Source organism: Eriocheir sinensis, chromosome 1 (genome assembly GCF_024679095.1).
Source record: "Eriocheir sinensis breed Jianghai 21 chromosome 1, ASM2467909v1, whole genome shotgun sequence".
Taxonomy (NCBI): domain Eukaryota; kingdom Metazoa; phylum Arthropoda; class Malacostraca; order Decapoda; family Varunidae; genus Eriocheir; species Eriocheir sinensis.
Window position 1 is genome coordinate 3,882,019 of NC_066509.1, and position 260,000 is coordinate 4,142,018.

Consider the following 260,000-nt stretch of genomic DNA (forward strand, 5'->3'; position numbering starts at 1 on the left):
GAAGGAAGGAAGGAAGGAAGACAACCGAACCACAAAAGCTTCTTATTATTTATTATGTATGAGTGACAGACAATCCTCCTCCTCCTCCTCCTCCTCTTCCTCCTCCTCCTCCTCCTCCTCCTCCTCCCTCCCTTCTTCCTTCTTCCACTCATCTCTTTCCTCCTTCTTCTTACTCTTTTTTTCCTCATTCTCTTAACTTTTCTCCTTCATTCTCCTTTGACCTGATTGCCCTTGTATCTTCTCTCTCTCTCTCTCTCTCTCTCTCTCTCTCTCTCTCTCTCTCTCTCTCTCTCCTCTTTGACCCCTCCCAACGCCATTTTTCTCTCCTTTCCTCACTCTCACGCACTCTTTTCCTCCCTCCTCCATCTTCTCTCCCTCTCTTTCTTACCTCCTTCACTTCTCTTCCCTTTTCTTTCTCTATTTCCTTCCAACGCCATCTTTCTCTCTTTCTCTCCCTCTTCTTTCTATCTCTCTTCCCCCTTCTCTTACTCCTCTTTCTTCCTCTCTTTTCTTATTTATATTTGACATCTCGCAATGCCATCTCTCTCTCTCTCTCTCTCTCTCTCTCTCTCTCTCTCTCTCTCTCTCTCTCTCTCTCTCTCTCTCTCTCTCTCTCTCTCTCTCTCTCTTTCACCCACCCACTATCTCTCTCCTCCTTACTCTTTTTTCTCTCTCACATCTGTCAGTCTCTCTTCTTATCAATCCTTCTGTCTCTCTCTCTCTCTCTCACCGCCCACGTACTCTCTCTCTCTCTCTCTCTCTCTCCTTCCTCCATTATCTTTCTTTCTCACCGCCCACTCTCTCTTCTCCTTCCTCCTCCTTCTCTCTCCCTCTATGCCAAATCCGTCCCTTCCCCTTTCATTCCCCTGCCCCGCCCACTACATTCACCCTACCACTTCTATCCCCCTACCCCCTTCTATCCTCCCCGCCCCCTTCATCCCCCTCCCCCCTATCCCCCGGTAAGGTCGGCAGGTGGCAGGTCCAATTAGGTAAGTGGTTCCCGTGTGATGTTTACCTGTCAATTACACGGAGCTTGCAAGTACTCCTTTTTTGGGGATAGAACATATACACACACGCACGCACACACACATACACGCACCAACGCCCACTCACACTAGAATAAATAAATAAAAAATAATCAAAAAAACTGACTCAGAAAAAGGGTTATAGAATGGAAAACAAACACACAAACAAACCTTCCAAAACTGACCAATGAAAGAAAACGAAAAAGTGGTAAAAAGGAAAACGTAAAAAAATAAAAAAAGGAAAACCAAATAAAAAAAATAAAAGGAAAAAGAAAATTAAAAAATAGTGTAAAATCTGTTTCGACGCGGTGGTGCACACAGGGTTAGTGTATACATGGATCCACCTGTGTGCGTGTGTGTGTGTGTGTGTGTGTGTGTGTGTGTGTGTGTGTGTGTGTGTGCGGTAAGGAAAAAAAAAAAGGAAAACCTGTGTAGGATGAACAGTAGGATGCATCGTGTGTGTGTATGTGTGTGTGTGTATGTGTGTGTGTGTGTGTGTGTGTGTGTGTGTGTGTGTGTGTGTGTGTGTGTGTGTGTGTAAACAAGAGGACCAACAAGCATCCCATCAATCAATCAATCACCTTTCCCTCACCTGGTGCTCAACACACACACACACACACACACACACACACACACACATGCAGTGGTTAGCGTGCTCGGCTCACAACTAAGAGAGAGAGAGAGAGAGAGAGGTCCCGAGTTCGAATCCCGGGTGAAGTGAAGACGGATGGGCAGCCTCCTTTCATTTGTACCCTCTAACCTTATCTATATATCTATATATCTATTTATCTATCTATCTATCTATCTCTGTATGTATGTATCTATCTTTCTATATGTCTGTCTATCTAGCTGTTCATTCATCTATCTATTTATATATCTATCTCTCAATCTGTATCGTTCTACATAATTTTGTTAAACTCGCGCGTGTGTGTGTGTGTGTGTGTGTGTGTGTGTGTGTGTGTGTGTGTGTGTGTGTGTGTGTGTGTGTTAATGCCCCCGTAATAAGCACCTGAGGAGACCGAGCACCTTCTAATGACTATCTTCAGCCAATCCCGCGCGCTCAGGTGTGTGGGGCAGGTGTCAGCGAGGTGGTGACTCACTCCCCGCTTATCCTATCGGTGTGAATAAATGTTTGGGTGAAGAGGAGCAGCCCAAGAGAAGAAGAAAATAAGGTGATAAAAAGAAAGAATGAAGGAAGGAAGGAAAGAAAAAATAAATAAGAAAAGAAAAAGGAAATATGTATAGCTTGTTATTCCCTCCCTTGTCATCCTTATCACTCTCTCTCTCTCAGCCCTCTCTCTCTCTCTCTCTCTCTCTCTCTCTCTCTCTCTCTCTCTCTCTCTCTCTCTCTCTCTCTCTCTCTCTCTCTCTCTCTCTCTCTCTCTCTCTCTCTCTCTCTCTCTCTCTCTCTCTCTCTCTCTCTCTCTCTTTCTCCTCCTCTCTCTCTCACAACTGTCAATCTCTCCTCCTCTCACTTCTCTCTTTTCTCACCGCTCACTCTCTCTTCTCCGATCTTCTCTCTCACTCGCCTTTTCTTTCTTTTTTTAATTTGGGTTTGCTGTTTAACTTTTTTCACTCTTTCTTTACTGTTTTGTTTTGGTATTGTAACTTTTTCTTCGTTTTCAACATCTGGGAATTATAATGTGCGATACTGTTGCTGTGTTTTCTATTTTATATATGATCATGAAATCTAATACAATGCAGTTATTCTCTAAAACCTTTCACATATTATTATTATTACTATTATCATTATTGTTTTGTTGTTGTTGGTGGTGTTGGTGGTGATGATGATGGTGGTGGTGGTGATGTTTGTGATGATGTGATTATTGTACCACCACTATCACCACCACCATCATCACCACCACCATCACCATCAACACCACCAACACCACAAGGAAGGTATTTTTACTGCGAGTGTCAGGTGTTCAGTCTCTTAATGCCTCCAGGTAAAGGTCACACACACACACACACACACACACACACACACACACACACACACACACACCAATATTCATATGCGCGTGTTAACTGCCATGAAGGGAGAAACAAGTATCCTAAATGAGGAGGTGGAAGAGGATAAAGAGGAGGAAGAGGAGGAGGAAGAGCAGGAGGATAGAAGAGAAGTATATGCAAGAGAGAGAAAGGAGGAGAAAAAGGAAGGAAGAGGATGTGAAGAATGAGGAAGAGAAGGACGAGGGAGGTGGAAGAGGAAAAAGAGTAAGAGGAAAACGACAGAAGAGAAGGATGGAAGAGGAGGAGAGAGAGAAAGGAGGAGGGAGAGGAGGGAAGAGAATGTATAGAACGAGGAAGAGGAGGACGAGGAGGTCAGAAGAGGAGAAAGAGGAAGAAGAGAAGAATGGAAGCGGAGGAGGGAGAAATAAAGAGGAGGGAGAGGAGGGAAGAGAATGTACAGAACGAGGAAGAGGAGGACGAGGAGGTCAGAAGAGGAGAAAGAGGAAGAAGAGAAGAATGGAAGCGGAGGAGAGAGAGAAAGAGGAAGAGGAGGAAGACGAAGAGGAGGAAGAAAAGAATAGATAGAATGTTAGAAAATCATCACTACCACCACTAATAATAATAATAATAATAATAATAATAATAATAATAATAATAGGCCCTCGTTATGCTTCTCGTCCGTGTCCTGTCCTTACTGATTGCCTATTTTAAGCCCTTTCTAATGAAGTGATTATTTCCCGGCGATATCGCTTACACACACACACACACACACACACACACACACAAGGGATAGGTGAATATGGTAAAGTTTGTGAAGTGGATATGATGATGATGATGATGATGATGATGTTGATGAAGTGGAGAAGGAGGAAAGAAGAAGGGAGAAGGGGAAACGAAAAAGAAGAAAAGAAGACGAAAGGACGAGAACAAGAGAGAGAGAGAGAGAGAGAGAGAGAGAGAGAGAGAGAGAAGAGCCAGGTAGGTAAGGTGTGCATTTGCAAGTTAGAAAGGAAAGTTTAGAGGAGATAAAGTTAGAGAGAGAGAGAGAGAGAGAGAGAGAGAGAGAGAGAGAGAGAGAGAGAGAGAGAGAGAGAGAGAGAAAACATTGACACTAACTTCGAAACTGCAGCTTTGGTAGAAACATTTAGCATCAGAATCAACAACAGCAAGATAAAAAAATAAAAAAAAGATACACTATAAATATCGACGTGTAAATAATGAAATAAAAAGTAACACGGAAAAATCAACTTAAAGAAAAATCAACTGAAAAAAAAAATCAACTAAAAATACAGAAAAATTAACGAAAAGAAAAGAAAAAAGAGCGGATGCATGAGGAGAGACACCAAACACCTGCGTCCCTTACCATTACAAACTTACTCACTAACCTCAACGGATTAGCAACAAAAATAATAAATAAATAATAAAAATGAAAAAAAAATACCTTACGACACTTATTTCTTTACAGGTATGAGAAAACGTAGCCAGGTGTGTGTGTGTGTGTGTGTGTGTGTGTGTGTGTGTGTGTGTGTAATCAAGGTGTGAAGTTCCCCAAGTTAAGAAATCCCTCTAACTAAATCTCCTTAGACCAAGCAGGTAATAATAATCAGGTAGGAATAGTAGTAGTAGTAGTAGTAGTAGTAGTAATAGTAGTAGTAGTAGTAGTAGTAGTAGTAGTAGTAGTAGTAGTAGTAGTAGTAGAAGAAAAAGAAGAAGAAGAAAAAGAAGATGAAGATGAAGAAGAAGAAGAAGAAAAAGATGAAGAAGAAGGATAGTCGATAAAAAAGAAGAAGAAAAAAAAGGAGAAGAAGAAGAAGAAATCTTTATATCTTTCACGCTTCTTCCATCCACTCATCACCATATATTTTAACCCAACCACACACACACACACACACACTCACACACACACTCACACACACACACACACACACACACACATGATTAATCACGGCAACTCTTATAATATCGTCACACATTCACCCAACACATGTGCACCTCCACCACCACCACCTCCATCACTACCATCACCAACACCATCACCAGTAGTAGTATTGCATTTATATTTCTTCACAACTTACTAGCAACATCTCACATATTAAAGTACACACACACACACACACACACGCACACGCTCTCTCTCTCTCTCTCTCTCTCTCTCTCTCTCTCTCTTATCATTAGAAAAAATAATAATAAAAAATAGAAATAACAAATAAAATAAATAAATAAAAAGAAGAAGAAAAACAAGCAAGGAAAGAGATGGAGAGAAGGAAGGGAAAGGTTAAGATAGAGAAAAGAAGGAAGAAGAGGGAAATGAAGGACAACAACAACAACAACAACAACAACATATATATACAGCCCCACCCCCAGCACCTCCCCCCCTCCCCCACACTGTACCTTTACTAAAACCCACCTCTTCTTCACGCTACACTCTTGATTTAAAAAGAAGGGAAGGAGGAGGAAGAGGAGGAGGAGGAGAGAATGCGGAGAGTGGCTACACAAGTGACAGATATGGAGAGGAGGGGAAGGGGGGGGAATGACAGGGAAGAGGAAGGGAGGAGGAAAGGGAAAGTGGAGAGGAGAGAAGGAGAGGGTAAGAGGAGGGGAAGGGAAGGATAAAGGGAAGAGGAAGGACAGGGGAAGGGGGATGGAGAAAGGGGAGAGGAAGGAGCGAGGAAAGGAAAGAGGGGAAGGGGAATGGCTGGGATGAAGAAGGAGCGAGCAAAGAGAGGGAAGGGAAAGGGGAGAGGGGAAGGGAAGGGGAGGGGACAATCTCACCCAGCGGACGGTCACTAACTCAATAACTTCATCTAAGGACAGTCCCTTGATACCTTGATGGCGGAGGAAGTGGAAGAGGAGGAGGAGGAGGAGGAGGAGGAGGAGAGGACTGAAGGTGATTGTGGAAGGTCAAGCAAAGGAAATGGAAGGAGATAATGAAAAGATGATGCAAGCGGTGGTGGTGGTGGTGGATAGTAATAGTGTGATGATGGGGGGGGGGGAGGGGGGATGGTTATTAACTATTGATCGATATTATTTTTAATGTTTACATACCGGTATTTATATAAATGTTAAATCGTTTATGATGGAGTAATTATGATTATCTCTGTCTCTCTCTCTCTCTCTCTCTCTCTCTCTCTCTCTCTCTCTCTCTCTCTCTCTCTCTCTCTCTCTCTCACACACACACACACACACACACACACACACACACACACACACACACACACCTAACACCTGATAATCACTATGCAGTTCGGAGGAGTTAATGAAGAGGGTGAAAAGTCTGAAGTTCCGAAGCGATTTTTTTCTTTAACCTCAAGTGAATAAATCTATAAACTGAATGACCTTTTTATATTAGTGAGCAAAATGTCGAATAAGAAATAAATATATTCCTCCTTTGTGGCAACAGATTTATGTTTAGAAAAAAAAAGGAATACCTGCAGGCTCTAAAAGGGCAAATTATATCAGCGAACAAAGATTTGAATGTAATTTGAAACTGGCGCCACTATTAAAATTGCCTGCGCCATAACGGGCTTGGGCCAACTACCAGCTAGGGCCTTGAACAAAAAGCCTACCGGTGCTATTTGCTGAGATGTACAAAAAAAAAAAAAAAAATCGTATTATAGAAAAGGAACAATAAGCATTTTTCCAAGCCAAAGGAAAATACGTCTGGTAAAGCGCGTGGCTCAAGGAAGTAATCGTTTACAAAACCATGACAGGGAATTGTAACCGATTATTGCAGTGTCTCGTTGTGATCGATATACCCTGTTATGTAACCGATTACTCCTGCCACTAGTTGTGATGGTGGTGGTGATGGCGGTGGTGGCGGAGGTGATGGTGGGAGGAGGAGGAGGAGAAGGAGCAGGAGGAGGAGGAGGAGGAGGAGGACGAGACACTTTTGGTGAATAGTTGTTACGTAACCTTCCTTTCAATGCTCTCTCTCTCTCTCTCTCTCTCTCTCTCTCTCTCTCTCTCTCTCTCTCTCTCACCGTCATTTCTCTTCAAATTCCGCTCAAGATATCTTTAACTTGCACTCGTGTGTGTGTGTGTGTGTGTGTGTGTATTGCGGAAAATGAACAACAGGAAGGCAAAACCCGGTGGATCAAGGGATTGAAACACACACACACACACACACACACACACACACACACACACACACACACACACACATTACATGCCTCAACATATTCATTCCCGATAAAGCTCGCATTACTAATCCACATAAATAAAAAATAAAAAAAGGGATTAATACATTTGCACATAATTAACGCACACATTAAAATACATTATCAATATCCATGAATATTAAATAGCAATATATGGATGGCAAATACATAACGATACATACATACATACATACATACATACATACATGGGGTGCAAGCTCTTTGGTGAATCAGTTTATGCTCTAATTATCAGGAGAGAGAGAGAGAGAGAGAGAGAACTCATAGCTTATCACACATGAGAAAACTTCCTAGTAAATCACAGCCTTTACACACACACACACACACACACACACACACACACACACACACACGTACGTACACCAACCAGTCAGATGATCTAAACTTTTTAATTTATTTTCCCTACGTCCATTTTTTTTACGAGTATGGGTTTTTTTAAAGGGACTAATACCTGACTTTTACTTTTTAATGCCAATGTTGCTTTTAAAAGAAATACACATCAACGAAACACGGTAGACTATAAGAAAGAATGGAAGAAAGGGAGGAAGGAAGGAAGGAAAGAAGGAAGAAAGAAGGAAGGGAGAAAGAAAGGAAGTAAAGAAGGATGGAAGAAAGGAAGGAGCAGGAATTGAAAGAAAGAAAGAAAACAAGAAATAGGAAAGAAAGAACGAAAGTACAGGAAGGAAGGAAGGAAAGAAGAAAGGAAAGAAGGAAGGAAAGAATGAATAAATGAACGATTGAAAAAAAGAAAAGAAAGAAAGGAGAAAGAAAGAAATGAAGAGAGAAAAGTAAAATAGAGAAAGAATGAAAGAAAAAAGGAAAAAAGAAAAAAAAGGAAAGAAAGAGAAAGAAAAGAAGAAAGAAAGGCAAATATTTTCTACGAATTTCGCAGGTTATTAACGTTCCGGTTCGCTCTAGATAAGATAAGGTCAATATCGCTAATTAATTACATGTGCGAAACACCTGCGTGAATACTTACAAACTAGAGCTAATCACACACAGGCAGACACACAGACACACACTCTCTCTCTCTCTCTCTCTCTCTCTCTCTCTCTCTCTCTCTCTCTCTCTCACACAAAAAAAAATAATAATAATAATAAAAATAAATGATATCCGTGAAATGCTTTGCCAAACTAAACCGTGTATTGCAAATAGTACAAACAACTTAAATAGATATCACATTAACGAAATAAAGCAATGGACAAAACGAACCTGACTCAGTACAAGTAAAACAAGTAGAAACATGTATGGAGTCGAACTGCTCTAGCGCCCCCTCCCTCCCCTCCTTTCGCATGCAAGTAACACCCCTTCCCCCTACACACACGCATTCCTGTCCCATGCATATTATAGTATACACCCAAGCCTACCTTACCCAATACTATCCCCATCTCTACACCTTGCCTTTCTTCCCCATACCCATGCTTACCATTTCCTTCCTATATCTCTTCTTACCTAAAACTACCTTCACGATCTCCTCTTCCCTATACCTTTGCTAACCTAATATTACTGTCACCTCCTCCCCGTTCTTACCCATACCCCTCCCCTTACCTAAAGCTATCCTAAACCTTTTCCCCTTCTACCCATATACCTCTTCACCTACCATACCAGTGGTATTCATTGCGCGGCTCGCGAGCCGCTGGCGGCTCGCAATGACTCAATTCACGGCTCTCGAAAAATATATAAATTAATTAATAAACACACTCCCTAGCAAAATAATTTAATAATTTATCAAGAAAGATATATATTTTCATGAGGTGAGATGGAAGACAAAGTCACCGTAAGCGATAACATTCTAACATCCCTGCCTAGTCATTAAGAAATCATACGTCTACTACGGGAAACTGATCAGCGACGTCTACACGTCTACGTAGTTCTAGGCGCGAAATCATACGTGTCTAATACGGGAAACATCAGCGACACGTCTATATATTAATTTAATTAGTTGAGTTACGCTAACTTGCAGTAGCTGCGGCTCTCTAAATCAATGTGTTTAACCAAAGTGGCTCTCTTGCAAAAATTAGTGAATAACACTGACCTATACCCTAACTACCTCCCTTTCTCTTCTTAGCTAATACTGCCTCCACCCCTTTCCCCTTCTCCCCATACCCTTTCTTATCTAATAGGCTAATACTACTACTTCCTCTCCCTTTCCTCCTTTTTCTAACGTCTAAACTACTTCCACCCCTTTTCCCTTCCTCACCATACTCATACTACCCTCATAATCCCCTTCCCCATTACCACAACCTTGCTTATCTACCCCCTCCCCAACCCCTCTGCCCTCCATCCCTCACCTGTAATACACGTGAAGTTCGCCAGGAAGAGTTCTTTTTTGCGTCTGATGGAGCGGATCATCTCACTCTCCTCGGGCGCCTCTATGGCCGAGAATATGGCGGCCCCGAGCACCAGGAACACAAGGTAGAGCACCCCGTAAGCCAGCAGCCGCACGTTGCTCTTGGCCAGCTTGAGCGTGGGCAGCTGGGACGGGTACATGTTCTTCAGAGTCTCCGAAACCATCTTCCCGTCCGCCATTTGGCTCCGTATCCCCTCCACTGTGCCGGGTTTTAGCGGGTCTGACTACGCGAAAAGGTTGAGTCGGGTACGTGGGTAGGGTTTGGTTGAGGGGTTGGTTGGGTTGGTTGATACTGGTAATGGGTCTTCGGTTTGGGTTGTTTGTTTACTTGTGGTTTTGTTTGGGTTGTGTTTTCTTATTATTCACCGATATCTCTTTTTTTTTATCTCGCTATTCCTCCTGCTCTCGTAATCCCCGCGGTGTTATCCTCCTCTTTTCCGCACTTCCTCACTTTGCTACGGTATTTTTTCTCTCCTCCCCGCGTTCTCTCTCACTCCCGGTTATCGCTCTCCCTGTCCTGTCAACGCACACACAGGGACAGACAGACAGACGGACAGACAGGATCGCGTGGGGGAGGGAAGCTGAACTAAAGCCGGGAGGAAAGTTGAGAATGGGAGTGAGTGAGTGAGTGCGCGTGGTGGTGACCCGCTGACAGCCTCGGGGAGTGGAATGCGGCACGGCAACCCTCCACTTTCCACCACCTGCCACTTGTTACTGAAGTATTGAGCCGCCGACGACCCCCCCGCCCGCGCTTCCCGCCAAAAGACCTTCCTCCGCCCTTCAAAACTAGTTCCCCAAGCGAGCTACCCCCACATGCATCATCCCTATCACCTCATAACCCTCCCCGAGCACAGATACGAGGTTTGGGTGCTACTGGAAGGCTCTGTTAGGGTTTGGAAATGGTTCAGCGCTGTGATGGCGATGGATTTGTATCCCTCCGCGTGAGTGTGATGCGTCGCCGCGCGGGATGCAGTCTGTCGCTCGCCCAGCGGTTTGTTAGTAAGATGCCTGTCGTCTCTCTCTCCTCTGTCTACGATTGCTCTTATGTTCCCCTCTTTCGTTATCGGTGATGTTTATGTATTAGCGTGCTTGTAATAGTTCCTCGCCGACGTATCAGTTATGTAACGCCAAAGACCTATACAGACAGAGATTACGGAAGGAGTGTAGATGGACCAAATCATTCTCTCATTCATCGTGTGTGTCTGTGTGTGTGTGTTAAAGGATTCTAGAGTTTAACATTTAGTATCCTTGGTACGTGTTATCCAGTTGTATTCTTTGTCACTAACGAATGTAAATATAGCTTTATCTATCCCAAATAGCAGTAATAAAGACTATATATACAGAACACGCTATACACAATCCATATACAAATTCATTCATAAATACTAAATAAATAAAGAAGAAAAGAAGAAGAACATGAACAAAAAAACAAGAACAAGAAGAAAAGAACAACAACAGCAACACCACCAACAACAACAACAAGAACAACAACAACAATCAGAAGCGGACCTCACTAAGAGAACATGTCAATCGTACCCTCCCCTCCAACTTTGTACCTTTACTGTACCTTTAGAAGAGGGAGGTGGAGAGGATAATGGACGGGGTAAGGGGGGGAGAAAAAAGCACAATGCTCGCTCGAGGTCAAACACGTGGAAGACATGAAAGAGAGGTATAAGCAGGCAAGACTGGAGGCAAGGACACGGATCATCATCGTCATCATCATCATCGTCATTAGTTCAGAGTTAGAGTAAAAAAAAACTTAATCCCTCTTATTGCCAATTTCGTTTCAGATTCAGTCCAGACAAAAAGAGTATAAAGTCGTGCACTCCAGTTCAATCAACGTAGCAATAGATGACGAATAGGATAAGTATATGTATAGTAAAACAATAGAATGAGAGACGATATATTATGGTGATTATGATGATGATGATGATGAAATAAAGGAAGAAGAGGAGGAGGGCGAGGAGAAGAAAAGGAAATGAAGGAAATAAGGACAAGAATAAGAATAAAAAGAACAAAATGAGAGAGAGAGAGAGAGAGAGAGAGAGAAGGGGAGAAACGAAGAGCAAGGTAGGTAAAAGAAAACTAACTTCATAAACTCAAATCGTGTGTTCTTCAATCAAAATTTCCTTATTAATTAAAACAAAAAGTCGCTAAATTATTAATCAAGTTACTGTTTATTTTACTTGAATATTTATTTAGTTACAGGAAAGGAGGCAACTCAAGGGCAAGAAAAAAAAGAGGGAAAAAAAGAAGATTACGGGCGCTGCTGCTCCTGCAAATAGCTGATGGAGAAGCCGAAAGAGGGTCAAAAGCGTTTAAGTCATAGGCAGGAGGAAATACAGGAAAAGGAAGGCTGCTCCAGAGTCTACCGATGAAAGGGATGAAAGAGTGAAGATGCTGGTCAACACTTGCATAAGGGATTGGGATATCGTATGACAGGCTTCGATATATCATTCAGTTCCACCACAAGGCAGGTAAGCTTCCATTAAATCCTCAGTTCGGAGAAATCTATTATCACACACACACACACACACACACACACACACACACACACACACACACACACACACACACACTATCTCTACACGTCACTTTTTCCTGTGTGATGCAATACGTTTCTTATCGTAATGTGTGCTTTAAATCTGTTTTATGTCTGTCAGTCCGTCCTCTTCTCGTAACATCAATCAGGCTGTAAGGTTAATTGTTTTTTGTTTCCATTTTCCATTTCTTTATCTCTAGTCTTCTTTACTCACTCTTCTTCCTCTTCTCCTTTTTCTTCTTCTTTTTCCTCTTCTTTTCCTTTACTTTTTTATAGGAATTCAGACTATATTCTTTGTGTTCGTATTCTATTTTCTGGGCAACAATCCATAGTAGTGAAAACAGTAGTAGTAGTAGTAGTAGTAGTAGTTTAGTGCTAAGTAGTATTAGTGATACGGTTGGATGCCACAGTCATTAGCGAACAGAGTTGGGGGTAATGACCTCCAAGCTTTGGAGCCCTCCATGATTATGTGTCGGGAAAATAAACATGGGTGGAGGTATCTTTTATGTAGTGTAGTAGTAGTAGTAGTAGTGGTAGTAGTAGTAGTAGTAGTAGTAGTAGAAGTAGTAGTAGTAGTAGTATAAAAAGAAGAAGAAGTAGAAGAAGAAGAAGAAGAAGAGGAAGAAGAAGAAGAAGAAGAACGCTGAGGAGAGAGGAGAAACTCCTTCATTTTAACTTTCTTGGGATGTTATTTTTTTTTCTCATATTTTGACGCCGACAGCTAGCAGAGAAGTTCACTTTCTTCAAAAGAAGACAATCAAGTCTTCTTTCTCTTCCAGCGTTTGCAGGTGTACTCTCGAAAGACTCTGGGTTTACTGTTCCCTGAGAGATCTCACATTCGGTCTTGGCAGCGAGGAGACGGCTGGTTGGTCTCCTAACCAGTGCCCAGTTAAGTCTACCCCCAACTGTGGATCCTCTAATCAGTCTAATGTACAGCGAAGTTACTCATTGTACGTGACACACTGACGGTGTAACTAAATGTGGCTGCCGAAAAAAAAAAAAATTCTTAGTAGCAAAATATTTTGCACCCCTACACACACATGAGTTCCTCACTTTTGTTTGTATCGTTTGTTTCAAGAATGGCAGTCTAGAGACTATGCTCCGGACTCCTTGGCCGAGCCCTTGCCTGGCCGGCAGGGGACAGGATACACAGCGGGTGCCGGGTGTCGGTCGTGGCCGGTTGACCGCCCCCCGAGAGAGTGGCCAACCCATGGGCATGTTTTATCATCACTTATAAAAAACAAATTAAATATTACATGATAAACAATTGCGATATCAATCATAAGCCACTGATGTACTAATAACTAATATGCATATATATATATATATATATATATATATATATATATATATATATATATATATATATATATATATATATATATATATTGTCTTGGTGATGATTAGCAAACACCGACTACTTCCCTTTGTGTAGTTGCTCTTCGTTACATAATGCCTCTGTGGTGCAGTGGTTAGCACGCCTAGCTAAAAATGCGCGGGCCAGGGCTCGAATCCCGTTCCGGGCAGTCGGCGCACAGCCCCCCCCAGCTGTTCATCCTCCCATTCGGGCTGGTCGATGAATGGGTACCTGGGGGAACCTGGGAAAGGTAAACTGTGGTAACCCGGATCAAACTGGCCCTGTGTCCCGGGTAATTAGTTATTTCCCGGCACAAGCTTATGGGTCATTGTGACGGTGATGAGCACCGAGGCCACGCTCAGCTTTGCGTATTCACCTAACTTTACCTTAGCATTTTACAAGGATAAGCAGTTACTGCTATGCGTACAATCTGCTTTTCAGCCCGTAGAAAACAGGAAGCGTCATTGCCAGGCTACGATAATTATTGCTACATGCGATATTTTGACGCTCCGTGGAGTAACTTTCAAATGTCTGATGCTTCAGTCCACTATATAGGTACCTGATATAATGATTTTCAAACGCTGTCTATATTTTGTATGCGATGAACGGGTAAGTTATGTCACTGATCTTGAGGACTCGAGCGGCCTGGAGTTCCTGTCTCAACACTGTAGGGACAGTAAAGAGCAATTTCTGGTGCTTTTAGGCTTGACGCGGCGGTTGTGACCATTGTCCTCGGATATACATCTATATGAACTTGGGATTTATAAGTGCTTTGCATCACCAAGGAGAGCAGGGAAAAAGCTCAACTCAGGTGGTGCAGTGAAGAAAAAACTAAACGTATAGTCGAAGGTGAGAGAAGAAAACATGGTTGAGATCTTTTACAATAAGATTCCCATGACCCAATATGCCACAAATGTAATGCTGAACTTGTAGCCCAATCAGCACCAATTAAGCCATATGAGAAGAGGTTCGCGCAGATAATAAAATAATAATAAATAAATAAATAGTGCTCTTTCCACCTTAAATAACACAACGTGACAGTGGAGGCCCTTGTTGACGTGCGTGTGACGTGAGTGTTTTTTCACCTATAAACCTAACATATATAAAAGCTTATGAGGTATTTAGAGGAGGCAGAGCTAAACTACACATTTACCCACTTTACTTCATTGGTTAAACCCTCATTTATATGAAACTTTACTCCATGCACCTTCATGAGCATTCAAAAAATATCGGTAGTCTTCAAAGTGATAATACCTCCAGCCCTAATCACTCTGGCCTAACCAGCACATAAACTCCCAATCCAAGGCCCCCCGATGAGTACGGACATTAATTTAGACTGGAGCTGTTTTGATGTGTGTTCATGTATATAGAGCGGAGAGGAATCCAGTTAATTATCTAATGAGTACAGTATTACATCTATTACCCATTACCCTTTATAGGCATATGTGTCTAAAGCAAAGAATTGTCGGGTAACCTACAGACGTGATAAAATATAGTCACCTGTGGAGTCAGAGGTTGTTGTTCAGGCACACGATCAATCTCCTGCACATGTCATTCCCCTTGTGGTATTTTAGCACCTGTCTTTTTTCTTTTTTTTTTACATCTCCGCCTGTAGCGCTGGTAGGATGGTTTATTGTTGCAAAATACACAATAAAGGAGAAGGGAGGACTTTAATACTTGTCACAGTTATTCACCTGTTATGCCTTCTTGGTCAAACTTTCGTATTACTGTAGGTAGCCTAATATGTATGCATGGGGCATACATACAATGAAATCAGCCGTGTAATGTTATGTATAAAGAATAAATGTGAAGTCGCTAAATAAGTGTAAATAATGAACAACTGTACGTAATGAATATAGGTGAAAAATCTGCCTTTCTGACATCTGCTATATAACAGAACTTTAATACTTGTCACCCATATTCAACCTATTATCCCTATGAAAGATTAGGCTATAAGCATATTTGAGCGGCTCAGCTGAAGGACTGTTGACATTTCCCGCCGCTCCAGCATACCAACTCTACCGAATCACGGGCCTTCGTCTTACCATGATCATTACCACGCTGGTAGTCGCCGATACCATGAAAACAGCGACTGTGAAAGCGAATCGAGGCGATGGTAATGGCTGCTACCAGGATGGCACGTATAGGGCCTTTGGTTACGGTTCATACCAGACGACTGTGAAAGTGGCCCTTAGGCCACTCGGCGGTGACTGAAAAATCCCAGTTGGTAGCGTGGGGATTCGAACCGACGTTGTCCATGGCACGGTGAATTCGGGGCCCGCACGCTAACCACTCAGCCACCGCCTATCCTCTTGATGTCATAATGTACAAGCAACGCACACAATTAACATACCTGAAGAGAGCAGCTTGGATCAGAGGTGGCCGGGGCTAATATCACTAATTTGTTTGAAGCAGGTAACCGCCTGTGGCCGTTGTGTTGGCTGCTACTGTTGTGCCAGGCCAGCTTATGACGTCACAGCTAATGGCGGCTATAGCTTGGAGGAAGAATCCTTCAAGGGCTATAGCCTATACTTCCGTCCTCGGAAGAATCAAAGTTATCTCCGCTGTATATCAGCATTAACTTGCGATTTGTAATAATGTATATACACTACTTGTTTATAGATACGTGGCGGAGTGAATTTCTTGTTTCCCGTCACTCGAGATCTCCTCCCCGAACCGGAAACACGTACGTACGACCATTATTTTAAGAAAGTCCATATACTTATTTCCATTGTGGTCCTGCTAATACAATCTAAAGAATAAATTTAATCCTAGAGGTGATATTACAGTGTACAAGAAAATTACTTACAAAATAAATACACAGAATAATTCATTGTTTCCCGACATCACCTCCTCACTATAAAACAACCACACCACAATCTTAAATTCACACTTCTCCCTCTTAATTTTAATGCTTTGCAGGCTATCGCTTCTTAAGTCCTCCTCCTCTCGGTCCTCTCTTCTTATTCACACACTTTCCTTTTCAAAAGTACGTAACTTTCCTCACTATATATCTTATTCATGAGAGCTGTAACGCTTTCTATCGCTTCTTAGGTCCTAGCTCCTTCTCAACACTTCGTTTATTATAGTTATATACTTCACAACCTCACATAAGCGAAACACTCTTTATAAGTACTGGATCGTTATAGTTCTATACTTCACAACATGCACTTAGTTACTTCACAGTGCACACTTATAATTATATACCCTATACTTCACATATATGTACTGCCTGGGGGTTGGGATGGCATGTTACTCCCTTCTCCTTTGTTATTTACTTGCAACAATAAACCATCAATCAATCAATCAATCTGAACTGAGGCACTATTTTTCCGAACCTAACCTAACCTAACCTAACCTAACTGTTCTTTTCTTCCCTAAAGTACGACAATATGGAGGTGGAGAGCGACAACGCGGTCCTCACCATCAGCACCATCAGAAGCTTGTGTGATGGTGATGCCGTTAGGAAGGTGAAGCCCTAAGCGTAAGGCCCCACAAACAAACAACAATGGGCGGGCGAGCGGCGGCGTCACCAACAGGGGCTTGAGGTGCGCGAGGACATCCCAGCAGACCCGAGGACCACGTGGATACCCAGGACCGTGTGGCATGAACGAGTGGGCGGCGTTACAACAACATAGCAGGCCGCAGGAGGACGGCATCATGGAGCGGTGAGGCCCGAACTGTGACCACCTCGCCTGCCGCCCCCCGCGCCATGCCCCTCTGATGCTTCCCCATGTGTTTTGGTTATTTTTAAGGGCATAGAGGGTCTTTATATATTCAGTCATGAGGAGAACACCGTCACGAAGGCAAACTGTGACCACCTCGGTTGCCGTCCTACGCCCTCCCCCGCCATGCCCCTCTGATGCTTCCCCATGTGTTTTGGTTATATTTAAGGGCATAGAGGGTCGTTATATATTCAGTCATGAGGAGAACACCGTCACGAAGGCAAACTGTGACCACCTCGGTTGCCGTCCTACACCCTCTCCCGCCATGCCCCTCTGATGCTCCCCTTTGCGTTTTGGTTATATTTAAGGGCATAGAGGGTCGTTATATATTCAGTCATGAGGAGAACACTGTCATGAAGGCAAACTGTGACCACCTCGGTTGCCGCCCTACTCCCTCCCCCGCCATGGCCCTCTGATGCTTCCCCATGTGTTTTGGTTATATTTAAGGGCATAGAGGGTCTTTATATATTCAGTCATGAGGAGAACACCGTCACGAAGGCAAACTGTGACCACCTCGCTTGCCGTCCTACGCCCTCTCCCGCCATGGCCTTCTGATGCTCCCCTATTCCTTTTGGTTATATTTAAGGGCATAGAGGGTCATTATATATTCAGTCACGAGGAGAACACCATCACAAAGGCAAACTGTGACCACCTGAGCTCACCTTGCTACTCCCCTTCCGCCCTGGCCCTCTGATGGTTCCCTATGCATTTTCGTTATATTTAAGGGCCTAGAAAGTCATTATATATCCGATCACGAAGATAAACTATAACTACGATAAAATGTGGCCAATGAATCAACCTTGCTCCACACCCCTCCCGCCATGCTCTCTGATGCTTCCCTATGCGTTTTGGTTTTATTTAACCCGTAAGCTGCGGGACTGAGATTCTGAGTGCGTCGCCTAGTGCGGCTATATCAGCGAGAGATTGACCTTCAATAAATGATATCTAAGTTACATAAACGTGTCGTAAATATTACAATACACATATCTGTAGCTCGAAATGTGTTGTATCCTGCATATTTCTTAGATTTATCTATCACAAAAATGTTTTTCTGGCAGTATCTGAAGCCGCGGCGGAAACTTTTTGGCGCCTGTTTGAAAAGCCCGCTTCCAGAAGGCTTACAGCAGCTTACCGCTCAGCCGCCCAGAAGGCGTACAGCAGTTTGCGGGTTAAGGGCATAGAGAGTCATAATATATCTGATCATGAGGATAAACTATAACTAGGATAAAATGTGACCAACGAATCAACCTCACTACACACCCCTCCCGCCCTGGGTGTCTGATGCTTTTTTATGCAGTAGAGTTAGATTTAAGGGCACAGAAACTCATTATAAGTGCAATCATTAGGATAAAATATAACTATGACAAAATGTGACCACCTGAGTCCACTTCGCTACACACCCCTTCTGCTCTCGCCCTGTGCCCTCCCGCCCTGGGCTTATGATGCTTTCTCATGTGTTTTAGTTAGATTGAAGGGCATAAGAAGTCATTATATATCCAGTCATGAGGAGAAAACTATCACAAGGCCCAAACTGTGACCAACTCGGCAGGCTCCTCCATCCCTCGCCCTGTACCCTCCCGCCATGGGCCTCTGATGCTTCCCTACACATTTTAGTTAGATTTGAGGGCACAGCAAATTATTTTATCTGCATTCATGAGGTAAGACTCTAAGGTGGCCCAAACAGTTGCCATCTTGCCACATTCCTTCCTCCCTCGTCCTGTGCCCTCCCGCCCGGGGCCTCTGATGGTTTCCTATGCACTTCATTTAGATTTGAGGGCACAACAAATCATTATATATCCACTCATGAGGACTGTGAATGGTTAAATGTATTTCTGAATGAGTTAATGTATGACTGTTGACATCTTATCAGATTTTCTTCCTGCCTCGCCCTGTTTCCTACCACCTTGCCCATTGATGCTTTCATTTCCATTTTAGTTAGATTTATGGGCCCAACAAATCATTATGTGTGCAATCAAGAGGACTAATTTTGGTTAAATGTATTTCAATGTGTTAATGTATGACCCTAATGTCCTCTTAAATTTCAGGAAAAAGTTGTGTTCTCACTCCTAGGATTAAGTTCTTAAGACAGTATTGAGAAATATGCTTACATCACTGGGAGGGATTAATGTGGATTAGGTCTTCTCTTATCTTCTCATATCTAAATGGCAATGAGGATAAAATATGGAGAACTTGTTCCTGGAAAAGCTACTTGCTAGTCTCAGGCTCAAGCCACAGCTTTACTTTTTGTTTGAGGTAGTGTATATATTTTTAGGACAATAGCCAGTCACCATTGGTCCTCGGCTGCACCACACAGAACTCACATTCATTCCACCTCCCTTAGGCCTGAGCTGGTCAACCCTCCAGCCAAGAGGCAACGGAGCGACATAGTACCAACAATGGCCCAGACCAGCGAGTCTCCAAGGTTTGCCTCCCCCCTGGCATGCCTCAGGGTTCATCCTCACCGGCGGTATGGCAACGGACCAACTGAAATTCGCAAACCCATGTTTCTTGGGGATTTTTCGCTGGACGAGCATCGGCGTTTCTGCCGTGACCAGCGCAACCTTCACTTCATCCACATGAACTGGACGGGGGACAAGCAGGTGCTGGCTCACAGAGCTTTGTGCATGTTAAGGCCTTGTTCAATTTTCTTCTATTATTTTATATTTTTTTTTTTATTTATTTTTTTATTTTTTTATTTATTTTTTTTTTTTTATATGATTGTGTCAGAAACTTGAGAACTTATTCATTCATTCATTTCATCGACGCCTACTCCTAGGAGCTCCCACCAACTTTCTCTATCCAGACACTCCCTCCTTGCTTGCTCAAATATACTTAAATCAGTATATTTTACTATCTCATACCAATACTTATGTCAGAGAAATATCATTATTATTGTTTGATATTTTTCCCGTGAAATGAAACAATAGGTTATATGATGCATTCATGCATATAGTTATATCCTCACTCACTCTCCCTCAGCTGTAACCTCAATCTTAGGGGATTTCAGTGCTTACCAACAGGATTCAGAGATTTTCAAATTATCTTGAATGAAAAATCAATAAATATTGTAAAACAGTTGGATGTATGTTATTCATGAAAGCATCATGTTATTAAGACTTTTGACAAATAACCTTGAATCTTTTCTTGACAGGAAATGAATGTAACTTTTTAAATTCTGGGTCACTGAAGGATGAAATTTGTATCACCAGGTTAACTTTGACTTGAACTTGGCCATGGACAAAGTGGTGAGGAAGAACTACGACGAGACAAAGAAGGAGAGGCTTGACCGCTTGCTACACTGGATCCTCCTGAACTCTGCAAAGTTTCACACCGTAAAATCTGTTGGCGGCCCACTGCTATGGTGAGTGTGTGTGCTTGTGTGTGTTGGGTTGGGGAGAGGGAGGAGGAGGGCAAATGGTGGCCACAACATTGTTTCCATATGTCCAAACTGTTTAAATTTAGGCATAAGTTTAGCAACTAGATGTGGTAGCTTGTCACATTAATGTCTTCTACATAATGAATGATTTATGTGGTGTTATATATTTTTTTCTCAGTAATTCTGCTATCGTATTTCCAGTGTTTTAAGGCACCCTTCCTTATTCTTAAGTTGGATCACATATCATTTCAAGATGTACTTATTTTTTGGCCTGGTTAGTCTGTCAACAGATTTTGTCTGCTTCAGAGGACTGCTCACCAAGCTTCTGTGCACCCCTTACGAGGGCAGAGAAGGGTGGATTGTGTGTGCAACCAGGTACTGCATCCACAGTCTGACAATATGTAGGCGGGAGATCAAGACATAACTTTAGAGACACATGCACAATACTGTCATAACCAAGTACATTTTCTGATTATTACTGCTTCTAGTGACAAGTCATGCATATATCTATTTATTCTTCCTTCATTAGTATTCATTCCGTAGATGTATTACTCATGTCTTTCAGAATCCATTCCCCAAAGTCATCATAATTTTTATGGTTCCTAGTCAGACATTTCTTACCAACACAGTCAGGACTCAAACACTCTGCACAGTCATGTCCATATACTAAACTCCCTTGTCACAAAGTTGCTCTTCATATTGATTCTCATTTCTCCCAATAACTGCATGCACTTCTTTGGCTGTGGTGACAGATTCCGCAAGACCATCTACCTGTGCGCATACGATACAGCTGAGAAGCACGCTCAGGAAGTCACAGAGACGGAGGTCCAGAAGATGATGTCCTCGTGGGGGTACAAGTTTGAGCAGTACATGATAGACGGTTAGTTGACAGCCCGTGATGTTAAGCCTCACTCCTCCTTGCAGTGTGATGGGTTCATTGACCTCTTTGACCTCTCTTTCGGCCACCTCTTTAGATTCTTTTTGTGAGCAGCAAGTAGCGGGCTTTTTTTATTATTGTTTACTTTTTTGGTGCCCTTGAGCTGTCTCCTTTGTTGTAAAAAAAAAAAATTATGATGTAGGACTATCACTGTACTATGGTAACATTTACATCTGTGTTTATAAAGGACACCCAGCAATAAGCAAGTCAGGAACCCCATTATTTGTATCCCTGGGCTGGCTGGTATGATTAACCATATTAATATATGTATACCTTATTACTTGTGACCAGTACCCACCATCTGCCCCAGTTGCCTTGCTCATATGGTAATTCTTCCAAGCTTATAGTGTTGCCTAGTGAATCATTTTGTTCAGTCAGTATCATGTCATGGCAAGCTCTACAATGCCACAGCAAATACAGTGGCAGTTCTATATCCCAACCATCTTGGTCATGTTTTCATTCATTCATCTTTGACGCCTGCTCCTAGGAGCTCCCACCAGGGGATGTCCACGGCAAAAGAGTTTCCATCTTTCTCTATCCAGACACTCCCTCCTTGCCTGCTCAAAGTTTCTCAAGGATCTTTCACCCCTCTCCCTAACGTACTCCTGCACCCTATCTTTTCATTTCACTGAAGGTCGTCCTCTAACATTCCCTCCCTCTATCTCACTCACATACACCCTCCTGGTCATCTTACTCTCCTCCATTCGCTCCATGTGGCCAAACCACTTTAAAGTCTGTCGCTTCACTTCTTCCCTTCACCCCTGTGACATATTCCAAAATGCTCATACACCCATTCATTACTCATTCCATCCATTCTACTCACACCACATGCACTCCTCAAATAACTCATTTCCACTGCCTGCACTCTAGACCTCTGACTTTCATACCAGGCCCATGTTTCACTTGCATATGTGAGGGTTGGTACTATTACTGTATTTCTGAAATCCCTCATTACCTCCATGCTCACAATTCTGCCATTCATGATACGTCCCAAAGACCCCATCACCTTTCTTCCTTGCAATGCCCTTTCTCTTGTCTATCCTTCTGTACCACCATGCTTACACATAACTGATCCAAGGTACTTAAACTCATTAACCTCCTCCATTTCTTCACCATTCAAAATTATTTTGCATTCTTTTTCATATTCAAAGCCCACTCTATATGGGCATACAAAATCCACAACCTCACTTCTACTCCGCTCACAAACCATTACTTTACTTTTGTTGACATTTACTTTCAGCTTTCTCCTTTTACAGACACTATCAAAAACATTGACCAAATTTTGTAAGTCACTTTCATTTTCTGCAATGAGCACTGTGTCATCAGCAAATAAGATTGAATTCAGCGCCTACTTCCTTCCCTCAGCCTATTATTTTTACTCCAACTTTCCCAACTTTGCCCTTCATTTCTCTCATAACACCATCCATATAAATATTGAACAACCATAGCTGGGCACGATAACAGAAAACCTTATTCCCGATAACCGATAACTGTTAATGAAAAACCTTATCGGTGATAACCGATATTCGTTAACTGGAGACACAAATATAGGCGATAACCGATAGCCGATATAAAGCTACAATTCCGATACTAGCTAGCGATAAGTCCGATAGGCTAAAACGATACTATATTGATATTTCAAATAAAAAAACATGGATGAATTCAAATTTTCATCATCTGTATTTTAGAAAACTTATAAAACCTGAAAACCACACGTTGACACGTACATATGAACGGTAATATTAGAAAAGCCTGAACCGGTGTTGTGTTGTTTGGCGTCCCCAGCGTCAAAAGCTGGCGCTTTTGTTTACAAACACTGGTCTCTCGTGAACTGCGCATGCTCAGACCAGCAAGCATAGACCTATACAGTCTCACAAAGCTTTTTAACCGTAATTAAGAGTTGCTGGAAGGCTGAATCAGACATACAGCACCACTACCACCATCCTCGCTGTTTCTAAAACGACACTGTACGAGTTGTATATATGTGCAGAGTGTCGTTCAAGAAAAGGTGAAGATGGTGGTACTGTTTGTCTGATTCAGCCTTCCAGCAACTCTTAATGTGTTAAAAAGCTTTGTGAGACTGTACAGGGCTACGCTTACTGGTCTGAACATGCTCAGTTCACGAGAGACCAGTGTTTGTAAACAAAAGCGCCAGCTTTTGACGATGGGACACCAAATAACACAACACCGGGTGCCTTCAATACTATGGCATGGTCACAAACGAATATGGAATATCAAATTTGAGGTAGTGAATAATCATTTTGGGGGCAAAGTTAAATGATTTTACTCTTTGATGTATTGATTTTTTAGTCTAACATAAAAAATAACCTAGTGATTTAATGTTGATGATCTAAGTATGAAATCTCTTCACCAAAGATATTTCATACCCCAAAGTTTTTTCATACAACACCGGGCGCCCAGTCCACGCATGCACAGTAAGGAGGAAACAACTTTTTTTTTTCTGAGAGGCGGAAAAAAAGTAGCGATTATCGCTAGTTTGGTTACAAAAGTAACGAAGATACCAATATATATTTAAATAAGTAGCGGATGGCCGATAACCCAATTTTGTTATCAGCGATAAAGTATCACGATAACTTATCGCGATAACGCCCAGCTATGTGAACAACCATGGTGACATGACACACCCATGCCACAAGCCCACTTTTATCTCAAAATGTTCACTTGTGTCTCCACTAATTTTGACACATGCAGATGCATCCTCATAGAAAGACTTTATTGCATTAACCCTAATACTTCATAACTAAAATCTCAGTCAGTTTCCCATAACAGTGCACATGTTTCTTTTTACAAGGGATAACTTATATATCTCTCCACTTCTTACCTGTATAGGGGGTGATCCCAGTGAGGGGGTGAATGAGAACGAGGAGTACTGCTGTATGGTGCGTTCCTCCCTTGGGGAACACTCACTGGTGTATGGGGCCGAGGTGGACGGAGCAGACCCAAGCCTCTACAAATCTCCACACAGGGACCTCAAGTCCTTTGTGGAGCTCAAGACCTGCAAGGAAGTGACATCAGAGAAGGAACACATTACACTACACAGGTAGGGAGAGATTATCTTCAGAAAGCAACTAAACATCATCATTATCAACAAAAACAACTACCACTACTCCTGTTGTTGCTGCTGCAACTTGAAAAAATAAAAAACAGAACTGCCATGTGTATAAACCCTGCATTTCATCACACTTCACTCCACTCCACAGGTACAAGATGGTGAAGTGGTGGAGCCAGTCTTACCTGGTGGGCATCCCGCGGGTGGTGTGTGGCTTCCGGGACGACTACGGAACCATCCACACCCTGCGGACCTACCAGGTGGAGGAGCTCCCCAAGTTAGCTCAGGTATGTCAGCCAAGTTAATACATATGTGACAAATACATCATTTATTAGGGTAATGAGATCCTCAAGTCAATGTGTGGTAATGTGGAGAGTTAATCTTGAATATGTGTCATTTAATATGTATACTATGGGATATTGTTTCCTTTGAATTCAATTATTCAGTTTTCTGCTAGGAATCATTATTTGAATAGCACCTACTTATAGTGGTTGACTGATTATGATTTTTCCTGTTCTGTATTCCTTGTTTCTGCGGGTTTTTTAATTCTGCTCTTGTTTTTTACCTTATTTCATCACATTTTATTGTTAAAGTGTGCTGTGTTTTCTATTTGACAAACTAACTCATTGTAATATAGTCAAGTGCATAATGCTGTTTCATCTCTGCAGGAATACTGGAACCCAGATGTAATGTTGAAGTTCGTGAGGTACTTCCTGGACTTTGTAAAGAGCAACGTGCTGGTGGACGACCCACAGACCGTGTACAAGTTTGAGAGGCATGCCGGGGGGGACATTACCTGCACCTACCTGGGCCACGACCCTCAGTGGTCATTTTTACCTGAGTGGTACTATAAGCAGATGTTTGTGTCATAAGATAACTCAAAATGGAGAACACCTGCACCTTCCTGGGCCATAACCTAGACTAGACTTAATTTTAGTTATGAAGTATTAGGGTTAAGGTCTAGATAACAGTACTTGTATGGGATGTGTGTGTGTATGTGTAGTTTAGCTTAGCATAGTGTGGTCCATTTTACAGGGAGGTGATGGTGACTTGGTGGTGATTGTTGGAATAAAAATAATTAAGACAATCTATCAATATTTTAGTAATCCTAATGTATGTGTGTGTCTGTGTGTGTTTTTACAGTGATGGAAATGGTACATGTCTGTATAATAATAGTATGCAGTGTATTGTCTTGCCAGCCACAAGTGTAAGCATGCACATATCACACAAGGCATAATTAGGGGCATATCATCGCCGCATATGCTAAAACTACATATGGCCCCAGTTTTCATAACCATTACCCCAGACACGGCTTTGGTGTAATATCCAGGTTACCACAGTTTACCTTCCCTAGGTTTCCCCAGGTATCCATTTATCAACCAGTCCAAAAGGGAGGATGAACAGCTTGGTGAGTTGCACACTGACTACTCGGGCTGGAATTTCAACCCTGGCCCATGGATTCATAGGCACATGTGCTAACCAATACACCGTGGAGGAGTCTGAATGTGTCCTTAGTGTGAGGGAGGTGATACATACAGAACTGTGTAACATGAAGTATGCATAATTATGATAAAGTAAATTTAGGAAACAAGATATTGTGTCAGTTTAGCTCTAGATATGAGTATGAAAGCCAGTGTATGATTGCATGATCATAATTATTAGCTGTTCCTTTCTAGCTCATGGGGTGGAGGGGAAGGACAAGTAGATTAGAAAGCTAATGATATCATATATAAACAATAAGAAAAAGCTAAAGAAGGGAATGTTCTCAGCAGGTGAATGCAAATGGTCTCATATAAATACCAACTTCATGGCATGCTATTTACAGTATATCTACAATCATGTTTTGATATTCCACCCTTGTAATGCCCTGAGTCACTCACCTTCCCTACACACGAGCAGATTGAGTGCCTGACAACACATGATTGACAGGTATCTAGATCTAACATCAGAGGTCAGAAATGAATAATTGAGAGAGTGTATGTGTCTACATATATCTATCTATATACATAATTAGACCACACAGACACCATGGTCCAGACTATGGCTGACTAGTGTATAGTGTGAGTCAGGCTGAAGCACACACTGAGCTTTAAGTCTTTTTGCAGTGTACGCTCCTAGTGAGATGTGTGAAACCGAAGAGGTGCGCTGCACCAAACTTGATTCCACATTTGATCAATGCCTCCCTCAAGCCACATTCATTGTCATGGGAAACTTCATTGCTGCTGTACTGGCATTCAGAGACATTGATAGGGCATATCTAGAGCTCTGCTGGCATTGACAGAGCTGGCCATGAGTTATGAGTTGGTCCCCATGGCTCTGGTGCCACCATCATTTCTCTTATTCTGAATTTTGTGAGATTCAGAAGGTTCAGAAATGCACTCTAGGTATAAAAAAAACCACCACAGCTGCAACGCTGGACATCATTTAAAACTTGGGAGAGATAATTAAGGAGCTTGATCACATCCTTGTAAGTATTCACAATCTTCACACATTTTTCCATCTCAACACTCCTTCATGTGGTTTTCTGGGAGGTTTGTAGAATGGTAGAAGACATTATGACACCAGAAAAACAGTTGGCTAAGAGATACCGGCGCTTAATGAAACCAATCTTTACCTAAATTAACATGAATTAACTGTAAACCTGCCCCCCCTTATTCGCGGAGGTTAGGGGACAAGGGCTCCCGCGAATAGAAATTTCCGGGAATATTTTGGGCGCCACCTTCCCCCCCCCCCAAAAAAAAAGCCTCAAGACCCGCAAAAAAAAAAACACGGATCAATTTTCAACAAACTGTAGGCTATAGTACCTACTCGATAAAGCATTTGCGTTACTTGAAAGCAGCCTAAAATGACCTAAATAACATCATTCACCAGCTATATACGTACTATAAACTATACTGTAATTGATTTAAACTTCTTACAAATATACGTAGTCATTAAAATCTCACTTTACTGCGGTACGTGTACTCACCACAAAGTATTCGTTATTTTCTTTTCAACTTGGTGTTAAGCATATCATACCATGCTAATTATTTACTAGTGGCTGCTTCTTTTAAGAAAAATCAGGTAATAAAAATATGAAACGGGTAATAACTGGATCATAAACTACAATCAGCTGTTCACCAGATATCTTAAAAAGACAGACCACATAAAGTATTGCAGCACAGTATAGCTGATGACTGAGTCTGTTTATGATATTTTAAGCTGCTTAATGCTAATAATTATGCGGGCGGACCGCAAATGTTTGGAGTGGCGCCGCGAAAATTCCTTTGCGACCGCCTTTGTGCAGCTGAGGAAAATTCCGCAAATACGGGATGGCAGGTGTACTGACATCTTACGAATATTGATTCTTAATTCTTAATAATTTAGGACAAATTAGGATAATTTTAACCAAAGACAAAACATTGCATTTCTCGCTCCCAGACCATCGGTGTAAATGAGCTTGTCTGCCTTTTTCTTCCACATATCATGTTTTTAGTTATTCAACTTCTGCAGCTTATGCACTAAGGATGTATGTACAGCTTTTAGTAGAAAAAAAAAAACCATGAGCATTTCCTTGTCTTTATTCCGTAGAAGCTGAGAGAGGAATGTTCCACACCCGCCTAGATCCCTCACACTTTCTCTGTAGCCTATATATAGGCCTAATGTTCAATATATAATGACAGTAGTCTTCCTTTTTAATGTAGAAGCATGTACAGCCTTCTATGGAGACCGTCTCAGATTTAATCAAAACCATCAAAACTCACTACGAGTAAACAGTAGGAAATATTGGAGCAAGATGGATAAAAACTTATCCATACCCAGATAATAGTCTATATTTGACTCGACGTCAACCAACCGTGTTACATAATCATGCATGTCATTGTTAGAGGTATATCAACCAGTAAATGGTGAAAATGCAACATACAGGTCAGGCACCAATTACTGAGAGGGGTTGGTTACATGTGTTTAGGGAGAGAAATGATTGTAGAGTGGCGGAGATGTCTTGATCACCAGAGATGAAGAAAAAAAAAGACTTACAAGAGTGGAATAAATAATAGAAGATAACTCCTGTATAAGAGAGAGAGAGAGAGAGAGAGAATGAGATTATGAGAATGAGAACGACAGAATGGCTGAACGCCCTACACCTAAACACCTCAACATTTTGTCTCCATGCCGACTTGCTCTGCCTTTGGTCGCACCCACAGAGGCAAGAGGGACGTACGGCAGCATAACATTTCCTCGGTAAGATACGATGTTCGTGGCGAAGCACAACATAAGAGGCAGCAGGAAAACTTGGCGATAATAAAGAATCCGAATGACTGTGCATGCCTAGTAGTAATTTCAAAGATATCATCTGTAATACCTCTCCCGTGGCTTTTACACACAAACAGACCAAACTGTTGGAATGTAGAGGTCTTTGGGTGCTATAAGGAATGGTATGAACACAAAGTTATTTTCCAAAACATATGAAATAAGAGCAATTGCATGGTAGGTCCAAGTCGCGCCTTCAACCACAAAATATATTTTATTATATTATCTCTCTCTCTCTCTCTCTCTCTCTTACAGGAGTTAACTTCTGTAATTATCTTCTATTGTATTTATTCCACTCTTGTAAGTCTCTTTTTTCATCTCTGGTGATCAAGCCATCTCCGCCACTCCACAATCATTCCTCTCCCTAAAAACATGTAACCAACCCCTCTCAGTATATATATGGTGCCTTCGTGACCCAACACTTCCTTCTGTTTAGAACTCGTAGTGAGTTTCGATAAAATCTGAGACGGTCTCCATAGAAGGCTGTACATGTTTCTGCATTAAAAGTAAGACCATTGTCATTATATAATGACCATTCTAAGCTACAGAGGAAGTGTGAGGGATCAAGGCGGGTGTGGAACATTAATTCCTTCTCAGCTGCTACGAAATAAAGACAAGGAAATGCTGATTTTTTTTTCTATTACAACCTGTACATACATCCTTAGTGCATAAACTGCAGCAGTTGAATAACTAAAAACATATGATATGTGGAGGAAAAAAGGCAGACAAGCTCATTTACGCTGATGGTCTGGGAGCGAGAAATGCAAAGTATTGAGTGGAAATGCAGGCTCCGCCCACCGGCTAAGCTCCGCCCCCCTTGCTTCACCTCGGTGAAGAGCGACCCGCTGAGGGCCACTCCATGTATTATTCCTCCAAGCTTCCCCCAAGGTGGCCACTTGCCAGCCAGCCAGCGTCCAACACTCGGCGCCATGCTCCTCGCACAAGCCCCCGCCAGAAGTCTCCTCAAGTCCAGAGTGAGTAGCTACAACTCAACCTATCCCTAGGAAGAGTGGCGCCAAAACACTTGAACATAATAGTCAGGGAGCATCTGCCATGAAATTGGAAGCCGTGGGATTTTGATGAAGAAATTATGTTATGTATCATTTTTATCTGTGGAACGTTAGCTTTCACTTGAGCCATGTTGGCAGTCTCAAATATGTGCAGGGTAAAAGTGCGTTATGATGGTCTGAAAAAGGGTATAAAAAATTCCTGATATCGTTAATTTTTCTCCACTTGCACCAATGTTATTTAGCATTTAAAGGAGTAACACACCACAGAAATGGAAGAAACTTATCTGTTTATAATCATGTAAACCCTCATAACATTATCTTTAAAAAAATGGGAAATTCTCATGACCGCAAGGGATTATTTTATAGAAAATAAGACACTAAATGTCATCAACGCAAATAAGTTTGAATGGAACTGTTCCCTAAGTCCCAATACATGAACTGATATTCTCTTTATCTATAACAAAATGCCGTATTTTAGTTAATTTATCATATTGTTTGGTTCTACTAAAAAATGCCACCTTGATCATGATATGGTCCACACGCTGCAAAAACTCGTACTCTTTAGAAAATTTGCATTAAATTAACAAAGATTGTACTTCAGATATATAAAATGTTAAAGAATGTCATGCTGTCATTGTGCTATACAAATCATATTAAACTCTAAATTTCCCCATCAGATTCACTGTCTGTTTCAGTTATATCATCTGAGATATTGCTATCATCCTGGTCATCCTATAGGCTGCTTTGGTTTTCACATTCGTTACTTGAACATTCACACATTTCTGTGCAGTTCAGGCCAGCCTTGCGACAACCACACTACACCTAGCTGTTTTGCATTTTGATTTAGCACAAGTGCACTTCATTGGCTTGGGAGCCAGCTGATCAAGTGTTATAATTAACAGGTTTCCAAATGTCACCTTGTTTCTCCCAACCGAAGGCCTCAGGAGATGGGAGTTGGGGGTTTATTTCACAGTCACTATTCCAAACCATTGCTTGATAGTGAGCACGAAGAACAGCCTGATGTAGGGCTCCTCTTGTAGGTGGTAGTTTCTCTGGCTGTGCCTGTTTTTTGGTAAAAAGCCACCACCTCAGTTTGTCAACTTTCTTGATGGTGGTTTTAGGCGAATACATTTGGCAGATCAGCTCCTCAATTCCCTCAAACATTTCATCAGTTGGGTGGGCTAGCTGTAGTTCCAAGTGCAGACAATGCTTGAAGCACCTTGTCACTGGCTGTGGTGAATGCTTTCCAAAACGTTGCCTTACCTTTACCAGCAAAGCTGTCTGTTATGTCAGCACCACTAACAGCATGCAAGCCTGATACAGCAGATGCTAAGGTTTCTGTGAGCGCTGAATGCATGTCCTTCAACGAAATTGATCGATGCGTTGAGCCAGTGCCTGTCACAAAATATGTGTCATAACATAGCTGATAAAGTTATCTTCGTAATAACAAGACGAGCACATCTGTATCAGGAGAGTAAACGAAGATGTTTGTTGCACCTCTAGAAGTGGCATCAATTACGTGCAGACAGTTTTATATGCAATTTGTCATTGCTACTCTTGTCCACTGCTTCTTTAAGTGCCTTCCCTGCATTATCCGAGGCCACCAGGTGCAATGGATTTCTGACATTTCCCTCACCTTCACAAGAGAAACACAGTTTTCTCTTGTAAGGGGTTGAACTAGACCTGGTGAAAGTGCATCTACCGTGTGGGATAGGCTCTATGGAAACTCTCTGCTCATATCTTTCTTTTGCTCGTCTTAACATTCCCTTGTGGACTGTCTCGATAACTCTTTCGATGGTATCGTGCATGTGTTTCTTGTAGGTCTTCACAAGAGAATGTTCCCAGACGCCTGTCTATTTCAGGATACTGGTTGTCACCATAATGGGCCCTTTCTCGAATATAACAGCACTTTCTCAAAATTACTTGGACTTTCTACTACTTCTTCACTGGTGTCCCTTTGACAGATGATGCACAGTGAATAATCAGTGTCATATCTTGCAACTTGGCCTTAGAGATTTTCAGCTTCACGGAAGTATATGTATATACATATATTATAATAAAAGTAGTTACACATAAAATTGAAATAAATTTTCTATCGTTTGCTGAAAGTTTGGTTGTGATCGACTAATTAGTTCTCGAGTTATAAGCGTTTGAAGAGCGTTACGGTCGGGTCGGGTCGGGTCGGGCCGGGTCGTTTTCACATGCAATGTGAATAAGAACTTCGCTTCGCTCGTAATGAGATCGTAGTATGGTCTGTAGAAGGAATTAAGTAATTGCTACAGTAATTTAACGTAAATTTTGGACTGTATCTATGGATTTGCGTTTGAAGTCTAATAACTCTGGGTCTCACACATTTCCCAGATTGCCAACATGTCTTAAATGATTCCCTGGAATGTAGGGAATAAAATGGCATGTAGCTTAAAATTTCTTCATTTAAGTCCCACGGGGTTCTTGCTCCAGGACTAAAGCTATAGGCCGAGACAATATGAAGTCCGTTTGGGTGGGGCTCGAACCTCCCTACAGAGCTGCCGCATCACCCCCCAATACATCACTCCCTCTCTCTTCTCTCTCATACGTTATCAATGTACTATTTGAAATTGTTTACTAAATATTGTGTATACCAAAGGTTAGATTTGGCTGCGCTATGGCCAGGGAACTCCCCAAACGGGACCCACCCAATCGGACTTTAACTTTAGTACACTAGGATTTTTTTATTCATTCATAACCACCTCGAGTTTCTGTCTTCTTGTGTCTATCTGTCTGTCCGCCGTGGTTTACCTGTCGGTTTGGCTGTTCGCAGGTGGAGCTCCACATCCACTTCACCAGCACCGTACGCCTCGAGACTTTGTGGGAACTAATGAGGTAAGGATTCATGTGGAGACGAGCAACAAGGGGTGAGAGGTAGAGATAAAAGTGTGTGTGTGTGTGTGTGTGTGTGTGTGTGTGTGTGTGTGTGTGTGTGTGTGTGCTTTAATTATTTTCCTGGTTCTTTTCCTCTCCCTCCCTCTTTTCCTTCTTTCATTTTCCTCCTCATTCCCTTTACCCCTCTTCCCCTTAATTACTCTACGTGCATAATTTCTCTTTAAATCCAATAAAACTATCGCCCTCCCCCTTCTTCGCCCTTCTCTAGCTTTCCCTGTTCCCCCAGATGCAAGAACCACCCACTGCCTGGAGGAGGGACGCTGCAGGACCTCAAGAACCAGGTGGTGGTGAAGGAACCCAAGAACCTGAGCCATTATCTCAAGCATAAAAAGCTTGTGGAGGAGACCCTGGCGTGAGTGGTCGTAGTAGTAGTAGCAGTAGTAGTAGTAGGAGGAGGAGGAGGAAGAGGAGGAGTAATAAGAGAAGGAGATGGCAAGATAAAAGGAGAGGTGGAGGAGGACGAGGTGGAAGAAGAGAATGAGAAGGAAAGGTAAAGGAGGAGGACAAGAACGATGAAGGAAAATGTGCAACCTCCCCAACAACTCTAGCTTACTCTATATATGCTACTCCTTCACTCCTTCCTTTCTCATATACATCCCCATAGCCATACAAATAACCATAACTTCCTACACCGCCTCCTCCGTCCGTGAAATAACAGCTATAGGTGACTTGTTAAAATCCGCTGACTGACTGCTCAAAAATTAACTAACCTTTTCTTTCTTCTTTGCCTGCGTCTCCTCCATTTCGCGCACCCACCACGCCACCGCCTCCTCCACCGCCCTCCAATCAGCGGGGATCTTGAGGCCATAGAGCGAGTGGCCTTCGAGTTGGCGGAGGAGCAGGCGAAGGGGGGCGTCCTGTACACCGAAGCGCGGCTCATTCCTCGTGACCTTCTGCCTCGAACTCACAGCGAAGTGGCAGAACATGCGGATAAGGAAGGGAAGAAGGGGGAGGGTGCGTATGTGGCCACTCCATGTCTTCTGCGTGAAATCAAAACAGAGAAGGAAATGATAGATGAGAGAATTCTAATACATACGGGAAATAAATGTCATAGCGTCTCTCTCTCTCTCTCTCTCTCTCTCTCTCTCTCTCTCTCTCTCTCTCTCAGGTGGACAGGTGACCGTGGACTCCATCTTGCGGGCGGTTCTGAAGGGCATCAAGAGAGGCGAGGAACACTTCGAGGTCAAGATAAGGATACTTCTTGCCTGTAGACGGGAGTACCCTGGTAATGCACACACACACACACACACACACACACACAGTTTTTTGTTGTTGTTGTTTGTATGTGTGTATGTACGTGTATTTTCTTTTATATAGTAGAGAAAGCAGTTCAAGGGCAAAAGAAAAAAATTATAAGAAAAAAAAGGCCTGCTGTTAACTGTCCCTATAGAAAGAGTTCAGAAAAGGGACCAATTCTTTCTATTTTCCTTATATTTTCTTGTTAACACACTAGCCTACTTCTGTCACGTATTCCAGCCTGGGACATATAATTATTAAACCCATCTGTCAATTGCCTCACCATCTCTTCGTCCATTTTTTTTACGTTTTTGTTATTTACTCGAGGGCAAAATACAAAACAACAAAAGGCCCGCTAATCGTTGCCCCTGCACAAGTAAACAGGAGTGGCCAGAAGAGTGGTCAGTCGTGGCGCCCCCTGCTGAAGACGCGACACGGACAAGAAAACGAGAAAATAGCGATTGATGTTCGGCGTTTTTGCATTTTTCCTGGGTATATGTGTGAAAAGAATTGAACATCATACCAAAATGTCTTGGAATTTTAGTCTGAAAAGTTGACTCAGAACGCCTGCATAGTCGGTCGATGTGAGGCCAGTGATATCTGAAGATCGAACCCCAATGTCACTTACCTCACTTCATCAGGGAGCGACACAATAGGCATACCTAACAATCACCAAATGGGAATGTACAAACTTGGCGGTTGTTTATTCAATGTTCTGTTCAAGAAAAAGAATACCCATAATTTTAGTTAGTTCTTGGTTATCAGGATTCTTTACGAAATACAATTATAACATTACCTTCTACTAGTTAGGAAACCTACTGAATCCTGGATCGGCTACGGTTATGTTAGGTGCGCCTATTTCAGATGGAGAGGTGTCTTGATACTCTCCCTTATGTTTGTCCGCAGCTGATAACTCTCTTGTTATAGTAGGATATCAATGTATTATTATTATTTAATATCACCACGAATTAGGCATACAATTGTCAATGGAAAAAACCCACGACAGATAGATCACGCCACCTTATAGGAATGTCGTCCGTCAGTGTTTACCGTCTCAGTTTTGTATACTTCGCACTCCGATGGTGCGTGGAGGTCACCTTGACATACGTGACCAATTGTAACAATTATTTTCCAACCTGTAACTCGCCACTCCTTCACGAGAGTCCGACTGACACACAACGACAGTCGCTCTCGCTCCGTCGCTTCTTGTACATAAAGGCTACGAATATAATTCGCCTTAAGGAAGCTGAAGTCTTAATCAACACCCTTTAAACGCCCCCCGACAAGCCCGTTACACTCTCTGACAATCTTGTTTAATTCGGGCGTTTTCTTAAACAGTGTAAACCTAGGATACCACATTGTTAGTTAGCTAGACACCCACAAATGGATTTCATGAACGCATCTGACGCCGTTCTGTGTATGGCTAGGATCCCACATTATTGGTACATTCGTGTGTTGACCTACCACACAACATGGGGCGACCATACCCACCCGAAAGAGAAACGAAATGTAAGAAATGTATTCATTATATTAAAAACACATGAATAATAGATAAATATGCTATTATTCTACTTCTGTTATTATTTCACTTCTCTTTTTCAATCAGTAACTCTGTAATCACAACAAGTACAAGATTTTAAAACAACGCGTGGTCGCGCGTTTATTGAGGGTGCCACAATCAAAACAAACATCTGAGTTGGACAAGAAGTTGAAAAATTCTTCGTTATAATGGTACATATGATGTATAAGTACATGTAATATAGTGAAAATACGAAGCATCATAAAGGGAATGTTCGAATAAATGGTTATACATGAGTATTGTTGCGCGGTTAAATACTGAAACCACTGAAAGACCGACGGTATTTCAGCTTTTCGCCCCAGGCAGGTACACATTCCTACCCCTACCTCATTATATAGAGCAGTGATTCCCAATTATTTAGCACTTGCGACCCCTTTACCAAAAGGTTCAAACTCACGCGACCCCCTGCTACCAACAGCTTGCAAGCAGCAGCTAGGGCTTTTATGACTTGGGTTGCTTGTCAGCACCACTGCCCAGCTGAGATATAAGGCAGTCTCTCGCCACACACGAGCCGCCAGCAAGGATGTTATAACTGTTATTCTACTAGGTAATTCTTTACAAGAAGTCCGCCTCCCCTTCCGCCACTCCAGCCCCCCCCCCCCCCTACCCCCCAACACAACCCTGGAGACTTGTAATCTATTATAACATAACCTGGCAGCCGGTCTGTTGACGAGTGTCGGGCGTGTCACCCCCCCACCACCGCCGCCCAAATCCGTCCCGCGCTGCGTAATTTTCGACAGCCCCTCCACATCATAACCTCCCAAGGAAAAAGATCGTAGAAGTTTTTTACGGATTTTTTTAGGGAAATTTTGGAAGTCCATTCTTTAAGTACTCCCAATTCCTCTTAAGCTGTTGCTGGGTTTTGCCTTCCGACACCGAGAAGTTCACATTGAAGTTCTCGGTGATCCTCTCCCATGCTGTTTTGCGTGCCAAAACAGAACTGTAGTCCGATGGCTTCCTGTGGACGACCGTTTTGTCTCTTATTTGGTTCACTAGAAACAGTTTCTGTGAATAAAAAAGCGGGGAGGTCTTGTCTCTTGTAGCCATTTTCAAAGAATGCGGCGCTATACTACATCAGCTGATAAACAGGCCAGCCAACCTACTAGGGCGGGAGCTACCAACCTTTGCGAATCGTCCGCAATTCTGTGGTATGCTAGGTCACGAGTGTGGTTGTCTAGCTAACAACACACTACTGGGTTTGCGAGTGTTTAAGAAATCGAAAAATAACTTTCGGGTGCTAGCACACCACAGTGGTGTGTTGACCTACGAAACGAAATTTTAGAAGTTTAAGAAAACGGGGGATTGTCTTTTTTATGTGAAATCATCGTAGACCAACTCTTCCCGGTCTTTCTCCTCCCTCGCGCTGCAATGTGTTAATCAAGTTAATTCAGCAATGGCCTCGTATGATTTTTACCCATTTCCATTGACTTCTAATTTTTTAATTGAGTTTGACCTCCCATCTCGGGTTCATCTCATTATTCGTGTGTGTGTGTGTGTGTGTGTGTGTGTGTGTGTCATTTCACAAGTGTCGGGGGACGTACAATTTTTTTTTTTACGTATGTGGGGTAATTAAGTGTTGCATATTCAGGTGTTCTCTCTCTCTCTCTCTCTCTCTCTCTCTCTCTCTCTCCGGACATTTTACCCTAGGACATGTATCAGGAAGGGTTGTGAGGGTCTTGAAAGACTTGCTGTATAGATCGGAGAAATGTACGTAGCGAAAAATGTCATGGGGAAAATATGTTAGAAGGTAAAATGTCAGAGGGGATAAATGTCCGTAACCTTAAATATCTCGGCGGCTCTCACTACGACTAATTTCCCAAGGCCCAAGGGAACATCACAACCGGGTTTTCTTTGGTATTTGTATTTCTTATCCTGATTATGTTGCAGAAGTCATGTAAGGCTATCACTAGAATTATAAGGCAGTCCATTGAAATCCGAGCAACTTCCACGAGAGGCTTTTTCAAACATGGGTACTTGATTTGCCGATATATGTTTAAGAATACGAGTTAAAGGTACAGGAAAAAATGTAAATAGTTGTAAAAAAAAAGATGAAAAAAGTGATACGCAGAAAACGATTAATTATTTTTGCTTTCTAAAGATGGAAAGAAGAAAACACGTAACTCACCTGAAGCGGTTTATTATGTTCCTGTGGTTTAATTTGTACGTCTTGCACTCCCTCACCTCCCCCTCCTTCCTCAGAGTGGGCCTGGGAGACGCTGAGACTGTGTGAGGAATACAGGCACGAGGGTGTGGTGGGCATGGACCTGTCAGGGCGGGAGGGACAGACTGAGGAAGGTTAGTGAAGGGAAGGGGGCGTGGTTTCTTTTCTTCGTTTCTGGTGATTTAATTATGTGTATGTAATAAGTCTCTCTCTCTCTCTCTCTCTCTCTCTCTCTCTCTCTCTCTCTCACACACACACACACACACACAGGCGCGGAGCGATTGAGGAACACCGTGATTCGAGACGTGTTTCGAACAGCGGCCGCCAGAGGGATTCACAGGACGGTGCACTCTGGTGAGGCAGGGCCCGCCAGCTGTGTTAAATACGTGAGTAATGGTAGCAATAGTAGTAGTAGCAAGCAAGAGGCAAACATCACAGTAGCCACTAGAAATAAAATTCGCCTTCCCCACTAAGAAAAAAAAATAATACTGCATGGGGGTTGGGCTGGCATGTTCTTCCATTCTCCTTTGTTGTTTACTTGCAACAATAAACAATCAACCAATCAATAATAAAAATACAGAATATATGGGTCAAATTACCTACCGTACATCGACTGCCTTATTATCATACTAATGTTTCTCTTACTGAGGGTGCCTGTAAAGGGAGTAGTTAGAGAACTGACTCCCCCCCTCATCCCCCGCAATATAAAAAAAAAAAATCTCAGATCTCCCTAATTAGACCCGCTATGCATTTTGAAGTGTTATTTTGTTAATTCCCACCTCCTGGCACAAAGTCAGTTCTCCTTGAAAATAAATATATAGATCCTGCTCTCAGTCTAGTGTTCATCTAAAAAGTTTCCCTATTTCACCTAAGTTAACAGCATATTACCTCACCTAGCCTCATATTCCCATGTGTGGCTCCAAGATTAAACTATAAGGATAATTATCGAATGCTTTACTTAACTACCAGTAATCTATTAACCACCTGTGTATTTGCCTACCTATCGATTAATTTATCTATTCACCCATATACCTATCTGTCCACCCACCTATCCATCACTTTACATGGAGGCGACTGATGTGCTGAAAGCGGAAAGGATCGGCCACGGGTACAGAGTGTTGGAGGACGAGGAGATATTCGCGAAGTGCCTGCAGCGGGGCGTCCACTTCGAGGTGTGTCCCCACTCCTCACTCCTCACGGGGGCGCTGCTCGACCCTCCCTGCCCACGCCACCCACTCATGAGGTGAGGCTAAATGTTTGCTGATGTGTAACGGGAAAACAGGAGATCGAGAACGACAAGGGAATAGAAACGACCGCACTTTTTGTTGCTCCAAAATACTACATAATATTATGTGGGGAAGGAGTGGAAATGTTGTGAGCATATAAGAACGTGTTAACATAAGTCTGCATGAGGCCTGTAGCTCCTATAAATCTAACCCACCTAGCCTCGCTATTCATGAATTTTTCTCACCTTTTCTTGAAGAGGTCTATCGTATCGGCACTCACATATGACTGGCAAGCCTTTTCCACTCCTCCAAAGAACGATCGATCAGCGTTATAAGATTGCTATAGCCTACTCAGAACATTGTTTTTGTTATCGGTTTCCAGACCCATAGGCCTATATAACTGTACGTCGTTCCCGCACAAAAAAAAGGGATTCAAAGTTATTGTTAAAACCGTTAATTACTGATGGCTTCTTTGTGATATTTATGGGTCAAAAAGCGGAAAATACCATGTGCTGAATAATGATGTGATTCACTGCATGTCTTGTTTCCCCAGACTGGTTGAGGAGGGGGCGAGTTTCAGCCTCAGCTCCGACAACCCGTTACTCACAAACTCGCGGTTGACACAGGAATACGAACTTGTCACCCGATGGGGACTCACCGAGGCGGATATCACACGGGCCGTAAGTCAGTAGCTGAGTTTGAGTTATTTGAAACCTGTGACTCGCGAGCTTACGGTTCAAAATAAAAATGGTAATAACAATGGTAATAACGATTCATCTTGTGGTCTGTTCGCTTGTTTTCTTTGTTCAGTCTTGGTGGTTTGAAGCTTTATCAACTACCGCATGTTACCTATGAACAGATATAATGGGGATTTAATAAGTAACTTCTTGCAATGTCATCCGCCTCTCAAGACATCTCCCAGTGCAATCATGCTAGTCTAATATGGTTGTCATACCGTACTTTGAATGTAGATGTTTGTATATCATTATAATTAACCATTTGTACATCTTTCCCACAGAATTTCCAAGCCGCCCTTCACTCTTTCCTCCCCGCCGATGAGAAAGCAGAGTTGATTGTCAGCCTGAAGGAAGCATATGGAGTAACAGATTGATGGATTGATGTTCTCAGACGCATTTGCCTCCCTGTCTCACATCAACTCTATCCAAAGGCCGGAAAGGAGACTAATCGGGTTCCAATGAGTGTTAAGTTCATGGTACAAAAGGATCGAACTACCACCGGGGCCGTACAAGTATCCATGAAAGTAGCCAGGAATTATACAAAAGCCTTAAATATGTAGGCTACTTGGGTGTCGAAATGCCCCCGCTATCCACAATTAAAGGAATAAACACCACCAACACTCGGCTACCATGCGATTTATCCTCGTTACACCTCGTTGAGAATACGTCACGAAACACTTAACGCAAATCTTTACTTACTGGCCAATAGAGGAATGATGCTGACAAGTAACTAGAGAAGACACTGTGGAGTAGACGGCGCGAGGAGAGGCGGGCGGGTAAAACGTTGGTGGGCAACTCTATCCACAAGCAGTGTTACGATCTTAATATTAGGCGTTTTCTTTGTAAGGAATTGGGTTTTCGCAGGTTATTTTCGGTTTTAACCCTTTGCTCATGGCGCCAAAGGGTTAGGTGCTTATTACATTATATAAAAATTTTTTTTTTTTTTTTACAGCAAAGGAGACAGCTCACGGCAAAAAAAAAAAAAAAAAAAAAAAAAAAAGCCTGCGCTTCTCTAAAAAAGAAAAAAAGAGGGAGGAGGATAGTAAGATAGGTCAGGGAGGGAGGACTACCTCTCTCCTCTTGAAAGTTCAAAAGAGGAGGAGGAGGAAATAGGAGAAGAAAGGAAGATTGTTCAGACAGCGTGAGGAGATGGAAGGATGAAGGGGAGGCATGCAGTTAGCAAGTTCAGAAGAGCAGTCAGCGTGGAAATATCGATATAAGATAGAAGAGCAAACATTGCGGCGGAATTTAGAGAGGTAAGACTATCATCATGAGAGGGAGGAGGAGAGCCCTTTGCCTTGCCTCCTCTGTCAGAAGAGCTGTCTTCTATTAAAAGAAGTTGAATAATGCAGAGTGGAATCATCGGCGTAGGAATGGATAGGAAATAGGCTATAAATACATTGAGTTTGGGATTGGCACGCTTACTTGGACATATTAACGAGTTCAGCGACATTTGCCTTCATGAAAAAGCCTCCCTTAAGGTCTGCAGTGGTGTACATTTCCAACCCTCCATAGTTACCAATCCCACTGTACATTAGCCTAGCTTTTAATTTACATATCCACCCACCTACGTATGTCCGTCCACCCATGTATCTCTTCACATAGAAGCAACAATTGTACCTATACTAGAGCTGTGCAAAAATACATCTTTCACTAGTAATTTCATATAATCAACACCTCCCTTGACCATCCAAGTGTCAAAAATGATTGGTTTAGAAATAAAAGCAAGGCCAGAAGTTATGTTTGTCAAGGAATGCATACCTCACCTGATAATTAATCCCCATGTTTAGTCAAAATAATGGTTCATCAGTTCTAATTTCACACCCGTGCACAATTTTCCATTTATTTTGTTGTAATTACTAGTTGGAATGCTACCTGTGAACAAGCAAATATATCTATTTTACCTGTTTGTTGTGTATTTTAATATATTACCTTACCCCTCTGTCCCTCTACTTCTCTAATCTTCTTTCATCTCTCATCCTCTTTCTCAACCACCTTCACTTTCATGTTCTTCTCTCAGCATTTCAGGTGCTTGGGGGCTGCTGCTGAACCAACAGGCTAGTGTTTATACTCCTCCCTCTCTGCCTGCCGTGTCTCTTAAAATAACCACAAATTTAGCTAGGCAAAGCACACGCACACACACCCATAAGGATCAATGATGGTAAAGGAAACGTAGTTCATCCATCACTATTTATTTACGCGGCTTCCTTTTCCTTGAGGTCCTTGTTCCTCCTGATGAATGAACGCACACCAGCGGCAGCAACGGTGGAGTAGGTGTAGGCGCCGCCAGCCACGGTGCGGCGGCAGGGCTTGCAGGACCAGATGCCGGTTGCTTGGCGCCTCATCGCCTCCTGTAACACAAAGTCAAAGGCTTGAGTGAGAAAGTGCCTTGCTCCACCGAAAATAATATTCAACAGCTCACCTGAAGAAGGAATAGTCCCAGATGATTGGAAGATTGCTCACATCATATCAATTTTTAAGAAAGGGAACAAGAGCGACCCCAGAAACTACAGACCTGTGAGTCTAACAAGTGTATTTAGTAAAATAATGGAGTCAACTCTGAGAGGTAATAATGGCCCACATGAAGAAGCATAACTTATTTAGCAGCAAATAGTATGGGTTCATCACAGGCAGATTAACTGTGCTCCAACTGATTCAGGTCCTGGACAAGTGGACTGAGGCCATTGACGAAGGCAAAGCCATTGATGTCATCTACTGTGACTTTATGATGGCTTTCGACAGTACCTCACAATAGACTACCATCAAAGGTGGAAGGCTACAGAATTGAAGGAAACATTCTGATGTGGATTAAGTTTTCTCACTAGTAGATGACAACATGTGATGGTCAATGGAGAGGCTTCAGAATGGAGGGAGGTTATGAGTGGGGTGACTCAGGGCTCAGGGCTCAGACCACTGTTGTTTGTCCTGTTTATTAATGATCTCCCAGAGGCCATAAAAAATGGTAGTGAGGTATATCTGTATGCAGATGATACCAAGCTATTCAGGAGGATTGCGACAAGCTGCAGGAGGATATAGATCAACTATGCCACTGGTCTGAAAAATGGATGCTCAGTTTCCACCTGGAAAAAGAGTAAACACATGAGAATGGGCAGGACAAATGTGGGGAACCGAGAGTACACCATGTTTGATAGGATCACCACCACAAACGCTGAGAAGGATATTGGTGTGCTATTAGACAACAAGCCGACATTCTCTGACCATTTAGCCGAGATGATTAACAAGACTAACAGAATTGTGGGACTAAGCAGGAGAACATTTATACATCTGGACCCAACCATCTTCAAGGCATTGTACACTGCTCTGGTGAGGCCACATCTGGAGTATGCTAACCAGATCTGGTGTCCTCACTTGATAAAAGGACATAGAGGCCTTAGAAGATATTCAAGACAAGATCAAGACAACACCAGGAATTATGTTTTTTCAAACAAGGTCATCAACAACTGGAACAATTTGCCAGGGTGGGTGGTAAATGCCGAAACAGTGTTAAAATTTGAATCAAGCCTTGATAAAGAGTGGGAGGGCCAGGAATTAAGATTTAAGTATAGAGCACACATAACTGCTACACGCAGCCAAAACATTGAAAACAACTAGGCTTTTGAACTGGAGCCAGAGGCTTAGGCCTCTTCCAGAACATTTTCTGTGAGTATCTGTGAGTATATTAGAAATCTATTTGATATTTACTTTTGGAGAATATAGAAAAGCAAAACCTCCGCTACCGCCAGTGGCAACAATGGCATGGCACAGTACAACGTATATCACACGTTTATCATAAGATAAATTTAATATCTAAGAAAACCTAACCTGTCCTAACCTAACCCAACCTGAGCTGAACCCCCCCACTACCTAAAAACCATGTGGTACACTGCACTCAAAAACTTTATGCATTGCACCACAGCTGAAAAAAAAATTATGAATTGTATGAGGTACAATACGTCTGAAATCAATCACTCGGCGAATGACCAGTGTTGTGCAGTTTTCAGGTTGTAATAAGAGAATTCATAACATAACCGATCATTGCTACAAATATTCGGGACTCAAAGATAAATTGAGTCTTAAACGTTCAGTGAGATGGGATGTAAATTGTTGGATAATTGTAATACAATAAAAGAAGATCTGATAATATATAAAATGCTGGATATTTGTAATACTATAAATAGAAAAGATCCTGAGGCACTCCTACGGAATCCGTGTCCCGCCTGGCTCAGCTGCTACCCGGAGGCCAAAGTTGCCAGGTATGCATTTTCTGCTGCAGTGTTACCACGCTAGGCAAGCGAGCCATCCTGGCAGTGCTCCCTTCCACACTGTCATGTGGTAAATAAATATGGAGATTCACTACACACCTCCAATATTGCCCCCACAAGAATAATAACCTTTCCAAGGTCACACATACTGTTGAACTTCTCTAGTTTTACAGGCACATCCTGCGTGTGGGGGGGTCCAGGGGGGAAAATCCCCCCCATTAGAGATTAGGTTATGTGAAGTTCGGTTGGAGTAGTTTAAATATGCATCTCTTAATAATAATATGGAGGCGTAATATCGTATTTTGGAAGTGCAGAGTCAATCTCCACAATTACGATTTCATATCTTATTTCAAGCATGATTTAGAGAGCAATAGAAACTGTGGTATAGAGTAAGAGAAAGTGTGAGTGTATGACATGGCTCGCTGACAATGTGGAAAGGACCGCTGCCAGGATGGCTTGTTTGCCCAGCACAGTAAAACTGCAGCAGAAAATGCATAACTGGCAACTTTGGCCCGCGGGTAGAAGCTGAGCCAGGTGGGACCCGGATTCTATAGGAGTGCCGATCCTGATATTTTAGCACGAACCGGAACATGGTTCAGTGACTTTGATGATGCCAAGTTTATTGAAATAACACCAGTAACCTTCAAGAAAGCACTCGACTCACTCATTCATTTAAACATCACAAACATGTGCATCAAGGATTACTTTAAGATGCTAGTATCATATGTGGTTGACAGTTCTGTGGAACGCTGCGCTGGCAGAGGAGCAGGGCCTGAATCCTCATCAATGGTAAACGGTTAACAGTGAACCTCAATATTTCGAGGTTTCTCTAGTTTTCTGAGAACTATTAGTTAGAGCACTGCATCGAAAAGAAGTCAGTATTAACCTCATGAGAGATGGCTCCACTTCATCCCATATTAGCCATGAGCTGATTAAGTGTTTACTTTCTGCATTATCTCAAATTACGACTTTTGGTGTTTTTATGGGGCTAGTTAGGCTGCACTTTTCCACTGGGGTCTGATGTCTGCCGATTCGATATCTATTCAAAATTGTGGAAAATTCAGTTACACCTAAAACACAGCCTCGGCTTAGTTTACAACTACCGAACACGGCCAAAAATTAAAAGGAAAACGTCATGAAAGCACCCGGAGCACGAAGGAAGCTGCGGGTGGCGGTGGTGGCGGTGTACCTGGCGCCCATGACTCACCTTGCCGCAGAAGGTGCAGATGTGCCTCTTGTGCTGCGTGATCTCCATCTTCTTGATCATCTTACGCAGGGAGGCGCCATAGCGGGTGCCGTACTTCCCCACGATCCCGGCCTTCTTGGTCCTCTTGGCCTGCAACACAAACACGTCCTCACTTATCACCCATTATTACGCTATTTAACCCAACCACGCCGCCATTAATGCATGCTAATAGGTTAACGGGTCTCGGCGCCATCATATGTAGTTACAAAGAAGTGGATAGGGTTATAAGGGAAGAGGATGCCTGCAGATAAATAAGGAGGGAAGGCTCACCATTGTGGTCCGTTTGTTTTGGACTTGCTGAGGGCGGGCAGAGGGCGCCACCGCTACGACAACACCAAGACGATCCACAGCATTTTTATATTAGGTTTATTTAGATGAAAAATTGCATGTACTCACCCATACAGCTAGTTTTATATATGTTTATTAGTTTATATATGTTTTACTGCATAATTAGATGCTATAGCGAGATCTCTGCGTCCATTTTGAAGATTCCTCATTCTTATTTTTAGAACTATATATATGAAAGAATATGCATATCGGTTATCATATTACCATTCATAAATTACTACTTTCAACTCTTTCACAATATAATGATCCTTGACTTCATAATGACAGCTTAGGATATACTTGCTCTTTCAATATTCCATGGCGCCAATTTCAAATACGCCAGAGATCATATTTCATTACTATTTCTTCATCTATCAATTGTTACCTTCTTTATCCAACCTGATATTCACTATACCTTCATGGACAGTTATTGTATAGGTTCAAGGTAAACTTTGTCAGGTATTCAATGCAATTTTATTTTACAAATGCAAAATAACCCTATGTTCTTATGTTCTTCTTATGTTCTTATGTTCAAATCATCTGCATAGTGTAATAAGATATGGCAGCTTTTTTTATTATCTTTCCTATTATTTATTCCTTTAACAATCTTTCCAACACCGCCTGCACACAAAAACTGCGTCAACGGTCACACATTCTTTTCTTAGTCTTGGGATGGGAAGAGAAACCAACACACACACACACACACACACACACACACACACACACACACACACACACCAAACTTAATCTTCATCTCTTGCATATTCTTATCCTCCTCTTTCTTTATTTCCTATTTTACTCCCTTTTCCTTCTTTTCTGTTTTTCCTATTTTCCTTTTCTTTCTTCTTGTCTTTTTTTTCTTTTTCATTTTCTTTCTTCTCCTCAACAGCGACCAACCACATGAGAATCCCACATTATTGATTGTACGTACAAGAATACTCTAACCCACACCTCAATATACTTTTTTTTTTTTTTAAACTCGGCTACGCACACTCCATGTCACATCATCACACTTGCCATATCACAAAACACAGCCACATCACTATGCACACAAATCTCATATGTCAAATCACATCCCAATACATTCCACACTATAGCCACATCATCACCATACCTTCCATACCCCAAGCCACATCCCCATACATTGCACACTCCATGTCACACCATACACCAGTCACATCCCAATACAGTTCAAACCACAGCCACATCACACAATGCTTCCCATGCACCCAGCCACATCCCCATACATTGCACATTCCATGTCACACTATACATCAAGTCACATCCCCATACAATTCAAACCATACTTCCCACATGCCATTCCACATCCCCATATGTTCCACACCCATGTCACACCACCATGTACCTTCCATATCCAAAACTGCAGCCACATCTCCATACATTGCACACCACCATACACATCCCATACCCAAAACCACATCCCATACATTCTACAACATAGCCATATCATCACTATACCCCTCCCATACCTTCCACACCATAGCCATATCATCACTCTTATCTCCCATACCCAAAAGCACATTCCCATACATTCCACATGCCCATGTCACACCATTATTACCACTATATTTAACTGACTCACACTGCGTCTCTTGCCTTCTATTATTTTCAAGGACTCGTAGCCTCAATAAACAGTACTAATGCCCATTTGAATCTGACAGAAATGCTACCTTAAACAGCACATTCCAGACCAGAGTAGATAACTGTTATACATTGTTATATTATGTGTAGTATTAGTGTGGGTAAGTATGTTTTAATATCTCTCTCTCTCTCTCTCCCTCTCACACACACATATGTATATTCTCTTCATACACCTGTAACTGTGCATATATATAGTAAGTATCTGAGTATAGAACTGAACACATATATATTCAGTGTATCTCAGCAATGCTTCAATAACTAGGAATTAAAATGTAGCAGAAACTTCTTAAGAACACAGACGCCTGCCCAGAACAGGCCACATTAGCGTCTCCGATAAAACAACGAGTCTTCCCGAAACCTAAACTCTGAATTGTCCGATCGTCACATCACAAAAAGAGATTCACAATGGCTTCATCTTGACACACAAATGCAACTTAAAAAAATAATTGCCATGTCATTATAAACCATTCATTACCAAAAAGGTGAGGAGGATGGCCACTCTTAATAAAGCCTAAAAACTATTATTATGAAAAATATACTTAAAAGTGCCTCTAAAGTAAAATAATGGAGGGTGTCAAATATGCACAAAACTGAGAAGCAAGACCCATGAGGTGTGTCTGGGCTACAAGAGAATGCTACCACTTCCTTGACGCTCCAATCACAAACCAAGTACAGAATTTTGGTTCTTGGTAAATAAAAAGATTAAATTTGGCTTCCATTAATACCACTTTTGTACAGATAAACAGAGAGAGAGAGAGAGAGAGAGAGAGAGAGAGAGAGAGAGAATGTTCCTAATGCACCCAACAGAGGAGTGATTGATATATAACAGAATGCATCCTCAATGTTGACACACAATCAGAATATTTTTTTAACAATCTCTGCCTTGGTTTCAACTTCCTGTGAAATTTACAATCCACATTATCAACAGACCATATTAAGTACGTTCACTACTTAATGAGTTTCAGTTATGACAGTTTTGTCCTGTACATCAGTATTTGTGTATAAAGTTCTTTGATATAATAAGTAAATAAAACATATAATTACATATATATTATACATACTTTCATTCAAATAAGCTTTGTTTATATTTCAGTGTGTGTGTGTGTGTGTGTGTGTGTGTGTGTGTGTGTGTGTGTGTGTGTGTGTAAAATGCTCAACCTTAACATTATAGAACTATCAAGTCTTAACAAACTAAATGATGTGATTATATTTGACACAGCAGTACAATAACGTACCATTACAGAATACACTTCATTAGACTTTAACATTATAATCTAAAGACAATACTGACTTGCAAATATAAGGAAGTTCAGGTTCCAAAAATATACAACTTTTTACTTTGTTGTGATTGCTACTAACACACAACCCAGAATCAAAGAGTAGGAGAGTTTGGCCAGCTTCATCAGCGACATCACACTGTTACCAAAAGAGCTGTGCAAAATTTCAAAATGATGCAGATAATATGATTTTTTGCACTCTAGGTATTGTCACGTGATGAGAATGGGGAGAATGAACTTGTGAAGGGAGTGTACGAGGGAGGGATTGAGGGAGAGAGTGTCAGGGGAAGACCAGCTGTGAAGTGAATCGATAGGGCGAGAGAGTTGGAAGTAGCAGGATAGAGCGTGGTGAGAGGGAGTGCCAGAACAGGGAGAGATGGAAACACTTCTGCCATGGCCACCCCCTAGAGGGAAGTTTTCATGAGGTAGCAAGGTGTCGAAGATATAGATATATGGGTATTGTAAGGATCTTATAGTACCTAGAGCTTAAAAAAACACTATTGTATCAGTATCAATTTGAACCTCGCATAACTCATTTGAAACATGGACCTGTGATGAAGTAGCCAAAGTCTCCTATTCTATGGCTCAGATGCAGTCCTCCCACACTCATCACGGTGCCCTCATCTTCTGTATTATCCTACTGAATGGAAAACTGTTAATCACTTGTGAAAAATAATAAGCTTTGATCTACTGGTATAGAATATTTTCATTTATGCAACATCAAACATAAAATATAAGGCATTTGAATGTTTTATAAAATACTAGTAGATTAAGTGTTAAAGAAAAATAGGACAATGTAAATATCTAGCCTCAATACATAAGCTTATTTTATCTGTAGTTTAACCTAAGGGTAAGATTGCCAACTCATTATACCTTAACTGCCTTCTTGCATTTCATTCCAATTCCTGTACAAGGCTTTCCCTGTAGACTGTGACACACACCTGTATGCCTGGGGATGGGGACTGAGGTGGTGGTGGTGGTGTAATTTGTGGTAGTGTAGTGGTGTGGCTGTGCATGAAGAAATATGTAGTTGTACAGTGCAACAGTGATTTGGCATGATATAGGTTTCCAAGAAAGCTGTGTATGTACGGATATGATGTAGAGCTGCATGACATTTTGTATAAGTGGTGTAGTTGTTGTTTATGAGAGTGTAGTGAAGTTTGGTGTGGTGTGGTGGTGCGTGATGATGTGTAGGGAGCACTAAGATATGATATGGTGTCCTGGCATAATTAACCCAGTAGCAGCGGGGATCATGTTTCTTAATGGTCCCTCCAAGCGAGAAAAATGAGAAAAAATCACCCCTCACACAAACCATTTCATAATATATATCAAAGCATTTGTGGTCAGATTATGTATCATCTATTTTGGGGGGTTTATATCATGGCACAAATTTGGCCCATCGCTGCTACACGGTAAAGCCACAAATTTGGCCTGTCGCTGCTACACGGTAAAGCCACAAATTTGGCCCGTCGCTGCTACCGGGTTAATGCAATGCATGTGTTGTGTGTACGTCATCATGGTGTAGGAAAGTACTTTTGTGAAGCTGCAGAGTACCGGTACATCATAAGATCACAGTTTGAAGGGTGGCAGACAATACAGGCTTCAAAAGCCACCCACCAGGGGAATGAAACCTTCCATGCCACCAGTCACACCACTGCAGCCAGCCTGTACAGGGAGCCACACCGGGTCACTCAATGTTGCTGCAGCTCAGTAATTCTGATAATAACAACATATTCTGACTGCATAGAATTATTACCTCATCAATGCAACCCTTATTACTGTACTAAAGCCGTGGATAATGCATGTCTCAGCCGGAGTAGCTCTGCCAACATGTACGCACTCTTCTAATTAGTACTCATTTTAGAAACAGAAAGTGTCCTGAAATATTGACTTGAGGTATATAAGAGAGCTACTGTCAAAATACAAAATATTCATAACTATGGTACTTATTTTTACACATATTTCCAGAATTTTTTCCCTCTTGAGTACTAATTATCAGAGTGCATGTAAACTGACCAATGTAACCCACACACGATGAGAACACCATGGCTTTACACCTTATCTATATGTGAGAAAGGAAGTATAATATGTATTGCAGGAATCAGGCATATTAACATAATATGCAATATGATCCAGAATCTCTTTACCACCATTATGAACTCTGAGAACTACATAATCCGATCTTCGAGCTCCTGTTGATGACTAAATTTACTTATTAAGGTGCATAAATTCAGCTTATATATGTGCATGTTTAAATATTGAAGGAAGTTTGTGCTCCTCTCCTAGCAGAGCTGTTCATGTCTTGCAAAGATGAATCAATTATTACCATGTGTTGGTTTACTCTCTCTTTAAATCTTCACTAACAACAATGTTTCAATTTGGCACTTCTGAGTCCTCTAAGTGTGGAAAGCCTTGCACTGACTCACCACCCTCCCCCTCTCATAACACTGGCACAAGTATTCTTACCAACAATGTTTCCCTATAAAAAGGAAAACTGCATTTCACAGCATCAATGTTATAACACAATGTAGTATAATGCCAAGAAGTATTCCTAAAGAGATAAGTAAAGTACACACAAACCTAGCCGGAAGGGGCTAGAGCCTCACCCCATCACCAGGCTAGGGTCTGGTGAACTGAGGCGATGTCACCGTTTGGCTAACCAGGGGGACTTGTGAGGTGAGGGCCGGGCTGGAGAGATCCACCACGTAAGGCTGTCCAGACCCATAGATAATCTGGGAGCTGGTATCGATGTCCTCCTCTTTGGAGGTGGACACAACAGGCACTTGGTGGGCAGATACAACAAGACCTTGCTGGTGAGCTGCTAATACTGGCACTGTCTGGTGGGCCGACACCGCTGCCTGCTGGTGGGTGCTGCCGCTCTGCTGGTGGGCTGACACCACAGGTAGCTGCTGGTGATTCCCAACAGTCTGGCGGTGAGCTGACACAACAAGGACTTGCTGGTGGCTGTTGAGTGTTTGCTGGTGAGCAGACACAACGGGTTGCTGCTGGTGGGAGGTGACAACCTGCTGGTGAGCTGTGACTGCAGGTAACTGGTGACTACTTAGGCCTTGCTTGTGGGCCAGTGTGCTAGGCACCTGCTGATGAGCTGCCATGACAGATAATGAGTGGTGCTGGTGGGCATTGACAACTGGCAGCTGCTGGTGGGCTGACACGACTGGTGACTGTTGGTGACTTGAGGCCGCCACCTGGTGTGCTGAGATGACTGGGAGGTGATGGGTGTCGTTTGATGTTATAGGCAGGTGTGAGGTGACCATTGTGAGGCCATGGGGCACCGAGTCCACCTGCTGGTGGTCGTCCTGGTGCAGGTGTTGGCCTGAGAGGTCTATCACGCCAATCTGTTGCTGGTTCTGCCCAGCCGCCATCTGGATGGTCTGCATGCCTGAAGGCGTGGACTGAAGCACAATGGTCTGCTGCTGAGTGGGGTCCAGGCCATCACCTCCCTGGCCAAGGTTGTCTAACATTACTTGTACTACAGGAACCATTGGAAGCTGGGACATGTGCTCCTCAGACACCAACCTTTCAGCCTTCAGGGTAGAAATATCCCCCAAATCCACATCAATTGTTTCTGGCTCTTTTCGACCTTTATGACTTCGACTGTGCACAGCTTTCTTCTGTGGACTGTCTTCCTTCTCTTGGCCCTCATTCTGCCCCTCTTCATCTTTCACCTCGTCCTCTTCTTTCTTCATCTGAGCAATGCGTATCGCTCTCGTGGCCGAACGACAAACTCTATCTGTTGGGGCTGCCGGTAGTTTGGTTTTCCGCTTCTTGGGCTTCTTCCATGGTGGCTCTTCTCCGTCCATCCTGGGGTACTTGCGGGGCCTTCCCTTCGGTCTCTTGGGTCGAGGGCCTTTGCACCTCACTTGATGTTTGCTGAGGAAGGTTGGGGTGCGGAAACACCGGTCACACTGCTCACACTTGAACGGCTTTGACCCTAGATGGTGCGTCTTGCGGTGGGCCTTGAGCTCCCGGGCGGACACGAAGGCTGTCTCACATTCCCGGCAGTTGAACGGTTTCTCCCCGGTGTGGTGACGGACGTGAACTCGCAGCTCGACACTCTGCCCGAAAGCATCCCCACAGAACTGACACACGTATGGTTTCTCCCCAGTGTGTCGGCGTACATGATTCCTCAGGTGGGAGGAGGTGAAGAAGGCCTCCCCACAGATGCCACAGATGTACGGCCGCTCTCCCGTGTGTGTGCGTTTGTGGCCAACTAGATGCGAGGAACGGGAAAATGTCTGCCCACACTCGGAGCACTGGTACGGACGCTCTCCAGTGTGGACTCGCTTGTGGGCCTTCAGGTTGGAGCTCTGGATGAAGGATTTGCCACACACCATACACACGTACGGCCTCACCCCAGAGTGGATTCGCATGTGGCTACGCAGGTTTGAACTGTTGGTGAAGGCCGAACCACACTGCTCACAATGGAAGTTCCGCTCCTGGTTTTCAGTTGGTATTTTCTTGGACTTCTTAGCGACCTGCTTAGATGATGTGAGGCCAACCATGACTGTTACCGGCTCATGCACAGGTGTCGGAACAGGGGTAGGGGTCGGCGATGGGGTCTGTGAAGGAGCTGCCACCATCTGCACAGTGGGTACAGCCACCTGGACCTGCACGGGATGGTTCACCAGCTCTCCCCAGGTGCCGTAGTTGTACCAGACCGTCGGCTGTACTGTGGCAGCCTGGGCCACTGACTGACCCCCGAGCTGGTCCATGGTCCCGGCCTGGCGTGCTTAGCTACTCACACTAACTCCTGCATGGACCTTGCTTCACTCCTTACGCTGGTGTCTGCCTGAGGAAACACATACTATGAATAAAAAGATAATCAAAGATAGGACAAATAATATAATCTAAACATATAAACAAGATCAAGAGAATACAATGAGCAGTAACCAAGATGGTCCCCAGGTTGACAAGACTAGACATACAAATAAAGACTGGATTGTCATCCCTAAAAGAATGTAGAGAAGCACTTAATTGCAGTGTTCAATAGTACTCTAGAATTACACCCAACTCATTCTGTTAGTTGACAAATTTTCTCTAATAGATTTTAATCCACTAATAATCACTCTGATAATTGATCCTGAGGTTAATTGTTAAGTTCTGAGATTTGCAGAGCTAATTAATAGCGATGTAACTATTTTACAATGATAAGTAATTATTTTATTGGTTATATGTTACATTTTTAGCCACTATCATTTACTATCTGTTAGTTTAATGTGAGGTTCTATTGGTTTAAGAAAACATGGAGAGGCAGCACATGGGTTCGGCAGTGGTCTGGTCTGCTACCTTGAATTGGGTGTGATTCTTTAGTTTAACGCAGTGTTCAGGACAATCAAGTATTCAAAATTGATAAGAGATCCATTTGTATTAAACTGGGGAGTAGGTACTAACTAAGGGACATAATATTATGTTGAAAAACAAATTACTGAATTGCATCAAGAAACAAATTTATCCTTATAGATGCACTGAACAGTAAAGAGCCTGGACAAATATAAAACTTATCCAATCCAAAAACTTGATCTAAAGGTTAAATTTGACTGAATGAGACACAGGAACAGGGACCCACAGGAGTAGCCACACACACACACACACACACACACACACACACAATGAAAAAAAAAAAAAAACTTATCTTCTTGACCCTACATGGAGAGGACAAAATAAAACTGGAAACCTAACCAAAAGAAAACTAACATAACACATCTACAATAACGTGTCCCCCAAAAAAGAAAAACAGGTAAAAGACGTGAACAAATCCATGCCATCAATCTTTTTAACAACCTCTTCCACATAATAACAGGGGGGAGGAAGGAGGGGGAGGGGGGTCAATCTCACCTGCCCTCCCCCCTCATGAGCACCTGCCTCGGCCCCGGCATGCTCGCTACTGTGCCAAGGTGAGCAATAAGTGTCATCAGGTGAGCAGAGCAAGGGGACGAGGGCGAGGGGGAGGCCATGCCACTCTGCCGCCCCCAGCCTCACCTTCCCTGTTTTCCCCCGCGGCCCCCCAGCCTCCCCCCGCCCCCCTGCACTCCCCCCTGCCAAGCTTGACCTCCATGCAGCCCCCGTGGTGTCTTTGGGGTCAGTTCAAAGGGTCAGAGTCCAACCTTGGAAAATCCCTGTCCCTGGCTCGCTGCGGCAACACTGGAATGCTGAAAAGGTGTTATGAAGAGAGCATCTACGGGCGTATTTTTTTTATAGTGTGTTCTTACGCCCCCTCGGCCAGGACATCACCTCAGCAGGATACCAGGGAAAGATAAAAGGATAATCACGGTCTTCCTTCAGTTAAAACAATATGCGAGGTTGCTGTCACTATTTTTCACCTCAAACCAGGATAATATGGCAATAAAGGGAGTCTTCAGATACCTCCAACCTCCCCTTTTGTGGCTTGTCCTCGGGTTTAAATTGTTCCTCGCTGTGCATGAAGGAAATATAGACCCACAATCATGGTATTTCTTCAATTAAAACGATATGCGAGGTTGTCATCACTATTTTCGACCTCAAACCAGGAATATGGCAATAAAAGGAGTCTTCAGATACCTCCAACCTCCCTTTTGTGGCTTGTCCTCGGGTTTAAATTGTTCCTCACTCTGCATGAAGGAAATATAGACCCACAATCATGGTATTTCTTCAATTAAAACGATATGCGAGGTTGTCATCATTATTTTCGACCTCAAACTTAGGATAATGGCAATAAAGGGAGTCTTCAGATACCTCCAACCTTCCCTTTTGTGGCTTGTCCTCGGGTTTAAATTGTTCCTCGCTGGTCATGAAGGAAATATAGACCCACAATCATGGTATTCCTTCAGTTAAAACGATCGCTGTGCATGAAGAAAATATAGACCCACAATCATGGTATTTCTTCAATTAAAACGATATGCGAGGTTGTCATCACTATTTTCACCTAAAACTAGGATAATTGCAATAAAGGGAGTCTTCAGATACCTCCAACCTCCCTTTTGTGGCTTGTCCTCGGGTTTAAATTGTTCCTCGCTGTGCATGAAGGAAATATAGACCCACAAACATGGTATTTCTTCAATTAAAACGGTATGCGAGGCTGTCATCACTATTTTCACCTAAAACCAGGATAATGGCAATAAAGGAAGTCTTCAGATACCTCCAACCTTCCCTTTTGTGGCTTGTCCTCGGGTTTAAATTGTTCCTCGCTGTGCATGAAGGAAATAGAGACCCACAATCAGTTTAAATTGTTCCTCGCTGTGCATGAAGGAAATAGAGACCCACAATCATGGTATTCCTTCAGTTAAAACGATATGCGAGGTTAATTGTCATCACTATTTTCACCTAAAACTAGGATAATGGCAATAAATTTACTTGGGAGTCTTCATGCAGTTACCTCCAACCTCCCCTTTTGTGGCTTGTCCTCGGGTTTAAATTGTTCCTCGCTGTGCATGAAGGAAATATAGACCCACAATCATGGTCTTCCTTCAGTTAAAACAATATGTGTGCTTGCTGTTACTATCTTCGACCTAAAACCAGGAAACCACTTCAGGAGAAAGGCCTTCCCCAACGTCCTCCGCCTCTATCTTTAAAACTAATTAATTTACGTACAGGTGATCTTGCAAATGATCTAATTACATAGTTCTACAGCAAAGGATCGAAGCAGCTCCCTTATATACAAGACAGTGATGATAATAATAATAATAATAATAATAATAATAATAATAATAATAATAATAATAATAATAATAATAGTACAAGCGGCAGCGGCAGTACTAGCAACGATGCCAGATTATCGTACTCAGAGCCTCGTATTTACCGGTTTCTGAGCCATAGCTATTGCCAAAAAGCACCAATAATTAACCATTTTAACGATAAATATATATGAAGGCGGTTATTCGAGTCGAAGAGGCAGTTTTTGGGTCGGAAATTGACAAACCTAGGAGGCTGAGTACGATAATCTGGTAACCGTGGGCAGTAGCGGGCAGTCAGTGCATGATCGAGATCGAGGCAGTGCGCGCTCGTGTGAAAGTTAATTATTGAATGTCAAATTAAAATGCGTCAAATAAAAGTGTTTCAGCGTGTCAGCGAGTGAGTTAAATGTTTCATCGTGCGTGGGTGTACGAGAACATGTCACAATTTCAATCAATCAATCATATATGTCACCATCACCAATGACAAACTTTTTATATTGTGTCACGAAGATCGAGATGCTACGAGAAGAGGAACACAATAATAAAGAAATATAGTGGGGAACAAGGGACAAGGAATTAACAGCAGCCAATTAAGAGTATACTGAATTTGAATTGAATTGAAATATTTAGTTGTAAAATACGACAAAAGGGAAATGGCTGGTCTTGCAGACAAACCCCTGACTAGGCTAGTTACAAAAAATGAAAATCTCCATTGTACAAAAATGTACATATATAATAACTAGACACACTCTCCCATGTGCCCCTGTTTAGCTCATGTCTCGAACACGTCCGAGACACAGTTCCTTAGGCCTCACATTGGTCCACCAAGGCATAAAGATCATCTGGGAACCTATCCAAGCATTTATTGGGTGAGTACCTTCATGGTAGCTAGCTTATTAATTCTGATGTGTGATGTATGATCCTCTTTGTAAATTAACTCAAGAAAGCAGTCTAAAACGTGATGATGCGTGGTGGACAAACATGTTTCACTCTTCCGTCTCTCACATCAACTATTTCTAAAGGTCGAAAAGTAGATCAACCGTGTCCTAATGAGTGTTTTTTCATATTTATGTCACAAAAGAATGATCAGACTACCAGAAGGGCCATAAAACTACCTCTGCAAATGCCAAACACTCTTACGATTGCCTTGTCAAATGTGTGTGCTTGGGCGCCATGTTTAAAGATGATGCCCGAGCCCCATGGTGAGGATGCTGCTGCCCTGCGCCTGTTTGGTAGTTTGATGCGGGCGAGATACTTGATCAGTCTTTATTTCGCACGACGTCAATAAAGAGAGTCCTGATTAAGGATTTAAAGTGGGTCAGGTGCTAGGAGCTGCCCACACGTACGGTCCACAAACTGCTCCCTGCACTTTTTATAAGTAACTCGTTCTTAGATTCTATTCAACAGTTTAGGTTGGTTTGGATTAGGTTATTTTCATTTTCCAAAGGGTATCGCGGGTTGGTTTAATAGCTCTTTTTACCAGCAATTGCAACATCTAGGTATTCGTAACGGAAATGGTCATAAAAAAAGTTATAAATATTTTTGCATCCACTGAATGCATTCAACGAAAACATTTACTCATCACGTAATGTCTTTCTATGAACATAATGTTTCATTAAATGAAAGAACTGTAAAGTATGAAGAATACTTTTAATCAGCATACAAAAGTTCTCAATATGTTAACCTTGTTACACATTGCCAACAATGGCCCAACATGGGAAGCAAGGAATTGTACCAAGGAATTATTTGTAAGATACAAAACAAAATTGTGATACTATAACCTGATCAAAATATCACGAGGTTCTTCAATACTAGAAAAATATACTGTTCATGGTAATGATATATCAATCACTAATTTTCTTATGAGAAAATACCTTCTGCCATCACACTGAGGTGTCCACTGCCTTGCTGATAGTTACTGGCTGATGGCCTGCTGCACTTCACACACATGCATAACCATTAGCCTAATACTTGTTCCTGAAATATTTGAGGCCACCATGGGGTATATTTACGGTTTATTTTTTCTGACTACCGGAACTAATTTTCATTTGGAGATAGCACATGTATTTCATAGAAACAATGAATGTTACACAATATACTGCCTTTCTTTCCACAATAGTGGGTGCCAGGTAACAGCTAAAAGGAAAAGATAAAAGCTCAGGGCTTATACAACACTGTTCACAGTTGTCTCAACTAAAGTGGCCGTACATTGAAAGAACAGTACAGTCTGTTGATGTGTGTAGTAAGGAGTAAGCAGTGAAGATTTTCACAGGTTTTAGTACCATTATCAGGGAAGTCAATCACTGAATTGCCCTAAACATCATGTGTAATGGGACACCTTCAGCACAGTATGTGCACCTGGAGCTATTACTGCATGGGTTCCTCCAGGAACACCCTGGAGGTATTTGGCACAGCTGATACCTGTGCAGGACTAGGGGTTATATTTTTTATTATGCTTCCTAATTTGCTCTATGGCAGTGAGGCAGGGACACTAAAAGTATTAATGCCTTTAGTAACAAGTGCTTTTAAGGAATACTGATGTATATATTACTGGTGTTATTGAACTGCAATCCAGTAATTGCTCAATGGAGCTGATTCAAGTGTGAGTTATCTAAAAAGTCTTTGAACACCAACTCAGGCAACATGGGCATGTGGCACACTTCCATTGAGTAGGAACACCCCCAAATAAAAATTGAGACAATGATGCCCCTGGAATATGCTACCAAGTCACACAAGTCACAGTAAACAGTGACAATGTCATCTGGCACTCTTCACGTTCTTAACGATGCTATAATATGCCATTAAGAATACAAAAGGAAACCAATATGAGAAAACATGACACATTAAAATCACCACAGTATAATGGGGGAACTGCCACTTCTCAAAGCAGATGAGAAATTAATCTATTAGGGATACTTTTTCCCTCAACAATCCACACAGGATTCAAACTTGGGCCCTTAAAACGTGGAGCAGACACTCTAGCACTGAGCCAAAGGGTACCGCAGGACTTAAGGCCTTTGGGGTCTATCTGTGTCACAGGCCATTACAATGAGAGAACTAATTCCTATTTTTTCTTACTCTAAACAAAGAAAAATAAATAGTTCAAGGAAATTACTTGAGATACACACACATACACAGGCAACTTTACATAGCCCCTGAGGGAACACATTCAAGCCCCCTAATAACTGGTCTCACCCATCAAGAGGATTAAGAGCTCTCACCAAAGCAAGATTCACATCATACTAGTATGTGAGATCATTCCAGAAAGTAATGCAATAAATAGGCAAATAAATTAAGTAGAAAGTACAGAAATATTTAGCTCATTTGATTTGAGAGAAATCGTTGAGTACAAATACAAAAACTCTGATTAAAAAGAAGCAAGAAACTGAGGACCTCATGCGAGCTTTTTTTCTTCTTTTTACACAGTTTTGTGAAGAACTTCCTGAAGCTGCTTAGTTGGTGTTGTATACAACTGTATTTGCATTACTGTCAAATCTCTCCAGCTTTAAACAAGACATGGATATAAATAAACAAGTGGCTGTTAACACAATAACTTTTGTACATAATAGGAATCTTACTTATACTATTCTTAAAACAATATGCAATAGCTGCTGGGATAAGTTTTAGCACCTCTCACTACTGGGCCTCATGTTTTTATATGAGAATTCTACCAAATGCCCTCAAATGTGCAAATTAACCACTCCCACAAAACAATAATATCTCCTCAGTAACATAAATTAGTACAGTATATCAATGATCATGAAGGCATTTGGAAATATTTCCCATGCATTAACCAGCCTTTTAGTACTTCACAACCAACCTAAATGTACAGTACTCATGAAAATATCTTCAGATTATTGTTTGTAAGATACATATAACTGGACAGATAAATAATTATAAATAGTGCAAATACTGGAAGCACAATAAAATTAAGTATAGTTGCTGTGCACACACAGACCACTCAGCACTTGCCTGTAACACACTACCCCAACCACCCTTCACAAGTCATACATTCGCCAGGCTTTCAAATGCTCCAATAAAAGACCAGTCATGTATATAATTCTTCTTATGAGCCTTTTATCAGTGTAGTCTACTGAATACCCTTTTCTGTTTCCCCAAATGAGAAGACACAGAGCCCCATTCCCTTAACACCACCAATCAGTCCAGTTATTTACCTTTAAATTACCAATGGAATGCTTAGTCTATCACCAAATAAGTCAATGAAATCATCTTTGGAAAATGTTAATGAATTGTCAAATTTTAGTAAGGCTGCAGTTCATAATAACACTTAAATAAAATGGTGACAGACACCTTCCCTGAAAGATGCATTAAATTCATAAGTATTATTATTAAAAATGTCATAATTGTTTTTACCATTACTACTGTATGATATACTAAGTAATGAACAATTAAGAAATACCATAATTAATCAAAGTGAACAAGAAAGCATAAGAGAATGAAAGACAGCCAACTAAAATAAAGATAGATAAATAAATAAATTAATAAACAAACAAAGGTTCTAAACATATATGATGTTTCTTGGGGATTGTCAAAGGCTAAACGATTCACCCTGTGAAAACCTGAATCCAAGGCTTAAAACATTCAACACCACTTATGCAGCAGTGTTTCAGCAAGCACAATGTGATCACTAGGTGGTATTGCTCTCTATCAGCTAAAGATGCCCAGCCTAGTATGTTTTCAAGTGATGGTGGTGGTGGAAGTACAGCACCTCTTCACATATGGGCACGCACACACACATACACACGCATTTAGATATCAATAAAATTCAAACAAATTTTTGCTGGACAATAGCAAAAAAAGACACACACACACACTTATAAAATACTTATATAAATTTATCATGTGTAATGTACACAGTCTTATTAAAATACATCGGTACAAATATAAAGGAATCAGTATATTTGCATACCTTCAAACTTCTAAATATTTCTGATATTGTTACTAAATATAAACAACCTGATGATGTTGATTTTTTCTCGCATTGCAAATTTTTTTCCTTTCATCCTTCTGGCAAACCACAACAGGGAACTTGCATTATGTGAAGAGTAGCCTTCTTGCATTATGTGATGAGTAGCCATCATCTCCAAATATCATTATCACTATTGTTAATGGCTACCCATTTTTGTACTGTTAAAAACTTCTATGTGATTAAATTAGCCCAGGGCAGCTATATTTAGAATGGGAATGGGACTGAATGATAAGAAAAAAAAAGAGAGAATCTACATGTCAAGAGATTCATTACATGGATATGTTATGATGCCATAAAAATACTGTGATACATCATCTTGGGTGTGTGTAGTTTGTGCCATACCAAGTTAAATGAGTATTAGTTTTAGGCAGTGACTGCAGTGGTTTCTCATCATCATCATCATTTCATCGGCGCTTGCTCCTAGGAGCTCCCACCAGGGGATGGCCACGGCAGAAGAGTTTCCAACTTTCTCTATCCAGACACTCCCTCCTTGCCTGCTCAAAGTTTCTCAAAGATCTTTCACCCCTCTTCTTAATGTACTCCTGCACCCTATCTCTCCATTTCACTGGAGATCATCCTCTAGCATTTCTTCCTTCTAGCTCACTCACATACACCCTTCTGGTCATCTCACTCTCCTCCATTCGCTCCATGTGGCCAAACCACTGAAAGTCTGTCGCTTCACTTCTTCCCTTAACCCCCGTGACACATTCCAAAATGCTCGTACACACTTTCATTACTCATTCCATCCATTCTACTCACTCCACAAGCACTCCTCAAATAACTCATTTCCACTGCCTGCACTCTAGACCTCTGACTTTCATTCCAGGCCCACGTTTCACTTGCATATGTGAGGGTTGGTACTATTATTGTATTTCTCAAATCCCTCTTTACCTCCATGCTCACACTTCTGCCATTCATGATTCGTCCCAAAGACCCTACCACCCTTCTTTTTTACAATGCCCTTTCTCTTATCTCTCCCTCCGTACCACCATGCTTACACATAACTGATCCAAGGTACTTAAACTCATTGACCTCCTCCATTTCTTCACCATTCAAAATTATTTTGCATTCTTTTTCACATTCAATTCCCACTCTATATGGGCATACAAAATCTACAACCTCACTTCTACTTCGCTCACAAACCATCACTTTACTTTTGTTGGCAGCAAGAAGCAGAACTAGTGACACATCAGGCACTGATCCAGAGCACAGTGCTCATTATATATCTTTGGATCTTTTGAAGGCTATTACCAAAGGAAATTAGTATTTCTGGATCATAATAGCAATGGTACAAAATACTTACTCTAACAGATTAGAAATTAAACTAATGTGTTAAATGTGGCAGCCCTGAAACCAAAAAATGTCATTCAGATACCAAATGATTCTCAAAACAAGTGTTATTAGAGTATTGTTTGCCAAGTATGGGTAAAGTTGGGGGCATACGGTATAGCTGGGCATTGCATCAGCACTCATTTCAATCACTTCAACCCTAGAGACTATGGTGACTGGAATTAGAAACCCCTGGACCCAGACAGTGAGACATCTGGGATACAACAATTTACCTTCCCTGGGTACCCATTTTTTTACCAGCCCAAAAAGGAGGATGAACAGCTGGGTGGGCTGCAAGCTGGCAGTGAACCGGGGCCTGCAAATTCATAGCTAGGCATGCTAACCACCGCACCATGATGCTACGTATGGGGAAGTGACATTATTGCCAGTCTGCCCATAACATCAATGCATACATTTATTTTCTTGAAATGAAGTATCCTTAGGAGCTAATCATCCTATATACATATCCTTATTCAGTAATGAGTAGCTTGCACAACACGCTCCATCGCCTCAATGGGCATATGTTCAATGTGCTCCACATGTGAAATATGCAAAGTCTGGTCCACATCTGGCACATCGTCAATGCCATTGCTTGTGATGTCATCAAAGCTCTCTACTGACATCTTTAGGTCTGGCAACTCCTCCTCAGTGTCCTGCTCCAGGTTAACTGGTACAGATGGTACAGTTTGACTTTCCACACTTTGTTGTTGTTTCTCTTGCTCCTGGTGCTGCTGTTGCATTGGTTCTGAGCTCAGTGGTGGTTCCTTGATCACTTCCCCGTTGGCCACCTTCCCAGAGGACATTACATCTTCTGGAGCTTCATTCGCGTCATCCTCAAAGTCTTCCTCATGGATGATCTGGCCCTGCTCATCGACCTTTGTGTGACGGGTGACACGCGTTGGCCTGGCCCTGGGTCGCGCCTTCTTGGTCTTGCCTTTGCTCTTGCTTCGACTGCCTTTGGTCACTGTCCTCTTGGACCCACTGGAGATCATAGAGTCTGCTGTGATTATTTTACGTGGACGTCCTCTCTTTCTGCCCGTGGGAGGAGCACCACACTTCTTGAGGTGCTTCTGTAAATACTGGTTTGTTTTGAAAACCTTCCCACACCTGAAACACCCAAAAGGCCTCTCATCTGTGTGGAGCTTGCGGTGGCTCCTCAGGTCCCCTTTGGAGCGAAATGCCGCAGCACAGTCAGTACACTTATATGGCCTTTCACCAGTATGGATGCGAAGGTGGATTTGCAGAGAGGCATTTTGTGCAAAAGCTGCCTCACATACATCACATGCAAATGGCCTCTCCCCAGTGTGCTTCCGCATGTGATTTCTCAGGTGAGTGCTCGTTACAAACGAGTCTTGACAGATTCCGCAGATGTATGGTCGTTCGCCTGTGTGGGTTCTCTTGTGCCCTGTAAGGTGGGAAGAACGTGAAAATGTCTGGCCACATTCTGAGCACATGTAGGGCCTCTCACCTGTGTGCGTACGTTTGTGTGCCTTGAGGTTGGAACTCTGGACAAAAGATGCACCGCATTCCTCACACACGTAAGGACGTTCTCCTGAGTGGATTCTGGCATGAGACTTCAGGTTGGAGGAGTTGGAGAAGGAGGCACCACATATGTCACAATAGTATGTACGCTCTGAGGCCACAGATCTGGGCTTGGGGCGGGGTGTGGGTTGCTTAGGACGAGGCGGAGCCACTGTGACCACCTCTTGAATGTGGTGCTGGGGCTGAGGCATGGCAAGCTGTGGTGCCTGCATGGTGGGGGTGACCAGCAGGTTGTTAAAGGTATTGTAATCATACCAAGTAGTGTGGCCTGTCTGCCCCACCTGCACCAGGTGGTCCATGTACACTGTGTTCATGTTGACTGAGTTAGGAGGGAGGGCCATGCTGGCACTGCTGCCCCCGCTGCCGCCAACGCTCTCCAGCATTGAGGCAGTGGCGTCAAATGGTTCACTTGCCTGCAGAAAATGGAAAACAAAACAGATGAGCATCCCATGGCTTAAGTAAAATAATAATAATGAAATGCCAGAATGTACTCTTTTCTATACTCCCACACGACCTCTGCGTGTAACGAAACATACGAGAAATTAATCCAGACAAGGAAAGGTTTTGTCGGCGCCGGGGATCGAACCCGTGACCAGCAAGATGGGAGAGCCACTCCTTAACCAGTCAGCCAAAGAGGTACCCCCCTCGCAGCGTAAGTTATGGGAGGCTTGCCCATCAGGCAAGTCGCTGCACTACAATAATGGCAGATAATATAACAATAGAAGGGGCCATTGAATGCACATGCATTCTGCAAGGAGAATGCCTCAAATGATTATCTATTCACATTATTAGGTAAGTGAAGACAAAATAAAAAATAATCACCATCAATGAATGTGTTCTGTTCTTGCTTCTATTTTTGTTTCTTCTGTTGTGCCAATCAGTTCTGCTCCTGGGAATCCTTTGCCTCACAGCATGAGGAAGTCCCAGCCAGTCTCAGCCTGAGGCAAGCCCACTTGGTGTTGATAAGCGAGTGCAGAGCAATGCCATCAGCGTGTGTGGTGGGTCTGGTCTGTGCAACACACTGGTTTGAGAGGCACAGCAGGGAACTGGTAACACTGCTTGGACCACTCAGGAGGAAGGTTGGCTGCATATACCATACTCTGCAAGAAATGGATTTCGCTAATGACTGTTAAAATTAAAAGCAAGTCATAAGTAAATCCTGTTCATAATTAACCATTGTTTACTTATGACATCAGCTACTTTTATACATTTCCCTAAAAGCAAAACTTTTAGAAATGTATAATAGTAAACAGATGCTGAGGTAAGGAACTCTGGTGCGGTGTCTCCCTGCAAAGTACAGTGAGCCCTAAACCCTTGACCCTTGGTAAGTGACTGAGACAAACTGCTGGAAGTGGGCGAGGGGAGGCGAGGCCCCCCCTTCGGAGGTTATGTTAGATTTGGTGTTTGGTTAGATTTGTGAAGTTTATTCAGTTTTGATAAATACTAGTGATACACTTTGTGATGCGCCGTTGCCTCTTTGGCAGTCAATGCGGCAGTACACTTAAGTGGTGGTACGGCCCATCTCGCTCATGGCCTTGTGAAGGTTTAAGAGCTTATTTTTTCCTCAGTTATGTGCAGTTAGGGGGTGCTTCTCAGTTTCTCAGGACACTTACTATTCAGTGATGTGCAAATTATGATGCCTGTTATATTAACTAAATTGGATTTTACCTTAAAATACCTATGTGGTGACGCACCCCCCAGTGTATGCCCCCACTGATTGATTGATTAATTAAAATACCAATATTATGATTAGAAGATAAATTTACGCTAAGGGTTGCATATCTTTTCCAGTAAATAGTACTATCTCTACATGGAAAAGCATCATATTTTACCCTTCAGTGTCTGAAATAGGCCACTCAGTAATGCTATATTTTCCCCTTGGTTGTGAGGCTGCTTGCACATCACTCAACTGCATTTAAACTGAGCAAGGAGAGGTAATGGATAGGCTATGAGGTCAAGATGAGTCTGTTGAGGATGGGAACAAAATAGTGAGAAAACCTGAACCATATCTTCAGGCCACAGCAAACAAGAAGGTGACAGGCCTAAGAGGGTCTGAGGGGACATTTACTACCAAGGGGAGAGCCTAGCCCATGCTTCCCCTCCCCAGCACCCAGCCCTGAGCCACATGCATGCTGGGGCAATGTGTCAGCCTGGGGTTGGCGTGGGGGCGTGGGGGCGGGGGTTGGGGAGCGTGGGGAGGCGTAATGCCATGGTGAACCGCCCCTCGCCGCTCCTTCTTGTTCTCTTCACGACTACAAATAAGTTTTTCCTCCCCTTCTTTACACTAAGTTACCGCAGCTTCAGGATTCCTCACCTTCATCAAGTCATGGGCCCTGTCATCACACGGGTCGGGGGCGGGGCGGGGTTGCGGCAGGAATACTTTGAAAATAATAGGTGCTCACGGGTGGGTATCTTTGTTTGGCCGAGCAGCGCGGAGGAGCGGGGGCCGGGGGTGGGTGGGGGGGGACTCCGCCAACTCGGCTCGGAACATGTCATTCATTTTATCTCACTACATCACGCTGACAAAGATAATAGAAGAGATCACAAGGATTTAATTGTCGAATAAATATTAATTCTATGGATTAACTTAATTAAATACCGAATACTTAATTACGGTATAATCATTTTTTTCCCACTCGTAAACAAATATTATAATAAAGTGATGAGCCAAAATTTATATCTTGCTCTGAATAAAGCAGTCACATTTACCAACATTTTAAGACTTCCCATAACTACAAAAAAAAAAAAAAAAATATATATATATATATATATATATATATATATATATATATATATATATATATATATATATATATATATATATATATATATATATATATATATATATATATATATATATATATATATTAAAGTTGGAACATATGCTAATTAAAGCTAGCTGCGCGCGTTGCCTCGATGTTCATCTCCGGGCCGACCCCGGGACACAGGACAAGTGTTACATTCGTATTATTACAGTTTACTCTCCGCACAGGTGCCCATTTATCAACCAACCCGCAAGGGAGGATGAACAACTGCTTGGGTGAGCTGCGCGCCGATTGCCCGGGCCGGGATTCGACAGGTCCACGGATATGCAGCTAGGCGTGCTAACCACTTCTCCACGAAGGCAATATATATATATATATATATATATATATATATATATATATATATATATATATATATATATATATATATACATATAGTACCCTAGCTTCTCCTTTGTTGTTTTACTTGCAACAATAAACTATCAATCAGCCAATCAATCAATCAATCAATATATATATATATATATATATATATATATATATATATATATATATATATATATATATATATATATATATATATATATATATATATAGTGTCGAAAACTTTTTGGCATTTTGCACAGTTTCTACATTTCCTACTGTCATGGGAGAATTGCCACTTCTATTTGTTCTGGATAGTGTTTTCCCAAGGTTGAGCTACTAGCCATGGCTCGAGGCCTTAGGGTTTTTTATCTACATCTTGAGGTGTCACATCCTCCCATTTTGACCAGTTTCTTCGAGCTTCAATTTGAAGTAACTCCATTTTCTATAACATAATATTAAATATAAAATAAAGTTGCTCAACTTGAAAAACTCCTCTGACAGATGTAAGCCATCCATTTTCTTGCCCCGACTGGGGAGACACAGGAAAGGGTGTCTCCACCTAACCAGTCACTACTGTCATAGGGGGATTGCCACTTCTTGAAGCACATGAGAAATTGCAATGGATCTGGAATTTGAACACAGGGCCTCGATTGTGAGGCAGATTCTCTAGCGTGAAGCCAAAGAGGTACCCCAAGGCTTAAGGTCCTTGGAATAGTCTACTTATCCAAATTTTGAGCCATTACATTTTTCTTTCCTTGTCACACATTATATAGTGTCTCTTTGGAGGAACACTGCTTGGTTAGCTATTACCCTAGACTAGAAAGCAATTGAAAAATCTCCCCCAAGCCAGGTGGACAATACATATCTCTATTTTAAGATTACAAGCAAGGAGACTAGTGTCATGAGGAATATTTCCTCTTCTCAAAGCACGTGAGAAGTTGATCTATTCCAGGATAAATCTTTTCCCAACAATCTGCCCAGGATTTGAACCCGGGCCCGTCAAATATGAGGCAGACACACTAGCATTGAGCCAAAGAGAACCCCGAAGGCTTATGGCCTTTTAGTCTTTATCTGTGTCTTGGGTCATTATGCAACTTCCCTTTTATTTAGTTCAATTTTTTTTAGCAAGATCATAACTTTTTTTTAGAAAAGTGGGCAATGAAATTTCCTGACCCCTACATGGGGAAATCCAACACCACTAGGAACATTTCTTCTACTCAACCCATGAGAAATTAATTTTTGAAATATTTTTTTCCCAACATTTTGCCTGGAACTTTAACCCACGCCCCCAAGACAGGAGGCAGACACACTAGCATCTAGCCAAAGGGAACCCAGTAGCTTAAGGCCACTTGAGGTATTTATGTATTTATTAGGCCATTAAATTTCTTGGTTACAAGAGCTTGGCCACGAGTGGCGAAGATTACCCACATGCTGCCCTGATCTTCAATCATCCATCTCATCCATCCTGTAGGATCTCTAGCAATGAGCATTTCACTTTTTCATAAACAGAAATGTAAACTATAGTAGATGGTCTGTATAAATTTTTGGTGAATTTTTTTTTAGAATTTATTGTGATTGATAATTCCATGTCATGATACATACAATGATTCATTATGAACATGGTACTAAGCAACTAGAAATTTTGTCACCCAAAAAGCAGTTATTCCATGTTGAAATCTCAATATGATTAAATTGCTTAATGCCTCCAAACACATACAAGTTGCACACTAGGAGATTCATCTATTACTGCCATTACACATTACAATGCAAACCAGTATGACAGGGTGAGGCAGCAGAGAGATATACTGCATAAGAGGGCTGTAGGCAGAGCCCTCTAACACTGGCCAGGCCCCTCCCAGTCCTCTCGGATTTCTTGCATCAGTCATCAGCCACTCCAAAGATAACTGTACAATCCAAACATGACTTGAGGCAGAAAAAAAGTGTGCATGGAAATAATTTATCCCATTACATAAAAAAAAAAAATATATATATATATATAAGCATTACAATGAATCCTTCGGTCACTTAAGCTTTCACAATTTTGGTGAAAAAGTTCAATGACAAAGCAATTATGTAAATTTCAACAGCAGTAAAAGTATGTCATCTGAAAAGTAAAGAATACTATTTATATATATAAGGTACAACTAATCTACAATATATCATACAAAATAAACTATAGCATTAACTAGTATGAAGTACAAAGTATCCACCCTTGGAAAACACCATCAAGGAACAGAACTGTCAACAGGTGAACATTAGTTGGTATCATGGACAAAATAGTGTATTATTCACAGAAAAAGTAAAATGTTTCAGTGTTCTTGTGTCAAGGCAATAATACTAATACTGTCCTATGAATGGTCCTTGCTGAGAGCCCAAGACAATCTGGAATAGTTTTTTCTTAACACAAACATGGGTTATATTATGAACCTGTGTTGTATAGATAACATTGGAGGCTGAGTTGTGGTAAAAAGTACACAGTACAACTGTTCTTAGTAACCAAGTGGATTGACAGTTGAAACTCTGCCAACCTTATTGATGACAATTGCATGGGTATAGACAAATATAAGCCTTATACAAACAAGCATATCCTTTGTAAAATTCACTGAATGCTCACTCCCATCATCAACTTTGATAAAATGCGATTCTAAAAGAACTACATAAATCATGAACAAATTTGAAAATAATGTGTATAGAAACATTCTCCCCTAACACTTTCTGGGTTCAGCCAAATACAGTTTTACTAGGGAATTAAACCAGCAGAAAGAAGATTGATTGCACTGTTTCTAAATTAAGAAGTAACAATAACAAACAGCTTATGACTACATCAGCTGTGATATATTAACTTATAAATGTGTGTTGCCTTGCATCATGGGACTGGAGGAAGCTATGCAGCCAACTCATCACTTGTCAAACACAATGTTCATTTGCTCCTCATGAGATGTACCAGTAAATAAAAATATAATACCTCCCTTTCATTAAAGAAAAATATTACTGGCAGTATTAGAAATACATACACATTTCTATGAAGTACATATCAACTGCTCCCCCTAAACACAATGCCTGAGAACATGAATTCTTTAGAACTACATTTAATTATAATAATTACACTGGATACAACCCCCGAAGGTTGGATTGAGGTTTCTTTACTCTTCTTTAGTGGCTAAATATTCTGTACAAGTATAAAGTGCCTGACAAAACTCTTATCACATTTACTTCATTATACTTGCAGTCAGCACTACATGATTATGATTTGCCCTGGAAAGTTCCACTTCCGGGTAAATTGCTCTGTAATAGGTGGACACAGTACACACTCCAAGCTACAAAATTCTGAATACCTGATGGCAGTACTGACAAAAGTGTTGCTTAATGATATTAAAAGTTTTTAAATACTGCAGGTACGTACAGTCTCTTAAAAGCAATAGTGTCACTGTAGTGGTAGTAAGCACTGTTCCTCAGTGGCAATATTCAGGCCTCCAACAGACAATACATACTTAAAGTTTATACAAGACAGCTGTTGCTTTCTTATAGTGAAGAGAAAAATTGTTTTCTTCCTCATTGTTTAGTTCCTATCACTTAGCTTTACATGAACGTAGTGCAGGTTGTTCTGTGCAGCATATAACATGTACACTTCCTTGAATCTGATGTGGTGCACCATTTACATCAACAGCTTGGTATTATACACTTGATTAGTTACTCCACCAATGAACACCCATTACTTCATCTAATGGAATGCAAAACGGCATATTTTTATCATTACTGTGGCCATTCCTCAAAACAATTAAATCCCTAAAATGAAAATTCAGGTTTTTATGTGACCCAAAATATTAGTAAATCTAAATATCAGCTTACCAAGAACACTATGCAACTTCCTCTTTAGGAGAATGTCATTTCCCATAAAAGTATATACAGGTACCTCGTCTTACTCGAGTTTAAAATATTAAACGAATTTGGTTTAATACTATGTTAAAAACCCAATATTTTTTCTTACATTTCTTTAAAATAAGGCAATGTGATCCAAGCCAAAATTTATGTCTGGGGTTCATGCAGACCTACTAACCACACAACTCCCCAGGTGGAGAGATGAGCCAAACTGGACAGTGGATCAGCTGAGCACAATAAAAATGGTATCCCACACAACAGCTCCATCACAATATTCCCTCAGCAAGTTTTACAGACAATCATTTACTGGAAACAGCAATCATAGATGACCAAAACATTTGTAGAAGGTAAAAAGATGCTGAAATGACATTGGCCACACTAATATAACTATGTCTCCTTTGTTTATAAACACTACCCCCTTGCCTGCACAGCTTGGCAGGGTGTTTAGCTATTGCTGCCATCTTGGCACAACTTGTTAGCTCCATTGCATGATGTTGCGTGGCTAACAGGTCAACAGAACGCAAGACAGGTGGGTTTTCTGCCTTTCACATGCTATTCAGGCAGTTTAGGGCTGCTTTTATGGGCTACTTGAAATGGTATTAGTTGGCAACCCAGACCTGCACCATGTTTGAATTATGCAAAATATTTAATAAGCAAACTCAGCAATAACACAATATACTCGTGTAAACTGAGAGGTACCTGTATATCAAAACTGTGCAGTGTGAATGAGAACACATATGCTCCATTCTTTTATCAAATGTAATTTAGTTCACATTAAGCTACTTGGTAATAGGTATGAACAAGCAGTTTACCATTCCCCCTAATGCCAACTGTTGAACAACTGGCTTTTTAGGTTACTCACAACCCCAACTTTGCTACTGCCTCTGAACAGTATAGTGCCACTGAGCACAGGTTCACACAAGCCAACTACCATACTGGGTGTAAGCACCAAGAACATGCAGAGAGTATCCTCTCAAAATTATCAAACTTATGATCCAATATAAAATTATATGATTAAGTGAATTGGGAGTTCTCTTTAGTGTATCAAAATTAAAAATATTTCATGATTTATATGGTAAGCTTTTAAAATAAAAATATTTATTGTATCAGCTAGCTTGCACTTAAGGGGAAACTACAGTATCTTTCTTTTGAAAACACCCATTGGCACAAGTAGGTTTACTTTATAATTCTACCAATTAAGTTCAGCAATTTAAAAGTAATAATCAATACCTTAATTTCTAACAGGCACCAAATTGCAAGTGAGGATTTTTTTGATGTTCTAAAAGATATAGTACAATTAAAACTGAGTTTTATCATGAAAGCAGCATTACCTTTAGCTATAAAAAATGTCAAACTTACATTTTTATAAGATGCATATTAGAATTCATGAACATTACTGAGCACAAAGTAGCAAAGGCAATATATATTTCAAAACATGCATGCCCCACACTCACTGGTACTGTCTGGGGTACCACATCTGAACGCCATCCCTGGTAATCAACTGGTGGGTCACTTGGGTCTGGGGATCATGAGACACAATTTGGATTGGAACCTCAGGGTGGAGGGTCACCAGCTGCACACCTCCAGCTGCTGCTGCCTGCTGCTCAGCCTCTTCTGGGGAAACAATGGTGAGTGCAGTGGCATCCTCAATGTGTATCTCATGTGTGGCATGGTGAAGGTGTTCTGCCTGTAGCTGGTGGTGATGGATCTCCTCATGGTGCTGCTCCAGCTGCTCATGCTGAAGGTCTGATTCCTCTACCATCTTCTCTATCTTCAATGGGTCAATTATGGCCTCTGGAATGATTTCTTCTGGCTGTTCCTCCACATTCATTTCATCAATAGGGACATCCTCAGTCTCCAGCTCTCCATCAATATCCTCCTCCTCCTCCTCATAGTCCTCCTCCTTGATGTACTTTCTTGGCCTGCCCCTCTTGCCACGACCCCTCTTGCGGGGTCGTCCTCTCGGTCGTCCTTTCCTCTTCTGGACATACTTCCTGCCACTACCAGGTTTGGGGCCGGGCTTCTTGGCATCAGGACGGCGGGGAGCCCTAGGCTTCTTGGAGACTTCCTTCCCACAATACTTTTCTTTGTGTACAGTCAAGCTCTCTTTGTATTTGAATGCCTTGTCACACGAATCACACTTAAATGGACGTGACTTGGAATGAACTTTCATGTGCTTGTCCAGGGCAGAGCTGAAGAAGAATGCCTTGCTGCACTTCTCACACTGGAAAGGCTTCTGCCCCGTGTGCTTCTTCTTGTGCGTTGAGAGGGATGAGGAGTGGGTGAAGGCAGCGTTGCATAGGTCACACTTCCACGGCTTCTCCCCAGTGTGCACACGGAAGTGGTTCTTGAGTTGTTGGGCTGTGATGAAGGCATGATTGCACTCCTGGCAGACATAAGGCTTCTCGCCAGTGTGTGTTCTCATGTGAGCCGGCAGGTGAGAGGATCTGGCAAATGTCTTGCCACATATGCCACACATGTATGGCCGTTCACCAGTGTGTAGTCGTTTGTGCATCCGCAGGTTGGAGCGCTGTGCAAAGGCCAGGCCACACTCACCACACACAAAGGGCCTCTCACCGGTGTGGGTACGGAGGTGGTCACGCAGTGTGGCATTACAGGAAACCGTTTTTCCACACTCGGGGCAGGGGACGCGCTCCCCACCACTCTGACGCACACGTGACTTGGGCTGCTTCACCACCAGGAGCGGCTCAGGTGTGGAGGCTGGTGGTGGTTTGGTGACTGGAGCTGGAGCAGTAACTGCCTGCACCTGGACCTGAAGATTACCATACTGTGCCTGGACTTGCTGGTTGAACTGCCGAGCAATGTCGGGGCTCCCAAGCTCAACTTGAACTGCAGGTCCACTGGTGATGAGCTGACCAACTGCTTCAGGGCTGTAGTTGTACCATGCCACACCAGTGACACCAGCGACCCCTGTCACGGAGCCAACGGTGTTTACACCGCTGACATTGTTGAGGGCCTGGACCCCGGTCACACCTGCAACTCCTTGCACCGTGCCCACGGCTGCCACGTGGGTCACCCCTGTGGCACCCGATGTCACGATATGCTCCAGGTTCTCCATCAGCTTGACGCTGAAGGTGGAGTCGTCTTCGCCGGTGCCCGCCACTTTATACTGACATGGCTCCTGTAAAAAAGGGGAAATGTAAGAAAAATAAAGCAAATGGTTTTCATGATCTTCATATGTACATTTAGAAATACAAGGATTCTTACCCTTTTTATCTGAAATGTTCATGTTAGGCTGAAAATGAAAAAATTATTGCCTACAATGACACATGCAGTAGTTTTATGACAAGAATAGTATAATTCATTATTCCTCTCGCTATAACATTCACACCCAGCAGCTATCATTTCCTGGCTACTAGTCTGTAAAACCAATACAAAATGTGACAAAAAGATGAGCATCTCACTTTGAAGTACTCTTATTCTTTAGTAGTGATCCAGCACAGGACAGCTGCTAAATGAATCGTACATGTTTTCTGACAAGTCACTAACATATAACTCATGTAGGAGGACTTTTACCTATGTAGAATGATGACTAGGTGAACCACAATCACTACTCTTGCTTAAGGCTCAAGATTGCCCTCATAATACTGTACAGTCAGCATGAAAGTACCTCAGTGCAATGTACATTTGTTTCCAAGAGAAAACATTACATATGTGAAGGCCTGCTGATACCCCTAAATCTTGGTAATGTTATGAAATTACAATGATCTACACATATACATATTCTAACACTTCAGTAAAGATATGCCTTCATATAGTCACTCAGCAGCAGCAATATAAATAAAACATACTAATAAAAAATAAACAAAATTACACTTGAAAAATATATTAATGGTAAAAAATGAGCCCATATTAAAAACAGATGGCCAAAAGATGAGCACATTATGCTAAGAAACTCATAAACTGATATGACAGCACTTCTTTGGCATGGCTAACAAACATGCATGACACCTAATGATTTGAACCTTAGTCTGAGCACTACACCAGCACAGGCTTCCTTTCAACAAGATGTACTCTTAGCTGAGGCAACAGATACATGATCACCGACTGTAGAAAGGTAATGGGGTCAAAAGAAACCTGTGGAGGAACTCAGCTCATCCAGCCCACCTAAAAATACAACACAGCACTCGGAGAGACTGGTCTTGTCTATAAAGAAATTACCAATAATAAAAACAATAATATGTTAATACCTAAAAGACTCAGTCACTCAAAACACAGACTTTGAAAGGAACTATATATAAAATATATATTTTATAAAAATTTATTTTGTCAAATGAGAAATTACATATTTGAATTTTTAAACAATATTTCATTTACATTGCAAATATCAAGTTCTTAACAATTGGAATTGTACATTCATACCATGTTCATACAATAGAACATGGTCAATATATATATAAGCATACAAAGAAATTATATACTTTTAATTGCCCCAAAATTATCTAAATTTAGGTCTTATAATAACATGTAATGTCTGGTATAAAATATTTATACTTTATAGAAATCTTAAAACTAAAATAACTTGTCAGCTAGTTTCATGATGTAATTCTTATCAACAACTGTGAAATGTTATCAATGGTTCACGTTTATAAGGATGCCGTACAAAGTAGCCCATATAAAGATTATAAAAAATTCAAGTGATGAGAACAACACATGCATCACTCCTCTTACACATGTGAAACTTCTCTGGGTATACACTATCAGCTAGCAGTTCCATACAAAAATAATATTGACATACCGTAAAATCATTTCTCCTTTTGAAAGTTGTACGTTAACCCCATGTAATGGATAGTTGATTTTTCCTTAGTACAATTTGAATTCCTTTACTCTACTTAGGCTTATTGTAAATTTTGTCCTTATTGCAACCTCATTGCAACATTATAAGTAGGATATTGAACCACTCCACTCTATTGTACTGGTTCACCTTGCAACATGGATGGACCTCCAACAACGCTGAACACTGCATCTATTACTCATACTGCTGCTTTGGAAACCAGAGTGTTTGGCTGCCGTCCCTTTCCACATAGGTCTCTTGAGGCAGCTGGTGCTGGGTTAGGCTGCGTGCACCCTCATGGAGTGCTGCCATTGCCACAGCAGCCTCCTGGTGCAGGTTGGAGGTCTCGTCCAGACCTGCAGTGACTGTGGCTACAGACACCACCTCCTCATGTGGTACCATTTCATGATGGATAATGTGATTTTCCTGTGGCAAAGGTTCTGCCACAATGGTCTCATGATGCTGTATATGGTCTCCCATGTTTATAGGATCTCCATGAATGTCTGGATGTTCCACCTCCATGGAATCTGCATCCACAATAACTGTTGGCACCTCTTCTATCTCCTCCTTTGTTTGCACTTGTGGGACCTGTATCTCCTCCCCACTCTCGGCGTGAACTTCTGCCTTCACCACCGTTGTGGTTTCCTCTTTAGGCTCCACGAGCTCATCCTCTACCGGAGGGTTCTTTGTCCTTCTCCGCTTGGTGTACCGACCCTTCTTTCTGGGCCTGCCTCTTGGCCTGCCTGTTGGCTTTTTCCTGTATGATTTGCGTCCACTGCCAAGGGGTCTCCCTCGTTTCCTCTTCTCCCCGGTACACCTTTTTTTATGTGAAGACAGTGAAGAGCTGTGTGTGAAGGCAGTCTGGCAGTACTCACAGACGAAGGGCTTCTCTCCAGTGTGAGTGCGTGCATGATTCTTGAGAGCTTGAGCAGATGCAAATGAATGCTCACACAATTCACAGGAATAAGGTCTCTCACCTGTGTGGACTCTCATGTGGCCAGGCAAGTGAGAACTTCGGGAAAATGTTTTGCCACAAATACCACACATGTAAGGCCTTTCTCCAGTATGGACGCGTTTATGTAATCTCCAGTTTGAACGCTGAGCAAAGGACATTCCACACTCAGTACAGACAAAAGGCCTCTCACCCGTATGGAGCCTCATGTGATCTCTAAGGTTTGCATTACAGGAAAAAGTTTTACCACACTGCTCGCATGGCACACGTTCACCGTTCGTTGTTCTCGCCCGCGGTTTGGGTGGCTTGGGGGTGACGGGTGGCTCAGGCGTGGGTGGTGCAGGAGGGGGCTGGGGCTGGGGCTGATGGGCCACAATGATCTGCTGTGACTGAGCTGGTACGGCCTGGAGGCTGCCATACTGTAGCTGGACTTGCTGGTTGATCTGTCTTGCTATGTCAACACTCCCTAGTTCCACCTGGACAGGAGCATTGGTTGTAATAAGGCCATCCACAGGGTTGTAGTTGTACCACATCATCCCCGATGTATTCTGTGCTGACTCCATTCTTATTGCCTGTCCTTGACTACTGCTACCTTTGGAAGCTAGAACCTTCAAGGAGTGGCTGCACAGACATCACCTTGCCCCAGACATATCTGGAAAGAGAACATGTACAACATTGTTAATTTTCCTCTGTGAGATCTAATAAAACCCTAACAAAAGTGGTCATGCATTATATAACTTATCACTAAAAATTACTGATGCCCCCCAATAAATACCTAACTGAAAGAGGCTGTATGCTCCCTAGAAACATTTCACTAAGGGATACACAAGACAAAAGTAAAGTGAAATGTTTTATTCCAGTTCTGTTTCACAAGCATGGGATATCAGGTTGTTTTCTGATGCTGGCTTCCAATTTGCTCATTCAGCAATAATTGTTGACACATGGTGAATCTCCTTTCAAGGCCAGTACTCCTCTCACTTCATCTGCAAAATTAAATGAGCAAAACTTGTTTCTGTTAAACCACCAACTTAGCAGCTATTACTCAGTGCCAAATCTCTACTTTTAATCTAGTTTGGCATGGCAAAGGCTTAGGAGCTTCGAGCATTACCCATGGCATGGCTATGCATCCTGTCTTTCAAACAACCCAGATACCCCTCACTTAAAACAGCAATGTGAAAACTGCCAATGGTACATACCTCACTCTGCTAACTGCATACATCTTCCTCATTCGTGGTATTAATATGATACGGTATGACTTCAGAGGCTGTGACCTGGGTTGCTGGAAACAGGATGCTTTACATATGCCAAAACCAAACAATAACATAAATAAAACTTGGACAGGATTTACAAAAAAATTCAAACAGAAAATTTGTATAGCTACCTTGTATTACACTTAACAACAATGACAGGCTTACACTGGACTAAACAACAAAAACAAAAAGTAAAGTTCCTTCTGCCCTATTGAGGTGTAGTCTTCAATACTATCTTGGAGATGCCTAGTTTCCTTATCCTGACTTTCTATTCACTGCAATCCGGTGTGTGTCTGTGTGTGTGTATTATATATATATATATATATATATATATATATATATATATATATATATATATATATATATATATATATATATATATATATATATATATATATATATATATATATATATATATATATATATATATATATATATATATATATATATATATATATATTTTCCCAAACTTTGCACCAACTTGATTCTCTTCTATCATTTTGACACTGACACTGAGTATGTGCCTACTTATTTATTGCTTTACTTTAGCCAAGGATAAGGGGCTATTAGTTCACTATAAACACAAACAACAGGCAATTAATCCCCTTCTATTCTTCTGGCATGCTATTTAGCTTCAAAGCCATAACAATTAAATGGCTATTATACAAAACACATTTATTCCTTTAATGCATCCAAGAAAAGTAAGTTTATTTGAAAGCAAACATCAAGTTTGTTAGTGAAAAATTCAATTTGATGAGCTTGGTAAAAGCTATCAACACTTGTATTTCAGTAGCAGAAACATGGTAAAAATGTGGGTTTAGTTAGTAAAGCATGCAAAGCTGCCACACTGAATGTCCTTTATACAGATGAGATGGAAGAGGGGGAATTAATTCAATGAAAGGATGCCCTCCAATTTGTATGCTCACTTTCACTTTGTACTCACCAGAAGTAAAACTACTCTAAAGACTAAACTGGGATGAGAAAATCAATGAGATATGGTTCATTTTCATAAGTTGATTCAGCAACATATTTAAAACGACAACCACCAGGCAGACTGGGGAAAAAGAACAGTCACCTGGCAATTTTATCTATATAAATTTGCATACATTTTTTTTCACCATTCAAAGAACCATTCGCATCAACAAACAACAGGAAAGACTGATGTGAAAAATAAGGACAACTTCAGAATGCATGTAAGTGAGATTGTTTTAGGCTAAATGAAACCCTGAACAAATTGCTGTGCCACTGAAAGATCCAGTCTCTGAACCCACACAATGGTCTTCAATTTTAGTGACTAAGGAACATTATGGAGATTAAATGTTTGAAGGAAAAATGGCTTGTTAAATAATACCACTTTTCTTTAAATCTACAGCACTCAACACATGCAAATCTGTTTCACCCTTTCTGACTGCAAATGGTACCTATACTCAGTTTCATTCTATCTGTCCACTCACAAGTGTAGATGTGGCACATGTTCATACTAGCTTGTGATTGGATGGAAATCAAGTATTTTATATTGTTGGCTACTTTGGGTATATATATTTATATTAATTCAATATATTTGAATGTCTATTTATAAAAAGAACCATCACACCTTAAATAAATCCCAAACACGCTGATTTGCATGAATAATGTACCATGCAAGCACATAAAAGACAAGCTTGTATCAAACAGTCTAGTTAGATATGGGAATGAACAATACTCTAAATCAGTGGTTCCCAAACTTTTTTACATGATCCCCCCTTTTGACTTTTAACAAACCTTCATGCCTCCCATCCTTTGTTTATATACCTACACACACACACACACACACACACACACACATATATATATATATATATATATATATATATATATATATATATATATATATATATATATATATATATATATATTGCAACTAACGTGAGGATGATTCAAACTGTGTTAAACTCCTTCATGTATGTGTGTGTGTGTGTGTATGTATGTGTGTGTGTGTGTGTGTGTGTGTGTGTGTGTGTGTGTGTGTGTGTGTGTGTTAATTTCTTGCAAAACTTCAATATTTGGCAGACGGAATCACGCCCCCTTGTATCCAGCTCACGCCCCCCAGTTTGGGAACCACTGCTCTTATCTCATTTAAGGTACATATAAAGACACCTGACTCTATAAAAGCAAAAGGTATTTTATTTATTTATTGCATCAGCAACATTCAAAATCGAGTTTGTTGAATGTGAGGCTGGCAGATTTCTCACACCTAGCCTAGCCTCACATTCAACAATATTTCATGCTATTTCAAATATTTTCCATGTGATTCACATGTAATAAATTACCAACATACCTTTTATTTGCAATTACATTTACATAAGTTGTTAAGGTTCTATGTTTGCATAAACGTTCAAATATATAATTGAAGAAATAATTTGAATACTTAACACAAGGAGCCAACACTACAGAATGCAATTTTCACCACCACCAGCTAGTAATATGATGTCCCATCTATCAAGATTCATGCTTGTGGATGAACAGATGAAATGGAAGTGAGTATAGTCAATAATACCACTGAAAAAGTAGCAATGCATGCAAGCTAAAAGGAAGATATAATTTTTGTATGTCATTCATGGACTCACAAATTTGTAGGGTACCCCCATGAAAGTAAATTGTCCATTATACAGTACAGTACTGTATGCCTTGATGCTTGTCATACTTTGTTATTTTGTCACAAGAAATAGGTTTTTGGGACTATGTTGGTCCCTCTTGGGCACTGGCTATCTTTGTCTGCTACCACCTCAGAACGTAAGGGAACAACTACAGTAATTTTACAAGTAAATATGTGAATCATAAGGCAAACCACACATTCTTAAGACTATATTTTTAATACTGGGAAAAAAAAAGAAAAAAAACACTATATAACCTGTTTTCCTTACATCTATGTATCTATTCAAGTAATGCATAACCTATATATGAGCTTAGAATAGAAAGGGTAAACTGACCAATATATATATATATATATATATATATATATATATATATATATATATATATATATATATATATATATATAATATATATTCTGGCTTACTCACCCTTGTTATGGGGTGATGCACTTAGAAATGGATTTTTCTCAAAACTTTCTCAGCAGTTTTGACCGTTCTATTCTCGGTACGGCATATATTTAATATACATATACACACGCACGCATGTATGTCTGTGTTTATATATATATATATATATATATATATATATATATATATATATATATATATATATATATATCCACACACACAATATAACATACCTCACATATCAATCAATAAACAATGTCTAGAAACATTTAACACATTCATAAATGAAGATGTGAATTAAATATTTTCAGTCCAACAATTCATTGAAGCTTGATTTTTTTGGTTAATTTGAAGTCCATGAATACTTCCTTTCATACCAACATTTTAAAAATTATGTGATAATTAAAAGATTTTTTCCCCAAATCATGTAAATAGATTATTAACTAGCATGCTAAATCAATCTCTAACACTGCTGAGGCTTCATACAAATTGGATACCTATTTAAAAACTAAATCTTGAGTATTGTGCACCATCAGGTGATGATACACTGGCACTAAATGTCACAAAAATGCAACACAGTTCCATTACGGCTCATCACCGTACAGTAATGAACTCCATGCAAAGCAAAGTTCAAATTTCACGGACGTAAAGAGACCAAACCGAAAAGGTCTACAAACAGCCGAAGTTAATTTTCATGTGAGGCACCACTGAATTGCACTTCTGTGCAAGTGAAACCTGACAAACACAGGTTGTTTGACAGATTTGGTTCTAACATGCAAAACACATTACAAAAGAAAAATGGGTATAATCAAAATGACAGGATGAATGCAAACATTTGAATGCAGTTAGAAGATTTATAAAAATATGATGCATCATATGGATATACTGGTCATTGCATGGTTGTGCGCTTCTCTGTTTGGGGGGGGGGGGGGGAATTGTTGAGATAACTTAACTATAATAGGATGATTAAATTAGCTGGAGGATGCAAGTTCATTAAAATAATATTATTTAAGGAAAAGTGTGGCAATTTTGCTTGATCATCTTGAGAAAGGGATGGTGGGTGTGGTGAGGGAACACTGCAGCTTGGGTAAGATAGAAGGATGTGGTGGATGGAGAAAGACATGCTACAGATCAGACAAAGGGCATGTCATGAGATGGGAGTGAGGGTGGTGTGTCCAGTATGCAGAGTGGGAGTACTGACTGTTCTTGTGGTATGAATCCAACCACGGAGATTTAATAGTTGATTGATTAATGGTTTGCTTAATAAAGCAATAATTAATTAAAACATGCAATTCCATTCTCTATATGCCATTCTTTCAACAAATTGATGCAAAGGTGGGGAAAATCTGGCTAACAAAGATGATTCTAATTAAAATTAAAAGAGAACCACTGAGTTTACCCTATCATTAGGATTCTGGACCTGGATCTGGATTATAATGTGCAGGGTGCATAACACGCATATTTGTGTTGGCTGTTGAGGGGACGGGGGAGCCGAGTGTGCAGAGGAGGAAGTGAATCAAGTGTAATTGTTAGTGTTGGTGTGTTGTGGTGATAAGTGAGTATGTATATGTTTTCTGAATGAGTCTATTGTACCGCAGTCTAAAATCTGTTGAGGGAGGCTGTTCCAGTCACATATGGTGCATGGAAAGTATGAGTGCTTGCATGCGTCAGTGTAATATGTTTGGTATTTATGGATGTGGTGTTAGGTTGTGTTCTTGTGTGTACACTGATAGGAACTGTGTGTTGAGTATTTGTATTTTGTGTTGTGGGCTGATTACTAATGTGTTATTGTTGTCTTTCAGTGATGTAATCGTGTTAGTGTTATGTTTGCGCGCCTAAAAGAATTTGAAAAAGTTTGTTTTGTTATTTCTTACGTTGTCTGCGGGGTAAGTTGCTATGTTTGCATTCTACTAATCTTTATGTTTTTGGCAAGTGTCTTTTGGTGTTTTTTGTAAGCGGTCCAATTATCTGTTGTGTTGTATGTCTGCGCACGTCCGTAGTCTGTTTCTTGCGATGTTGTCTGCGTAGGTCCCAGGAAAACCAGGGAAGTGTTTACCTACTAGAAAGTGTTTTTTGTGGTATGTGTGGTAAAAAGGGAAAGGAAAAAGAAATATAGAGAATGCAAAATGAAATTAAAACAAGCAATAAAAGAAAGTAAGAAGAGAGTTGATGAAGACTTTGGAAAAAGACTAAGTGAAAAATATAAAGGGAACAGGAAATCATATTGGAAAGAAGTAAAAAACGAAAGAAATGCAGAAAATATCTCAAGTAAAATAAATGAAGTTATGGATGAGAATGGAAAGATGTTCAAAGACGGGGAAGCTGTGAAAGAGAGATGGAGAATATTTCAAAAACTTAATGAATTTTGAGGGTGGACGTCCAGCAGCTGTAACAGCAGCAGTTTTGAGTAGAGGTAGAGGAGGAGTATATAAAGAAAGAAGTATAACATATGAAGAAGTAAATCAGAAAATAAAGATTAAAAAATGGAAAGGCAGCAGGAATTGATGGAATCACAGCAGAAATGGTGAAGTGTGGAGGAGATGAAGTCGTGAAATGGATGGTCAAGATATGTGAAGTAGCATGGGGGGTCGTGCCAGCAGACTGGACGAAAGCCATCATTGTCCCAGTTTACAAGGGGAAGGGCAGGAGAGGGGAATGTGGGAGCAATAGAGGTATAAGTCTCCTGAGTATACCCGGAGAGGTATATGGAAAAGTCATAATAGAGAGGGTGCAAAGACTTACAAAAGAGAAAATCAGTGAAGAGCAAGGAGGCTTCAGGAAGGGAAGGGGATGTGTGGATCAGATATTTGCCTTCAGGATGGTAGTACAAAAAATAATAGCAAAAGGAAAGAAACTATGCGCTGCCTTCATGGATTTGGAAAAAGCTTATGACAGAGTCGATTGGATTGCATTGTGGGATGTTTTAAAGATTTATGGTGTGGGAGGAAAACTGCTTAGTGCAATAAAGTCTTGCTATGAGGATGCATCTGCATGTATCAAAATTACTGGAGAAACAAGTGAACATTTTGAGATAAAAGTGGGCTTAAGACAAGGGTGCGTCATGTCACCATGGTTATTCAATATTTATATGGATGGTGTCATTAGAGAAATGAAGGGCAAAGTTGGAGAAGTTGGAGTAAGACTGTTCGATGAGGGAAGTAAGTGGGTACTGAATTCGATACTGTTTGCTGATGACACGGTGCTCATTGCAGAAAATGAAAGTGACCTACAAAATTTGGTGTGTTTTTGATAGTGTCTGTAATAGGAGAAAGCTGAAAGTAAATGTCAACAAAAGTAAAGTGATGGTTTGTGAGCGAAGTAGAAGTGAGGTTGTAGATTTTGTATGCCCATATAGAGTGGGAATTGAATGTGAAAAAGAATGCAAAATAATTTTGAATGGTGAAGAAATAGAGGTCATTGAGTTTAGGTACCTTGGATCAGTTATGTGTAAGCATGGTGGTATGGAGGGAGAAGTAAGAGAAAGGGCATTGCAGGGAAGAAGGGTGGTAGGGTCTTTGGGACGAATCATGAATGGCAGAAGTGTGAGCATGGAAGTAAAGGGGGATTTGAGAAATACAATAATAGTACCAACCCTCACATATGCAAGTGAAACGTGGGCCTGGAATGAAAGTCAGAGGTCTAGAGTGCAGGCAGTGGAAATGAGTTATTTGAGGAGTGCTTGTGGTGTGAGTAGAATGGATGGAATGAGTAGTGAAAGTGTGTACGAGCATTTTGGAATGTGTCGCAGGGGTGAAGGGAAGAAGTGAAGCGACAGACCTTAAAGTGGTTTGGCCACATGGAGCGAATGGAGGAGAGTAAGATGACCAGAAGGGTGTATGTGAGTGAGATAGAGGGAGGAAATGCTAGAGGACGACCTCCAGTGAAATGGAGGGATAGGGTGCAAGAGTACGTTGGGGAGAGGGGGGAATGATCTTTGAGAAACTTTGAGCAGGCAAGGAGGGAGTGTCTGGATAGAGAAAGTTGGAAGCTCTTCTGACATGGCCATCCCCTGGTGGGAGCTCCTAGGAGTAGGCGTCGATGAAATAATGTCTGTTCATAGAGCCGTGTATGGTGTGTTTCAAGTTGTTCCAGTCAGTGCTGAAAGCAGTTAGGTTTTGTTTGATCATGTCTAAGTCAGCCCTTGAATAAAGGAATATCTGTCCAGATCTCTCTTTGTCTAATCGGTCGGAGGTCAGAGTCAATGATGAGTATGTCACGGTCACTAAGTCCTGGAACAACCTGATGGGAATGGAGTTTTCTATTACATGGTTTAACATGTATGGAATACATGACACATACACAGGTGTATGCTTGTGAATCATAACTGTATCCATGACCTTCCTTTGTCCTGTATACCATCTGAGTGTACTTGTGTTCTTGATGGTGCTCCACAGTACCTAATTGCCATCAGCCATCTACTGGGAGCAACACTGAGTATGCTCCTAGATGAACTAACATTAAGGAAGTGTGTCATGCTGGTTGTCATGGCCCCGTCTCCAAGGCGCCACTCCTGGTTCAGACACCTGCTGCCCAATGAGTGTTCTGGCTGACAGGCCTGCCAAGGTGGCGTGGCCTGCCCCACGCCGTGACGGGCACACGGCCTCTCACATCTGAGGCCGTCTTGGACCTGTGCGGCACCGGAGGAGGCCCTGACGCCCCTGCTTGACGCGCGGGCATGGGCCTGTGCTTGGACGCCATGCTCGTGCCCGCCTGATATCCCATGCGCCTCAACAAGTGAGGACCATTCAAACCGTGGTGGCTCGTGGGGCGCCGCGCCCCGAACCTCCCTGGGCGGGGCGGGGCGTGGTGGCTCATGCCGCCCACCACACGCGTCAAGCAATGATCAGGCATCGCATGGCAACTCAACAAATAAATCTACAACAGTTAACCCACGACAACATGCTGCACAATTATTTATCTCTATATGACAACTTTCTTCTCAAGTTCCCACGAAACAATTTCCCCTGCCTGGCCTTGGGGCGGCCGCTCCCCTCACACGGCGGCCACCACGCAGGCCGGCGGGAATAACCCATACTTGCACAAAACATAAAAGGCACCTCGCACGGTCACAGCGACCCAGTGTGGGCGAGATAAAGGTAACTGCTAACAGGCGCCGCGAGTGTCTGGCGAGGTGTGGCGTCTGTGGCGGAAGGGTGGCCGCGGGCCGCCACCCCTGCCCTTCCTCCACGGCTTAATGCGGCGCCCGCCCCGTGCCACACGCCGCCCACGCACTCTGGGGAGATTAGCGAAGCAGGGAAAGGCGGGAGACTTACCCAGGGCGGGAGGATCGCGGCAGAAAGGAAGGTTTTGGAGGTAACTGTGCCCGCCGATGGGAGTAGTCGGAAGCCTCTCTGTTTACTGCACAGTTGCCACTATCATCTTGTAAAAATATACTAAAATATCAAGGACCTTCAAAACAGTAAAATAAGCATCAGATAAACTCAAATATATTTTACTAAAGCATCCCGAGTGATATTTTGCACGTTTTAGACTACGGTAATGCAGAAAACTATGACAAGAGCAGGGAAGACAAAGGCCTTGGCGCCATCTTGTGGAACGAGCTGGCAACGCGGGGTTCCAACACTCCATTGGGGCGCCCCGCCGCTCGCAGAGGAAGGAAGACTAATGCATAATTATGACACCTCTATGGTGCTATTAAGCCACACCCATTTGCCGGAGGATAATTATTCCCTGCAATCCGTGGTAATTAAAAGGGATGAATATTCCGACTGGAGGTGCTGCGGCCGACATTAATTGCACATAAATCAGTGCATCACCCGTGTTGAAAGCATTGATGCATGTGTGCACTTCAAATTTGCTGCCTAGTCTTATCGAGGCTCCTCTTTTTCATTTCCCTGCAAAGTAACCCACATAAGGCGCGGGAATGACAGCCTCGTCGGGTCCTGCCTTTGTCTCGGGTTGTCACGCAGAGCCCCGGGAAGGCGCGAGTTGCAAAATTCCCTGTCGAGCTCTACAGACCCAGCTGACAATTTTCCTGCTTCATGTTGTTCACGAGGAATAAAGAATTAACACTGTTTTTCGAGTTCCCCACAGTCATAAGAGATGCCTTAGAATAGATGCCTCAAGAGAGAGGTCAACACATCCCCTGAATCAAAATTTTGGATAATCTAAAGAATAGCGGCTCCTAGTGTGCGCATTTAGGGCACGGTAATACTACGGTGGTAATTCCATTTCTAGCATGTACGACGGGGTTCTGACAAGCGGACAGGCGTTTATGTCATAAGGGGTGTATTTTTCCATGCAGGCCCCCTTCTCATCCCAGGTATACCTCCTGGCAGGGTATCTATCTACTTGTTCAAGCCACGAACTCTGTGGGCGTCCCTTTGGCCTCCTCCACTCAGGATTATCCGATAAGCATGGTAGACTTCTGGGATGCCAGTGTCAATAATAGTACGTTACATCTTTCCATATAAATTTATTAAGAAATAGTTACAGATTAGTGTCACTGAAATTGTCCAGCATTATATATATGGCTGTAGCACGCTGTACGTATGCCATTATAAAAATTACTAGTTATTAATGAGATGAGGATTCTGTAAAATGTACAATGTCCTTCCCTAGGGAATGGGAGGGGGAGGGAACGGCTAGCGATAATAGCAACGAGGTGAGTTTATGGGCGACTGGATGCAGGGGTGATGCTAAAGATATATTTATCTAAACTTTGTACAGATTAATAAGCCTGGATCAATTATTATTTAGTCCATAATTGTAGTGTGGTACAGAAACCCATTTGCATATTTCAGTCTGGACACTTTCACCCGTCACTGTTTTCAGTACCAGTCTCACATTTAACCAAATTGTCAGGTGCACATTTACCTTTCAACATGCATATTGGACCAGTGATATGTGGTACATTTTTGACTTATCAATCACTTTGAAGTTTGACCAAGTGTCCACTGATGTATGCTAATGTCCTTCCCTCACTGCCATCACAATTGAACCATTTTATTCTCTTCATACCTCTCCTCTCATCCTGACCCCATGCAGGTAATACAATACATACTACAGACCAAGTGTGTACAGCTGTAGTAATGGGTGAATCAATGAGGGAAACTTCTTTTATGGTCCAACTCTTAATAAGTTTTCATGGCTTAATACATTTTTAACCATACCTTCCACAACCATTGATTTATTTAAACATAAACATACACTGGCAAAGGCATTGCCTCACCCACCCTATAAAACTAACCCCGGAAGTCTCTTAGAGAATGTTTCCAAGCAGGCAACCTTCCCATCTTTAGGAACTCATGGCAGGATCCAAAAACTTGCTCATAGCACATGCTTTGTGGGCATCACCTTGGCCTCTTCCACTAAGGATTCTCTTACAGAAACAACCCTATGAGTATGGTCAACTTCTGAGTAGTGTGTCACATGCTTGTATAGCCAGGGCTGACATTCACAGACTATGCATGTAATAAGTCTCTGCTCAGTCTCATAGGAAAGTCGCTGATTAGACACAGCTATTCCAGTGATAACCCTGCTTCAAACAAATATGATTTTGGTGCAAAATTAACTTACCTATATCAAATATAAATGCATATGTAAATGCATTTGCAGTACAAGACCAAAGCTCTCCTGTCTCTCACTAATGCAATGTCACTTCATTACCTATGAACCCAAACAATGGATAAAATTATCTTATATATTATTAATCACATAATTCTTCTCTCCTCTTAGTCTCACAAATTTTCACTAATGATGTATATCTCACTATAGATTATTTATCCACCCCTTCAAACTGACCAAGTACTGGTGTGAGATACAGTGTGGTAATACAGGAGGACAGAGCTATAGTTGATAAACATGGAAAACATTTTTTTGTGTAGGTATTCAAAAAGATTTTTTTAAACGAATTGCCTTCATTTAAGTGCCTAATGCTTCAATACTTATGAAGCAAACTACAAATAAAATGCTCTTACAAATCTCTCATTATTCACATTATATTTTTCTCCTTTTGGAGTCTCAAACTTTTTGACGTGAAGCTATAGTACATCACTAGCAATTTTGAGAAAAAGAAGATGGGAAACAGGCAGGGTTACAGTGCAAAATGAACTCATGTAAAATACCAATACATACACAGCACTAGACCAAAGCTTTCCTTTCTCTCACTAATAGAATATCACTCATTAATACATGATTCTCAGAAAATTTCATATGTATTAATAACCTTTCTAATGGCCCAAAGTATCTTTTGCCCATTTACTTGTAGTTTCACCCAATTATATCAATCATGCATCGGCAAAAAAAATAGGAATGTTATACGTTGTATTAAATATATATATATATATATGCTAGCAATGCATGAATGCTTCTATAATTATGTTTAGTTAAATCAATCCTGAGATGTTTGCATGGCATTAACAGATGGTATTTATGTCAGGTAAGGCTTGACATCCAACTGGTGTCTCATTTTTAGCAAACTTTGAAAAGTGAAAGGAATGGTGAGTGTCTCTCCTGCCATGTCCACTGCCTCTTTAAAATTTCAGTTAACAGGAGTCAGAACCTACAAGAAAGTAAGGTCTAAATATCACTATGATTATAAGAAAACTTATTAAAAATATAAGATATTAAGTCATGTTCACCTGAGATTAGAAAAAAAAAAAATCTCAGGCTTGTCATATATATACCTGAAATAAGAAACAAAAATTACCTAAGCATCTCAATCATAGGTGATAAAGTGCAAAATAACAAGTGTTGATGATGATGAAAGAACATGAGCCATAAAATGAAGCAAGTCACTTTATGAAACCACAATTGTAAAAACAGAATGTCACTGGAACAAATGAGACAAATTGTTCAGTCCTTACCCAATCATTTTTTTTGCTCTTTCACACCATGAGGCCTACTGGATGTGTTTGCAAGTACAGTGTATTTGAAAAATGTTGCAGACTTATCCTACATAGAATAAGTAACTATTACCAACACCTCTCACAGTGTGTATCCCCAAATCATCAATACAACGTTCTTGTAGCCTTTCTTCTCTTCCAGATTTTAATTTTTTCAGCCCAGGGGCCACCATTTTGACAAATTCATGAACTCATCCATTCTATAATAAATTCTTATTGGCCATGAACAGTGTGGAGGGTCACTTGCTGGGTGACAAAATTTTGATAGCATTATAGCACTGATGGACCTCCAGTAACTTCCCATGCAAAGAGGCATAAAGGTTGCCAGCACTTAATAATTCATGAGTTAACAAAACCTTAATTTTCTACATAATTTTTCATTATGTACTGACAGCATATGCATAAATCCTGCATCAAAAATAGATTCTACACATGTAAGTCAAATAAGGAGGATATAAGAGTAATCAGAAAAGCCCAACGGGTATCGGATTTTTCACAAGACAGACAAACTTTGCATGAAAGGTTCTGTGTTTCAGTCATCTTTAATATCAGTCAAATTTCACAGATAAAATATTGTAACTTTCAGTATAATTAATTTCAATGAATTCTTGATCTCCATTAAATATGAATACGTCATATGATGATACACTACTACAAAGTTTGTCTAAGCTTAGCCAGTGTGTGAAAAGTTGACCCATTCTGTCACCAAGTCTTTGTTCACCAACAGTTCAGGCATTGTAGTAAACCATGTGTATGGCCTGAGGCTGGTGCTCCAGCTGCGTTAGGTGCTCCTGAAGTGACACGTGAGTCTGACTTAAGTTCTGAGGCTGAGACAAATTTTGAGGTTGAGAGAGATTTTGTGGCTGTGATAAATTGTCACTCTGGGATAAGTTCTGAGGCTGGGACAAGTTCTGGGGTTGGTTCATATTAGGTGACTGAGACATGCTATGGGAGTGAGAGAGGTTCTGTGGCTGAGACAGTGTTTGGTTCTGAGATAAGTTGTGTGGCATGTTGTTAGACTGGGATAGGTTTTGTGGCTGTGACAAATTCTGTGGCTGAGAGAGATTTTGTGGCTGATGAACACTTGATGATTGCAGCAGCTTAGGACTAAGAGAGAGATTTTGGGGCTGAGACAAATTCTGTGCAAGCGAAAGATTATGAGGCTGTGAGTGACTCTGTGGCTGAGATAAATTCTGAGGTTGACTGAGATTTTGTGCTTGTGAAAGATTTTGAGGTTGCACAAGGTTTTGGGGTTGAACTAAATTCTGGGGTTGAACTAAATTTTGGGGCTGCACCAAATTTTGAGGCTGAACAAGATTTTGGGGTTGCATATGACTGTGAGACTGGATTAAATTTTGCGAATGATTCCTCGTTTGTGTTTGTACGAGATCCTGTGGCTGGTGTAGCGTGTGATGGAGGTGACTGTCCTGAAGCTGCTGAACATGAAGCTGTGTGTGGGGCATGGCAACGTGAAGCTGGACGACAGGGATATGAGGCAGTGCAAGGGACTCATTCTGCTTAACTGAGGATGGTTCTATGTGTAAGGGGTCCTCAGTGGGATCAAACTGGTACTGGTGGTGCTGGTAGTCTTGGTCCTGGTCGTCTGTCTGCTGCAGCTGGGATTGATCAAGAAGTTCCAGCTCTGGTTGCTCCTCTGAGTTGGAGGGAATTGTCTCCATCTTGGGCAGTTCTAACTCATCAGCTTCCTGCTCCTTCAGAAGTTCCTCAAACTCTGCATCTGAATCAGTGGCTGACACTGTCTTTTTCTTCCGCACACTTTTGGCTTTCCTTTTCCTGTTCCTTTTGTTTTTGGATCCTTTGGGTCGACCTCTTGGCCTCTTGGACTGGTCAGCCTCTTCCTCTTCACTGAATTTGACTTTTGTTTGATTCACTGCACTTGGTTTTCTCCCGGGCGGCTTTTTCACACCTGGTCTTCTCCAACGCTTCTTGTAGCCGTCATTACCACAGTATTTCATTTTGTGTTTGGTTATGTAAGACTTATCCTTGAACCACTTGTTGCAAATGTCACACTGGAAAGGCTTCTCACCCGTATGGACTTTGTAGTGGTCCTGAAGCCATGATTTACACACAAAGCCTCTTCCACAGGACTCACATTTGAAAGGGCAGTCTCCTTTATGAATCCTGACATGGTTACGTAAAGTGGTGCTGGAAGAGAAAGACTTAGGGCACTCATGGCACTGGTATGGGCGCTCTCCGGTGTGCACTCGCATGTGACTTGGAAGGTGAGAGCTCTGGGAGAAAGTTTTACCACACACACCACACATGTAAGGTCTCTCACCAGTGTGCAGCCGCTTGTGTGTTCTTAGATTGGACTTTGCTGCGAAAGATGCACCGCACTCGTCACATACAAAAGGGCGTTCACCTGTGTGGGTACGCATGTGTTCTGCAAGGTTGGCCCCACAAGCTAATGATTTACCGCAGTTTGGACACACGACTCGTTCGGAGGACCCATTCCGAACACGGGATCTAGAAACCGTCTTGGATGGCCGTGCAAGTTCAACTGAGGTGCCTTCATTGGTCTCTATCACTGGTGTTGGACTCTCTGAGGACCTGAGTGCTGAGCTGGTTGAGTTTGCAGTGAGCTGCACTGGCTGCATCTGAGTCATATTGCTAAAGTGAACATGCTGTAACTGTTGACTTATTTGGCGTGCAACATTTCCCCCGAGATCAACTTGAACCTGAGTTGGCACTAGAAACTCCTCGAGGCCGCTGTAGTTGTATGCAGTCACAGAGGACGTTGGCACCGATGTCACTGGGGCCGTCGATGCCACAATGGAGGTGCGCTGAAACTCATCCATTTTGATGACTCCTGCCGCAGGATGTCACTATAATGACTTTTCACTTCATCGCTGACACATCACCTGCAGAGAAAATCAAAGTTGAAGTCAAACTGAGAACAAAATAAAGTAAGAAGTTTTATCATATACTTTCAAAATCATTTTCATATTATTACTAGTTCTGGCTCGTAATCTTCTATTTCTGGCTCCTACAATAGTTTAGCAAGAAACACTGATCACCGCTTCCCAATCAAGCAGGATTGTAATCATTAATAGGATGCAAATTGATAAAACACTGAAAATATTGTGCATTAGGCGAATAATCTACTAGAACAATTGCTGCAATGACATTTTTCTTCTCCCTTCAAAAAAATGTAGCAAAGAATATTTCCTAATGATGTTTCAGTCAATGGAACAAAATATACAACAGTGTAAACTAATAACTTTTATTTTTCATAAAAGTTTGTATATATATAACCTTTTTAGTATCTTTTTAAACATTTGGCAACTGAATATTACACCGTATTCTGTTAATTGGAGATGCATACAGAAATAAGCAGTTTACAAAAGCCTTGACCTACAAGAGGGATACTCAGCTTCAATGCCCAGTAGAAAAAGATAACGCCAACATGGAATGGTACATTGATTACAAGATTTCAAAACATCATGAGGTATGTTAAAAGTAAAATTTTGAGTTGATTTTATAAAATGATTAAAGCCTTTCACAAGTACCAATAGGTGTGTGTGTGTGTGTGTGTGTGTGTGTGTGTGTGTGTGTAATATATATATATATATATATATATATATATATATATATATATATATATATATATATATATATATATATATATATATATATATATATATATATATATATATATTATGAAATCTGAAAATTTCACTACCTGAAACCTTGCCTGATCCAAGCCTTTTTCCAGTCACCGTCATCAGTGACTTGGAATGGAAGTTTATCTCGCCGTTTTTCAGAACGACAAAGTTTGATGTGATGCTGAAACCGCCTAACTTCTGTTCCTTCAGTTTCTGCTCTTTCATCACAAACAGGTATTACATCCTCTTCTTCCTCCTCCTCCTCCTCCTCTTCCTCTTCTCCCTCCTCCTCTTCCCCTTCTGCATCCTCCTCCTCCTCCTCCTCCTCCTCCTCTTCCTCTTCATTATCATCTAGGTTGTCAGTCATCTCAGCTAAGCCCGGTGTGCCAGTTTCCCTTGGTGGCGGCTGAGGCCTCCGTCTTGCTGTACTCTTGCGGGCTGTACACTTTTTGGGTGTGGAGGACTTTTGCCACCGTTTGTGATAGCCATCATTGCCGCAGTACTTTTTCTTGTGCTTGGACAGGTAGTTTGAGTACTTAAATCTTTTATGACACTGATCACACTGGAATGGTTTGTCCCTACTATGTACAATCATGTGTTCATTCAGTCCGGAGCGGAATATGAATCGTTTGTTGCATATGTCACATTTGAATGGCTTGTCCCCAGTGTGAGATTTTTTGTGAGTGGACAGGGTGGAGCTCTGGGTGAAGGAGGCAGCACACAGGTTACACACGTAAGGCTTCTCACCAGTATGGATGCGTTTGTGGTTCTTCATGCTCTGGCTGGTGGTGAAGGTTTGGCCACACTGGTCACAGACATAAGGCTTTTCTCCAGTGTGTTGCCGCATGTGTCCTGGCAAGTGAGATGACCTTGAGAATGTCTTGCCACAAACACCACACATGTACGGCCGCTCACCAGTGTGCACACGCTTGTGCATACGCAAGTTTGACCTCTGGGTGAAGGTCATGCCACACTCGTCGCACACAAAGGGCCGCTCTCCCGTGTGTATCCGCATGTGGTCACGCAAGTTGGCATTACAAGCGTATGTCTTACCACACTCAGTGCATGAGACGCGTTCCCCATGGCTGTGTCTAATCCTGGAGGGTCTTGGTGCAGCAGCAGGCTTTGTTGTGGTTACTGCACTCTGTGTGTCAACTGAGAGATTACTTGTGGTACGAGGAGCCTGAGGAACAGCCAGTTGCACCGACATGTGCTGTGGGGTGTTGTATGAGGCATGGACATGCTGATTGATCTGCTGAGCAACATCAGCACTCATAACATCTAACTGCACCTTATTTGTCACAAGGTCCCAATTGTACCATCCAACACTTGCTGTTCCTCCTACGTGTTCCATATTTTACTTAGATTTAAAGTTAAAAGATAAATTACAAAACTATACTACTCTCCCTATGGAATATCACTTCATTTTATCCAATCTTGTATACTTTCTACAGTAAGCATACTTCATATATAGTAGAGGCACTGACACATGTTCTGTTTACATACGTGTGCACACTCATTTACACAATCTCAATCAGACTGGGCAAGTGACATAGAATAGTTAGTGTTAATGAAGTGCCACTGTGGCAAGCTAATGACTGGCTGCGTGGTGGGAAGGAGCTGGATAGCAGGTGAAGGGTCTTGCTGGAGGGGCCAAAAACACTGCTACCTCCTACTCCCTCGACTCCAATCTAAAGTCCCGTTTCGTGCCACCTGCAAAAACACTGAAAGTTAGCAACGATGCAATGAAAAAGTGATCTTGTATGTTGGAAATTTCAAGTGATGACCTGACAGATAATAGTACTGAGAGAAGAGTTGCTAATTTCAGTGTTTTACAGGCAGCATTACTAAGGTAACAAAAAATATCTTTCAAGGTAAATTTATTAACATATACAAAATACATCATATTTTGTACCCATTAATGTTTCACAATCAAAAATTACATCAACAGGAAAAAAAACAACAACTTTGCAGACATACAGTGACACATACACAGAGACTGAAACACACACACAACCACACCACACATCACACTCACACACATACACTGGCTTCAGATGTGGAGAGTCGTGTCACTAATCTGTTGAGCTTCTACTCATGGGTGACTGATATGATACAGGAGAGAGACAGATGAGTGCATTGTGTACCTATGATAGACTTTGTATGGGATGATAGAGTAACTAAAGAACATAAGAGGAAGTTGAAAAAGACAAGATGCTTGAATGATATGAAGGAGCACAGCTTTGACAATAGATGCATTGAACAATAGAACAACCTGAATAAAGATTGTTCAGTCCAAAAACTTAAAATGTTTAAAGCTAAGTCTCACCAATCAAAACTTAAATAAAACTAAGTCAATACAGTCATACTGCATAATTATTTACATGGGCAAGCTCCACTTTACTAATGAGTTATGTTCCTGAGAAAAAAGTTCACTATGAGAAATATTAAATGGAGTTCAGTCAGTTACAGGACTTAAGCAGGGTCCACACAATGGGTGACCAGGCCCGGAATCAGGCGGACTGATGAGGGGGTAAGGGGAGTGAGCGTCCACACTATAATAACCGACTAGCGAGGCACAACTGGTGAGCAGCCCACGCTCGTCATTCTCCACCATGAGTGATGGGAAGGTGCAGCCCGGCAGCCCCTCTCGCTATTAATAGACAACTGGGTGTCGCGCGCTGGGTCATCCACCAAATACCTCTCGCTCCGCGTAGCCCCGCCCACTTTACCATATATGGGAGTTGTGTGGAGCCAAAGAAGGAATTCCGGGCTTGGTCACACATAGTGTGGACACTGCTTAAGACTTCTCTCCACCTCTTTTTTTGCTCGATCTAAACCAATATTTGTGTACGTTTTGCTCCTTAACTTTTAATTTGCAATCAAATCTATAATTCAGCATGGCAACTGGCCATTGGACAGGGGTTCACTGTGGCCATACAAGAGTCCATCATCAAGGCCATATGTTATAACTTATTGCACCCAGGCCACAAAGCTGTACACCATGTCACTGTACTGAATACAGCAATGTAACACAATGGTAATTACTTGCATATATCAGGATTAATTTATTTATACATGTAGTTCTCTAGTTATGATGGGGTTTGTTTCTGACAAGCAGGTCCTAAGTTTAATTGGTCGCAAATCAAATTTTACAATAAAATATAAAATAGATTATTCAAATATCCTGCCACGGATAGAGCAGCGGTCCTGTACCTCCTACCCTCCCCACTACCCTTCTTCTGTCCTCATGCACTTGCCTCAACCCAGCCTTGCATCTAGTTGATCCATCTGCCATACAACGCTGTGTAATGTTTGGCAATGGAGCAACCACCTTCTTACTTTCTGTGAATGTTTCGTTCATCTATAATTGCTAACTGCTGTTCCAGTAAACAGTCGGCTATGAGAGCTGCTGTGGGAACACTGTGAGGGAGCTGTTGTTGTGGGATGCTGTTTTGGTTGCACTCAGCTGATCAACTGTTATATATTGACTAGTCATACACAGGGCTGACTTTTGGCATAGGCCATTATGTGGTTGCCTAAAGTGTCACCTAAAGTGTCAGCCTCAGTTATACGTAAACAGAAGACCAACGTTTTTATGTATGCAATTTTAAAATACATACTTGTTGTGTAAAACAATGAAGAATATAAAATGTTTTGCTCAGCCACACCATGACTGCTTGAAGGAAGGGGAGATGTGTTGTCAGATGATGATTCACATGTCACCCATGCCGCCTAGAGGCCTACTGTGCCTGGGGAGCTCAGCTGGATATGGAGATGCTACTAGGGTTGGTTTATGACTATTGTGGCAGAAGCTTCTGTCAGACAATTCTGAACTTAGCACAGCCTATGCCTGTGCTTGCACTCCACAGGGAGAGAAAATAGTATCTAACAGTCTACATGAAATGATATTTTGGCAGTGTTGGTACTTGTATTGTGGTGATGGTGGGTGGTGATGATTGGCACAGCAGCATCAGTGTTGTATTTACTTACCTCTATTGTGGTTCCTTGCTTGTGGCCAAGATGAGTGAGCTTGGGTGCCATGACCTGAAATCCAATTAGTTACATTAGCAAGGGTGTACAGCAGCATTAAATATTTAATACTAATCCATTACTTAACTTTTAAATCATCACATTTCTACTTGTGATATCGTTTCCATTCCAAACAGAAAACAGGCAATACCTCTGTTTGTTCTGCATTTAATGACACAAGAATACAGTACAATAACATGCAGCAACACTGTGCAATGCTGACACCAGGCTGTAATTCTAGCACCCTATCAAACATGACATTCAGCTCATAATCTCAGAGCTGAACCTCTTGTAATCATGTTTGTTATTACCTGAAGCTGCATGAACCATTAAAATAAATGTCAACATACACAATAAACTTCCTTTCATTAAAATACAGTGATTCATACAAGGTTAGGAAAACCATCATGGGGCAGTAATTTAAAGTCATCATATGAGACTATTCACCTTTGACAAATACCTCACCACAGAGGACTCACATTTCTCTTTATCTATGTATGATAAGGTTTATTCTTCACAGCACTATCAGACCCTGAGAGATGCTCTATTAAAACAAGCTTGGTTCTATTTTCATCTTACACACATATATATATATATATATATATATATATATATATATATATATATATATATATATATATATATAATATATATATATATATAATATATATATATATATAATATATATATATATATATATTATATATATATATATATATATATATATATATATATATATATATATATATATATATATATGCCTCACTGTTAACAGAGCACACCTCCAATTCTTGGGGGAAAACTGAGACAAATAATTTTCAAACTGTAAAAATATATTTAATCTAGTTTCATTACATACTGAGTTTGTATAGTTGCATAGTGGGTTGGAAGAGAATACATTTATTGATATGTTTTGATACAAATTTCACAATATGAAAATAAATAATACACACCTCTGCTATGTCTACTAAAACTTCTCCCATAATTTGCTCCACAAAACTATCACACTATTATTGCAATGCCTTCATTTTTCTCCCTTACTCAACCACTTGCCAGCTTGTTGCTGCTTAGGCTCCATGGTGCATTTGCTTGGCACTTAATAACACCTAAAAAGGCTCTTAGAAGTAAAATTCAGCACAACTAGCTTAAGCTTACAAAGAAAGGTCCTCGCCTCAATAGAGATGGAAGGGTACTTGAGGGAGTGTGATGTGTGCCTCATGACGTGCAAATGGCCTCCACATTCAGTGACTTTGGTTGTATCTTATTACACTAGTATTTACAGTGACATCATCTGAGGGGAGGCCATAAGGCCTGCTAGGACAGCCAGGAGCACCATAATGAAGCAACAACCATACATGTGCCTTCCACTACTTTCATTCCCCTTTCACTAATTTCCAAGAAAGCAAACTTTAATGTCTATAAAATATAAATCTGTTGGTCTATTTTCCATACCTATGAACCTAAGATTGCAAGATGATTTGTGACAACAATGCAATGTAACATTTTATATGGGCTTGATACTTATGCCTTATTTCAACATAATCATTACTACTTCAATCAGATTACCAGAAAGGAACATCTATGTTGTATCGCACCATGACGTGATAAAAGTGTTTGCAGCTGCCACATTTACTGAAGATTAGCAGTTCCTGTTAATATACATCTGATGCAATCCTTTTAAAAATAAATCATTCTTGGGATTTCTTTCCATCAACACATTCTTAACCAAGATAAAATTTCTTCCTGTTGATGATGCACTTTCCCAAAACCTCTGCATCACATTGAGGCAAAGGAGTTGATTGCAAGAGAAGGCATCAATGGATAAATAAAATGAAAAACATTAAGGTTAAATAGTTATAAAAATAGCTACACTGTAGATAACCTAGTCTGAACCTAGTGATTGACTGGATTAATCCCTTTAACATTAATCACCTTAACATCAGAAGTATGGTCATGTTAATTAAATTTATATACTACATGTTTTACTAACAAATAAATAACAATATGACATGCCACCTTCCTTTGTGACTTGCTGCCAGTGATGAGTAGTCCCTCTCTCTTTCCCAGCAATGTCTCGCAACTCATCTGTTCTTTTATTCAACTGGTTATACTGGCGGACGGAATGGATTACTCATATTATTTGTACAAACTGTAGTCCTATGACCCAAAAACACATTCCCCTTAGAATTAGGTAGTTGCACAACTGTAACTGCCTTGAGTTATATCAACTTTATAAATATGATAAAACTCAACAACAGTAAAAACTTGGGTGTCTTCCAATCCAGAAATGACTGATTGCCAGAAGAAAAAATGAGATATGGAAAGTTTAGATAGTTATGGGAAATGGGGAAAGGGAGTGACTTCATGAGTGACTAAGGAGGAATGTGTTTCTTAAGAGCTAAGGGAAGAATGAAATATCTCCCAAACAACACAAGGGAGCTTGAAAAAACATTTTGTAATTATGGCACAAAGAAGAACCAAAAACTGTTCTGGTCTCTCTTTCAGCCAGTCCATCTGATTAGACACACATCTGATGCCTTCTCTACAGAAGTGGGTAGGATAGTCACCTACAAAACTACAACTGGATGTGAAAGTATAAAGCTTTAAAGCCTTAAATAATAATGCTTCCAGTTTCTTTAATGTAGGGTTTGTTCCCAACCTGATGCATTAAGATAAACACTGGCTCATTGTCTCACAGCATCAGAATGGCAACACACATCTCATGTAGTGGGAAAGGGGGTAAGGACATCAACACCACCACCTTTCTACTGGCCTTGTGTGGGTTTGAGAACCTCAATTCCATTATATAAAGTTAAGCCCTAAATTGAGTAACATTTGTACCATATAATTTGATGTATACATAAAATAGTTATTTAGTTTTGAGCAATAAGTGTTCCTAGCTGTCATATGAAGCCTCTAGAATACAACAATGCAGAGTTGCCCTTCACCACACAAGCTTGCTGTGACACATCTGATGCTTCTGTTGCCAGCTGAGGAAATCCTTCACACACCTGCTGCACATCCATCAGAGAGGGATTGTCTATTTCTCCCTGATAAGCACCTTCAGAAAACCCAGGACCATTGATTTCCTTGAAGTAGTTTTCTATCATCTGATGCTGTGTTTTAGTGAACAAGTCCTGCTGCAGAGCTTGTGGCTGAGAATCTGTGAGTCTAAATTGGCTCTTATTGCAGGGGTTCACTTCTTTATATTCTTGCTTCAGAGGCTCAGCTTCAGGCAGGTTTTCTTCTTGAATGCAGGACACATTTAGAATATCCTCATTACCAATGAGTCCATCATATGGAACAACTGTTTTATTCTCCTCTACACAAGTACTATCTTGAACAAATATATGATCCTCTACTTTAATATCTGGAACTTTCATTGCTGATGAGATATGCTCACAGGGTACTGTTAAAGCCTGTGTCTCAGGTAACACAGATTTACTTCCATCACTAATGATTCCTGCTGATGGATGCAAAGTTTTCTCTTGAAAACAAGCTACTGCAAGTGTCTCTTCACATGTCTCAATTGCCAACACATTTGTGCTTGTGATTTCATTTTTACCATTCTCACAACTACTTAAACTATTCTCTTCTGTTTTGACATCACCATCCCCTTCACGGGTCTTATATAAGTTTGAGTCAGGAAGTGATGCAAGTGTACAGGTGTTTTTGCTTTGCTTAGAGTTTTGTGGCCTTCTAACTCTATTCCTCTTTGAGGGTGGTCGCCGTACTTGTTTTAATGTCTTCTTACTTTTACTTAATTTGCGAGAATTAACCGGCTTTTTGACAGGTTTAAGTTTGCTAGGTTGCTTGTCTACTTTACTGCAAGGTTCACGGCCACAATACTTCTGTCTGTGCTTGGAAAGGTATGAGGATGTTCTGAAGGACTTGTAGCACCTCTCACAGCTGTACGGCTTCTCCCCTGTATGCACGCGTTCATGCGTCTGCAAGCCTGACCTGGATATGAAGGCCTTGCCACACTTCCCACACTTAAAGTTGCGCTCTCCCGTGTGAATTTTTTTGTGCGTGGCAAGGCAGGAGCTTTGAGCAAAGGTGGCACTGCAAACATCGCAGACAAAGGGACGTTCACCTGTGTGAGTCCTCATGTGGTTCTTCATTATCTGGTTGGTGGCAAAGGAACGGCCACAATGGGGACAGTTGAATGGCTTCTCCCCCGTGTGAGTGCGCATGTGTCCTGGCAGGTGTGAGGAGCGGGCAAACGTCTGGCCACAGATTCCACACATGTAAGGCCGCTCCCCAGTGTGTACGCGTTTGTGGCTGCGCATGTTTGAGCGTTGAGTGAAGGAGGCCCCACATTCCTCACACACAAAAGGCCTCTCTCCAGTGTGGATCCTCATGTGGTTCCTAAGGTTGGCAGTACAGGCAAACGTGGCACCACATTCCTGGCATGCTATCTTCTCTCCTACTGGCACCTTTGCCTGGCTGAAGGCCTTGGATTGTGCTGGTATCTGAGTCTTCTCTTGGCACACATACTCCTCCATAACACCGGGATCATTGAGTGTCTCCTGCCCATAATGCAACCCTCCACCTTGTGTTGAATAATGCATATAGGCCTGGGTGTTGTATGGCCTCCCAACATCCACCCCACCTAATTCCATTGGGGGCAGCTGTGGGGTAGCTGCCAACAGTTCCCCAAAAGCATTATAACTGGTATACCAATTGACCCCTGAGGAAGGGGCCAAGTGGTCCATGATGATGTGAGACAACACAACCTGCCCTCACTCCATAATCCACCTCAGTGCGCCATGACTCTCAGGTTACGTGGCACCTGTAATTATATACTTAGAATTAGCACTCATACTGGATATGGACAGACAAATTGTATTTTTGAAAGTTATTACTATCTCTTTACAAATTTAAATATTTCCCAGTATCACAGTGGCCTCAGTTTTTTAAACACTTGCCATCAATGATGAAAGCAAAGCAACACATATCCCTTGATCTGTCCATTATGCCTAAAACTGTAGTATTGGTGCCAGGTAAACTGTGGTCAAGAAATTTTATATATATAAACATTTGAACCAAAGCAACCCATGTAACAATACTTGTAAAGACTTAACACAATGCAGCAACATTTTACAGGTATATAAATGTTAAATACAATTAAGTATACAGTCATGCTCTTTGAGGTAGTCAGAAGATTTCTCCATTGAAGACACTGTGTGGAATTAAAATCCTTCCACAGACAAGTACCCAAAGTTTGGAAAGTTTTGTTTAGTCGGCACAACATCTGTGGTCATATGCCAGAGACAGGGGGAAGGAATTATAGAAGGGAACAGATCCCAGGAGACAGGACACAACCCCCGATTAATACCTGGTACCCATTCACTGCTGGGTGGACAGGGGCATAGGGTATCGGAAAAGCCGCTCAAATTTTTCCACTCCGCCCGAGAATCGAACCCGGGCTCTCTCGGTTGTGAGCCAAGTGTGCTAACCACTGAACCACGAAGCCCCCACACAAATACCCAAAAGGAAGTACCAAAGTACAGAGTATCTTAACAATATAATTTGTCACTAGAGAACAGTTAACATACACTGACATCTATTTCATCATAGTACAAACTTAACTCCTCTGCATTTTTGTGTTGCTACCAAACTAATTACCATTATTATAAAAAATCTGCAGTAGTCAAGAGCCAGATGAATACAAATACTAGAAATTAGTCTGTAATCCTGTCACACTCTAGACATAGAATTAAGGATAAACGGAATGAAGTAAAAGATAGACAATTTAAATTAATAAAATCTGACAAACTGAGACGGTCAAGCAAGAGTATAGAAAATATGTTAAGAAAATCAGCTAGATTTACATTTTATCAGAGTAATGCAGACTGAGGGTTAACTATATATGATTATGTTAAAGCTCCAGTAAAAAAATAATTCACTTCTGACTTAAATGTGTTCACATTTTCTGCATTGCATATTTCAAGAGGCAAAAAGTTCCAGGCAAGAGCAGCTCTCAGGAAAATATATCTCTGAAACTGAGATGTGTGACATCTCACTGGCTGCAGCAATAACAATGTTGTGCTGAATAAGTCTAGATGATACAAATAGTCTTGGGGAATGCTGCTATGCAGAGGCTGACATGCATCAGACTCATTTTGTATAACATGCAAAGACATTATGTACCAACTGTATAATGTTCGGGATCACATATCACATTTTCACTGCATAGAAACTCAGCTGTCTGAGAACTCAATCAACTACTGCTAAATAATCAAATACAAAATCAGCTCATGGCATATAAAATAGAACTGCCAACTCCTAGGCTGAGAAGTTTTAGGTAGAGACCATCATGGTTGAGGTTGACGCAATCAAACGATGCAGTCTAGCTGGACTAGTCTTGCTTCAGACCTACATCTAATGCACAATTTTTCCTGTATAAAAAACAATGTTCCATAAACCTAGAAAACTGGACTGACACAAGACACTCAAAGACTCCAGCCATGCACCTCTTACTTAGGGCACTGAGTTACCTCAGCAACATGACCAGGGAGTATAATGCCACCTTCTGTTGCTGGGCCTTTTTATTTTTTAACACATAGGTACCTATTTGATCTTGGTTTCCATTTTTGAGCACTTTCTGCAAATGTGTTTTATCTTTTGATATATATTTTTATTTTCCAATTTCCATTCTCAGAACTGTTAAGAGATCTTGACTTTGCAGTTGGAAACCCCTTATTTTCTTGCTAGCTAGCCTGCTGCTGAATCAGCCAGCTAGCCAGCCTGCTAGGCCACTGCTGGACTCTAAAGCTCTGCTGCTGTGTGTTTACAGCTAGAGAACACAGACATTAATGCTGGGCACAGTATGTTGCCCTCTCACTGAGTCCCATGGTATGCACACAAAGCAGGTCTCCAGATATTCTGCAATCCACAATTATTCTACTGCACTTGTCCTCATAAGGATTCTAAAAGCTGCACATTCATAAGAATGTCACTTCAACAATGTAGATGAAAGTTTGAACCAATGCCAATAAAATAAATTCTATGTCTATCTATACCGAATGATATCAGTCTAGCAAAAAAACACTCCAGGCACTGGCATACCCAAATGAACACACCTTACATTTGTAAATAATTTATTTCCAAAGTAATGTGTGAACTGCTTATATCTTGGATGAGATTCCATAAAATTACTCAGTCTATAATACTGCAGTAGGTTGTTGCCAATAATGACTTCCAACAGATGCTGTTTTCTTCATGAATGTTTAGATTTTTTTATTTTAAATTACAATATTCATGGAAAATGTTTGGAGCCTCATGGACAAGGTGCGTTTAGTGCAATGTGAGGACCTAGTGGTCCGTTCCTGCTAACTCTCACTCTCACGCAATCACAGTCATTCAAGTTCACAGACCTTATCCAGGGGTTTAGCATGCACATATATGAGCAAAACTTAATTACTAAGATACCATGCATTTCATATAATCTGATGACTTGGTACAATTATGTGATCCATTTACCTGAAGTCTTTCCTGCCCATTGGAAGAGAAGTTACTCCTTCCCCAGCTGCCTGCAAGAGAAAAATCAAGTAAACTGGCTATTTCTCAATATCTGAGGACTATTACAACTCTCTCTCTCTCAGTTGCTCATTTGAAAGATACACATGTCCACTGTGACCTCTCGAAGTATAAGCAGTTTCACCATGGTCGACTTGGAAGTCCACCACCTTCACACCTCTTCTCTCTCTGACATACTGAATTTGGTCCAGAAACGAGTTTGATCTTGTTCCTCTGGAGGCAGGACCATGAGGAATAGGAGGCTCATCTGGCAATTGTTCAAAGAACTGATCCAGCCTTCTCTTAAAAGCCTTAATGGTGCAGTTTGTCAGGTCCCGCACGTCTCATGGATGGCTGTTGAATAACCTTGGACCGACTTTAATGAAGCTTGTTGAGAGGAGGGTCTTGTGATGATGAGAGGACAAGTCTAGAGCTTGTCTGTAACAGGTCCTAAGTCTTGGCAGGCATTGGCTTATGATGCCTCCTTTCTTTTCCGAAAGAGGGTTTGGTACCAAATTCTCCATGATCTTCCAGGTGTAGATTATGCAGTACCTTTCCCTCCTCCTCTGTAGTGAGCACAGTTTCAGTTTGCTCTGCCTGTCCCAGTAATCAGCATGGTGGACATTACTCAACTTTTTTATGAAGGTCCTTTGAATTTGTTCCAGCTTTTGGATGTCACCTATTTTGTCAGGCAACCACAGTTGGTACTGATACTCCTGAAGACTACACCATATATGTATGCTCAGTAGTACAATAAACCTGCTAGTTTTATTTCCATAACAAGGAAAATAAACAACTACTTATCCACACAGTACTGAGTCACAATGAGTACATATGTCATGCCCTGGGATTTTCTTTTTCTATTTCCTCTACTTCCCAACACGTCTTCTGCGTGTATCGAAACACACGAGAAATTAATCAAGATCAGGGTATTCGCCGGCTGCCTGGGATTGAACCCGTGACCAGTGTGACGGGAGAGCCACTTCTTACCGAGTCGGCCAAAGAGGTACCCCACTGGCTAAGTGGGTTATGGGAGGCTTGTTCATCAGGCATAATCACCGCACTACATGACTTTCTCATCTATGTAGATTAATTTCTGTGTGTTGAGACCTTTAAACAATGACCTATTTTGGTGCACTATTTCACAATGTCCCCATAGAGACATACCGCCAACACTTCCCATTTTCTATTACCCTCAGAGCATGGGCCATCCTACCTGTTACCCCTTCGGGGAAACTCAACAGAACTACAGGAGAGGATGCCCACCGCTATGCCACCACTGTCATGCCCCAGGATTTCCTTTTTCTATTTCCTCTATTTTCCAACACGTCCTCTACGTGTATCGAAACACACGAGAAATTAATCAAAATCAGGGTATTCGCCGGCTGCCTGGGATTGAACCCACGACCAGCGTGACAGGAGAGCCACTCCTTACCAAGTCGGCCAAAGAGGTACCCCACTGGCTAAGTGGGTTATGGGAGGCTCGTTCATTAGGCATAGTCGCCGCACTACACATATATACCGTACAAGTTATGATAACTTCAATGGCTAATAAGAGAGAGAGAGAGAGAGAGAGAGAATTTATTGGCAACCTAAGTTCAATGTTGTGCTTTTAGCTAATGAGGGGTAATTTAATGTTAAATAAAAAATCTGCTGTGCCCTTCATTTTAACTTAATAGGCAGAGGGACATCAATACAAAAAAACGTAAATAAATAAATAAAAATCCAATCCGTGCAAAGACACGGACTCACCTGGTTTACTCACCTGATTGGCTACCCCAGCTTACTGTCATGGTTCACATATCAGTGGTACGTAGTAGGATAGCCCGCAACTGCTGGCACGCCAGCCCATCAGTTCAATTAAGGACATTATGATTTGTACAAAAATAATGGGCGGAATTCTGTGCCATGTGCAGCTAGGTGTTAAGCAAGGTGTATAGATATGAGTTCGTTACAGAACAATGTTAATAATGGGATGAGTTTTGACAGAGGCAGGTAATTCTTCCGTGTAATACAACTTCAGAATAAAACTTCACAGAGGCAAAAACATAGAACAGCAAAAGGAATTTAAAACAAAGCATAAAATTATAAAAACAATGAGTAGCTACAATAGAGGACTGGCTTACCACCATCGGTAAATTTCCAGAACATCGTCTGTGGGACACTGCTGGACAAAACTATTTTTTCCTAGTAGATTTCGGTGTATTTAAATAAGAGGCCATCCATTTCTCTCGCCAAACACCATTCTTTTTTACCCCCACACTCCCCCTACCATTAGAAATCTTATGATTTGCAACAAATCAAACTAACTAAATTTACTCTAACCTAACCTATCTTAACCTAATGTAACCTACCTAACGGGGAGGGTTTCACCCCCCTTGACTCCCCAATGTTTTCAATTTTATCTCAGCATGCAGAAAAATTTAAACAAACCTACCACAAATATGTCTCTCTCCATATATACATATACCGTATATACCTATGATAATATTGAATGAGCTAATATTATTACTATTGTTATTTTTATCATAATAAATATTGTAATAAATGCGTATTACTGTGTTATATAATGTTATGTGTGGGGTGATATTTGTCTGTCCTTTCTCTTACCGAAGCATGTCAAGCCTGCAGTCCCTCCTGCCTTCCTTCCTCCCTCTCACAACACTACCATGGCGGTCGCGACTAACAAATATTTGTGAAAAATGAATATATCAAGGAGTGGTTTGCGACGGCAAGGCAATACGGCAGTGTGTTGTATGGACACAAAACACTTCATATAGCACCAAGGTATATTCTTTGCTGCCAGACGGGGGGTGTTAGGGAATAATACCCAGCCACTGCCACCCGTCCCTCCTCCCCTCATTCTCGACCCATCAACGCACGTCCACACCTGGCCAGGTACAGGAAAGCAATAGCATAAGCATGTTGACTTGTTGAGTACAGTGTCACATGGCTGGCGGGGCGGCAAGGACACGCCGAGCAAAAGTTGTAAATGACCATCCTTCTTGGGGAGACGCCATGGCCCTCTCCAGAAACTCACTCCACTTTACGCCTCCACACACCCCTCCACCGGCCCTGCAGCCACTCCCGACCTTGTCTGAGAATTCCAGTTGCCTTATTCCGAGCTCATAGTGGGAAAAATAACGTCACCAGGGCTTACCGGAGGCCAAAACTGGCTCGTGTGTAAGGAATCAAACTCCAGCCATCGACATCTATGCGTGGCGCTGTTGTAGGAATCAGCTCGCAGCCGCAAAATAGGTCGCAGAGGGAGGTTCAACTTGCTTACTTTTTCTATATTTCACCCACCGCTATCGTTTTCTTGTCCTCTTTCGGCTCCAATACAAAGCACAAAGATCAGAGCAACACTTTTCATTTACAGATGGCTTCACAACAAACGAATAGGGCAGAATTTATAGAATGAATTACCCTCACGTTGATGTTCACTTAGTTCTTGCTTGTTTGGTCTGTTTGTCTGGTGTGTTGTTGTCTGGCGGGCAATATCAGTCATCACAAAGATTAGAAGTGGACAAACTAGAACAAAACCAGGCAATTTAATAGGTTTTCCTGCTGTGTATTCCCCCAGTGCGCATGCGTAGTGGACAGTAGCGCGAGTTATTTTTGCAAAGAGGTATTTCTCGCAGAAGCGCCTCCTCCTCCCTGTCGCCGCCCCTCCGCCGCGCCGCTGCCGCCTCTACCCTGCCATTGTCTCCCCAACACCACTATTATCCTCTCCGGGGACTCAGAGGCAACACAGACTTAACGAGAAACAGTTAAAACCCTCTAATCTTTATTACTCCTCCATTTAAAAGGCTTTCAGTAAGTGGAGTAGTGGTGTACATCTTTCCTTGCCCTGGGGTGATTGGCAACGGTGTGCGCTGGGAGATAACTGATTATTCTTACGCTTCCACCTCACATTAAATTTCCAAAAGCCAAAAAGGAGGTTGATTGCTTTCTAATGAGTGTTCTATTAGGTTCATGATACAGAGGAATGATCAAAGTACCACCAGGGTCATAAAAGTACCTCTGGAAAAGCCCAGCAGAACTCCTACGAAAACCGTGTCATTTTAGCTGTGCCTCACTCTTTTGTATGTGTAATTGAAGTCTCGAGATAGATAAAATGCGTGGAATTAACAGGTAGGCGTAGGAAAGCGCCCAGTGACGATTGATGTGTTTAAATGTTAGGTAAAAGGCAACGACGAATAGAAAATTCTTAATATAACGGAGAGAAATAGTCTGAGCCAAATTTTTTTGATTCACTGAGATGTTTGATTGTAAAGATGACCGTGCTCGTGTCAACATGCTGGGACAGTCTGAGACAGACTGAGACAGAGACTGAAACATCTGCTGGTGCCAGAGCCATGAGGACCGACACATAACGCGTAGCCATGATCTCTTTCTGTGCCAGTAACTGCATTGAAATCGCCCAAGACATGCAATGATTGAGTGTGTTGCGTGGGGGACACTGGTCAACTGTCTCAATGAGCACCATCGCTCTGGTCAGACCAGTAGCAGGTATCATCGCCCCTACTAACCTCTCCATTGCTGGCAGTTCTCTTCGATCGTCTCAGAGCCCCTCTTTGTCCACTCTCCTGAGGTCAGCTTAGTCAGCTGACAGATAGGGTGGTCGCTGATCATCCGTGAGCGTCTAAACGTTCCAGTGACCCTCACAAAGAAGGGGGTGCATGAGTGTGTTCGGGGCAGGGGATCTCTCCTGCCCCTAAATATGTACGTATTTATTTAACTATACAGTTAAACCACTGCAAATATAGGAGTAGGCCGCCGCAAAGACAGGTGGGCCTCCATAAACATAAGTAGTCCTCTGCAAATCTACGTAGTCGGCTGCAAATATAGATGGGCCTCCGTAAATATACATAATCCTTCGCAATACGTAGGCCTCTGCATGGGCGTGACAGAAGGCTGTCTGTTAATTTGGTGACACATCCTGTTTGTGCTTCTCTCACCCTGAAGCTGAACTATATATATCATATCTGGCCTGCTCTCTCTCTCTCTCTCTCTCTCTCTCTCTCTCTCTCTCTCTCTCTCTCTCTCAATATTATTTTAGAGCTAAAGAAATGATGGGTCAATCTTTTATTTCTGTTGTTTCTTTTTGGTTATTAATATGACGTAATGCAAAAAAAAGAGAAACTATCTCGTTATTTATTAGAGATTAATTAAGAGACTCGAACCACGTACGCTCAACCAATCACTTTTTTTGGGGGGTGGTGGATATTGTATTTACATTAATTAAGAAAGGCGCTTATTGACATTTATCAGTCTTTCTCACCTCGAAATATAAAGACGGTATTGTCAGACGCTTTCTCCTCTCACATCAACTATTTCCAAAGGCTAAATAGGAGATCAGTCGGCTTCTAATGAGATGTATTATTAGTTCGTAGTACATAAGAAAGGTTAAACTACCACCGAGGTCAAAAACTGTTCATGGAAATGCCCTAAAGTCCTATGAAAGTTTTGTCAAATATGCATATGTGTGCATGGGCGCCGAAATACTTAAAAATAAGGCCTTAAGCTCCTCAAGGAAAGGAAGGGAACTAAAGTGAAATCTTGGAGCAATCGAGCGCGAGGGCTGATCCTCTATCTGTTGCCAAGGTGACACTTGAGGCTGGGGAAAGGGGGTAGGTAACCAGCTAAGGAATATGTAGGTATCTAATCTGTGCGCATGTTGAAGAGTATACCTTTCTAGATCAACAGCGCTACATGTTTTTGTTGTATTGCTTCCTGCCAAGGTGTTCATGAATTGACTGGCTGCTGCTGGTGTGCATGTATACAGGCCTTGTTTTGCCTGTGCGCAACCCCCCAGCGCATGTGAACGGCACTGCGCTGCATCGGTGTCGCTGATCAACTGGTCAGGCATCGCTCAGCACGCCGGTCGCCGATGCAGCTGGAACTCAGTTGAAAATCAGTCTCTCGAGGTGATGGGCGTGAGTCAGCCGCGGTTCTGATGTCTTGAGAGAGAAAGATTCATAGATCAAAGAGAGACAGAATTGTGCCTTCGGGACGGGAGCCAGCAGCCAAAAATCGCACGTTCTCTGTTCTCACACCTGAATTCTTTCTTCCTATAAGGTATTTTTTTTCCCTCTCTCACTTGGAAGTTAAATAAACAGGAAGGTTATGTAACTGAGTTCCCGTACTTGAGCGTGATAAGAAGAAATCTTTATCGTGCGTCTTAGATTTAGCTTTGGTCAACGCGGTTCAGATAATGACGTGTTTCTGGGACCAGTTATGCAGGACTTCCTCACAGAATGCACGCCGCACTCACCCAAAATGTTATGTAACAGTTGGCTGTAACTCCAGTGTGGGGCATGTCCGCATGTCAAGTTGTCAACAAGCGCCTATATGGGCCGGTACATTGGTGCATCGTGCGGCACCTGCAACAACAAACTGAGAGAAAGTGACACACCACACTCATGACTGTTGAAAACCCATGTATCTCTAATGGACCTTGAGTTTTTCGATTTTATTTCCTTTGGTTGATCTGTGGCAGTGGAGTGAATTATGGTCCGCTTTTATACACACCCTTTTCCATCCTTTTTCAAATTCCATAGAGTGGAAGAGAAGGAGTTAAGTTACATTAGAGAGGGGAAGCTGTGTTGTTACTCGCTGAGTCGCCGAGAAGTGTCATGCAAACGAGAGAAACACACACACACACACACACACACACACACACACACACACACACGAGACAATTAAGTAAAGAAAAATTTCAGCATGTTTGAGTGGAGGGAAGGAGGCAGGAAAAGTTCGTATTCATGGAAACAGTTCATGATTACGTATATTTGTCGTAATCTCTTACACTGATACAACTGTAACGTAATCAACTGATCTCATGTTACATAATTATTCGCTAAGAAGGAGAGAGAGAGAGAGAGAGAGAGAGAGAGAGAGAGAGAGAGAGAGAGAGAGAGAGAGAGAGAGAGAGAGAGAGAGAGAGAGAGAGAGAGAGAGAGAGAGAGAGAATTTTTTTTATAGTGAAGGAGACAGCTCAAGGACACACACACACACACACAAAAAAAAAAAGCTCGCTATAAAATTAGCTTTTATCGAAAGTAAAATTAGATTAAAATGTGTACGCACAAACAGCAGCAACAGCAGACCCGCGAGGGCAATTGGCTCATTTGCTGGTGGGGGCAAAAGGTGTGGAAGTGTAGGAGGAGGGCGGAGGATCGGGAGGAAGATTTAATAGGAGGAGATTCAAGGGCAAGGTCAGCATTGGTCTGCCTGAGAGGAACCAGGTCACCCGCACCCAAAACCACCCGCATTGCCGACCTGGACTTTGAGGCGACGGTGGTTGGTAGACGTATCAACCACAAGCTCTGTTAGCTTAAGAATAATATGTTTAGTAAGGTAACTCTTGATTTATGCGAGTTTGGTTTACGCGTTTTTTAAATAACGCGGGGTCCAAAATTCAAATAAATGTTTTATTTACACGTTTTTTTTTTTTTTACTTATACACTTTTATTTGGCGGGGTGGCCATCAGATGTACCGGACTAGCTATGCTATGCGGGTACCCAGACTGCTCGACTGGTACTACTGGTACCAATACTCACCAGTCACTCATGGTATTTCTCATTTCTTCCTCACACGGAGGAGGGCTGAGAGGACTGAGTGGATATCTATATGATATCTCTCTTCTCTCTCTCTCTCTCTCTCTCTCTCTCTCTCTCTCTCTCTCTCTCTCTCTCTCTCTCTCTCTCTCTCTCTCTCTCTCTCTCTCTCTTCAAGAAATGAATTCTTTAGTTTTTTTCGATGAGAGCCTACCTAAAGATTTACATCGGCCACAGTCACTGGCGGGGTGGGGCCATTGAATTGCTTTGTGAAAGGATATGAGAGAATATACCACTCACAACGCAACTCTAATAGATGGAGGCCCGTAGTGGTAGTAGTAGTAGTAGTAGTAGTAGTAGTAGTAGCTCCAAACTATGGAGCCCTCCATGATTATGTGTCGGGAAAATAAACATGGGTGGAGGTATCATTTATGTTGTTGTAGTAGTAGTAGTAGTAGTAGTAGTTGTTGTTGTTGTTGTTGTTGTTGTTGCTGATATTGTTGCAGTATTTAAAGTATTGGTATTAGAACAGTGGTTCTCAACCGGGGGGCGCGCCCCCCTGGGGGAGCGCGGACACTCTCCCGAGGGGGCCCAGCTTGCAAAAGGTTGAGAACCCCTGTATTAAGATAGTGTAGATACGACTTTATTGAGGTCATATTATAATAAGTATGGTATCTTTATAGGTGGCGTGACGTTGTTGTGAAAGTAAAGGTACAGTCATAATAGTGTGCTGGGATGACCCGAGCACTTCATTCCTCCTTCACAGATGAGGGGGAGGATGATAGGGTTAGTATACAGTTCAAGGGGGTGAAGAAGGGACACACACACACACACACACACACACACACACACACACACACACACACGTTCCCGACGGTGATACGAATTTACAATCAATATTTTTACGAGAATACATTGGTGAGTAAAAATAAACTCCCTCGGCCAAACACTTGAGCTATTAGGGTACGTTTCGGTGTTGTTACCTAACGGGGGACTTTTGGATGTGGTTATCGTGAGTGTTTCTGCTTGGGGGGAGTGATAACAAGAGTATGGCAACCAAGCAGGAAATATACACGTCACGGCAGATAGAGAACCAAGTGGAGCGATGAAATCCAGAACTTTGCCGGATCAGAATGGAGATAGACACACTAGCAACATGCAGAGAGAAGTGCAAAGCGTTGGGAGAGGTCTTTTTTTGTCCTGTAATACGCTAGTAATCCGCGACATGCAGAGAGAGGTGCAAAGCGTTGGGAAAGATTTTTTTATGTCTTGTAATGCAATAGTAATCCCCGCTGCTGTTAATGATGATAATAATGATAATGATGAGTATAATAGCCTGATCTGACGTGTATGTTTTATGCAAGATCTGTGGAAACAACTACAGCTTAAGGAGTACTTGAAAAAAAGATAGTGTGTGAGTTAAAAAGAAATCTTGTATTGGTACAGATAAAAAATACCATGCCTGTAAAAACTTGGAGTATGTACTTATGTCCATTTAAATAGATCATTACGTACGTTGCTAGGAAACTCGGTACATGTGAAGCTACTGACTGCAAGGAAGGCGCTGTGATTAACACGCAAATGATTGAATGGTTCTCTCTCTCTCTCTCTCTCTCTCTCTCTCTCTCTCTCTCTCTCTCTCTCTCTCTCTCTCTCTCTCTCTCTCTCTCAATGTAACACGACTGATCTTAAAAAAAAGCTCGTCCGCCACTTCCTCCACCTTGATATTCGCTGAGGCAGAAACGCAACTTTTTGATGTCGAATTGTAGTATTTTAATTTAAGTTTAAGGGAAGACCACCTAGTCTGGACCATACTATAGGGTCCGTGTGGCCTGAACATCTATGTAGATCTGTTAAGAAATTAATGATAGCAAAAATCAGTAAACGCACCTGAAAGTATACCAAGATACCACCCGCTTTATTTTCACTTGAGCTGTCCCTTTTGTCGAACTGATAAGCTTTTACCTATAACACGAGGACATGATGGGAAATTGATGGAAAAACAAAAAAACGAAACTGCAACGAAACCAGAAAAGATCAATAGTCACCGATGAAAAGTATGAAAGGAAAGCAAGATTGTCAAACTGATAAGCTTTTACCTATAACGCGAGGACATGATGGGAAATTGATGGAAAAACAAAGAAACGAAACAGCAACGAAACCAGAAAAGACCAATAGTCACCGATGAAAAGTATGAAAGGAAAGCAAGATTTGGAACGGAAATTTGTGTAATGCCAGATTTTAGCAAGGACGGAAATATATTACAATTACTTAAGCATACTTTTTGACTTCACCTATAGTTCCGTCCTTGCTAAAATCTGGCATTAGAAAAGAACGAAAAGTAACACAAGAAAAATATTATAGTGAAAGAGGAGAACTTATTAATCAAAATCGTGGAAGGAAATCAACTTTTTTAAGCTCATGTCTTTTAACCCAAACAGAAACATCACCACATACACCACCACCACCACCATCAACACCATTACCACCACCAACAACACAAGCGCATAGGCGATGAAGGGGAAAGTGGTGGCCGAGGACAAGGTGGGGGAAACTCCTGAGTGGACGAAAGATGCCAAACCGTTGCTGGGAGAGAGACAGCCACCCGCAGGCGACCCACCAGCTGCAGGTGAGACGAGACCCAACCTTGCAACCCCTTTCCTATGCTTTTTTTTTTAGCGTCAAGACCTTTGTGGTGGCTGCTGCGGTTGTTATTTTCATTATTAATATTGTCGTTCTTAATTAGGGGCCTCTACCAACTTCTCCTATTCTTTTTTTAGCGTCAAGATTTTATTGCTGTGGTGTTTGTTACTATCATAATTACTGTTACTCTTGTTCGTCTTCTTCTTATTCTTATTATTAGTAGTAGTAGTATTGTTGTTATTATTATCATTATAATTAGAAGGCTAGTAGTAGTGTTCACAGGAATGATACCCCCCCAGATCTCAGTGAATCTTTGAAAGGGCGCAATTTAGGTCCTAAGGGGGGAGCGGCCGCCCCCCCCCCTGGATCCGCCACTGGGCTGTTGTTGTTGTGGTTGTTATTATCAGTATTAGCCTACTGTTGTTGTCGTTCTTCTTATAATTTTTTCGATAAGGTATATGAGACGAGAACCAACCTTGCAACTCCTTTCCTACACTTTGTTTAACCCCAGAATATTGTTGTTGTTGTTGTTGTCAATCTTGTTTTTCTTATTATTAACACTACTTGTTGTTATGGCTGTGGCTTTTACTTGTCATTATTATTATCATCATTATCAATCTTCCATTTTCTTCTTCATATTATAATTTCTGTTTTTACCATCATCATCGTTAGTAGGCTATGTAGCTACTCAGACGAACAGATTAGCTTCGTCCTGACCGTAAGTAACCCTTGCTCAGCGGTCGCTCAAGTAGCACACAGATTAAGCAGGTGATGGCGCAAACCCTGCACCTGGGCACTTCATCGGAGTACATACTATTAGGAAAAAAGTGGAGAGATAGTAATGTAGAGGGAGGGAGGGAGGGAAGCGGGGGCGGGGTAATCCTTTTTTTTTTTTAGAAGCTTTTGGCTCTCACAACAAATGCTTTCAAAGTCAACAACAACAACAACCAACCACCACCACCACCAACAACAACAACAACAGCAACCAACACCAACAACCATAACAGAGGAAGTTAGTCGGGTTTTCAAGAGTGTTATTTTACATTGACGTTGCAGAGGCCTTGTCAAGCTTTATTTTTAGGTGCTTCCTCTGGCGCTCGGCCCATGCTATCCCCCGGTGCTCCACTTGATCGAAGTCGCTGAAGTTAGGGTCACTCTAATCTGGGCAGCATGTGCAATCATCCTCCACTCGACGATGGGTTGAAATATCAGCGTGTTTTGAAGGGACTCGAAGCTAGGTCCACGGACTCACCACGCACGCACTCTGACATGAAAATGGAAATACGAAGGACGGTATTGTCAGACGCTCCCACCCCTCACGCCAGCTATTTCCAGAGGCCTAAAAGGAGGTTAATCGAGTTCTAATGAGTGTTCTCTTAGGTTCACGGTACAGAAGAAGGCTGAGACTACCACCAGGGTCATCAAACTACGCCTGGAAATGCCCTAAACTCCCACGAAAGCCAAGTAAATTACGTGTTCTTGGGCGCCGAAGTGTTTAAAAATATGGCCCTAAGACACCTCTCCATCCTAAATTGACCTCTCTTTTGGCCACTCTGTACTTATCGCTATATGAGAGCAACAGTCAGCGGGCTTTTTTTTTTTTTTTACATATTCTTTTTGTTGCCCTTGAATTGCTCTGTGCTGTAAAAAAAAAAAAAAAAAATCTACGAAAGCTTTATCCATTGTGGGTGTGTAAGCCTCGAAGTATTTGGGACTATGGGCCCAGAACGATAACCAGCCTATGTCCTTTTTCCATCAAACCACACTGAGGAAGATAGAACAGTCCTGGCATGGCAGAACTACAACCAGCCTGTATATATTTTTTCCATCAAACCACACTGAGGAAGTTAGAACAACCAGCCTGTATATATTTTTTTCAGCAAACCACACTGAGGAAGTTAGAACAGTCCTGGCATGGTAGAACATAATGTAGCCTTTAATAGATAACAGATAAAGTACGCTTGGGAAAAAATAGCTGCATCATTTGAAGGTAAGGGGGGGGGTATACTTCAGTCACCCCCCCCTTCCCTTCCCCCTCTCCCCCTCTAATGACTAGTTTTTGTGGGGATTCGCTTCTGATGCAAGGTCACGCTACGTTGACAGGTGCGCATTCAAATTCCTGTCATCCTGTGACTTTTCTATTTTCTTTTACGAAACTGGAAATAACTAGTAAATCAACCAACCACTCCTACCTTCCCGAAAGAAGAAGAAGAAGAGGAGGAGGAGGAGGAGAAAGAACGGAAGGGGAAGAAGAAGAAGAAGAAGAAGAAGAAGAAGAAGAAGAAGAAGAAGAAGAGAAGGAAGAGAAAGAAAAAAAAAAGAAAAAGATGACGGGGAGGAGGAGGAAGAGGAGGAGAAATAAAAAAGAAAGAAAAGACGAAGAAAAAGAAGAAAACTCAGATACATTAACTTACTTACATGACTGACTAATTCATTCACTTTAACTAATATATCTTTACTCCATACATATCACTTAATACATTAACTAACCCTAACGACAACGCTGACTTCACTAACAAGCGGTCTCACTGAACAGGCAAGAACGGCGATGTGGCGGGGTCGGCGGAGAAGCCTGACGGAGGGTGGGGCTGGTGTGTCGTGCTGGCGGGGGCTACGTGCATGGTAAGTGAGTGCTCGTGTGTGTGTGTGTGTGTGTGTGTGTGTTAGGTCTATCTCACCTTGCACGGGTCACTGACAAAGGTTAGATTGTTGCTACGACGGGTGGATCGGGCAGGGAGAGTCGCCTAAGGGTATAACATCTAGCGGTCACTTGGGTATACGGGTATTCAACACTCACCAAGGGTCTCAAAGGCGTTACGATACCCCTTAGAGAGTCCAAGGATATTAACGGTGGTCAGGGCAGCTTCATGAGGGTATGTATGTCTTGGGTGACTTTACGTTAGTGTTGCTGGTCATGTTCAAGTGTTGTATAGTTTTGGGGGGAGGGTCAGAGTGAATAACCATTCCGGGAGATACGCAGGAGCTTATGCATTCCTTAAGTGTGTGTGTGGGGGAGGGGGAGTGTGTGTGTGTGTGTGTGTGTGTGTGTGAGTGTGTGTGTGTGTGTGTGTGTGGTGGTGGGGGGGGAGTTGATTCCTATAAGCGCAAATTCACACAGGTTTTACTATTTTTTCTCTCCTCCTCCTCCTCCTCGTCATCATCATCATCATTTTCATATCTTCCTTTCTCCACTTCTTTGTCTTTCTTCTTCGTCTTTCTTTTTCGGTTTTTTATTTCTGGGTTCCATAATTGTTTTCGTTTCATGTCCTGTTTCTCCTCCACCTTCTCTTATATCCCTTCCTCCTCCTGTTACTCCCTCTCCTCCTCCTCTTCCTTCTTCTTTTACTCCCCGTCCTCCTCTTTGTCTTCCTTGTCCTTCTCTTCCTCTTCGTCCTAATTTTCCTCCTTTATTTTTATTTCATCTCTTCTGCTTACAAACTCGTTCTAATCGATATTGGTGTCACTCTGTTCTCCTTCCTACCTCCTCCTTATCTTTCTCCTCTTCCTCCTTCTCTTCCCTTTCCCTCCTTCGTCCTCATTTTCCTCCTTTTCCTTCTATGTATTTCCATTTCAATTCTTCTGCTTACAAACTCGTTCTAATATATATCGGTGTCACTCTGTTCTCCTTCCTACCTCCTCCTTATCTTTCTCCTCTTCCTCCTTCTCCCCCCCCCCACCCCCACCCTAGATGCTGGTGGTGTCTCAGGGACCCTGCTTCGGGGTGTTGTACGGGCAGCGGCTGAAAGAACTTGGCGCCTCACCCAGCCTGGCAACCTGGCTCTTCAACATCCAGTCTCTCATTTGGAACCTTGCAGGTGTGTGTACGTGTGTATATGCGTGTGTGTGTGTGTGTGTGTGTGTGTGTGTGTGTGTGTGTGTGTGTGTGTGTTCCTTCTTTACCGTGTTCTCTTTCTCTCCTTTCATTCCTTTTCTTTCATTTTCCTTCTGTCTATCTATCTGTCTGCCTCTCAATCCGTCTAATTCTGTTCTACATGTATAAACTTCGTGTGTGTGTGTGTGTGTGTGTGTGTGTGTGTGTGTGTGTGTGTGTGTGTGTGTGTGTGTGTGTGTGTGTGTTTCTCCGCTAGAGTTTTTTTCGTTTTTTTTTTTTTCATTAACCGGTCACCCATGCAGTTTCCTGTTTGTATCTTTTTTTATATTTCCACCTACGATGACATCTTACTTTTTAATCCCAGGCGTTGCACATGAGCTAGCTTTCAAGGATCTTACACATCTTGCATGTCTGAAATCTATTTTTAAACATTTTATCCTTATTATTTTTTTTTATTCACTTTTTTATTATGTACATGTTTCTCTCTTGTAATATCGCAAATCACGTTACGTATTGCCTGGGGAGTGGGATGGCATGTTCCTCCCTTCTTTGCTGTGTACTTTCGCAACAATAAACCATCAATCATTCCATCAATCACGTCTTGGAGATAATGGTGTGAATGCTTATTTGTTCCCGCTGTAGTGCCGCGGCGACTAAGCCTGATGGGCCAGCCTCCTACAACTCCCTCTTCCACGGGGTTACCTCTTTGGCCGACTGGTTAAGGAGTGGGTTTCCCGTCTCGCTGGTCGCGGGTTCGATCCCCGGCGCCGGCAAACCTCTCCTTGACTGGATGAATTCTTCGTGTATTTCGTTACATGCGGTGGTCGTGTGGGAGTGTAGTAAAGATTAAATTTCGGTCGTTACACCGCGTTATCAATAAACCCAGAAAATTTCAAGTTAATGTATCCTGTTCTGCATTTTTACTGAACGGTTCATCCAGTTCAACGCACTATTCGTTATGATAATCCATCAACGTATATATCATGCTTACATCGCCAGAACTAGTTTGCAAGGGTCGTAAACCTTAGCGTCCTTCTATGTCAAACCCAGGGTCAAACCTGCCTCCAAGCTTACTCTTTCCTTATTTTTTTTCCCTCGCTGGCCATCCAGGTCGACGTATTCTTTTTTATATCTCCCTCTGCGAAGATATCCAACTCTCCTCCTCAGGCATTACACATGGGCTACTTTGCAAGAATCTTATACCATTGCATCTGTCTCAAATATGCCTCTGTTAACATTTACGTACTCATATCTTACTATTCTCTTTAAGTATTGTACATGAGCTACCTTGCAAAAATCGTATACTATTGCATCTATCCCAAATATGCCTCTGGACATTATCGTACATATCTTACTTTTTCCACTGTACACTCTCAGAAATGACAGGTATATAAAGGGTATGTTTGCAATGCGAGGTGATATTTTTATCCATACACCCTTTTTCTACCTTAGTATTCTGAGTAAGGGTATATTTGAGCGAATGATACCCTTTTTTTATTACACATAAGGGTTGAGAAAGGGTATGTATTGTTCCCAATAAGAAAAATACTATAGGCATTGCACATGAGCTTGTTTGTAAGTGTCTTTTTAAACCATTGCAGCTATCCCAAATCTGCCATCTAAGCATTGACGTATACTATACCTTACTGCTCTAACTTAAGGCATTGCACATGAGCTTGTTTGTAAGTGTCTTTTTAAACCATTGCAGCTATCCCAAATCTGCCATCTAAGCACTGACGTATACTATATCTTACTGCTCTAACTTAAGGCATTGCACATGAGCTTGTTTGTAACTCTCTTTTTAAACCATTGCATCTATCCCATATCTGCCATCTAAGCACTGACGTATACTATATCTTACTGCTCTAACTTAAGGCATTGCACATGAGCTTGTTTGTAAGTGTCTTTTTAAACCATTGCATCTATCCCATATCTGCCATCTAAGCACTGACGTAGGCATTGCACATGAGCTTTTAAACCTTTACATCTATCTCAAATTTGCCTCTAAACATTAACGTATACTACATACTTATAAATCTCACTGTTCTAATTTTAGCCATTGCACATGAACTAGTTTGCAATGATCTTAAACCCTCACATCTATCTCAAATCTGCCAATAAACATTTACGTGTATCTTAGTATTCCCTTTAGGTTAGGTTAGGTTAGGTTAGGTTAGGTTAGCATCTCTCCTTTCTGCACTGTTTTATTATAGTGTTTCATCGTCTTACTCTACGATACAATATTTGTTTTCCTGTTTTAGTATGTTAGTAAAGAAGAATAAAAGACACAATTCATGTTTATTTAAGCACTGCACATGAACTAGCCTATACCTTGCAATAACATTTTAACATTACATTTGTCTCTAAGCAGCCTCTAATAAACTTCGGTGGCTTCCTCTTCCTCCCTCCCTCTCGTGCACCAGGTCCGTGGGCGGGGCCGCTGACGGAGGTGGCGAGCTACCGGACCATCGCCGCCTCGGGTTCCCTGCTGGCGGTGTCCTCCCTCTTCATCTCGCCGCACGTCACCGACCCCCACCTGCTGCTCCTCACCGTGTCCACCATTGTAGGTAAGCTAAGGCGGTGTGGGAGGAGGGGGGAGGGGTTATGTGAGTGTGTCTGGGGAGGGGGCGGGGTGTTGTGTGTGTGTGCAAGTGTAGAGAGAGAGAGAGAGAGAGAGAGAGAGAGAGAGAGAGAGAGAAGTGCTGCATAAGGGCATTGACTTCCAATACGACGATGCGACGATGCAGCTGAAGTTGTTGATACCCCTGAAAAAAAAAATTATATATGCATCAGGAAATTGCAAATTCAATAGCAAACAGATGTACATGATAAGTGTGCGTAGGAAAGTGGCGTGTGTGTCTGTGTGTGTGCGTGTGTGTGTGTGCGTGTGTGTGCATGTGTGTGTGTGTGTACCTTTTTTTTTTGTTATTGTTTTTTACAGCAGAGGAGTCAGTTCAAGGGCATAAAAAAAAGGTAAGAAATGTTAAAAAAAAAAAGCCCGCTGAGGTTAGCAATACAAGGGTGTGGGGCGCAGTATGTCATGAACTAGGATGTATTCCATGAAGGCCTTGTTTATGGATATGTGGAAGGCTGCATATGCGTAGTAAAGCTTGAACAAGGCTGTGTGTGTGTGTGTGTGTGTGTGTGTGTTCTCGCGTGTGTGTCTGTAACAGGATAACACCAGAAACTGCGGTATAGATTTGTCAGAGTTTTACGACCTTAATCCATCAACAGTCGTGTGCTGGTGATGGCTGCCCTGGCTCAGTGCCGCTCGTTACATCCACTATTCATGTTTACGAGCTGTGATACAGAGGTGCATTAGACGTGGTGCAATGGCTATGTCAACCTGTTACCTGGCAGACTGAGGTTCGAGTCTAGCTCAGGCCGAAAGTTTTGCGCTTTTAACTCCTCCCTTGCATGAGCAGTGGTGATACGGCTGTGTAAAGTTAGTTCCCCTGTACTCATAGACCGGCTAAGTGTAATGACTGGTCGATAGAGAATGGTTGATGATTAGACTGGATAGGGGGAGAGTTGCTGGATAGGTTGATGAATAGCCAGGTGAACGTGGGGAGCCCGGAGTGCTGATCAAGCGGAGGACAGGGGTGGTGTGTGATGGTAGCACACAGTGATAGCTTGTTCACCTTTAAAAAGTAGTGATTTTACCTGTTTTTCAAATATCAGGGACTTTAACTTGCGGTAGATTTAGTGAAAAGAATGCAAGAAGGTCAAATGGCATTGTGTGTGTGTGTGTGTGTGTGTGTGTGTGCCGGGCGTGCCTTACCTTTGTGTCGTGTGTACAGGTGTGGGCGGCGGGTTGACAATCGTGTGCTGTTACCACATGACGGCTCTCTACTTTAACAAGCGGCTGGGCCTCGCCAACGGCTTCGTGGTGGCCGGAGGCTCCCTCGGCCTCATCCTGATGCCGCAGCTCACCTCCCTCCTGCAGGAACAGTACCCCTTCATGTGGGCCTCCTTCATCCTGGGTGAGTCTTCACCATTGTAGTGCTCCTCAGTGACCACTTAATTCCCTTCGCCGTGGCTGCCGCCTTTTATCGGCCTGACCTCTCACATGCCCCGGCGGAAGGTCAGTAAGTCACTTTAGCAAGATACTTCCGTCACCATTGAAGGTGTGCCTCAAATGTCCAACTTTGCAGGAGCCGTCGTCCTTCACGCCCCAGCGATGATGCTGCTGCTGCACCCGGTCAGCTGGCACAGCCGCCCCCCGCGCGCAGCCCAGCAGGTCCCGCAGGTCCCGTCCGTCGTTCCGTTGGTGAACGATTATGGCGTTGACAAGCGGCTAGATTCTATGAGGCAAGGCCTGCTCCGGGGTGCCTCCGTGCCTGTGGACCTGCTCAAGCTGGGAGGCGGTCTGAGGGTGGATGTGGCCCATTCCAAGAGACTTCGCACAGGCAGTGAGTGTCAGCACTCCGAGGGCCTGTTGAGGCGGGATGTGGCCCGCCCCAAGAGACTCCGCACATGCAGTGAGTGTCAGCACTCCGACGGTCTGTGGATGGAACAGAGGGGCTCAGCTTTCCGGCTGGGAGGTAGCACCCTCGTGGCCGGCAGCGTGCTCACCCTCCAAAACGAAACGGTAAGGGGCCTTAATTAAGATGTCTTCCTGAGATGGTCATGGTCTGCCATTCTATAATATAGCCATTATACAATAGCGGGCTGCAGCGAAGGGAGTTGCTATACATGTTTATATTCTTATAGCGATAGGTCTGGGTGCTCCCGTATCCAATCCCTGACCTCTGGAGGTGGTGCCTCCCTCTGTTGCTGCTCTTTACAGCTCGTGGCCAGCCTGTGGTCTGCGATCCATGCATTTGTCTTTACAACGACCTCAGCGCGAAGCCTTGTCTCCTGTAGATCACGGAGGAGGAACAGCAGAAGGGGATCGGGGAACAGCCGAGTGCCTTGAGACGCGTGTGGCGCAAGTTCCGCTCCCAGTACAACGTGCAGCTGATGAAGGACCCGCTGGCGACGAGCATTGCCTTGGCCACCTGCTGCACCATCACCAGTGCCGTCAACATCGTCGTGAGTATATATATACATAGGCAAGGCAAGGTGGGAGGGAAATAGCCTTAACAGTAATTTGTATCGTTGGAATTATTATAGAGACGCTGCAAATCTAATTGTTAATGCAAATTTTCCACATACATTTTGCTGAATTCCACCGTATACACTGTATCTAGTGTTTTTATGAGTCATATTTGTAATGATGTGTAAGGAGGGCGTACGTTATGAAGACCTCAAAACGTGGATTATAGTGCTCGATGAGAATAAAACGCACACTGTAGACATATTCAGTGGACACTGCCACCCTCTTCATTGTTAAGACGCAATAGAGAAAGGGTATATGAAGAAGAGGACCTAAAGAAGACCTGCTGAAACGGAGCAGCATATAGTAATCATTTACATCTACACATGTTGATTCTCCTTCCCCCTCCCCTCAGGCCATCATCCCCTTCGTGCTGGCGGAGGCGAACTACACTCTGCAGGAAACAGCCACAGCCATGTCGGTGGCCGCCATAGTGGACCTCTTCACCCGGCTCTTGGGGGCAGCGATCGCAGACTGCCCTAAGGTGGACGTCCGTTTCCTTTACTTCTTCGCGCAGCTCATCTACATCGTGGTGCCCTACGGTGAGGCGCGGCTCGGGGCGGCGGGTTAACTTTTACAGATTGACGTGTGTGTTGTGAGTTTCCGTGTGCGTGTGTGTATCACTGAGCTACAGGCTTTTTGTGTGCTTTGTTGATCTACTTATTATTGTTGTTATTATTATTATTGTTTTTACTGTTATTATTATTATTATTATTATTATTATTATTATTATTATTATTATTATTATTATTATTATTATTATTATTATTATTATTATTATTATTATTATTATTATTATTATTATTATTATTATTATTATTATTATTATTATTATTATTATTATTATTATTATTATTATTATTATTATTATTATTATTATTATTATTATTATTATTATTATTATTATTATTATTATTATTATTATTATTATTATTATTATTATTATTATTATTATTATTATTATTATTATTATTATTATTATTATTATTATTATTATTATTATTATTATTATTATTATTATTATTATTATTATTATTATTATTATTATTATTATTATTATTATTATTATTATTATTATTATTATTATTATTATTATTATTATTATTATTATTATTATTATTATTATTATTATTATTATTATTATTATTATTATTATTATTATTATTATTATTATTATTATTATTATTATTATTATTATTATTATTATTATTATTATTATTATTATTATTATTATTATTATCATTATTATCATTATTATTATTATTATTATTATTATTATTATTATTATTATTATTATTATCATTATTATCATTATTATTATTATTATTATTATTATTATTATTATTATTATTATTTTACTATAATCATCAGTTTTACTTTATCTTTATTATTGTCATTAGTTTTACGTCTCTTGGCACACATATTTACCTAATTGTGTGATGAACTTTGTTACAGGCAAGAAATGAAAGGGAGGTACTTGCCGTCCCGACCCCCAAGCGATGTAAAAAGGTACAAGGTTGTACAATAATAGAGGGATATTCCAGTTCAAAGCTAAACATACAGAGAGAGAAGAGAGTGGGTCTTGTCAGCCCCTCACTCGTATCAGATGCCTAAGCTATCAAGGTGTTCACTAAGACCTTCCATCACCAACCCTAATGATGCTTCTCTCTCAAGCTCACTTTTGCTAATCAGAGGCATTTTGTTTTACACTTTAACCTCTTGCGGAATGCGTCTGTGCCTCTTTTTGTGCCCTATTCATTTACGGCTTAACCCAAAAGTGCTATTTATATTGTTCATTTGCAAGTTTGCCGCACTGTAATTTTGTGTGTGGATCTGTAGGGACTTTTTTTTTCTCTATAACGCTTTACTCCTCGTTGACATGATACCCATTACACCACTACACCACCACCACCACCACCACTACGATAACTAAACATACACGTCTCCATCATTCTGTACCTTTATTTTCATTGTGCTAACTTTTTTACCGCTCTCTGTTACGTTCTTCTCTCCACCAACCACCGGGGGCTTCGTGGTGCAGTGGTTAGCACACTCGGCTCACAACCGAGAGAGCCCGGGCTCGATTCCCGGGCGGAGTGGAAAAATTTGGGCGGCTTTTCCGATACCCTACGCCCCTGTCCACCCAGCAGTGAATGGGTACCAGGTATTAATCGGGGGTTGTGTCCCGTCTCCTGGGATCTGTTCCCTTCTCCTATAATTCCTTCCCTTTCTGTCTGTCTCTCTCCGGCATATGACCACAAATGTTGCACCGACTAAACGAAACTTTCCAACTTTCCACCAACCACCACCACGACCAAGGATTCTGGAGCACTATTTCTCTAGACTCCTTGATCACGACTCCACCACCACCACCACCGCCCTCTAATAGCGATATTCTTCCCCTACTACCACCACCACATACCCCAACATAACCCCTCCACACGACCCCCCCTTCACCACCACCCCTTACTTACCCACACGCGCGCACACCTCCATCTGCTCTCCCACAGTGCTGATGCGCCACACGGGTCAGTGGGGCGTGGTGCTGGTGTGCAACGGGGCGCTGGGCGTGGGGCTGGGGCTGTTGTACGTGATGGATGTGCTGCTGGTGGTGCGGGTCCTCGGGGCGCACCGCATGGCAGCTGTGTTCGGTATGAGTCAGTTCTTCAGGTGCCTTGCCTTCACCGCCATGGGCCCTATCGGAGGTGAGAGAGAGAGAGAGAGAGAGAGAGAGAGAGAGAGAGAGAGTGTGTGTGCTTGTGTTTTAAGTTTTTTTTTTATTACAGTAGAGGAAACAGTTCAAGGGCATAAAAAAAGGAAACAATAATGAAAAAAAGCCCGCTACTCATTGCTCCTACAAAAGACTCAAGAGGAGTGGCCGAAAGATATAGGTCAATTTCGGGAGTCTATTTGTTTCTTGCGCATGCACTGATTAACCTGTATGATCATTTGTATGTATGTATGTATGAAGCCGTTTACCTTGCTGCATTTCTCATGTGGCTATTTTAAGCATTCCAAGGTCCATTTTTTCCTCTTATTCATTTGCCTCATGACATTTTCCTTATTCTCTTAACCTCCTTACATCTTCCTCTATAAATATTGGTTATGAAATATATATTTGGTCCTTTAGTACATTAATCTATTTTCAGGATTTAGGTGTTTATTTACAAATCCGTGTGTGTGTGTGTGTGTGTGTGTGTGTGTGTGTGTGTGTGTGTGTGTGTGTGTGTGTGTGTGTTAATGATAATGTTTTCTTTGCCTCGTTGTGTTAATGGTCTTTATCTATCTATCTATCTGTCTATCTCTAACTATCTATATATTCATATCTATCTATCAATCTGTATATCTGTCTACCTGTCTGTCTTTCTGTATCTATCTATCTATCTATCCAGGCCAGCTAAGGGAGATGACGGGCAACTTCCTCGCCACATTCACCTTCCTCTCCGGCACCGTCACCCTGGGCTTCCTCCTCCTCACCTTCGCCACCTGCTCCATGTCCTGCCGCCGACCAACCCCGCTGAACCCCACCAAGGAGTAGAGAGCTTTCCCCTCCCCCGCCCTCCCCTCCTCACGGCCATGTATCGGTTCACGTTTTTCTGTGACGGCTATCGCGATGAAGACCAATTGTTATTGTTAATTGTTTAGAGGTTTCTCCATCCGACAGACCGACTCTATTGTCCTTGAAGACCAATTTGACGATCGAGTTATGTATGGTATGGAAGGGTGTGACTGAAGTGAATGGATGCTTTCATATACGACACACATCTACATACATACCATTTACACACCGTTAACTTCTTACATATCGCTCGCTGATCCTGCTCATCGCTAATATGATGGTAATAGGTATTCGTGTTCTTAATTCAGGGCACACATTTTCATTGTCGCCACCTAGACATATCCAGCAGGGCGATGACGTTTGAAGTGAAGAAGAGAGGAGAAGGAGAAGAGAGGAAGGGGAAGGAGTAGGAAAAGAAGAGGAAGGGTAGGAAAGGAAAGAGAAGGAGTAGGAAATGAAGAAGGGGAAGGAGGAAGGAAGAGAAGAAGGGAAAGGGAATGAAGTTGGGGTAGGAGGAGAAGGAGGAGAAGAAGTAGAAGGGGAAGGAACTGGAAAAGAAGGGTTAGGCAGAGAAGGAGGGGAAGGAAGAGAAAGAGAAGAAGGGATAGAAGGGGAAGGAACTGGAAGAGAAGGAGGGGAAAGAAGAGAAAGAGAAGAAGTAGAAGGGGAAGGAACTGGAAGAGAAGGGTTAGGCAGAGGAGGGGAAGGAAGAGAAAGAGAAGAAGGGATAGAAGGGGAAGGAACTGGAAGAGAAGGAGGGGAAAGAAGAGAAAGAGAAGAAGTAGAAAGGGAAGGAACTGGAAGAGGAGGGGAAGGAAGAGAAAGAGAAGAATTAAGGGAAGGAACTGGAAAAGAAGGGTTAGGCAGAGAAGGAGGGGAAGGAAGAGAAAAAGAAGAAGGGATAGAAGGGGAAGGAATGTTCATATCTGTGTTCACGGCCGAAGTGTCTCCTGCCAATATATCGAAGATGCGGATGGACAGACAGCCAACGTTGCCAGATTGTCGTACTCAGCCTCCTATGTTCGCTGATTTCCGACCTCAGAACTTCCTCCTCGACCCCAATTACTGCCTTCATATATAGTCATCGTTAAAATGATTAATTATTGGTATTTTTGGCAATAGCTATGGCTCAGAAACCGGTAAATACAAGGCTCTGAGTACGATAATCTGGCAACAGTGGGTCTGGCCTTCCAAACATACAAGGGAACACTGTAGGCTGAGTAGGCTGTATCAAACTAGGGTAGGCGGTGGCCGAACTGGTAGCGTACTGGACCCACATTCGCCGCGTGATGGACGACGCGGGTTCGAATCCTCACGCAACCACTCGGATTTTTCAGTCACCGCCGAGTGGCTTAAAACTACCCACATGCTGTCCTGAAGACCACCCATCAACCCGGACTCTAGAGGAAGCCGTCCAAGCGAATCAAGAACGAGTTCCGGGGGGCAGCATGAGCCAATGCAAGATGGCGCCACTATAAACACTCGCCTGCGCCAGAACGGGCTGGGCCGACCATCAGGCCCCACCTGGAAGAAGCCTTGGGCCGACCATCAGGCCCCACCGGGAAGATGCCTTCCGATTAAAAAAGTTTCTGAATGATGACGAATAGGTGAAACAATATCATACCTTAGGGCGACCTTTATGGAGATTAATGAACTTTTTGGAGCGTTCCGATAAAAAGTTTCTGGTTGATGACGAATATGTGAAACAATATCATACCTTAGGGCGACCTTTATGGAGATTAATGAACTTTTTCGAGCGTTCCGATTAAAAAAGTTTCTGAATGATGACGAATAGGTGAAACAATATCATCTTAGAGTGACCTTTATGGAGATTAATGAACTTTTTGGAGCGTTCCGATTAAAAAAAGTTTCTGAATGATGACGAATAGGTGAAACAATATCATCTTAGAGTGACCTTTATGGAGATTAATGAACTTTTTGGAGCGTTCCGATTAAAAAAGTTTCTGAATGATGACGAATAGGTGAAACAATATCATCTTAGAGTGACCTTTATGGAGATTAATGAACTTTTTGGAGCGTTCCTATTAAAAAAGTTTCTGAATGATGGCGAGTAGTTGAAACGATAGTATCTTAGGGCGACCTTTATGGAGATATTCGCCCGCGCTGCCAGGACTGCTGCATTATATTTCGTAAAGATCTATGATATCTGCTTTACTATGTGTACGTGTATATATATTTTTATATGTGACCAATTTCTGTGTCGGTCGTTTCGTTTCGTTGTTTCGACACAGTGCCGTATTCCAATTACCTATATCCGTTGTTATATAATTGTATACCTATATTATCTGTTGGATAATTTATATTTTTTGATTCTTTGTGCACGTGAGATTATAAGAACACACACACACACACACACACACACACACACACACACACACACACAACACAGAAAATTTACGTATACAGCAGATATAAAACTCATGTATATAATGTACATAATTTTTAAGAATATTCTAATGACAGCTAAATGGGAGAAAAAAGTAACAAAAAATAATAAATTGTTATATGCTCGTAGTCTTTGAATTTCCCGCGTGACGTCACAGCGAGGCGAGGAGGAGCAAGGCATGGCGGATGATGGCGGAAGCGGCTGTTTATTTTGTGAGTAAGGACTTGGATTACCGTGATTTCTTAGGACTAGAGAGCTTCTTGTGTTTCGTTTAGGCTTTATAGAGGCACACTGCATCTCCAAAACATGTCAGGGAGCTGCTGGAGAGTCAGATAAGATAGTGTGTAAGTTTCCACGCCCAGCCATCCTCGGACTGGCCAACCACCACGCCTGTTAACCTTGAGAGATGGAAGACAGAAAAATATATCACAACAACATGGAACAGAAGAAAAAAGAAAATTGAACAAAACTGAAAGACACAACAACGCCAATCAAGAATCTAGAATGTGAACCTTGAGAAATGGAAGACAGAAAAAGACTATATCACAACAACATGGAACAGAAGAAAAAAGAAAACTGAAAGACAACAACGCCAATCAAGAATCTAGAATGTGAACCTTGAGAAATGGAAGACAGAAAAAGACTATATCACAACAACATGGAACAGAAGAAAAAAGAAAATTGAACAAAACTGAGACACAACAACGCCAATCAAGAATCTAGAATGTGAACCTTGAGAAATGGAAGACAGAAAACTATATCACAACAACATGGAACAGAAGAAAAAAGAAAATTGAACAAAACTGAAAGACACAACAACGCCAATCAAGAATCAAGAATGTGAACCTTGAGAGATGGAAGACAGAAAAAGACTATATCACAACAACATGGAACAGAAGAAAAAAGAAAATTGAACAAAACTGAAAGACACAACAACGCCAATCAAGAATCTAGAATGTGAATTGTGAACCTTGAGAAATGGAAGACAGAAAAAGACTATATCACAACAACATGGAACAGAAGAAAAAAGAAAATTGAACAAAACTGAAAGACACAACAACGCCAATCAAGAATCTAGAATGTGAACCTTGAGAAATGGAAGACAGAAAAAGACTATCACAGCAACATGGAACAGAAGAAAAAAGAAAATTGAACAAAACTGAAAGACACAACAACGCCAATCAAGAATCTAGAATGTGAACCTTGAGAAATGGAAGACAGAAAACTATATCACAACAACATGGAACAGAAGAAAAAAGAAAATTGAACAAAACTGAGACACAACAACGCCAATCAAGAATCAAGAATGTGAACCTTGAGAAATGGAAGACAGAAAACTATATCACAACAATATGGAACAGAAAAAAAAAGAAAATTGAACAAAACTGAAAGACACAACAACGCCAATCAAGAATCAAGAATCTAGAATAAGTCATAAGTGGGAGCCGTTACGAAGGCAATCCCACGCCTATACTACTGCTGGACTGGACTGGAGTGTAATGCCAATACCCGTGTGATGGCCAAGCATACCATAAATCACTCTGTAAGGGGGGCACCTCTTTGGCCGACTGGTTAAGGAGTGGCTTTCCCATCTCGCTGGTCACGGGTTCGATCCCCCGGCGCCGGCAAAACCATTCCGGACAGTTTGTACAGTTTCACTCAACCAATGATTTTCTTATGTGATTCAAGTTTTTTTCTGGAGATATAGTGGAGTGAAATTCGGGCAATATATGAGCACTTCGCGGGAAACTATCAGGGCGAGTGTTTGTTAGGACCTCACAACCCTTCAACAACTATGGAGGATATGGTATCAATGAAACAATGAAAGGTTCTCATTCCTTAACTTGTTCCCATGATAAATATTGTTCTGAGGGAAAGGACAGCTTCAAAATACTTAATGCAGACCCATAATTTCTGCAAGGGGGGGGGCTCCCCTAATGTTTTTCTATATCAGACTCAAAATACCCCTAAAAGAGCTTATTTTTTATTTCCCCCAATAGGAAACCCCACCTGTGCATGCTCGCTTCACTTGCCACCCTTCCCCCAAATAGTGAACCTATGATGCCCCCTAGCCCCCAAAATTTGCCAAAATTATGGACCTGTAATGGTTTTGCAAATATGGACAAACCCAAATTGTTTATGATTGCTGGTATGTCTTGAATGAGAAATAATTCCACAAAAATTAAATGTAAACAAAGGAATTTAGACTACACCAAATTCTTCAACATTGTAGCATGGGAATGGACTATACTCTTACCATTAGTGGCCCAATGTAACACGATTGAAGCATTTTAAATCAAACTTGACACCACTTCCTCCAACCTTATATTCACTAGGGCAGAAGTGCAGTTTTGTTGGCTATTGACTTGATGTAGTTCCACTTCGGTTCAAGGACAGACCACATAGTCTGGGCTGTATATAGGTATAGGGTCTGTCTGGTCTGAATATCTAAATCTTTATAAATCAATCCCAGCTCACGGCAGCTTCTTGGTGAGTGAGACATTGCTCTATTGTAACCCTTGCAGTGCCATGTGGCCTTAGCTACCTAGGGGGGGAATCTTGTGTCACCTGTATTATATCTTTTCTCTGTCCTCTTATCCATTTGCATTTTATTCAGTTATATAGATATGCAGCATCGACCTCTCCCTTTCTCTTTTGGCATTGCACAATTTCCTGCCTAGAGACTTGGTCAATGTCAGTGCCTTTGACTCATGTGCAGGGTGGATTGGTTTAAACTTTTTTTTTTTTATTTTTTTTATCGGTCATTATATTTTAAACTTTGAATGTGGTTCATGGAAGTTCAGGTATTCAGGGTAATATATATATCATTATTTTAGTGTTATATGATATTTTATAAGACTTCAAACATTGTAATATTCAACATAGGAGAATTTTATTAACATTTTAGGTTTTTAGCAAAGGGATGACTCACTCTAAATTAGTTTCCATTGAGAAAATGTACGCTGTTTGAAGTAAAATATAAGTCCTTTGATGGGTGGTCTTCAGGACAGCATGTGGGTAGTCTTAGGCCTATGTATTAACTGTATTAATTGTATATATATATATATATATATATATATATATATATATATATATATATATATATATATATATATATATATATATATATATATATATATATATATATATATATATATATATATATATATATATATATATATATATATATATATATATATATATATATATATATATATATATATATATATATATATATATATATATATATATATATATATATATATATATATATATATATATATATATATATATATATATATATATATATATATATATATATATATATATATATATATATATATATATATATATATATATATATATATATATATATATAAGAGAAACTTTGAGCAGGCAAGGAGGAGTGTCTCTTGATAGAAAAAGATGGAAACTCTTTTGCCATGGCCATCCCCTGGTGGGAGCTCCTAGGAGCAAGCGTTGATAAAATGATGATGATGATGATGGTGTGTAAACAGAATCTCATATATATACCTAGGCCTAAGATTACCCACATGCTGTACTGAAGACCCCTAGCAACTCGGACTAGATTCTCTAAAAGAGGATCAAAGATGAGCCCCTGGGGGCAGCATGAGCCAAGCAAGATGGTGCCACTATAAACACTTGATTGTGCCATAATGGGCTGGAGTTGGCCACCATACCCCACCAAGAAAGCCTACCAGTGCCATAGGGCAAATGTAAAAAAAAATAATAATAATAATAATAATAAAAACATCCCTTTTTAAATTGAAAATATATTTTGTAACAAATGTTTACTCTAGGTAAATGTAATCTCATTGTAAGAATATTGAACTGAATTTTGTCTAAACTTGCCTGATGTAATAGTTCAATTTATGTTTATTGTTTCTTTATCTTCTATATGATTTCTCTCTGGATTGTGCACAGAGATGTTGGAGACTGTCAAGAGGTTGCACTGGCAGGCTTGCTGGGAATCAGAACAAGCATAGGGCTCTGTCACATTGGACGAGAGCTTTCCTGAGGAGAGGTACGTCAGTAGCTGCACTGAGGACATCGAGGGTCATCTCGGTGCATATTGCCTCCAGAGTGTCTACTGGGCCTTGAAGAAGCTTCGCTCTAAGCCTTCCTCTCAGGTGCGTGCTATTCAAATATCAAGTGGTTGCCTTGTGTCAGACAAGGATGGGCAGAGGGCTCATTGAGTTGAGTACTCAGAGCAGCTATACTCGGCAGACCTTCTGAAGCTTGGTTCCAAATAATGGATGCTGATCCACTCATTGACAAAAGCCCACCCTCTCTTGCTGAGGTCAGAGAGGCTGTGACAAAGTTAAGGGGTGGAAAGGCACCTGGTATTTGTAACATCATTGCAGAGTTGCTCAAAGCTGGAGATGAAGCCATGATCTGCAGGCTGCATAGTCTTGATTTCCGTATAACAATCCGGTACCATTCCTCCTGACTTGAAGAGGGAGCTGGTTGTCCCTATCTTGAAAAGGAAAGGAGACCATAAGGACTGCAATAACTACTTTGATATTACACTGCTTGTGCAGATTAGCAGCCAACTACTGAAGTTACAGAGACCTGAGTAGTCAGAGTTCATGCCTGGTAAATCAACAAACAATTGTATCCAAGCTCTTCGCATACTGCTGGAGTGCTGATATGAGCTTCGACATGGGATGCTTGCAGCCTATGTCGATCTCAAGGTGTTTGATTCAGCACATTGTGAAGCAGTCTGGGATCTCCTGTGATTCTGCAGAATTCCTGCAAGTATTCTTGGTCTATTGAGTGGCCTGTACCCTAGGACAAAGTTGCATGAAGTGTCAGGGGCAGGTCCAATTTCTTCCATTTGAACACAGGAGGCAGGACTGTGTTCTTGACCCATCACTTCAACACTGTATGGACTAGGTAATAGGCAGAAGAGTGGAGCAGAGTCATTGTGGAGAATCTCTTGGCAATAGTAATTAAGGTTACTGACCTTGATTTTGCCAATATTGCAGTAATTCTTGACAAGTCACTGGAGGTCATGGGGAGCCTCCACAGAACCACTGGAAGCACCAGGTTTCAAAAGAAACAAATTGTAATGACCCATAAAGTGTATTTTAAGTCTCCCAGACAAGTGGTAAGCAGATTACACAGTTAACTGAACATATTAATGTATGTATAATGTCAATACATGTCATAATTATTACTATGTAAGGTTGCAATTTGTTTTGCTTGGGTCTTATAGGACATCCACACCATGTAAAGAATGGCTCAACCATAATCTTTACCAACATCACTTTAAAGAATTATAATAATGATAATCCCTCTCAGTGGTATCAGTAACACATTTACTATTGTTTAAATTAAATTAATACAATGAAGCTTATAATCAAAGAACTGATAATGATCGGAAATAAGCAACTGTATTATCACCTTTTGCACCACCTGTAGAGCTTCATTCACTAGACACCTTGTGTCCCTTGTTACATACATGCATACATATCAGGAAAGAATGTTTAGCATCCTTTCTTTTAAGAGCATTTTTATTTTCATGCCTCACAAATATTTCCAGAGCATTCCCCAGGTACAAAATGGAATGGTGCACACAAATTAGCAAACATACCTGATGCCTCAGATGCATAATCAATCAATGGAGGCATATGCAGTATCATGTGTTGCTTTGCTCACCTTCTGATGCCAAACCTGGGGGATCCTCTAGACAAATATCAATGCAGGGCCCCTTCCCATCCCAAGTACCCCATGGCAGGTTCTATTGGCTTACTCAAGCCATGAACTCTGTGGGCATTCCCTTGATCTCCTCCACTCTTGTCTTTTACAGAAACAACACGATAAGCAGGGTCGGCTTCAGGGGAGAATTTCACATTTAGATGCCCAAACATCAATCCAACATGTTCTGGCCATTACTTTAACAATATACTAAAAACCATTGCTTTGAGCATAGATCTCAGCAAGCCATTAACTCAACCATATGCTTGACCATCAATCCAAGAATAAGGAATGCCATTAATTGAATACAAATCGTAAATGAAAAAACAAGAACTGAAAGATAAAAATAAAATAAAAAATCGCACCATTAATGAACTAATTAGTTGATTCAAATCAAGACACTTAAGAAGGCAATGATGAAGACAACGACAGCAATGCGGTCGATGGCAGCAGCGACGAGAAGCCATTCGTAGTTGTGTGATGGCGGGCGTGAATCTTCTAAAACCTCTCCGTCCTCGGTTCCGCCCCCACTCATCCCAACCTACACAGGAATGGATGGGTTATGTATGAGTTAACATTCATCCACAATCCTTGGCAGCATCCTCTCTGACATCAACACAAGCATCTGCAAATAGACCTCTCACCAAAGAGACTACCCTGTACCTCTCACTTTCATCCTCTGCCTAACTCTTCTAGTCATAAAAGCAAACAACCACGATGACATCACACTCCTGTCTTGCTACCAGTTCCAGACATCTGAAAGCAGTAAATAGCTTTCTATTCTATAGGTACTTTTCAACAACACTCAACTCTTGTTTTCCAGACTTATAGGGGGAGCACCTGTCCCAGCTGATACATGAAACAGTCAGGCATGTTGGCCGCAATGATGAGGCATTTGCCTTTTACTTCAACTCCTCGGTTAGCCAAAAGTATTATTCTAATGTGAATTACTTAAGTACTTAATTCAAATCAGTACATGCAAATGTAAGGTCACAGCACAGCCTGTTAACAACTCAACAATAAATAAATATGTCTGGCATGCATGGAGACTCCTAGCGAGTGTTGCAGACAATAACCAGGGGATAGGGTCAGATTACTTGTTTCGATACTCAGACTTTGCCAGACATATGTCCAGGCATCACCAGACCCTAGATTTTTGGCCCAAACTTTTCTTTTGGTTCCCAGATTCAACCAGGCACATGTCTGAACCCCAGCTTTTGTCTGGGAAATCAAGGGTTGAGTGTATAATTTCTAGAACAAAATATTGATGCACACATCCCATGAATATCCTACCCAGCTTTAAAATAACTTTTGCAGTTTATGAATGAAATGATGCTTGGAAAAGTGTACAAAAATTTAAGTATAATCATACATTAAAACTTGATAAAATACAGTACATTGAGTCTGCTTCAATCCTGCAATAGTACAAATTGGTAAAAAGAAATACTATTTAAGGTAAGAGAACCCATACTGCCTACCTTTTCAGTGTACTGCCTGAGGAAGAGGACAGTGCTGAGGGGCCCCGTGAGGAGCCTCTTGAGAAAGGCTGGCGGGGGCGTGCTGATGCCTGGCTGGCGTGTATCAAGGAAGCGGAGTAGTAAGGCGTTTATCCCCACGCTCACCACCACCACCATCAGTGACTGCCCAAAGAACTTGACTGTGCAGAGAGAAATTTTATTTTTAAGACAAAACCTTGGCAGTAGGGGAGACACTTAAGGGAAAGCTCATTAAACCTTCATTACCTTATCTCTGCAAAAGAATAGGGAAGGACAGATTTGATAAAGTTACAGAAGCTTGCATTGCTCATCCCTGTGCAACCTTGGCAAACAAAGCAGGAAGAATTAACTAAATAGTGACAAAATCTTGTATGACCTTTGTCCACACATGAAAGCAAGTTAGCAGGTACTTAATACAATTGTAAAAACTTGTGCTCTTGCCTTTTTAACCCTGGCAAGGTAAAAGGATATACACTGTCATTAGATGAACACAGAAGCTCCTTGAAGCCTTCCAATACAATTTTTTTGCTGAACTTACTAACGACAGGCACTGAGGAGAGGACTGGGATAGTGCTGGCGAGGTAAATAAGGTGCAGGAGGGTGAGGATGAGGCAGACGCAGCCCAGCAGGAGACGACGAACTTCCCACAGAGGCAAGACAAACTGCAGCAGTGCGAGTACAGCAACCACTGAAGAGGGAATCAGGGAGACATGAGATATTTACATGCATGTCACGCAGACCTGTTGGTCCAGATGAGGTAGTCGGTCCTTAAGCAAAACTACATCAATCAGCCTGGAAGATGAATATAAAGGTGGAAGTAGTAGTGTTAGTTTCTCCTCAATGGACCAGTCTTGTTGCACTGAGTCACTAAAGGTGGAAGCTTACGCTATTCTTGTACAATAATGATGAAAAAGAATTTGGTGCAGTCTAGATTAGTCAACACTTCAGCTGAGCACAATTGTTTTTCATTCATAACGCATCAAACAATATGGATTTGTCCACATCTAAAGCCATGAACTAAGGTAGTGTCCCTAAAGAGAAGCAATGTTAAAAACATAACAACCTTTCATTATAAGCTTTGTTACACAAGAGATTATCATTTGTAGCCCTAAACTGAAGACCTAATTTAGCAGTCTTGCACAGCGCATCAGTGATGCAGTGGTTAGCGTGACTATATAGCTCTGAATCAACAGACCTGGGTTTGGATCCCAGTCAGGGCAGTTCATTCTCTTTTTCAGACTGGTTGATAAATGCGTATGTACATGGGGAAACCTGAGGAAGGTAAATTGTTGTAACCCAGATGTTACACTGGCCTTGAGAGGAAGAGAGAAGGGGGAGGCGGGTCAAACAAGGTGTTGAAAAATGAGACGAGTAGAACAAGATAAAACAAATGAATAGGTTGAGGATATAAATGAAATTAAGAAAAAGAATGAGAAGGGAAAACAAGCATGACTTAGAAAAGCAGAAAATAGTAAGAAGAGCTTAGAGGTGAAAGAAGGAACAGGAGGAATAAGAACCTCTCATGACTATACACATACCAATAGAGGGAAGTGCGACGGTGTAAGTGAAGACGGGCGACACTCGGGTGAACTTGACCATCATCTGAATCATGACGTAGCGAAGGTTCACGGTTGGGTATTCCTGGACAAGGCGGCCCAACTCACCGCCCTGGAACTGCCATGCGTGTGTGTACTTCATGAACCAACCCGGCAACACCTGAAATGAGATGAGGCAGAGGTAAGATGTGTGGTGGTGGTAGTAGTAGTAATAGTAATTGGACATTAGTGATGGCAAGTTCCAGATGGTGGTGGCACCAGTGTAGAAGTACTACCTAGACCCAGTCCATATAAGTGTTGAAAAGTGATGAGGCAAGGACGCTGCCCTGCGGCTGCGTCGCTCCTGTATTCACACACACACACACACACACACACACACACACAAAAAAAAAAAAACTTCCCCCTATTTTAACAGCACTTAATGCCCCAGAGTACAGGCCAGTCAGTAGATTAGGAATCCCATGGAGCTGCAGATCCCCGATTGCCTCATGATGCACTGAATCAAATGCATTCTTGAGATCGACTTGGGCTGCAAGCATTCCATGTCGTCATCCCACTAGTACGCGAACCGCTAAGATATGGTGATTTGTCAACTTACCATATGTGAGCCTGGACTTCTCAGGTCTGCAATATCAAGAGTTGCCTGAGAACCCTAGCTCTTGAGCAATAGATGGGCAAGCATCTTGCTTGGCACACTGAACAGACCCACCCCCTCTTCCAGTCAGGAGGAATGGTACCATATTCACTGCCTCTGACCTTGTCAAGAGTGTACTTTCGTTATTGGGTGGATCAGTAAACTCTTTGTAACCCAGCGACGGAGAGCAATATACCCTCTGCTCGGAGTGTCTGACGTGTGTACAGTATACTACTGCTCAAAACTCCACAGGCGTCCGTCCATGTCTGACACGAATTAAACAACCATCTGCACTTCGGATAGCGCTCAACTGAGCAAGAGGCAGCTCCTCCAGGGCTCGGTAGGCAGGTCGGACGTCATTTGCAGTGGAATGGCCCTTCTAGTCCTCAGCGAGTCCTTGCACACTTAATTGTCTCCTCAGGAAAGCTCCACTCAAGGAGTCTGGAATCCTAAGCGACAGCCTATGTAGATATTAGTAACAGTAGCTACTAATTTCCTATTCTCAATATAAGTATATCCAATGAACCAAAGAAATACCCCTCGAAACGTCTCGGAATAATCTGTTGAAACCATAATTTTTCCTTTTGGGAGCAGTAGTTTTCAATGCTAGCTTTTTTTTTTTCCTTGACGGCCTCCCTGATGTAAAAAACAACTTAAGTATCATTATAATTTTTTTTTTCTCTCTCTCTCTCTCTCACCTTTGATCTGTTCCTGAATAGCTGGATGTCCATGTGGTAGCCGTGCCGTGTCCAAGAGCCGAGGAAGAGGTAGCAGACTTGGGTGTCATAGGGCCAGTAGGTCAAGTCGAGGGGGCACTCCGCACGCAGGGTGGCGGGTGGCACCCACCACACCCGCCCTTCAGAGTCAACCACCAAGTCTGTGCTGCCGTACGGGTCCACTTTGGTGATGTCGGCGCTGCTCACACAGACAACCAATTAGACAGTTAAATAGTTAGTTGGTCGAGTAGGTAGTCAGTCATTTAAACCGTGAAGTTAGTTTGTATATTAGCTTATTGTCCACAAATATACAAATAGTAGGTGATTATAAGAACAACTTACTCACACACACACACACACACACACACACACGAGATTCAGTAAATAAATGGGTTTTCGTGGACTGATGGTAATAATGAAAAAATACATGGGTTAAAATCTAGCACTTGTTAGGCTGTTAGGTGATACGCTATTCATGGTTTACTATAGTTGATTGGCTATCTATGCAGAAGTAATCTAGTGAGTTCTTGTTAGTTTAATTATTACCAACTTATATTTTTACAGGATTAAGTGTCTCGTAATGACCTGTGTGTGTGTGTGTGTGTGTGTGTGTGTGTGTGTGTGTGTGTGTGATTCACCACGGCCTGATAACGAGTTGGACTCGCTTTCGCCAGCAGGTACCCTCCCGACGTGAGCAAGTGCTCATTCTCGTCGATCTCTTGGTGCTGCCAGGACCTCACACACCACACACCCCATCCCCCTTGCTCAAGGGGTGAGAGTAACCACTCCTAGCCAACAGAAAGAATCCGACCTGAGCGGGGCTCGTAACGCCGCCTGTTTGACCATGAAGCCTTGCAGCGCAGCGCTCTACCGATTGAGCTGTGTGTGTATATGTGTGTGTGTGTGTGTGTGTGTCCCCTTACTTGTTGTAGAGGACGATGCCGGGTTGCCACACTTCATGGTCTCCCACGTGTACATTGTCGAGTCCCCCGTAGTCCTTGTGGTCCCATGTCAGGCGCGGGTCCATCCACGTCTGTTGATCACAAGCACCAACTCTATCAATCTCTGCAACTTGTTAACCATGTCCTTCCCTTCCTCAGCATCACGATCATCAGCCATCAACCCTATCAACATCACCGCCTTCTATGCAACTCGTTAACCATCACTCCCTTCCCCAGCATCATCATCATCAGCATCGCCACAGCTCAACTCACCAATATGCATCATCCTCTCACACTCAATAGATTATCTTAACCACGTCAGACAACGAGAACACACACACACACTAATAACCTTTGGGAAATATACACATGAACAAACAAATTTTAGCCAACCGCCAAACAAACAAACAATGAAAAAAATGGCTAGATATTTTTTTTCTTACACGAGACTAGAGCGTGATTAAACGATGGTGAATGACTCCCCACCTTCTCTCTCTCTCTCTCTCACCAGGGCGATCCAAGCGTTGATGTGGACGACCTGCTTGTCCTCCTCAATCCACGAGCCCTGCACCTGCACCGTGATCTCCACCAACGTCGTCGCGTTGTGCTCCCGCTGAGGCAAGGCTGTTTTGTCGTAGCTCTGCAGCAGGTGCTTCTTCAGCCGCTCTTCCGGCGACAATTCCTGCTGCCCGTCTGAAGTGCCAGGGAAGGACCGTCCATTAGCATTACGAGGGGATAAGGGTCACATTCTTATTAAACATTTCTGCGTCCAAGCACACACATTTGACAAGGCTTTCGTAGTAGTTTGGTGCATTTATTGGGGTAGTTCTATGACCCGTAGTTAGACCAATTTTATGTACTTTGATTGTAAAAATACATTCATTAACACTCGATTAATCTCCTCTTCGGCCTTTGGAAATAGTTGTGAAAGGCGGAAGCGTTTGATAATACCGATCTAATTCTTATTCACATAGGGACTATATTATAGTCTTGCTTGTTGCGCCCCGTCCCTCCCCTTCCAGTCAGCTTTGCATCGTGGTCAGTCTCGTTCTTTATGATATTGTTTGGTGACTGAAAAATCTCGCTAGTCACCCCTAAAAGTGGCGAACATGTTACTCGCTATGACAAGTAAAATATATTTGCATGTGGGAGTAAAGATAATTTTGTAGTTACTCGTTAGATGCGGCTGAAATTTGTTTATTATGTCTATTATATACTTGTAAATTCGATTAAGAATACTCGAAAAAAAGTTGGAAATCGTAAATACTGAAAACAAAATTATTCAACGGCGATCGTACTATGTAATATAAAAAGTGTTCGTTTCTTTTGTGGCTAGTAAACATACGAAGAGGTAATCGCGAAGGGCTGGTGTGCAAATAATTAAAGAATTGAATATTGGGGATGTAATCAAGCTGTTTCTATGCAGACAAATCGAAGGAAAAGTAAAAGAACTGACGTCTACAGGAATTACAAAGCCGACCACTGAGGGCACGCCAAAGTGAGAAAGACAAATCTCCTTCTTGCGCCACACTTTCATAACCGTTACAATTTTAACAAGTGGAGTTCCTGCGGTACTACTACCTGAAAGAACCTGTCGCGGAAGGCAGAGCGCCAGCACCGCCGCCATCAGGAGGAGCCGATGAGAGGCCATGGCTGCCGAACCTCAGCAGGGGAGCCGCAGGCGTGTTCAAGTGAGCCTGAGCGTGCCCGGGTACTGAGGGAACAGGAAGGTTGGGGCCGCAGCGACACCCGGGCGGTGGTGGACAAGGTGTCACGGCTCAGGTGTCGGGGGCGGCGCGACCTGGCACCGCCTCCCGCCCTGCACCCCCGCGGCCCCCCACATCTCCAGGTGCCTCAAGTCAAGGCAGAAGCAACTTATATTATGGCAAGGGAGGTCTCAGAGACATATAAAGTATATTAAAAATGCCCGCCACACGTTTATCCGACTAAAACGAATCCTGAAAAAAGAATAGGCCTAATCGAAGTAGCTATAGTTAGAATGGGGGACTAAGAGTATTCCCAATAGCCTTCTTATAGCACAGACTATCAATTTCGTAAGCTTTTATCCGAAGCTTCACGTTCCCTTGCCATCTGCCTGCCTGCCTGCCTGGAGGATGTGCAAGGCGTTAGAGTTCCCTGGCCGCTAAACACCATTTTTTTTCCAGGCCATGCGCTTCTCCACGCAGTCAAAGGGAAAGCGGCCCTGAATCATTACCGCAGACTATAAGGCATGGAATCATTAATATTCACCCATAGCACCGCCGAACACGTCGCCACGAGCCGCCGTGGTGTAGGGAGGCGAGAGGATGTTGTCACGTGCTGGGTCGGTCGCGTGGGGGAGGACCAGCTCGAATTACGCATGGCGGCACGGCAGGCCAATGCACTGCACGGACCCCAACCTTACTGCGGGCACGGCACGGGGGTGTGAACTCCGTTCATACTATTTTACGGAGGCGAAAGGGAACGGATAATACGCCCTTATATTATAGTCAATAAGGCAGTACGGTCAACTGTTATAGTACTACTAAGCTGGTATCCCTTGATTTCCGAGGTACAATGCGAGTAGTACTTTATCGCCACCCCTCACCTCCATATTGGAAATAAGAACACCTCCTACTGGTAAACTAGGCATTCTGTATTCCTACAGCGGTACCGTGTGCCCGGTATTATGCTTGGCTCCAGGCATCCTTACATCCGACACCCGACACCAACGCCTACGCCCCGCAGGCTCATACAACCAAATGACAGACTGGCTCTGTGCTCAGGCAATACCAAATGTTTCAGTGAAGTGAAACTCGACTACTGCCATTACTATACTGCTATTCACTTTATTCAAATTTCTGGACTATTACCACTACTATACTCAGAGAGCTTCTTACTGTTAATGTGCAGTACTACTGCGTAGACTTTAAGAAGACGATGTTTCTACACACACACACACACACACACACACATATATATATATATATATATATATATATATATATATATATATATATATATATATATATATATATATATATATATATATATATATATATATATATATATATATATATATATATATATATTATTCATAGTATTTACCATCAATTACCCAATTTTTAGTTTTTAATAAAGATTTATTCTCAATGAAATGCATGGGATTGTGTACTTTGTTAATTAAAGAAATCCACTATGCTGAGAGAGAGAGAGAGAGAGAGAGAGAGAGAGAGAGAGAGAGAGAGAGAGAGAGAGAGAGAGAGAGAGAGAGAGAGAGAGAGAGAGAGAGAGAGAGAGAGAGAGAGAGAGAGAACGCACGCGTACATACTTATCTAACTGATAAAGAACCCTATTCTACTATCTGTCAACAGCACACTCAAAATCTTCCTCCCCTCCTACAAGATAATCTGGCTTGCTGCATCCAACCTTCCTGAAGTGCAGTAATAAATGGACCACATTATATTACTTACCAACAACTAACCAGATCATCAGTTTTTCTCCCAACCAAACAATTAATCACAATGTCTTAAGTCTGACAAAGAATATTGTTAAAAAGGTTGACTTTTACATGGGCATATAGCCTACAGTACAGGGTATATATATATTAGAGATGCCTGGAGAAAAGAAAGATCTTTGATTACTTTGCTAAGTATTTTATATAGAAAAGTATATTTACACATTTATTCTTACATGACTTATGGTGATGCAACTTATAGTTTGGACTTGTTGAGATCTTTCGGGTCCACTTTGGTGTGTAGATTGAATTTACCGTGTCGCCCAACTCCCTCGACAAACTTCCTTGCTCCCTCAACAGACTCCTGCAATGGTACAGTCTCTCAGTCTCACTCACTCACTCTCTCTCTCTCTCCTCTCCTCTCCTCTCCTCTCCTCTCTCTCTCTCTCTACTTGAAAGTAAAGTAGGCTGTAGATAATTAAGTATATACTATGTGAAAGGTTGATTTTAAAAAGGGCACAAGCCATCAGCTCTATATTCCATACAAAACATGGAGGACAGAATAATGTTACAAGAGATTTACCATTAAGAAAATATCACCTTACCTGTAGAATTACTGGACACCCATTTTCATGTTCAAACTGCAAAGCTTCTTGGAGTGACCTGGCATTGAATACAGCATTGTAGGCTGATGCTCTGTCTGCCAACATGCATTGCTGGGGAAACTTGATCAGTTCTGAAGCCAACTTGACTGCCTGGCCTATTGCTGCAGAATTAAAACAAAACAACCAAATGAAAAGTATTCTCTGTCCCAAACCATGATTTACACTTAATAAGTACCTGATGTAGTTTGTTACCATATGCCCTAAATATATAATAAATACTTTGGTTTTATGTTGCATAGAAGCCTCAATTTACATGTTCAATAAAGATAGTAGTGAATAAGGGCTTTCCTGCTTACCGGTGCCACAAGCAACAAGGCGATTGGCGAGGCCCCACTCCAGTGCCTCCTTGCCCTTGATGGCCCTGCCTGTGAGGATGAGGTCAAGGGCACGACCCAGACCAACAATCGCAGGAAGACGCACAGTTCCTCCATCAATGAGTGGAACACCAAACCTGGGAAAAGGCAGAAGAGATCCATGTTTGGCAACTCATTGTCCTGTGATTTTTTTTGCCAATGGCTTTAGGTTTAGATCAGCTATTGCATTGTTACCTTGCTTGATGCTAAAACTTGGTTACAATCATGCTGGTATCAAAGACAGAAACATGAAAAAAATAAGCATATGAAAAGATTGAAAAAAAAATATATATGAACACTACAAATCCATTACCTCCTGCAGTAGACTCCCATCACCGCTGTCTCCTCCACTATCCGCAGGTCACACCACAGCGCCAGCTCCAACCCCCCAGCCACAGCAAAACCCTCAACTGCAGCAATTACTGGCTTCTTTGTTTCAAAGCGTGAGGGGCCCTGCACCCAAAGAAATAATCTTTCAAAGAGGGCAATCACCACTTGTTTTATGTTACTGAGACTATTTACCCTGAATATCGAGAGCTGAGAATTACTTGTCCAAAGCCTATTTCTTACTTGTTCTACTGTTTTCTTATTTAATATTCAAAGATTCAGATATTTTAATGGGAGTCTTTTCACTGCAAGACACTCTGCAAGCCCTGAGAACTTTCCTCGAGCTATATGATATCTCACCATGGGCCCACGACCATATGACCCGAGATGCGCAGGCACATCCTCTCCAATCTCCTTCAGGTCGTAGCCAGCACAGAAGTTCCCACCAACGCCATACAGCACGGCCACTTTTGCGGAATTATCCGAGTCAAATTCCTGAAAGGCTTCACGGAAACAGTGATGCAGGCTATTCCCACTATAGATGAATAAAGAAAATGAATATATCTTGAATGCAAATGAAAACTAAATACTTAATGGAGCAAATACATGAGCAATATACTGACATCCTTGGAACGACATTTTCAACATGACTCTTTAGACCCCCCTCAGCTTACCCTTCAGGAGAGCCTCGGCTGTGGGGGTGTTGACGCAGTTCCTTTTCTCAGGTCTGTTGATGCCGATAAGCGTGACTCCATCGTAGTTCTCAACTTTAACTGTTCCTATAAGGTGTACAATCATATTATTGATAACATTACTTTAACTGTTCCTATAAGGTGTACAATCATATTATTGATAACATTACTTTAATAACGCCCCACAACTACATATTAGGGGTTGGTTCACAGGAAAAAGACGACTATAATAGCTATCGAGTGGCATGCATTTTACTGTAGGCCTAAAGTTTCGAATTTCGAGACCTTGGGAGATGAGGGGGAGGTCTATTAGTTTGGTTAACGTTAAAATAGCGTTAGTAAGGTCAAGTTTGGAACCAATTGCAGCTCCATATTATAGTTGAGAGCCATGTATTTCTTCTCTCAACTAACATTACGGCGCAATTCGTATTTTTGGACGTGCGGAGGGGCTGCACATTAACATTACATACAAACAGGCCATTACACACATTACACAGGCACATTCCATACATAGGTCGTGGCAATACGCACCTTCATCAGCAATGGTCGTGTTTGCCTCTGTGGAAAACACCTGCGCACACCTGAGCCTGCGCCCGAGGGAAAAGAACGTCCTCAGGGAGCTTTGAAGACCCACGGACATAACTGCTTGTCACCCTCGAGTTCTGGAAAGCAAGGATTATTCACTCATTTAGTTACGCAGGATTATCTTTCGCCATTGTGGAGATTTGGCGTAAAGAGACACTGAGACATGAACTGCAAGATATAGAATAGGCTAAAATGTCGGTATTATATATATAAGACACTTTGGCTATTTCTAAAAGCCAAAGAGGGGGTCAGTCGGGTTCTAATGAGTGTTTTTTTAGGTTCACGGTACAAAGGAAGGGTCAAACTACCATCTGGGTCATACAACTACTCCTGTAAATGCCCACAACTCCTACGAAAGCCTTGTCAAAAATGTGTTCTTGGGCGGCGAAATGTCTTTTAATACGTCCGTAAATTAAGAGTCGTATTTTAAAACATTTCGTCGTCCAAGTCCACATATTTGCCAAGGCTTTCGGAGGAGTTTTTGGGCATTTCCAGTAGCAGTTTTATGACCTTGGTGGTAGTTTGACCCTTCCTCTGTACCATGAACCTAAAGAAACATTCATTAAAACCCGATTGACCCCTTCTTTGACCTTTAGAAATAGTTGATGTGAGAACTGATTGATTGATTGATAGTTTATTGTTGCAGGTAAACAACAAGAGAGAAGGGAGGAACATGCCATCCCAACCCCCAGGCAGGACAGTGTGATTATACAACTATTAATACATGCAAGATAGATTACTGCGTTACAAGAGGCAATAAGACAGCTCGCCTTTGATCAAACGTGTCTGCAAATGACTGTGATCGGCTGTTAATTAAAAGTCCACGCCTGCATATTGATTAACTGATCAACTGATTTGCTTATTCATTAGGTAAAATATTTCTTTGGTTTTCACGGTCATAATTAACCTCAAACGGTAGCTATAATTATGATATATAAGTAATAAGAAAATAATGGTCATTTCATCTGCTTAAGGAAAAATAACAAACAAAAGTCTTCAGAGAGTTAGAATAAGAAAAAAATGAGATTGTTCAGTGTAATGCTTTTTTTTTTTTCATTAATTTTTTTTCACTCTGGCAGCAGGGCGTGGAGGCGAGCGAGGCACACCATTGCCAGATTATCGTACGCAAAGCCGCGTATTTACCGGTTTCTGGCCCATAACTGTTACCAAGAAGCACCAATAATTAACCATTTAAACGATAACCATATACGAAGGCAGTTATTTGGGTGATGAAAGCAGTTTTTGGGTCGGAAATCGGCGAACACGAGGCAGAGTACGACAATCTGGCACCGTTGGCCGAGGCATGAGGAGGAGGCGCGGCGCCGCAGACTTGACCATGCCGCGGGACGCCTCTTCGTCGACCCCCAGTACGTAATTAAATTTTCCACACGGTATTCGTCAGAGCACGGTGACAGGTCTTTAATCTTAGATGCCCGGGACATGATAACAACCACAAAACATAAATCCTAGACTGGCTACTCCAAATTTATAAAAAAAAACCAATATTTTGCGACACAGTTTATTTTACTAATTAAACGTAATTAATGATATGGTAACTAACACAAATTGACAAATTCTAAAAACTATAGGAAGTAGCCTACTTACTATGGGCATTCATATGACTGTTTTTCTATGCAATTCAGCCCTTTATTTACCTTCAGGAGTTTTTTTTTCTTATCAATAGCCTTGCTTCTTATGCTCATCTAATTAACTTGCAGACGAAATGCTCACCAGCTTAGGGTCATCCCCTCAAAACATCCCCAGCAGCAATATCAGTGACAGCAGCATAATCTACTTGACTGCTACACAACAGACAGAAACTACTACTTGCTCTTCACCTTCTGCTACCACACACCCAAGAGATTACAATCAGGATTCCAGTGCACAAAACAATGAACAGCAACAAGACCAGGGTAAGTCTCTAAGATGAGGGTTCAGAGATAACTGTGACTTATCGCAGCTGTCAATGATCATTAATGGGGTATGAAATTAATCAGGGTTATGGTGACTTACTATGCCACACATCAATGTCCTGTACAGTTTCACATAGAAAGCTTAATTTTGGCTATGTTTTTTTCTATGAATGCTAACACCCTCAGGACTAAATCCTGTTTTTCCTAAAGCTTTTGAATTATACAGACATGTCACATTTGTATAAATTATGAAGCTGACATGGTAATGAAAACACATCCCATTCCATTCCATCCCCCCAAAAATATTGTAGAAGTGGACTGCATGTGGCTGATCAGCAATGATTTGTGAATCAACTAGTCAGTTGTCTGTATGGGCTAATCACACTGACGAGATCTTCTTGATGTAAATAAAACCCACATTGGCAGACGATAGAGGTATATTTTTACCAAACAGTTTCGGTGAACACTTCCACCATCTTCAGTAAAGTTGTCTCATTATATTTTCCTCCTTTGCAGACTGCGTGCTGGCTGAGATTAACTGTAGCTCACTTACATCATGGAGTCCTGACCAGGAATACAGCCCCAATCCCAATCAGCAATATCCTAACGATGCAGATTCACAGACCAGCTCACTTTCATTCCAAGCAAATAGCTCACAGAAGCAGGAATCACACAGATATCCTTCTGGGCAAAGTTACAACCCTTGCAACTGTTGCCATTCAAACAGCTATTCTAGGCAGATCGAAAATAACTCAGTAAATCCACTATCTTTCTCCTCCTGGGATGATACAGAAGCTACCTCATACACCAACCTAGTGCAGAATTCAGCTCACTGCCAAGAAACTGGATGCTCCTTCAAGGTTATTGTTTTACCACCCCAGAAACAAGATAAAAGTCACTTGTGCTGCAAAGAATGTGGACAACACTTTACAAAGGAATCAAATCTGAGGAAGCATGTCGCACGTTTATCACAGCAACTAGATGAACCTTATTACAAGTGTAAATATTGCAACCATGTTTTCAAGTCAAAAGAAGCTCGTAAACGTCACCATCCGGTTCACAAAATGTGCATGACAGACAACTTTGCCAGAGTCAGATGTTCAGTTTGTGGCTTCACTTTTTCAAGTAAGGAAAAACTGCATCACCACCTTCACCGGTTCACTGAAAATTCTGAGGAGCGAATCTTCAAGTGTTTCTTCTGCAGTCATGCCTTTACCACTGATTTCAGCAGAAACAGGCATGAAGGACAGATGCACACAGGGCCACACAAGCTTCCCTGCTGCTGCTGTGGAAAGCTTTTTGCCAACAGATATAAACTCAAACTTCACCGGCTCAAGCAGCAAATACAGCGTCCACCTCGCTGTTTTGACTGTGGGTGGGTATTTGCTGCCCAAGAATACCTTGATGACCATATCCGACAAGTCAATAGGAACCTCCCCCTTGAATGCCTTGTATGCCACCACAGGTACCAGTCCCAGCTAGCACTTCTCCGACACCTCAAGTTCCATACAAGGAAGATGGAGCATGAGTGTCCATCATGCCTGGGACGCTTTCCTTCTGAGAACCTGTTGACCAAGCACCTCCGCATAGCCCCACGGCGAGCCAATGTTGAGCTACATCAGAGTGACAGTGACTTCCATCAATGTTCCTTACATACACAATAAAACATGTTGTTGTGTTGCACCACATACCATTTTATTTTTGTATTTTTAAGTCATTTTAGGAGGAAATATTTCTTAAGGAAGGAAACTTTAATTAAGGAAGTGCTTTTATATACATAAAAGTTTATTTGAATAAAACATACTCAACTTTACCTTACAATAAGTCATCTTTGTGTCCATTAAAAATATTAAAACAGAGATGTGTATGGTAGTTTAAATCTTTGCACCAAAAAGTTTATAATCATGAGACATATATAGCTATTTATTCAAAATAAATCATATTTATACAATGTTGCATTAAGAAGCATCACATGCAATGAAATATTAAGTGCATGTTTGTAAAAATATATGTATGTATAAAACATACTACAGAACATACTGTACTATAACTACAAATATAAATGTGACAAATATATAGCAAAATATCACAGGGTATGTGATCCATTACTTACACTACATGTCTGTACAAATATATATACAATACTATAGAATATAGTATAACTACAAATGTAAATGTGATAAATAAATATACAGCAACATAGCACAGAGTATATGATCCATTATTTACAACCATAACTTCATTACCCTTCATAAATCAACATTTGAAACGCTAATCTAACATTTACAAATAATATGGATTTTCAAAGAAAATTGGCATTGGGAAACTCAATTAGTTCAATAGCCTGCTTATTTTTTTAAGAGTAAGAAACCAAAATCATTTCCATACTTTGAGATGTTTGACACACCTCTGAAACTTCTCTGTGGCTACACATTAAGGTCTTAGGATGCTGAGTTGAACAGTTTCTCTTGTTGCTCAAGGAACCAATGATCCTCTAAACAGCTTCACTTCCTTCCCCAAGATGGTGTGTCTGGTGGACAGCGCTTGCTCCTGACTGTATTGAGAGGAAAAGATGACAAAGCCTTGCCTATTCCTCAAAAAGACCTGCTGTAATCTGCCAAAGTCCTGAAAGTGCTCCTTTATTAGATCATATGAGGCCATTTCAGGTACATCTGTAAACATCACTTGGCATTTGTTATAGCTGCTTGGTGAATATGATGGTATAGATCTTGGCTGCTGGGTGGACATCATTGGTGAAAGTTTTACTTCACTCTGAGAAGAAACCTCAGCAAAAATCTTAATATTATTGACCATTAAGCTCCTTTCCTTGAGAACATCTTCTGCCACCTTTTTGTCAACCCTAATGAAACAGTATCCAGCAGGGTCATTGGTGAGCTTGTGTAAAGGGTGATAGAAGCCAACAATCACACCAAATTTTGACACCATTTTTATGACCTCCTCATCTGGGGTGTTCCTGGTTAGCCCACTCAAGTATAAGGTGCATGTGGGACGCTTGGGGCGATAAATCACAAGCTCTCTTCCACAAATGTTATGCCTTAAGCCAAATGCTCTCTCAGCATCTTCAGCTTTAAGAAAAATTACATGTGCTGTCTTTCCATCCATGAATAAATGACTGACGAATCCAACTTTACTTACATGATGCAAAACATCTTTTCTAGTAATATTATACGGCAAGTTGCTGAGAACAATGTAGTGATCTAACATTTCCTCACAAACTTTGTCATTTTCAGCCATCTGCTTTTCCTCACTCATAGAAGTTCTTCTCTCATATCCAGTGTCTTGTTCTGTCAGTGAGTTATCTGTAGATAGACACTTGGAGTCTGCTGAATTATCTGCTAGAGATAATGACTGAAGTTCTTGGTTTTCCAGAAACATTTTTAAATATGAAATGATCGTACATTTAGAGGGGGAGGCTGAACACTTTTCAGCTGAGCTATTGGGTTCTGTACACTCGGAGCTACCTGAAGAATCATGTTTACCACAGATAGGTTCTAGTACACTATTGGAATGTTGTTTTTTGTCAGAAGTAATTACTCCTTTGACAGAGGAAGTATAAAGATCCCAAGGTGTTTTATTCCCATTCTTTTCTATGGGAGGATATAAATTCTGACTTGACATTTTCTTCTCTGACTTAAAAATTTGTACCTGAGTGCCTAAAGGAGGGAATGTATCAAAATCATTCAAGTTACACAACTGGGCAGCATCCAAGATTGCTTTGGTTTGCATAGATTTCTCTACATGAAGTGTGTTGTGATGATGCACCTCACACGGATGGGTATGTTTGCATGGTAGCCTCTTGGGTGCATCAGGGTACCACACACTGCCCCTTGACTGTGACAAAGAAGTTTTTACCTCACTGCCGGGTGAGGATGCCTTGTCAGGACTCATGATATACGTTCCTGACAACGGGCACGCCTTTCCCAGTCCAAAAACTTGTCTTGCCTTCCTCAGTGTTTTCTTAGAATGCTTTTTTCCATTGTAAGAGTCTTCAAGTCCTATTTGTTCCATTTTAAATCAGTCTGTTTCAATGGGGTGTTAGTGTCAGGTGTTGCGTGAAGTGGTGAGGAGAATCTAGTGTTGTTCTGGACAAGTGTGTGGATGCAGTGTAGTGTGTTATGTGTGTCCTGGACCTGAAATTAACCATGATGTACAATTCTCATGAAAATTGGTGTGATTTTAGATATTCTCATTAATACAAGGAATTCTGAAAGGGGACAAACTCCTTGAACTGACTAAAAATCAACGGAAGTTTAGAAGTACACCCAATTCAAGATAACAGACCTCTTCACCTCTGGACCAGTGTGCTTTGACTTCCAAGTTTTCTAAGATTAATAGAGCCCTGCATAAACCTAACAGATAGCAACCTATAGCAGCTAATGACAGGAACCTACTGCTGTCAACATTCCAACTGTCATGCCAACCTATCAATACTAATTACCATTTACTGTTGATGAGGTTTCAGGCCCTGCTCCGCCGATGATGCAGCGCTCTCAAGGGCCATCAACAATTACAACGTTAGCCTCAATAATAGTCTTCGATGCACTTATTCTCAAATTAGCCACCCATATCTCATAAACAAGTAATTCTTAAGGAAAATGGTTATCAGTGATGACTAGCATATTTAAACCTACCATAACCAGGTAGTGTCAACCCCTGTGGTGAATTGGGTGTGGTTCAACATAAATGATTTTCTCTGTATTGAGTGTGTTGGGGTAATAGAATCTGTAATAATTGCATTCTCCTAATTCTAACCACTGACTGCTGAATAGTAGTAAAAGTGGCAATAATTGTTCTCAGGAGGCCCACGTAAAGCAGCCATATTTAACAGTCACCAACATACCTATTCCCCCATGAAGAGTGATGGGTAAAGATGGGGTGTGATGTATGACCTCTGTCCCTTCCTCAAGCAGTGCCCGTGAATACTAATAAGTGGTAATAATAGTTCTCAGGAGGTCCATGTAAAGCAGCCATATTTAACAGTCACCAACATACCTATTCCCCCATGAAGAGTGATGGGTAAAGATGGGGTGTGATGTATGACCTTTGTCCCTTCCTCAAGCAGTGCCCGTGAATAGGTCCATGTAAAGCACCCATATTTAACAGTCACCAACATACCTATTCCCCCATGAAGAGTGATGGGTAAAGATGGGGTGTGATGTATGACCTTTGTCCCTTCCTAAATCAGTACCCGTGAATACTAATAAGTGGTAATAATAGTTCTCAGGAGGTCCATGTAAAGCAGCCATATTTAACAGTCACCAACATACCTATTCCCCCATGAAGAGTGATGGGTAAAGATGGGGTGTGATGTATGACCTTTGTCCCTTCCTCAAGCAGTGCCTGTGAATACTAATAAGTGGTAATAATAGTTCTCATGAGGCCCAGGTAAAGCAGCCTTATTTAACAGTCACCAACATACCTATTCCCCCATGAAGAGTGATGGGTAAAGATGGGATGTGATGTATGACCTTTGTCCCTTCCTCAAGCAGTGCCCGTGAATAGTTATAAAAGTGGTAATAATAGTTCTCAGGAGGTCCATGTAAAGCAGCCATATTTAACAGTCACCAACATACCTATTCCCCCATGAAGAGTGATGGGTAAAGATGGGGTGTGATGTATGACCTTTGTCCCTTCCTCAAGCAGTGCCTGTGAATACTAATAAGTGGTAATAATAGTTCTCATGAGGCTCACGTAAAGCAGCCTTATTTAACAGTCACCAACATACCTATTCCCCCATGAAGAGTGATGGGCAAAGATGGGGTGTGATGTATGACCTTTGTCCCTTCCTCAAGCAGTGCCCGTGAATAGTTACAAAAGTGGTAATAATAGTTCTCAGGAGGTCCATGTAAAGCAGCCTTATTTAACAGTCACCAACATACCTATTCCCCCATGAAGAGTGATGGGTAAAGATGTGATGTGATGTATGACCTTTGTCCCTTCCTCAAGCAGTGCCCGTGAATACTAATAAGTGGTAATAATAGTTCTCAGGAGGGCCAGGTAAAGCAGCCATATTTAACAGTCACCAGCATACCTATTCCCCCATGAAGAGTGATGGGTAAAGATGGGATGTGATGTATGACCTTTGTCCCTTCCTCAAGCAGTGCCTGTGAATACTAATAAGTGGTAATAATAGTTCTCAGGAGGGCCAGGTAAAGCAGCCTTATTTAACAGTCACCGACATACCTATTCCCCCATGAAGAGTGATGGGTAAAGATGGGATGTGATGTATGACCTTTGTCCCTTCCTCAAGCAGTGCCCGTGACCTTACTTCCCGCTCTTGACCCACTGCGCTCACTGCTCCACTACCGCCTCTCGTGTCCGTTTGCCTCGACACCTCAAGGATAACTTTCACAAGGAATATATTTAACCAAACACCCCCCTACCCCATTACCGTGTCATACCTAGAAAGAAAATAATATAGTTAAGCTTCGGGTATTATAATATGAGCTAAATAAATGGTGGGTAAGGCTATAATGGCTCCTTTAATCGAAGTATAGTGAGCCGAAGTCAAGGAGTCATGCACAGTTTCAAAGTCAAGGCCAGCTGATGTCCCTTTATGCATGATCACAAGGAATATATTTAACCAAACACCTCCTACCCCATTACAGTGTCATACCTAGAAAGAAAATAATATAGTTAAGCTTCGGCTATTGAAATAAATGTTAAATAAATGGTAGATAAGGCTATAATGGCTCTTTTAAACGAAGTATAGTGAGCCGAAGTCAAGGAGTCATGCACAGTTTCAAAGTCAAGGCCAGCTGATGTTCCATTAAATAATTTATCAGCTGTTACAAGACCATGACCAAAAGACCGTCCGGATGACTTACTTTGCCCTTGGCTTAGACTTAGCTCATTCACACCTTACACATATTTTGGTAATTTTAAACTTTCTACTGTGATTTATTTGTAATCATAACGTGGGAAATGTGCCTTAGATAGGAAATATAAGTAAGGAAAGTAGTTTTTATCTTCACTGAGGTTAGTAATGGTCAGTGTGGCGAGGCACAACATTGAGATGAGGCAAGTTTTTCTTTTTTGCTTTTGTGTTGCATTGGGGACGAGTGTCTCTGGGCGGGCCGGTAGTCTCCACCAGTAACATCTGATAGCAAGTACTGTAACTAGCGGAACTGATAAGGTATTTGTTGGCTGTTGATAAGTATTGCTGGTGAAGGGAAGGGTAGTTGGGCGGGGCTGGGAAAGGGAATTAAGTGAGCGTGTCAGAGGGAATGAAGCAACTGAACTTCTAATTGATATATATCACTGTATGTATGTCTACCATTATTACTAGAGGGAAGGGAAGGGTTGTTGGACGAGGCTGGGAAAGGGAATTAAGTGAACAAGCCCTAATTAACTGGCCTCTTTTCAGCGTGTCAGAGGGAATGAAGCAACTGAACTTCTAATTGATATATATCACTGTATGTATGTCTACCATTATTACTAGAGGGAAGGGAAGGGTTGTTGGGCAGGGCTGGGAAAGGGACGTGAACAAGCCGCAATTACCTGGCCTAGTTTCAGTGTGTCAAAGGGAATGAAGCAGCTGAAACCTTGAACTGAGCTATAAATTGACATATATTCACTGTACACATGTTTCTTAAAAATAGGGAAGGGAAGAGTTTGCAGGACAGGGCTGTAAAAAGAGCGTGTCATGCTTTTTAATTATATAACTGACATATTTTCAGCATGTCAGAGGGAATGAAGCAACTGAAGCCTTGAACTGAGCTACTAATTGACATATATTCATCATAAGGATGCCTGTCGAACCTATATAGATGTTGAAAATATTAGTATGTAATTTAAATTGACTATTTAAATTGACAATATGGTTGGCCTGCACTTAATCAATTTAGACTCATTTGCAGCATTCAGAGAGAACAAAACAGATAAAACAAAACAGCAGGCACATATTAACATAATCACTATATGCATGTCTATGGGAGCTAACACACCAAGAAGTTTTATTGTGGCTTGTTTGAAAATAGAGAAACCACATAGCCAACCATTATATGCATGTAGCTTTAATATATTTTTTTTCGTTTTTTTTTTTTTTTTTTTTGAGGGGGGCAAGAAGAGAAAGTGGCAGGATGTCTGAGGGGAAGGATAGCTATATGTAACTAGCCAAGAGTGTATGTAGCCAACCATTATATACATGTAGCTTTTGTCCGAGGGGTTTTCTTTTATTGCAGTGGTGGTAAGACGGGAATGTGACAGGATGCCTCAGGGAAAGAATACATGTAGCCAACCAAGGATGCATGTAGCTAACCATTATATACATGTTGCTTTAGTCTAAGGGCTCTATGTATCTTTCTTTACAGCTTTGGCAAGAAGGGAAAGCAGCAGGATGTCTCAGGGAAAAAATACACCGTTCGGCCTCAAGTTAGTGGCCATCAACCTGGCTGCTGGCGGCTCTGCAGGTCTGTCTCAACGCACTGAACAGACGTTTTTGGGGGAGGAGGGCTGGGCTGGGCTGGTGAAATAGGGTTTAGTTTAAGGGGAGAGCTGGTTATGAGGATCAGAGATTTTGTGACACTGAAGTTGGGAAATGTTGGCAAGACTTGATTATATTGGGTTGATGTTAAGCACCTTGGTGAGATACAGGGTTTGGTTTATGGGGAGAGTGAGATATGAGGATGAGAAATTTTGTGACACTTGGAATTGGGAAATGGAGGCAGGACTTGAAGGGGTTAAATTGGGTTAGTGTTAAGGAAAAAGGTGAGACAGGACCTTTTAGAATACAGGAATGTTATACTGAGTGGGAGAAGACCCCTAAAAATGGTCATTTAAAAATTTCCATGACACACAAAAGTCATGATGAACTTGATTTTTGTAGAACCTTCACTCTGGCTCCATTAATCACCAGTGCAATAATTGAAAATCTGGTTGTAAAGGTATACTGGAAATGAGTTTCAATTGTATGTCCACTCTAGCTCTGCCATTTTGTCCTGTCATTTTTATTTTCAAGCAAACATTTTTACCAATACCTCTTTTCACAGGCTTCACAGAAATATGCATAATGCATCCACTGGATGTGGTAAAAACAAGATTTCAAATACAGACAACAGGAAAGCCCGGAGACCCTAATTACTACACATCTGTATATGACTGCATGCGCAAGATGGCGAGAAACGAAGGCATGCTGTCACTGTACAAGGGTGTGCTGCCCCCGGTGCTGGTGGAGACCCCAAAGAGGGCGGTGAAGGTAAGACAGCTTACTAATACACCTAACTTGACCCCTTGCCCAGCCCTCTCAGCACCCCTCATGACAGGCTATAGGAGAACAGTGCTTCCTTTGCCCTCTCCCTTTCTGTGTGTGTGTGTGTGTGTGTTGGTTACCACTTACAACACTGACAGTGGTACATATGTGCATAATAATAGTATATGATACTGCAAAATGGTAAGAAAAAAAAAAGCATTGGAATCACTTTTTTTTTATAATATCCATAACAATCATGTATTTGTGAGATAAATTTAAACTATGCCATGCAGTGAAATGGCTGTTATTTCCAATCATTATCTTTGTTGGTGGCCTGAATTGGTTTTTATAGTTGTATTGCAGTGTGGCTAAATTTAAGGGGATGAAACAGATAAACATTAGACAGTTACTGTATATCTTGTCCTCTGTATGGCAAAACTATGACATATTTAGCTAAAGTATTACAGCATCTGCACCTTGGATGCAAGATATTTTCGTGGCTAGTGTTTTAAAGCAAGATTCAAACAGTGTTTCACAGCTCTAAGAACACACAGAATAGAATGGATTATATCATTTTTAGCCATTACTAGTCCACTGCAGGACAAAGGCTTTCCAACTTTCTCCACCTCTCTGACATGTCTGTCAAGCAATACTTATCATCTGAGTCTTAGTCTGTATATTTTTTCCCTTGATGGTTCAACAGTCATATGTTGAAGGGGAATATACTGTACATCTATCAAGCCTTTTTGTTAGGGACAAAGGTAAAATGAAGGGCAATAATCCCTCCCTCAGGATGCCTGGGTTGTTTGTGTGTTAACAAAGACTTTATTTTAGCCCAATAAACATCTGATATGCTTATCTGGCTCCAGACTGACATGCATGATGAAGTGTTTTTAAATTTCTTTTCAGTTTCTAACATTTGAAATCTACAAAAAATTATGTGGAACTTCCACACCAGCAGTAAGTACATGCAAAGTTATTTGTCCTGTTAGATAAAGTGTTAGACATGTACAAAATATGTTACTCTTTTTTTAATAACCACTGCCTAGTTACATGAGTTTAATGAATTTTCACTATAACTTCTGGGATTTTCATTATTTCATATATGCAATTATGGAGCAGGAGCAGGGATGCCTGGGTAAGTAGATGGGTGCCTAGAATCTGTTTTTCTCAATATAAAGTCCAAGTTGAATTAATGACTTTCCTTCATGGGTCATTATTACTCCTCTACTTGTTCCTCTTCTCCTTAAGTCATATAAACATGCAAATTATAATAGTATATATATATATATATATATATATATATATATATATATATATATATATATATATATATATATATATATATATATTTTTTTTTTAGCTTGATCTTTTATCTTGCTTAACTATATGAATCTCATGACTAGCACATTTATCTGAATTAATTTCTGAAGTGGCAAAGTGGAGAAATCATCAACCAAACAAAAATGTATGTAGTTTATTTGCTACCTGAAATTTGTAGTGCAGCTGAACTCCACCGAAGTATATATAGACTGTAAACTGCAGCTGAACTGGATAGTACATACCTGCAAGCTTCATTATGAGTGTGAGCTTGGCTGTCTGCTGTGTACTTAGGCTTCCACTGTTTTTGGTGAACCCTAGTGTGAATCCTGCATTTCCCCAGACCTTCTTCCTGGCTGGCTTGGGATCAGGTACCACTGAAGCCATTCTTGTCAATCCTTTTGAAGTAGTGAAAGTAGCACAACAAGCCAACAGGTTAGTAATTAGAATAAGCATTTTTAACATTCAGACAGGGAAAGATAGGCTGTTATAGTAGGATATCAATGTCAAATGTAACGGGCTTGTCGGGGGGCATTTAAAGGGTGTTGATTAAGACTTCAGCTTCCTTAAGGTGAATTATATTCGTAGCCTTTATGTACAAGAAGCGACGGAGCGAGAGCGACTGTCGTTGTGTGTCAGTCGGACTCTCGTGAAGGAGTGGCGAGTTACAGGTTGGAAAATAATTGTTACAATTGGTCACGTATGTCAAGGTGACCTCCACGCACCATCGGAGTGCGAAGTATACAAAACAGACGGTAAACACTGACGGACGACATTCCTATAAGGTGGCGTGATCTATCTGTCGTGGGTTTTTCCATTGACAATTGTATGCCTAATTCGTGGTGATATTAAATAATAATAATACATTGATATCCTACTATAACACATCAGGGTGAATATGTAACAAGATCATGTGAGGGAAGAGTTGTGTGGGTGTTGGCTCATGGGTGTACAGAGTGCTTGGGGAAGATTAAACTTGCTGTTGGGGAAGATTAAACTTACTGTTGGGAAAGTGAGTGTCAGGCACAACTTTTATAAGATTCATACCTTTCTGGGAGAGATTATTTTAGGTATTTTAGGGGTGAATTCAGACGGGCTGTTTAGGGGTACACTTGCATAGTGATGTATATTATATGCATGCGTTAAGGTTTGAAGGAGTGTGCGCATGGGTGTGAGGCAGCATGCTGTGCACAGTGCATGACAGGAGGTAGAGTGTGCTAAAAGGAAGGGTGGTAAATAATGCTGTATTATAAACAGAGGAAATGAGAGCTCTTTATCATAGGTATAATGTGGGAAAAGCTTCAAAATGCATCAGGCCACAGTATATTTGTTTTACTGTTGCTCTCAGAACTGTTCAGCACTGCCAAAGTGTCTATTACTGGGATAGCAAAATTATGTTGTAGGGCTAAAACTGGTACCAATGCTGATTATAATTGTTACTATAAAAATTACCCATTAACACCTTCAATTCCTATTACCGTATTAATTTTTTATCATACATAGCCAGGTAGCAACACCTCCAAAATAATTTGTTTGATTTGTGAAGAATCTAGCTTGCTCTTTGAAAATGCTTATCTCAAAAGACTATTTTTGGCATCTTTTTACATAACATGCCATTAATGTCTGATATTTGTAACATTTTCTTTACTCAGTGATGGTCATTTATTTATCCTTGTGTCTGCAGGGCCCAGCACAAGGTGTCCCCCAGCACGTGGGCCGTGGCTCGGCAGATTGTGAAGAATGAAGGTCTGGGCTTCAGGGGCCTCAACAAAGGGGTCACAGCCACAATCGGCAGGAATGGTGTCTTCAACATGATCTACTTCGGCTTTTTCCACTCCGTTAATTCGAAAATCACCCAGCCCAAGGTGTGCCCACGGCAGCTTTAGTGTGCTGTGCCTGCACATGTTGAATTTCTTTCAACTGGCCAACTATTATTATTTATAACAATGACAACAGCTCTACTTTTTAATGTTCTTTCTTGTGGTTAACACTTCTATCATGAAACTTTCCGACATTATAGTGGCAATATAACTAAATTCTGGGTTGTATACTTTGCAGGAAAAATGGAGGCAGAACCTTCAGAAGTTCTTCATTGGCTTGGTGGCTGGAGTGTTGGGTTGTCTGGTCAATATTCCCTTTGATGTGGCTAAGAGCCGTATTCAGGGTCCTCAGCCAGTCCCTGGAGAAATCAAATACCGCACCACTTTTAAGTCCATTGGAATAGTTTATAGAGAAGAAGGGTAAGTTGCTGTCTCTTTATCCAGCTCATCCACGAGGTAGTGGTATCTTAATGTAACTAGCCAGTATAAGCCATGGAAGGGAGTTGTCTTGCCAGCTGCTTATTTTTACTTACGAGTTGGTTGATAAATACCGAGAGACCTTGAAAAATTTGTTTGGATTATTAACTCTACTTTAGGGAATGATTTTTTTCCAATGACAGCAATTCTTTGCAGGTTCCGGGCCCTGTACAAAGGCTTAGTCCCCAAAGTGTTGCGTCTTGGCCCGGGCGCCGGCATCATGATGATCGTGTATGAGAATGTTCATGGCTACCTCACAAAGAGATTCCCTGATGACTAGGGAGTCGGGGATCCGTCCATCCAGAACATCTGCTTGCTTGGAGGTGTAAGAAAGTTGGGTGTTTGGGTGCAATAAAGTCTTGTGGAGGGGAGAGACAATGAGATTCTTAAGGTGGATGATTACATCATATCACATCATATCTTTATAGGATTGAGGTAAATATTCCTGTATATTTTTGTACAAAATTCTTTTGTTACTACAAGTGAAGCAACTTTTGGTGTTCTAATCATTCCACTAGCATTCCAGTGATTTCCACCAGATGCATTACATTACCTGTTTACTCTTTCCTGTGAGGTGAATATTTGAAAAGGCTGGAACAAACTACTTGTTTTAATGACAGCTTGCATCTGTTTTTTGCATTTATTCATTCCCAGTCAGCTGATAATTAAATAATTTGCTTGTTAGCTCATGTGAGTGGAGGCATACACTAGTCTGAGCTGCACAACAGAGGCAGCTGGGACAAGCACACTCTTACCTCGCCCCTTATTCAGGTTTTGTCATGACAGCCTACAATGACAATTAAAATGTTCGCCCCTTATTCAGGTTTTGTCATGACAGCCTACAGTGACAATTAAAATGTTCGCCCCTTATTCAGGTTTTGTCATGACAGCCTACAATGACAATTAAAATGTTCGCCCCTTATTCAGGTTTTGTCATGACAGCCTACAGTGACAATTAAAATGTCTCATAATTTTAGAGTTGAACTGGTTTTATGAAAATCAAATTATCTGTAGTGTATTCATTATTTAATAGAGCTCTTAATTGTATATATTTATATTGTACTGATGTTTAATGAAAATCACTATTTGTAGTGTAGTATTCAACTTTAACAATACTAGCAGATAAATTTATATTTTGGATTTGTCTTTTTTTTCTGTTTAATGAGTGACATTTCCATATTCCTCTTTTTAAGATTATCCATAGAGATTTTGAGATCTTCAACCTCAAACCCAAGGTATAGGGTTGTAAAATTTGTCTGGAGTGCAGAGTTGCTCATGTAACGGCCCAAGACACAGATCAGGACACTAAAGGCCTTGAGTCGTGGAGTACCCTTTGGCTCATCACTGGAGAGTCTGCCTCGTGTTACTAGAGTCTGGTGTCAAATCCTGGGCAGGTTGTCAAGGAAAAGTATTTACTCCAAACAGTTTGATTTCTCATGTGCTGCAACAAGTGGCAATCTCCCTCACGCCAGTGGTGAGATTCTTTTTTGCGTATTTCTCCCCAGTCGGGGCACGTAAATGGATGGATGGCATCTCTGGGGGGATTCTTCAGGCTTTGCTACCATGGAAATATATGATGTAAGAGTAACTTTAAAAACTAAAGCACAGAAATTAATCTAAATGGAAGAAGGGAAGCCATGCAATGCCCCCAAGATGCAGATAAGGACTCCAAAGGCCTTTAGTGCTGCACTGTCCCTGGCTCAAAGCTAGGGTTCACCTTGCATGTTGAGGGAACGGATTTGAATCACTCCCTCAAACCTTTTTACTGTTAGTTTTTTTTCATATATGATCTGAAGATGACTTGCATACAAGGGAGAAAAGTGGGGAGACTGACAAACAGATATTTGTCATGTGATGTGTGTTTAGCAGTTATAAAGGAATGGTAATGATCTTTATACACTCTGTGTTTTGTATATGGTATCTGGAAATGACAGGATGTAAATCTCTGAGTCTGTAACAGGAACTACTGCTTTTCTAAGACTTATATAACTTTTATAATGTTAGAATAGTTTAATTTTCGTAAAATATAATTATGGCCTGTATGATCAAATGATGAGCAAAACAAAATGGTTTATGTAATCTAATATTAATTTTGTACAAATATGATGAAAGCCTTCCTGCAAAAGCATTTTTGAATGTTACACATTGGTGAAACTTGGGTCAGAGATTACTGAAATGTAATGAAAATGAAAACTCAAAAATATCTTCTGTTGCTCATTCAGACCAAACTGAGCTGGTCTCATGACTTCCTGTGCTGAGCCCAAAGGATCACAATTTAGCTCTCTAATAGCCCTATGAAAGGAAAGGTTAGGGACAGAAGGATAATGTGTATAAAAAGAATGTATTTATAGAAGCTAACCATGAAAATATGGTTAGCAGAGGACATCTATATCACCTGCATTTGCAGTTTTGTCTGCATCATGTATTTAATACTGGAAATACACACAAAGTTTTTAAATCACAGTTTTGCAACCATTTCAAAATGTCATTGGCTGCTATTGTGACTTTACAATTAAAATTTGCACTTTTAAAGTCTTTGAATACATCAGACCTGCACAAAATTACTCTGTGTCTTGAGCAAGTATGACATTTAAAAATCAACTTAATATATTATTGTATTCTTTGTGTTCAACAGCCACATTTGCTCTATATAATGAAACAAGTTCACTACTTATGTTCATGTACAAATATACCTCCTTACTGAATTTATCTTTGAAACACATACAGAAACTGTGTCCTGAATGCATTCAGTACGGTGAGAAAAGACACCAAAATCAATGTCACTAAGCATCTTGGATTCATTAACTCATCCAGAAATCAATCAACACAATAGCTCCTTACCAACACTCGCTGTGGAGAGGCTGGAAACAGTCACTCAGCCAGTTTTTCTTAATGACACACCAGCTACACATCTAATATATATATATATATATATATATATATATATATATATATATATATATATATATATATATATATATATATATATATATATATATATATATAGTGTGTGTGTGTGTGTGTGTGTGTGTGTGTGTGTGTACATATTGCACTACTCATGACAAAATGCTATGAAGAATGTAAGCATACTGTGGTTACCTTGAGTGAGAATTTATGTGCGTCGTGATACAGAAACATGCATGAACTGTTCAAGTCTCTCCACCTTGCCAATGGTATTGGCAAAATTAAACACTTTTTAGGGTTATCTAAATTAACTGTTTGCCATCATTACCAAAACCACTTAAAAAAGATAAACAAAGCAATAGCTAATGCTACTATATGCAGTCTTCCCTCACTTTTTGATATCTCACACCTGTTGAAGAAATACCAAGGTGAGAGAGTGATCAAGAACTCAGTTACTCATAATTTCAAGTTGGACAGAACACACATATACCATGTAAAGCTAAAATTTTTCACACTTTACTGATACTGCTTTTAGCAGCTCATTTTGAAATATATACGATAGTGGGAAGTGCGACAGTGGCAAAGACTATGAAAACAATCCCAATGGCTGGTGCCAGCCAGGGCATGTAGTACGGAATTGTGGCACGGTACAATTATTTGTGGGTATAATCATGGTTTGATACAATTATTTGTGGGTATAATTATGGTTTGATATTACAGTTCCATGTCTTTTTTATGTACAGTATGGTACAGATATTTTCATACTTAAATCATACCATTTCCACACCAAATCGCATTGTTAGATGGGTAAATATGGGTGAGACTGTAACCTCCAATCACCCTAGGGCAAGTTTAGTGAGACAGAATTCTGGCTATATTAACACTTGGGGTTGACTTCATTAGCTAGGTGGGGTTCTTAGTGCAGGTGCCTGGGTGTGGATCTGGATTTAGGATTATCCTTTAGCTCAGTGGGGTAAGTGTTGGCATGGGTACCAGCCACGGCCCATGACCATCACAATTACTGACATCTGATGGCAGTATACCAGGGCAAAAGTTAGTTGTATCTCTCACTTATGAGGTGTACCTAATTATATACTCACTGAAAACTTATCATTAGTTATTATATTATTATTATTATTATAGTATTTAATTAGCAGTTATTTGGGAGATGTTCTGGACTGTGAGGCGAGAGTGGAGAGGACAGTGAGAGCGAGAGTGGCGGCAGCGTGGTTAAAGTGGAGGGAGGTGGCTAGTCTACTCATAAATTATAGCATCCCTCTAAAGAGCAGAGCAGGGGTGTACCAAGTGTGTATTAGATCAGTGATGTTGTATGGAGGAGAAACATGGGCTCTAACTAGAAAATTGATGGAGGTATTGAGAGAAAGTGATCACAGACTGCTGAGATATATGGCGGGGATCAGGTGGCAAGATAGGGTGTCCAGTGCAGATTTAGCTAACAGATGTGGAGTAGAGGACCTGGAAATAGTGCTCAGAAGGGAAAGACTCTGATGGCTTGGATATATGAAGAGAGCAGGGGAGGATACAATGCTAGGAGTTTTGGAGATTAGAGGTAGAAGGAAGGAGACCAGTTGGTTGACCTAGGAAAACGTGGAGAAGGTGTATACAGGAAGACTTGGCATTGATGGGATTGGATGAGCGGGCAGAAGACAGAGTAGAATGGAAGAGAACCATAAAGCATCCAACCGCTCAAGAAGAGTGAAAACGGACGTTAAACGAAATGACGATGATGATGAGTAATAGTAGTAGTAAATTTGTTTATATATTACACCTTGAAAAATGGATCTTTTATTCTTTTTAGGCATGGAAACAAGTATGAAATTATGGTATAATAACTAATCATAGTTGTGTGGTACTAAATCATTTTCAGGTACAATACGGAATTACGGTACGGTATTAATCCATTATTCGGAATACAAAAAATATTACCATACCATACTGTACTACATGGCCTGATACCAGCATAGGGTGCTTACTGAAGTTCATGAGTGAGGAAATAAGGAAATGCAATTTAATGTCAGCAATCGTGATTAAACAGATAACTGTAACCTTAACAAATTACCAAGCATGATGACTTTTAGTAGTAATTCAATACTTTGAGGTACAAACTTTTCTCTACTAAGGTGAGAAATTGAGGGTACCCCAAAAATTTGTACATTGCTTCATAAGTACTCTCTCTGAATACACTTGTTCACATATGTACACACATGTCCATTCATGCATATCCCAAAACACTGCTCTGCTCATGAGACAATGTACAAATTTGTAGCTGGAGGTTCACTAGACCCAGTTTAACTACAAGCATCATTATGCTTATGTGTTAGTAATGTAAAAAAAATACAGGCATCCTTCCCTCTATGATTGTATTAAGTTCTTAAATTATTTGTCATAGAGTGACTGATTGTTTACCAATAGCATTACACCATGAGTTGCAGGGGGATGAACTCCTAGCCACTTAAAAAATAAGAAAGAATTCATGATAAAAGAGCCCTCTACCAAACTCAAGTGTTTATTTGCAATTATTATTTAAAAATATAATAAAATAATTCTAAAGAAAATTAAATATTGAAAAAAAATGATATTTATTTCTTGAAACTGTCCAGCACTATTATCTACAAGCCACACCACAGTCTAAAAGCCTCATTTAGCTCTTGCCAGGCTGCTGACCACACACGCAGTCAGTTCCTAAAGTCAAAATAAGATGAAGGGGAGGCAGCGACAAGCTGACGCGCAGTGTGTGACTTTAGGCAATGGTTAGGCAGTATGGTGTGTGTGTGTGTTTATTTTAGTTGTAATAAACAAGAAATAAGCAATGCTGAAGGGGTCCCGTCTGTGTGTCAATCAATCAAATTCATGTAAGTTTTGAGATAATCTTCCTGTCAGGACCATTTCAAAGATCAGGGCTTTTATGTGGACAGCTGTATTTATTGACATCCTTCAAGCACATTTACTCATAATCTGCTTAAGTGCTGGTCAGGTTTGGTCTGTTCCCTCCTCATTTTGAGTTTTGAGCTACGTATGAATGAATCTTTGGGTACGGCCGAGACCTCACATCCCACCCAAACCCACCCGGGAGGCGGGACACAGCCTGTCTGATAATCGGCACACATTCCTTGCTGGGTGGACAGAAGGTATGAATTGAAGGAGACTGCCCATCCCTATCCACTCTGCCTAGTTGTGAGGTGGGCATGCCAACCACTGAACTACAGAGCTCCATGTATCTGTATGCGTGTGTCTAAACACCATTGTGTAGCACGGTGATCATGTAATTGCACCACCAATCATAGACAGATCATGTAACCATTTGTAAGGTAGTATTGTATATAGATTTTTGATTGGGAAAGTTAATGGTATAAGAGAACAGTTGTTTAAGGATGGTTGCCTGTATTAGGTTGCTGGTACAGTTGTAAGAAAATATCATTTACATGGTTCTTGGGGAGCTTAACATTCTGAACCTGAATTCTCCATTGTACACTTAAATATAATCATAAAATCATCTTTCCAAACATCCCGCAGGGCACTATCAACTATGAATACTGAGTCTTGCATCACATGCCTATTTTTTACCCACCCCAATCCTCACCAGCTTTCATGGAAGTAAAAAGATGCTTGATATATTGTTTTGCCACATATTCTTCCACTTTTTCATTAAGTTTCTCCTCACACACTGATGAAAAATGCAATCAAAACAATAATGGAATGTCGACAATTTAACCAATTTTTTTTCAGTTCTTAAGTAAATGGAGTCCATGGAAGGTCAAGGTGGTGTAAGAAAAGTAAATTGAAGAAAAACAGTAGAAAAATGCAAACCTTAGATATGACTAACTGAGTTCTAGATCTGATGCTTATGAGCAAGATATGGGAAAGATAAAAACCCTGGACCTGACATTTCTCCCCTTTGTCTCTGGCAGCTTATGAAATTTGAACATGACTCAGGTTAGGTGTGTGTGGGCCCTGTGAACCTACCATTCATCAGGGATGGCAAACACCCCATCAGAGGCCGAGTCTTGATCCGTCTTCTTCCGTTTTCCTGAAAGTGATGAACAGGTGGGTGTTTTAGATGCTTACTTAATGTGCCTGTCTTATTCACTCAATCTATTTGTGAACAGTTCACAACTTTTGTGTTTCAAGTCTTGATGTCCTCCAACACGTCTTTACAATTCTGTCAAATATTTATATTCTCACCACTGCAGTAGTGTAAACTGTCTGGGAAAGTGAAACATCTAAGTGGTTGACACAAACTTCCTTTCAGTAAACGGCTGTGAGAGGAAGGAATATTGTGCCATGAATGTCTCTACCAAATCATTCGTTACTGCTGCATGGAACAAGAACCTGAGGAAGCTACCCTGAAACCATGAAGGTCTACTATTCCCAGACAGTCAATACTGGTGCAGTGGTACTAACAACCTATGCTGTAAAGCAAAATGACAGTAGTACTTAATCACGATCCAGTGCATGCCTACTAGATTGTCAAAACTACTTATTAGATTACATCAATATCTAGATGGATGCTATGCAACATGTTTATTCCTCTGTGTTACTCTGGACAGGGTCTTACCATTGTCAATAGCATTGGCATATATTGGAGGGACTTCTTCCATGCTTGGGGACTCAAGGCTCATCTTGGAGAGCTGGTCTGACCTGTTGTGAAGGAAATAACACTTTGAACAAAGAGAAATAAGCATTTTTCCCCTATTCTGATCCACTACAAGACAGCCAGATATGCAGACAGCATCAACCACACAGCCTACCCAACACTCTTCAATCGCTTGAATTCATGAACCCGGCTGGCACTGGGCTCACATCCGGGTGCCACTTCATCAGACTGGGACTTCCTTTTGGTGGACAACGTGTCACCATACAGCCTCACCCGCACCATGGGGGGACATGACCCCTGGATGTCCTGTGTGGGAGGAAGAAATTCAATTGAGGCTTTGGAATAGAGGTATGTAAGGGAAATTGGATCAGAGTGAAAAATAAATGGAAAGGTAAGGAGAGGAGATGGAAAGGAAATTAATACAGGAAAAAACTTTTAACCATTTGGAATAATATGAAATCTCAGTGATCCACAATCCCAACAATAAGTGCGTAGATATAAAAGTTATCAATTATTACAATAATCTTGACACGGTAGCTGCGGGGATCATATTTCTTAAAGGCCCCTCTAAGCGAGAAAAATGAGAAAAAATCATCCCTCACGTAAACCATTTCACAATATATATCAACGCATTTGTGATCAGTTTATGCATCATCTATTTTTGGGGGTTTATATCACGGCAAAAATTTGGCCCGTCGCTGGTACACGGTAAAGCCACAAATTTGGTCTGTCGCTGCTATCGGCTTAAACTTGTGGAAGATGAAGGAGAGGGAATGGAAGTGAAAGGGGTGAGGAAAACAGCTGCAGGAAATTGGGAGACATGAAAAGCTAAAGTGTGATGGTCCAGAATCTCCCTAATTGCATGAAAATATAGTTAACACAATCATCTTAATCTCTTTCTCAGGCCAAACATGAATGGGGCAAGAAGTTTTTTGTCCATGAGCCTTCTTTAGAGTTACTGGTGCTCACGGGTGTTGTCTTTAAAGCAGCTCACCTTTAGGTACAGTTTGCAGGCACTTAAGGCTACATCTTCAGGAGGAATGACATAGAGGAAGGTGCTGCTGACCCACACAAGCTTTATTGGCTCTGAAAACAGAAGTTGTCCATTAGTTTTTGTCGTGTACAACCATTTCCAACACCACTGCATACCTACTACCACTAGAACTATATAATGTTCATTTTCAATAGAGGAATATCAAGATTTCAGTCATTGACATCCTGTTGTAGTAATTTTGAGAGGAAAGCATCAGAAGAGATATGAAACTCAACACTGAAAACTGAATTCACCAATATACTTACTCATCATGTGGAAGAGACTGTGAACATTCGCCACATTCCAACTTGAAGGGCAGTCCACACAGAATATGTGACTTCTGTTTGTTTGAACTAAAACAAAATGAGAAAGAAAAAAATTAACAGGTAATCTATGAAAAATGTATAGAATATTTACAAAATAACAGAAATTCAAATTCCATTTAATGTTCCTCTTTTCTTGCCACACTTGCCATCACCAACACTTTCATGCTACTTACCGTCTGGCCCCACCAAGTTGAGGAAAGGAATGTCGTGCGAGCTCATGTTATTCAATCTGTAAAACAAATTAAAATCTTACTGATATGTTTGCTGCATGAAGCAACACATCACTGCCCCCAAAGAGGCTAAAGCAAAGAGTAAGCACAGGTGAACAATTGCCAAACCTCTCATTATCTCACGGAAAGGATAAATTCAAATATCTAGGGACAATAAAGATTGGCATTGCCCTTACAAAGATCAATGGAAATGTTGCTGGAAAGAAGATAACCAATCCTCACTTTTCCAGATACATTTACGTCTAATTAATTCTTTACAGATTACTTTGGACATTGCTGTAGACTACACAGTAAATTGTGAGCTTTAATGATTAGAAGTAACACTGATTGAGTTAAAACATAATTCATTTATTTTATTTATGCACTTTACCTGCTGGCAAAATTCACTAAATGTTTTGATCTGATCACAGATTTGTTCTTCCAATTGGCACCCTCTGTTGGAAGAAAAAAGATAAAAATCAATACCAGGCACCATAACCTTCCCTGGCCGTACCACAGAGTAAGGGAGGGGAAGCACTATGGGAATTGAAACCTATAGCCCCCCCGGTGTATGCCCCCATTGACTGACTGATATACATACTTCCAATTAGTATTCATCTGAAAAATAACTTGGGAAATTGAACATAGGTATCAATATGAAATCTTGTTAAAATATAATCTGATGATCAAATATCATTTTAACAATTTATCTTGTTTACACACTGACTCAATTCCCTCCAGCATTTACTTCCTGTGATGAACACTGATTGGAATCGTTTGTTCAATAAGGGATCATGCCCTGGCTGTAATGAGAAACGTTGCACACTAAGACTGAGACCTTGAGAATGAATAAGAAATAACTTGATAAGGCTAAATCTCTGATGATATGTCATTCAAATTTATCATATCTGAGAATTGATTGCTATATAATTATACCATACATTGAGAAAATTAAGTAATCTATAATGAGTATATATACGTGTAGGGAACAATGCTCGCCATCATCACTCGGTGGCTCAGGCCGTGTTGTTCTCACCCAGCTTCTTCACCATGGTGATGAAGCACACGCCGGTCATGAAAGCGTCATAGCCAGCATCGTGCGCCCGGTCGTCACCATTCAGAGTGTGGCTCACGTAGCTGTCCTCCACAGTGAATTTCGGTGGATTAAACTTGCTGCAGAGGTCGTTGTACAGGTTGCCGAGGGAGGTGATAGGGATGTCTACACTGAAAGAGGGGCGTACCTCTAAATCAGTGTTTCTTTTGTAGCACCAAATGTTGTGGAAATTATATAAACATTTATTTTGAAGATAAGCCAGTAATAAATAATTCAGTTGTAATTTCAGTATATTATGACCTGCAAACACTTTCAAACTCAAGAGGAAAATTATAATAATAAAGGGTCCGCTACATGAGTAATTTTAATAAAAAACACTGCTCTAAATGGATAGTCAATGAAGTGAGAGACAGCATGCAAAACTTGCTGTGTGGGGCATCACATTGGATATCAAGTAGACTGAAGTAGATCTTAATCGTGGCACAGAAAAGATACATTGAAAAGTTCTGAGCAGTAAACATTAGAAAATTGTACAATGAAAGTCTGTATTTTTTTTTTACAGCAAGGGAAGCAGCTCAAGGAGAAAAAACAAAAGCAACAAGAAAAAAGCCTGCTAGACGCTGCTCCAACAATAGAAAAAAGAACGAGAAAAGCCAGAAAAGAGGTCAATTTCAGGTGAAGAGGTGTCTTGATACTCAGCATAACGATTACAAAAAAAAAATATAGAAAATAATAAAAAACCCTACCAAAATGGAGGATCCTTGGCAATCAGTTTGGTGTCATAGACGGCTGGAAGGTTTGCCCGGACCATGCTCTTGAATTGCTCCAGTGTGTCGGGGAGCGGCTGGACCGTCTTCTCTATCAGGTGGAACAGGTCCAGCATCATGTTGTGGCCCACCAGCGGCTTGCCACTCTCCAGCACCTTGCGGACCACGTGTGTAAAGCCGACCTGGGAAGACGGGATTTGTGCTACATGACTCGCTTACTAACTTGCCTCAAAATAAGAAAATATCAAAGGTATGTCATGTCTGTACTCCTGAAGTATTGTGAGGGCCAGTTCAAAGCGACAAGGCTATAAGACTAGATAACATGATTTATTTACTAATAATTCACTCAAAACAAGAAAAAAATAAAAAGTATCCCATGAATACCCCCAAGAGATTGTGAGGGTCAGTTAAAAGGGACAATGCTATAGGATTGGTACATAGTCACTACAAGAAACTTTTATGTTCCTGTGAAGCAGCACCAGCAATGAAATCTACTCTTACAAATGACCTCACTTTGTTGTATAGAAAGTCTCATTAGTAAGGAAGCATATATGAATTTTCTGAGTCAAGACCTATAGTGTTTGTTTTGGTTTTGTTAGGTTACGTTAGGTTAAGTTTAGGGTATTTTCAAACACATGATAGGCAGCACCTTATGGTATAAATCAACAAAGAATGACTTCACTTGGTTGTATAGAAAGTCTCATCAGTAAGGAAGCATATATGAGTTTTCTGAGTCAAGACCTATAGTAACTGTATTGGGTTTTGATAGGTTAAGTTTAGGGTATCTTCAAACACTTGATAGCCAGCACCTTATGGTATAAATCAACAAAGAATGACCTCACTTTGTTGTATAGAAAGTCTCATTAGTAAGGAAGCATATATGATTTTTCTGAGTCAAGACCTATAGTAACTGTATTGGGTTTTGATAGGTTACGTAAGGTTAAGTTTAGGGTATCTTCAAACACATGATAGCCAGCACCTCATGGTATAAATCAACAAAGAATGATCTCACTTTGTTGTATAGAAAGTCTCATTAGTAAGGAAGCATATATGAGTTTTCTGAGTCAAGACCTATAGTAACTATTGGGTTTTGATAGGTTATGTTAGGTTAAGTTTAGGATATCTTCAAACACTTGATTGCCAGCACCTTGTGGTATAAATCAACAAAGAATGACCTCACTTTGTTGTATAAAAAGTCTCATTAGTAAGGAAGCATATTTGAGTTTTCTGAGTCAAGACCTATAGTAACTGTATTGGGTTTTGATAGGTTATGTTAGGTTAAGTTTAGGGTATCTTCAAACACTTGATAGCCAACACCTTATGATATAAATCAACAAAGAATGACCTCACTTTGTTGTATAGAAAGTCTCATTAGTAAGGAAGCATATATGAGTTTTCTGAGTCAAGACCTATAGTGTTTGTTTTGGTTTTGATAGGTTATGTTAGGTTAAGTTTAGGGTATTTTCAAACACATGATAGACAGCACCTTATGGTATATATCAACAATGAATGACCTCACTTTGTTGTATAGAAAGTCTCATTAGTAAGGAAGTATATAGGAATTTTCTGAGTGAAGACCTATAGTGTTTGTTTTGGTTTTGTTAGGTTACGTTAGGTTAAGTTTAGGGTATTTTCAAACACTTGATAGCCAGCACCTTATGGTATAAATCAACAAAGAATGACCTCACTTTGTTGTATAGAAAGTCTCATTAGTAAGGTAGCATATATAAGTTTTCTGAGTCAAGACCTATAGTAACTGTATTGGGTTTTGATACGTTATGTTAGGTTAAGTTTAGGGTATCTTCAAACTCATGATAGACAGCACCTTATGGTATAAATCAACAAAGAATGACCTCACTATGTTGTACAGAAAATCTCATTAGTAAGGTAGCATATATGAGTTTTCTAAGACCTATAGTAACTGTATTAGGTTTTGGTAGGTTATGTTAGGTTAAGTTTAGGGTATCTTCAAACACTTGATAGCCAGCACCTTATGGTATATATCAACAAAGAATGACCTCACTTTGTTGTATAGAAAGTCTCATTAGTAAGGAAGCATATATGAGTTTTCTGAATCAAGACCTATAGTACGTAACTGTATTGGGTTTTGATAGGTTATGTTAGGTTAAGTTTAGGGTATCTTCAAACACTTGATAGCCAGCACCTTGTGGTATAAATCAACAATGAATAACCTCACTTTGTTGTATAGAAAGTCTCATTAGCAAGGAAGCATATTTGAGTTTTCTGAGTCTAGAGCTTTAGTAACTGTATTGGGTTTTTCATTAGTAAGGAAGCATATTTGAGTTTTCTGAGTCTAGACCTTTAGTAACTGTATTGGGTTTTGATAGGTTATGTTAGGTTAAGTTTAGGGTATCTTGACAGTCATATGCTTCCTTTACTAATAATTCACTCAAAACAAGAAAAAAATAAAAAGTATCCCATGAATACCCCCAAGGGATTGTGAGGGTCAGTTAAAAGGGAAAATGCTATAGGATTGGTACATAGTCACTACAAGAAACTTTTATGTTCCTGTGAAGCAGCACCAGCAATGAAATCTACTCTTACAAATCACTACCATGCAAGTATATAAAGAAAATTACTAAAATGGAGCAGCTCTACAGATTTCAAGTAGTAAAACATTTAATAGTAATAGAAATAAATACAATAGTAAATAAAATAAAAAAGAAATACAGTAAATAAGGAAATGTAAATAATGTAAAGAGATAAAATATAAAAATAAAATAGTAAACAATAGTATATATGTTTCAAACAGTAAAATAAAACCATAGACTAACTTTTTCATCTAATTTCCGTTCCCTTTCCGCCTCCAAGAACTTTAGTCTGGCTTCAGGGGAGTCAAATTTACGGATCTCGATATTCCTTTCCTGGTCTATCGTGAGGCTCCGCACGAGGACATTCTTGTACTTGGCGGCAATGTTGTTGTAGAGGAGTTTGCGGTGGAAGCCCGGCAAAGTCCCTCCTGGGATAATCAAAGTTTCTCGGGTGTCATCTGCTAAAAGAGCTTCAATTTTTTCCTCTGTCTCTGTCAAAAATTTTCTTGCCTTTTCCTCTGCCACCTGCAAAACAAACACATTATTCTACTTCTCATATAAAAATAAAGGACTGCACCAGAAATTTACAGTATTTATAAAGCTATGACCAGTTTCACTTTCGACTGGTAATTTTCATTAGTTAAGATCTTGAGCTGCCTCGGTGGTGTGACTACTGTTAGTGCTGGACAGGTGGTGATAGGTTGCCTTGGCCTAGTTTGCCACTAAGCATCCCCTGTTGCATAAGGTCTATCAGGTGGAGGTGTTGGGTAGTCATTTTTCCTTTTCCTGAATGTTCTTGTTTGAGTTATTAGCTAATGCCTAGAGTAATACCAGACAGTAAGACAGACATGACACACAGTCCTCGACACTGTCAAAAGGCTTGTAAATGGACCAGGAGAGTAATGCTTGACTAGGCCACAGTAAGGAAAGTTTAAAGAACACTGGCCAAGGACCTGACCTCTTGGCCTCTTGGCAGCCTTCATGAGTGCATGAATAAAATGATGCTTTACATTGTAAGAGCTTTTCCTGGCTATCAGAATAAAGGCAAAGCTCATGGGTTTTCTAAAAGTAAAATAAAAAACAAAAAGAAAACCATCCTGATTTCCTAGGTACACCGCATTCCTCCCAAGTTTGCTACAAGTGGAAAAGGTGTTCTCTCGCTAACCTTCACTGGCGTGGGAGGGTAAGGCTCTAGTGCTTGATTGACAAACTCTGCTCTTTTCTCAGTTTCCTCCAGTATTGAGAGGTAAGGTAATCCACCTAAAAGTAGAGATACATAACACATCATAAAAACCATGCAAAATGGTCAACTTACTTTTATAATGTCCTAAAAGACCTACTGCAGTATGGAAATTTAATAAATGCATAATAAAAAAGTAAGAGGTAACTTTGTAAAGAAATAGCCCAACGGATGAAAAAAACACATCAGGAAAGGCAGTTGTTGCAAATAATAGTGAAGGACAGGATTTGGATGGCTGAAGTGATGGGAAGCAGGGGAGTTTTAGTTTCCTGATACACACATTGGGCAATCCAAATAAACTTCTCTATTCTTCTTCATGGGGACCCTATTGAATGGGAGGTGAATGATGACAGATATTTTTAGAAATCGTGATAATCGTCAATGTTGCTACAACTGTAATGTCTTTTACTGTTGAGGTTATTATATTTGTTGTTGCTGCTGCTGGTAATATACCTATACTGGTAAAGCTTTTTTAAGGCCAAATCAAGTACTGATCCTGAAAAAGAATATTACACAATCAAAATCATGATCAATCCAAAGACAAATGAACACATACTTTTAAATAACTTATTGAAGTCAAATCCATTGTCAGCAAGGAACTTGAGGCTTGTGTTGTCATAGTACAGCATGTCACCTGTCTTGCCCAGCAGGTAGAAGGAGAAAGTTGCATGCGAGTACCTGCAACAGAATCAACATAATTTGTTTGGAAGTAATACTATGGGATCCAATTCTACAACATCCCAACAAGTTTGAATAAAAAAGATGTGGCACCACTGGGAAATGTCAACCCTACCCTCCCACTCTCCCTCTCACCCTTCCTTGGTTTGACACAAGATTAAAGGATTAAGATAATTTTATTGGATGGTTCCTCTGCCCTACACTTCCTTTCACTTTACCTCACTCCCCTCCTGACTTATTGAACAGCAGATTCTGAATAGTAAAAACTTTGATATTTGTATTTACTGCATTATTATAGAAAAATGCAGAGAGAGAGAGAGAGAGAGAGAGTGTTAGAAGAATGACATTTATGAGGTGGGAATACTTACGATGACTTTTCTCGTATGTATCTGAATGCTGTAATGCCAAACTGTATCATTCCAAAGTCTTTCGCCGCTTCCCGAGCCTTGGTGTACCTGTGGGGAGGAGACAAAACAGGTGAACTACAAACACAATAAACCACTTTAGTTGTTCTTTACAGACATTATTATCTCAAACCATCTTATGTTTAAATTTCTATACCATTTTTTTTATGTTCTTTACAGCAAGGGAGGAAGTTCAGGGGCAAAAAACAAAAACAGTAACAAAGAGGCCCACTAGACACTATTCCAATGAAAGAAAAAAAACAAGAGGCCAAAAGAGAGATCAATTTCGGGTGTATTTTCTTATACTCAAAGTCTTCAGGGTCATCCTTTTTTTTTTTTTTTTTAATGCAAAGAAGAGGAAAACAGAAAGAGCCTATCTATTCAAGTCAAAGGGTAAAGAAAATATCAGCAGAGATTGAGGCCCACATAATGAGACCAAAATAAATTAAATGGAAAAGAATCAAATGATGAGACATGTCAAACCTTGTAGTAACCTAAACACAAGCAGCTTTCCTCACCTTTGTTCAATGGTGTCAAGTTCACAGTACCGAGACGTCTCCTTGCGCCGCAGCCCTGTGAACTCAGCGTCAATAGCAATAAAATCTGCTCGCTCCACCGCCTGCAGGATGCTGGGAAGAGTCTCCGCGAAGTCTGGCAAAGGAATGGTGGTGTGATTATCAAGGGAATCTGATGTGTGTGTGTGTGTGTGTGAGGTGAAACTTTGTCTTTTACCATTAACCTATGTCAGTATCCCTTTCTTCCCCTCCCCCCCTCACTGTACCTCCTCCTCCCCTTTCCCACCCTGCCGTTCCTCTTCACATTGTCCACTTTCTTCTAATCCATCACTCTCCCCTCACTCCCTCAAAGTTAAAGTTCCTCTTTCTTTCCCTCACCCTCCACTGCCTCCCTCTTCCTGTTGTCCCCTTTCTTTCCCTTTCCCTTCACTCCTTGCCCTCTCCCCTCACTTATCCTCCCATCCCCCATCCACACACTCCCTCCTTCCCCTTTCTTTCCCTCCCTCATCTTTCTCCCCCTCTACCACTCTCCCCTCCCTCCTTCCCCTTTCTTTCCCTCTCCCTTCACTTTTCCTCACTCCTCTTAATTTCTCCCCCTCTACCACTCTCCCCTTCCCCTCACTCCTCTTTCTCCCCCTCTACCACTCTCCCCTCCCCCGTTTTTTCCCCCTATCCCCCCACCGCTTTCCTCTCCCCCTCAACACTCACTCTCAACTGTGACCTCCATCGTGGTGACCTAGTGCTCGTGACCTCAGCTTGGGGAGACTATGGGGAGGACTGGGGAGGCTCCGGAAGGTGTGTCTGTGGCCTTGGAGAGATAAAGACGTCAGTTTCCTGCGTCCATCAGCGGCTCGTCAACTGTAGATAAAGATAAATGTCCGATTAAACGTTATTACAGGGCTCTGGAGTTGGTGTTTTTCGTGGTATTGTGATCAGGGGGTTATAAGGGTTGTTGTGTGAGGTTGTGGTGGCTTGGAATGGTGTAGTAAGTGAGTTATGAGGTGATTTGTGGACCTACGTTTGGGTGCTTGCGGCCGGTGTGTTGTTGTTGTGGCTCGCTCTATCTCTCTCTCTCTCTCTCTCGGTCCCTCCCTCGCTCTCTCCCTCCCTCTCTCTCTCTCCCTCCTTCTCTCCCTCCCTTCCTCTCTCCTTCCCTCCTTCTCCTTCTCCTTGCTTCTCTCTCACACGTAACCAAATCATTGGACGTAGTCTATCTTGATTTCCAGAAAGCGTTTGATAAAGTCCCGCATCATAAATTACTTTATAAAATAAAGCAAATAGGTATTGACGGTCAAGTACACCAATGGATCGCGAATTGGTTGAGCAACAGACAGCAAAGACGTGGATGTTGAACTCAATAATCGCATTAGTAAATTGTAAATTAAACGTTGTAGTGCGAGGATGGAATAAGCTCCCACCGTCAGTGGTCCAGTGTAACACGATTGACTCCTTTAAAAACAAGCTCGACCGTCACTTCCTTGAACTAAATATTAACTATAGAGTAGAAAAGCAACGTTTTGGAGCCTGATTAGTGTAGATTCACTTAGGTTTAAGGACAGACCACCTAGTCTGGACCATATGGGGTCTGTGTGGTCTGATTTTCTATGTAAATCTCTCTCTCTCTCTCTCTCTCTCTCTCTCTCTCTCTCTCTCTCTCTCTCTCTCTCTCTCTCTCTCTCTCTCTCTCTCTCTCATCCCTGTCTTTCTTCTTATCTCCCCCATACTTTTCCCTTTTCTTTCTTAATTTCTTCTTAATTATTCTTATTATTTTCTTAATTTCCTCTTTCTTTGTCTTTCGATCTCATATTCTTTCCTTTATTTCCTCAATGTTCCTTAATTCTTTCCATATCGTTTTTTTTTTGTTTTTTTTTATTTCGTTGGGGATATACCCCAATGGAGGAAGGCGAAGCATGCCGCGCAAACCCCCAGACGGCTGGTAGAGAGATACCCAATTATTTCAAGGAGGAGACCCAACAACGGGGCTGAGGGTGTCGGAAAGAGCCCACCTTTCCACCCCCACGGTAACTGATAGGTCTCGAACCCACGCCTTAGCACCCCGCCGCAGCGCAAGGCAGAGACTACCAAGGGACCACGGGAGCCCCCCATATCGTTTTTTCAGCTATAGTATCTCTCTCTCTCTCTCTCTCTCTCTCTCTCTCTCTCTCTCTCCAAAGAACGAAAATAGTAGGCTACAGTGAAAAAAAAAAAAAGTCCCTCACGTACATTTGGCGCACATATTTAAACGTTGGGATAAGTCTAACATTTACCACCAATGATGATTTCCCTCCATTTCATTGCCCTGATTGATGGCCGGCATGGTCCGTTTCGTTGTGATCAATAATAATATGTAGAAAACATCTGTGATAGGACGTCCTCTGTCCTTATTATATACATAGAAGGTTACATAATCATAGTTCATCCATGTGCCTTAATTACTTCTACAATTTCTGCTCGTTTTTTCCTCAATCTCCCCTTCTACAATTTCTGCTCGTTTTTTCCTCAATCTCCCTGCATTAACAGTTTATTCCCCCATCGTATTACACTGGCCCTATGTCAATGTATCATTCTTTCCATCTTTTTTCATAGTGAAGTCCTTCCACCAGTCTTCTTGACCTTTACTGCACTTTATCCAGCGTTTGGGTGTCCTTCACTGAGTACAGGGACCATCAATTCATCCCACAGTCAAGGATAGACACACTTGGACAAGGATGTGTGTTGAGGACGGTGGAATTACTTATAATCGCCACTAATCTGGTGTTGGCTCTAGCTGTGGCTTCAACTGTCATCAGAATACCCAAATCTTTCTGCAGTGATGATTTCTAGACTCAACAAATTTAGCAGGCATATGTATTCATCGATGCAGGAACAAGATGGAATGGGGCCGGGTGATGTACGTCTGTCAACTCTTCACTGTGGATCCTTTATTGAGCATAAAAGGTTACATCTTGGCAGAAACTATTCGGTATCTATGCCAGATAACATACTCTTTTGCATATGTGTACTACTCTATTTAACTGACAAAATATGACTGAGGTGTATTTTATTTCAACATTCATTCAGTAATCACATTGTACAGGTATCTATACAGTAACAAGGTGGACGCTAACAAACACTTTGACGTAACACCTTCAACCCGGCCAAGCCTGGATCATGTACAGGAGATAAAGATTTGAAAAGTTGCGTAAGTGTGCTGAGGGTAAATGGGGGGGAATCACACACACACACACACACAAAAAAAAAAAGTATGCAAAGAGGGATATGATAAGGTCAGATTATGAAAACTTTGTGTACATTAAGCCACTGTTACAACCACCCAATCCTAAACCTTCCATTATTACTGCAGAATATCACATTAAAAAAAAAATCATACAGGAGGTCTTAATGACTTCTGCACTTACTACAACCTTGAGTATAACTAGCTATGTTGTTGCTTTGGTGCCCATAAACCAACATATTGGCTGATTGCCAAGCTCCACATTAAACTTGATGCTTTTCCTGTCATGTCTATCTTCACTGCTACACACTTTGGCTTTAGAAAGTTGCCCACTACATAAGATCTGATCTCTTCCCAGAACTAGACACCTTGAGCTTTAAAACTTATCCTACGCACACACACAACTCTGCACCATGAGTATGCCATGAAAAAGCCTATTCAATGAACCTCATAAGGAATGGGGTCTGTGTAACCAACCAAAACATTTTATGAGGAAGAGCAATAAAATTTTCCCCTATTTATTATCAACATTTTCTCCTCTTCATGAACAAAGAGAAAACATAAAAGAAAAAAGATTCTGATTCTCATTAAGAATTAAACCTCAATAATAATAATAATAATAATAATAATAATAATAATGGTATTAATATGGCATTTTAAAATAGATACACAGATGTATAATTCTATCCAATAAAACATTTATATAGTAGTCAATAAATAATTCTGATTATGACATAGCATCATTTTGTCACATAAACCCACTTAAAAGTAAAGGGAGGCTACTTATTATACTCCTTTTGTTTGCATATCAGGACATTAGATTAACAATAACTGCATTAACATCAACAGTCTCAACAGGACTGGTCTCCCTTTCTCTTTCATGCACGCACGTATGGACGGAAGGACGCATGCATGCACACATGCACACGCGTGCACACACACACACACACACACACACACGTATGCTTACCATACACCCCAAATGGTCAATGCTTCTCATTCCTCACAGCAATCAAACTGTACCATGACAACACCATGCTGACAGAATTATCTTCATCAGCATATTTAGACTGAAAATACACAGTTGGAATGAAGTATATATAGAAGGCTACACTAGTGCTGTACCTTTAAATAAGAAACATTTATATCATACGAGTACATTGTCTATTTCTACATAAGTCTGGTCCTGTTAATTGAGTCCCTCACAAAGTAATGGAAAAAATTATCATGGTACTGCTAACCATGAGCATATAGTTGTGTGGATGTGTTTCCTATGTAAGTGTTCCTTGTTGTTGGGAGGGTACCAGCACCAGGTGGCAGCCCTGCAGGTGGTACAGGCTCCATTACTGCCTGAAAGTTCCTGGCTCTTGGCCCTCCACACTCACAAGTTACAACTGGACAATAAAGAAAGCTTACACTCTAGACTACTTTTTGATGGCCAGTCATGATGATAAGGAAGCTAAAAATAATTATCAGTAATCAGACTATTTCACTTTTTCAGCTACTATTAAAAATCAAATCCATGTGGTCCCTGGTAAAGTGCAATGACACATGCAATGTGTTGGGGAGAAACAAACATGCACACCACACTTCTGCGTTATAATAATAACAATGACAATTCTCTATGAGAAAACTGCCAATGTGCAGTAATGCACAAACTGTTGACAATATGTGTATATGTGTGCATGTGTTTATTGAGTAAGTATTAAAAAGTACTTTTCTTCAGTGATCAAACTCAAATAAGTGACAATGTTATGGTTGCTTGACAAAATTCTGTTACTAGAGCTGATGAAAATTCAAACTGAAACTCATTTCAATAAAGATCCTGAAGAAAATGCCAGTTTCATGACTTTGTAATTTTCTTCAAGGTCTTAAATGCCATGTCTCAAGAATGTAATATTGTGTAAAGAGAAATATGCTGCCAGAAGTGTTCCTGTTAGTCATTCAAGTATTAACTGCACACGAGGCAACACCATACAGAAATAACTAGGGAAATGACATCACTTCTTACACATACATGTACACACAAAAGAAAGCTCCAGAATACTCATTATTAACACAGTATAAATAATGCATTAGTCTCATTTCACTCTTACAGACTTCTGCAAAGCACAGATCTCACTGACAGCAGTAATGGAATGAAATTTGAGGACCATTCCTGGAATTACAGAGCATCATTGACTAGGATTAATGCTATGGAGGTAAGTATGAGGCCAGCCTAACCTTACACTGGGCACTGCTGACTAGAATCAATGCTGTGGAGGCAACTCAACAGAATATGCTTGAGGATGCAGACACAAAGTAATTACAAGCAGCCCTAAAATAGGATATTATGTGTTTTGTTCCATCGTGTGTGCAGCAACCTGAGAAACTGGACGGCTTGTGGACAATGGATGAGGCACTTATTCAATGGGAGGGAGAGTAAGGCTCACTCAGAGGAATATGTACAAATATGTGTGGGAAAGGACGACTCTGGCAAAATCAACTTGAGCCATTTTGTAATTATCTAAGCAAAATACAGAGTACATCCCAAAAAAATTTAATTATGAAAAAAAAAAAAAAAAAAAAAAAATCACGCACAATTCTTAACTTTGCTGTATAGATTTCTTTTGTATTTGAGACTCGTTGTACTAAATCCAGCCTTAAAATTAACCTTCCAAAACTATGTCATATACATTTTGTTCCCCTAAATATTTCCCAAGACCTCCACAAAATATCTGCAGTAGTTAACTTTATCTGTGTGTTTGTGTTTGTGTGTGTATTTACCTAGTTGTAATTTTACAGGGCCTGGGCTTACGCTCGTGTGGTCCCGTCTCCATATCTATACTTGTACAGTTTTTCCTTAAAGTTGTGCACACTCTTCGCCGATACTACATCCTCACTTAGTCTGTTCCAAACCTCTATGCTTCTTTGCGGGAAGCTATATATTTTTATGTCTCTCAAACATCTTAATTTTCTCAATTTTTTTACTGTGTCCTCGTGTGTTGCTGGTGTTTCTTACTTCACTTAGTAGCAACTCCTCGTTATCTACTTCTTCCATTTTATTCCACAATTTATAACTTTGTATTAAGTAGGTCTCCCCTTTCTCTTCTTTGTTCCAGTGTTGGCAGGTTCATTTCCTTTAACCCTTCTTCTCGTGACAATCCCTTCAGTTCTGGAACCATCTTCGTTGCCATCCTTTGTATTCTTTCTAGTTTTTTCATGTGTTTCTTCTTATGGCGAGACCACATAGTGTGTGTGTGTGTGTGTGTGTGTGTGTGTGTGCACAAGTAGCTGTACACAGTCACATGACTAGTATAATTTTCTTGTATATATTTAGTTAACATATGTAACACAGTAAGTCATTTTACAACATTTTACATTGGCTATAAAATTATGCTAAATATTCATACATTTAGGTTGATGCCAGCCATTAAGCGAGATATCTTTTCATTGTTCCTCAGGATGTTGGACTTGACGGCCGACAGCTTGTCACGTTGGTCTTGCACTGCTGTCTCAAGTTCTGTCAGCTGATACCCCAAAGGCTCAAGCGCTTGCTCTGTAGCACTGCAAAATTAATAATAAATAAATAAATACACAAATATAACTTGTAGCATGGAGTTTGGTTGTAAAATCAATGTTTGGTGTAATTGAATTTTCCAACAACAATCAATAACCAGTCAATGAATCAATGGGAGTATATGCTGTGGGGTGCACTGCCTCATCCATACTACGACACCATCCTTGGGGGTTCCTTAGAGCATCTCTCCATGTAGGCGCCCTTCTCATAATTGCAGAATTCATTGACTTGTTCTAGCCACAAGATTTTTTAAAATCCCCTTTAACTCCTCTACTTAGGGTTCTCTTACAGAAATAATTCAGTAAGCAAGGTCAACTTCTAAATAGCATTGGACTTCACAGACCATGCAGATAATATATAGTTCTCAATTTAGTCTCATGGTTGGTTAGACACAAAGTCATTCCAGCAATGTCCCATGATTCTGCGGGTATTGCATGGTGCATTGGAAGTATATTATAATGTGCATGCATGAAGTTTGGGATGTAAGTTTTAAATGACTATTAATCTATTTGTAAACACATACAAAAAAAGTACAAAGCAAAGTAGAGCCTTAGAGAAACAACATTACAGTCTCACCTCTGCTCCTTTTTGAGGGTCTGGACAAGAAGTTTATTCTCATTCTGCCAAGTCTCAAGTTCCTTATGCATAGAGTCTAGATCTTCTTGAAGATAATCTAACATTTTAGCTGAAAATATATATATGACATACAGTTAGATAACCTGAAAAAATTATGTTTACTTTTACTAAATATTAGAAAGCAATCAAAATCACTCATTTAGATATAAATAATCTAAATGTATTTGTCGAGGATTTAACTCCAGGCAATCATTGGTGCACAAGTGAAAGGGTTCACTGCAAACACCACCAAATGCCTCAGTCCAAAAGTGCTTTATGGCAAACATGGAGCTGGAGGATTGTCCAATTCTCAGATTCAGTGCTTGCCCATTTCTGTCTCTACAATAACCCCCACAACTAACTTGCCATACGAGGAAAGACTCAAACAGTTAAACTTGCATTCTCTAGAAAGGCGAAGGGTGCGTGGAGACATGATCGAGGTTTATAAATGGATGAAGGGCTTTATTAAGGGAGACATTCATAAGGTTTTGTTGGTAAGAGAACCGGGTAGGACACGAAGTAATGGGTTTAAACTGGATAAATTCAGATTCAACAGGGACATAGGCAAAAATTGGTTTACTAACAGGGTGGTGGATGAGTGGAATAGGCTTAGCAGTCATGTGGTGAGTGCCAATACAATTGTCACATTCAAAAATAGATTAGATAAATTCATGAACAGCGATATTAGGTGGGGTTAGATACACAGGAGCTACACGGGAGCTTAGGTTCAAAGGAGCTGCCTCGTACAGGCCTACTGGCCTCTTGCAGACTCCTATGTTCTTATGTTCTTATGTTCTTAACTATGCAATCCAGTTTATATGTTTTATTACTTTTTGATCATAAGGAAAACATATTGCCACTATCAATTCCTTCAGTATCTCTTCATCTGAGAAGCAAAATGGCACTCTTTCTGTTCATTATGTCAGTGTGTTTTCATATGACAAATTATTCTGGACCAACACTCCCCAGTCCTTCTCCTCCTTCCTTTTCGTTATACATCCATTTCCTACTAAACAGATCAGTGATGGACTCCTGATGCTGTTACCCAAGGACCTACCGAGAGGGTTGACAGATCTTGTGATGGACTGGATGGATGAACTCAGTTTCTGTACATCTTTCTGGATCAATTCTCTTTCCTTCTTACGGTTTGCATCACTCAGCAGGGTCTGTTCCTGTGCAGGGGTAGAAAAAGATGCTGGAGTCTTCATATCACACATCAGATGCTCTCTCATTAAAGTCTCCTTCCTGCCCTGACTCTGGATGACACTCGTTTGAGAATTAGTGAAACTGGCCAAATTAACATCATTAAACCTTTTATTGCAGCCCATTGCTCATGACCTGAGCTAAACACTTACTATGGGGACTCTTCTGTGTCCTGGTGTCTCTGGAGAGAAGGCATTACGACGGCCATCCTCCATCTCCTTCTTGGTCTCCAGGATCTGTGCCACCAACAGGCCAGCACCCTGACCATCCTCACCCACAGCAGCAGCAGCAGCCGCAGCACCACTTGCAGCAGCTGCATCCAGGGGCGGCTGAAAGAAACAGAACAGTTATGAGGTATTCAGTAGCAGAGGGAGATTTCCTGCCATGCAGGTTATATTAGGAAGCAATATTTTGACTTTTCCTACAAATTGAGCTTGGATGAAACCTCAAATTGCAACAGGAAGTAGGGGTAAAAATCGTCAGAAAAAATTAACATGATCTCCCATGATTGGGGATGGAGTAAGCAGTCTCTGAAATGCTGAATAGTTCCCAGATCTCCTTCACTCACTGCATCATCTTCCACTGCCACTGCAGGCTTGGATTCTTCCACCGTGAAGTTGTCGTCGTCGTCATCACTATCGGCCTCACCAGAGAGCAGGATTACATTGGCCACAGGCTTGGCAGTGCCAGGCCGCTGTATCTCCTCCTTGGGCACCTCCCGACGCTCCCTGACGCGGGGTGGAGCTGGCCGGGCGCTGGGCGGCCGAGCTGAGCGGCGGCCGGTGCGTGGCCTTGCAGAGCCATCCCTTGCAGGTGGTTCTCTGCAGCACAAGACAATGGCACACTGATGATGGAGGTGTTACAGCTAAAGAGTGGTGTCAAAGGGTCATAACATTTCTTTTCTATCAATGCCTTCTTTTTATCAAGTTCATTATATTTTTTTCTTCCTCTTTCTTAAAAAAATGGCACCAATATCAGCATAAATATATTCTATGTGGACAAAAAGGCAAGAATGTACAGGCCTTCATTGAGCAAATATATGGTTCAATAAACTTAACACATGGAAAGCTAACTTTACATGATATCATATACACTTGAAAAGTCAGAGAAGAAACACTCACCAGCTCCCCCACAAACAAATCAATGACCTTCATAAAGCATGACAAAACAAATAGAGAGGTAGAAAAGCATGGAGTAAAGACAACCTTGGCAGACACAAACCTGAACTGACTTCCTGAGGCCTCCGCTTCTGGCTGTGCTAGTGCAGGCGTGTCCCCGTCCTCGCCCCCAAACGGCTCCAAGGCTCTGAGGGGCTGCGGGCCTGCTTTGGGGGCGGGGGTGGGGGCGGCAGGTGGTGGGGCTGCCTCCTGCTGCTGCTCCTTGGCTGGGTGTTTGGGTGACTCCAGGGACCCAACACCTGAGTCTGGGGGCTCTGACCGCGTCACGTCCACGCCTTGAAGCTGGTCTGTTTAGGGAGGCGGGGAATGGGTTTGTACCGCTAATGGCTTTTTAAACATTATCTTATTATTAATTTAGGACACTGATTACTGAATGGGTATGCTGCTGAACTTTACTTATCTTTTTATTAATTTAGGACACTGATTACTGAATGGGTATGCTGCTGAACTTTACTTATCTTTTTATTAATTTAGGACACTGATTACTGAATGGGTATGCTGCTGAACTTTACTTATCTTATTATTAATTTAGGACACTGATTACTGAATGGGTATGCTGCTGAACTTTACTTATCTTTTTATTGATTTAGGACACTGATTACTGAACGGGTATGCTGTTGAACTTTACTTATCTTTTTATTGATTTAGGACACTGATTACTGAATGGGTATGCTATTGAACTTTACAATTTATTTTTTCTCTAATTTTGAAGACATGTATTACTATTATTATTACTATTGTTATTGAGATCCATGAAAGGGAATCAAGGGAAAATAAAGAACTTATATAGACCCAAGTGATGTAAAGTGTAAGGTGCAATGTTTTTTATTAACTCAACATCGAGGCATCAAGAATATGCTAACAGTGAGAAAATATTGACGGGAGATGAAAAGACTACAACACAAATTACTACCATTATGTGGATCCATGGCCTTGAGAATGGCTGGGTCAATATTGTTGTTGTTGGAGGGGGAGCCGGGCATGTCGGGCTGCTCCTGCTCCTGCTCCTGCTCCTCGCCTCCCCCCATGGCCGGGAGCTCCCCTTCCAGCTCTGCATTAATCATGGACGACGGGCCGTTTGTCATCTCCAGCTCATCTTCAGCTGCTGTCCTGGACCCTGAGTGCATACCATCATGTTATATTTTATAGTGAATGCATGAAAGGAATGAATAACTAAATGAATAATACAGTAAATGAATAAAACTCGAGATAGGTGGGACTCCCTCATACCTAAATGAATGATTGAACAGAAGAGAAGCATGTGAACATGACTATACCACTTCTGTTTTTCATTAATATTTGATTGCATAAGTCATTAAGAAAAGAGTTCATACTGGAATCAAAGGTCATTCCCAGAATACTACATTTTTCAGCAAGGCCCTCAAGAGTGTGTGAAGGAAGGGCAAATCAGCATTCCTCGAGTTGTCAAGAAGCCTTTTCTCTGCCATGAGATCTCCACAGACTACCACTGAATCTTCTTGTTTCTGAATGGATTCCTAAAATAAACTTGTTTAATTATGACCTCAATATCAAAGAACTTTTCAAACCAAATATGTAATGTGTAGCTGAATATAACACAGTATAATCATGTTCATTCAGAAATTGTCACAGTTGTAACTGCATGTCATTTCTGCACCTTAACTTAGCTTTTCCACCATTCATAACAGTGATTTCCTCCACTGAATGTGACACATGCAGCACAGTACACAACACCTGAAAAAAACATTTCACAGTGCAGTAAAATCAGTGAGGACTGGAGTCTGTCCTCTATGAACACAGAATTGGTGGCAATCACACTAACACAACACAATTGTTATAGGGTTCATATTTGTTTTAAGGTGCGTGGCACAAGTAGATGTGGAGTAATGTACGTATACATCTTTACACAAGGTTATACAAGGTTTAAGTCAAAGTTAGCGTTAACATCAAGAGCACCACATACGCAGCACACACTAGGCAGCCACAGCAGCTAACTGAACTCTGTGCAGCAGACCTGTCACCAGAGGACCAAAACAAAGACACAGAGCCCTGGTAAGAAAACTAATACACTGCTGTCACATGTTGCAAATTAAAAGGAATACTTAAGCATATCAAAAGGCATACTTAAGCATATCAAAAGGCATACTTAAGCATATCAAAAGGCATACTTAAGCATATCAAAAGGCATACTTGAGCACATTACTCTGCTCAAGGGAACATTCTTGTGTTCTGGACTGTGCTCACTTCACACACACATAGGATGAAGGAGGACGATGTGTAAGCTGGCTGTGTCTTTATTGTTATGTATTTTTTTCTTCATTTATTAATGTTCCTGGAATGTCAGTTTTCTTTAAGTGTGAGTGGATCACAGGACAGCTTCTTGACATGCCACAAGCCATCACAGGTGCTCCACAAAGCAAAGTGATGAGAGACAGGCTGGGAACATTTGTTTGGATATGCCAGGCCAGGGATACAGTTGGGAAGGCAACTTTTTTTTGCTGGTGTAATTTTGATTTTGTGCATGAGGGTTGCTGAGGAGAATAAAAAATTGATCCACAAAAGAATTGTGGACAATGGAGTTGGAAAGAAACAAATAGGCAAAAATCAGGGATTAATATCTCAGGATTGACCGGACTATAGCAGGCAAATCCTGAGGGTAATATTCTCAGCCTGGCGGTGGATGAGTGGCAGTGAGGGTACCTTCAGGGTCCAAAGGAGCTGAAGGAAGAGGCTCCTGTTCCTCTTCCAGGGGGGCCAGAGCCTCCTCAGTAAGAGCCTCAGCCTCCTCAGTAGGAGCCTCTGGGATTATTATTCCTTCATCTATTTCCTCCCCTATTGCCTCTGCCTCTCCATTACCATCTACATGATGAGGTGAATGACTTTATGAGACTGTTAGGAGGCAGCATGACTTACCACAAGACACACAGCATGAGATAATCAGGCTTAGAAAACTATGTAAATTATAGTTACTAGTCAAAAATGTAGTATGAGAAAAATAAAGCAATGCAACCTCTTCATTTTAAGGTCATTAGTTAACTATACTATGGCAATCACTATGTACAAGCAGCATAATGAAATATGCACATTACCAAAGCTGAAACTGCAAAAGCATTCTTGTCTCAAAAAGACAGCATATGAAAAATCATGACTAGAAATAGCAAGAGATAAAGAAGAGCTTATGGACAAAGCGTGCTGCCGGATCATGGATTCCTGAATTCCTATGGTAATGGTACATGTACATATTTGCAAACAGTGACTTATGAAAGACACTGAAATGAACATGGCATGATTGCTGTGCTTACCATGCCTGGCACTAGGAGGCCTAGAGGGACCCCGTTTGGGGGTTGACACCTGGAAAAGAGAAATGATGGAGTTAACCAGTCATGTTTAAACAGCTGCTACAATTTTGAATGTTCAACCTTCCTAGAGTACCAACACACAGAATGCTTGAATTGTTAGACAATACATTATCTACGTCACATGGTTACAGAATAATACACTGGACCTGTTAAAATGACTTAAGATAATCTAGTCAGTAATGTTACAGTAGGAGAATAACTTGCTCCTTGCCATCACAAAATGGCATGTGTCAACAGTGGGTGGCACTCAAGCAAGAGTGTTGACAACTAAGGAATGAGTGAAGTATATGTATCAATTCATGTGCATCCCTGTGGGTGTAATAAACAGGTATATTGCACACACATGGATTTCTACTGAACTACAGCACATAAGACACTGCAGAGCATATACTTTGAAAGCTCTTATTAATCTAGTGCTCTCATGAAAACAGTGCCGATGTAATAATGATTTGGATAATAACAATCCAAAAATATTGCATCCATCAGCAAATGGTGGGAAATAAATGGTCTAACCCTGTTCAGAACGCAGGGTCCACAGCCACTTGTGTGGGCTTGATGTATATTGTATTTTAATACTGATGGATTGTATACCAATAGCAAAACTGTGCTTTAATTCTATAAATGAAATGGCAATATAGCCAACTAAGTGGCAATATAATCAATCTTAACTTTCATGTCTCATACAACTATGCACATCTATGTGAATCAAAAGAGAAAAAAACATTGTCAAGGAATCCACTATTGAGAGGTACAAAATCTCTATGATAAGTGTTACCATCTCCTCAGGGGAGGCATGTCCATTAGTGAGAAGTTCCTCCGCTCCAATCACTTCATGTGGCGGAGAGTTTTCCTTCCCAGACTCCTTCGCTTGGTTCATCCGACTCGCAGGCCTGAAAACACGATGAGTGGCATTAAACTTTCTACAACATTAAAGATGACAAGTGCCGGGAAACATCAGCTTTACCCAGCTTCTTATTGAGCTAAAACGAATGGCTAAATATTACTATAAGCAGCTGGGGTGACGGGACAAGAAACAAACAAAATGAAGGCCAACTTCATGCTTGCGTAATATACCATTCACAACACAAATGCATTAACTTTTCACTTTCCCTTAAAAACAAGAGTTACTGAAAGGTACCCCTCATAGACCAACTTCTTATGAGTAACTAGAGAGCTCAGCAACATATTAGTATTGTCAGAATGTGATAAGCAATAGACTCCTCCTGTGATGTACCTGGACTTGGTAGACTTTCCTTTTTCTTTGGCTGTACTCTTCTGTTTCTTCTCCTTGCCTTCCTTCTCCTTACCCTTGCTGCCAGCGTCCTCCTTGGTCCTGGGCTTTTTGGTAGCCTTCTCCTTCTCATCTTTACTCTTTGAAGTCTGGAATGGTTAGATAGGCATTGTAAAATACAGTCTACCAAACATTAACACTTCTTTATGGGGTTTAGTACTTATTTGGTGCAAAGTGACATTACAAGGGCAGTGTGCAGAGCAGTGTTTATATGTGGTGTGAATACCTTATTAACAGAGGAATAGACGTTGATACAGATTGGGGAACTATTTCATTATGATTATTTATACAGCCACCACCACCACCACCACTACAACTACTACTGTCACAACAATGAATAGTAATATAATATCACCATCATTTCTACAGCTGCTGCTCCTACTACTTCAACTACTACTACTACTACTGCTGATACTACTACTACTACTTCTACTACTGCTACTGTCAGTGCCAAAATGAAGAACAAAAAAGCTGTGCAGTATTAAATGGTGAGCAATATCAGGGTGGAAGGGAGACAACAGAAAATTGAATAAAACATAAAAAGCGTAGCACAGAGAACTAGTTTCAAAAGTACAGGAACATCTATCAAAAGGGATGGCGCAGTGATCTATATACGCACACCCATGACTCAAGACAAATATATACACGGACATATTTACATTGCGCATTCCCATATCCCAATAGGGTAGGTTTGCCAATTTGTACAAACCCTTCCAATTATTTCATGCTAATATCAGGAAAAAACTGCACTGGAGAGTAGAGTTGAGCTACAAAAATGCACTACTTTCAAAATAGAGAAATAAAGGCAATCAGTTTTCATTTTAACCACAGTTCACTTTTATACTAAAGATCAATTTCCCACGGTAGCAATTTACACGATTGGAATGGCGCTTAGTACAGGTTGGCTGCCATACCCAAAACATGGACCAAGACATTAGTAGGTGTGCATTTCTGTGAGGGATCAGTGAATGTGTGTAATACCAGGAAGACTCTGTTAATAAGCCATAATGTGTCTGCCCTATCACATCTGCAGCAGTAAGTGTTATGCATAAAACTTATATGATAGGGAAGACACATCACGGCTTAACATGATACTCCTGGCATTACACGTGTATACGGCACAGATATGCTCTTGGTAGCCTTGCACAGTGAGCTCCAGCCTGGCACACATAAGACACACATCCTCCCTAAGGTACCTTGACTGTGGAGCTTCTGTTGGCGGCTGCAGGTTTAGCGGGAGACTTAGCATTGGGGGCATTTTTGGCGGGGGCATTTTTGGCGGGGGCATTTTTGGCCGCAGCAGCGGGCTTTGCTGTGGTGGTGGTGGTGGTGCCTTTGGGATTAGGGGGAGGCTTATTGTCTTTGGCGGGAGTGCGGGGAGCTTTAGGGTCATCGGGTTTGTCTTTTAGGGGTTTATTATTTGTTGTTCCCTAGAAAGAAATAAAGGTATTATAGAAATAATCAATTTGTCATGCAAGCAAAGACACAAATAAAATAGCACTAAGAGTAATAAATTAAAAGGCTTATCATGCATTTAAAACAGCTGAAACTAACTTGGGAAACAAAAATCAGTGTATAGAAATAATGACTATGCTTTCTTAGAAGCACTTCACATTCTAAACTATATAAGCAAAATCTACCTTACAAGCAAGTAGAAAACAACCTGGCTAGCTATGACCTGGAGCTGACAGGCAGCCACATTAGCTATAAAATCCCTCTCTCAGATGGAGTTTGAAATAAATAGCAACCGAAGGAAAGCATTACCCCTTTCTTGGCCCTCTCTGGTCCCTTGGCAGACTTTTCCTTCTCCTTTGGCTTCTCAGCTTTCTTCTCAGACTTCTTTGTTTGAGGTTTGACTCCACTAAGGACTTGTGAAACAGCTTCTTTGGAGTCAACCTAAAACAGAAAAAAGATGAGAAGGCTGCAAGTAATATGAAAACACTTTCCTTCCCCCTCTCTGCTTTTTTTTTTTACCCTTTGTTGGAGTAATATTCTTCCAGAGGGGTTAGAATGATGAAATATTTTAATGTTCCTTCACCATTAACACTATTATCTTATTTTTACTCCTTCAAACAACAATTTTACAGCCATCTTCAATAAAACACAGATTTGATAAGTAGCACCAGTGTGGCACTTTGACCTCAAACAGTTCTGTGCCCTCGACTAATGCTTTCCTTACATTTTTTTCCACAGCTTTCCCCAGGGCCTGCAGCCACTCATTAGTCTTGTCCGGCTCATGGCCAGCCACTATCTTGCTGGGACGAACAGACAAGCTGTCTCCCGTCGCTAGGACTGAAAGGTTAGGTTTTGTTAATACTTGCTTCTAAGTGTATAGGAAAGTATATATCAAGGAAAAGTGAGTGTTTAGTTTCCGTCAGTGCTTGCTTCTACTGTTAAACACATAGGAAAGAAGTAAGACCAAAAAAGATTGAAAGTTAAGTTTCTGTTAGTGCTTGCTTCTAAACACTAATAAAAGTAGAGACCAAAAAAGACTGAATGGTTAGTTTCTGCTAGTGCTTACTACTATGCACACAAGAAAATAAAGACCAAAATGATGTTATAGACCCTTGCATACAGAAAACTATTTATATGACAGGTATACAGATATGGAGATAGATTAGATGAAGGAAGTAATAGATAAGTTAGATTAAACCTTTAGCAAGGAATATCACAAGAAAGAAGAAGAAGAAGAAGAAGAAGAAGAAGAAGAAGAAAAAGAAGAAGATGAAGAAGATGAAGAAGAATGAAAAAGAAAATGAGTATGACCAATAACACTTGGGGGTTCTTTACTTGTGGCATCGATACATTTCTGCAGGAACTCTATCTTGGCATCCTTGTCCTTGATGTTTTGCGCGCTGAGTTCTTCATCTGTGTAGAGGCCGGCAAGGAAGCCCGTCTCTGTTATCACCTGTCGGAGGAACGGCAGATGAAGTGTTAGGCAAAAAGAGTATTATAGGAATATATTCTCAACCTAATGTTTACTTAGGGCTGAAAACTTGAAGGGTATAAAATGATCTTCCGGTCTTTCAGTTGTTCTCTGGGTACTGAGCTCCAAAATAATATAGTGAATTAACTTAAATGGAGGAGGGAAGAAAACACATAAAGAAAAGTGGCAAAAGGACGAAATGAAAAAAAAAAAAGAAAAAAAAAAAAAAATGAAGGGTGTAAGTATGTAATATATAAAACCCATCCTGAACATAGACCAAGTGAAAATATCAATACAACTCTCCCACCAAAATTGACCATCTCTTCCGGCGACTTATTCTGTTTTCTTTTGCTGGATGAGTGCTTAATGGGCTTTTTTGTTTTGTCTTCCCTTTTTTCCCACTTGAGCTCCCTCCGTTACTGTGAATAAGAAAGAAAAAAAAAATCCCAGCAATCAATGTCTTCCGTCTCACCGCGTTGATCACATCATGGAGGAAGCGGAAGGGTGGCTTGCTGAGGAGCTTGTCAGTGAGTGGCGGCTTCTTGATGAACCGGCCTAGCTCCGCCTGTGTCTTCTTCAGGACCTCCGGGGCCACTGAGACGCTCATCCTCCTCCTCTGCCGTCAACTTGCTGCTGCACCACCTAAAACAGAAATTAAATAAAATACATAAAAAAGGTCCATACAATAACTGAGATAGATCACACTCTACAACCTTCACATACATAGTAACATAAAGTAAGTGTCCTATGCATTGTAAAAGCCATAGTTTAGATAAGTGAGGAGGCCGTCAATTTGCTGCTGCACTGCCTACAACGTAAATCAAATCAAATATAAAAAATGTCCATGCGATAACTGAGATAGATCACACCCCACAACCTTCACATACATAGTAACATAAGGTAAGTGTCCTATGCAGTCTAATACATAACTAAATTAAGAGGTAGAAAATGGCAATAGTAAAGTGTCAAAAGATGGGAGTTATTTAGCTTATTCGGGTGTAATTCTTGAGTAACGTTGTCTATTTGGGTGTAATTCTAGAGTAGTACCAAAGAAATGTACCCTAATTAAGATAAAAAAATGCTGATAGTAAAAGGTCAAGATATGGAGTTACTTAGCTTACTCGGGTGTAATTCTAGAGTAACTTTGTCCATTTGGGTGTAATTCTAGAGTAGTACCAAAGAAATGTACCCTAATTAAGATAAAAAAACGCTGATAGTAAAAGGTCAAGATATGGTGTTACTTAGCTTACTCGGGTGTAATTCTAGAGTAACTTTGTCTATTTGGGTGTAATTCTAGAGTAGTACCAAAGAAACGTACCCTAATTAAGATATAAAAAATGTTGATAGTAAAAGGCCAAGATATGGTGTTACTTAGCTTACTCGGGTGTAATTCTAGAGTAAAACCATCAAACCTACCTTAATTAAGAAGTCACCACAGGCACGCTCCTCGCCATAACTTCCTTAGCACGGTAATCTCATGTAGTCACTGGCACTCCTGGCCGCTTCATGTTGCAACCTTGTCTTCAACATTAAGGACACATGTCTCTCACTGTCCTTACTGGCTGTGGCTTTATTATGAGGCTTTTTCTAATTACTATGACCTCCACTTGTGTCTTGTGTGTGAACCATTGCTTAGTGTGTGTGTGTGTGTGTGTTTTCCTCTTTTTGGTAGTGGTCTTGTTCTCTTCACACGTAATAATCTTTAGCTGGGAATCTCTTCTTTTGTAGGTTTCTGAGGGTTTGTATCACTTCTTGGATCTTTACACTTTTGATCTCCTTTCCTGTCTTTAATAATTCTTCTATCTTCGTTTCCAGCTTCCCATCAAGAGTAATTTCATATTGTCTTCCTTCTTTTTCTTCTTCTATTGACCTGTATTGCTTTGTATCGCTTCCTAGGTCCTCCTCCTCTTGGCCTTCTTTTCTGCTTATTCACACACTTTGCTTTTCAATGGCGTTAGACTATCTTTCCTTCTCTCTTTTCCTATGATCTGTGCTCCTTATTTTTCTTTTGTTGGTCTGTATCGCTTCGTAGGTCCTCTCTTCTGCTTATTCACACATGCTGCTTTTCAATGGCGTTACAGTATCTTAATTTATTTCATTCTCTCTTGTCCTATGATCTGTGATACTCCTTTTTCTTCTGTTGGCCTGTATCGCTTCATAGGTCCACCTCTTTTTGGTCCTCTTCAACTTATTTCACATATACTGCTCTTCAATGGCGGTACACTATCTTTCCTTCTCTCTTTCCTAATTATTTGTGATACTTCTCTTTCTTCTTTTGACTCGTATCGCTTTCTAGGTCCTCCTCCTCTTAGTCCTCTCTTCTGCTTATTCACACATACTACTCTTAAACGGCGTTATACTATCTATCTTTCCTTCGTTCCTCCTCTCTCGTCTCCTCCAACGATTCGTGTTACTTGGAAATCTCAGGCAGGTTTGTTTTGGCATGCATCGAGGCCACAACACGTTCTCAACACGTTACAGATCGGACACCGGAAACAAAAGAACAGCCGTCGAGATCCCGTATTCTCAACATGCATTTCCCTGAGGCCTCAAAGGAGATAATTCGGTTTCTCATGAATGTTTTCCTAGGTTCATGGTGCAGAAGCGTTGTCCAACTATCACTAGGCTCATAAAACTACCCATGGGAATGTCCACCACCTCGATGAAAGCCTCGTTAAATGTGGGTGTGAGGGTCCCAGGTATGTCCCTCCACGCACAGGTTCTGAACACGATGTATACACGTCGCGGATCCTCTACACGACACACTCCTGAAACTCTCCTGGTGGGTCCTCCTCCCTATGATGACGGGTTACCATGGAGACAGACCAACAACAAATACTTGTCAAAATGTGTTGTAACCCCATCGGCCCAGTTCATAATTCATGCTCTCTGCTTCGTACCCACATGACAGATGGCTGGATATAGGAGATGGATTTTAAGCATATATATAATACACTATGGTATATTCTTGTGCTTAAAATCATCATGGGGAGCAGATCGAGGAGTCCCGCGCACAGTATATAGTTGCTCCGCGGTCTTCGGTGATATTCCATATAATTAGGATCTGTAGGTTCATATATATAAGTCTTCTTTGGTTCTGTAGTTGCATGTAGTTTGTCCGTGCTTTGTAGGGGATTATTGAAAATAGGTGACCTTCACAGAAATGGGTTATATAGGCTACCGCAATTACCATATCCTACTATTGATGAGGTTTATAGACAGTTTCTTCTTCAATGTGTCACTTACAGTTTGAATATATTATAGTTGTCTGGATACTCATATTTCCTTCCTTACCTTTAAATTGAGGGCATGTTTCGGGGCACCATTTTTTTTTCTTTTTCCATATGCTGAATTAGCTATCTCTTTTTTTTTCTTTTTTCTTTTTTGCCTATATGATGATCTGTGATGCTGTAAAGTTGTTTATGTATAATGTACTTTATGGGACATATGGTAATTAAAGTAACATGTTTGGGCTTTTAATATGGTTGAAACAATTGGCAATGGTTTAAAAAATATCAAGCAATTCATTTGACTCGCCTGCTTCTGTGGCCATACTCAATGTTAAAAAAAAAAATTATCAATGGCGTGTTTCGAAGTAATATTTATCATCAATGAGTCCTCCTAAGTTGTTGTCTTTATTCTGTTGGTTATCTGAATATCTTTTGATTGATTGATTGATTGATTGATTGATGGTTAATTGTTGCAGAGTTACACAGCAAAAGATCGAGGAGGGAGGAACCTGCCATCCCAAGTCTGTCCCATCCCCAAGGCAATACACAGTGTGATTGTACAACTGTTGATATTGTTTGATATGGTTTGTCTTCCAGGGCGCGTGTTAACACGTCACTCTTTATAGTAGGGGAAGGTGGGGCAAAACGGCACCCTTTAGATTCCACTCCAGATTTTGCAGCAATTTTGTACAATATATTCAGAGATGGTTGGTGTTTTTGCAATCTTTATTCATCATTAAACAAAATAAACTCTCTTTGGAAGAACTACGTAGGATTCTTTACTCATAAGAATAAAAAAATAAAATAGCCACAAGTGGGCCATTTTGTACAATGGGTGGGGCAATATGGCCCTCATATGCATATGCTTGGTAACATGCCAAAACATACGTTTTGATAGAGAATCACACTAGAAAGATTACTTATCAAAACTAAAATAATCTAGTTCTTATTCCATTTGAAAATAATTGCTCTTAGGCTCAGTAGCATGAAAAACAATGAATTCTTATAAACTACTCACAAATGAAAAGTGATAATATACCTTCCTGAACATAAAAGTTGTGATCCCTTACAAAAATAAATGATCTGTGGCTCAATAGCATGAACACCAATGAACTCTCATGAAACTACTCACAAGTGAAAGTGGAATTACCTTTCTGAACATAAAAGTTCTTTTGCTCAATAACATAAACACCATGAACTCACAAATGAAAAGTGACAATACCTTCCTGAACATAGAATTAATATTCATATAAAAGAAAGAGAACACTTTGTCCTTATCTTTGTTCAGTGAAGTTGTGAGTTAGTTACCTAGCAGCAAAAAATAATTATTATTGTTAATTAAGTGGGCCGTTTTGCCCAAGGGCAATGAAAATTACAGCTGACTAATGCGCCGAGGAGTAAGTCCATATCCTTATCAATACCTGGCACAAGCTAAAAACACAGAAAACGGGGTGGTCCATAATACCCACCCGTGCCATTTTGCCCCACCTTCCCCTCTGTATGCCCAGGCCGTACTGCCAGTGATTTGCAGGTTTTAAGTTAGTATGACAAGAGAAGTACTCGATTGAAAAAAATCCAATATTAATATAGAAATATTTTCAATAAAAATCATTTTCCAACAACCCTGCTGATGCTGGGTTAGTGTTAACAGTTTGAATATAGATAGGTAATACATAATGCGATGTGACTAAACTAACGCGTGTTGTCCTTGATGAGTGACAAAATGAGAAATAGTGTTCCTCCTCAAAGATTTATCCCCTAGTATCACTAGGGGAAACGGACTAAGCCTATTGGCGGCCCGTAGCAGGATGCCGACAGACCGACTCTATCGGCGATCGAAATCTAGCCGACCGAGTCGGTCTGTCGACGAGGACTGGCGTGTCTCTGGGAAATAGTGTTGATTCATCCAGTCACATGAGCAAGAAAGTGCTCAGGCGAATCACGGGTGGGAGGTGAAAAACAGTCTCCACAGCAGCCAGCGAGGCAACATGCACGACGCCCCTCGCCACGCCTCGCCTCCCGGGACGTCGCCCCAGCCCCTCTTTTCCCATTTTCTTCCTTTTAAGGCAAACTGTAATAAATCGTAATCTGGGAACAATTACTTCGTCGTTTGCTGCCTATTAACGTCAAGGTAACTCTGCTGTTCGATGTCTTGTTATCTAAGAACATGCTTAAGGGTAAGAAAAAGAAGATAAGGGGGAGATTGAGGCAGGAAAAAAGCAAATTAAAAATATGGCACATATATCGAGGCAGACAGGAACCAAGGACGGAAGGAAGGAACGAGGGAAAGTTAAGACTGTCTTGCCATATCTGCAGCCCAACACATGGGCTGTCACCCGACAAAGGTCCATGGTCCCACGGAGGGACGAATGTAGAGATGGATGGATGATCGAATGGATGAGGAGGAAGGAAGATAAAGGAGGAAGGAGGTCTGGCAATCCCCCGGCCGGGCGTCGGTGTTGCGCCATACCGCCCACACTTATCATATGCCTCTCAAAGTGTGTATATCTCATCAGTTTATAAAGAAATGGGCTTCCTCTACTCGCAAAGTTATATTTCAAGTTGAATAACGCGATTTATATAAGCATTTATACGTAAATATGATAATATTGTTAGCGTTTACTACACCTTCGAGGCAGTAGTTATTTAACAACATATTTAGCGTCACACAGAGCGCGTTAATTAAAGGTTTGTGAATCCGCGCGCTAACCCGTGACGTCATCGATTAGTTGGTTGCTATTACCGCGCGAGCTTTGTGTATCGCAATGTTCTCAAAACTACGCACTAAGGGCCCAAAACTACGCACTAAGCTTTGCTATTTTCTTCGTCGTCTTCTTCTTTCGTCTTCCCAGAGTCACGAGGTTGACGCCTTTAATGAGCCTTCGTGATAAGAAATAATTCATAGCTAGTCATACGTATAATGAGAGGTGCTTGATCATGAGCTGCAATGAGCGGTGTTGCACTTAAATAATACAGGGATAAGCCTCGGCATACTATATGGTCAACATGAGGTGGCATACTTACGTGATGAGAAATAATTCATAGCTATAGTCATACGTATAGTGAGATATGCTTGATCATGAGCTGCAATGAGCAGGAATAATTGATCAATTATTCCTATTTCAGCCGCCGCCGAGTGGCTTAAAACTACCCACAGGCTGTCCAGAAGACCACCTATCAACCCGGACTCTAGATTCTAGGATTAGAAATGAGCTCCGGGAGGGCAGCATGAGCCAGTGAAAGATGGCGCCACTATAAACACTCGCCTGCGCCAGAACGAGCTGGGCCGACCATCAGGGATTCAGGATCCACCGGGAAGAAGCCTACCGGCGCAATAGGCCAAGATGTAAAAAAAACAAATAAATAAATATATAATCAGTTAATAGGGGTATATGACAAGCGGTACTGGTACCGCGAAGCATCATGATCACATGATGCTTCGCGGTACCAGTACCGATAGCAGTTATCGATACCAGGTACCGGTACTGGTATCGATAACTGCTATCGGTACTGGTACCGCGAAGCATCATGATCACTTGGGTTCCGGGAAGCTTAATGATCACTTGCCGGTACTGGTATCGATAACTGATATCGGTACTGGTACCGCGAAGCATCATGATCACTTGGGTTCCGGGAAGCTTAATGATCACTCGGCACTGCGTTAGGATCTTAGTGACGCTCGGTGCTCGCCCGCCTCCATGTGGTATGAGCCCTGTGTGTAGACGCTGAGTCACTGCCCCGCTGACCGTCTCCCCAAGTTCCCACCATTTTGTCCTGCTTTCCGTTTCCATCACAGCTCCCGTTTCCGTTATTTTATTTATTTATTGGAGTTACTGCTACACCTCCAATATTTAATCATCTTATATAATTCATCATGCAATTCTTTATAGCCAGAAACTCTCGCCAAGGGATTCAAACTTTTTTCGTTAATGCTTTATTGGATAAATATGATCTCTCTCTCTCTCTCTCTCTCTCTCTCTCTCTCTCTCTCTCTCTAAAAGTTAACGAGTCATACGAATTTAACAGTGGCAAGTAAAAAGAAAACGAAGTCGTGGGTTAAAAGTTAGTGAGTCCCACGAGTCTTTCTAAACGCTAATATATATTGTTATTGTTATTAGACTATGATCGAGTACCCACTACCCATATCACCGAGATATCCACTTACTAAGTGGTGATCTCTCTCTCTGAATGAAGTGAATATTTATTTTTTCGATAAAAAAATAGCATGTATAGTTATTATGGATGTATTCGATCATAGTCTAATAACAATAACAATATTTATTAACAACCTAAAAAAAAAATCGGACATGAAGAATTATCAATAAATCCAATAAATAAATCCGAGCAACTGGTACCGGTACCGAGCAATCTGGTACCGGTACCGTACCGTTTAGCTGGTACCGTTAGTACCGGTACTGGTACCGGTACCTGCCCACCCCTACCATGCACTCTCGCCTCTACTCCCTCCCAAGGAAGGAAGGCTGGACTGGCCAACACCCCCCCTGCATTTGCTGGTCTCGCTGTGTCTTTCAACGGGAAGTTCGGGGCAAGTGTCTCAGTTCATCTCAGGTCTTAAAGGTGATAGGACGTGCTCTGGCAAGCTCTTGGGTTGACCATGTCTAGTGGGATGAGTGACGTAGGTGCAGTGAGGGGAGGAGGCGGGGCCGGAGGAGATACAGTTGAGTTGGTGAATTCTCTCTTGGAGAGAATAGAAGAGTTGGAGAGGACTGTGGAGGCCATGAGGAAGGAAAATCGAGTCCTTCATTCATCAGGTCCTCAGACAGGCGATGTACATAGTACACCGCCAAAATATGGGGGCTGTCAGGTAGTCAAGAGCCATGGCAACTGCTTAAGGTTGAAGAGGACCAATCCTGCGGGTGTGGGGTGCCGCAACTCCTTCCAGGCTCTCTCTGAGCTGAGGGAGGAGGAAGAAGTGAAGGAGCAGGAGGTTAAGGAGAGGAGGGCAGATGACAAATCCCAGCCCAGAGGTAACATTTTGGTTGTTGGGGATAGCCAGGTCAGGTTATTAGATAGGACCATCTGTGCTAAAGATAGGAAACGTAGGACCAGGGTGTGTTTTCCAGGGGCGGGGATTAGGGATATCAGCGATAGGGTAGAGTTGTGCATGTCAGGCGAGGGAGTCAAACCCATCCTCTGCCTGAGCGTGGGAGGGAACGACATAGGCAGGTTTGGTAGCGAGCAGCTTCTGCGTCGCTACATGGAGGCTCTTCGAAGAGTTACGTCCAAAGGCGGGGTTCCTGTGGTTCTGTCAAGGCGGCGGGTTGGTGGCATTTGGCTGGGGCTATTGCATTAAACTGCAGGTTGGCAGATTATTGCAAAGCCAATGGATGGACATTTGTCGACGCCTGGGACCGTTTCTTTGGCAAGGACCACCTATACCAGAGGGACGGGGTTCACCTTTCACAGGAGGGGGTACAGATCTTGTCTGATGCCCCTGAACATGGATTGGGGGCCCTGCAGGGTTTTTAGGGTAAGTAAGAAGGGGCCTAAGATGGCAATACCAAGTGGGAGCACTAAATGTAGTAATAATAATAGCGGCTGCAGGGTAAGGCAAGGGGTAGGTATAAATGTGTACTATACAAACAGTAGAAGTATTAGGAATAAGATAGACTTATTGAGGGGAAAGGCGTGCGTAGAGAAATTTGATATGATAGCGATCACAGTCATGGATACACACTGCAGACAGACACTTTCTCCCAGAATTAGAGATTGATGGGTATAAGTTATTCTACCAAGATCGAATAAGGAAGGGGGGTGGGGTCGCACTCTTCGTCAGGGACAAGTTGCCAACCCCTTTTATAGGAAATTAGTAGGGCGTCAAGATATAGAAATGTGTGTGTAATTGGGGATTTCAATTATAGGAACATTGAGTGGGATACTTTATCCGGAGACCAAGAGGCGCAGGATTTGTTAGATGTGATACAAGATAGTTTCCTTAAACAGTTAAATAGAGCACCAACGAGGGAAGAAAATATTTTGGATTTGTTGTTAATAGAGAGGACATAATAAGCAACATTAAGGTTGGGGATTCATTAGGAAACAGTGACCATAAGGAAATTAGATTTAATATTAAATGGGAGGATAGAGTCAGCAGTAACAACACATAAATATCTGACTTCAGGAAGGCGGACTACGAGGGATTAAGAAAGCAGCTGCAAAGGATTATGGGAGTGAGATCAGAAGTAGGTCAGGACTCAGAGCAGGGAGGGGCGTTAATCTCTGGTGAGGTCACTAGTCAGGTCAGTAGCCTGGAGGGTGAGTTCAATAGTCTGGTCAGGGAGATTAAACTAAGGCAGAAACAGTTATACCTCACAGGGAAGTCAGGTCAACAGGTAATTACCCGCGATAGATGACAGAAAGGCTTAAAACTGAAATAGGAAGGAAAAGAGGACTATATGTTAGAATCAAATAGGGGGAAACTCACCTAAGGGATAGTTACAACGATTTAGCTAAAACAGTAAAGAAGAACACACGTATGGCAAACGTAATTATGAGATTAGAATTGCCAGGGAAGCAAAGACCAATCCAAAGGGCTTCTTTTAGCTTTATAAGACCAAGGTTAGGGATAAGTTAGGGCCGCATAAGTCAGGAGAATCACTGATTGATAGAGATGAGGAAATGAGCGAGGCGTTAAATAGATATTTCTTAACTGTATTTACCAAAGAAAGATTAGATTATATACCTCAGGGAGAACAGATCTGTAGGGGAGAAGAGGTAGAAGGATTAACCGGCATCAACATAAGTAGGGAGCTTGTGATTAGACAGATAGATAGACTTAAAGTCACTAAGGCGCCAGGGCCAGATGAACTTTTCCCCAGGGTAATAAAGGAATGTGAAACTGAAATAAGTGGGCAGTTAACAGAAGTATTTAGGAAGTCACTAGACACAGGGGTGGTGCCTGTTTCATGGAGGCAGGCACACGTTATTCCAATATTTAAGAAGGGTGACAAATCTTCTATGGAGAACTATAGGCCGATTAGTTTGACGTCAGTTATAGGTAAAATGATTGAGTCAATAATAACTGATAGTATTAGGGACCATATTGACAGACATAATTTAATTCACGACTCACAGCATGGGTTTATTAAAGGAAAGTCGTGCCTCACTAATCTTTTATCCTTTTACAATAGAGTATATACGAGTCAGCTGACAATGATGAAAGCTATGACGTAGTTTATCTTGATTTTAGTAAGGCCTTCGATAAGGTACCTCACCAGAGACTGTTAAATAAAGTCAGGACTCATGGGATAAGAGGGAAGATATTTTCCTCGTCCATGTAGCTATCCAGTCTACTCTTAAAACAAGCTATCGTCCCTGCACTAACTATGTGATTGCCGAGTCTATTCCATTCCCCCACCACCCTATTACTAAACCAATGCTTGCCTATATCTCTCCTAAATCTATACTTTTCTAATTTAAATCCATAACTGCGAGTTCTATCCTGCTGGATGATTCTCAGTACTTTACTTATATCGCCTTTGTTGTAACCCTTGACCCATTTGAATTTTTCTATCAGATCTCCCCGCACTCTTCGTCTTTCTAGTGAATGTAAGTTTAGATGTTTCAGCCTATTTTGATATGGGAGGTTCCTCAGCCCCTGAATCATCTTGGTCATCCTCCTCTGAACTGATTCTAGCAAGTTAATGTCCATTCTGTAGTGTGGGCACCAAAACTGGACAGCATAATCTAAGTATGGCCTAACTAACCCTAAATAGAGTCTGAGGATGACCTCTGCACTCCTGTTGGTTACCGTCCTGTTAATAAAGCCTAATACCCTGTTAGCCCTATTCCTCGCACTAATACATTGCTTCCTTAGTTTTAGGTCAGAGTTCACTAACACTCCCAAATCCCTTTCACACTCAGACCTGCCTATCGCTGTGGAGTCTCAACTATACTCGTGTAATGGGTTGCGTGTTCCTACACTAAGTACGCTACACTGCCATACTGACATCTCGTTTTCTGTGCAACACTACGCTAAAACGCCCTAAAGGCTGTGGATTTATTATTTATTAATAACCTAACACATACAATTGGTCATAGTGGGTCATGCATCCCATACATAGCTCAGCGTTGGCAGTAATAACGAATCTGATTTGAAATAGCGCGCGTTCCCGCCTTCTAGTGTTCCCGCCTGACTTGTGACTACTCCAGCTCTCTCAATCAAAATGGCGGGGACTCCCGCGGCATTTTTCCACAGGCCACTGCCTGACTAATGAAATCATGACAGTGTCTGTTATGTTTATTATACTTGTTGCTTTTTAAGTGTTGTTGAATACACATGTGTTTTGGAAGTACTTTTTTTATATCATTTCACCCACTATATAATTGTGGCCTCTCGTCTTCCTTTTAAAGTCCCAAATGCTTCGTCTACTCATGCAGTGCCTCGAGAACCATCTCCATAAGCTCTAGCCACTCCGCAAGGATTACTGCATCATCGTTAAAACAAGGTCAGTGACCTTGACTTTAACAACATGTGCTCCACAATTACTGTGATCCACACGTCCATGCAAGTGTTGAAAAGTGACGGGGCAAGGACACTGTCCTGCCTCACTCCCTGGTTCACGGGAAAGAAGCTGGACACGAACAGCGGGCGTGTTCCAAGAATCATTGATGCATCACTATCAGTAATGGCTGGGCAAGTGGTGGGAAGTCCTCTGCGGCTATGTGTGGGGGGTATGAATTTGCCTGCACCAGCCAGCACAGGCAAATGAGACCGGCTCCTTGTCCAAGAAAAAAAGCGGAGGCAACCTTTACACAAGGCAGGAAAGCAAACAGAGATGGACAGGCAGACACAGAGAAGTAGGCCGGCAGACATTTATACAAGAAATTATAGAGGTAGGTAGGTGGGTGGATAAGTAAGGGCAGGCAAACTGGCAGACAGGCAAACACTACTTCTACGATTACTACTATGCGACTATTTCTTCTTCCACCACTTTAAAAATATTAATAACAGAGATGGAGGCGAGCGCTGATCCTAAACCATGTGACATCGAGAGGGATGGACCCCAAGACCCCATGCTGAGGCCTACGGTGGTACAGGTGTGTGTGTGTGTGTGTGTGTGTGTGTGTGTGTGTGTGTGTGTGCACTCCATACGATAGAGGACAAGACCCTTTTATATGGATAGCATCTGGAAGGGGAAAAAACTACTGTGGACGATACTGAATGCCTCGAAGAATTAAGCATATTTAGCAAGAGATGCTATATGAAGTTTCCAGCCAAGATTTTGAGTTAAGGGCAGACCGTGAATGTTAAGTGTAGAAGGGGACAGCCGAGTATTGCCGAAGGATAGGGGATAGGTGTTTTGGAAGATTGTCGAGCTGACAGGTGGGGAAACTTTAGTTTAAGGCATTAAAGGACGCACAGTTTCTTCTGCCCCTTTCGGAAATGATAGCAAGGTCTGAGGTTAAGCGTTCTGTAGCGTCCAGCCTAGTCTTGTGATTCCTGTTGGGAGGGTCTTTTGTTAAAAGATGTTGAGTAATTCAGAGTAGAGCCATCAGCGGAAAAGGATAGAACAATTTGTTATGTGAAGCTCATTAACGGGCAATGGAAAGAGTGGGAGATAGAACAGAGCCTTGCGCAACACCACTTCATAGATTTAGGGGTTGAACAGCGAGCCTCCACCCACACACCCGTAGGTGTCTCGACGCTCCCCTTCTGCAGGTGGTGCTGATCATCCTGTCGTCCCTGGCTATGCAGCAGTTCGGCATAGCCTACACATGGCCCAACGCCCTGGCTGGTGATCTCCAGACTGACAGCTCCACGCTCCTCGGACACCAACTCTCCATCACCCCTGTCGGCCTGGACCTCGTCGGTGAGTCCGTGATGCCTCGCACCCACTAACACTCAATAACAACAACTCGAAATATGCATGGCCATCTGCTGCTTCAAAAGGCACTGCTCGCGGCTCTTCCTGCCACGCTTTCCCAGCCATGCAGCCCCTCATGCTACATATATACCACCACTCAGAGATACCAAATCATATGTTGGTGCCAGATTTGAGGCTGTTTATCCAGGGTTCTCCCGTTTAATTTTCACCGTGGAGCTCTCTGCATTTCTGCAGGTCTTTTCACACATGGTTTCCTCATGTCCCGAGGAGTTAAACCATACTGTGATGACAGTGGTCCCACTGACTATTCAGCACTTGTGGGTCGAATACCTCAGTCTGGGGGACCTTCGACCACGGTACGTCTCCCGATGTCGGGTTGAAGAGTTCCTCTCTCACTGTTGCTGGGGAAGGTGGCGCTCTTCCTGCATGAAACCCATCCTCCTCTTTTTGAAATGCCAGAATTTTTCTCTTTTCTACACTCCCACACAACCAACGCGTGTAACGAAACACACGAGAAATTAATCCAGACAAGGAAAGGTTTGCCGGCGCCGTTACGCGACCACCGTAACGGGTGAGCCACTCCTTTACCAGTCGGCCAAAGAGGTACCCCCCTGGCTAAGTGGGTTATGGGAGGCTCGCCCATCAGGCTAGTCGTGTCACTACACGTCTCCCCATTCCCATCTAGAATAATTTCTGTGTGTTGAGTTCCCATTTTCTATGAACTTCGGAGAGCATGGGCCATCACTCTACCTGTTGCCCTCTCGGGGTGACACAACTGAACCACAGGAGAGGATGCCCACCGCTTTTGCCACCAGTGAAATGCCAGAATATTTCTCTTTACAACACTCACACACGACCTCTGCGTGTAACGAAACACACGAGAAATTAATCTAGACAAGGAAAGGTTTGCCGGCGCCAGGGATCGAACCCGCGACCAGCATAACGGGAAAGCCACTCCTTTACCAGTCAGCCAAAGAGGTACCCCGCTGGCCAATTGGGTTATGGGAGGCTCGCCCATCAGGCTAGTCGTGTCACTACATTTTCTCTAATTTTATGGATCTTATCTATGTGTAGTCTGAGGTGACTCTCAAGTGGCATCGATCTCGCCTCTTACCAAGTCGTGCGGCGCAATGATCATAAATATTTTGATGCCATTTGCATATTAATCGATGCATCCCCCCTCCACCTCCCTCACACTCTTCATCCCCCTTCCACCTCCCTCACACTCTTCATCCCCCCTCGACCTCCCTCACACTCTTCCTCCTTCCTCCACCTCCCTCACACTCTGCATATCCCCTCTACCTCCACACACACCCTTCATCTCCCTTTCTTCTCCCCCACACCCATTCTTCATCCTCCCTCCATCACCCACACACATTCTTCAAGCCCCCTCCAGCCTCCCACCTTTCATCTCCCCTCCACCCTACTTATAATCCCCCTTCTTCCTCCTCCTCGCTACACGGAGGCGGGCGAGGGTAAGCATTGCCCCTGTGGCCGAGTGGTCGGCGTGCGGGCGTAGACAGCCTACCGGCGCTACAGGCAGCGCCAAAAAATAAACAAATGAATAAATAAATGATTAAATAAATAAAATAATAATCCGCACCATGTAGCCACCATGCAGAGCAAGTTAAGTGTTCTCACGGGGTCATCGTTCACACGAGGACCAGCGGCCCTTCCCATGCCACGTTGTTCCTCCAGGCAGCCTGCTGTTCGCCGGCTTCTCTCTGGGCACCCTCCCGGCTAGCTGGCTGGTGGCAAGGTTCGGCCGCCGGAAGTGTTTCATCGCCTCAGTCCTGCCCACTTTCTTCGGCTGGGCATTCACCGCCTTCGCTGACAAAGATATCTTCATCTTCATCGGCAGGTGAGTCACGCAACACAGCACCGGTGCTCATCAGGATTGTGGAGTCGTCGGAACCGGTTCAACACGGAGGCACTCAGTAGGTGACTATCTATAAGTTGAATAAAGTCGTCCTGATGCAGCGCTATACGTTTGTCAGGAAACTCAATAACAGTCCCTTCGTCCTCCAGTCTCCTTGCAGTAACACCTCGCCGCTCCCCGTAGGTTCGTCAGCGGCCTAGGTCACGTGATGATGATGCAGACTTCGAAGATCTACGTGGCAGAGATCTCCAACACCAGCATCCGCGGCATGGCGTCCACCTATTTAGAGATGATTTACATAGATTTACATAGAAAATCAGACCACACAGACCCCATGGTCCAGACTTGGTGGTCTGTCCTTAAACCTAAGTGATTTTACATTAATCAGAAGACTCCAAAACGTTGCATTTCTACTCTAGTTGATATTAAGTTGAAGGAAGTGACGGTCGAGCTTATTTTTGAAGGAGTCAATCGTGTTACACTGGACCACTGATGATGGGAGCTTATTCCATTCTCGCACTACAACGTTGGTGAAGAAAAATTTGGTGCAGTCTGAATTTACTTGTCTACATCTGAGTTTTACGCCATTGTTCCTCGTGCGCAAAGTGTCATCGATCATAAACAATGTTGATCTGTCTACATTCGTGAAACCATTAAGTATTTTAAAACATTCGATCAGTTTTCCTCGGAGGCGACGTTTCTCAAGAGAGAACATGTTAAGGGTAGAAAGCCTTTCTTCGTAGGATTTGTTGCGCAAGGAAGGGATAATTTTCGTTGCCCGACGCTGAACACCTTCTAATTTAGCAATATCCTTTGCATGGTGAGGAGACCAAAACTGTACCGCATATTCCAAGTGGGGTCTGACTAAACTGTTGTAGAGCGTGAGTATTACATCTTTATTCTTAAATTAAATTTTTCTTTTAATGAAGCACAAATTTCTGTTCGATTTATTTTCTGCATCGATGCATTGCTGTTAGAAGTTGAGGTTTGACGCGATTTTGACCCCAAGTCCTTGACGCATTGAACGCTTTTGAGTTTAACGCCGCGCATTTCGTAATCAAACTTTTTATTCCTCGTTCCAACTTGAAGGACCTGGCACTTGTCTACGTTAAAGGGCATCTCCCATCTATCCGACCAAGCTGAAATTTTGTGCAAATCCTCTTGGAGGCTTTGCCTGTCTTCGTCAGTGAGAACCGAGTTACCAATCTTTGTGTCGTCTGCAAATTTACTAATGCGGTTATTGAGTCCAACATCCACGTCGTTGATGTAAATAATGAAGAGCACTGGGCCAAGAACCGAGCCCTGAGGGACGCCACTAGTGACAGGCGCCCACTCTGAGTTAAATCCGTCAATCACTACTCTTTGTTGTCTGTTGCTCAACCAATTCGCGATCCATTGGTTTACCTGACCGTCAATACCTATTTGTTTTAATTTGTAAAGTAATTTATGATGCGGGACTTTATCAAACGCTTTCTGGAAATCAAGATAGACTACGTCCAGTGATTTGGTTACGTCATAAACAGTGAAGAGGTCGTTATAAAAGGTTAATAGATTTGATAGGCAGGATCTTTTGTTTCGGAAGCCATGTTGTGAGTCCCCAATTAATGAGTGGCTTTCAAGGTAACTCACAATTTTGTCTCTAATTATGCCCTCAAGTAGCTTACCTACAACCGAAGTTAGACTAATGGGCCTGTAATTACCTGGTACTTTTGGTCTCCTTTCTTAAAAATCGGTGTCACGTTAGCCTTTTTCCAATCTGAAGGGACAATGCCTTGTCGCAAGGACATATTGAATACGGTTGTGAGGGAGGAGAGTATTTCGCTCTTTGTTTCTTTCAGCAGAGTTGGATATACTTTATCAGGTCCAGGACTTTTATTTGTTTTAAGTGATTTGAGGGCTTTAAGGACTTCATCGGGTTTTATTTCAAAGTTAGACAATGCATGCTCAGGATTTACATTAGTACTGGTGTTGGTGGTGGTGGTGGGAGGACTGTTATTATTAAACACCGAGGAAAAGTAATTATTTAATAGGTTTGCAACGTGTTGGCTGTCAGTCACTAGTGCACCGTCGCTGTTTATTAAAGGTCCAATTCCACTTCTGATCGCCTTTCTGTTGTTTATGTAACTGAAGAAGGATTTCGGATTATTTTTACAGTTGGCTGCAATATTTTCTTCATATCTACGCTTTGCCTGATGCACTAATCTTTTACTCGTCGCCTTGCATCATTGTAAAGTCTAATGTTTTCGGGCGTGCTTTGGTCTTTCTTTAACCTGTAAGACAATTTTCTCTCCTTGACTGAGTGTTTAATTTCGCTATTAAACCAAGGTGGACTTTATTAGTGTTAATTCGCTTCTCGCACAAGGGGACAAATGTGTCCTGCTGAGTGAGTAAGTGATTTTTAAAGTTTAGCCAGGCGTCCTCTGCATTGCCGTCATCTGATAGTTGCATATCTATTAGTTTTCGTCGGATTTCTACGAAGTTGGCTCTTTTGAAATTGGGCACCTTAACTTTATTTTCAGTCACCGATGTTTGAGCTCTAATGTCAACGCGCACTAGTTTATGATCGCAGGAACCGAGGTGTTCTCCTACCGTGACATTACTGACTAGGTTATCTTGGGTCGCTATAACAAGGTCAAGTATGTTATTTTGTCGAGTTGGTTCAGAAACCATTTGGCTTAGATAATTTTCCTCTAGAAATTCGATCATTCTATGGGACTCACCTTCTGTACCCGACAGTGTCGCCCAGTCGATATGGGGAGGTTAAAGTCTCCTAGTATCAGTGAGTCGCTGTTATTAAGTGACTGCCTTAAGACGCTGTACATTTCAAGATCGCCATCAAGTGATTGCCCCGGAGGCCTGTAAGTGACAGATATATTTAAATTGACTTTTGCAATGTTTACTCGCACGCACAAATGTTCAACGTTACTGTTTCTTGGTGTTTTGTCAGTAGGTTGCAAGTAGCTTTTGACAAAAGGGCGACACCACCCCCTCTACGGTTTACACGATCATTGTTGAAGAATCTGTAGCCATCTATGTTGTATTCGGAACTTAAATCAATATTAGTGGTGTCGATAAATGTTTCGGTTATAGCAATTACGTCAAAGTTTTCTGTCAGAGCAAGACATCGCAGTTCATCAAATTTGTTTCTTAGGCTACGCGCATTGAAACTAAGGACTCTTAGGTTATCTTGAAGCTTGGTAATAGAGTTACTGGAGGGTTCAATGTTACGAGTCTGTTGCGGTGTGAGGTGTCTATTTACACGGGCAGGATGGAAGGACGTGGCTGAGAGTCGTTTTTGTTGTTCGGGCGTTACGTACGGCGTTGTTGAGGAGCCTTCCAAATCTGGCTGCCCGATGGGGACAGGTGTATGCCGTCCCTTTGGAAAAGTCTACTCTGGCCGTAGAAATCGTTCCAGGCGTTAAAGAATTCGACGTCAAGCTCTCCGCAGAGAGTCTGCAGGCGGTTGTTGAGGCTGAAGGCCTTACTGTAGAAGTCGCCCTCATCCCATGTCCGTGGTAGAATTCCTGAAATCAAAATATTAGGGGATTTAGTCTTATACTGCTGGATGAGCCTACGGTACTTGTCCAGCAGTTCCTCAGACCTGGTCGTGGTGACGTCGTTTGTACCTGTGTGGAGAACAAAGAGTTAGTCATTAGAGGCATCAGCGGAGACCTCGTCCAGGGCAGCTGTGATGTCGTCAACACCAGCTCCAGGATAACAGTAGTTACGCCTACGACGTGGGACTCTGCCACAGAATTCAACCACCTGATGGCGAATCATAGAGTCACCGACCAAGAAGGTGCTCTGTTCCTCGTCCTCCTCCTCCAGTATGGCAAATCTGTTGTAGCAATGAGTAGGATAAATGGCTCTAGGGGCGGGTCTGGCTCCTCCTCTCACGGGGTTGAAGCATTCAGCGTCAGCTCTACCGGTTCCCTGTGACGTGCCTTCTTCGGAAGGTGGCTGGGCATCGAGTGCAGGTGAGGAGGGTGATGAGGCGTCAATTGCAGGAGGGGCGACGATGTTGGACTGGATAAACTCCTGCAAGGTATCAACAGTACTTGTTAGTTCGGTGATCTTCTTCTCGCCAGCCGTTAGCCTTTCGTCCTGTTGAAGGAGTCTCGTTTCCATCTGCTGAGTCAACAGGCAGATCTTGCAGACGGTCGATCGTCCTGAGAAGAAATGACCAGAGAAGTTTCCTGTGCAAGTCGAACATTTCTTTAGCGCCATCTTGGTAAGGAGGAGGTATCTATATATTTGCTTTGCTTTTTCTTTTCGTAGGGCAGAGGGACGCGTGCGTGAATAAGCGAGAATAAGTGAGAAGAGAGAGAGAGAGAGAGAGAGAGATGGGAAGGCGTAGGAGGAGATAGGGATGGAGGGAGGAAGAGGGCGAAGGAAAGGGGGGGAGAGAGAGAGGGTGGGAACGAGATAGGGAGTGAGGAAGGAGAGACAGAGAGGGGCAAGTGGGGGGTAGTAATGAGAGAGAGAGGGGGGGGGGCAATGGAGAGGGGAGGCGAGAGAAGAGAGAGAGAGAGAGAGAGAGAGAGAGAGAGAGAGAGAGAGAGAGAGAGAGAGAGAGAGAGAGAGAGAGAGAGAGAGAGAGAGAGAGAGATGGGAAGGCGTAGGAGGGAGATAGGGATGGAGGGAGGAAGAGGGCGAAGGAAGGGGAGAGAGAGAGGGTGGGAACGAGATCGGGAGTGAGGAAGGAGAGACAGAGAGGGGCAAGTGGGGGTAGTAATGAGAGAGAGAGAGAGGGAGGGGCAATGGAGAGGGAGGCGAGAGAGGAGGAGGAGCGAAACGCGAGAGGGAGGAGGAGGATTACTGGTCTCTGGGGAATAATCTGGTCAAGTCAGGTCAGGTAGGTCTGAACACCTGCGTAGGAAGCGGCGTCGGAGTGGAATCTGGAAATATATAAAGAATGTGGCGGAAAGAGTGTAACACTGTGTTTTGTGTATAGGTGTATATATGTTTTACAGGGCGCTACTGCGAGAGGGTAGATACAGGCGGAGAGAGGTAGTAAAAATAAGGGCAATACTTAATCCTGTCCAATGAAGCACGTGGTCGCACAGCAAACAGCACACCTCTGCGGGCAGCTAACTCGGGTGACAATAAGCAGTACGCAGCACGACGCGAAATAGCACACGGCACACAGCACAGCAAGATCTACAGTACAGTTCAGTACAGCACACGAGGGTGGATTCGCAAGCGAGAGGTCACGGAAGTGGGAGCGCGTGCGGTTTGACCTCTCGGGGTGAGGGCAAGGCGCTGGATGAAGCTAACGGGCTTCTTGGTGGTGGCAGCGGTAGCCATTAAAGTACCCTGGTACATCATTGCGTGCGCCATGGCAGTGCTGACGCTGGTGTACGGTGGCGCCACGCTGGCCGTGCCCGAGAGCCCCAACTTCCTCGCCGTACAGGGCAGGTATGAAGAGGCTCGCCGAATCCTCCGGCGGCTCAGAGGTCCAAGAGCGGACGTGGACGCGGAGTTGACCCTCCTGAGGCTCCTGAACCAGCGGCGTGACGGAGCCTCAGGGTTCGCGGCCATTTTCAAGTGGGACGTGCTGAAGCAAATGGCGGCGCTAATTCTGCTGGGCACGCTCCGGAGCATGTGTGGCGTCGAAACGATCACCGTGCACTGCACACGCATGCTGCTGGACACCGGCGTCTCCCTGGACCACACCCTGGGAACCCTGGTAGTCAACTCAGCTTACGTGTTTGGGGGCCTCTGCCTCACCCAGCTGGTGGACCGCCTGGGCCGACGCTGGTCTATGGTGGTATCCCTCACCATCGTGGTGGCGGGCAACGCAGTGCTGGGCTGCTACTGTTACTTTTTCCAGGTGCTCCCCCAGCCCAGCCTGGATATCAAGCTCTTGTCTCCGCTGGACGACAACACGACTGTTCCCTACATCGCGGGGGTGAGGTGAGGAGCACTCCCTACTGCCTCTATATAGAAAGTAGGGGTGGGCAGGTACCGGTACCAGTACCGGTACTAACGGTACCAGCTAAACGGTACGGTACCAGTACCAGATTGCTCGGTACCGGTACCAGATTGCTCGGATTTATTTATTGGATTTATTGATAATTCTTCATATCCGATTTTTTTTTTAGGTTGCTACTAAATATTCTTATTGTTATTAGACTATGATCAAGTACATCCATAATAACTATACATGCTATTTTTTTATCGAAAAAATAAATATTCACTTCATTCAGAGAGAGAGAGAGAGAGAGAGAGAGAGAGAGAGAGAGAGAGAGAGAGAGAGAGAGATCACCACTCAGTGAGTGGATATCTCTGTGATATGGGTACTCGATCATAGTCTAATAACAATAACAATATTTATTAGCAACCTAAAAAAGAAAAATAATCGGACATGAAGAATTATCCAGTAACTCGAATAAATAAATCAAATAATAAAATAATGGAAACGGGAGCTGTGATGGAAACGGAAAGCAGGACAAAATGGTGGGAACTTGGGGAGACGGTCAGCGAGGCAGTGACAGCGTCTCCACACAGGGCCCATACCGCGTGATACCACATGGAGGCGGGCGGGCGCCGAGCGTCACTAAGATCCAGACGGTACCGGTACTATAGTCTGTTCGGAGCATGAAGTCGGTTCAAGGTGTGGCAGATTCCAGAATTCCCATGAGTGCAGCGCTGCCAGTTCGACCGCCAATTATCAGCTTAGCACTCTCTCCCGGCCTACCCACCCACAACCCACCTGTTTATCTCTCTCTCTCTCTCCCTCTCTCTCCCTCTCGACCCGGGGGAGGGACCTAGGGGGACACACCGACCACCACCACCACCACCACTACCAACACCACAACGTGGCAACATGGGAAAAAATCTCTGCCACCTGTCATAGAATTTATACAAATCGTTGTTATAATCCTAAACATCGACACTCATTGTACTATGTAGCTCCCTTTACTATATACAGAATATATAAAATATCGCTTTCAAATAGCACATGGATGGGAAATAAGAGAGAGACGCATGTACGAAGGCTGATTTGGCAGCATGGGTAGAGGTAAACGACCTGAACGACCCTGAACGGACTTCATGCTCTGAACAGACTATAGCGGCAATGCGCAGTGCCGAGTGATCATGACGCTTCCCGGCACCCGAGTGATCATGAGGCTTCGCGGTACCAGTTACCGGTACCGGGTACCGCTAGGAATCGATTCTTCGCGGTACCCGGTACCGGTACCTGGTACCGCTAGGAATCGATTCTTCGTGGTACCCGGTACCGGTGCCTGGTACCGCTAGGAATCGATTCTTCGCGGTACCCGGTACCGGTACCTGGTACCGCGAAGCCTCATGATCACTCGGGTGCCGGGAAGCGTCATGATCACTCGGCACTGCGCATTGCCGCTAGTACCGGTACCGTTTGGATCTTAGTGACGCTCGGCGCTCGCCCGCCCGCCTCATGTGGTAACACGCGGTATGGGCCCTGTGTGGAGACGCTGAGTCACTGCCTCGCTGACCGTCTCCCCAAGTTCCCACCATTTTGTCCTGCTTTCCGTTTCCATCACAGCTCCCGTTTCCATTATTTTATTATTTTATTTATTTATTGGAGTTACTGGATAATTCTTCATGTCCGATTCTTTTTCTTTTTTAGGTTGCTAATAAATATTGTTATTGTTATTAGACTATGATCGAGTACATCTTAATAACTAAACATGCTATTTTTTTTTTTTTTCGTTGGGGATAAACCCCAATGGAGGAAGGCGGTGCATGCCGCGCAACCCCCCAGACGCTGGTAGAGGTATACCCAATTCTTTCAAGGAGGAGGCCCAACAACGGGGCTGACGGCGGAATTTTCAGTGAAGCTCTTCCCTCTTCGTCGAAGCGTCGCTTAGACTAGAGAGTGTGTTTCCGTGAAGAGATATTTTCAAACCCTAGTTTCTCTTCCCCCTTCGAAACAATCTTTCCGTGTAGTGTTGGTACTACTGCAAATCAAACAAACGTTGAAAACCGAAACATTAATGCATTTTAGGTACATTTCTATAATGGAAAATATTGTGTGGCAAGTACTTATGTAAGCAGTGCTTGATACAGTGACATACACTATATATAGCAGAAAATTTACATTGATGGGTTTAATTGGTTGGTATCTGTGGCTATGTTTGCTTCGCTCTGCTGATATCGTCCCGTTACCTGTGGGCGGAGCTTAGGAGACCTCGTTAGAATAAACTGCTATTATTTTCTTTATTTTCCTCCTGTTCCATGAGATCTCTTTCTCCCTTCGTTATTTCTCCCTTGTAAATATATTTTTAACTAGCCTTAGAGCTCCTATCAGTGGGTGGAAAATGGTATCATCTATATTGCTGAGCTTTGCTAAGCTCCACCCACAGGTGACGTCACGAGTTTGGAGATTGGCTGTGGGAAGCCCAGCACGGAGTCCCACATAGCACCACATATTCATACAGACTTGTGAAACATTCGCCCGGAGGCCGAAGCCTAGCTGTCAGTCCGTCACTTTTAAATTTGTCCCAGCACTCTTCATGCTTATGGTTTGAAGTGCCCGCCCTACAAACGCTTAAAAAGGAGAACTGTTGTGAATAGTTGAGTCTGAAGGGCGGGGCATGCTGGCTTGGAGGTGCGTTCCAGTCAGGGACGTGCACAGGTAGGTTGCCCAGGTTGTCTGAGCAACTGCCGTTTTGCCCTTCTCGGCTGATGTTGCCCTTCTGAAAAATAGTGTTACGAATGTGTGTATTTTTTCCTAATATTATTTCCTCCAGGGACGTTATTATAGTCCCCGTTTTCTATTTTTACCCTCCCTCCCCTAGTGCTGTTGCAAAAGTAACCAATGATATTTCCGCTTCCAACAAAACATTATTACACTGAAATTACCTATTTAAATATAAGTATTCATCAATCTAAAATTATTTTAACTATTTTCTCACATTTGAAAACTTATAATATTAGCTATCTAGCTAGTTAATTCATTCCCGCCAAAACGTACTTGAAGCGTCCCTCGCGGCGTCACAGTCACTTCCCCCGCGACCGTCGCGACGCCTTCACACACGTCCCCTCCTCTTTTGAACGTTTGCACTGTCAGCATATCCCTTATGTAAATATGTATATGGAAGTAAGCAAGTTTATTTTTTTCAATTTACCTAGAAATAGTAAGCTCAAGTGCTGAATTTTTGTTTTTGCTTATTTGTAATATTCTAATAAAGACAGTGTGCATAAAGTGCAAAGCCTGTTAGGGTGTTTTGTTGTTGTTGTTGTTGCAGTTTGTGTGTGTGTGGGGGTGGGGTTGCCCTTTTTTCAGGTTTGAGCAACTGCCCTCTAAAATTCCTGTGCACGTCCCTGGTTCCAGTGTTGGCTTAAATTATCATGGGAACCGTGAAGTCTTGAATAAACAGAAAAAAATAATGTTTCTCGCATTGTATGACTTTTTATATAAGGCCTAGAAAATTTAAATTGTTCTTATACCCAATTAATAATACAGCAACATGGAAAAATGTTGTAATAAAGCATTAAATGTGCGAAGATATTAGCGAAGAGCGGGCCTTCACCTCCTCTTCGTCAAGAGAGGAAATTAGTTCATTTCTTTCCCGCTCGCCGCTTCGCGCGCTGCATCAAAGACACTCCTCGTCACTGAGCATACCATTTGGTCCACGAAGCCTCGTTTCCTCGCGGGAAGGGGGAAGAGATTCACTGAGAATACGGCCGTGGCTGAGGGTGTCGGAAAGAGCCCACCTTTCCAACCCCATGGCAAGGGATAGGTCTCGAACCCACGCCCCAGCAACCCGCCGAAGCGCAAGGCCGAGACTCTACCACGGGACCACGGGAGCCCCCCTTTTTTCGAAAAAATAAATATTCACTTCATTCAGAGAGAGAGAGAGAGAGAGAGAGAGAGAGAGAGAGAGAGAGAGAGTTTTCTTTACAGGAAATTTATTTGGGAATTTCATCAGAAGTCATAGATAAAAAAAAATACTCCTTCGGGTACCGGTACCGGTACCGGTACTAACGGTACCTGAGTTTTCGGTACCAGTTCTACCGGTACTCAAATTAACGGTACTTGCCCATCCCTAATAGGAAGCCTTAGCCAGAGACGAAAACCTTCGATGACGTCACAAACAGCGTCCGGCGAGCGCCGCGTGCCTTGAATTTGAATTCAATGTTTGTATGTATTGTTCTCGTGAGGATTGGATGCGCTCTTCATGAATATTATAGTAGCATTATACAGTGCTGTGAATATCATTGTGTTTCATGTGTATTATGACAACAGAAGATCGTATGATGAATCTTTGAGGTTAGTCTTGTGAATGGGGGTCAGTATTATGGCTTATTAATAAAATAAAAAAATAAAAAAACTGTGGTAAGCCAACTTAATCGCATAATATGGGAGACAGATATATATCATCCATCTATTCCAGTGGTTCTTAACCTTTCTCATCGTCTTACCCCCCGAGACTTTCGAGGGCATTACCGTGACCCCTATATTAAATTTTGCAGTGGTTAACTTCCCGTAAAGGTAAGGTAAAACAAAACTATAAGAAGATCCTGATTTATTAAAATGTTACAAATAAAAGACCTTGAAAAATGCCACAAATCCCCTACAAGTGCTAAAACAGTACAGACCATCAAGCTTTTTCCACTCATTAACACTTATAAATTGGGCCAGATGATAGCCAATATAGCACAATATCCATTCAAAATGCATAATTGATAAATAAAATTGTTCACGAGAGGTATATTAATTTCTCTTAAAAAAAAACTTCAAAATAATAGCCTATTTTTCTTAAATGCAAACTAATAGCTTAGAATTCTTAAATGCAAAATAATAGCCTAGTATTCCTAACTGTAAAATAAAAACTTAGTATTCTTAGATGCAAAATAATAGTCTAGTATTCTTCAATCTAAAATAATAGCCTATTATTCCTAAATGCACTATAATAGCATAGTATTCCTAAACGCAAAGTAATGGCCTAATGTCCCTAAATTTAAAATAATAACCTAGTATTTATGAATGCAAAACAATAGCATATTATTCCTAACTACAAAATAACAGCCAGGTATTCATGAATGCAAAATGATAGAATAGTAGCCTATTCCTAAATGAAAAGAATAATAGCATGGTTTTACTAAATGCAAAATTATAAGCTAGTGAACAAAGTATAATTATAATGTATTTCACTAGACTACTTCTGGACAAAGGTAAGTGATGGATTATAAGAGAAACAAGGCTCTAATATAGAAATCAAATTTAACCTAATGGAAATCTTGATTCACTATAGGCTACAAGATGAAAAAAAAAAATATAAAATAGTAATACTAGTACATGTAATCATGTACAATATCAAAATAATAATAATAATAATAATAATAATAATAATAACAATGATAATAATAATGTTAGTGGATAGTATGAAAAAGGTAGATATAATATTGGAGAAAATAGTTTAGTGAGTGAGGCATTGCGGACGCCGCTCGTGACGTCATCGATCCCAGGCGCAGGCTTTCTATATATTGCTACTGCTATGAAGTGATGACAGTAATGATACCGTGCCTATTCAGTCGTTTGAAGGTCATTTTTAAATTATTTTTTAAGGCTTGAGCCGCTGGCCCTCCACCTCGCTAAGTAACATTATGGAATGATTTGTGTTCCTCCAGAGCTATTGGTGACGTGGATCGGCTGTTTCCACTGTTGTGCTTCCTGGTCGTCGCCTTCGGGGTCGGTCTGGGCATTGCCAACGTTCCTCTAGTGTTGGCGCTCGAGTACTTCCCGACCAGCATCCGGGCTGAGGTAACCCATACAACTCCAGCACACTTCCTGTTAACAAAGTAGTAATGCATCAGTAACCGTATCGCTATTATGGTACTGCATGGCAAAGGTGTTTTCCAATGCCCCCTACCTCTTATTCTGACACCTAATTGTGCACTCAAGCTTGCTTTAACAATTGTTATAATTTCGACTATCCACTTAGTTCCCTGTCTAACCTGATTTCTTGACTAATCCTGAGTTGCCGTTCTGTTAGTCTGGTTGTCCATTGTTCATCTGTTATTGGTTTTAAGCATGATATGACCTGCTCCAGTGCACTTCTTAATCATAATGATCATTAAAATATTTTCAACTTTTTTATGTTCTCTGATCATCCACTATGTTCACTTCCATGCCATACCCAGCATGATTTCCTTCATTCCTCTTTGCACACTAGCTTACGGTCTAAATTTGTTGTTTTCTTGCATTTTTGTCTTACCAAGATGATTGGGTACACGCACGTTGGGAGTAGTGGCGTGTGGCTAGCAACAGCTATGAGGGTATGAACGATGGAGATATAGGCTAATGGGCTGAGACCACATCAGAACAGCAGGGCCGTAATTTCTGAGGTGGTTGGGTGGGGGGGTTGGGGGGGGGGGGCTGGGGGAGCTATGGTCTCCCATAGATGTTTCCTATATCAGCCTAACAATGCCCATAAAAGTGCTTAATTTTCAACTAATCTCTCTCTCTCTCTCTCTCTCTCTCTCTCTCTCTCTTAGGGCTTTGGTTTATGCCTGACGTGGATGTCCGCGTGCAGCGTGGTCATGCTACAGCTGTACAGCGTGCTGGTGGACGCCCTCACGATCACAGGCCTATACTGGTTCTTTGCCCTTGCCGCCGCAGCAGCGTTGGTGCACACACTGTGCTTCATACGAGAGACCAACAAGTGCAACATTGGCTGAGGAGAGAGAGAGAGAGAGAGAGAGAGAGAGAGAGAGAGAGAGAGAGAGAGAGAGAGAGAGAGAGAGAGAGAGAGAGAGAGAGAGAGAGACACGTCGTGCCTTAATTGAATCTTGAAGCGACATCTTTTTTTTTTTTTTTTGGGGGGGGGGGGGGTATACCAAGTGTATTAATGCTGTGACAAATTATTACCGGTTATGTATTTGGATCGGACGTTTCCTCACAGAACTGTTATGCACTGTTATTTATTGAAGAACCTTAGTTAAGATGGCTCCAGCACCTGTATTCATGCCATTGCTATGATTTGTTTCTGTTTGTTTGTCCTGTTTAAGGCTTGTCAGAAGGGAGGACACAGTGGTCATGGAAATGGCATTTTGTGGAGATATGAATAAATTTGATATTTAAACACCTTGCACTATGTCATGAAGGATCCTTACACGGGGAGGTGTAGAATTGTATCAGTATTACGTACAAGCAGTCCACTTTATATATTTATGAGATACTACAAATACACACATACACACACACAAGACATGTATATTATTTATAACTTGAAAATACTTTGGTGCCAGCTTCATTATCATGCTATGAAGTATGAATATTGCACAGAGGGAGGGAAAAAACAGGAGGGGGAAAGGAGTCATTGAAGGATGTTGACAAGAAGGCCATGAGTGTTGCAACTATGGCAGGATGAAAGGACTGTTGAAGGATGTATGTTGCATGTTGATGTTGTATGATATGTTTGTTGAATATTGATGGACTGCACACGAGAGGAAAATTGAAAGGGTAAATGAGAATAAGCCAACAGTTGATTAATATTGCAATTCACGGCTTGATAGGTCAACTGACGAACAGGTAGCCTATACAAGTGTGATGTAATGGCTGTTTATTTGTTTTTATTATATCGTGGTCCTCAGTCTCAGTATTTTTATTATTTTATTACATCATTCCATATTCAGCTACTACATGGTCATTACAGTGGTTATTATAGTCAATGTAGGATTCTATTAAACCCATCATCATTATCATATCCTCATATTTCCTCGATGATCCCAGCTGTAAGGACTGTCAGATGATAAAGGAAGCCATTAGTCGGAGCGGGGGAAGCTATAACAAAGGCAAATCGGGACGTAACAGCAGTAAAAAAGGGGCTTTGTCTCGGGCTGTCATATCTACTGAATCATATGGGACTCAGGAATGAATATATGTAAATGTTTGTGTGTAGGGGTGGGTTGGTTGATGTGTGGGTGTTGGGGGGGGGGGGGGGGTTGTGTGTGGGTGTGTTTAGCTTGTTATGAATATATTAGCCACTCAAAAAGACTTCAACTACTACTACTACTAGCTACTACTACTACTACTACTACTACTACTACTACTACCACCACCACCACCACCAGTACCATTGTTAATCCTACAACTACTACTACTACTACTACTACTTTGCTACTGCTACTACTACTACTATTGCTAATGATAAAAATAATAATGGCATAACATAAAGGAAATAATCTTGGAATGTGGTATTTTATAAGATATTTTAGGTTTTTGATGTTCTTTTTAATCATTTTGACACAAAGTTTATTCAAAGAAGTATTCATTTATGCTTTTTTTTTACATTTACTAAGCTTTCTGTGTCTATCTATGTATCTGTCTATAACTTTGAAGACCTACATCCCTTTGTATCTCTCTCTCTCTCTCTCTCTCTCTCTCCTAAGCCCATATAACAATACCCAACAGCAGAAATGTCAAGACCTTTCATCACACACGACCTCCTCTCTTTTGCTTTATGTTCCACTATTTCAGATTTCCACAGCTGCGTGTCAATACAGAGTTAAGGTCACACAAACTTTATATGAATTAAAAATGTCTCACCTGCGTTTAATATCACTTCACATCCATTAAAACAGGTAAAACAGAGGAGGTGTCACTGTCTCCCTTCTTCATGTCTTCTTCAGCTGCAGCTTCTTAATTGCAGGCACCAAAATATAAAACTAATACAACAAAGCCGTCTGTATAAATAATGATCTAGTAATACACAGGTTATAGTATACGGTTAATTAATCATACACCTGTGATACTAGAGATTCGTCCCAGTATGAAGTTGCTACAATAATTCAACTCATGATTATCTGATTCATTTGGTTCTCTTGTTATTTTTTAATTGATGGAGATGAACAACAGGCAGAGGTGAAGATAAGATAGAATAAACGTAAAGAATTAAAAATGAAAAGATAATTAATTGGGTACGTAGAAGACAGACCATCACCATTGCCACACAAGGATGAGCAACTGCAAGTATAATATTATAGAAAAGACAAAACATATTTAAAATGGTGGAGAGAGAAACGATTGATTGATTGATAGTTTATTGTTGCAGGATCACGTACCACCACCACCATGCACCATCTTCATCACTACCAAGATCAAAGATTCAACAGTACACAAAGATGAAAATTGAACAGCTGGATGCATATAGAAGAACAAATAGACAATAATGATAATAGTAATGAGAAATGATTAGCCCGTTGGAGAGACTGACCATCATCACCACCTCCTTCATCACCGCTACCACCACCATCTCCACCACCAAGAGATAAAATAACGCAAAAATAAATAGTTGAAGCAAATATAGACTAAAAAGAACTAAATATAACGAGAAATATACCCGTTGGAGAGAGAGACTGGCCATTACCATCACCACCACCACCACCACCTTCATCACCAATTAATATCACCTCCAAAAGATAAAATACGCAAAATATGGACAGCTGAGGCAAATAACAGACTAAATATAACGAGAAATATACCCGTTGGAGAGAGACTGGCCATCGATGATCACCACCACCACCACCTTCATCACCAATATCACCACCAAAAGATAAAATACCCAAAATATAAACAGCTGAGGCAAATAATAGACTAAACAAAACGAAATATAACGAGAAATACACCCGTTGGAGAGAGAGAGAGAGAGGGAGAGAGACTGCATGGCCATTACCACCACCACCACCACCACCTTTCATCACCAATATCACCACCAAAGAATAAAATACACAAAAGATGAACAGCTGAGGCAAATAATAAACTAAACAAAAGAAGATATAAAAGCAGAAATAAACACCCTGGAGAGAGACTGACCACCACCACCACCTTCATCACCAATATCACCACCAAAGAATAAAATACACAAAAGATGAACAGCTGAGGCAAATAATAGACTAAACAAAGGAAGATATAAAAGCAGAAATAAACACCCTGGAGAGAGACTGACCACCACCACCACCACCACCACCTTCATCACCACCACCACCACCACCTTCATCACCATATATCACCACCACCACCACCACCACATAAAAGATGAATAGATATGCAAAGATTGACAACTGAAGCAAACAAACTATAATATAAGGAGAAATACAGCCCCCGGAGAGAGACTGGACCATCACCACCATCACCACCACCATCATCACCACCTCCCGGGCTCATCACCACCGCTATGTCCATGATCAACACCGGGTGAGAATATTCCTTTATTTTTACTCTTTCCCGGCTTTCTATTACCTCCACACCTCCCATACTGCTTATTAATAGCTTGCAAAGGCCTCCTGCACACTCACATAGGCCTAAAATAATATATAAGGCCGCCAAACGTAAGATAAAAGGTTAAAAAAATGTTCCTGACCTTCCTCTGGCATTTCCTAGGCCTAAAGGTGTGATGTGAAGGTGTCTTATTACTGTGGCTGGTATGTTTATTGACTGTTTTAGAGGCCTATGTCATTGTGTAAGGCCGTAGACTTAAAATAATGGAGAAAAAGTTGATTCGTCTCCTTGCTTTGGCATTTCCCATAGGCCTAAAAGTGTTATGTAAAGGTGTCTTATTGCTGTGACTGACTTATTTATTGATTGAGAATGTGTTTAATAGGCCTATGATATTGTGTAAGGCCGTAGACGTAAAATAACTGGTAAAAAGTCGATTCGTCTCCTTGTTCTGACACTTCCTAGGCCTAAAGGGGTGATGTGAAGGTGTCTTAGTGCTGTGACTGGCTTATTTAATGACTCTGAGTGTGTTTAATAGGCCTGTGATATTGTGTAAGGCCGTAGACGTAAAATAATGGGTAAGAAAGTTGATTCGCGTCCACTTGCTCTGGCATTTCCTAGGCCTAAAGGTGTTATGTGAAGATTTCTAATTACTGTTACTGGGTTATTTATTGACTGTGAATGTGGTTAATAGGCCTAAGGTATTGTGTAAGGATGGCTAACGTAAAATAAGGGTAAAAAAAAGGTTATTTTCCTCTGCTCTGGCATTTCCTAGGTCAAGGTGTTCTGTGAAGATTCCTAATTACCATGGCTGGCTTATTTAATGACTGTGAGTGTGTTTAATAGGCCTAAGGTATTGTGTAAGGATGGCCAATGTAAAATATGGGTAAAAACAGGGTATTTTCCTCTGCTCTGGCATTACCTAAGTCTAAAGGTCCTAAGTTGTCATTGGTTATAGAAAAGGAAGGTTGAATTATTTCTTCTTGCCCTAAGTTAACATTGGTAATAGAGAGGGAATGTTAATAGTAATGTTTTTTTTCTTACTTGGCTTCCTAAGTTGTCATTGGTTATAGAAAAGGAAGGTTGAATTGTTCCTTCTTACCTGGTTTAAATGGGTCCCTAAGTTATAGAAAAGGAAGGTTATGTTATTCCTTCTTACCTGGTTTAAATGGGTCCCTAAGTTATAGAAAAGGAAGGTTATGTTATTCCTTCTTACCTGGTTTAAGTGGGTCCCTAAGTTATAGAAAAGGAAGGTTATATTATTCATTCTTACCTGGTTTAAATGGGTCCGTAAGTTATTATCATCAGTTATTGAAAAGGAAGGTTAATTTATTCTTTCTTCTCAGATGGTTCAAATAGGTCACAAATTCTCAATATCATCAGTAGTAGGGAAGGAAGGTGAATTTTTACTTTCTCCGGTAATTCTCACCTGGTTGGTCCTCTCTCCACAGACCTTCACAGGGAGGACTCAGGTATTTATCTAGAATCACACCCAACTCACTCCACTAGTTATTTTATTTTTATTTATTTTTTTCCTGATAGATTTTGCCTCACTAAGCATCACTCTGATGACTGTTTATTTACCGAAAAATTAGTTTCTGAGATACGAGCAACTACTTGAAGCTACGATAGGTTAATATTTAGTTGATTTGGGTTTCTATTTGCGTCGAGATAGGTTATTATTTTAGTATTGAGATGTAACTAGTTGAGTGTTGAGAAATGTTTAGGGTTGCACCGATTAATCGGTAAGTAATCGGTAATCGGCCTAATCGGCCACTTTGCCGATTAATCGGTAATCGGTCTTTTGACCGATTAATCGGGGCCGATTATTATTTTTTCTCTTTTTTATAATACATTGTACATAACACAATACTAATAATGTTAATGTAAGGATGGTGATGTTACCAAAACTCTGATACCTTTCCACAGCATTTATTTCCAACAAGTCCCTATGCAAATGTATATTATGTAATTCAAATTGATATATAAAATTATGATATGAACTGAAGTACTGATATTTGCTTCAACTTTGAAACTAGAAAAAAAATCAACATATTACTTTATATTACAACCAAGAAAAATTATATGCCTATTTCAAGTTGCTTAATACAGTAACTGAGTAATGTCCTTCACCAAGCCTGCCGTGCATATGGAAATAAGTTATTGTAATATATCATGAAAAGTATGGAACTAGACAAGTGATTTTACTCAGCACTTGACGTTAAACACTCTTAAATTGTAATGTAAAAACATTAATTGGGTAACATCCTTCACCATGCCTGCCGTGCATAAGACAGTAAATTAGTAGAAGACTTGAGAGATTGATAAACTTTCTGTACACTACCATTTCTAGTAGCATCTAGGATCACCACAAGAACGAGAAAACTGGCAAATTCTAACATATTAAAATCAGGATGTTTCCACAAAGCAAGGCTAAATTATAAGTAACAAATTACTAGACGTATTTGTTCTCCATACAGGAGTTGACAGTTGGGCAGTAAACAAAGTTGTAAACATGAGGGTTACGGTATGTCTTTAACTTTGTGGTACCAGTGTCCAGTAATTAGTGAACATTAATCACATTTACAATTTATAAATAATCGGCCGATTAATCGGTATCGGCCGATTATTGGTTACCGATTAATCGGTAATCGGTAATCGGCCAAATTGCTTATCGGTGCAACCCTAGAAATGTTACTATATTGGGGTCAAAATAGGTTAGTATTTTAGCAGTGAGATAGGTTACTATTTTAGCGGCAATAGGTTAGTGTCCTCTGCGGTGTTAGGTTACTCGGTTAAGGAGAATGTGGCATTTCAGAGAGTGGGTTAGGTGGTGGACTCTTCTGCCTTATTGAAATGAATGAATTACTGAATATATACCAAAAGTCCAAACCATACTAGAAAGGTCTGTTTGGCTTATACACAAGCATCTATAATATTAACACTTTATGATGCTTATGACTGAGGGATTTGAGGCACTGAGGTTCTGTTGAGGGGTGTGTCAGGCATAAGTACACACAAACACACCAAAAATAAATAAATAAATAAGACCTTTTGCAGAGTTCATGACTAATTTCAGAGCAACAAGATGCATGAACCCTACTGATCTTTTTTTTTGAGGGGGGGAAACAGGAAGTGGATGTGTTGTGTGGTGCATCTATCAGTCTGTCTGTATATATGTCTGCGTTATAAATAATGAGAACCATACTGAGATGCAGGTACCCTACTTTTCCGAGGGGAGACATGAGAAAATATTGTGTGGATATTCTTGCCACCTGGAAGACATATATATATATATGTACCCGCTTATCATGCCATAGTTATCTGCTGTGGTTATCTCTCTGACCTTTGTGCAGCTCGAGTGAGTGGTAGCTCAAGGGCATTCTAGTATATTTGTAAACCTGCCCAAACCACCATGCAGAAGTAAGGTCCATGTAGCTTGTCTCTAAGGAAGCTTTAATGGTCTTGCTTTTGATTGTTCACCAGTACAGACATTGGCAAGCCACACTCTCTTATTTATTTGTATTTCCCAGGATTGAATCTGTAGTGGCAATGTTTGGTACCTTTGTATAATCCCTGTACCTCTTATTTTCTTGGGGGGGAGGGGGAGGTCTGGCAAGCAACTTTTTGTGTGCCTTTTCATCCAATCCTGTACCCTTTAATTCCTTTGGGGGGGCGGTCTGGTAAGCAACTCTTTCCGTGTACCCTTTTTTTTCCACCCAATAAAGTTCATCAGTACAGGCAAGACAGTAAGGGCTAAAGTTTTAAATTTATAGCAATGATTAATGTTAGTTGGGTCAATACATTTCCATATTTCTTTTTAATAAATATATATGTATCCAAGTTCCCTCACAGAGGTACACATTCATTACACAATCTCTGAGTACAGTATTATGTATGGGAGGGATGTTATGAGAGCTGTAGTGCCAGTGTCTGTTGGGGACAAATCATATGAGTGCCAACATTGACAGGACTCGGATTCAGTGCCAAGAGGGAGAGGAGGAGGAAGGGAGGCAAGGGGAGCAGGTGGTGATGCTCAGTCAAATTCATGAATTAATCTATATTGAGTTGGGTATGATTGCCAATGTGTGCATCATTCTAATTAGCATTCATATCAGAATTTTTTTTTTTTAAACCAAGATATAAAATTGATATTGTTAAGATAAAGAGGGATAAAGATCATAATTATAACTGAGCTCAACATAATTATAACTGAGCTCAAAGTTTCGAGTAGTTTTATCCTTATATGACAACTAATAGGAGTGTTGTCTATAAATCAATTTAATATAGATTGATTGAATGGTGTGTATGAATTGATTGAATGGTGTGTATGAATTGATTGAATGGTGTGTATGAATTGATTGAATGGCTAAATACAAATTGATTAAATAGTATACAAATTTGGTAACCTATCACACATATCCTGTATACCTTAACCCCCCCAGACATACACATCCAACCACCTACCACCCAGCAATCTCTTCAGCTCTCCACCAAACAACCTATAGTGGTCCAGTCTCAAATCATCCCTTGAATAAAAAGTGACAGGCAGAGATGGACAGATGGAAGAGGCGAAGAAGTTGTAACGTCATAATCAACGCACTTTCCTCTCTCTGCAGGAAGCTTGCCGGCCGCACCCTCTTCATCACCGGGGCCAGCAGAGGCATCGGCAAGGCCATCGCGCTGAGGGCCGCTGGTGATGGGGCCAACATTGTGGTTGCCGCCAAGACAGCCGACCCTCACCCCAAGCTGCCCGGGACCATCTACACCGCTGCGAAGGAGAGTAAGTTTGTGAGTGAGGGAGGGAGAGAGGGGAAGGAATTGGTGTTTCAGTGAGGAAGTGTAGGAGATGGAAGAGGTGCTAGAATGATGTCTGTGAGGGAGGGAGAGATGAAGGAATGGATGTTTCAGTTAAGGAGGAAGTGTTGAAGATGGAATGGGTATCAGAAGGGTCTGTGAGGGAGGGAATGGGGGTTTGGGTAAGGGAGGAATTGTAGGAGATGAAATGGGTGTTAAGAGTGGCAATAGCTTCTTTGTAATGGGTTAAAAAGTGGATGTATATCATCTGTATCTTTATTATGTCAAAGTTAAAAGAAAAAATAACTAATTGGAATGGTATATACGAATTGATAGAGTGGTATATACAAATTTGTGAACCTATCCATATGTCTGGAATACCTTTAACCCAGTAGCTGCGGGGATCATATTTCTGAAAGGACCCTCTAAGCACGAAAAATGAGAAAAATCATCACTCACGCAAACTATTTCATAATATATATCAACGCATTTGTGATCAGTTTATGCATCATCTACTTTGGGGGGTTTATATCATGGCAAAAATTTGGCCCGTTGCTGGTACACGGTAAAGCCATAAATTTGGCCCGTCGCTGCTACCGGGTTAACCCCTCCGCTGCGATTGGCACGGATTTCGCCTTCACTAGTAGCCTGGTAACATATACTCCGAGGTCTTTCTTTGCCTCTGTGGTGGATAGTGGAGTGTTTCCCATGTGGTATTGGTATGCTGGATTTCTCCTCTCAAGGTGCATGACTTTACATTTTTCTTCATTGAATTGTAGCAGCCACTTTTTGTTCCACTCCTGCAACTTGGTGATGTCTTCTTGTAGGAAATCCAGATCCAAGTGGTTAATAATGCTGCTCCTACCGTCTTTGCATATTTTAGCAGTGTGGTGTGGTAGAATCAGTTAGTTAGACAGTAGATAAGATACAGCTAGGTGGGAGGGAGGTAAGCATCTTGAGTGACTGATTGAGAGGCAGGTGGGAGGATGTTAACTAATGTTTGCATGGGATGTTGATTAATATTTTGAGTTCTTTGATAAGGAAAGCAGGATCAACAGGCATCTGACTCTTCCCCCACTCCTCAGTCGAAGCTGCGGGAGGATGTTCACTAATGTTTGCATGGGATGTTGATGAATGTTTTGAGTTCTTTGATAAGGAAAGCAGGATCAACAGGCATCTGACTCTTCCTCCACTCCTCAGTTGAAGCCGCGGGAGGCCAAGCGCTACCCTGTGTAGTGGACGTGAGGGACGAGGGGTCAGTAAAGAGTGCTGTGGACAATGCCGTCAAGCAGTTTGGTGGCATTGATATTCTCGTCAACAATGCCAGTGCGATTTCCCTCACACGCACGCTGGATACCCCCATGAAGAAGTATGACCTCATGCACCAGATCAACCTCCGTGGGACATACCTGGTGTGAGTGTCCGGTGCTTGATTACTACTCGGATTTTTTTTTTTTTTTTTTTTTTTTTTTTTTTTTTTTTTTATTATTATTTTTTATTTTTACAACAAAGGAGACAGCTGAAAGGCACACAAAAAAAGGAAACAATAATAAAAAAAGCCCGCTACTCGCTGCTCCTAAAAAGAATCCAAGGAGGTGGCCGAAAGAGGGGTCAATTTCGGAAGGAGAGGTATCCTGTATAAGATGAACAAATCTTCTTTCTCTCTCTCTCTCTCTCTTTTTTTTTTTTTTAACAACAGGATACGGCTCAAGGGCAACAAAAAGAGTGGAGAAAAAAAAAAACCCGCTACTCACTACTCCCACAACAGACACAAGTTCTCACTGCAGTACCCAAGTTATTTGATTCTGTTCACCTCTAAATTTAAAAGAGGACTGTCTTTTTGGGAGTAGTATATCCATATGATCTGTATATGTCTGTATTTATGTATTCAGGGAGTTGAATCAAAGAATTAAAGACACCACAGGGAAATAAGCAGCTATCATGTTATCATTTTGAATACTAAAATATGGATAAGAGTACGTGGCCAGTCTCTAAAATAAGCACCATGAAAGAGGAAGTAGTATTATTAAGACTAAACAAGTATTACCGAACCAATCACAACTTCCTTCACTGGCCTAACTAGCACTTTCATCCACCCCTCAGGTCCAAACTATGTGTCCCCCACCTACTGAAGAGCCCCAACGCTCACATCCTCAACATCTCGCCGCCACTCAACATGAATCCACGCTGGTTTAAGGACCATGTGGCATACACCATGGCCAAGTACGGCATGTCCATGTGCATTCTGGGCATGGCGGAGGAGTACAGGGATGATGGAATAGCCTGCAATGCACTCTGGCCAAGGACTGGTGAGTGTGGTCTTGTATGTGTGTTTAGATGTGTAGATAGCTTATGATATGTATGACCCTACAATATACATCACGCTCAACTAGTTATTTATATTGTAGTCTGGAAAAAGACCAGATTAGGGAGAATTACTCATTATATTAGATATGTATTTATGTATTTATTTGTGTTTATGAATTCATGCAAATACTTTAAAATTGTATTCCATCTACCCTCGGAAAGGGCTCGTCTTGATTCACACCATCTATGTCAGAAATGGACTTTAGGACAAGGATAACTAGAAGGAAGATGATGAAGGTACAGGGAAACATTTGGGGAGCTGATCACTGAAATAGGCAATATTGTACGATCAACTTGTACGGTCATCAACATAGCTGGTGTGGTGGTGCAGAGTTGGAACGATGTGGACAGAAATTGCAAAATCGTTTTATCAAATAAGGTTCAGACTCAACATTGCCAGATTGTCATACTCAGCCTCTTATATTTACCAACTTCCGACCCAAAAACTGTCTCTTGGGCCCCAATAACTAGATTCATTTATATTTATCATTAAAATAGTTAATTCCTGATGTTTCTTGGTATTAGTTAGGTGTCAAAAAACAGTAAATACTATGCTCTGTGTTCCGATACCCTACGCCCCTGTCCACCCACCACTGAATGGGTGCCAGGTATTAATCGGGGGTTGTGTCTCGTCTCCTGGGATCTGTTCTCTCCTCCTATAATTCCTTCCCCTTCTGTCTCTCTCTGGCATATGACCACAGATGTTGCGCCGACTAAACAAAACTTTCCAACTTTACTATGCTCTGAGTACGATGATCTGGCAACGGTGGGTTCAGTAGCCATAGTTACCCCAAAACTCTACTCATAACTTCCACACAGCCATCATTACGGCCGCCATGGAGATGCTGGGTGGGGACGAGGTGGACAAGCAGTGCCGGAAGCCGGAGATCATGGCCGACGCAGCCTACGCCATCATCACCAAGGACTCAAGGTCATACACAGGGCACTTTGCCGTGGACGATGAAGTCCTCAAGGCCGAGGGCATCACCAACTTTGACCAGTATGCCGTGGATCCCAGTGAGTGTGTTTGGCTCTAGTATAGGTCTCTCACTTTTACAATAGTTTGTTTTTCGATATTTTGCCTGTGGGGGCAGGAAATGCATTACTAATCCATCCCAGTGAATGTATTAATCTCGGTCACTGTCTGTCAGGATGTGGGTACTTTGAAGATTGGTAGACTTTGATGAATAATAGAAACAGGCTGGATTTTGTTCATTCTTTGCCACCCTTCCCATCATACATTCATTGCACAAAACTGAATGGGCTAAAATTGTCATGATGAATGCACTTTATGGAGGTATTCATTTGTTTTCTATGGTGAGCACCTCAGTTTCATGCCACTAAAAATCAGGTCATGGAGATTGTAACAAGCCAGAAAATGGTGAGGAATTTTTAGTGCCTCATATCTTGTAAAATATTAGTGACCACAGATAAGCCAGAGATGAGCACTAAGGCTATGCGAACCTATAGCGCATGCCCCCAGCTTTACCTTTACCACTTTCTCCCTGTCTTTCAAGACTACCCACTGCTGCCTGACTTCTTCCTGGATGAGTTTGACGCAGCGGCCGTGGAGCAGGCGCAGCAGCTGGGGGCCAAGCCGAAGTTCTTTGAAGGCAAGACCATGGAGTCAGACAAACCCAAGGCAGCGGGAGGGCAGGTGGCGCAGGTATGGATCCGTTGTAGACACGAATATTTATGAACACAGTATTTTGCCTGTTTCATTAACCCGGTAGCATCAGGGATCATGTTTCTTAATCGTCCCTCCAAGCGAGAAAAATGAGAGAAAATCACCCCTCGCACAAACCATTTCATAATATATATCAAAGCATTTGTGATCAGATTATGTATCATCTATTTTTGGGGGTTTATATCATGGCACAAATTTGGCCCGTCTCTGCTACATGGTAAAGCCACAAGTTTGGCCCGTCACTGCTACCGGGTTAATCACAGTGTATAAGTGTCTTCATATTTAAACACTTTCTGCAGCGTTCTTATCCACATCAAGAGCTTTATATAAGGAAACTGCCCTAAGAGAAAAATGTCCTTAGCTTTTCTTGGATTTTTTTTTTCTGATCACTACACATGTTGTGCCTCTCATCCCTTTTGGTATATTCACTGCTTCATCTAGTATTTCTTTGGCATGAGGCTATTTCAATCCATTTCCATTTACTTCGTAAGAAATAATTGCATGGAGTCTACTACATTGGTCATTTCCTACACATTTGATTTGTGATAAAGTACAATAATCACTTCAAGGTAACTTCAAGGAATGGTCACTCACCAGGCATGTATGTACAGTAGCTGTGTACATTTTTATCTATTATGTTTTAGCTTACTGCATGCTTCTTGTGTTGCAGGTGTTCACCCAGATTGAAGGGTTCCTGAGTGCTGATCTGGTGGACAAGACCAAGGCTGTGTATGCCTTTGAGGTCACTGGTGATGAGGCTGGCAAGTGGTTCATTGACCTCAAGAATGGCACTGGAGCCTGTGGGAAAGGGGAATGCCCTGTCACCCCTGATGCCACCTTCATCATGAACGGCAACAACTTCTTCAAGATGTTCTCTGGCTCCTTGAAGCCGGCCACTGCCTTCATGACGGGCAAGATGAAGATCTCTGGGGACATGGGCAAGGCTCTTAAGCTGGAGCAGCTCATGGGCAAGCTCAAGTCCAAGTTGTAAGCCTTTTTTGGATGTCTTCAAAGTTTATTGTAAGCTTCAGTAATGTACTAAAGTTAAATAATGCAAGCTTTGAGTGGCATGTTGACAAACATTTAGGTCTTGATCAAATAGCTTCCAGTTTTGTGAAGTTTGACATACACACTGAATTTCATCTGAGTTTACTGTGAACCAGTGCAAGCCATGGATTTTAATGGGTCTGTGAGATTCAGGTGTATTAACTAATGCTTTGGAACTGTGAGACGTACAAGAATTTTTATCAGCATTACATTTTGTTTATCTCTGTGGGGGTTGTTTTTTTAGTCTTGTAAATATGTTTGTATAGTGAAATCATTTGTATACTCAGGCAGAGAAGCAAGACATATAAGTCTTTCGAGATATTAGATATACACGGCAGCACACAGTTAGGTCTTTCGAGTACTAAATGAAAAACTTACACGACAGTAACAGGGAAAGATATTAAACTGTAGTGCCCTGGATCTATCATTACCATAAAGTATCTATGATGCAGGAAATATTATAGATACTTTAAGGTAATGATAAATCTTGGGCATTATAAAGGAACCAGATATGACTTGAATGAAACTGTCCATTCACTATTTTTACTTAACTACAAATGTGTTCTGTCATGTGTATGGTTGTTTTTTTTTAGTTTATGAATGCTTGCCAGCGGTGCAGCTTTGGCCGTTCGCTTGTTCAGGGTCTGTGTTCATTGGCTCTCTGGGGTCTGAAGTAGAGTACCTATGTGTTGGGAGAATAGCGACAACTCCAAGAGAGGACGGCATTTTTTTAACCAGCCCAGCGGTGCACATTGACTCCTTGCCTGGCATGTGTGCTGTCCTATCTCTTCTGGTGCTGCTGAGAGTTGACGTAAACACTAACAAAGGCAAAAGATAAAAGTAGGAGGTGATGAATGAGAAGTAGAATGTTCACAGCTGATGTTTATATTTAAGTGATTCTTCTTTCTTGTGACCTGTTCTGCTTTGTATCACTTCTTAGGTCCTCCTTGATTCTTCTTCACACTTGTATACTCCACCATGTATGCACCGAGTTCTGTTTTCCATTCACATTGCTTACACAGTCTTTGTTTTCTATTTCCTTTCGTTTGATTCCCTCAATTTTGGACTATTTTTGGTTTTCACATTCCCTTTTTCAGCCTCTTAGTTGTTGATTATTATTGGACTTTTTGTTATTTCTTCTTTCCTTTTCCTTTGTTTCCTTCATTTTTGTCCCCTTGGTCTTTTTGTATTTTCCTTTTTCAGCCTCTTATTTGTTGATTATTATTGCACTTTTTGTTATTTCTTCTTTCCTTTCCTTTGTTTCCTTCATTTTTGTCCCCTTGGTCTTTTTGTATTTCCTTTTTGCAGCCTCTCATTTGTTGATTATTATTGCACTTTTTGTTATTTCTTCTTTCCTTTCCTTTGTTTCCCTCACTTTTGGCCCCTTGGTCTTTTGGCATATCTCTCTTCTGTCCTCTTATTCATTTTCTACTATTGCACTTGCCTGTTTATTTTCTTATTTCTTTTCTATCATTGCACTCGGCTTGTTCTCTTTTGTTATTTCTTCTTCATTACGCATCACACGAAAATGGGATCCGATTGTAGAGTTGTCGCTGCTCTCTTAAAGTTTCAAGAGTTTAGAGGTGCTTGTTGGGTGGAGGCCTCGAGGGTGTTCGTGAGCGTATGAGTGTGTTCCTGCATTGGTTCTCCCCCGGTGCGGACTCCTTCATCCTTCTCCTCTGTGATGGAATGCAGCGAGCGTTCACAAAGTCTGTCATTTTATCTCAGACACAACACGAAAATGCAATATTTTGATAAGATATCCTGAATTGTTATATATATATTCTTAATTAAAGCGATCAGAACTTCTTTACTTGTCTGTGTTTGATGTTTTCCTTTGAGTTAGAAAACTTTTGGGAGTTGTCAAAAGAACAGGAACCAAATATACACAGTACGCCAACTAATAAAAGTCTAATAAAAGAAGAAAATAGAAAATATAGTGTAAGTTGAGGAGAGGACCTTTATGTACCTTAAAGAAGAGACACAACACCTGCCACACACACACACACACACACACACTCTCTCTCTCTCTCTCTCTCTGGGAATCAAATAATTAAATGAGCGATATGCAGACGGTGGTGGAGGGGGCGGGAGGGGGGCGAGCGGGTGGAGGGGAAGGAAGGAAGGGGGGGGCGGCAACTGATTGGTGGGAGGTCGGGGGGGGGTGCTATATAGATGAGGTGACGGGGACAAACATATTGGCGAGGTGAAAGAGGTCGAAGTGGAGTTAAAGTTAAGTGAATTGGGTACAAATATGTGTGTGTGTGTGTGTGTGTGTGAGAGAGAGAGAGAGAGAGAGAGAGAGAGAGAGCATAATTGAAGAGAATATGGCAAACAGAAGGAGAAACAGAGAAAGGGTGGAGGAAGAGGAGGAAAGAACGGAAAAAACATGGAGAGAGAGAGAGAGAGAGAGAGAGAGAGAGAGAGAGAGAGAGAGAGAGAGAGAGAGAGAGAGAGAGAGAGATAAAGTATAGGAAGAGGATATGGGAAAACAAAAGAAGAAACAGCTAGGGAATGGGTAAAGGAGGGAGAGAAGATAATAAAAAATGGGAAGAACAGGAATAGGATAATAAAGAAGAAAAAAGACAATGGGTAAAGGAGGGAGAGGAGAAGGTAGTAAAGATGGGAGGAACAGGAATAGGATAATAAAGAAGGAAAAAGAGAATGGGTAAAGGAGGGAGAGGAGAAGGAAATAAAAAATGGGAAGAACAGGAATAAAATAAAGAAGGAGAGATAAAGAAAGATGAATAAATACGTGTAAATAGATAAACAAGGAAATAATCAGACTGGTAAATAGACAAATATAAATAGATAGATAGACAGAAACGGAGATCAACAACTGAATAAATAAAAGAGAAGTAAACAACGAAGGAAACAAACAGACAGGTAGAAAGATAAACAGGAAAACAGATAAATTAACAGATAAAAAAATACGATAAGCCGTTAATTAAGATAGACAGACAGGTAGATATGAATACAGGTAGACAAATACACACTAATAAATACAGTAAACACTCCACTCTATTTAGGAGCATAAGTAGCGGGCTTTTTTTTTTTTCATTATTGTTTTTTTTTTTTACGCCTTGCACTGTCTCCTCTGCTGTAAAAATAAATAAATAAGTAAATAAATATCAATAAAGCTGCACCATCAATTAATAAAAGAAAACGCAGCCTTTAACCTTTTTACCGGAATAATTAAGCAGAAAGAAAACGGAGGGAAGGGGGGGACTTTTTTTTTTTACTTTCGCCCAAATTCATTCCGCCAGTTGACCCCCGCGACCTTACCAAGCATCCAGCGGGGAGGGAGCGGCGCCCCCCTCCCTCCCTTCCCCCCTCATCTCATCTCATTTGCCTCCCTCTCTCCCTCCTCTCCTTTCCTTCCTCCCTCTCTTCTTGATATGGTTCTCTCTCTCTCTCTCTCTCTCTCTCTCTCTCTCTCTCTCTCTCTCTCTCTCTCTCTCTTCCTCCGTTCTTCCCTCCTTTCTCCCTTTCTCCCCATTTACTCTCCTCCCTCCCTCCTTCCTTTCTTTCCTCCCTCCTCTTCTCCCTTCCTATCTCCTTTATTCCCTCCCTCCCTCCCTTCCTCCTTTCCTCCCTCCCTTTCTCGCTTATCTCCTTTACCTCCAATCTTTTCTCTCTTATCTCCCTTCTTTATCTATATCCCTTCTGACCTTTAGGCTTCCCTCCACTCTCCCTTCCTCCCTTTCTTTCCTCTCCCTTTTTTCCTAATTTTCCTCATTTTTTTCCCTTTCTCTTTCTCATTTCCCTCCACTAGCTTAATTACCCTCTGACCCCCTCCTTGCTTCCAATTTCTCTCTCTCTCTCTCTCTCTCTCTCTCTCTCTCTCTCTCTCTCTCTCTCTCTCATACCCTTTCACCCCTTCCCTTCTCCTAATTTCTCCTCCTTTCCTTACTTTTCTTCTTTTTCTCCTTTTTTTCCCTCCATTCCTTTTCTTTTATTACTTCCTATGACCTATTTTCTTCTTTCATCCCTTCCTCCTTTCCTCCTTTATTCCTTCATTTCTCTCCTTTTCCCCTCTTTCTATTCCCTTTTTTGCTCTTGAGACTCATATTATTTATTAACCCAGTTTTTCGAGACACCCTTTCCTGTCCCAATCATTTCCCATCTTCCCTTCCTCTCTCCTTTCCTCCCTCTTTCCCTTTCTCCTGCTTCCCTTTCCTCCTTTTCAACATTTATCTTCTTCCTCCCTCCCCTCTCTTCCCCTCTTTCCCTTCCTCCTGCTTCCCTTTCCTCCTTTTCATCTTCCAGCCTCTCCCTTTGACCTAGTCCCTCCAAATGTAACCCTTCTTCTTTTCCTGCCTCCCCTCTCTTTCCCTTCTCCCTTTCCTTCTCTTCCCCTCTTTCCCTCCCTCCTGCTTCCCTTTCCTTCTTTTCATCATCCAGTCTCCTCCAATCCAACCCTTCCTTCCTTCCTTTCCTCTCCTCTCTCCCTGTTTCCCTTCTCTTTCCTTCTCCCTTTCCTTCTCTTCCCCTCTTTCCCTCCTTCCTGCTTCCCTTTCCTTCTTTTCATCATCCAGTCTCCTCCAATCCAACCCTTCCTTCCTTCCTTTCCTCTCCTCTCTCCCTGTTTCCCTTCTCTTTCCTTCCTCCTTTCCTTCTCTTCCCCTCTTTCCCTCCCTCCTGCTTCCCTTTCCTTCTTTTCATCATCTAGTCTCCTCCAATCCAACCCTTCCTTCCTTCCTTCCTTTCCTCTCCTCTCTCCCTGTTTCCCTCTCTTTCCTTCCCCCTTTCCTTCTATTCCCCTCTTTCCCTCCCTCCTTTTCATCTTACAGCCTCCCCTCGACCTAGTCCCTCTAATAGCATCCCTTCCCTCCGTCCCTCCCTTCTTTCCCTCCCTCTCTTTCCCTCCTCTCATTCCCTCCCTCCCTTTCATCGCCTAGCCTCGAATGCAAACCTTTCCTCTCTCCTCCCTCAACTGGTGCTCAACAGAGAGGAAATAATTATTGGTGCCTTGAAAACATGACCGCGCGATTGGGGGCACAGCGAGGGAACGGAGGAAAAAAAGGCAGGAGGGAATAAAGATGGGGTGAGGGAGAAGGGAGGATAGGGAAGAAGGGGCAATAGAAAAGATGAAAAAAAGGATGATAAGAGAAGGGGGTGACAGTAGAATAAAGAAGGGGAAAGGGAGAAGGGAGGATAGGGAAGAAGGGGGAATAGAAAAAGATGAAAAAAAGGATGGTAAGGAAAGGGGAAGTAGAATAAAGAAGGGGAAAAGAAGAAGATAGGAGAGGGAAGAAGGGACGAGAGAAAGGATGATATGAAAAAATGGGGGAATGAGAGGGAATGATAAAGGGGTGGAAGGGGAAAAGGGAAAACAGAAGGGATAAAGAAGGGATAAAGAAGAAGGAACAAGAGAAAATGGAGGTGAAAGACGAAAGAGGAAAGGATGAAAATGGCAAAAGTGAGGGAGAGATTATTAAGGGGAAGGAAAGAGAATGGGAAAGGGGAAGAAAGCGGGAGAGGATAAAGATGGGGAATAGGAGAAGAGAAGACGGATGGGAAAGGATGAAAAAATAGGGAAATGGGAGGGAGGGATTGAAAGGGAAGGAAAGAAAAGGGGAGAGGAAAGAGAATGGGACAGGGGAAGAAAAACAGAAGAGGATGAAGATGCGGGAAAGAGAGGAAAGGGAAGAAGAGAAAAATAGATGAGTTGAGGGGAGAGGAAGGACGAAAAAAATGGGGAAAATGGGAGAGAGGGATTAAAGGGGGGAGGAAAGGGAAGCGGAAAGGGAAAACAGAGAGGGAAATAAAGATGGGGAAAGGGAGAAGAAGAAAAAGGGATAAAAAGGGAAGGAGAAAGAGGGAAAGGACGAACGGATAAAAAAAGAGAATTGGGCGAGATGGATTAAGGGGAAAGGAGAGGGAAGAGGAAAGGGGAAGAAAGCAGGAGAGGATAAAGGTAGGGAAAGGAGTAAGAGAGGAAAGGGAAGAATATACAAGAGAAAAAAAAAAAGCGAACTGAAGGATGAGGAAGGATGAAAAAATTGGGGAATGGGAGGAAGGGATTGAAAGGGAAGGAAAGAAAAGGGGAAACCGGGGAATACAGATAACGAAAGAGAGAAGAGGGAAGGAAAAGGGACATGGAAAGGGAGGGGGAATAGGGGAAGGGGGGAAGATGAAGGGGTACAGAAGGGGAAATGGGAGAGAGGAATTAAAGAGGTGGGAGAAATGGGGAAGAAAACAGAGGATAAAGAAAGGGAATGGGAAAAAGAGAGAAAAGGGAAGGAGGAATATGAAAAGAAAGGAAAAATAATGAATGAAGGGGTAAAGAAATGGATATTGAGAGAGAGAGAGAGAGAGAGAGAGAGAGAGAGAGAGAGAGAGAGAGAGAGAGAGAGAGAGAGAGAGAGAGAGAGAGAGAGAGAGAGGAAACTGTATTCTGAAAACATGCAGAATGGCGAGGCAGATTTATGTTGAGTTTTGCCTTTTTCTTTTCCTTTCTTTTCCTCCTCCTCCTCCTCTTCCTCCTTCACCTCCTCCTCCTCCTCCTCCTCCTTTCCCTTTAGAATTGATTTATCTCTTCATTTACTTATCTATCAATCTATCTATCTATCTATCTATCTCTCTCTCCCTATCTCTACTACTACTACTACTACTACTACTACTACACCTTCCCTTCGTCTCATCTCACCTGTTACAATATATATTCATGCATTATTTAGGCGGGTAACTCTCACGTGAGGAAGAGAAGGAGGAGGAGGAGGAGGAGGAGAGGTCACGGAGTCGGTATAGGAGGGAGAGGAAAGGAGGAAAGGGAGGGAGGGAGAGGGGAGGGGAGGGTGAAACGGGGAGAGAAACTCATCTTTAAGGAAACTCACGAGGGGAATCACACCCCCTAAAAAGATGGGCTGAAACACATCATTGAAACCCGTGTGTGTGTGTGTGTGTGTGTGTGTGTGTGTGTGTGTGTGAGAGAGAGAGAGAGAGAGAGAGAGAGAGAGAGAGAGAGAGAGAGAGCGGGTGGGGTGGGAGGGAAAGAGAGGAGAGAGAGGTGGAGAGCATGAGAGAGGGAGGGAGGCTGGCAGGGAAGGAGAGAGGGAGAGGGGAGGAAGTGAGAGAGAGAGAGAGCGAGAGGCAGAGAGAGAGGAGCCATCACCACTCCCCTCCCTCCCCCCAGCCAAACACACACACACATACACACACACACACACACACAGTCAGTCTTACAAGTTCAGTGGTGGAGTGTGGATGTGCGCGCGCGTCGGGAGCTTATCACAACTGGACTGTTACGAGAGAAGAGTGAGAGGTTAGTGAGAGTCAGGTAGGGAGGGGGAGGAAGGGGTATTACCTGAGGCTGCCCCCCGTGTGTGTTACCTGGGCACTCGGTATTTACTTCTTCACTCAACTCGTTTTGCTACCGGTGATAATTAAGTTGGTTTAGTGAGTTTGTCAGTGGAGTTTGTGTCGTCATGTGGGTTGGAGTTGCATGTCATCCACTCCACTCCTTATTCACTCCACTTCACTCCCTATCTCCATGTTCACTCCTCTTCCACTCCTTTCCTACCGATGATATGTTGGTTAAGTGAGTTTGTCAGTGGAGTTTGTGTCGTCATGTGGGTTGGAGTTGCTTGTCATTCACTCCACTCCTACACTCCACTTCACTCCCAATCTCCATGTTTACTCCTCTTCCACTCCTTTCCTACCGATGATATGTTGGTTAAGTGAGTTTGTCAGTGGAGTTTGTGTCGTCATGTGGGTTGGAGTTGCTTGTCATCCACTCCACTCCTACACTCCACTTCACTCCCAATCTCCATGTTTACTCCTCTTCCACTCCTTTTCCTACCGGTGATATGTTGTTGTTAGTGGAGTTTGTGTTGTCATGTGGATTGGAGTTGTGTGTCACCATCCACTTCACTCCTACACTCCATATTCACTCCACTCCACTCCCCGTCCCAGTAATAACTCCTGCACTCCACTCCCTACTGGTGATATGTTAGTTTAGTGGGTTTGTGTTGTCATGTGGATTGGAGCTGTTTTTTACCCACTCCATATTCACTCCACATTCACTCCCTCTCTCTCTGTTAACTCCACTCTACTCCACTCCTTTTAGTAATGAGTGAGTTGTGAGTTGTTTATCCTGTTTATCTGTTCGTGTATTACCAACTCCACTCCCAAAGTCCACATCCACTCCACTTCACTCCCTCTCTCCTATTAATTCCACTCTACTCCATTCCCTTTGATATTGAGTTGCATATGCTTAGTAGAAACTGTCACTCCACTCCTGCACTCCATATTAACTCCACTTCCTCTCTTCGCATTCACTCCACATTACTCCCTTTTGGTATCTTTTGGTATTCGGTAATGAGCTAGTGGAGTATATACCGTCTATCTTATCAGTTGTCATATAGGTAGGAGCTGCTTGTCATCCATTCCACTCCTACGCACTCCATATTCACTCCACTCACTCCACTTCATTCTCTTGGTATTTAATCCACTCCACTCAGTTCCTCCTAGTAATGAGTTAGATGGGTGATTTTTTTTATCAGGTTAGTCATGTGGGTGGAAGCTGTTTGTCATCCATCCTACTCCACTTTCTTACTCCACCTTCGCTTGACTCCACACACTATCTTTGTATTTAATTCCACTCTACTCCACTCCATTCCTTTTCGTCGTAAGTTGATTGCGCATGCCTAGTAGAAGCTGTTTGTCACCCACTCCACCTCTACACTCCACATTCACTCCACTTCACTCCCTCTCTCCACATATACTCCACTCGTAATCTTTTTGGCAATGAGTGGAGTTGCTTATGTTTTTTTTATCGTGTCATGTGGGTAGAATCTGTCATCCACTCCACTGCCACATTCCACATTCACTCCACTCCCTCTCTCCACATATACTCCACTCGTAATCTTTTTGACAATAAGTGGAGTTGCTTATGCTTTTTTTTATCGTGTGTCATGTGGGTAGAATCTGTACCATCCACTCCACTCTCACATTCCACATTCACTCCCTCTCTCCACGCATTTACTCCATTCCACTCCACTCCGTTTGGTAATGAGTGAGTTGCATGTTTTTTTTTTTATCAGCTGTGTCGTGTGGTAAGAAACTGTTTATCACTCACTCCACTCCCACATTCCACATTCACTCCACTCCTTCACTCCACTTTACTCCTCCTCCTCCTCACGTTATTTCGTTTGTCTTCTCGTTAACTTTCTTTTCTATTTCTTTTCTCATTTTCAGTTGTCATTCTCTTCCTCTGGTTCTCGTTTACTCCTCTTCCTCTTTCTTCCTCCTCCTTCTCTTCCTCTTTCTCAACTTTTTTTAATCTTTTTTTGTGACCTTATCTTGTCATTTCTATATCTTTCGCTGACGTTCTGAAATCACCTCATTCTCCTTTAGCCCTCGTTTACTTCTCCTCCTCCTCCTCCTCTTTTTGTTTTTTTTCCTTCTCTTTTCTTAATGCCACTATCATCATCAACTTCATCTCCTTCCCCTCCTCCTCACTTTTCTTCTGACATCATCTCTTTCTTTCGACTCCTCCTCCTCCCGTTTTCTACGTTTTCTGACCTAATGTTATCAAATGTCACTTTTCTTCATCCTTTTGCTCCTTTCCGTTCATTAATTTGTTCTTCCTTTCTTTCTTTTCCGTCTTTCTTCTTGGTCTTCTTGTGCGTTTTGTTTATTTCCTGTTCTTCTTCTTCTTCTTCTTCTTCTCCTTCATCTTCTTCTTTTTCTCCTTTGAACCTAAGCTCCCGTGAATCTAACCCCACCTAATATCACTGTCCATGAATTTATCTAATCTATTTTTGAATGTGACAATTGTACTGGCATTCACGTACATGACTGCTCAGCCTGTTCCACTCATCCACCACTCTGTTATTAAACCAATTTTTGCCCATGTCCCTGTTGAATCTGAACTTATCCAGTTTAAACCCATTACTACGTGCTCTGCCCTACGACGCTTTATTAATTTCGTAACCATTTGTAATTCGTCATTGTTGTTGTTGTTGTTGTTGTTGTTGTTAATCGTGGAGTTTCCCATCATAGCGCAGAGGTGTAGCCACGTGTGTGTGTGTGTGTGTGTGTGTGTGTGTGTGTTGCTTTCCCTTTCCCTTGATGCTTCCTTCCTGCCCTTCACCGCCCTTCCGTCTTTAAGTGTTGCATAATATCCTCCCTTCCTTCCCTTCCTCCCTCTACCTTCTCTTCCTCCCTTTATCTCTCCCTCCTTCTCACACTTCATTCTTCTTCTTCTATAACGGCGTGGTGATGTTCCTTCCTTCCCTCCCTTGTTTTCCCCCTCCCTTTTTTTCTCTCCCTTTTCCCCTCCCTCTTTCCCTTCCTCTTTAGCTTTCTCATACTCTCTTTCTTTCTCTCCCTTTCCCCTTTTTCTCTTTCCTTCCCTCCCTTGTATTCCCCCTCCCCTTTTTTCTCTCCCTTTTCCCCTCTTTCCCTCCCCTCCCTTACTCACCCTCCCTTTCTTCTCTCTTATATAAGCGTTGTGATCTTTTATCTCCCTCCCTCATTCCCTCCCTTTTTATCTCTTCCTCCCTCCCACACTTCCTTTCTTTCTCCTCTTTTAAGTCTTGCATCTCCCTTCTTTCTTTCCCTCCCTTCTTCTCTTCCTTCCTCTGATATTTCCTTCCTTTCCTTCTTTTTAAATCTTGCATCTCCCTTCTTTCTTTCCTTCCCTTCCTCTTTCTCTCCCTCCCTCACGCACTCACTCCCTTCCTTCCTCCCTAATGTATGTTCCTTCCCTCCCTCCCTTCTCTCCCTTAATTCCTGCCGCCAGTCAGTGTTACAACTCGTTCCCTCCCTCCCTCCCTCCCTTTAAGTGTTGCATTGCTCTCCCTTCGTCCCTTCGTCCCTCCCTTTCTCCGTCCCTTCGTCTCTCCCTCCCTCCTTCCCTATAAATGTGTGTGTGTTTTTATGTATGTGTTTGTGTTCCTTTCTCTCACCCATTCTTGTTTCTCTCTCTCTCTCTCTCTCTCTCTCTCTCTCTCTCTCTCTCTCTCTCTCTCTCTCTCTCTCCTTCCTTACCTCCCCTCCTTCTCCCTTCCTTCCCCTTCTCTCCCTTGACAAGCCTCAGGACACGATGCACACGGCTATAGCAACACTCCATTGTTCATCGTTGTGTGTGTGTGTGTGTGTGTGTGTGTGTGTGTGTGTGTGTGTTCGTTCCCGCCGGCGTCTGTCTTACCTATGCATTATTATTACGACGGGAGAGAAATACGAGGGGTGGGGAGGGGAGGGGAAGGGGGGAGGAGTGGGGAAGGAGGAGGTACTGTATAGGGAGGGTACGGCGCATGGGATGGGGAGGACGTAGTGGGGAGGGTAGTGCAGTGTTTTGGTTGGGGAGAGAACAGTGTATTGGTTAGGGGAGAGGGTAAGGAAAGGTTATGGGGAGGGAAGCGGTAGGGAGGAAAGCAGGCTGCAGTATATTGGTTGGGGAGGAATGCAACAAGGTTAGGGGGAGGGGAGCGCGGTGGGGAGGGGAAGTGCAGCGTATAAGTTGGGGAGGGTACAGAATATTGAGTGGGAGGAATACAAAGTGGGGAGAGGTGAGAGGGGAAGGGGAAGGATACAGGGGGATAAGGAGGAATTCAAGGGGAGAGAGGGAGGGGGGGGTATTAGGAAAGGGGGCAGGGAGGACATGGGCAGGAAGGATAATTGGGCACGAGAGAGATGGGGAAGGGGAGATGGACGGGGAGAAGGGGAGTGGGGAGGAAGAGGAATAGGGGTAAGAGGGAAGGGTGACAGCACATGGGGAGGGACGGGGGAGAGAGGGAGGGGGAAAGATGGGGAGAAGGAAGATACACAGTGGACGAGAAGGGTAGAAGGGAATGGGGGAATGGGGAGGATATGGAAGAGGGGAGAAGGGGACAGTAGACAGGAGGGGTAGAAAGGGGTTGTGGTGATGGTGGTGGTGAAGGAGAAGGGAAGGGAAGGGAAGGACAGGGCAAGGAAAGAAAGGATATGTTAGGACAGGAAAGGGAAGGGAAGGGAAGGGAAAGGAAGGGAAGGGAGGGACACGCCAAGGAAAGAAAGGATATGTTAGGGCAGGACAGGCAAGGGAAGGGAAGGGAAGGGAAAGGAAAGGAAGGGAAGGGAAGGACAGGGCAAGGAAAGAAAGGATATGTTAGAACAGGACAGGCAAGGGAAGGGAAGGGAGGGAAAGGAAGGGAAGGGAAGGGAGGGAGAGGGCAAGGAAAGGAAGGGTATATTAGGGCAGGACAGGCAAGGGAAGGGAAGGGCAAGGAAGGACAGTGTGTGGGTGTAAGTGTTGGTGGGTGTGGGTGTGGGCACAATAAGGGAATTCAAGTCGTGTGGAAGGAGGTGGGTGGAGAAGGGCGGGAAATATGGTAAATAAGGAGGAGGAGGAGCAGGAAGAGGAAGAGGAGGATTCGACACTACTCCGGAATCCTCATACTATCCTGAGCCCAAAGAAGTGGATAACCCAACACAATCAAATCCTATATACATGACAAAACACCATTTCCCATATCACCACTACCTATCATCACCATCACCACCACTAATCACTATACCCACCTGCACCACCATCATCATCACCTTTCTATGTCCTATTCTGTGGCTATTGGGAGACTTAACACATCATGCCCACTCATGTCCTCTTAGGGTCGTATTTTAAAACATCTCGTCGCCCAAGCACTGATATTTGACAAGGCTTTCATAGGAGTTTGGGACATTTCCAGGAGTAGTTTTATGACCCTGGTGGTAGTTTGACCCTTCTTCTGTACCGTGAATCTAAAGAAACACTCATTAGAACCCGATTGATCCCCTCTTTGACCTTTAGAAATAGTTGATATGAGAAGCGAGTGTCTTATAATACCGATCTAAGTCTTTACTCTACCGGGGAACCACTCGAGTCCCCGTGAGTCCAGCCACCAGTTGTGTACCTGGGAATCACGGTGAGTTACCTGCATAATCCGTGAGCCCCATTCCCAGCGACAAGGCCCAGTGGCAAGCCTCCAGGATGTCGATTCTGGCTACTGGTTAGGAAATGTATGAGCCAACGCGGAGTAAAGGAGGTGGTGGTGAAAGGGGACGCCCACGAAGCTAATGGTAGTGAGTGTGTGTGTTGATCCTGTATGCCGTGATGTTATGGAATGGGATGGGGATTGTGTTGGGTGGAATTAGAACCTTTATAGTGAAGAAGAAATACGGAATGGTAGGAAGTCGTAATGAGAAGTTAGGTTAGGTGAATTATATAAGGGGAAAGCATATGGTATAACTGCGCGTAGCCTCGGCGCTCAACCCCGTAACATTAGCCTTTGAACTTTTGATATCCGCCCTGTTTTTCTTTTTTTAGTAATGAAGCTAACAATACTGATTTTTATGATAATGACGATGATGATGATGGAAACGATTACAGAGAGAGAGAGAGAGAGAGAGAGAGAGAGAGACCCACCATCTGCTCCCCGTTCTGTCTGGCGCCGTGTGACAAGAGATGCTTAATTGGGGTCAGTGTTAAGAGTCGCGGCGTGAGAGAGAGAGAGAGAGAGAGATGCTGGTTAGAGGAAGGGAGGGAGACGGGGGAGGAGGAAATGAGAGGCATGGGAATATGAGAGGAGAGAAGAGGAATTAAGAGGAGACACATACCAAATGAAGAGGAGGAAGAGGAATAAGAGAAGAGAAGAAGAGGAAGAAGGAGGAGGAGGGAGAAAAGAGGGATGAAGAAGAGATACGTATTAATTGAAAAGGAGGAAGAGGAGAAGAGGGGGAAAGAAGAGGAAGAGGAATAGGAGAAGAGAAGGAATGAAGAGGAAGTGAAAAAGAGAAGGTGGAGCTCGGAACATGAGACGAGGAGGAGGAGGAGGAGGAGGAGGAGGAGGCGAATCGTGCTTGTTTAATATGTATGCAATTTCATAAACGTTTGTAGTCGAGAGAACGTTGCCATATACATTACGTTCATATGCGCAGTAGTAGTAGTAGTAGTAGTAGTAGTAGTAGTAGTAGTAGTAGTAGTAGTATCAGTATTACATATCACATTAATATTATTCCTTTCCTTTTTTCTCTTCTTTCCCCTCTTTTTCTTCCGTTTCCCTTCCCTTTTTTCCTCACTCCCCTTATTTTCCCCTATTTTCCTCCCCCCCTTTTTTCCTCTTCCTCCCTTCGTTCTTTTCCCCTCTCTTCCTCCCCTCCTCCCTTTTCCCTCATTTCCTCCTCCCCCTTCCTTTTCCCTCTTTTCCTCTCCGTTCTTTTCCCTCTTTTCCTCCCCCGTTCTTTCCCGTCTTTTTCTTCCCCCGTTTTTCCCTTTTTTTCCTCCCTCCTTTTTTCCTCTTTTTTCCTCCCCTCGTTCTTTTCCCCTCTTTTCCTCCTCCCCCGTTCCTTTCCCCTTTTTTCCTCCTCCCCCGTTCCTTTCCCCTCTTTTCCTCCTCCCCCGTTCCTTTACCCTCTTTTTTCCTCCTCCCCCGTTCCTTTCCCCTCTTTTCCTCCTCCCTTCCTTTCCCCTCTTTTCCCTTTTTATCCTCCCCGTTCCTTTCCCTTTTTTCCTCTCTTTTCCTTACCCGTCTTTTCCTTTTCCTTCCTTCCTTTTTTTTTATCTCGTAAGTGCATATCGCCAGGAGGAAGAGGAGGAGGAGGAGGAGGAGGAAGAGGAGGAGGAGGAGGGTCTTCACGCCTTCTTGCCTTCTTCCTCCTCCTTTCCTCCCTCCCGCCGCCACAAAGTTGTAAATGAAGGAAAATTCTTAGGAAAGGAACGCCAGGTATTTAATAGAGGAGGAAAAATATAACTTTAAAATCTCTATCATGCACCTACAGGCATAAGGGGAGGGGAGGAGGGGAGGAAGAGGGGGGGTGGGAGGGGATTGGAGGGGGGGATGGGTAGACAGGGTTAGGAGGGAGGGGAAAGAGGGGAGAAAAAAAGGAGGAAGAGGAAGGAGGTGAGGAAAAAGGGGGAGGGTAGAAGAGAGGAAGGGGTGTGAGAGAAAGCTTGGAAGGGGAATGGAAAGAAAGGGGAGGAGATGAAGGGAAGCAAAAGGAAGGGAGGTGAAGGAAAGGGAAGAGGAAAGAGGAGAGAAAAAAAATGAAGATGAAGAAAAGTGGATAAAAGATAAGGAAAGGGGAGAGGAATGGAAGTGAGGTAATGGAAAGGGAGGGAAGGGAGGGAAAGGAAGGGAAGGGAAGGGAGGTAATGGAAAGGGAAGGAAGGAGAGGGAAAGGAAGGAAAGGAAAGGGAAGGGAAGAGAAAGGAGGTAATGGAAAGGGATGGAAGGAGAGGGAAAGAAAGGGAAGGAAAGGGAAGGAAAGAGAAGAGAAGGGAGAGGTGATGGAAAAAGGGAGAAAAGGCTAATAAGTACCTCTCCCTTTCATTCCTTCCCTTTTTCCTTTTAATAATTTCCACCTTCCTTCCTTCTCTTCCTTTTCCTTCCTCCTCCACCGGCCAAAGATCAACTCGCATTCCGACAACAACCTCCCCCTCCCACACACACCCCTTCCTACCCCCCTCCACCCCAATACACCGCCCACAGCGCCCACCCCAAGAGGCGCCCATCCACACTTCCTAACGACTCCCATAAAAGGTTAGAGTTACATGAATCGATAATTGGCGAAGGTGGGTGGCGAGGAGGGGGGAGGAGGGGGAGGGAGGGGAAGGGAGAGAGATGAATGAGAAAGTCAGGGGAGGAATGGGAGGGAGAGAGGAAGAGAGAGAAGGGGTGGTAGGAGAAGGGAGGGAGAGAGAGATGTATAAGAAAATAGAGTTGGGAAGGAAGGGGAAGAAAGAGGGGAGTGAAGGGGAGAAGGTGGTGGTGGTGGAGGGTGAAGGAGGAGAAGTAGGGGGTGAAGGGGAGACAATAAAAATGAGAAAGTAGGGGGAGAGGAAGAAGGGGAAGTGGGGGAATGGAGAGATGATGAAGAGTGGGAGATGAAAGGAAGGGGAGTGGGTGGTAAGGTGTAGGAAGGGGAGATAAAGGGAAATTGAGGGGAAGGGGGAGAAGATGTTAGGGACAGGGGAGAAGACTGAGGTGGGGAGGAAATATGAGAGGGAGGGGGGATGGTGCTGGGGGTGGGGAGATGGGGAGGAGAATGATGTGAGTAGTTTTATAGTTGGGGAGATTCCATGACTGGGGTGTGTAAGGAAATTATGAGAGGGAAGATGCGGGGGAGGGGAAGGGGGAGGGGGTGGGGAGCATAAGTCGAGTGTGGGTGACCAGCTTATAGGGGAGCGGACTGGAGGTCAACGGAAGAGGGGAGAAAAGGGAGGGGAGAAGGGGGGAGAGGGGAGTAATGTATCGTATCACATGACGCTAATAATATACCTTTTCTGGGGCGGGGCGGGGCGGGAAGAGGCGGGGTGAAGCGGGGCGGGGCGGGGTGAAACGGGGCAGTTAATAAGATCATTGGACATTATTAGTTTTTGAGTGAGATGCGGGGCGGGGCGGGGCGGGGTGGGGTATAGGGTAAGGGGGGTATTTGGGGTATATTTGAATGGGGGAATGGGGACGGGGCACGGGGAACGGGGCGGGGTATAGGGGGGTAGAGAGGGGCTGAGTGGTTGACTGTACAGGAGAAAGAAGAGGAGGAGGAGGAGGAGGACAGGAAGGAGATAGATATGGAGAGGGAGAAGAAGAATAGGAAGAAAATAAATGAAGAAGAAATGAAGAAAATAGGAAGAAAAGAGATTAGGAGTGAGAAGAAGAGGAGGAGAAGGAGAAGGAGGAGAGGAAGTAGATATGGAGAGGAAAAATAATGGGAAGAGAATGTAGACGAAAATAAAGAAGAATAGAAGAATAAATAAAGGAAACTAAGAAAGAAAAAGAAGAAGAAAAAACGAGGAAAAGGAGTGAGAAGGAGGAGAAAAGATAAAGTAGGAGGAGGAGGTGAAAGAAGTGAGGAGTAGGAGGAGGAGGAGGAGGAGGAGGAGGAGAAGAAAAGATGAAGAAGTAGGAAGAGGAGGTGAAATAAGTGAGAATAAGGAGGAGGAGGAGGAGGAAGAAGAGGAGGAGGAGGAAGAGGAGGAGGAGGAGGAGGAGGATAAGAAGCAAATGGTATAGTCCCTCCTCCACCTAGTCTACGTAGCTTATCTGCAGGATGTGACGTCACCGCTATAACAGAAGCCTCCCCGCACCTCTTGACGTTACTAGGGCCCCTACACACACACACACACACACACACACACACACACACACAGTAAAATGACAGTCTAAACTTCCTATACATCCTTTTTTGATGTCCTACATATTCTAAACATCCTATACACACACACACACACACACACACACACACACACACACACACACACACACACACACACACACACACACACAATGATTTATATTTTTTTCACTCATTTCATCACCACAATATCCACTTCCACCTCCACCTTCCACCTCCATCACCTCCTACCAGCACCTCCTCCTCCTCCTCCTCCTCCATTTCCTCCCCTTCTTCCATCTCATCCTCTCCTGTACCCCACCACAACCTCCTCCCCTTCTTTCTGCACCCCTCCCATCCCCCCCCTTCCCCCTCATCTCCCACCCCCAGCATCACCCATCACCCCTTTATCCCCTTTCCTCCCCTCCTCTCACACCCCAGCATCACCCATCACCCCTCCCTCTCAGCACCCTTTCTATCTCACCCCTTTCCACCGCCACCCCGACCTCCTCCCATCTTCCTGCCCCCCCCCCCATCCACACCGACCTCCGCCCCCCTTCCTGTCCCCCCCCCGCCCTCCACTAGGCCACAAGCGGATCGTATGACCCTGAAATTTATGGAGTTTTAAGAGTTTCGCTCCCTTGACCTGAGCCAACTGCGGAGGAGGAGGAGGAGGAGGAGGAGGAGGAGGAAGAGAAGAAGAAGAAGAAGAAGAAGAAGAAGAAGAAGAAGGAAGGTGGAAGTATAGATATGGAGGAAAAATATTACATCTCACTACGAAGAAAAATACTAAAAAAGAGAAAAAGAGAAGAGAAGAGAGAGAGAGAGAGAGAGAGAGAGATTCCAGGAAAGAGTACTAGCTTCTTTACACTCTCACTCTTTCTCTCTCTCTCTCTCTCTCTCTCTCTCTCTCTCTCTCCACCTCACAAACACTTTCGCCGCCCTTCCTCTGTCGAACGCTTCTGTTAAATCTTCGAGTTTTATGTCACAAGTGCTCTGGCTGACCTTCCCTTCCCTTCCCTTCCCTTCACTTCTTTTCCCGTCCATTGCCTTCCTTTCCCTTTCCTTCCCCTCCCCTTCCATTCCATTCCCTTCTCTTTCCGTTCCTGCTCTTCCTTTGTATCTCCTTTTATTTCACCTTCGTTCCCTTCGTCCCCTTAAACCCATAACATTCTTCCTCCTCTTCACTTCCCTTCCTTTCAACTTCTAACCTTGCTATCCTTCTCCTTCCCCTTTCCTTTCCTTCATTATCTATGCCACTAGCTTCTTTTGCTTCCCTTCCCTTTCCTTCCCTTTTCTTCATTCTCTTTCCCCACTAATCTTCATCCTTCCCTTCCCCTCATTATCCTTTTCCCTCTCCTTCCCTTTCTTCTCAACCTTCTTCCTCTCCCTTGCCCTTCCCACTCACACCTTCCCATCACCTCCCTCCACCCCTTCTACACCCCTCCACAAAGCCTCTTACCCAAGTTAACAAGGGAAATAGGGTGATAATGACCCTGACGATGATGGTGATGATAATGATGATGATGAGGAGGAGGAGGAAGGGGAGGATCATGATGGTGGTAGTGATGATGATGATGGTAGTGATGATGGTGGCGGTGGTGGTGATGGTCTCTCGTCTACAGGTGTTCAGATAAATCAAGGTGTTGTTTTTAATTTCGCAGGTGGAGGAGGAGGAGGAAGGGGAGGATCATGATGGTGGTAGTGATGATGATGATGGTAGTGATGATGGTGGCGGTGGTGGTGATGGTCTCTCGTCTACAGGTGTTCAGATAAATCAAGGTGTTGTTTTTAATTTCGCAGGTGGTTCCTCTCTCACACCTTTCACCTTTTGCCCGTTACCTGTGTTTTCGCGCCTTCACAGTTTGCTTCCCGTGTAAGCTGTTTAATGTTCCTTATATATATAGGTGGATTTTTTTTCTTTCTCCCTCTCTTCCTTTGACTTTCTCTATTTCTTCCTCTATTCCTTTCTTTTCCTTTCTCTCTTTTTCTTTTCTATTTTTTTTTCTTGCTTTCCGCCTCTTTCTTTCGTTCTTTCTGTCTTAATTTCTTTCTTTCTTTTACTTTCTTTCTACTTCGTTCTTTCTTTCTTAATTTTCTGTGTTTCTCTTCCATTTCCTTATTCTCCTTTTCTTCCATTCTTCCCTCCCTCTCCCTAATTTCTCCTCCTCCTCCTCTTCCTCTTCTTCTCCTGCACTGTTTTCCCCCATCTATGTAAGCAATTCTCTCTCTCTCTCTCTCTCTCTCTCTCTCTCTCTCTCTCTCTCTCTCTCTCTCTCTCTCTCACGTGATATTTATTTGTTTTGTGCTTTCTGGATCTTTGCTTCCCAGAGAGAGAGAGAGAGAATATTGCTCTGTTTTATTTCGCTCTCTTCCTTGAGGAATTCCAATGTGTGTGTGTGTGTGTGTGTGTGTGTGTGTGTGTGTGTGTACGAATAAACATCATGTGTGGACGTGAGTAACAATTTGATGAGTGTATGTGGGTGGTGGGGGTGCTGGAGGAGGTGGAGGAGGAGGAGGAGGAGGAGGAGGGGAAGAGTAAGAGGGCGAGGGATGGCATGATTGGAGAGAGAGAGAGAGAGAGAGAGAGAGAGAGAGAGAGAGAGAGAGAGAGAGAGAGGTGGACAATGCATGAGAGGAGATGACGAAAGATGAGGAAGGGAAAGATTAGAAGGAGGAGGAGGAGGAAGAGGAGGAGGGACAGTAAGTGGCTTAAGGAAGAGGAAAGAGGTTCAGGAAGAGTTAGAGAATTGTTAAAAGAGGCGAAAGAGGAGGAGAAAGAAGAAGAAGAAGAAGAAGAAGAAGAAGAATCATTGAGGGTATGTCATAACTTCCACGTTTCTCCTCCTCCTCCTCCTCCTCCTTCAAAACTCCCCTCTTCCCCTCCTCCTCCTCTTTCCTCCTCCTCCTTAACCATATATAACTTTCCTCTTACCCTTCCCCTCTCCCTCTCCTCCTTATCTTCCCCTTCCTTCTTGCCTTCCCCTCCCCTTCCCTTCTTTCTCTCTTCTCTTCCCTTCTTTCTCGTTCCCCTTCCTCTTCTTTTTCCTCTTTTTTCTCCTCTTATCTTTCTCCGTTCCTTCCTTTCCTCTTCATTTACTACATTCCCTCCATTCCTAACTGTTTATTTCCTTCCTTCCTTCCTTCCTTCTTTTCCTCTTCCCCTCCATTCCTTACTGTTTATTCCCTTCCTTTCCTCCTCCTCCTCCTCCTCCTCCTCTTCATCTTCCTCTCAGTTTCCTCCTCAACCCAGCTCACCCTCTTTACCCCCTCTGTTCCCTTTCTATCAACTCCTCCTCCTCCTCCTCCTCCTCCTCCAGCAAATACTTGATGTGGCAGTTATGAGGGAGAAGGGAACGTCACAACTCACGCCTTCACGAGAGAGAGAGAGAGAGAGAGAGAGAGAGAGAGAGAGAGAGCAAACCGAAGGGTCATCACATGTTTCTCACACAAAAAAAAAGCTATATAAATGATACCAAACATGTTAATATCGGTTATGGAGGTTACTTGGCACTCCCCCCCTATCCACGACGCGGGTTTAAGTCTTGCATTAGGAAGTTGGACAGTCTTTAATTTCCTTTCCTTTTTCCTCTCTATTATTTTTCCCTTCCCTTCCTTCTTCTTCTTTGTACTTCTGTTCTCCCTATTCTTATTCCCTTCTTCTACCTCCTCTTTCTCTTTTCTTCTTTCCTTTCTTTCTCACACAACAAAACCATCAACACAACCAATACCATCTTTGAATTCAACCACCACCACCACCATCATCATCTCTTCTATTATAAAACTTTCCCAAACTGATATTTCCTTCACTCACCATACTTTACCATAACTCTATAGCGCATCCCTTCACCACAACCATCACCATCACCACCATACCATATCATCCTTTCTTTCACGCTAGAATAAACTTTTAAGAGAATAATGTGTGTGTGTGTGTGTGTGTGTGTGTGTGTGTGTGTGTGATTATGCGCAAGAGAGACGCACACACACGTACATATAATCCTCTTTTCTTCTCTCTTTCTTCTCTTGTTCTCTCTGTCTTCTCTGTCTTCTCTACTGTCATTAGTCCTAAGTTTCATCCCCCCCCCTCTCTCTCTCTCTCTCTGAAGTTAGTCGTCTTCCAACAGTTTCCTTCCTGTTCCCCGCCACCCCCCCCCCTCTCTCTCTCTCTCTCTCTCTCTCTCTCTCTCTCTCTAGGCCTTAAAGAGCACGTGATATACCGGAGACATTGTTTGGTTAAGGGGGACGGAAGGGGAGGAGGAGGAGGAGGAGGGGAACCGGAAGAAGAATATAAGGAAGTATGAGAAAGGAGAGAAAAGAGGAAGGGGAGATAAAAAGTAAAGGGATGCTGAGGGAGGTGGAAAAAGAAAGAAGAGGGAAGAGGTGGAGGAAGAAAGGGGGAGAGAGAGAGAGAGAGAGAGAGAGAGAGAGAGAGGTAGTCAGAGGTGGAGGAATAAGGGGGAGAGAGGGGGAGAGAGATGGAGGAAGAAAGGGAGGGAGAGACAGAGGAAGAAAAAGGGGAGGAAGAGGAAGGGAGGAGAGAAGGAAATGTTTTAGGAAGAAAGAGAGGAAACAAGAGAGAGAGAGAGAGAGAGAGAGAGAGGTAGTACTGTTAATAAAGGAAGGAAATTCTCTCTCTCCCTCTCTCGCTCTCTCTCTCTCTCTCTCTCTCTTTGACCCAGTGTTGCTAAGTCAATCACAGATCCCCCGCCCCCCTCCGCCCCCCTTACCTCAATTTACCTTTCCTCCCCTCCCCCCTTCCCCTCCTCGCTCTCTCCCCTTCCCCTTGCTCTCTTTTTCTCTCTCACCCTGTTCTGCCTCACAGCTTTCCTCTCCACCCCTCGCTCCGCTCTCTATTCTCTCTCTCTCTCTCTCTCTCTCTCTCTCTCTCTCTCTCTCTCTCTCTCTTCTTTTCCTGCATTCGTTTTCTTTCATTATATATCAGTTTCCTTCCTTCCTTCCTTCCTTCTTTCCCCCCCCACCATTACCAGGCCTTCCTCCCCTCCTCTTCCTCCCCTCCTCTTTCTCCTCCTCCTCCTCCTCTTCCTCGACCAGCCTACTTAACCCTCAAAAATTTAGAGTCAGAGATAGAGTTAGGCCGAATGCGTGTGGATGGGCCCGGGCACTCAGGTAAACACACACACACACACACACACACACACACACACACACACACACACGTTGGATGAGTGTATGGTATAGAGATTTTTTTATCCTCTTCTTTTTTTCTTTTTTTTTTCTTTATTCTTGTTTTTTCTTTTCTATTTTTGTTTGTTTTTTCTCTTTTATCTTTTTGTTTTGGTTCTTGATTTTGTTTACTTGTTTTTTCTTGTTTTCTTTTTGTTTTCATAATAATAATAATAATAATAATAATAATAATAATAATAATAAGAAGAAGAAGAAGAAGAAGAAGAAATATAATGTCATCTTTTCAAATTCCCCGACCATAGGAATAAAAATAAAAACTAGACGAAAAATGAGAAATGTTAATAAAAAAAAAATGTCGCTGATAAGATTTTTTACATTTTCAGAACACGAAAAAAAAATTGAGGTTGAGTTTTGCATTTTTTTTGCGAATGTAATGAAACACGAGGCGAAAATATTGTTGTTGTTGTTGTTGTTGTTGTTGTTCTTCTTCTTCTTCTTTTTCTTCTTCATCTTTTTTTTCTTCATCTTTTTTCTTCTTTTTCTTCTCTTTTTCTACATCTTTTTTCTTCTTCAACTTTTTCTTCTTTATCTTCTTTTTCTTTTTCATCTTCTTTTTCTTTTCCATCTTCTTTTTCTTCTTCATCTTCTTCTTTTTATCTTTTATTTCTTCAACTTCATCTTCTTATCTTTCAATTCGTCTTTCTTTTCTTCTCATACGTCTTCCTTATCTTACCATCATCATCTTTTCTTCTTCTTTTCGATATTATTACAAGCTTTCTTTCTTCTTGTTTATTTTCCATTTTATCATCACTATTGTTGTTATTATCTTTATCATCATTACTAACCTCCTCCTCCTCCTCCTCGTCATCATCATCATCATCACCATCATCATCATCAGGAGCTGCATCTTCCATTCTCACTTAATTTCTAATCTGCAACAAAACTTTTCTCGTCTACCTGCATTTTACATTTTCTTCCTAATCTCTTAACGCTCCTCCTCCACCTCCTCCTCCTCCTCCACCTCCACCTCCTGCTCCCACAGACCTCTTCCTCTT

General features: G+C 41.9%; 16 protein-coding genes and 2 long non-coding RNA genes across 91 annotated transcripts in view; 8 read left to right on the forward strand and 10 right to left on the reverse strand.

Annotated features, from left to right (window-relative positions):
- Window positions 1–16,813: 16,813 nt before the first annotated feature.
- LOC127010314 (decapping and exoribonuclease protein-like) lies at window positions 16,814–25,599 on the forward strand. Its single transcript, XM_050884229.1, has 8 exons — window positions 16,814–17,070; window positions 19,469–19,727; window positions 20,337–20,488; window positions 20,783–20,878; window positions 21,256–21,383; window positions 24,291–24,501; window positions 24,662–24,797; window positions 25,179–25,599. Exons 1-8 carry the CDS (start codon window positions 17,009–17,011, stop codon window positions 25,380–25,382), a joined length of 1,248 nt encoding a protein of 415 aa, XP_050740186.1. The 5' UTR covers window positions 16,814–17,008; the 3' UTR covers window positions 25,383–25,599.
- A 4,049-nt stretch (window positions 25,600–29,648) lies between these two features.
- LOC127010352 (adenosine deaminase-like) lies at window positions 29,649–40,625 on the forward strand. Its single transcript, XM_050884340.1, has 10 exons — window positions 29,649–29,774; window positions 32,611–32,672; window positions 32,959–33,084; window positions 33,523–33,686; window positions 33,841–33,957; window positions 37,747–37,842; window positions 37,979–38,094; window positions 38,779–38,951; window positions 39,488–39,614; window positions 39,953–40,625. Exons 1-10 carry the CDS (start codon window positions 29,730–29,732, stop codon window positions 40,043–40,045), a joined length of 1,119 nt encoding a protein of 372 aa, XP_050740297.1. The 5' UTR covers window positions 29,649–29,729; the 3' UTR covers window positions 40,046–40,625.
- A 1,222-nt stretch (window positions 40,626–41,847) lies between these two features.
- Window positions 41,848–45,521, reverse strand: LOC127010396 (60S ribosomal protein L37a-like). Its single transcript, XM_050884466.1, has 3 exons — window positions 45,450–45,521; window positions 45,141–45,269; window positions 41,848–42,022 (listed from the first exon to the last, which is right to left on the reverse strand). The coding sequence occupies exons 1-3, from the start codon at window positions 45,450–45,452 to the stop codon at window positions 41,867–41,869; spliced, it is 288 nt and encodes a 95-aa protein (XP_050740423.1). The 5' UTR covers window positions 45,453–45,521; the 3' UTR covers window positions 41,848–41,866.
- Window positions 45,522–45,964: 443 nt separating this feature from the next.
- On the reverse strand, window positions 45,965–66,423 carry LOC126985513 (uncharacterized). Its single transcript, XM_050844142.1, has 5 exons — window positions 66,291–66,423; window positions 64,799–65,076; window positions 62,911–64,389; window positions 59,116–59,143; window positions 45,965–53,195 (listed from the first exon to the last, which is right to left on the reverse strand). The coding sequence occupies exons 2-5, from the start codon at window positions 64,799–64,801 to the stop codon at window positions 51,064–51,066; spliced, it is 3,642 nt and encodes a 1,213-aa protein (XP_050700099.1). The 5' UTR covers window positions 64,802–65,076; window positions 66,291–66,423; the 3' UTR covers window positions 45,965–51,063.
- A 3,851-nt stretch (window positions 66,424–70,274) lies between these two features.
- Window positions 70,275–86,449, reverse strand: LOC126980468 (zinc finger and SCAN domain-containing protein 22-like). Of its 9 annotated transcripts, none has more exons than XM_050830986.1 (3): window positions 86,298–86,341; window positions 77,930–78,012; window positions 75,255–77,385 (listed from the first exon to the last, which is right to left on the reverse strand). In XM_050830986.1, exon 3 carries the CDS (start codon window positions 77,294–77,296, stop codon window positions 75,977–75,979), a length of 1,320 nt encoding a protein of 439 aa, XP_050686943.1. In that variant the 5' UTR covers window positions 77,297–77,385; window positions 77,930–78,012; window positions 86,298–86,341; the 3' UTR covers window positions 75,255–75,976. The 9 variants fall into 9 exon arrangements, with proteins under 9 accessions (XP_050686395.1, XP_050686470.1, XP_050686943.1 ...); XM_050830884.1 differs by lacking the exon at window positions 86,298–86,341 and adding an exon at window positions 86,082–86,129; XM_050830438.1 differs by lacking the exons at window positions 75,255–77,385; window positions 77,930–78,012 and adding an exon at window positions 70,275–74,128 and having other exon boundaries at window positions 86,298–86,414.
- Window positions 86,450–87,444: 995 nt separating this feature from the next.
- LOC127010431 (zinc finger protein 184-like) lies at window positions 87,445–108,365 on the reverse strand. Of its 9 annotated transcripts, none has more exons than XM_050884607.1 (4): window positions 108,231–108,358; window positions 105,035–105,084; window positions 97,511–97,564; window positions 87,445–92,773 (listed from the first exon to the last, which is right to left on the reverse strand). In XM_050884607.1, the coding sequence occupies exon 4, from the start codon at window positions 92,708–92,710 to the stop codon at window positions 90,620–90,622; it is 2,091 nt and encodes a 696-aa protein (XP_050740564.1). In that variant the 5' UTR covers window positions 92,711–92,773; window positions 97,511–97,564; window positions 105,035–105,084; window positions 108,231–108,358; the 3' UTR covers window positions 87,445–90,619. The 9 variants fall into 9 exon arrangements, with proteins under 9 accessions (XP_050740564.1, XP_050685830.1, XP_050685756.1 ...); XM_050829873.1 differs by lacking the exon at window positions 108,231–108,358 and adding an exon at window positions 107,961–108,188; XM_050829799.1 differs by lacking the exon at window positions 108,231–108,358 and adding an exon at window positions 107,681–107,954.
- Window positions 108,366–110,925: 2,560 nt separating this feature from the next.
- Window positions 110,926–137,821, forward strand: LOC126980807 (monocarboxylate transporter 9-like). Of its 14 annotated transcripts, XM_050831864.1 has the most exons (14): window positions 110,926–111,151; window positions 115,075–115,262; window positions 117,813–117,898; window positions 118,965–119,091; window positions 121,532–121,675; window positions 122,909–123,091; window positions 123,263–123,699; window positions 123,975–124,142; window positions 124,562–124,748; window positions 126,717–126,911; window positions 127,599–129,465; window positions 129,561–129,654; window positions 129,841–130,384; window positions 134,118–134,323. In XM_050831864.1, the coding sequence occupies exons 2-11, from the start codon at window positions 115,148–115,150 to the stop codon at window positions 127,742–127,744; spliced, it is 1,788 nt and encodes a 595-aa protein (XP_050687821.1). In that variant the 5' UTR covers window positions 110,926–111,151; window positions 115,075–115,147; the 3' UTR covers window positions 127,745–129,465; window positions 129,561–129,654; window positions 129,841–130,384; window positions 134,118–134,323. The 14 variants fall into 14 exon arrangements, with proteins under 14 accessions (XP_050687821.1, XP_050687335.1, XP_050687598.1 ...); XM_050831378.1 differs by having other exon boundaries at window positions 127,599–129,747; XM_050831641.1 differs by having other exon boundaries at window positions 127,599–129,654; window positions 129,748–130,384.
- On the reverse strand, window positions 130,397–132,908 carry LOC126983026 (uncharacterized). 3 transcript variants are annotated; one of them, XR_007735502.1, is made up of 4 exons: window positions 131,487–132,908; window positions 131,143–131,374; window positions 130,685–131,018; window positions 130,397–130,570 (listed from the first exon to the last, which is right to left on the reverse strand). It is a non-coding gene; the product is annotated as an uncharacterized LOC126983026 (long non-coding RNA). The 3 variants fall into 3 exon arrangements; XR_007735493.1 differs by lacking the exon at window positions 131,487–132,908 and having other exon boundaries at window positions 130,790–131,018; window positions 131,143–131,479; XR_007735488.1 differs by lacking the exon at window positions 131,487–132,908 and having other exon boundaries at window positions 131,143–131,479.
- Window positions 135,260–142,984, reverse strand: LOC126982814 (neuronal acetylcholine receptor subunit alpha-10-like). The gene is made up of 8 exons (XM_050835122.1): window positions 142,818–142,984; window positions 141,745–141,929; window positions 141,219–141,328; window positions 140,278–140,494; window positions 138,928–139,105; window positions 137,928–138,077; window positions 137,372–137,550; window positions 135,260–136,434 (listed from the first exon to the last, which is right to left on the reverse strand). The coding sequence occupies exons 1-8, from the start codon at window positions 142,885–142,887 to the stop codon at window positions 136,282–136,284; spliced, it is 1,242 nt and encodes a 413-aa protein (XP_050691079.1). The 5' UTR covers window positions 142,888–142,984; the 3' UTR covers window positions 135,260–136,281.
- A 1,866-nt stretch (window positions 142,985–144,850) lies between these two features.
- On the reverse strand, window positions 144,851–155,626 carry LOC126981373 (probable enoyl-CoA hydratase). 35 transcript variants are annotated; one of them, XM_050833846.1, is made up of 9 exons: window positions 155,461–155,573; window positions 154,344–154,392; window positions 147,241–147,371; window positions 146,692–146,796; window positions 146,378–146,520; window positions 146,004–146,143; window positions 145,634–145,788; window positions 145,278–145,438; window positions 144,851–145,036 (listed from the first exon to the last, which is right to left on the reverse strand). In XM_050833846.1, the coding sequence occupies exons 3-9, from the start codon at window positions 147,347–147,349 to the stop codon at window positions 144,929–144,931; spliced, it is 921 nt and encodes a 306-aa protein (XP_050689803.1). In that variant the 5' UTR covers window positions 147,350–147,371; window positions 154,344–154,392; window positions 155,461–155,573; the 3' UTR covers window positions 144,851–144,928. The 35 variants fall into 35 exon arrangements, with proteins under 35 accessions (XP_050689803.1, XP_050689902.1, XP_050689952.1 ...); XM_050833945.1 differs by lacking the exon at window positions 154,344–154,392 and adding an exon at window positions 154,069–154,117 and having other exon boundaries at window positions 155,461–155,572; XM_050833995.1 differs by lacking the exon at window positions 154,344–154,392 and adding an exon at window positions 154,496–154,544 and having other exon boundaries at window positions 155,461–155,571.
- On the forward strand, window positions 147,942–151,409 carry LOC126982674 (gastrula zinc finger protein XlCGF48.2-like). Of its 2 annotated transcripts, XM_050834979.1 has the most exons (4): window positions 147,942–148,164; window positions 148,374–148,661; window positions 149,013–149,207; window positions 149,724–151,409. In XM_050834979.1, the coding sequence occupies exons 2-4, from the start codon at window positions 148,598–148,600 to the stop codon at window positions 150,869–150,871; spliced, it is 1,407 nt and encodes a 468-aa protein (XP_050690936.1). In that variant the 5' UTR covers window positions 147,942–148,164; window positions 148,374–148,597; the 3' UTR covers window positions 150,872–151,409. The 2 variants fall into 2 exon arrangements, with proteins under 2 accessions (XP_050690936.1, XP_050691010.1); XM_050835053.1 differs by lacking the exon at window positions 147,942–148,164 and having other exon boundaries at window positions 148,292–148,661.
- A 587-nt stretch (window positions 155,627–156,213) lies between the features above and the next one.
- Window positions 156,214–163,175, forward strand: LOC126982899 (mitochondrial 2-oxodicarboxylate carrier-like). Of its 3 annotated transcripts, XM_050835287.1 has the most exons (10): window positions 156,214–156,363; window positions 157,541–157,639; window positions 158,219–158,424; window positions 159,328–159,378; window positions 160,082–160,173; window positions 161,423–161,603; window positions 161,797–161,978; window positions 162,192–162,806; window positions 162,859–162,910; window positions 162,963–163,175. In XM_050835287.1, the coding sequence occupies exons 2-8, from the start codon at window positions 157,567–157,569 to the stop codon at window positions 162,313–162,315; spliced, it is 909 nt and encodes a 302-aa protein (XP_050691244.1). In that variant the 5' UTR covers window positions 156,214–156,363; window positions 157,541–157,566; the 3' UTR covers window positions 162,316–162,806; window positions 162,859–162,910; window positions 162,963–163,175. The 3 variants fall into 3 exon arrangements, with proteins under 3 accessions (XP_050691244.1, XP_050691160.1, XP_050691325.1); XM_050835203.1 differs by lacking the exon at window positions 162,859–162,910; XM_050835368.1 differs by lacking the exons at window positions 156,214–156,363; window positions 162,859–162,910 and adding an exon at window positions 156,584–156,643.
- Window positions 163,176–164,359: 1,184 nt separating this feature from the next.
- Window positions 164,360–179,443, reverse strand: LOC126981320 (poly(A)-specific ribonuclease PARN-like). The gene is made up of 16 exons (XM_050832322.1): window positions 179,351–179,443; window positions 179,041–179,190; window positions 178,336–178,468; window positions 177,782–177,868; window positions 177,292–177,413; window positions 176,661–176,755; window positions 175,739–176,020; window positions 172,923–173,125; window positions 172,159–172,346; window positions 171,514–171,577; window positions 171,087–171,142; window positions 170,854–170,940; window positions 170,549–170,640; window positions 169,709–169,860; window positions 169,516–169,598; window positions 164,360–168,987 (listed from the first exon to the last, which is right to left on the reverse strand). The coding sequence occupies exons 2-16, from the start codon at window positions 179,057–179,059 to the stop codon at window positions 168,920–168,922; spliced, it is 1,731 nt and encodes a 576-aa protein (XP_050688279.1). The 5' UTR covers window positions 179,060–179,190; window positions 179,351–179,443; the 3' UTR covers window positions 164,360–168,919.
- On the reverse strand, window positions 174,274–175,408 carry LOC126983112 (uncharacterized). Of its 2 annotated transcripts, none has more exons than XR_007735569.1 (3): window positions 175,264–175,408; window positions 174,856–175,199; window positions 174,274–174,352 (listed from the first exon to the last, which is right to left on the reverse strand). It is a non-coding gene; the product is annotated as an uncharacterized LOC126983112 (long non-coding RNA). The 2 variants fall into 2 exon arrangements; XR_007735516.1 differs by lacking the exon at window positions 174,274–174,352 and adding an exon at window positions 174,554–174,690.
- Window positions 179,444–181,219: 1,776 nt separating the features above from the next.
- On the reverse strand, window positions 181,220–198,497 carry LOC126983177 (TRAF3-interacting protein 1-like). 3 transcript variants are annotated; one of them, XM_050835754.1, is made up of 17 exons: window positions 197,073–198,496; window positions 196,129–196,298; window positions 195,521–195,638; window positions 194,910–195,022; window positions 194,495–194,626; window positions 193,927–194,160; window positions 192,674–192,819; window positions 192,215–192,329; window positions 191,383–191,431; window positions 190,781–190,939; window positions 189,015–189,218; window positions 188,145–188,388; window positions 187,492–187,744; window positions 187,076–187,252; window positions 186,778–186,892; window positions 185,682–185,790; window positions 181,220–185,092 (listed from the first exon to the last, which is right to left on the reverse strand). In XM_050835754.1, the coding sequence occupies exons 2-17, from the start codon at window positions 196,261–196,263 to the stop codon at window positions 184,933–184,935; spliced, it is 2,463 nt and encodes an 820-aa protein (XP_050691711.1). In that variant the 5' UTR covers window positions 196,264–196,298; window positions 197,073–198,496; the 3' UTR covers window positions 181,220–184,932. The 3 variants fall into 3 exon arrangements, with proteins under 3 accessions (XP_050691711.1, XP_050691834.1, XP_050691783.1); XM_050835877.1 differs by lacking the exon at window positions 193,927–194,160 and having other exon boundaries at window positions 197,073–198,497; XM_050835826.1 differs by lacking the exon at window positions 190,781–190,939 and having other exon boundaries at window positions 197,073–198,486.
- A 4,988-nt stretch (window positions 198,498–203,485) lies between these two features.
- Window positions 203,486–223,301, forward strand: LOC126991459 (facilitated trehalose transporter Tret1-like). The gene is made up of 7 exons (XM_050852924.1): window positions 203,486–207,946; window positions 208,569–208,719; window positions 210,433–210,595; window positions 210,797–210,907; window positions 215,873–216,529; window positions 222,236–222,368; window positions 223,103–223,301. Exons 1-7 carry the CDS (start codon window positions 207,863–207,865, stop codon window positions 223,283–223,285), a joined length of 1,482 nt encoding a protein of 493 aa, XP_050708881.1. The 5' UTR covers window positions 203,486–207,862; the 3' UTR covers window positions 223,286–223,301.
- Window positions 223,302–226,636: 3,335 nt separating this feature from the next.
- LOC126983287 (hydroxysteroid dehydrogenase-like protein 2) lies at window positions 226,637–238,534 on the forward strand. 2 transcript variants are annotated; one of them, XM_050835979.1, is made up of 7 exons: window positions 226,637–226,802; window positions 231,443–231,606; window positions 232,821–233,034; window positions 233,724–233,929; window positions 234,807–235,004; window positions 235,505–235,653; window positions 236,345–238,534. In XM_050835979.1, exons 1-7 carry the CDS (start codon window positions 226,783–226,785, stop codon window positions 236,663–236,665), a joined length of 1,272 nt encoding a protein of 423 aa, XP_050691936.1. In that variant the 5' UTR covers window positions 226,637–226,782; the 3' UTR covers window positions 236,666–238,534. The 2 variants fall into 2 exon arrangements, with proteins under 2 accessions (XP_050691936.1, XP_050692014.1); XM_050836057.1 differs by lacking the exon at window positions 226,637–226,802 and adding an exon at window positions 230,151–230,246.
- A 5,353-nt stretch (window positions 238,535–243,887) lies between these two features.
- Window positions 243,888–260,000, forward strand: part of LOC126983558 (ras-like GTP-binding protein RhoL) — a 74,969-nt gene continuing 58,856 nt past the window's right edge. Inside the window, exon 1 of one of the 2 annotated variants that reach the window (XM_050836382.1) lies at window positions 243,888–243,988. In XM_050836382.1, the coding sequence (XP_050692339.1) occupies window positions 243,931–243,988 (58 nt within the window). In that variant the 5' untranslated portion in view covers window positions 243,888–243,930. The remainder of the gene's footprint in view (window positions 243,989–260,000) is intronic. The other variant, XM_050836450.1, reaches the window with a different exon arrangement.

Excerpts from the sequence above, each read along its gene's own strand:
- LOC126982814 (XM_050835122.1), bottom strand. The coding sequence starts at position 142,887 with ATGGCCTCTCATCGGCTCCTCCTGATGGCGGCGGTGCTGGCGCTCTGC. Across the intron at positions 141,329-141,744 it reads TCAACGCTTGGATCGCCCTG|ACGTGGATGGACCCGCGCCT; the intron begins GTGAGAGAGAGA and ends TGTGATCAACAG. Across the intron at positions 137,551-137,927 it reads CTCCTCAGTGCCTGTCGTTA|TCAAGTTCTTTGGGCAGTCA; the intron begins GTAAGTTCAGCA and ends CTCTCTGCACAG.
- LOC126985513 (XM_050844142.1), bottom strand. Across the intron at positions 59,144-62,910 it reads TTGTGCAAGCTACTCATTAC|ATAGACCCCAAAGGCCTTAA; the intron begins TGAATAAGGATA and ends CCTGTGACACAG. Across the intron at positions 53,196-59,115 it reads CAAAGGCCTTAAGTCCTGCG|CACGCCAGGCCGGGACCATG; the intron begins GTACCCTTTGGC and ends TGAGTAGCTAAG.
- LOC127010431 (XM_050884607.1), bottom strand. The coding sequence starts at position 92,710 with ATGGATGAGTTTCAGCGCACCTCCATTGTGGCATCGACGGCCCCAGTG.
- LOC126982674 (XM_050834979.1), top strand. The coding sequence starts at position 148,598 with ATGAGGAGGAGGCGCGGCGCCGCAGACTTGACCATGCCGCGGGACGCC. Across the intron at positions 148,662-149,012 it reads CGCCTCTTCGTCGACCCCCA|ACGAAATGCTCACCAGCTTA; the intron begins GTACGTAATTAA and ends ATTAACTTGCAG. Across the intron at positions 149,208-149,723 it reads TGAACAGCAACAAGACCAGG|ACTGCGTGCTGGCTGAGATT; the intron begins GTAAGTCTCTAA and ends CCTCCTTTGCAG.
- LOC126982899 (XM_050835287.1), top strand. The coding sequence starts at position 157,567 with ATGTCTCAGGGAAAAAATACACCGTTCGGCCTCAAGTTAGTGGCCATC. Across the intron at positions 159,379-160,081 it reads GTGGAACTTCCACACCAGCA|ACCTTCTTCCTGGCTGGCTT; the intron begins GTAAGTACATGC and ends GCATTTCCCCAG. Across the intron at positions 161,979-162,191 it reads ATAGTTTATAGAGAAGAAGG|GTTCCGGGCCCTGTACAAAG; the intron begins GTAAGTTGCTGT and ends AATTCTTTGCAG.
- LOC126991459 (XM_050852924.1), top strand. The coding sequence starts at position 207,863 with ATGGAGGCGAGCGCTGATCCTAAACCATGTGACATCGAGAGGGATGGA. Across the intron at positions 208,720-210,432 it reads TGTCGGCCTGGACCTCGTCG|GCAGCCTGCTGTTCGCCGGC; the intron begins GTGAGTCCGTGA and ends TTGTTCCTCCAG. Across the intron at positions 210,908-215,872 it reads TCCACCTATTTAGAGATGAT|GCGCTGGATGAAGCTAACGG; the intron begins TTACATAGATTT and ends GGTGAGGGCAAG.
- LOC127010314 (XM_050884229.1), top strand. The coding sequence starts at position 17,009 with ATGAACGAGTGGGCGGCGTTACAACAACATAGCAGGCCGCAGGAGGAC. Across the intron at positions 20,879-21,255 it reads TGGATTGTGTGTGCAACCAG|ATTCCGCAAGACCATCTACC; the intron begins GTACTGCATCCA and ends CTGTGGTGACAG. Across the intron at positions 24,798-25,178 it reads AGCTCCCCAAGTTAGCTCAG|GAATACTGGAACCCAGATGT; the intron begins GTATGTCAGCCA and ends TCATCTCTGCAG.
- LOC126981320 (XM_050832322.1), bottom strand. Across the intron at positions 177,414-177,781 it reads TACATACGAGAAAAGTCATC|GTACTCGCATGCAACTTTCT; the intron begins GTAAGTATTCCC and ends ATTCTGTTGCAG. Across the intron at positions 171,143-171,513 it reads TTAGTGAATTTTGCCAGCAG|ATTGAATAACATGAGCTCGC; the intron begins GTAAAGTGCATA and ends TTTGTTTTACAG.
- LOC126980807 (XM_050832109.1), top strand. The coding sequence starts at position 115,148 with ATGAAGGGGAAAGTGGTGGCCGAGGACAAGGTGGGGGAAACTCCTGAG. Across the intron at positions 119,092-121,531 it reads TCTCATTTGGAACCTTGCAG|GTCCGTGGGCGGGGCCGCTG; the intron begins GTGTGTGTACGT and ends CTCGTGCACCAG. Across the intron at positions 124,749-126,716 it reads CTACATCGTGGTGCCCTACG|TGCTGATGCGCCACACGGGT; the intron begins GTGAGGCGCGGC and ends GCTCTCCCACAG.
- LOC126983177 (XM_050835754.1), bottom strand. The coding sequence starts at position 196,263 with ATGAGCGTCTCAGTGGCCCCGGAGGTCCTGAAGAAGACACAGGCGGAG. Across the intron at positions 191,432-192,214 it reads ATGCCTCCCCTGAGGAGATG|GTGTCAACCCCCAAACGGGG; the intron begins GTAACACTTATC and ends TCTCTTTTCCAG. Across the intron at positions 185,093-185,681 it reads ACCCTCAAAAAGGAGCAGAG|TGCTACAGAGCAAGCGCTTG; the intron begins GTGAGACTGTAA and ends TTAATTTTGCAG.
- LOC127010352 (XM_050884340.1), top strand. The coding sequence starts at position 29,730 with ATGCTCCTCGCACAAGCCCCCGCCAGAAGTCTCCTCAAGTCCAGA. Across the intron at positions 29,775-32,610 it reads GAAGTCTCCTCAAGTCCAGA|GTGGAGCTCCACATCCACTT; the intron begins GTGAGTAGCTAC and ends GGCTGTTCGCAG. Across the intron at positions 33,085-33,522 it reads CTTGTGGAGGAGACCCTGGC|CGGGGATCTTGAGGCCATAG; the intron begins GTGAGTGGTCGT and ends CCCTCCAATCAG.
- LOC126981373 (XM_050832423.1), bottom strand. The coding sequence starts at position 153,236 with ATGGAACAAATAGGACTTGAAGACTCTTACAATGGAAAAAAGCATTCT.
- LOC126980468 (XM_050830438.1), bottom strand. The coding sequence starts at position 74,065 with ATGGAGAACCTGGAGCATATCGTGACATCGGGTGCCACAGGGGTGACC.
- LOC126983287 (XM_050835979.1), top strand. The coding sequence starts at position 226,783 with ATGTCCATGATCAACACCGG. Across the intron at positions 231,607-232,820 it reads CTACACCGCTGCGAAGGAGA|TTGAAGCCGCGGGAGGCCAA; the intron begins GTAAGTTTGTGA and ends TCCACTCCTCAG. Across the intron at positions 233,930-234,806 it reads TGCACTCTGGCCAAGGACTG|CCATCATTACGGCCGCCATG; the intron begins GTGAGTGTGGTC and ends ACTTCCACACAG.
- LOC127010396 (XM_050884466.1), bottom strand. Across the intron at positions 42,023-45,140 it reads TCTGCACCTTCTGCGGCAAG|GAGGCGATGAGGCGCCAAGC; the intron begins GTGAGTCATGGG and ends TTTGTGTTACAG.